This window comes from Hippocampus zosterae, chromosome 6 (genome assembly GCF_025434085.1).
Source record: "Hippocampus zosterae strain Florida chromosome 6, ASM2543408v3, whole genome shotgun sequence".
NCBI lineage: Eukaryota > Metazoa > Chordata > Actinopteri > Syngnathiformes > Syngnathidae > Hippocampus > Hippocampus zosterae.
This window is the reverse complement of record NC_067456.1, coordinates 6557395-6778444: the sequence shown is the minus strand read 5'-3', so window position 1 is coordinate 6778444 and position 221050 is coordinate 6557395. Positions and strand designations below refer to the sequence as shown.

General features: G+C 43.2%; 3 protein-coding genes across 8 annotated transcripts; 2 read left to right on the top strand and 1 right to left on the bottom strand.

Annotated features, from left to right (window-relative positions):
* The first annotated feature begins 238 nt into the window (after positions 1–238).
* On the top strand, positions 239–167223 carry pde4d (phosphodiesterase 4D, cAMP-specific). 6 transcript variants are annotated; one of them, XM_052068453.1, is made up of 17 exons: positions 239–400; positions 14323–14428; positions 29525–29763; positions 142307–142498; positions 144564–144600; positions 144690–144766; positions 145887–145936; positions 149337–149449; positions 156052–156145; positions 157001–157176; positions 157588–157686; positions 157766–157930; positions 158922–159021; positions 160803–160957; positions 161707–161829; positions 161921–162103; positions 162325–167223. In XM_052068453.1, the coding sequence occupies exons 2-17, from the start codon at positions 14384–14386 to the stop codon at positions 162859–162861; spliced, it is 2385 nt and encodes a 794-aa protein (XP_051924413.1). In that variant the 5' UTR covers positions 239–400; positions 14323–14383; the 3' UTR covers positions 162862–167223. The 6 variants fall into 6 exon arrangements, with proteins under 6 accessions (XP_051924413.1, XP_051924412.1, XP_051924414.1 ...); XM_052068452.1 differs by lacking the exons at positions 239–400; positions 14323–14428; positions 29525–29763 and adding an exon at positions 36229–36949; XM_052068454.1 differs by lacking the exons at positions 239–400; positions 14323–14428; positions 29525–29763 and adding an exon at positions 74751–75572.
* Positions 167224–169211: 1988 nt separating this feature from the next.
* rab3c (RAB3C, member RAS oncogene family) lies at positions 169212–180460 on the bottom strand. The gene is made up of 5 exons (XM_052068479.1): positions 180291–180460; positions 178773–178997; positions 174175–174293; positions 170859–170983; positions 169212–169721 (listed from the first exon to the last, which is right to left on the bottom strand). The coding sequence occupies exons 2-5, from the start codon at positions 178995–178997 to the stop codon at positions 169531–169533; spliced, it is 660 nt and encodes a 219-aa protein (XP_051924439.1). The 5' UTR covers positions 180291–180460; the 3' UTR covers positions 169212–169530.
* Positions 180461–183651: 3191 nt separating this feature from the next.
* On the top strand, positions 183652–190175 carry plk2b (polo-like kinase 2b (Drosophila)). Its single transcript, XM_052068459.1, has 14 exons — positions 183652–184006; positions 184095–184202; positions 184317–184433; positions 185162–185291; positions 185386–185569; positions 185770–185968; positions 186072–186219; positions 186476–186570; positions 186765–186900; positions 187080–187160; positions 187465–187624; positions 187768–187897; positions 187975–188085; positions 189498–190175. Exons 1-14 carry the CDS (start codon positions 183821–183823, stop codon positions 189687–189689), a joined length of 1977 nt encoding a protein of 658 aa, XP_051924419.1. The 5' UTR covers positions 183652–183820; the 3' UTR covers positions 189690–190175.
* The last annotated feature ends 30875 nt before the right edge of the window (positions 190176–221050 follow it).

The following is a 221050-nucleotide window of genomic DNA, read 5'->3' as shown; positions in this document are numbered from 1 at the left end:
GGGGGGATATCAATGGATTGCGTTCAATATGAATCATTACTTCTCCTTCTGCTTCTCTCCAATCACATCAGCTTTTTGTGTTTATTTTTTGGGTCTGTTACCTCATGCTTAGTCCACACAGTTTGTTCCACTCTCCGGCACGAGGAGGTGGGCGGGGGCCCGTCCGTGACAGCCGCACGATTGGTTGAGGGGGGGTGTGGGGCAGGAAACACTGTGACGTCCGCTGGCCCGTGCGGCGGGCAGCTCACTGAGGAGAGTTCCCTCCTTCCTTCCATCATGAGAGAGCCTGAGCAGGCAGCAGGAGTAGGCGCGTGCTTGTGATGATGCGTGCATGCTTGTTTTGGTTCTAGCTGACCGGGACGATCAGACGGGGGGAAACACCAGACAAGGATTAATACATGTAAGTTTCTTTCTGGATCATAACAATAACTGATGATGGGTGCAATACATTCAGTGTTCATGTTGTATATGATAAAGCATTCTATTCCAATCCATGGAGTCAATGCGCTGTGTGGGATGCAGGAGGATAGTGCTGCAAACTGCAATGCCCCCCCTTCCCCGAAATCTTCTCTGGTGTGACTTTCAGGGGTCGCGTCCCAAACTGTTCCGCAGATGCTCACAAACTACACTAGGTGGAAGTAAACTACTCTGTTGTCCTTCTATGTCCTGTATCGCTATAAACCCATCAACGTTAATGTACGAAGTGAGTTATTTTGACTTTCGGGGGAAACCTTGACCTATGGAAATGGCACATAAAAAGTTGGCCATTTGTAATTGCGTGTCGACATGCGCATGGTGTAATCATGGGTAGAGCATGGGCGTGTTTTGCATGTGTCACACTTTCCCCTTGTTTCTCTGCCAAATGCGGTCGAGACGAAGAGCTTTGCAGTGGTACAAATTTCCTTGGTGGAAGTTACGGCGTGTGTTTTCTAGTCGTCAACCGTCACACGTGCCGAAGTTGAGAGGCAACGCTGATGTGAAAATGTAAAGATGCACGCATAAGTGACAAGCATATGGCGGCGAACAAGCTGGCATAGCGAGCGTCATTTTTATGCTAAGTAGCGCCATCAGTTTTTACGAGATGCAACTCTTCAAATAACTTGTAATCTAATTTATTTACTTTTAAAAATCAAGAAATCAGTCAGTAACAAAATTACTTTTTTCAAGGTAACTGTGACAACACTGCTCTTATGACAGCTCAATGTCGCCTATTTGTGCATCTTTGAACTTTATCGCTTGTGCTCATTGGGGTTGTGGGTGAGCTGGAGCTTCTGTCAGCTGAGTTTGGAAAAGAAGCAAATTATACTGCACTGGTCGCCAGCCAATTGCAACGCACAGATAGACAAACGCCAATTCATACTTGCATTTACGACTAGTATGCACAGCAGTACACAGAGTCCTTTGTTTCACCTGCGCGCTATCGTCACATGACGTCACACGATGAACCGTCTAATCAACATGGAAACATAAGGAGGGTCAGAGGTCATTGTCTCATATCAAACCCCTTGGCAGTCAAGCATCTACTGTGCAGAGCAAGTCACAATTGGGCTGCGTGGACTGAGCAATTTTTATTTTTTGTTTTCACATCATATCAGCGTGTGACGAGATGATGCATTGGAGCAGTTATTTGTTTATATGAGCCACTTGGGGAAGGACGCATTGCAGGAAGAGTAAATTTCTCTCTTGTTATCCAATATTTTCCAACCGCAATAAACCACACAGACCGAACCTGTGGACCGCTTTATGGACCAACCAGTCCGATACTGATCCTTTTTGTCTCTTTCTACTACTGATTGTTCATTTTCGCCAAAGCTACCTGTACATAGCAGGAAAATGCTGTGATGTAGCGTTCATTGTCAATGTGAGTCAGTTTGGAATCGGGGAACTCATCGGATCCAGTGAGTCCGGTACAGCGCCGCCTCTTGCTAATTAGTCTCCTGCCATCTTGGGTGGTCGTAACAGAACCCAATGACGCCTGTATAAATGCTGGGATGTTGGAAGAGAGGCGTGAGGTTTCGCACTTCTCCAGCCAACCTGCACCTCCTGCTAACCACTGGCCCACCGGGCCACCCCCTGATTTGTCGTGTGATTAGATGTAATTCTGATTATTATTGTTTTTACGTCACACCAGACCACCAGCCGAAGACTTCATCAAATTATCTGATTGCATGTCGAGTCACTGTGTAACAGTGCAAGTAGTTGTGGATATTTATAGATCACCATTGCTGGGGGGCGGCCTCGGTGGTTAGCGCGTTGACCTCTCAGTGCATAGGTGCAGGGTTCGATTCTGGCTCTGGCCTCCCTCTGTGGATTTTGCATGTTCTCCTTGGGCCTGCGTGGGTTTTCTCCGGGTATTTCGGTTTCCTCCCACATTCCCCAAAACATGCATGCCAGGCCGATTGAACACTCTAAATTATCCTTCGGTGTGAGTGTGAGCGCGGATGGTTGTTCGTCTGTGTGCCCTGCGATTGGCCGACAACCGGTTCAGGGTGTCCCCTGCCTACTGCCCAAAGACGGCTGGGATAGGCTCCGGCATCCCCCACGACCCTTGTGAGGATGAAGCGGATTGGAAAATGGATGGATGGATGGACCACTGCTGGGTAAAAATGAAGAATGGTTTATTGTGCAACTTCCACTGAGAGCTATTTTGCAGAATCTGTTCAAGTCTGTGGTATATAGGCAGACGGCACTAAACTAGATTATACTCATACAAACTCATGCCCTGGAGCTGGCATTCATAGGAATTCAAGCTCCCGGGAAACGTTGGCATCAATTTCAGTCAACAGCAGGAGGCGATGCTACGTAAATTGTCTGCCTCCTTGGAAGGCTGAAAAAGGTTTTATGGGTATATTGTCTATAGTAGGGGTGTCAAACATACCGTTTCCCTTGGAGGGCCATGATGACTGAAAGAAGTCAAGAATATCTGTTGATTCAACTTTCATGAGGGGTTTGGTAACAAGAAACGGCTTCGGATATGTCTTATTTATTACATTCATTCATTCATCTTCCGAGCCGCTTGATCCTCATTAGGGTCGCGGGGGGTGCTGGAGCCTATCCCGGCTGTCTTCAGGCAGTAGGCGGGGGACACCCTGAATCGGTTGCCAGCCAATCAAAGGGCACACAGAAACGAACAACCATTCGCACTCACACTCACACCTAGGGACAATTTAGAGTGTTCAATCAGCCTGCCACGCATATTTTCGGAATGTGGGAGGAAACCGGAGCACCCGGAGAAAACCCACGCAGGCCCTGTGAGAACATGCAAACTCCACACAGGGAGGCCGGAGCTGGAATCGAACCCGGTACCTCTGCACTGTGAAGCCGACGTGCTAACCACTGGACTACTGGGCCGCCTATTTTTATTTATTATATTTATTACATATGAGAATTAAAATTTTTGGTAGACATTTTAGAAAGCATCATGGAAGTTGACATGTTTGACCTGCTTTTGCGGGCTATATAAAATGACGTCGTGGGCCAGATCTGGCCCCTTTGCTTTGAGTTTGACACCTGTGGTCTATGATGTATATACAGTCTCTCAATTGGGTTTATCATTTTGTCAGCTCAGACCTTTTTTCCAAGCTGACCGGGGAGGAACACCTCAAGAAAACCTTTCAGAGACGACCAATAATCACGCGTCGGCTGACTGATGGGAATGTTGGAGTTCATTGAGATGTGCGCGCACCGCCTCTAGGTTACCGCAAGTGTTGTGATGACGACAGGAGTCAAGTTCATGAATGAGTTTTCCGCTTTCGGATTGAGTGGGGAAAACGTAACCGGCCCCGCTTAATTCAGTCCAACTGCAGCGTTGCGGGAGCGCGAGCATCTTCCAAAGCAACAGCTGCCACACTTTCCGAGCAATGTGCGGAGATGAAAAGCAGCCGCGTATGACATGTCTGCTCGTCCCCCACTCGGTTCAACCACTTTGATCCGAGAACACGTGGATATGTGTAAATGTTTATCTGACTTTAGCGTATTCCAGATGGTTCTCCCTTCTGAGAGGAGCGCCTTTTGAAAAGCCACGCTGAGAGATGCACTCTGTGGCGCTCGGCAGAGGTTAAAGTTCAAGAGCGACATTACAGAAAAGGAGGAGGGATGGGAGAAGGGGTTCGTTGGTTCTTGGTGCCAACAAAGTTAAATGTCACATTTTTCCTTCAGCCACTCTTGCCATTTTATAAAGGAGACTTAATGGAATATTATATAAGGCGCTTACTATTACTGTAATAATCAGGCCGTGTTTGTTTAGACCTTCGTTTTATTTATAGTTTTCTTTCAACATATCTCCTCAAAGTATCATGTCAGGATGCTCCCGGCACGCAGATGTTGGCGGATACCGTCATGAGCCCAGTGATGAATGCGTGACTTTTGAACCTATAATGCAGCGTTCGCTCTTTGTACTTCCTTAAAAGGCAACGGTGTACCTACACGGGTCATCGCTTGATTTCGTAGCTTAAGCACTGGTGGTCTTCTTCTGTCGCCGATACTGTTGCTAAATTTGGAGGGAATCTCGCAGGTCAAACACAATACTGAAGTTTTTCCCAAGGGTGGAGTGGAGTGGAGCATTTCATGGAATAGACGGCGCACAAAGTTCCTAGCATGCATGTAGATACAATAAAATAGACTTCCCCTGGTACAAGAATGAAATCATTACGTCAAAAGCACATGCTCGTGTCTCTGAAAATAAAACCCATGATGCATATTTTTGTTCCGTTAACATTCTGTACCTTGTCGATGCAAATCTTTTCATTTTGGGATGAGCAAGGCAGGCTAGTGGTTTGTACATCTGCCTCACAGTCAAGAGGTCTTGGATTCAGATCTTGGCTCAGACTCGGGCTTCCTGTGTGGATTTTGCAAGTTTTGTGTTGTCTCCGGATACTTCCTCCCACATTCCAAAAACATGCAAGTTCGGCTCATTGGAACCTTTTTCCATGTGAGCGTGAATGATTATTTGTCTACATGTGCCCACTGCCCAGTGATTGACTGGCAAGCAGTCTAAAAGTCAGCTTGGATTGCCTCTGGCTCACCCTCGACCCAATGAGGATAAGTGTGAGTGACAGTGGATAATTCTCTCCTGCTCGTTTTCGTCTTTATGGAGATTATGGCTGCTCGAGAGCTTAACTTGTACTTTTTGGTTTTTAAGGTAATTCACACCACGCTGCCTCTCGCACAAAGTCAGTTGCGATATGCTCCAGCTCATAGATGAGGACCTGCACTACACCGTAGTGAATAGTCGGATAGATGGAACGAGTGTAGCCAAAAAGCTAAAACGGATAAGAATCCTTTTGATTCGCACTCATCTGAGGTGCCGTAAGGTCATCAATGGCTAACAGCAGTTGAAACTTTAGAATTCTACTTTTAAAGCCACGGAATGTGGTATGTGGCTCAAGGTCCCCAGGTTGTCGGCTGACGACTTGGTTTGACGTCGTGTAAACTCGCTAGCTGATGAATGCTAGAGGGCCTGTGTGTGTGTGTGTGAGTGCGTGCAATGTGTATAACGACACGATGTGACGCGGTACATCAGGAAGGACCTCGGAGGGACACGAGTGAGTGGAGGAAGCAGAGAAGAAGAGAGAAGCAGCTGTGTCCCGGGGTTCATCTTGTGTTTTCCTTTCTCCTTGTCCGCCTGGACGTCCTGCCATTGTTTGTTTGCCTGCTTTAAAAAAAAAAAAGAAAAAGAAAAAAAGTACCCCGTAAAAGGTTAAAAACACTGTGACCACAGTCGCTGCGGGGATTTGGGAATGGAAGGGGCGGGGTGGAGAGAGGGTTGGCTTGGATTTATGATATCTCATGAGATTGATGCGATGTGCTACATCCGGAAGCTTGCTGAACAACTTTTGTTTTTTGTTCCGGAACCCTGGAAGATTTTTTCCATTACAACTGTTGACATTTTTGCAGTTTTTTTGGGACTGGGATAGTGCAATGTCACTCTCCTCTATGGCCTTTGCTAATGAAATTCCCAAGGATCCCGACTCCATTCAAATGAAAAAGCTACATGTTGGACTAAATTAAAGAAAAATAAAATCTGATACATTAAAAAAAATATGAAAATAAATATATAACAATTCAACAACTATATCAGGAAGACAGAAAAACAAATAAATCAAATCACATTAAAAAATCAGAACATTTTTAACCAGAGTTTGATTTGGATGAAAGTTTGTGTGCCCGTTGATATTGATGGCACAACCCTAAATTTCATATTTTTGGTCAGTCCAAGCAGGGATTTGGGAGGTACAGCCTTCCAAATGGACACTTTTATTTTTTTCCAATATGTTTTTTGTTTTTAGCACTCATAAGGAATAAGGATATTCATACCCTCAGCCTTTTACTGAATATACAGTTCAATGATATTCAACTTTCAATGACATTCAATTTTCAGTATTCAATGTTCTGTGTTTTGCAGAACATGTGAGAGATTACATTTCAGTAAAAAAAATTATCACATGATACACAAGGTAAATTTCAAGGTCAAATTATAGGTAAAAAGCTCAAGTTAGTAAAATTCATTGAAAGGGGATGGATAACTTGATTCCTTATTCCTACAAAAAGTCTAAATTTGCCAGGCTGTTTCTCCCGAACTCCTACTCCGAATGATCTAAAATTTGAGATTTAGTGTTTTGCGATCACTATCAACAAGTACATCAAGTTTCGTTCAAGTCAAAATCTGCTTATTAAACCCAACACACAACTTGACATGGAACAATCCAGTGTGATGCGAAGGTCCATAGTGCATGGCGAAGTAAATAAACACAAATAACCAAACAAACATAACTAAACGGAACAATTAGAACAACTCCCAGATGAATAAATGCATATGGTTACAAATCAATTAGTAAACGCATACAAATGAATAAATTGACAAGTAAATCATTGTAGATCCTTATTCTAATTGCATGTGGGTCGACCTGCATTTTTCCTTCTTGATTTAGTTTTTAGAAAACACAAATAGTTTACCTACAGTATCTTGAGTGCATTACAAGCACAAAATATTAAAAATGACATTTTCTCAGAGGGTTGAAGAGCGCTCTTATGCCACACCCAACAACTCCAATAAACATTGTTAAACGAATAGCTCTGACAGCATAAATCAAAACCTAGCATTTTTATCTTTGTAAGGGTGGGATTTTCCTACACTCTACAGCTGCTGAGGGCGTTATTCACTTGCAAACTCATGGTTACAATTCCAATCAAAAGTGGCAATTGAATAAATTCAAAATGCACAAATGACCTGCGCCTCAAGACATTGGCATTCATTTGTCCGACTCACTTAAACTCGCATTAATTTACAGTACAGTGGGCTGTATATGGAGGAATGACTCATCCTCAGGATCCCATGGGAGCAAAATCGGCATTTATGATGGAAAGAAGCATTTTTCGTTGTAGAAATGTATAGTTTGTTTCTGGAATGTGTGCACAGAAATCTTCACAGCTCTCTGCTGACATCTGCAGGTCTGCTAGCGTATTACAAGTTTAGGCAGAAATAAATGGCCACTCGCGGTCGAAAGAATGCTTTTACTCCTTTGCGACGGTTCCAAACGAATACGAACCAAATTGTAGCCGGAATTAGAAATAATGCAGTGTTATATTCGTCACAACCAGCACTAGCAGTGGCGGGATTATCAGTTGATTCAGTAACTTGACCACCATCTGAGTCCACTTCAACTGAATGTTGGCACAAAGTCAGGTTTCACACACTGAGCACAAATGTCCTACATTTCCCATAATGCACCGGCGCGTCACTTCCTGCTCAACTGGACGTATGTAAATTGTTCAATTCCATGCAAAAATGGATGCTTCGCTGTTAATAGATGGGGAGAAAAAAGACTGAAGACTTTATTTAAGGTACTTTGAGTAAATTTGTTATTCCAGAAGTAAGTGTCAAAGTGGGTTTGAATCTCAGATCGAGTCTTTCATTATGGGGTTGCGTCACCTCCCAGTGCTTGATCTCAAATTCCAAAAAATAGTTTCACACTCTCAAGTGTTGAGCAGTCCAATAAATTGTGTAAATCTGTTCTCGGAGTCATTTCACTTTCATTATCAATGCCTTAACTTGAATTTCACACAGTTTCCACTTGACTCCCCCCCTGTGATAACCCAATTTCACAGCACAAAAACCAAACAATCACTTGAATTGCGTGAGTCATACTTGACGCTGGGAGACAAGACGTAAACCTCTCAGGAGGCTTTTTGGGGGCTGATTTACATTTCGAGTAAACATATTTCATCATTCTGCTTAGGTGCTGTGAAATTGTTTTGAGGTGCAACTAAACAGGCCTGTGCGCATGTCAGCAGATAAACGGCAAAGGGAATCCAGGCTGATCTGTTCGATATCACACTGTACTAATCCCACCTGCACCAAGTGACATCTATGTCTTTCCAATGGTGTGGGTGTGTGTGAGATTGCATTACATGAGCTGACGGTCCCACAATGCTTGATTGCAGCTGATTTATGTGGGGAGAGGCAGTGGAAAGGACAGGACAAGGTCGTGCTAACCCAACTCAGCCGCCAAAGATGTCATCCTCTCCTACGTCTCCCTGCAATAAAATCTCATCCCCTTGAGCTTTTAACTCATCTTTTTGTCTTTCCTTTTTTTATTATTATTTTTTGGACCATTATGATACATGAGCGTAGTCTCTGAAGGTGTGTTGAGGATCAGTGGTGTTGAAATTGGATGCGTGACCACTTGGAGGAGCCAACACAGCATTGGATACTGCTAGGGCATGATTTTCATTATTTTATCAAATTTTTTTCTCTTCTGAACCAGGACATACGTTTAGGGGGAATACTAGCCAGATATTGAAGTATCATTGTTCATTTGACATGGTGGACATACAGTAATGCCACTAAAGTTGGAATCAATCTGTTCTTGAAATGTGGGCGATCTCCATTTTGTTTGAATTAGGAATTAATTTATCCCACCGGAAATATTCAATACATTCTGGAGTCAAGTTGTTACAATCACAATGCCGTTATTTGCCATACAGGAATGCTGTAATCAACGTAACAACAGACTTAACAGTAATGAAGGTGTTAAAAAAAAGCTGCTGCTAATAATAATTGCAAAAACTGGCAAATTGTGTAGGACACTTTTGTGTGATGACTCGGTCTTAATTGTCATGCAACTGTAAAAAGAAGTTAACCACTCTTTATAACACAATGCTATAATGGCTGGGCAATATGTCCTGATAATAACTTTTTGTCACCCCAGGATTTGCTCTGCAGGTTTCTTCTGATGTTTTCATTCCCATGACTTAACTTTCATTCATTTACTCAGAAATAATAGTATGTGGATGTGAGAATTGAAGTGCCTCCTCTTGGAGGAAAAAAACCCATCCCTATTGTCAAAACATGTATGATATGTAAACGTGATCCTATAAATGAACATTTAAGACATTCATTTTGTGTTTTCTCATGCTCCCTCCAGCTTTCTTTTATAATGTAACATTATACAGCTGAGGCAGGTGACTGTAAAATTTTTGTGGCTTGGAAGCACACGTCAAGCGCCAACTTTCCAATATGTCGATCAATCACTTCTCATGGCCGTTGTTCGCGAGAATGACTTCAATTGGGCTTTGTTTTTGCGACACACAAAACAATGTGAGAATGATTCCACTTGTGTTGGCTTTGCAAGAATTAACCACTTTGTTTTGAAAAAATAGCATCATAAGGCTCGGAGGTTACTAAGATGGCTATCAAGCCACCACACAAATTGCTTTCCAGTGAACATTTCATTCTTCTTTTGCAATGACTTGTCAACAGAATTGTATTGTATGGAGTACGGTACCGATGGCAGGGTTGTGCTTTCTTCCATTGCGTATTCTTTGTTTGCCATGGAATCCAACATGAAATGATAAATGTCAGCCATCAAAGAAGTGAGTAAGATTGATGATATGATTGGCAGAACTTCACCGTCATCCCCCGGCGCTTGTGCTGATGCAATCTTTTGCAAAGCTTGACGGGTGCTCCATTCGAGTCAATAACAATCTAAGCTTCACTGTTTGACGGTGAAGCACAAGCGCCCATGGACCTTTTTATAAATGGGGGGGGGGGAATTAATAAACATCTTGATTAATATGGCGAGTGCGCCGCTTTGCCTTCAAAGGGAATAAAAGCTTCAACAAGCTTATCTCATTGGTAGGCTACAGCCACAATGAAAGACTGAGTTACTTTTGAGGGATTACTCAATAAGCAGTCATGACAAGGAAAAGAAAAGAAGAAAAAAACAAGTTTCACATGGCAAACTGAAATTCAGAAGACCCGTTAGACAGCCGTGACCTTCCCTGGCTTATTCCCCGGATGGGCCCTTGTAGCCAGGATTGTTTTTCTGCCCTGCTTAATGTGATGAACTGTCGCTGCACTCTTACCGATGGGCAGAAAGTTAAACAGAGGACAAATCGGTGGATCGAAACTGCATTCACAGAGGGCAAGAATAATAAAATCTGTGAGTTTATCCCAACCATCGTCCTATTTTCGATGGAGGTTGTCCTCAAGACACTGAAAACAAACAAACAAACAAACAAAAACAAACCTCGGCAAAATTAGAAGTTGGGCAATTCAACTCACTAAGATTTGCTCTTTTGAAAATGTTTTTTTTTGGAGTTCAACTAAAATCTCCTGGACATTTACGTTTCAAAAGTCATACAAGTGAAGTGTGGGGGCCAAGTGAAGTTACCAACCCAGTACTGACTTGGTTCAATGTACCCGACTTCAATGAAAAAATGAACACGCTAACATAATTCTGGGCACGGCTGTACTACAGTAAAGTCCACATTCTCCGCTTTGCTGCAGCAACCCTTCTTTTCCTCTCTTGATCTCTTTCCGGTGGCTGACAGTCTCCAGCAAATGGGGCTGCGCTTTGGCGCAGTTTCCAATGCTGTACCTACTCAGTTTGGCATGACCGGACTTCCTATTAACACTTGAACTGGAACTATTTTAAATCAGCTCTAGTTCTAAGCACGCTAAGGTCAAAGCTACTAAAGGTGACATAAACCACTGATGGTCACTGATTGGTCAAGCAGATTTCGTCATTGCCAAAGTGACAAAAAAATCATTTCCTTTAACTTTCCACATTCTTCACTTTGCTGGATGGACCACTTTAGTCTCTTGGCAAATGAAACTGACCTTTACTGTGGCCAACTGTCTCCAGCTGATGGTGCTGCGCCCGTTGTACTTCGGAACAATTGCCGCAGGAGCCCTCGCGCTCCTGAAATCAAGCCAGCCACCTTGCTGTCGGAAAACCAAATAACTCGGAGGCCCATTGTACATGAAATATGTATCGGAAATGAAGGAGCACGGAATCGTGAAAGCAAAACCTTGGTGACGCACGCAAGGGGATATTAAAAAGGTACAACCGAAAAGAGATGGCAAAAGGCGGGTGCATTTAGAGACAACCACTCGGTAGAAAGTGATGGGCGGTACCATGACGAAAACAGCCATGAAGTAAAGACAAAAAAAATAAATAAAATACACGAAAAAATGAGACAAAAGTACATATTGCGAGCAGGAGAATATTGGAAACAGTTTATGGCATCCATGTCCAAAGTCCGGCCCGGGGGCCAAATCTGGCCCGCGGTCTAATTTCATCCGGCCCTCGGCCCATGTCATAAAATCAGTGCCGTCTGGCCCGCAGGTTGGGCGCAATGCAAACACGTGTTGCATTGACTGAGGTCTCGTAGACTGGTGAGTGATGTTTCATAGAGTACTGCTTCCCTCTAGTGCAGTCATGTCCAAAGTCCGGCCCGCGGTCGAATTTCATCCGGCCCTCGGCCCCTGTCATAAAATCAGTGCCGTCTGGCCCGCAGGTTGGGCGCAATGGAACACGTGTTACATTGACAGAGGTCTCGTAGACTGGTGAGTGATGTTTCATAGAGTACTGCTTCCCTCTAGTGGCTAAATGAGTAATAGCATTCACTAAATGAGTAATAGCATTTAGACACTAGAGGGCATCACTCACGAGTTAACAAGACATCACTCAGTGTTTATATTGACTGATATGTCATATTTCAAATGATCCTTGCAGTTGTGGATATGTGTATTGCTTGTTCATGTACCTGTTGTTCGAGTCAAAGGTTTTGTGACTATTGAAAAGTCATGGTGATACATTTTATGTTTCAAATCAATCAATTTGCACTCAGGAGACTTCTGTTTAAGAAAAAGTCAAGCGAATAAGCAGTTGCATGTGATATAACTGTTTCAAATGAACCAAAAGAAATTCTTAAGATTGTTGAAATTAAAATAAAAATGGAAACGTGAAACAGACTGGCTTACTAAAATTTGTTGAACAATATTGCTGTTCAATGTAAAGAATGTCAGCTAAGGTCGGCCCCCCGACATTTTACCACATAAAATCTGGCCCCCTTGGCAAAAAGTTTGGACACCCCTGGTTTATGGTATAAAGAAATATGAACACTGTGTATGATGATGTCATGACAGTGCGTCACTCTCCTCTCAGATAAAACAACATGGAGCCGAGAGTTCCATGATGGCACTGCGCTAATTGAAATACTTTTTATACCAAAGTGTGTCACAATGCCGCTTTAATAACCAAGGTGAAGAATCCCGGGCTTTTTTTTTTTTTTTTTTAAACATGAATTTGCCGTGTCACTTTTGAAAGGTTTGGAGCACACCTTGGATTGAGAGAGAGGAATAGCTGAGCTGCAAAGTTATTTTTGTGCGTGACTCATTATGCAAGCCCGGTCTGCCGGAGTTCCCGACAGATGCAAAATGTCAGCGCTTTCAGGAGCGCGTGTTCATTAGGCTCTCTCGGCATTGACACACTGCGCTAAAGGCTCCAAAGAAGAGCGGTGTAGACCGAAATGTCGGAATTAGCTCCCATTTCCGAACCAAAGTCTTGACAAGCTCAAAGGAAATGGCACGTTGAAGAATACAGAGGGGACTTTATTTTTCTATCCCTGAGGGGTAAAATATTCAAAATAGATCTTGGTCTGACTTCATTTTCTGATGTTGCCGCTTGAATGCAACTATATTCATCTAATAGTCAGACTTTTTTCCCGTGTAATATTTCGATTTTTGTTTATTGACACGACACTTTTCCTCTTATTTTGGGATGATTCCAACTTTTTGTTTTCTCAGTATGACTCCTTCCTAAAAAATTACATTTTTTTTCCATATAAAATAACATTACTCTCAGAGCATCATTATTGTTGGAATAGTTCTATTTTTTCTTCCAAAAAATGACTAGTCGTGTAATGTTCTAATATTAATATCATTGATACTTTTTTTTTTTTTTAACAAAAAAACCCCAACTTATTTTTTCAGAATAGGCTCTTACAACATTATTCTCATAAATTTATGACATTTGCGTCTGTGTTTATTTGTTTGTTTGAGAGTGACATTTCTCTTCTAATATTCTCTGTGTATGGAAAAAAATATGGATATATATATATTGCATATGTGTGTGTGTGGGGGGGGGGCGGCATGGTAGCAATATATCTGTTGCAACGCTGAATCCTAGAGAGTACATATGCACCGCTTAACCATACATAGCCTGTGAGATGCCTATCTCTTTCCCTTTGCTTCCATCCTATCTCAAGTCTGCAGTAATTACCCTACCGGCCTGTCAGTCCGCATCTATTTACTGGAGAGGCTCTTGCTCATTGGTCGCACGGCCACAGTGTAACTGACAGGGTCAAGAGGGAGTTCCCCGGCATCATGGCTCATGTTGCATGCAACGGCAAACGAGGTGGAGGCTGCGATTGTTTATTCGCTGTTGGGTAAGGCATTATTTGGGAACATATTTATCCAACTTGACGGAACGAGCACCAAGTTGCCCGCTGACTTGTTGATATCAACAAGAGGAGCTGTGATCAGAATGCGGAGACGCAAATAGACTGTGTGGGAACACTTCAGTCAAGTCACGGTCCCATTTGATTTATCTTTGAAGCCTTCAGTACTTGGGATGCTTTCTTGCGTTCACTGCAAATGACATTTTCCATTCGGTGCAGAACATTCAGTTCGAGTCCTGTCTGAAAAAAAGACAATAAAAAGGGAGGGAGGAGGTAGGTGTATGCTGGGGGTTATTAGGCCAGGTAAACATAACAGGGTTGTGTAACTCTGGCTTTTAATTCACTGACCTTTACCTTTTTACAGCCTAATGCATTCTAATAGGCCAGTGCCGCCCCCCCCCCCCCCCCACACACACATACACTTACAAGGTTGTCAAGGAGATAAAAGCATCATGGTGCTCTTATGTGATCAACCAAAAAAAGCTCAATGTGGTATTCAATGTACAGATATTAAGCACATCTTGTTAAGCTTCTTGCTCAACTCACACACGCGCCGTTCTTCTTTTTCCTCAACAGCTCCCTTCCTGATAAACTGCGTGAGTGAGCCCTGCCTTTGTATTTGGAGGTTGCGCACACCATGCAAAAAAATGACCTGTCCGTGGATGACACCCAGCGGGACAGCGTGAGTAAAACACTCCTCGATCACTTTTTATGCCCTTGTTTTCTTTCCTTTTTATTTTTTAACCTTATGAAAAAAAACGTCCTTCACAAAGCCATTGTACAAGGGTATTTTTATGTATACGTACAGTCCCCTCAGAGCTAAAATTAATTAATTTTGTTGCCTTCTAATTAAATTAAACTACCCAATTAGTGGGGGGGGCTGCATATTCACTTAATTGTAGACAGGTGGCGCTCTCTATTGGTTTAAAAAATGATTTTTAACTGGTATTTATCCTTTATGCCACAATTATTTATTATTGTAAGCTACTATCACATTATGCACACTTAGAACATGAAAGAATTTACTCAGATAATGATCCGATGAGAATGCGTTGAACATCCAAGCCATTGTTTAATAAAAGTTTAAAAACAAACATTTTCTTCAAGCAAATCTACTTTGTATCATACCATCCAGCCAATCTCCTTTCTACACACGTTCTCAGTCTCCCTTTCAATGTCGCCTTCAGCGTCATAAGGCAAAAAAAGTAGCGGCTCGTAAGACGAAAATGACGCGAACCTGGATTAGTTGGGATGATTAGGTAAAGTGAATAAAAACTCCAGTGTTTTTGCCGAGGAAAAGAGGATTTATTTATTTTTAACCAAGATTTTACAGGACATGGTTCTGCAATCCATGTGGTGATGTCGCCCTCTGCATTAAATCAGCCAGGGACATAACGTTACCTTGTCAGATTATGTCAGCGTTACCTATCACTCACCTGTCTGGATTTAATCGACGTTTTTTCGAAGTCCTGATAAGTGCCAGTCTCTTTGAGCGGCCATGTTTAACTCGAGCCGGAGCTTGCATTGACAAGCCGCGTATGCTACTGCCCTTTTCTTCTCAGGCATGAACAAGAAATTCGATTTTACTTGATAGCTCTCGACCCCCAGATGGAAGTCTTCCAAATGGGCTGACATGAGAGAGGAAATGCATCGGGTACACAGATGGCGCATTTCTCTCCGCAGGAAATACAGTAAAGTCGAAAATGGTAATTTGATGTGAAATGTAAATGGCGGATTTTCAATTGCTGTCGTGTGTCTGTCGCATGACTTGGAAAGTATGAGTCACGCAGAAAGATGAGATTGAAATGTCAAAACGACCATTACAGTCAGGTTATGATGATCCAATGAGTTTGGAAAATGGGGAAGGAGGGAGGGCAGGTTAGGGGTTCTGGGGGGGTGGGGGATATACCACTTAGTCCCTCGAGCTTCTGGCTTTTCTTTTGATGAGAAGCTCAGGATCAATGGAAAAACACATTCACAGCAACATAGTTCATTACAAACTACACCAAAAATCACCGTTTTCATAAGGAAACAAATCTGTTCACACGGCCATTGTTATATTTTCACGTTTTGGTATTTTGGAGAGTCCAAACTTCTGATTTCAGTGACAAACCAATTTTCAATGAGAAGCGTTCTTCTCACTTTGAGATGATGTTTTGCGAGGTACGGTTACATTTCCACAAAGCTTACAGTGCCATGAGGACAACGGATTCATATTTCAGGGACAGCGGATACTACAGCGGACAGCTTACCATGTTATCAGGTTACAGGGTGCATGAAAGGGTGAAATTTGTCTTGCTGTTTATCTCCACAACAAAATGTCTGGAGTAGTTGCGCTGCAAATTGGATGTACGTGATTTGATGGATGGTTCTGGCGTCTCATGGCAATATTTGTTCTGGATCCTGTGTTCTAAATCATGTTTTCATTGGTTGTTTCGCTTCATACAGTACCTACTACTTCCACTGGAAAGTTGTTGGTGCCAAAAGAAAACATTGAAAGTAAGTTATAGTCGTCCTTGTGGTTTGGATTTGCCTCAGAGACGGCTTCTCTCCATCAAAAGGATTTAACTGAGGCGGTTCAGACCCCTGATTAGAACGCCTCTAAAGATTGAGATTCTCTAGGCACGTCCAATTGATAGGCACCCTGGAGGTGGTCCCCAAACACGTAGTGGGGTCGATACAGAGCCTCCACTGGCCTCCCAAGGACCTACTTTTGAAGAAGAGTGCTTTCAATGTTTATAAAGTTCTAGTAAAGTTCAACTAGTAATGAGGACCACTGCAGAAAAGTACACAGGCCACTCAAGCAAATGCAAACTAAATATTTGAAGAAATAATAAGGCCAGGCTGGAATTTTCCCAAAAGTATAAAAATGAACTTCCATAAATCTGGGTCAAAGTTTTACAGATTAATTAGGAAAACGAAATGATGGAATGCCTTAAGTTTGAGGGAAAAAAAGATCTCATATTCCCAAACATACAAGCTCCTCCATCAAACGGTGGAGGATCTCGGTGCCTCTTGGGAAGCGGCTTCCTTATCTTCATCGACACTCAGAATTCACCGGAAACATTTTGTCTGCTAGTTTGAAGCAAGATGCAAACCAACTCATTGGGAGCACCTTCACTATGCCGCACGATAACGACTCAAAACACACCGCCAAAAAACAAGCGGAAGGTCTCGTTAGTCAAAGAGGCGTGGACATCAAAAGGAGAAGTCATTAACGGCGTCAAAAAACAGCTTAGGACGCAAACACCGAGCCCGGTCGTGAGCCCGACAGAGGTAGCGCAGGGATGCAGGACTACACTTGATGAACGTGTTCCTGCTCACGACGCTCTTGGGGGTGGCCCGTGCAATCAGGCGCGGCTACTGATGAATAGTCATGAGTCACCTTATCAGCATCGCCATAGCAACACGGATGCAACTGTAGCCCCTGTAAATGCGCCGAGAATATGGGCCAAATGCACCTGGCCGTCTCCTTCCTCACTTACATCTTGATCGTATGTATAGCCAATCGCAGGGCACACATAGACAAACAACCATTCACACTCACAATCACACCTTGGGAGAATTTGGAGTTCCCAATCAACCTGCCATGCATGCTTTTGGAATGTGGGAGGAAACCCAAGTACCCGGAGCCTATCCCAGCTATTTTCGGGCAGTAGGCGGGGGACACCCTGAACTGGTTGTCAGCCAATCGCAGTGAACACGGAGACGAACAATGTTCAATCAGCCTGCCATGCATGTTTTGGGAATGTGGGAGGAAACCGGAGTACCCGTAGAAAACCCACACAGACCCAGGGAGGCCATGCAAACTCCACAACACAGGAAGGCCGGAGCCGGAATCGAACCCTGCGCCTCTACACTGCAAGGTCGACGCGCTAACCACCGGTACACTGGACCACCCACACATATATATTCACACACACACACACACACTACTTCCCCGAAGACAGTTGGGATAGGCTCCAACAGCCCCCCCCGCCCCCCCCCAACCCATGTGAGGATGAAGCGGATCAGAAAATGGATGGATGGAGGGATGGATTTTAATTTAAGTCGAATGAAACTGCATTCAAAAAATAATAAATGTACTTTACGAGCAGGTAAAAAGGCTGGAAGGCAGATGGGAAGAAAAGTGGGTGACACGATATGAAATGAACAGAGCTGGGGAATTAGATTGAACAGCATCGGTGCAGGACAACATCATAAGAGAGATGGAAGAGTAACAGCTGCAGGAAATACACAGTCATGATATGGAACAATGGAATGAAAAGGCGGATGATTCATTATGGCTCCTTTGCAGCTAGCGTGGCGTACTGACAACAGCGTGAAGAGCACTTGTGAGTGGCCATGGGCTACAGGATTCAGGAGATTGATTTTGTTGACATTGTGTCCATAAAGCGTGTATTATGCACTTGTGATGGCGAAGCGAAGCAAAATATTTGGTTGCAGAAGTTGCAGTTTGTTCAGAACCATCAATATGAAGAAGTAAACGGCACAAGAATGTGTTAAGTGAGGAAGAATTCTTAACCAAAAAGTAAATTTTGTGTTTCCGAACAAGTCCGTCTGGTGCAAAGTAAACCTGAGTGAGATTCTTCTGACAAATAAACTCATTTTTAACCAAAATTGGAAGAATGTTATTTTGGAAAGAACACTCAACTTTGTGGTTGCTCAATCATTCAATGAAAGACATTCCTTCTAATGACTATGCCTCAACTTGAAATTGATTCCACTTGAAGCAGGGGTGGGCAATTAATTTTTGGTCCACTAGCAAATTGGGAACGTGATCATAAATAGTCATGTCATGAAATGTAAATTCTTTTAGATGCAGATGTAGTGTAGTGTATTTTTTTGTTTCACACTTTCAGCAGACACACCCACGGAATTTGAGAGTGGAGACATTGGCTTGATTTTTCACCATTTTGAAGCCTCATTTCATACGTTTGGCATTTTTTAAAAAGTAATTATTATTTGACAGGATGAAAAGGACTAATTTCGAGCAGAAGTAGCGCTTGTCTTTAACTGCCATGAAGGAAGCTTTTATTTAATGACTCATTGAATGACTAATTGAGAGACGACATCTATTGTTATTTCAGGGAATACAGTCATACAGACGTGCACCAGAACATTTTACGGCAAAGTAAACAGAGCTATCCGTGTTGTCCACATCAGTTATTGGCAGGCCGATTGATTTAAGATTTTTGAAACAATACAATAAATTACTCATCATGCAGCAGGGGATGATTGTATGTGTCCCTTCCCTTAAGCTTGCCAAAACTCATTTTATGTTTTTTTTTTATTTTTTATTTTTTAGATATCTATCAACCTGAATGCTTGTTTATGTCTATTTGTCTGCATACTCGCTTGACTAAGCCAGCCGCGGATTCGTGTTGAAGTCGAGAGTTCAGCAGTCCTGCTATTTATTTATTATTTAATCCCGGTATAAAAGAAAACATCACCAGCCGCCCACCGTTCTCATTTCACAGCCCGTTGAGCGCATTTAAAGTGTGATTAATCTCGCAGGTGTTTGGCAGCATGCTCGACGGCGAGAATGTCGGCTTGGTGTATGAAGAGTGACGTATGAACTCGTCTCTGGAAGGTCGTTATGGAGATTTCATGGCGCGATAAAAGCACCTTCCCGTCTGTGTCAAAGTTGAGCGGTTTCGATTCATGGCTGACACAGTGAATTTCCTTCCCGTTACAAACCAAATATAAAATCGGAAGCTCACGGTCCGAAGACGGAATCAATTGGAAGTGGGATGTTCTTTGTCTTCATTTCTGTTCTGACATTTTGTACCTTATCACAGAAAATGCGCTGCAGTTGTTGCCCCTGCAACCCCAAAACCGCCCCCCTCCAACTCACCCTTCACCCTGAACAAGATATAATCCATAGAAAATGGATGGAGGGATGTACAATTCATAATATGGGTGGTCTGGTACATGGTCTCATTGTGCCTGTATGCACTTCCTACTGCTACTCTTGCTAACACTTTCAATTATTTCTTGTCTCCATATTTCTTACACGTTGAGCTCTTTGTTCTACTGCATCAATTTGGCTCGCTAATCCTCCAAATTTCTCATTATTTGATAGCCAAACCTTCCCAAAATATTTCCACTTCAAATTTCTGACCAACCACACGATATTTCTTGGAAACCATTTCATGAAAAATGTTTGGTAATCTGTGGAGAAGAAGTTTGGAGAGAGATCGCTGTTCACTGGCCGACTGTAGCTAATAGACTGGAATTGTTTTGAATAAATGGAGAACGGGAGACATTTTGGAAATGTTAAAACTAGTGAGTGAGTGACTTGAAACTGGATTTTTACAAATAAAACAGAAACAGGGGCACCAAAAAATATTGCCAAGTGATCGCATACAGGTATCAGTGTTTACTGATAGTTGAATCGTCGCCCACGATCGTCTTTAACGTTGTACTTGTTTACAACATACGGTGAGACCCCACGATTTAATTAACTGCAGTCAACTATTTGTTAGCTGTGGGTGAGCAATGCCGTATATGAACTGAGCTCATTCATTTTTGTTGTTGTTTTTTTCCCCCTGATGTGAAACATGAGGAATGTATTCATTTTAAGTGGGGAAAAGGGAGGCGTATATTTGAGCGATGCACTCATTTGTGGATAATGCACTCGGCGAATAATTGTGACACAGCCTCCGTTTGCAAAATGGCCACTATTTGACGACATACGGTAATCGAATTGATGACAGACTGCCACCGCCAGCCCCCCCCCCCACATACCCCCCCCCCCCACCCCCCCCGCTGCCGTGCTGTGCATGTGAGAAATGTGTGGCGAAAAATGCGGCCTCTGTGTACTCAGATAGACGAGCAGAGTTAATTTTTACACCATCCAGGATTCACAGTCAGGTGAGACAGCAGATCGCGCTGTTAAAGAAAATACAAACATGGCTGTAAATTCCAGGGTGCAGCAGAGAAACCTCTTTTTACTCAAGTGGCAAGCATATCCGTGCGAGTGTGTGTGTGCATGTGTGTATGTGTGTGTGTGTGTGTGTGTGTGTGCAGAGGAAGCAAAAGTGCCCACACATGTAACTGAAAGCATAGATAGTTTTGTTAAAAAAACAAACAAAACGAGTAGCATCTATGCAAATCCATCCAAACTGAAAAGAACTTAAGTACAAAAATTGCAATGATTTTTAAGATCATTTCTGACAGGATAATCGGCACTGAAATGAGCAACAAGCCGTAATTGAGTAAAACAAATCCACGTTACAAAATAGGCTACGTGACTGTCACTAAAGATGACTGAAAAATACATGTTACCTTTAAATCTGTGTGTGGGTTTTTTTTCCCCTCAGATTAGACCGAATTGTCTCAATGTCACAAGTCGATGCTTTGTAATCTGGCACCGGACATAACGTATTTGCCGTAACTCCCAACAACGTCAAACAATTCTTTTCAATAAGGATGTGGATGAGGAATTTCTGGCTTCTCTGAATCGGTTGCCACTCTTGTCAGTTCATTCCTTCTCTCTTCATTTTTCTTTTTTATCTCCCGTTGTCATCTGTGGAGATCAAGCATAGCCCATTTTGACAAAGAGTAGAAGTGCAGCTATCCATCTTCAAACGTAAGAAGTCGAAGTAAAGTTGTCAGAAAAATAAATGCTGGAGTAAAATACCGATACCTGAAAAATCACTTTAAGGACAGAAACAAATTATATGTACTTACCACCATTGTTTGTTGGACACTACCGAACCACGAGCAACATTCATATCGCGTTGACGGAATCGCAAGCCTTCTCCCAGGAGGCAACGAGACACAAAGAGAAGCTGTCCAACTTTGGTCTGCCAGTGAGACTGTAGTCAGAAAAATGGAAACTTTAAATCCCTTTTTCCTAAGATGGTGATCATCTCCAAGTGTAATATTTCTTCTTCATCTCCTCCACCCTTCCCTTCCTGATCGCTTTCCCCTCACCTCGCTTCTTGGGCCTCTGCTCAGCATTCATTTCAGATTCACCCTCTGATAAAGTCGATCGCGAAAATCATAGCGCGGAGATGGATGACGAGGCTGCTGATGAAAAAGTTGCGCTATTTCGGGGTAGCGTGCACAGGTTACCTCATGGCTCAAAGCGACGGTGGCCAATTCTCGGATTTATCGCAAGCGCCTCCGGAGAGCTTGGGGCCAGTCTCATTTCTGATCGAGACTTTTTTCCCACTACCATTTTGAAATAGCACACCGTTCAAAATGCATTTTCCTTCATTCTGGTAGGCATTGAATCATTACAAAAATGCAAATATCATTCATTTTCATTCATTCATCTTCCGAGCCGCTTGATCCTCACGAGGGTCGCGGGGGGTGCTGGAGCCTATCCCAGCTGTCTCCGGGCAGTAGGCGGGGGACACCCTGAATCGGTTGCCAGCCAATCGCAAGGCACACAGAGACGAACAACCATCCAGGCTCACACTCACACCTAGGGACGCATGTTTTTGGAACGTGGGAGGAAACCGGAGCACCCGGAGAAAACCCACGCAGGCCCGGCCGGGGAGAACATGCAAACTCCACACAGGGAGGCCGGAGCTGGAATCGAACCCGGTACCTCTGCACTGTGAAGCCGACGTGCTAACCACTGGACTACCGGGCCGCATGCAAATATCAGTGGCATCTGATTCCCTAACAAAAAGGTTGAGGCTGATTAAGTATCAAAATAACGGCATAACCTGTACGCTGCCATGGCGGACATTTTTAAGCGGTTTAATCACTGTGACATGTCCTGCGATGTAACACGCCGCTGTTCATTTTGGACGCGTTTCCTGGTCTAGTGTATGTCAAATGACGTCACCGATTGTCACCAACATGTATTTGCACATAGATATGAATATCCTAATCATAGTCTGAAAATATTAGAACACAATTCTCAATATTTTGGATGGTATTAACGTGGGAAGCGTAAATATGCATACGAATAAGCGATGCTGATGACGTTAATATTATGGCTTCAATATTTTGATGACAATTTCATGTCCACCCGGGTCACATGTTCTTCCACGTAGTTATACCACAATGCTAAGTGTACCATAATTTTGCACAAAAGTGGGAAACCCGTCAGTTTCACCTGAAGCACTCAGATGGAAAAGCGAAATAATGAAAAAGAAAGAAAAAAGAGCCGCAGAAATGGATTCCTGTTTCCTGACAGATCCGTCTAATTGATATGAATGAATTCATAAATTATGCATGAAACAAAGCGCAGCTTAAAAACCATTAAATAGCACCCATGATACAGCCCGATTGGAAATGGAGCTCCATGGGAAATGATGCCAGATGTTTTGCTTTTCAGATTGAAAAAGCAGACCGAAGGGTTGAATGGAGAACTGAGGAGAAGTCACTGCATTTTGAATTCGTCTGCTTACTTTATGTAACTTCCTTTGTATAGTCTTCCCTTCTTGATTTCAAGATGCTCTTTCATTGGGAATAAATATTTAAAAAATGCCCAACAACAATGAATATTTTATTAAAACGGAGTTATCCAGAAGTCACCTGCAACGTAATACTGTAAATGCGGTTTATGTCGTATGTGATGTGCTCGTTCGATTGCAGAAGGTTTGTAGCACAGCAGAGAAAACCTTTTGGTCGAATTGCAATAAACTTGAATGACGGCGCTTCAAACTTTATTGGCGTAGATGCAATCTCAGAGGCGTGGAACTTAAGTGGTTCCGCTGCAATGTTATAAAACTTTGTTGCTTCCATTTAGATTCTGTATGAGGATATCTGTTCAAATTAAGTAGGTTGTGAATGTGCCCGCAAGAATGCTAAGGTAAAAACAGATTACCGGTTTGTGTTTGGCTTCCCCAGGGTTGCGCAAAGACAGAACAGGAGCTTGTTTGCATTGATTTGTTTTAACCTCACGTCGCCCCCAAAATCCCCAACCAGTGAAACTGTGAAATCAGCAAATGACTCCGGACATTAAAAAAAAAAAAAAAAAGTTCTTTAGCTGTGACGCACAGGCTAACAGTCAAGGCTGCCCGTTTGAGATGTTGCTACTTTCACATTGTATTCTTTGTATTTCTTCCTCAATTAATCAGTAGGGGCGGCACAGTGATCCAGTGGTTAGCGCGTCGACCTCACAGTGCAGGGGTACCGGGTTCAATTCCAGCTCCGGCCTCCCTATGTGGAGTTTGCATGTTCTCTCCGGGCGTGTGTGGGTTTTCTCCGGGTACTCCGGTTTCCTTCCACATTCCAAAAACATGCAAGGCAGCCTGCATGAACACTCTTAAGTTGTCCCTAGGTGTGAGTGTGAGCGCAGATGGTTGTACGTCTCTGTGTGCCCTGTGATTTGCTGACAACCAATTCAGGGTGTCCCCCGCCTAATGCCCGGAGACTCCAGCACCCCCCGCGAGCCTTGTGAGGATAAGCGGATCGGAAAATGGATGTATGGATTAATCAGTAACTATAATCACGGTGTTACCGACACCACTATCTCACTGCTTTCTTTGTGTCTTTTTTTTAATCATCTGTTTTATCCAGCGAGAGGCCTCTGTGCTAACTGTGACAAACCGCCATCTCACCTCTGAAATTCATAATTGCTTTGAACAAATTTTCTCCCATTTTGTGTGCTCCCTGCGGTTCTATTGTTGACAAATTTAACAGGAGATTTCAGTCAAGCCTGGATCTGGTTGCGTCAGCTAAAATGAAAATGATATGAACAAAAACAAATCCTCTGTGGGGAATTATTTTAAAAATGGAAGAAGAAACTCGGGCGGCATAGAAAAGGTGGAAAACTTCACACACGTCCAGATCAATGGCCATCACACACATAATCAAGCAGGAACAAGGGTAACGATTTTAATGTTGCTTTTTGCTTTGTTTGTGCTTGTCTAATGAGAGTGTGTGCAAAATAAGCATGTGGGTGTATTTTATTTCATGAAACCACGACTTTGGATGGTATGACAATGACTTCTCAGCCTTGTTGTTTGCTTGCTTTGGTTTGAAAGTCATCATTTTGATCCACGGCGACTGTAAGAATTCAATGTTTTTGAAACAAAAAGATGATTTGTAGTTTGCATTTGGGTCGATTGTGCATTTACACTTGGAATATGAGGTTTGTGAAAAAAAAAACAACACACTTTCCAAATGATCAAGGGCTCAAAGAATACTGCATTCAGAAAAAAATCAGATACCCAAATTTTCCCTGAGTTGTGGGCATGGTCGGCATGTCCAAAAAGTGACAACGGGTGGTGTTGGCGACCCCTGGCCACCATATAGCTCCACCCCTGCCCAGTTGATCTGCAACCCTCAGCACTGCGCTGTAGAAAATAGATGGATGGAATTTTTTTGTTTGGCTTTTGAACTGGCTGCCCAAATACCTTTGCAACTTCGTCAACAACAATGAGCACTGAGGACCCTAACACTGCTGAGCACAGCTTATTTAAGACCGCCCCCCCCCTAAAACCACAGAGGCATATTGTGATGACTGTCATTAATCTTTTATTTTAAAAAAAAAAAGCTTTCATAGATTTTTCTCCTACACATAAAATCATACTCAATTTGTTTCCTCAGAAGCTAGTAAGTGGAGCAGCAAATTTGACCTTCCAACTTTCTATTAACACAACTCGACCGCCAACGGGATGTCACATCAAATGCAGAAGAGTGCAGAAGAGTCACAGCAGGCTAATTAACCTTTAACTGATCCCACTTCTCATAAAGTGCCTCTTGAGACGCTTGTTGCCTGATTTACTGAAGGTTTGCATTTGCAAAAACAGTCGCCTACTTGATTGTGCAGGCAAACGGATGTGGAAGCTGATCAATAGTACTAACTGGGCTCAACCAGGATTGCATCTGCCCAACGCTCGAAACTGCAGCGGCATGTTGTGGGCGGAGTACTGTATATGCAAATGGCTTAATTTGGCATGCAGAATGTGATTCTGAGACGAATTGTGCTGGTTGATTGTGAATCAAAGTGGTGCCAGCGTAATACAAGCAAAATAAGAGGCGGAACAACATTTTTTAAGGAAAGCGAGTAAAAATTATTGTGACGACTTATCGATTCAGCAATGCAATTTTGGAGCTTCTGCGTGAGCCAAGTGCCCACATGGAGCTCGTCACAAAAAGGAGTCATGCACATAAATTCCATAGCCACACATTCAAGGTGAATGAAATCAAACTCGGCATGGCTTTTATGCGGTTGATGTCGGCTTCGGCCAAAATCGTCACACCAATTAATTAATTTATTTTCTTAAATGCAGCAATATTTGTTTGCCTCTTCCACGAACACTTCCACTTCATTCCGTGACTTCAAACTTTATTTTGCGCTTGCAGCAATCTCCTAAATGTTCCATGGTGAAAACCGTCAGTGCAAAAACCCAATTTTTAAATGCGGAATACAATAATAAAATGGCCTTATGGATTCAAACGGCTCGAATTAGCAGAAGAACTTGCTCCTTGGCTGAAACGCTTTAAACGTTTGAAAGACTTTACGCAACAGGAAGCGGAAAACAAAGTGTTACATCTCTTGTTTGTAGTTGCAACAATGAACACTTGCCCATCGTATCCACTGTTGAGTTATGTGGCGAGCATGTAGATTTGCACCCGTTATTTGGCAGTTCAGTCAATCAGGTCCTGAAAGCAAAGTACAAGCGAGTTTCACCCAAGGTCTGCAACGGACAAAAACACATGCAAGCAACATGAAAGCATTGTCTTGTTTTTCCTTATTACATTTATCTTGTTAACGGCTAGCATGATTGACCTTATTGAATGATAAGATTATTATTTACCCGGAACCTGCTGAAATTGTAAAAGGTTAATCAAATCGGCCCCCTTGGCTCCTCAAATTCAAGTCACCGTCTGTGGCGATGAGTGTAAAGCAGCTAATTATGTGGAAATGATGGCTGGATAGCTTCTTGAATGAGGATTGATGTCTTGATGGATGCGCACGGGAATGCTAGTTAGCGCTCTGTGGGGCGTTTTCTGGACTGATAAAGATGTGCAGCGGGCCACTGTTCATGATATAGAACCTCACGCCAATCCGCAGAATTATTTGATGGCATTGGCCCAGTTGGCCAAAGCGACGGATGGTGTTCCACTTATGACATGTAGGTGTCGGTAGAGTGCCTTTCAAATTGTCAGCTTTCTAAACTAATCAAGAAGGAGAGTGTGTGCCAATTTCTCTGCGCGCTGAGGGCTAATGTGCCGTCACATGCTTCTCTGAATGGTGGAGCTAGCAAGATTTGAATGTAGCCTTTCACTTTTTTATTTTTTTTGCCAACCGGATTTAAATAATCCGCCCTAGCAAACTATCAGCACGATGGTGCCGGGTGCACTAGACTGGATGTGCATACGTGGCAGTGACTGATGGACATGACTTTCTGCCACAACAATCTCTGATAGGCTGTTTTTACCTTTGTCTGACAAGTTTTCAAATAATAGTTAAAAATAAAATTTGAATCATAAATTGGGCCACAGAAATTATTTTGCAAAAAAAAATAATAATAATAATTTTATTTGTTCCCAATGTTGTCAGCTTTTTGAGAGCATTGTGACTATCATTCGATATTTTAGTCTTCTGTGACAATACAAGCACCAAACCTTCCAAAACAAAGAGTAGACGTGTTTGTTTCTCGCTTCTTCTTTTCTTTAAAGCCGTAGAACATTTCACCAAAAACACCGCTGTCTGACCAAAAAAAGCTTCTTGTGAAAATAATGTCAAGCAGAACAGTGACTTTGAGGCTACTAGTTTTGTGTTTTTTCCCCGCATGTCTAATATGAAGCAAGACTGCGAAATGGTTTTTGCAGGTGTACATTTCATGAATTTTTTTGACTATTCCTCCAAAATGTTAAAGAAATGCCACCACGAATTGGTTGGGTTCCGTTCCCACGAAGTGACAGAGTGAATACTGATAGCAAATAGAAAAGTCTACATGTGCCTTATGATTGACTGGTTAAGAGTCTGAAGTGTTGTCCGCCTGAAGTCAGTTGGAATAGGCTCGTGACCCTGAACAGGACCGGCAGAATAGAAGATGGATGTGTTGATGCTGTGTGGCACCGTGAAATATTCAGGTATGCTCAGGGGTTACCCTCCTGTCATTTTGTGTTGTCGTCGAGCTACGGTGAGAGCTCTGCGTTTACACTTTCCTGAAAGAAATTCACCAGATCGTTGTCAGACTGCTCGCCAGCTGTCAATCATCAACTGTGAACTGGAATCTGAACTCGCCCCTGCTTGGAAAGCGAACCAGACGAAGCCATCTTAAATCATCATATTTGCAAAGACTGTTCTGAGAATCATGCTACGAAATCAGCTTCTGCACGCATCTCTTTCCGGGGATTGTTTACAAGCTTGTACTTCCCGCAAGGAACACTAATTTACTTAAGATTTAGGCAAACACCGTTCGATCCGTCTACAGCTCGGTGGTATGGATGGATTAAAGGTCCTGTGCATTAATGCCCGTTTGGTTAAATAGATGCCGCTCTCACTATATTTGTACAGTCAAACGATTGCATGTTATTTTAAATATCGTCTCTCCAACAGACGAGTACTTTGCAGAACTGACTGGACCTTGTAGAAGATCAGGCATGAATAGGGACCCAACAGCAAATGCATTGTCTCAGGCGAAGTCAACCTTCATTTTTATTTTATTTTATTTTATTTTTTGGTAGTAAGGCAGAGTGTTTAAATGGGACTATCTTGAGCCGTGAATTTTCTTGTCTATTTTTAGTGAGGAGAGGCGCTGCTTGTACACACGGTGTGGAACTATCACCTGGAAAAGAACTACGCCGACTGTACACGTTGACGCCTGAGCCTCACTGAAGAGGATAAGCTTCATTATTCATGCACGGCAAATGGAAACCCTCTGCGGTTTGCCAGCAAGATAAATGGGCAGCGTATCAGCCTCAATTTATCATGCCGTTGCAGCCTGTGCATTTGTACCTGTGTATTCAAGTGTGCCCTGAATTAAGGATACTCCGTCGAGCGCTCAAGAGGCAAATAACTGATTACCTTTCTTACCTCCCTCGGGACACTTTACGAAAGGAAAAACAAACAATGAAAGACGTTAAATGGAACTCCATCTTCATCTAGTCTACTTCCAGCCATCAGAGCCTTGGGGTTATTGCGCGTTCAAGAAGGGATGGGGGGGGGGGGCAAAAAAAGGAACTCATTCTGGAGTTCAGTCCATCACAAGCCTGACTAAAAGAAATGAGTCCTTTGTTTGACTCTAATGGAGTGAGCCTGTTGGAGTTTCTCAGCATTGCAGCCGCGTTGCCTGCACGAAATAATCTGTTCGCTTTATGCTACATCGGTCACCTTAATGTGCACCTTCGGAGTTACTTTAGCGTTGAGGTGTAACCTCAAAGGAAATCACGCTGTCATTCGCAATAAAGGAGAAAAAAATCCATGCAGCTCAGTGTGACTGGAAGCCACACGAGCATCTATTAAAAATAGCAGCAGCTGCAGCAGCTTTGCATGACTGAGTCATGTTGCGGGTCATGCGTTTTTGTTCCTTCAGGCGAGTGACACATTTGGTTCTCTGTTTGACATTTTTATTGTTATTTTTTTAACAAATTCCATTCTTGGAAATAAAGCAACTGTGCTTCACAGTGGGAAAATAGTTAATACTTCACCATTCAGGTTTAGACGCGTGCCATGTATCACAGAGACTGAATTAGCCGCATAATGAAGGGCTTGATGAATATGCATATGAACTGGTTGGGTTCAGTACCTCTGACAAGGTTAAGAACCACTGGTCTACTTGATCGTCTTCGCCCCCCCCGTTTGTCTCCCCACAATGAGGTTTTTGTGTTGTGTCCTTCCGTGGTTCCGTAGGTGTCTGACGAATGGACGGACTCCCCAGAGCTGGGTCCCGTCACCTGCATGGAGCCCTTCTTGGTGCGGAGGCTATCGTGCCGGACGGTGCAGCTGCCCCCTCTGGCCTTCAGACAGGCCGAGCAGATGTACTTTGACCGTAAACCGGATGCCGACACGGTCAGCGTTCCTCCGCGGCCCAATACTCTGCCGCTTCGCACACCGCCTCTCATCGCCATCACTTCCGCTGACACCAGCAGGTAGGAGGACATATGGAGGCTTTGTTCCTTTTTCATGTCAAATGTGGCGAGAAATTCGGGAGTAAACAGGCTACAGTTATTTCACTCGCTTTGCAAATGATGAGGAGAATGGTCGATGGTCTTTGGATTAGTGCTTCATGTGCCTCTAGACTGGGATGTCGAATTTATTGTCAAGTATGATTTGCTCAGACGGCACGGGGGTCGTCTGGTGAGCACGTCCGCCTCACAGTGCTGAGGTGCAGGGTTCGATTGCGGCTGCGGCCTTTCTGTGTGGGGTCAGCTTGCTCTCCCCGTGCTGACGTGGGTTTTCTCCGGGTACTCCGATTTCCTCCCACATTCCAAAAACATGCATGGCAGGTTAATGGAACACCCTAAACTGTCCCGAGGTGTGATTGTGAACGCAGATGGTTGTTCATCTGTCTATGTGTGCCCTGCGATTGGCTGGCAACCAGGTCAGGGTGTACCTGTTGACAGCTGGGAGAGGCTCAGCACGCCCACGACCCTTGTGAGGATAAAGTGGCTCGACTAATGGATGGATGGATTTGCTTATTCATCCTGGATATGCATGTACGTCTTGAAAATTACTAACTGCTTGCCAGTGTGATTCATCTCGCTTATTGGAGGAATCTGTCACTTGTCTCAAATCATGCCTTCAACCCGCTGATAAACAGCCTTTTGCCAAATGGAATGTAAAACGAATTGTCATCTTTCATATTTGGCAGGGCATACGGAATATCGCTGGACTTTTTTCACACTACATAGAAAAGAATATTTACAGTGGAGGCCCCAAGGTTGAATGCGGAACATGATCCCCCCCCCCCCCATCTGTCCCTCCATCTATCCTTACACCCGTTTTTAATTGATTTTTTTTTTTTTTTTTTTTTTTTTTTTAGTAGCAAGGGTTGAGATACCCCTTGAATGTTCTCCTGCCAATTGTAGAGCATTTTGGCCACAACAGCCATTCAGGCTCACATTTACACCCAAGGACCATTTAGTTTTTTCAACGAACCTAAAATTCAAAAAGGAAAAAAAAAAGTACAACTCTGCATTCCTCAATAATGTGACCGTAACATTTACTGTATTGAGATTGAGTTCAACTCACAAACTGAAAGTAAAATAAACAAACGATTTTCCTTGCGTGTTCTACATACTTGGCCAATAAAAATGAAACGATTAAACTTTTATTCTAATAGACCCTTAAAGGAGCAGGAACCCCCCAAAAAAAGTGTTTGCCGAGCAATACTGTCATCTTGTGGCATTTCAAACTGTAGCGGCAGAAGAAGCCGGATTCTTTGGATGTCGCCATTCCAGTTTTATGGTTGTCATCACACTTATCCGCTTGTACTTTCCAAGCATATTTTTCCCAGGAAATATTGGCTCGATTTACGGGGTGGTCAATTTGAGTGGTCCCAATGTGCAAACCAACCAACAAACAAACAAATATTAAGCAATACTTTTCTGAGAGTGCTCAGTCAGTCTCCAGAGAGAAAATCTGCCAGCGTGTGTTTGGCCCATGTGATTCATGAGCGGTCAACAAACCTTTCGTACAGCGTTTCCGTATCAAAACATGGCGTTCCCGTTTTATAGCAAGCTCAAGTCATAGCAGAGGCAGTTCAAATGGATTCATTCCACGGTCAAATGCATCTGCCAGCGGAAGTCCGTCAAGGAGATCGATTTGGCTTTGATCCTTGGTTTCAACGGTCGATACAGATGATTGCACGTCGGTCACGTAATCAGAATTCACACCCCGCTCAAACATCTGTCAGTGTTCCAAATAAGAAATGGAAAACCACTTTTTTCCTACCTCTTCATGTTGTTTTTCTCCTTGCTAAGAAATGCCGGTACCTGCGGTGTGAGCGGATAAACAACAAGGACACAAGCGGCCGCTCACCAATGAGTCTCACTTGCTACGGGGGCTTTCATTAGAGAGACCGGATAATAAAGCGCCGCTAATGGAATTCAAAGGCAAAGAAGGGTGATTGATATGTCGAAGTAACAAAAACACAACGTCGAAAGTTACACGATCGGGCAACTTTGAAACAGAACACACAAATGATTGACTGGTCCTTTAGAATAGGCTTTTGTCTGCTTTTCCGACTACAATGCGTCAGCAACTCCCCCCAAAAAAAAGAAAATCTACTTGTAGCTTCGACTGAATCATTCTGCCATCAGCCGGTGTGGAAATGACGCAGAAGACGACGACTATTGACAAGTGTGTGTGTGAACAAGATACTAAGTTGACAGTAAAAACGTTTATCACGGTCAATACCAATGAATAACCTAAAAAATTGAGACAGAAGGCAAAAAGTATGGCCTTAATGTGTGCAACCACTGTTTGGCTGCAGAACAGCATTGATTGGAGGTAACAAAAGTTTCTGAAAAGAACAAAAATGTGAATTCGGTCTAGGAGTTAGTGTGACAGCCCTCGAGCGCTCTCATATATTTGGAATCAAATGCATGAATACAAAATGGGAAAAGTGAGAGAACGGGCGATGGAGAGAATGTTAACAAAGGCTATGCATCTTTGCCTTGCTTCCGGCTCGATTCATTTATAATTCACTACACAGTGTGGCGATCTATAAAAAGGGGGCACGCATTGATACGCGCAACTTTAACTTTTGGGTGCAAGTGCTCGTCGGACATTGTTTTTTGCGGCGTTAACACAAAAGCAAAGACGTAGCGGGAGTCGTGATTGCTACTGTATATTTAATCGTGATTAAAAGCCCTTGCAAAAGTACACGCGTTAGCTTGCGCACCCAAGTGTTTACCCGTGAGCTAGCTAGTTTCTGCTAAACAACGTGGCGGTGATGAATGGTGTGTTGATGCAGTTTTCAATTTGTGTTCCAGCAACATTCCAGAGAAGCTTCTGAAAGCAACCAAACTCAAAGCGCCAGATGTTCATGCGACGCCGCAAATGTGTTGATGCTGATTGTTTTGAGCACTCTGCGCGGTAATTAGAACCGTTAAATCAGCATGCTTGCTGGCTAATTGTAATCAATGTGTACGTTTGAAGATGAACACAGACAGGCTTTGCTATGGCGTGGGAGCCACCTCCGATGGATTAGGTCGTCAACGCCCATCCTCATCTTTACAGCCATTATATTGGATTGCGGCGCTAATGACCTCATTTCCATGAAACCTTTAAGAGAGGAGGAGCATGGCCCCAAGAATAATGCATTCTCTTTATTAGCTGTTGTGGATGAAGGTGCCGTTTGAGGTATGTCAAGTATTCATGTATTCATTTATATGCAGGTAATTTGTGCTGTGGCGGCCCGCTAGCGTTGGGCCATGATCCAACAGGTGTTTGGCAGCTGGCTCTCATAGCCCCACAAAATTGCCCTAAAGCATGATGCTAACGCCGCCAGATTTAATATATATATATTGGGTGATGATTAGAGCTGTTTGCACAACACATACAGTGTGTTTCGGAAATTATGGGAAACAATTTTGGCTTTGGTTTCAAAAACAAAACAAAACAAAAACAATGTCATAATGTGCATGACTGCCACCTACAGGACTGGAGTAGGCAAAGTTTCACCCAACATGCCATAATTAGTCGTGAGTGTAAGCCATTGTAACATGATGCACAGTTAGTACATGAAAAAAATTATCAAAGACTGTGACTTGGATCATGATTCCATGAGAACTCATTGTTGGACATAAAAGTAGAATAAAAGTTGCAGTTTAATAAAAGATTCGAAGCAAACATTTCTTAAAGCAAATGTACTTTGTATTGTACTTAGAATGTAAATACAACATATGTAACTGTACTGTCCTGGAATTTAAAAAAAGACACTGTAACCTGACACACAGAACATCTAGTTTAATTATTCTTCGCATACTCAACTCAGCTGTATTTATAGAGCACTTTCAATCAGCCATAGCTGCATAGAACGAGAGTACCCCATTTGCATTAGATTTTACAACTAATTTGTTTTCATTAAAGCTAAATTCGATGGATTATAAACAACAAGATCCCGAAGATGGAGGTGTTTATTTATTTGAGCTTTTTTCTAGGCAGAGGTAATCAAATTCAGAACTGGAAAAAAAAAATCATGATCAATATTTTATCAAAAGAGCAATGCAGAATCCGAACTGGAAGTACTACTGTCTGCAAAGGTTTTCCTGATTTACTCATAATTTGTCCATCTGTGGTTTTGTTTGAAGCTTATGCTAGGACAGCGTCCTGCCACGACCTTGTTTAAACTTGGCCACTGACTTCAATGTAATGAAATGTGCATGCAGTGTGCCGGGTCGCACCAGCGCGTACACAAATGTCACACAAAGGCCATGGTGCCGCTGCTTCTTATGCTGAGCGCGGTGCACCATCACACTTATCTGCCGACATTGTTTTCTGTCACTTTTTTTGCGAAGATTACACTTCTGCTGGTAAATTGCATCGCCCATGGTGTTAGTTTCTGGAGGATTGGACGTGGACCGTATGCGGAGGATAAACACGCACACCCGCACACAAACTATCTTCAGATTTGATGTTAAGAACAAACACTCTTTGGTCTGGAAAGGCTGCTCAACCCAACAACAGGAGCTTTTAATAAACGGAATGGACTGTCTTTGGACTGTGATGTCATCGCAGGCACAGGTGCGGATTAATGTCACGTTCCGTGACTGGTTGGTTGATGATGACCAGTTGCGGGTGTGCCCAGCCTCTCGCCTGTTGGGATATGTTCCAGATCACCCCTCTGAGCTGTGAATGTTTTCTAAAATGGATGGATGGATTGTAACAACTGTGGAGCCGCAGTGGAAAATCAATTCGCCAACACCCCTTTTCAAAGGACGCCATCATAATCTTAATGTTTATTCAAGATAATTCATCAATGTCATCTTCCGTCTTTTTGTTACTAAGAAAATAATGACCGTATCCTAGTATAAGCCAACAATCATTCAGAGGGGGCGGGGTGAGTTACATTAACACATCTGAACACTGTAATTCGATGTGTCGTTCCATTTGTCGTCATTGTTGGTTGGTTGATGCTTGTTTGTAGATTTCTGCTTTGTGTAGAACAACTACCTGGCGCAAATCGATTTAAGGTTTCTGTTTTTTTTCAGACCACTGTCCTTTTTTTTTTTTCCTTGAAGGGAAAAACACAGCTCCAATGAAGGCTGAAGTGACAGCCGAAACTGTCAGCTAGGTAAGAGTTTTTCTCTTCAATTAATTTTTTTAAAAAAAATAAAAAAAGAGCATTGTCTGGAAAAAAAAGAAACCTTGAATTGATTTCAACCGTTAAGAAGACAAGATGAATGTCAGAGCACAAACTATCTGGTGCTTTTCTAAAATGAAAGACATTCTGAGATGTTCTGGACTGCATTGTCAATAAAAATTTTTGTTTAAAACAAAAACCTAAATACGATCTCTACCCCCTAAATGCAAATTGCCTATTTGCGGTAAAAACACAAGTCAAATTGTAGATTTTTTTTTTTGTTGAGCGAGGAATAAAGTTGTACTCTTTTGAGAATTAAGTATTTGTTTTGATGAAGAAATAGTCGCAATCTTACAAGACGAAAGTCACAGTTTTATAAGAAACAGTTATATGATGATTTTAAAGTTAATACATTTCATGAGGGAAGAACGTCATATTTTAAACAGTGAATTTTCTAATTCTAACTGTATTCTCATAATATTGTGTCTTTTATTCTTGAAAGGGTGCCCCCCCCCCCCCCAAAAAAACAATGATGTGTGCACAAGCATTGTTTTGTTCTTGAAAATTCTAGGACTTTATTCCCGTTATATAATATTCCTATTTTTCCTGAAACAACAACAACTTTATTCGTGTTTAGATGTCAGATTCATATGATTGGTGAAGTCGGAAAAGTCACTTAATTGCCAGTCCTAAGAACGCATCCAGACGAGAACAAGTTGAAGGGTACTGTATCTGGATTTTTTTCCCCCATCTACAGGGAATCACGGTTTTGAGAGCATGAAACTGATCAAATTTGCAACCGGGTCCAAGGGTAAATGAATTTGAAAACGCCGACCTTGCGTTTCCGTGCGTACATCACTCTTTGCAGACTATGAAATGGTTGCACCAGTTCTCATGTGACCTTGCGTGAACACCATCAGCATCAACAGTAACAAAAACAGCAGTGGTGGATGACAGTGTGGGATGTTCTTTACCTTAGCGGTGACTTTCGACTGAAAGCAGAAATGTTAAATTCATCAAATCCTTCTTTAGTTGAGATCAACTGACTTTGTGTCCAGTTGTATTTATACAGTATGTGAATGAACTAATTTTTGAGTTTGGGTCCCATTTGAGCTTTTTGTTGTTGTTTTTTTTGTAACCGCGACATATTTTAACCAGAGATACCGTTTGCAGGACTTGGCTGTTTTCTACCGCTGAGAGGGTTTCAATGATTGGGCCGAGTTGGGCCACCCTTTGCCTTCTCACACTCGCAGGATAGCAGGGGAGGTGCTCTGGGTGGGTCTCTCATGTTTAATGTACAATCATGCTCGCTTCCCTATATTTGCCGCCGGATGTGAATCCTGCACAAGAGCACTCGAGGAGTGCATGGAGCCCAGCTTGTTTCTTCTTCTCTTTAAAGTTCGTTATTTTTGCACATTAAAAGTTGCGCACGTGTAGGATTAGTCCTGGATTGAACATGTGACACCTTTTGCTGGAGTGGGCGTGAATGTAGACTTCCGGGATGCTTGAAGTGGGGGGAAAATGCAACTTTGGACCCCTTCAGAACCCCTGTGGATGTACTATAGGTAAATGGAGAGATCGTTTATGAAGTTGAGTTGAACAAGCCTTAAAAGTTTGCTTCAGGTAATGATTCGGCCACACCTCTGAATTTTGAATGCACCCGAAGTTGTGTTTCAAAAAGAAAACAAGAAGACGAAAGCAAAGGGTGACATGGAGCAAGGCAAAGTGGCAACGCAGCCTCCTCCGGTGGCCGGCGGCGGCGGCGGCGGCGTCGGGGCCGCCGGTGTGAGTGCAAAAGCGCCTAAACATCTGTGGAGGCAGCAGAACCAGGCTGCGCTCTCGCCGCTCCACCACGCTCTCCTCGTGCGCAAGAGTCACCAGCGCGTCAGACAACGAGGCTTCTCCGACACCGAGCGGTACCTCAGCCCTCTCAACATGGACCGGACGTACGCCGTGGACACGGGACACCGACCCGGACTGAAGAAATCGCGCATGTCGTGGCCGTCGTCGTTTCAAGGTCTTCGACGGTAAGCTTCGCGTGTACCGAGAGAGAGAAAAGGAAAAGGTTGCCGGGTAAAGTGGTCGGCGATGGGCGTTGTGTGTTGTACGAGCGACTCGGTCTTTTTTTTTTTTTTTTTTTTTAGCTGCGGTTGCTCTTTGTAGAACTTTGGACGGGTTCGATGCTTGATGACGTTTCTCGTGATTTATTTTGAGGATTAAATCACCAGCCGCGTTTTAAAATCTGTTGGTGTGACATTTGACGTCCCTTCTATTGTAGCTTTTAAAGGCGGCGCACGATCACGCCGATCCACGTGAAACGATTGCAACTTTTTGTGTTTTAACGCAAAGCGAACAGTTTGGAGGCTATAGGAGAAAAAATGGGAGGGAAATGAAATGAAAGCACAATGTGACACAAAGGTAGTGATGCGTTCAGGGGCAAATGACACGAAGCTGAGGTGTCGCCCCATAGGCAGGTCACAGGAATTATAATAACATATGCAAAGCAGCAGATCAGCATGCGCACTGATCCTGAAGGATTATTGTTGTTTAGTTGTGTAAGCCCATTGTACTTGTGTATGAGATACAGCTTTCTGCAACACTTATGCATCACATACATAGGTGGGGGACCAATGGCTCGTGGGGTCCTTGCAGTTCTACCCATTTGGACTAGTTATCGATTCAGATTTCCAAAATTGATTTGATTCGATTCACTAGGGCCTGATTCAGTTCTATTCACGATTCACTTTGTTTGATTTTCGATTCAATTAAGGATGCCAGGCAGTGCCCATTTTATTCTTGTGAAAAACAATCTAGGATGAAGCGTGCCTGCAAATAGTAGAAACGTCTCGCTCTAACCCGGTGCATTTGAGATTTGGACCCAATGCGGTTGCATTCGTCATGCGTTTTGTCAAAAATGATCTGATTGGAATTTTTTTTAAATAATTTATTTTTTCAAACAAAGAGCAGGCTGTGTAAATAAAATGGTAAACACATGCCATAAACGCATGACTGTCACATTCCTGTGAAGCTTGCCAAGAATCAATTCATTGCTCTCTTTGTGATTTTTCTGCCTTCAAGCTTGCTCGCGTTAATTTGAAAGCTTGATTCGATTATTATTATTATTTTTTTTAACCCAGCCTTGCTATCCATAAATCTATTTTCTGTACCGCTCACCCTGTTCAGGGCTAAAGGCACTCCTCCATTGTGTTTTGAGTAAAATACAGACCACACCCCGAATTGGGTCTGCTCCTTATCCATCAAAGGGCACGTATGAAGCCAGGCGACGATTCACATTTAACACCCTTCTGAGTGGTAATTGAACTCATGCTGCCTGCACGAAAGTCAGGTGAGTGAACCACTATAACCCCATGCAGTTCTACAAATAGAACCTGAGCGCAACCTGTGAATTCTCATACAAGATCCCACTTTTTTTTTAAGGCAGCAGTTTTCTCTACATTCTTGGCTTCCTTGAAAATCCTCAAAACATGTTTCATTGAAGATTCTAAATTATCCATGCTTGTGAATATGAGTATGAATATTAGTAGTCGATACAGTGCCCTGCGATTGGCTGGTAACCAGTCCAAGGTGTATGCTGCCTCTTACCCAAGTCAGCCGGGAGAAGCACCAGCTCGCCCACAACTCTAACTCTTGATAATTCCGTCTTTATTTATTTAATATTTTTATTAGTGCGACCCTCAGAAGAGCCGTCCAGGATTAAAACCGTTTCCCATTGCTGATGTATCGTACATATGCACGATGACCACAATGGCTCCCTCCTTCCCTCCTGAGCATTTTATACAGAGACGCCAAAGTGATGACGGCAACATTTTAATGAAACACTTCCTGCAGACAAAGATACACAGAGGCAGAAAGGCAAAAAGAAAGGCTTGGGTGTATGCGGGAATTGTTTTAATTACTCGCATGTTTTGGGAAGGCGAGAGGTTGTGAGAGAGTGGAGGAGAAAAAAAAAAAGCATCTGAGGATGAAATCTGAGAAGGTCACCTCAGCTCCCTTGTCTAAAGTGACTGTTAGAGATGCAGGTTTTACGCCGAATCACTTGATGTAAACCCCCTTCGCCTCATTCCATTTTCTTCCCTTTATTCAAATATTCCGGTGATGAGAGCCTGTGAGTGCGCTCGCTGGCCGGCTGCAGAACGGCTGTTGATTTGTGTTGCTGGCTGACAAGAATAGTTCTTGTCTTTTAGTGGCAGAACAGTCACACGCAGGAGAAGCCAGAGCGAGCAAGAGAGCGCAAGCGAGGCAGGGAGGGCACGCGAGATCAGAGCACAGATGGAAGTGACACTGCCATGCAACCGCTTTGCTGCACTTAAACAGCCATGTCATTTAAAAAAAAAAAAAAAGAAAAGAAAAAAAGGGTACCATTAAAATGTGGTTAACGGCCTATGTGCTACCCTGAGTAAATGACACTTTACACCAAAGGCTCATTACGTGATGGATACACTGGACTGCGTATTGCAGGGTGAACAACGCACCAGACCAAATCAAATATTTAGCAACACAATCTGATTTAAAGTTGGTCGCTTGTGCCGTTCCCTAATTTATGTCGCCTATTATAGCCTTTTTGCGCTTGTATCCCATCTGCTTTGGATGATAACTTGCTCCGATTGTGGCATTTAACGGCCTGCCTTTTTCTTTATATTGCACAGAATGTCATCGCGCGCTATTCATGCAATTCATAGTCCATTTAGTTATTCATGGGCAATAATTCCAGCGTAGTTCACGATTCACAAATTCACCAGCTATTCCCAGCTCTTTGCTGAAAACCTCCCCAAGAAAGTTTTTTTTTTCCCTGAAACTCCCTAAAATGCCACACCGTGGCTCTAGTTGGTTCAAGGAAGTATGTTGGAGTGAGATATCTTCATTGAGAGACAAGCTTTGTGTGTTGGGGAGGAGCTACGTTCACCATGGGTTGTTGTTGTTGTTGTGAAGAGTCTTTTTTTTTGCATCTGCATTTCCAAATACATGTTGGTGATGTGTACAGTGTTTTCCGTTGAAAAACGAATTAAACTATGCAGCGATGTTAAAAAAAATAAATCAAGATTGTGATTTTAATGACAAAAGCATTTGTAATGATAATGGATCTCACGTTTATTTATTTTCATGTTCTGGCAGTAACAAAACACTGTTGAGACAAAAATGTAGTTCGACAGTACACTTTTTTTGTACGGTTTGTAACAAGGACAAAATCTTTTGGTTATCAAATCAATTCGTTTTGTTAAAAAAAAAACGACTCAAAAGTGGAATCGAAATCGCCGACTGAGAATCAAAATTTAAAATGAATTGGGGCTTGAGTGAATCGTTAAATCTCTACTACAGCAAAAATATTATATTTGGTAGTCTCCATTTTTCAGTATCGGCCCTTTTGTCTCCACCCGGGTGAAATTACAGTTGTCACACAGCCACATGCAGCGATGGACAATCAATACAGGAGACTGCTTGCTAGCCTGAATGACGTCCTCTTTACAGATTTAAAAAACAAAAAAACAAACAATTGCTGCTGACCCAAGCTGTGCAGTGGAAAAGTGGCATTGTTTGTGAGTGGTTAACCGTCAACTGGCAAGAGGCGTTCGGTAGCTATCCTCTGCCGAGCGAGACGACGTAACCGCCAGTGAATCCAACAATCAATCCAGCAGTGTGGAGGAAGGTGACGGTAAACAAAGTACAACAATGGAGGACTTCCATTGTTTGTGTTCTGGCCCCTTGGCATGTATTTGTTCATTACGAGTAGACAAAATGGGCATTTTGCCTTTTCGGAGGTCGTGATTCTCTGCCCACAGATTGACTGACTACATTGTGACTTGCTTGTACCCTTTAGCTTTGGTCCTATTTGGTTTTGTATCCTGAAAAGGTGCCGAAAAGTTGTTTGGTACCACGCAGTCGCAATTTTTGATTACAAATGTACCAAAAAGTGCGTGTTGTACGAAGCATCGCGGTGCACGGCATATTATGCATTCGGTAATGCATAATATGCCCCCCCCCCCCAAAGAGGCTTGTTGTTTTCATGTGGTGCAATGTGTTGTTTGAAGGCCACTTGTCATCCTTCCCAGACGTGCGATGAAGCAAGTAAAGCTGCCCGAGAAGATGAGGAACATTACGCTTTTGGCTCCGTATTGCCGATGTTTATGCGAGCCGTACTTTGGAACAACCTCATTAAGCCAGGCGACGGCATGCCTCATTTCTTCGCATGAAAACCTCGGCGATCAAGTCGCTTCAAGTCAGATAACGCTGACACATCTCCTGATTATAGCAGACAGATATAAACAACTACCGGGGCGCTGATCCCCGAAGAAAAAGGAAACGGAAAAGCCGGCTCCCGCTTTTGCCTTTCCCTCTCACAATCTTGCGTAAATGCGGAGAGACAGCGGCCCTTTCCTCAGAGACCGTGGATGTTACAGTGTGTCCCTGAGTGGCTGGTACAGTTCAAAGTCCAGCAGCTGCCCCCAGGTAGAACACATCACCCAAATGTGTCACAATGGAGGTTGAGCTTGGATGGCGCTCAAGGCTTCTGTGAGACCTCAGCGAGAATCTGGTGCGTCCTCTGATGACAACGTGGCATTCCTCCAATTCCTATCCTGTCGCGGAGACGCCGCAGGGGGATGCTAGACGGGAAATGGTAGACGTCATTGTCCGAGGGAACATTGGGATTTCTTTTCTCTGTCCAAATTTGGACTGGGAAAGGAAATGATGAAATGAAAGCAACGGAATGGGTGGAAGTGTTACGTCTAGGCTGTTGTCTTGCCCGTGTCCTCCAAATCCAAATTGGATTAAACGGTTGTGGTGACTGCTCTTTAGTATGGGTAAATAGAATGGTAGTTCTTTGGGGATTTTTTTTTTCCGGGGGTGGGGGAATATTTCCCACACGGAACATATTGGATAAGGAAGTGTGCTTCAGCCACATATCGACTTTACGAAGTAATTGAGTGCAAGTCAGCCTCTGGCTATGAGCCGTCCTGGTTAAGTGGGTTGCTTTTGGCGGTACGTCAAACTTGGTTAATTCATACGAAACGGCATGATGCCGATGTGAATATCAGTGCAGTGTAAGGGCGGGGGGGAAGCTGCGTTAAAAAAAAAAAACTCTCGTGAGGCTCTTCAGATGAAGCAGAAGCAATAACAAATGGCATTGGTGTCTTTTTACAGCAGGACGATGCAGCTTGTTCCAATGGTGACTGTTGCATTTCTCTGCATTGTTCATTTTTGAAAAAGAGGAAAAATCATTCATGTTTTTTCCTAATCAACAATTTTTTTTCTATCCTCCACCTTATCAGGCTTACTTATACGTGATCATTAAAAAGAGCTCCGTGATTTAGCCCACTGTTCCTCTAAATTATTTTCCCTTCTTTTTCAAGGACTCCGCACATGCCGAGGTTACGGAAGCGGGCACATTTAGGTGCCCCCGTCGAGGCAATTTCAGTCAGTCAGATGTGGAGCAAAGCCTCTGCCCTGCTGAATGAGAGACGCTAAAAAGGTCAGCGAGCATTCAGCATCAGAGTCAAATAATCAACGTTAATATTATGCACAAGCGCAGGCAGTCACTACGCGCCGGCAGCCTCTCTCGCTGCTAACCTTGGCAAGTAATCAAAAGCGTTCCCTCATGAGCAGCGCTCATTGTTTACATGCTCGCAACCGACGAGGAGTTCCTTTTGAAGAGCCTTGATGAACTCATTGTGCATGAGACAGTAACAGTCATTGAATCATATCTCCAAACGTCTATTTTGGTTCATCTATTCGGCCAACTGTACACTTCAATATGTTGAAAGTAGGTCGCCGACGGCGTAAGGGTTTTTTTTGCCTGACTTAATTCTCACTTATTGTAGGTGGGACTCGATCCACGCCCAGTAAGTGACTTCTTGGCTCCACCTGAAGTCACTTTGGATAGACTTCAACGATAAGCGGGAGAGAAAGTTGATGGATGGTTCCATTATTTTCAAATGGGAGATGCAATCGAAATCCAATGCAAGTGGAGCGAGCAAAGTTCAGATTAAAGATGGCCTCCGAAATAAAGCGCAGTATAATAATGCTGGGGCAGCCCGGTGATCCGGTGATTAGCGCGTCCTGTGTGGAGTTTGCATGTTCTCCCCGAGCCTGCGTGGGTTTTCTCCGGGTATTCCGGTTTCCTCCCACATTCCCAAAACATGCATGGCAGGCTGAGTGAACACTCTGAGTTGTCCCAAGGTGTGAGTGTGAGCGTGGATGGTTGTTTATCTCTGTGTGCCCTGCGATTGGCTGGCAACCGGTTCAGGGTGTGCCCCACCTACTGCCCGAAGACGGCTGGGATAAGCTCCGGCACGCCGCACGTCCCTTGTGAGGATAATGCGGATCGGAAAATGGATGGATGGATGGATGGAGTTCATGTTGTCGTGTTTTTTTTTCACTCTTTGCCGTCCAAGTTCTCGGTAGTATTTTGTTCTTGCCTTTCTATGAACACGATTGTTTTCTAATAGCTGATTCAACCAACTTTTACTGAAGTGTTATTTTCTTTTTTTTTTTTTCAGGAACGCAATCATTTTGAGTAATTATGTGTCGGTTTGTTGCCATTCTTGGTAGCAAGTTTTTTTTTTCCGGCTAATTATGCCGCGAGTGTGCAAGTGAGCGTGCAAGCTTACCATGAGGAAGCATATTTTTTGCCAATTGGCACACTTTACCGGGTAAATGAGGCGACAGTTTAGCATCATTTGCTCCTTTTCTAAGTGGAAGGGAAAACAAATATTTCTTGTGATCTGTGTTTTTAGGCTTTTATTAAGTTTAAAAGACACCATTTTCAATTTTGTCCTTGAATGTTCTGATTTCTTTTGTGAGGTCATTTGATGTCTACTCACATGCTGGGAATTGGGCTGAATTTGAGAAAAAAAAAATGTCAGCCCATTATCAGATATTTTTGAAATATGATATATGACCCCACCGCCCTCTGTAATTTGCTAAAAAAAAGTGGTCCGACCTGACAACTGTAAATGTAAAACTGTTCCACGGCAGATGCTCATGTCTGTTTGTCAACTCGAAAGTTTGGCTGAGCCACTTGCAGATTTATTATTCCACCCCCCTTACCTTGTGTGGGGTCTCTCAAATTTTGAAAATGGGTTAAGATATTATATACATGGAAGGAAATGATTGTCACTTTGAGCCAGAACCTCGCTTCTCTTGATAGAGGGTGAGTTCCAGCAGTCTTGGCTGGCAAGCGATTATTCTGACACATGAGTGAATCCCGCCTGGTTTAGGAAGCAGCAACTCAGTCCATTGACTAACACTTAATTTGAGTTGTCACCATGTCATTTGCATGTAAAAAAAAAAGGTAGAATAGTTTGTCCTTGCTGTACATGAGAAACAAAGTACAGACGAGTAGATGATGGCGTGCAAGCTTAATTGATGTTTCACTTGGATGCAAAATCACTTGACGGTTTCTTCTGATATTTTTGTACATGCCAGGAGTGTCAATCACTGGCGCCGCACGCGGAAGCGCAAATAGACCCACGAATGATTGCACGAGCGCGCGGCTCTTTTAGCACGCTCACTGTCGCAATCTAAGCCATTGTCGTATGGATTGTGGACTCCTTTGAAAAATGGAAACGGGGTCCATTTTCTGTTGCTGAGTGTGGACCATCCCCCATCATTTATTCACAGTTCTTGAAGAGGGAATCGATCAAACTATTTCTAGCAAGTGAGGATCCTTCAAACTCTCGTATCAGTGAAGGGGTTTGGTTTCGTGGTGCAAAAATTGCTATTCACTCCATGCTGTATTTTGTCTTTGTTCGTATTAGTATGAATTATATGAATGTTTCAGGGCACGTTTTCAGCGGGGTAGTGGAGATGCGTATTCTATGCTCGATTTTCAATCTCAGACTGACTTGCTGCCCCGTGTTTAAGGTACCCAGGTGGGGTTGGAATTGATGGCAAATTTGCAGGCCTCAACATGGTATGGAAGGTAAAACAATGCTTGTGTGAGAGGGCCTGCGAGCAGAATGTGAAGTTTAACACCGGAAATTTATTGGCCAAGCCACTTTGTGTTTTAAGTTTTTATTGTTTTTTTTTTTGCTGTCCCCAATGCTGAATTCACCACGCATCTAATTATGAAATTTGCCAAGTCGCAAAGGCTGTTTGATTGTGCACTTTGGACACTGCCTTGTCCAATTCCCTTTGAAAAGGACAGGCGAATAAGTGCCAGCAATACTGTCTGTTGAACCGTTTGCCAGTGTGATAGGGGCTCATAGCCAAAAGGCCAACCAATTACGGAACAGCAAGACCAGGCAGGATGACGCGGATTCAACACAAAGTTGCAGTGCGGAAGAATACAAAATGTGTGACGATGAAGAAAGATGACTGCAGTCTCAATTTGAATTGGCTAACTACTTATAGTCATAGTGTTTGGCAATATCTTACCAGTATTGGTTCCCTTCTATTACTATCTTCTCCATTTGTAGGTCAGCACACTGCTGTCACACTTGATCACTCAACTGAGGCTGGCACAAACATGGGAGAGATGAATTGGAAATTCCTGGTTTATTGTTAGCCGGGTGGTCACTTCTAAAGCATTTGTGTCACGCAGAGGAACTCACGACCGCCACATCTTACCCACAGGTGCCCTAGAGTTGCGTGATAAAGTGTGACAGCAGTCTGCTCAGACTAAAGCCTGAGAAAGTAGCGCAGATTGGGTGAAGCCAAAATATTCTGACAGAATAGTGGTGAGCCATTGCGCAACACGGTCACCAAGGCAGTTAGCCAATTAGCATTGAGTCATAAGTGTATGCGTCGCTATAGTTCAGTTTTTTTTATTTTTAATTTAATTGGATTGACGTATTTGATGTTTTAAACAAAAAAGAAACATTCTTTTTGTCAGCCTGAGGCTGAAACCATTACTCGCTATGTCATAGTGTACAAATATATCGCAATATATTCAGAGCTATTGAGGTATAGCTACTTGTTTGGAAAAAAAAAGTATGGTCTAAGTCAAAGCACCTGGTCAACTCTGGTTTTAGTTAAAGTAAAAAAGGGCAGACTCGGCTAGCTCGAGTTAGCAAAATGATACGTTCGCAATTGCAGATGTAACGGAGTAGCAAAAAGGCTAGGTTAACTTAGCATAGTTATTTTGTTCTGATTAGACATCTTGTTTTAGAGACCAGAAGCTGATGGTTTTTAGGCCGCCACAGCACATTGATCACAGATCGTTTTGGGAACCGACAACGTAAAATATTTCTCTTTATTCCATCTCTACTGTGGTTGACTTTATCCGTTTAGTTTGCTTCCCTTTTCTATTGTTGTCATTGGTGAAGTTTTCAAACAAGTTGAACGTGCAACCATGTGTTTTCAAATGTAGGGACTAAAAGTTGTCCCCAAAAAAGTAAATACTAGATGACAGATACCAGAAAATTCGCACCAACAGCCTTCGACGGCAAGAAGTCAAAGAACCTGAGAGCACGTAGCGGAAGCGAGATGGCAGACCTGCTGCATGGTCGTTTGTAAAGAGATACATAGAGTGTGATGCAAGCAACATCGGGGATTATCTCTCTCGCTTGAGTCTTGTGTATCAGCCTCTTTTGCTCGGTCCCGTGGGGGCGTGGTTCCACAGCTCGTGGAACGTGAGCAAGGTTTCCTCCTATGGATGACCACAAGGGAGCGGGATATAAGAGCTGTCAGTCAGGCTGCGCTTCAACATGTCTACGCGCTCTGATTTATTATTCATTTTTGTTTCCACCTTTGCCAAGTTCCTTTCTATGATCTTGCTCATGATTTATTAATCCCTGTTGGTACATAAACACACATGGGGGTTAGATTTGTATGCTGTCGATGATGTATGAACATGTCTCAATCTTAAACTGATAATATATTTTATGTCAACAGTATGTTTTTTTTTTTCCGTAGCTTATCAATAGTCTATAGTAGTTGCCGGGTTTTGTCTTCGCGTGATTAAACCACCGTTTTTCACACATGAAACTCACTTTCTGGGTAGCAATAGCAATAGCAGCATTTCCCTTACTCAACTGGGGGGGAAGAGGAGCATTCTATTAGTTGATGATTTATTCCAAAACGGATTGGCACAATTGTCGTTCACCCACCTGACTTCGGCGCAGGAAAGCGTGGGTTTAGTTCCCGCTCAGTGGATGTGAGTGGAAATGGTTTCCCCTCTCGAGAGGGAAGCCATCTGCAGTATAGTAGATGGATGGATGGGTGGATAAGCTGAGTTTTGTGCTGAAAGTGTTGAACTGAACGCTGTCCGCGGAATAACTTTGTTTTGTGGAGGAACAGAACATAAACATAATATTTATCGACTATAATGCCTATCCCGAGTTCAGTCTGAAATGTGTTAGTGTCGTATGACTTCAATTGGCTTGCATTGTATGAATTAAGATGCTTTTTTTAAAAGTGGACATCGATGTTTTTCCAGTACCGCACTATAGTTTGAAAAAACAGTAGTAAGGAATATTTTGACATAATCTATACTCGGGGACAATGGATAGCTCATACACTGAATTCACATACGCATTAGCGCAGGGGTGGGCAAACTACGGCCCGCGGGCCGGGTCCGGCCCGTTGGTCTTTTTAATCCGGCCCGCCAAAGATTGGTGCACAATTAAGGTTTTGATTGCATTGATTTCGTTTGGACTTGTAATGACAGGTATTTCAACACCAGGTGGCGCAGTTACTTCAAGTTGCAGAGTACAGCGAGACAGGGGAAGACGAAGAAAGAGAGAGAGAGAGTAATGACCATGACGGGGAAAGTGATATTATATGTATCTGATTTAAACAAAGCGGGTAACAAAGTATGAAACATTCAGGAGACGCCTGGAGTCGGAAAGACTCAAACCTACGACTTTGAAAAACAAGGAAGCGATTCTTACTCAGTCCGATTCTGGCAATTTCCATGCTTAGAGTGAATTGCTTGTGGCTCGAGTAAATGAACATTTCCTAGATGGTTTGATTGTTATCATGTTAAAAACTTTCCGCAAACTGGACCGCTAATAAGAGTCGGAGAGCAGTCAAATGTGTAGAGCGTGAACAACAGGGGGCTCCGTACACATCCTTGAGGAGAACCGGTGCTGAGTGTGATGATGGAGGAGAAGGTTACATTATTACTGGCATACAAAGACATTGTGCAATCTTCTTTATTCTCTATTTCTAACTTTTGGCCCGGCCCTCCACAATATTTTCTGATCTCATTTGGCCCCCGCGGGAAAATGATTGCCCACCCCTGCATTAGAGCATCTTTGATGGACTGTAGGTTGGGTGAAGACTTGTTTTCTGTCACGTGGTAGACTTCACAGCGACGGGGGAAAAATCTTTTGGGACAGAGAGATAATGTTTGCACAAATTGGTCAAAACGGCAAACCTGTCCTCATTCTGGGCCCAGCGCAGTTTTGGGTTCTGCGTGGTGGATGATGAGTATAGAAAATGAAAATAATCACAAACCTATTCTTGTGCGGTGGGAAAATTCCTCTAATGGTGCGTGCAAGGTGTTCAAAATCCTGCTTGAGGATTGTGACACCCCCCGTTGCTTCTCTGTCATTTACCAAAGCTGCACATTTAATTTTATTCAGCATACACATTCTTGAATTGCAAATGGCTCTCCTCTAAAAGTAAAAAAAACACGAAGTCAGCAACTAATCGGCATTGCACTCCAAATTCAATTGTGGAGTGGCAAAGTTGATTTGTCGACTCATCTGTACAGGCTCTACTGTGCAGTTCAGCTGTGTCCAAGCCACCGCATTCTGTGCCTGGCTTGCTTGATGTAAAATACCCCCCCTTTAAAATTTATTTTTTAAGCCATTTAGAAATAATTTATTTCAAAACAAAGCAGCGTTGTTAATGTATTGTGTCTGGAGAAATCCCGTTCGAATTCTCATTTATTGAATAATGCGTTTTGAAATATTCATAAAGAATTGAAAACGCAATCTGCTTTATAAATAAATTGTCAGTGCTGCTGCTTAACACCTAGCAAGTTATGGTAAACATACTGAATATTATTTTCTGTGGATTTAGAGGATTAGGTCCTCTAATTAAGAGACCTTCTTTTTGTTTTTTTTGGACTAAATAAACCATCAGTGTGTTTTGATGCCTTTAGGCAAAGAATTTGAAAGTCAATCGGAGACCAGCTATCCAGGGAGGAACAGATGGGCAATGATATGCAGTAAAGGTCCTTGGCTAGTTTGGGCCAAGGATTCTGAGTGGTCATGGTCATTGTTTTCTGTGTATTTTCTGTTCCGGTTCACTACCACTTGAGTTTGTTTTGATATCTCAGTGGCACCACATAATAAGTTGGCTCGGGGCCATGTAGTTCCAAACACGAGGGCTTTATTATTTTTCTGCTAACCCACATGACAGAATGGAGGAGCGGTTATGGATGTTGCCCATTGGAACGTAATGATTGCAGCAAGAGAAAGATCATTCATTGTGTATCTTTTTTTTTTAATAACTGTTGTTTCATATTCATTGTAAATTTGTGTAAAATACCAAAGATCTATCTTTTTCTGGGTAAGCCTTTTTGATGTGACTACTGTTGTCACAATTAGCGGTCAAACGCTACGTTACAAATATCAAAGTTGACTTTGATTATTATGCCTGTCCTTGGTCAGAAGAGAAAAAGGCCTTGACGCAGAGGCTCTGAACATAGAAATTCATATGCCAACTGTAACAATATCAAGTCATGGAACGCTTACTGTAATAAAGTTAATGGAAGGCGGCCATATTGGCATGCTAACTTCACCCCATTGACTTGTCTGTTTTGGAGTTGTCATGGTCATTTGGTGCCACACAGGATCAAATAATAATGTCTTGAGATTATTTTGATTATTATTGTTATTATTATTACTATTATTATTATATATACAGCGGCCCGGTAGTCCAGTGGTTAGCACGTGGGCTTCACAGTGCAGAGGTACCGGGTTCGATTCCAGCTCCGGCCTCCCTGTGTGGAGTTTGCATGTTCTCCCTGGGCCTGCGTGGGTTTTCTCCGGGTGCTCCGGTTTCCTCCCACATTCCAAAAACATGCGTGGCAGGCTGATTGAACACTCTAAATTGTCCCTAGGTGTGAGTGTGAGTGTGAATGGTTGTTCGTCTATGTGTGCCCTGCGATAGGCTGGCAACCGATTCAGGGTGTCCCCGCCTACTGCCCGAAGACGGCTGGGATAGGCTCCAGCACCCCCCGCGACCCTAATGAGGATCAAGCGGCTCGGAAAATGAATGAATGAATGAATGAATATTATATATACAGTATATTTTTTGAACAACTTCTTTCAAGTAACTATTTTCACTGTAGTGACCACAAGGCTGCTCTTGCGTCGTGTGACAGCTGCTGACTAGCCTCAGAAAGCCACAATCAAATCAAAATATAACTTCATGTAGATTATTATTTTTTTTGCCCATTAAAGATACATTTCCAATGACCAATTCCTACTAATCCATGGGTCCACCCCGTCCTTTCGCTCGCTGTGTTTGTTTGCGTGATGTCCTCTTGTACATCGAATTAGACCAATTACGTATGAAGTGTCCTGTTTGGGTTGAATCATAATCGGTTTGCATTTTCTCGGAATGCATTCACAGAACGGCACCACGATCATTTGGGAAATAGTTACCATGGCTACATTAGTTAGACGGGTGCGCTGATTTCATTAGTGATGAGATCTCACGAGGACACTTTGAGGGCAACGGCAAATTATTGGAGAATGTGCAGAGCAGATGGAAAGATTTTTTTGGTTTTCATCCAAATATCTTAATTATGATGTCAATATGGGGATGTGTGAGGTACTTTGAAAACTTTTTGGGTGGCGTGATGATGAAAGTCACTACCACAAAAGGGAACATTGTGAAAAAGCTCTCTTCTGATGATTGATCCATTTTGCCATTTAACATTAAGTTAGCAGGTTTAAGCAGATTTTATTTGCTTTAATTTTTTTCTGAAGCGATCACATCGCTATAGAAGTCCACTATAGATCCATCCCATTGAGAGTTCAAAATGCCTTAAAGGGGAAGTCAAGTCAAACATTTTCTTGACAGTAATGTTCTCCATGCACCGACGAATCGAAACACGGTATTCGGATCAATATTGTGTTTGCGGAAGATGAACTCAGCGTCTCACGGGGCGGCCATTTTGTGTTGCACTGCCACTTACTGTTGACTGACATGGCTCACCTGTTTCCTGGGATTGGTCTTGTGACATTTGCAAGATGAGCCCTGAGGCTTAGCCTTATCACTGCCCTCCGGTATCTCGGCATCACTCGCTCGTACCGGGTTTATGATGACAAATAGGAGTGTGTCATCATCACTATCATAAGAGCCTTTGGTTGTGAGTATCCACCACCTGTAAGCGTGCCCTTAACTCATGCACAGAATGCTGCATTTCTTGGATGAGCCCCCCCGCCCACACACACACACAAAACATATTCCCTGGTGTCCATCTGTTTGTGCTGCAGTCAACTTCCTGAGCCGTCTCTTACACAACAGGAAGATGAGAGTTCCTTTGGGTAAAGTAAATCGTGATCGTGGAAAAGGTCATGGGTCTGCTACACTTGGTTTTATTTTCACGGGTTGCAAAAGTGATTCCTCCGCAGGGAATATTTCAGGGAAGCGTGTATGACTGAGTCTCATGTCCCTCTGGAGTGGTCAGGATTACTCTCGCTCGTATTACGTAGTGCAGTGATTCCCAACCAGTGTGCCGTGGCACATTAGTGTGCCGTGAGAGATGAGGAAGTGTGCCACGGGAAATTGTCCACTGTCAATTATTTGGACAGGAACTTATTTAGGTCATTTGTCGCTCAATGTGCCCTGCGACTGGCTGGAGACCAGTTTATGGTGTAGTCTGCCTTTCAACCAGAGCAAGCTGGGATAGGCTGCAGCAACTCCCCACGACCCTCTTCAGGATAAGCGGTGTTGAAAACGGATGGATGGTCGTTATTAGGGTCAGCCTATCCCAGCTGACACCAGCCAAGAGGCGGGTTGCACCCTGGATTGGTCGCCAGCCAGAGTACTCTGACAAAACCAATGCAAGATTAAGGAAAAAAAAAATGCATACTCCACACAGGAACGGCCCGAGCGGAGTTTCAAACCCGAACTTCTTAACTGTGAGGCATACCTGGCAACAACAAGGTCACCGTGCCGCCAAGTCAGAATTGCACAATTGACACAAAGAGTCTGAAAGGACAGAGAGTTACGCCATTTCTTCATCTCTCTGAAGTGCGTCGAGTTTTGTCATCCTTTTTTTGGGGGGGGGGGGGGAAACCTGCTCGCCACTCCGGTTTCAGGAAATCCCACCTGATACTTTGACTGTCTTTCATCATTGAGCGGCTGCGCCCAGATGTTTTCTCAGGAACTGGCGTCTCATCGGCATTCGTCTCGCCTTGTCTCGTTTCATGCCGAGCAGCGCCCTGTGTGGAAATAATGGAGGAAATTAGATTTCCAACCCATTGACATAAGGCGCCAGCCCAGTCGAATCAAGAATACTGATTTTGGCATTTGACTAAAACATGTCGGTAAGAAATGTGAGATTATTGCTATATTTGAGATCCAATAACAAAGATTGTCTCCAAAGTTGCGAGAGGCACAATACATAAGATATAAAGCTTGTGTGCCGTTGTGAGTGAGGTATGCCCTCTAGCATATTTCCCCTGAGTCACTTTTTAATGAGACTGCAGGACTGTCCATCATATTGAGTCACTGTTTTTTTTTTTTTTTTTTTCTTGTGTGTGGGGCTCTAATCTGCTCCCATTTCTACTTTAGTTTATGATGTGAACTGGGTCAAGCTCGAATGCTATACTTAATTTTTTTTTTTTAAGCTTTACTATGGAATACTACCAGAATGTGGCCACTTGTTTTTGGGGCATGGAGTAATGAAAAACATCCATCAGGTACTTTTATTCAAGAATTAGTTTTTTGGGGTGGCGGGGGGGGGGGGGGGGGGGCTCTTACTCAGAAATAATAATATCTTGTATGCACATTAATATGACTCACCATGTTGCTGTCTTCATTTTAAAACTATGTCCGTATGAATCTCATCCACTCTCATGATACATCATGCATACCTGTTACGTCATCCCATACATCCAAAGGTGTTATCTTCCTTGAGCAACACTATCATCTTGGATTTGAAGCTTTTTTTTTCGATGCATTTTGAGCGTCTTTGCCTTCCAAGCGCCACATGTGGCCTGAATTCCAACACGTGTGTTTTTCTGAGTAAAGCCTGGTTATTGCCGCCGTCTCCCAGAGGAGGCGAAAATGACGTGTGACTCATCATGCCGTTGCAATTGAAAGTATTTTCTTCTAGTTTTCTGCTTATTTTATTTATTTTTTGCTCTGTCAAGTGTTTCCACCAAAGGGTACGATTCAGCTTGGTATGGAGCACCATTGAGCTTTGTTTCCACTAACGTGTAGGAGGGATGGCATGCGCCAACTAAGTCCAGCAAACGGTGTGACGTCACAGAAGCGAGGGGCGGTGCAATTAGCGCGACAGCAAAGAGAAACGCGGCATTGTCGGCAAAGGCCAACAACAGACGACAACGCCAAAGTATATGGAGCTCGTTTACAAAGTGACAAAAAGCCGGCTTTTGTGTTCTTCCTCTTCTAATCCTCACATGGAAGAGATTGATCTACAGTGACAAAAGCGCCACCCTTCAGGTACTATTCTCCAACCTCTCTCAAAAGAAAGCTACATTTTGCATACCGAACCAAAAGAAATTGTATTGCTAAGTAGAACTTTACTGAAACCTACCATTAGTCACTGGGAAATGTATCCACATTAAAACCTGAAATAACTCTCCCCAATTGATGCCTCACTTTGTCAACTAGAAAAATTACCGCTATTGTCGTGATGTCTGATGGCATTCTTCACATGTGGAACGTAAAATGTGAACTGCTGAGCCTGTTTGAAGTCTGTTGCTAAGTAAATCAGCAGCCCCTACTGAGGCAAGTCAACAGTTTCTCCGGTGAATTAAAGGGCAGAGTCTAGTCAATGGCAGGGGGTGGGCACTGGAAACCTGTTCACATTTTCTCACTTTGTAAACATTTTTAAAAATTTTGATATAAATATTTATGTTTTGGGGTGCGGGGGTGGGGGTGGGGGGTGGGGGGTTTCGTGGTAACACCCAGCAGTGTAATTCATCGTTGAGTAAACTTGAGCCGGGATGTCAAGAGCAGCGAGCTAATGAATGGGTGCACCGGACACTGTTTTTCAGTATTTATGAACCATCCGATCGCAAAACCAATTAAAAACAAGTCGTCAAAGGACACCCCCTCAACACACACACACCTGCGTACAAACACTTCAAGAAGTGGTCCGGCGCTCGTAAATGTGTTTCTGTGTGCTGCCATCGGAAGGCTTCGGGGGGATATAGCGAGGTTGCTCTTCTTGATGAGCGTCTGCTTTCTAAAATTGGAAAGTGCCTTGTCATTCGTTCTGTTCCGCAGGGGATGAAGTCGACACAAAGTAGCCTTGGTCGAATTGTTGCTTGTTTCACGCTACGAGGCTTCTTCATGCTACTCAGCAGTCAGTGCTTTACTTCTGGGGCAAAGACGCAAGGTATGGACTGCTGATGAAGAATGTGAACAATGACGCAGGGCTTGAACTACAGTTGCACTACTCGCAAAAAAAAGGCGTATTGGGCTCACAGGTGGAATTTCGGAATGAATTTTTAATCCATCATAACCTATAGAGGTGAATTTAATTTGACCTTCTCTAAACCTTTGAATGCACATTGCCAACAGCTCAAATTGTCCTGAGATTTTTCAGTGCTGTTGTCTTACAAGGAGAGCAACGGCAACATTCACAAAAGTTGTTTGCTTTATAAGTGGACAGATATATTTCTCGTTGAATTAGAAATGGTATTCGAACAGCTGTCATCGCGTTTTCTCATTTTGACATCAGGAGACCGAAACAACTCATAGTAATGGATCAAAACGATGCCTGAGGCTTCAAACAATATGGGATGGGGCCACCGAGCTGTGAGTGTCACCAAATGTCATCAGCAGGTGCGGAGTCACAGAAAGTTGAAGCCATAGAAGTAACATACCCACTGAAGTGTATTGATCCAGGGATCAAACAGCTGCTCGCTGTGAGGGAAAAGCAAGTACAGAAACTTCAAATGGTTGGGTACGTGCATTCAAATGTTGAGAGAAGGTCAAATGAAGGTCACCTTCAACCATTTTAGTGCATTGAGGTTCAACGTAAAGTTGAATATCCCAAACGTGTTGTGTGTTCCAAGCAAGAGCCATCTCCTGATCACAAAATCTTACTCAGGCACGTTCAGGCTTGCGCATCAAGCTGGTTTTATGTCATGGCCGTTGGATTGGAACTCTGTCATAAACTGAGGATTCTCTTTAATGGTAAAAAAAAAAATTATGTTGTCACCGCGGGGCTTCATTTGTAGTATAAATGTGACAACATCTGTCATGTGGATGTGTGCCCCTTGTATACTGTAGCACATTGAAAAGCCATTTGTGCATTCATAAATTTGAAGGTCATATTTATTTTCCTGAAATTTTACCGGAGTGCCCAATTTCGCTAACTTTCCATCTGTACGCTTATTCATGCAACCAATTGCTTTGAACGAGTGCCTATGCTGTGTGAGAATCAAGGGTTTGCATGGGGAAACGGTTATGGCGACGGCATTCTCACGTCATTAAAAATGAAAATGCTCAGACTCTTTTAACCTGTTGTGAAACAAAACAACAGCACTTAACAAGGTGCATAGAGTACACAATCTCTGTTTATTTAAGTTGTAAATGACTTTCCAAGCCAGTCCCCCTACACCCCCCCCCCAAAAAAACCTGAAGTGCTCCACATTTTTTGTGTCACAATGAATGGATGCATTATGAGAGTCGGAAGAATGTGTGCGAACGCAGAGACGCAGAAATTGCTAAAATGTCAAGAACATTTTACAGACTTTGACTGAATTTTTTCTAAAAAAAGAAAAGCACAATTTCAAGCCGTGATTTGACAGGAAGTTTTGACCTGCCATAAGTCAGCCATATCTAGAAAAGAGTAACAATTTATTTTTCTTGTTATTATTATTATTATTATTATTATTATCAGGTTGCTGTTGGTGTAGTGGTGCACACACCTGACTTGTGTGCGGGCAGTGTGGGATCGATCCCCACTCAGTGATATTATGGACGTGCGTGCGAATGGTTTGTTTGTCTCTATATGTGCTATTTGCCCTGCAACTGACTGGCGACCAGTTCACGGTGTAGCCTGCCTTCTGCCCGAAATTAGCTGGGATTGGCTCCCACGACCGTGTTCAGGTTAAGCGGTGTTGAAAATGGATGGCTTGATGATGATTATTATTATTGTAACCTTTTATGAGAAGTGTAGTTGTGTGCAGTTTTTATTTTTCTTCTCTCTAATAGTGTTGCCGGCCATAACAAGCCGATTTCACACGTTAGTATTGATGTTAAACTGACACAGGTGGTTTCCATTGTGTTCCTTTTTTTTTTTTTTTTTTGAGGTCTAAAATATCAATGGGCTAACCAGAAATTCTCTTATGTCCTTAGTGTTCAGAGTTCCAGTGGTTTCTATTTCTCAAGAAAAGCCCCCTTCACCACAACCTCCTTTGTATTTAGCACGGTAAATTACACTTAAGAACTCGAGAGGAAGCCCTTGAGTAAAATAAAAATGCCGGTAGTCGAAATTTGCTCCGATTTTTCCCATCCAGTCAGTGTAATTTTTTAATAGGTGACATCTTTCACTGTCGGCAAATACTCTCTGTGGGATTCAACGGTGCCATCTGGCCTGAAAAGCAGAAGTCTGCGAACATGCTTGGCTCCCCTGCAGACGTCATTTACCTGATTTGTGCCACACTAATGACAGGCTTTCCTAAATTTGGCTCTACGGGCCCTTGTAAAGCTGGGTGAACGAAAGTGCCAATTACCTATTTTGTCCTACATAGAATGACTTTAAAAAAACTCTTTGGACAGACTAATGGAATGTTTGCATGTTTGATCTATTTTTTTTTTTAATTGGGACATCACGGTTGATTGTTCGCTAATCTGCCTCACAGTTCTGAGATTCTATAAACAGTATGTTAGGTTAATTTTATGTACGCAACATGTTAGCTTCCACTAGTTTAAATTTATTTGAAGTATTTTGAAATGTATTTCACAGACAAATATTTAGTTTTAGTTGTAGTTATTTTGTTAATTATAATAAACTTGATCCTTCCTGGTTAATTCCATTTGTTTTGTTGGTTTTTTTTTTGTTTCTGTTATCAAAGTGCTATCAGTCGTATGCTAGCTGGTAGCCTCAGCTGTCTGTTATTGCCTTGTTACTCGTTAATGTTTATTTTGTTTTAATTTTAAAGGAGACCTCTTGCCTGGAGGAGGCCTGCATTTATAGATTTGGCCTCCTCCAGGATTTAACGGGTAGATATTGTCAACGCAAGTGGCAGCGCGTCAGTCGATCGTGATTTACAATCGAATATGCGGCGTTAATTACTCTTCCGTGTTTGCTACGTTCAAATGATTAATTAGTCTCTATGCTTTACATGCTGGCGAGGGCCACGAATGGCGCAGCGTCCCGACTTCGATCATTTATCTCAAGGGCAGGGCATTTCGAGAGCGTGTGGACAGTTAATCAACATGCAAAACAAGTACAGCGAACCCTAGCCTATTCAAGGTCTGCTTTTCAAATTCACCTTTTTGATTCGAGTCGAAGAGTCTGTGTTGACTCCAATAGGTTGGAGAAATATTCCACTATTCCGGAACGTTGCTTGATGTGCTAACAATTTTGTCATGGAATTTACCTTATTGAATCCCAATTTTTGCTGATAAAAAGCAGTCAAGCAGGAGGTGAGCAGAGCCTTTAAACGAATGTCACCGCCAGCAATGACTTTGCTTTGTTTCGGCCCATATCTTCTCCACAAGGTGACTCAAATGTGAAACTGTAAAGAATGAACAGATTGTCCAGGCACCCCGGGCGGGAATGGGGGGTAGTCAATGCACACCAACTCTCCTGTGACTTGGACTCGGCTGTGGGAATGGCCCCATCCTTGTACCTTATGAGAATTGCTGAAGAAATCCAATCGAGGCACTTTGTGAAAATGACGATACCGATAACCGAAACTGTTTTTGATTGGCGCTTGCGTCAGTGCGCCTCCGGGGGCTTCTGCGCACTTGCACAAAGTCACTGAAGCTCGAACGGCACTCGGTTGAGTGCAGGTGGGCGACCAGCTTGGAAAAGTGTCACGTCGATCGTTGGAGAGTTCGCTGTTCTAAAATGAGTGCCGAGAGCAGTGAGCGTCCATTAGGTGTGTTGCGGGAAATCATCCAGTTTCACTTAATCAGACCAAAAAATGTACTCGTAATCATGTATCTTTGTTCATCTGCTGTGTACATTGCATGATAGGGACATATTTTATACTGTACAATAGTGACGGGCAGAAATATTAAAGGTCCTTTCACTAAATGATACAATTAGCCTGCTTGTATACCTGTTGCCATGTTGCATTGTTAAAACGGACTCATCATTCTGTTTGGCTACACAGGCCTAAAAATCAAGACCGAATTTGTTTGCAAGTGAAAACCGGCCTACGGTCACTACGCTAATATAGCGGTAACATAATTATAAAAAACTTCGGATAACGCGAAGTTTAGCAGCAACTGTGTGTGCCTTTTTGATACCTGGTGACAACATATTTCTAACCATGAAACCCTTGTAAACCGAGGACCCCGCCTTTATCCAGATCCATAGCTACATCCTTTCATCTGGAAATTCATTTTGTAAGTTTGGTGTACATCTGAAGCATCTCCAGGGGCGCGGTGGAAATATGTTGCTGGGGCCCTTTCAGGCCATCGGAGGATTTAGCATCCAGCCGCCCGGGCCGGGTTTTGAGGACATTATTTAATTATTCTAAAGATGTCCTCCTGCAACGCTTTATGTTACTAAACGGAGTCTCGTGGTTGTTTTAGTTCACATGCATAGCACCACATTATGTATGAATTGTTGCTAACTCAACCTCGATTGTAGCCTTGTCATCCTGCAAATGGGGGATTCTCCACAGTTGTGGTCCCTTCTCAAGGTTTAATTTTTTCCTTATATTTTTTTGGTTTTTCCTTGCACTTTTAGGGGGTTGAGGCGATGTTGCCAATACTGTGGGTTTGCCATGCTTTTTGATTGTGGGCTACACAAATAACCTTGACTTGACTTCTACGGTCGGCATGTCTGAATCATTGTCGTGACATCCGGTTTCAAAATGCCGCCTATTCCGGTTCCTCGCTGTACCCCCCAAAAATGTGCCTCTTAGTTTAATTGAAGAAGCTAAACTACCCAAAGGCATGAATTTGAATACGATTGGTTGCTTTCGTCCCAAAGTCAGCTAGCTAACAATAGGCTAATTCTGGTTAAAAAATGAAAAGGGGATGGATGTGGATAGAACAATAAACTGCAAAACGAGTGGAGAGCTTCTCATCTGGGGCTGATATTCCTCCATCACAAAGTCTTTACTGCGGTTATTAATTGTGTTATGCTAGCTTTGAGCGCTTTGACTTCCGCAAAATGGCTCGATTGTGGCCGACCATCATAATGATCTCTGTTAATGGCTAAAAACTCTTTCCTATTCGCCATTGATAGACTCCTGAATGATCTTCGCATTAGCTGTCGGAAGGTCGCTGCAGCCTTTAGCTACCGCATCGCACAAAGGTGTTTGCGATTAGCAGGACCCTGGGGGAGGGGTGGAAACGCTTTCAAGGAGAAAGAAGGTTAAATGTGTCTGTGACTGCATGCATTCAAGTGCCTGCGTCCTCTAAGAAGCACAAAGGTGGGACATCTTATCAGTGAGCTGCAAAGCAAAACACCACCGAGAAACGCAAGCAAAACATGCTAGCGAGGAAACAAGTTAGAAACCAGGGGATTCAGTCATGCCGCCCATCCTCCAAGATGACATAAAGTTGGTTTTCCGTGTTTCCGGAAATAGTGATGTGCCCTCCGATATTTACCGTGCCTCAATTATCTAACAACCTTCAGATCCAATACTCTGTCAGGTTTTTAATCACTCTGCTTATTGTAAAGTCCTTTAGATTATTAAATTTTATCAGGCACGTCTTCTTGAAGATTCTGAAAGGCCTCTTTAATGGAAACACGTTATTTTTATTAACGTATTTTCCACACTAAAAGACGCACTCGATTAAGAGGCGCACCTTCAATGAATGGCCTATTTTATTTTATTTTTTTCATACATTGGACGCACCGCATTATAAGACGCAATCTACAATGCATCCACGAGATGGAGCTATGCTCAAGGAAACGCCAACAGAATGATCAGATGTCAGTAAAACTTATTTTATAAAACAGCGACACAGTTCACTTAACCAATAGCAAGTTATAACATTGACTCGTTAACGTTGAACTCTCTTGCCACTGCTCTATTTCCGTGTTCAACTGTGTAAGTGATCGCCTTAAGTTTGAACTCTGCGTTGTAAGCATGTCTCGAGCAAAGAGCCATTTTGGTTTTGACATATTACCGTAATGATCATACACAAGGCTCATCAGATTTTAAGGCACGCTGTGAGCTTTTCAGAAAATGGAAGGCTTTCGGGTACGCCTTTTAGTGTGGAAAATACGGTACCATATTAATTTAGCTCCCTACTTGAACAAACATACTTCTCGACTCAAGCGAGTTAAATAGCGACAACTCTTTATTTATTCTTCCTGTATCATAGTCATTTAATCAATATAAAATACCATATTCTTGCTGTCCTGCGAAAAACACGAATGTCCATTTTTGACATTTAAAAAAATATCTCTATGGATGTCTGAAACACGGACACCCGATTCACATAAAAATTTTAATAATGAAAAAAATGTTTTTCACAGGACAGCGACAATATGTTAAATGTTATTTGTAGAAAAAAAAAACGAAATGTAGTCATAATATTATTACTGTTGATTTATGTAAGACAAATGCATTTGTAAAAACACAGGCCTCCCCTCTCATAAAGCAAGCTACTGAGACTCCCAGATTTGCTCCCAGTTGGCCTGACCCATCGCCTTGCGTGGCGGCAGCCGTCCATCGGTGTATGACTGATAAATGTGCCATATAAGTGCACTCCATTTACCATTCACCAGATACTCTGCAGTTGAAGAACGTAGACAAAATGACATTTTTAAAAATGAAGACCTCCTCTCTCGCACATATAGGCCTCCTCTATAACTATACAAAAAAAAAATAAAACTTCTCCCTAATGAACACTTTTTCTCCATTAGGCTCCGCACTGGAGTATAAATCAAAACCTCCTCTCGAATAAATTCATTACCTTTAATAGGAACCCGGTGCTCTATGCACACGAAGATTTTACATGTCCACGTGTGTTGCGATTATCTTTTAAATATAGAGTTAGTATCAAGGCAGGAATAAATACCTCACCTCATGGTACTTTACAGGGAGTTTGAGCGTTTGGACAAAGTCAAAATCTTCCACCCGGCAAATGAGACCAGTAATTAATGCACAGGCAATTGAAATATGGAAAGGCCTCCGTTCAGGTTTTTCGTCTTCATAAAACCTAGCATGAATTTTATGCCGTAACTTGATTCATAAAAAATTGATTAGGCGTGTTCAATGTGAGCCCCTTGGGCCAGAGAAGAATAACATTATGGAACAATCCTTCTGAACCGACATTTATTACATGATCGCCAGGGAGCAGCTCCCATAAAATCGACTGTAAACTGATGGCATGAATAAGTGATGACTTTCCGATAATGCACATATACTGTACATGGTTGACTTAATTGGCTGTAGAGCAGACTGACGGGAAGAGGGGACCCTTGGGGACATGTACTTGTCGTTTCAAGTGGTGCAAAGATGCTAAAAAGCCTCATGGCTTGACAGCAGAAGAGATCTCCTGAGTCCCAATCCAGGAAAAAGCAAAAGGGGAATGCAAGGGGACCCAAAAGACTCTCTCCCCTGAACGCAACTTCTTTTTCTGTAAAGTTTCAATCCGCAACTTGCACTTAAAGCTAAACCTCCATGCGGCCGTCTCGACTTTCTATTTGATTTTGTCAGGAACTCTGGAAAAGAAAGTCTCTCAGGCTGTAGCTCGCGCTTTATTTGTGTGTCCGTGGGTGACCACTCAGACTTCCCCGGGGACCGAATAGAGAGCCTTTCATGCTAAGTGCTAAGGGATGTGGCCGATCTAGGGTCGAGTGAAACGGCATCCTTGATCACTTTCATGGGTTTGACAAGAGAGCCTCAGAGCAACTGAGTCCATTTATTTCCTTAACCCCCCCCCGTGTGTTGGGTTGTGTTTTTAAATTCCAACTTGTGCTGCGACGGAACGCTAAAACCGACCATCCGAGTGCCCATTTGTATGGAACGACCGCTAATTGCTGTTGATAGCTTCCTGTTGCGTGTGCCTTTACTCAGCGCGACAATGCCAAATTTACATTTAAGGAACACCTAAAATGAATTTGCACATGTCCAGAGTGCAGTAAGCAAATCCATACATTTCAATTTCATACAAAAATGTAGTGGGTGCGTTTTATAATCCGGAAATTACGGTATACCTGATCCACATATGTTGCGCATGCAACAGACACATAAATACAGACCCGCCACATCAACGACTTCACTAAGCAATCGAAACATGCTCCAACAAAACTCAAAGCGCAGTTCTGCTTAGCTTTTGACTCTTACCGTGTTTTTATTTTAAATGGAAAAAAAAGATTGACTTTATTCACATGCCAATTCCTACTTCCAAAATAAGTTCAACATGCCCCCATGTTTTTTTTCCCCTTCCCCCCGAAGGTGGTGGTGCTGGTGTTCAGAGACCAGACCGTCAGGCTCCAATGGGGTCAAAAGCAATAGCCTCCTCTGGGGCCGTGGGCTTGGAAGAGCACATTTTTAGAAAAGAGATGATGGAATAGAGTGGCGGGGTTGCAAAGGGGGGAGGGGGGGGGGGTGGTGTGTTGGAGAGAGCGGATGATTGGGAGGCTCAGAGGACTTGCCGAGCGAGCTCAGCACACTTTGTAAAGCTGGACAGCCGCGTTTGAAAAGGCAAAAAGCTCGCCGATGCACAGGTGCAGCGCTGCAGAAAGCGCTCCTTTGAGTTGAATTAAATAACGTGTCTCTGGGCTGTTATTGTAAATGGAATTTGGTCGGTTGTAGTAGAACTGATGATGGCAGAGAAATATGTTTCACTGGCGCTGCCTTCCGATTAATTGAAAATTCTCCCCTTGCCTTCGACAAGTAGGATCCGGGCTCTTGACATGGATTGTGAGGAATATATATTTTTTCCTGCTTTAAGTTAAAAAAAATGTCCTTGTCACGTTAGTTCCAACAGACTTGATCATAAGTGAGTGGGTTCCAAATGATTGAGACCTTGTAAGTCACGCTTCTGTCTCTGATTGCTGTCAAGGTGGTTTCTTGGATAGTGTATTAAATTAGAGGCACAAGATGGGGTCACAGATGGATACCTTTTTTTTTTTCTTCCCGCAGATCACATTTATATTTACTACTGTCAAGGCTGTTCTAATGACTTAATAAAATATCCCCCCCCCCCCCCCCCATATAACTAATTATAAAACCACACTTGGCTATCGGCAAAATAAACTGTGGCTGTACATTTTGTTTGCCAAAATAAACAGTTGTGGGGGCTGTTTATTTATTTATTTATTGTCTTTTTGTCTTTACTAAAAACACTATTAAATTGATTTGCGACTGAGAGGTCGTACACAGAGAAGGCAGTGCTCGTATCTGGCCTGGCTGCTCAGTGCAGTAAAGAGTGTCAAACGGGACAAATGTGATGACGACCATAGAGCAGCTAATGCTAATTATTTGCGGTGTTCAGTAAACTTCGCCTATAAATGATTTTGCAACCTCACCTACGAGATACAGCTACTGATTTTTTCTTAAATAGTTGATTTGTTTTCCACTTAATTGATTAATCAGATTAAAAAAAAACAACTCATCAACACTTATAACTGAATCAAAAAAATCCATGAAATAGCAGCAGCGAAAATGTAGGAGCTGTGATGGCGGGGGTTTTACTGGACTTGTTTTAACATTTTCTTTTACTCTGCACCCCACAGTTTGGGATGTACATATTTATGGCATGAAAAAAATAAATAGGGTTGTGTCAATTTTTTATTTTTTGCCTTTTTGTCTCTGTTCTGTCCCCCATGAATAGCAAGGGATTACTGTAGTATTGCGACCAAAACATGACTCATGTCTTTGTCGTTTTTTTAAGAGGGGGGGAAAAATGTGATGATGACATTGTGACGGGCTCTGTGTAAAAATCTGTCTGGTCTGTGTTAGGATATGTGCATTTATTTGACTGATTGTGGCGTATAAATAAAAATAAATCGAGTAAAGCCATAACCCCATTTGGTCTGCTCCCATGCGGACATCTCGATGTCCAGGCAGGATCAGCATGAGCCCATCATCATGGTCTCTGCCACATGCGGTCCCTCGCTTTAAACAACATTAGAAAGTCTCCTGGGTTCTGCACTTGATGTCCTCTGCTCAAGCGGAAGCACGTACTCATTTGTGCACCTGGAACAAAAGCCAAGGAAAAAGGCCCAGTCTGCATGTTTTTGACTTCTTCCTCATTTAATTCCCCGGTGGACAGTTAGCTACTCAAGGATGCCTGTTTTTTTTTCCCCCTTCAAAAACAAATGACTTTCTGCAGTGGTATCCCAAGTGTTCACTAGCAATTTGGTTTACCAATGAAAAACAAATATAATGATAAATCAGAACTAAGTTGATAAATAGAGAAAGGTATTGCAATACCCATTATGAATACAAGAGAAAATTGACACAAGAGTGCCAGGGTGAGGATGTATATAATCCCGATACAAACCAAAAGTTGTGAAAATATCACGGTTAAGGGTAAAGTATGAGCCTTAATGGAGACTTCTTATTACTTTTTCTTTTCTGATTGATATAAAAATGATTTAGTAGATATAAACACATAACGGGGTAGGACTAGATACGTTTTTTTACTTCATCCTACTCCCTTGAACATAATAACTGTGTTGAATGAAGACTGATTTCTTTCTTTTACTTTTTTATCTACCGGTACCTTATTTTCTGTCAAATTATTACTGTATATGTTTTATGTTCAATAAACAAACAAACCAAACCAACCAACCAAAACAAATAGGACTGCACATGTGAAGAGAGGGGAAAGATGCAACATCATTCCCCAAATCACATCCATCCATCCATGTTGCTTAATGCTTGATGTCATTTCTCCATCACTGTGAGGAATTTCATAATTTAAAAGCATACAGATTCATGAAAAGAAGTGGTGAGAGTGCGAACTGGGAGTGCATACAGCGATAAGGAAACCATTTACTGGACTGAGCCGCAATCTGAGTTGCCCATCCAACCATCCTTCTTCTACCACTTTCACTGTTCATTTATCTTTTGCGGCCACACTATGAAATGGAAATGCGTATCTCTATTTTGGTAAATTACGTCCTCAATTCACTCGGTGATGCTGATCAAAGTGCCGTTCACTCCCATTTAGATGAGCTATAGCTTCAACAGTGCCATCCAGAGGCAGCTATCCACTCGGTTGCTAGCTAGCTAGTGAAAAGTTAACGTAGCAGTCTAAGTCTTCAGAAATAGGTCGATGTCTTTGGGGTGGGGCCGGGGGGGGGGGGGGGGGCACAACAAGCCAAGGGAAATATCACAAAATGTATCACAGAGTTAATCCTGAATGAAAGTTCAGCAAATAATTGGGTTGTCTATGCTGGTTGACTATTTTTTTTCTCCATCTGTGTCATCACGTAAAAACCAATGAAATAGCTCAACATGCACCAATAGGCCAAAATCCAGTAAGAATAAGAATAAGAAAACCTTTATTCATCTCACAATGGAGGAATTCCCAATTTACAGCAAAAGGAAGAAAGAAGAAGAACAAAAAGTATAGGAGCTGCTGTCAAGGCAGCCACTCTTGTGCTAGTGTGTAATTTTTGAAACTTAGTTTTGACAAAAACTCATTACAGATTTGTGATGAAAGCATCTGGAAACTGCTTTTATTTGTGAAAAAATATAACCTCTCCTCAATCACTGGTATGTGTTGCAAAACACCAAAGAAAAAGCACCACATGTCATGCGCAGTACGCTGTAATTCTTTTCCATACAGTATAAAGTATGCAATAGATGTAATATAAATATGTATGTGTATATATATGTATTTATACATGTCTCATAAGGTGTATTTCCACATTGCTGAGAGCAATAACATGCATGTTGAAGGTCTCGCTGTTTAGCCTTGATGCCATGTCTCAGAGGTGTCCCCGGAGTTCCCAAGTTGTTTTCTCGTATTTCGCTCGTGGCTCAAAGCGGAGAGACCAAGAGATGTGCTCGGTTTTTGTTTGTTTTTTTTATTCAGTGGGATGATAATGAGGCCAAGTCAAAGGCAAATTGACTGGATTTCGGAAATGTCTCCTTCTGTCTGATTTAAAGAGCTCTTGTCAGTTGGAGGTAAAAGGTTGTTTTTTTTGGGTTGCAGTTTTTGTTGTAGGCAATATAAAGAGACAAATCACAGAATTTATACATTGACATTTCATGATGACATATTATTTAGCATTTTTAAACACAATTTACTCGCTGGACTTTAAATAAAGGATGTTTTTGGAATGTGGGAGGAAACCGGTGTACCCGCAGAAAACCCACGTACAGGAAGGCCAGAGTGGTAATCAAACTCCGCACTTCTGCACTGTGAGGCGGATGTGCTAGCCAGTCGACTCACGTGCCGGCATGCCTGCACTGAACCCCTGTGCTGAAAAATCCTCTTCATTTTGCCGTCACCTTATTAAACACATGCTTTGCATACACAAGGACGGCAGACAAGAAAGAAAATGGGTCACTGACGTGATCAGTGTCCCTGAAAGGGATTCATTCGCACGTGATCTTGGCATGACCTCTCTCCGCATGCCTTCCTTCGTCTCCCTCCGGCACTTCATTATTCCTTGTTCATCTTGTGCGAAAAGAACATGGTCGTTGAAGTCTGCGCATGTTGTGATTCAATTTTCCTCCCTGTAAGATATCATTTAAAGTGAATTAATCCGTTTCCTCGTTCAGACTGTCACCATCACAAATGTATTCGCAAAATTATATTTCTATTTGTTTTATGGCATACAAAAACTCAGATTTTATTATTATTTTTAACTGTGTTGTAATCGTAAATGTAAAACGACTTCTCCAGTTATGCTATGAGACTTCCGGTATGCAGGAACAGATGGGGTCTGGAAAGCCAGGTTCCTTTTTCCCGGGACCATCATGACAGTAGCTGGCGGCTATTTGCGGCGCTGCCCTCAACTTCTCTTCCCCCCCCCCCCCCCCCCCCCCCCCACACACACACATTTGTGTGTATGCATTCCTCATCCATGCGCTCCTTCTTATTCATCCGTTTGCTCTCACCCCGCCGTCTGTTACCGGCCGCTCTCAGCTCCTGTCAGACTTGGCAAGCTGCTCTTGCTCAATTACCTCCCATACCTTCCTCCCGCCTCCTCTTCTTTTTCTTCCCACCTGGTCCACGTCCTTCTTCTGCCAAAGGGAAAAACACATGCATGTAAAGTGTGCCTGTGCGACAAATGCAGAAGAAAAAAAAAAGAGTGTGGCTTGTCGCAATGCCGCATGCATACTTTTAATCAAAGCTTCCAGCGGTGCGCTAATGGATCCCGGCGCGGGGGTTCTGTGATATTACTTCTTTCCTTGGCATTGAGGACTCCCCCAAAATTCGGCTTTCTGAGTCATTATTCTGTAGAAGGCACGCTGCCCCTGACTTGGAAATTGCAATAGCCTCTCAACAATGTGTGAGGCCAATTCTTGAGTGAGAGATTTGTGATCAATATGTAGTTTATTCTATTTTCAGATTTAGGAGATACTGTGGCTTTAGTTAGTGAACACATGATTGTTGAATATCATTTGTTTCTTTTTAACACCAGATTTTCTCATTAATACATTAATACATTAATAATTCATTCATTCATTCATTCATCTTCCAAGCCGCTTGATCCTCACTAGGGTCGCGGGGGGTGCTGGAGCCTATCCCAGCTGTCTTCGGGCAGTAAGCGGGGCACACCCTGAATCGGTTGCCAGCCAATCGCAGGGCACACAGAAACGAACAACCATTCGCACTCACACTCACACCTAGGGACAATTTAGAGTGTTCAATCAGCCTGCCATGCATGTTTTTTGGAATGTGGGAGGAAACCGGAGCACCCGGAGAAAACCCACGCCGGCATGGGGAGAACATGCAAACTCCACACAGGGAGGCCGGAGCTGGAATCGAACCCGGTACCTCTGCACTGTGAAGCCGACGTGCTAACCACTGGACTACCGTCAGTCACAAAATAAATACATATGTTTGGGGGAAGCTCTAGCAATTATGTAATATCAAGGGCTGATTGCTTGCATCATCCCACAGAACATTTTAAGTAAAGGACAAAAGCCTCAGGACTAGTCTGCAAACAAACACATTGCTGCTCAGCTTCGGGCGAGCAGACATCGGGGCCAGCCGTCGTTCAGTCATCTGTGCATCCGATTTTGGAGAGAAAAAAATATATATAAAAAGGCAAATTATTGATGTTGGACTTTGCCAACAAGAAAAGATTTAAACTGTTGATATTTTAAATGCCATTCAATCCCGTGTTATACTTAGCTAAGCATTATGCTGTAGGGAGTAACGTAAAAAAAAAATTAAAATAAAAAAAAATTGGTCGGCCATCTGTCATCATGAGATACACACACACACTTTTGTCAAATACAATTGTGGCATAGATGCTCACTGAGTACAACTCATGAGTTTTGTTTGACTTTGGAGGCATTTTCTTTCCGGAACTACGGCTCACTTACAAAGGGCAGTCACACTAATGACACTTATAATTATAATAATAATAGCTTGAATTTATATCGCGACTTTCGAGGGATCCAAGGACACTCTAAATGTATCATATAAAATATTGATGGATGTGTGATGCTATTTCTAAACAGTTATGAGGGGCATTTGTGGAGCTGAGATATGCAAAATCCGACACCTCTTTAACCCAAGTGATGCTATTATTCACAAATGATGTCTGGCACTTTGCCAGCACCATTTGCGCTGTTTAAGACGGAAGGTGTGAAGGTGGGCCCCTCGGGGCTTGGTTTGCTCCATTGACTCCATGTGGGACAGCAGGACCACACTGTTGTACCTGGCAATGTGATGGGGGGCAATAAGGAAAGCAAACAGAGAAAGGAGGTTATGGAATATGAGTGCTGTATTGTAAGGTTTGAAGTCTGTGACATACTTTCATTAAAATACCCCAAGGATAAGAGACATGAGTCCATATGAGAGGGATACCCTGTCTTGTGGAAGTTCTCCACCTGCCCTATAATGCTTTTGGGTTAACACAATCAGTTTATGTGGCACGGGCAGCGGACGTACAAGTATGCACCCACAACTGCTGCGTGACAGCTTGGTTGGCACTTTGCCTTGTGGAGCTTGGACCACGCTAATGCTAATCTATGCATCCAGACAAACTCAGTGCGCAGCTTACCTTTTAACTTTGCTTTAGTGTGTCAAAAAAGAAGCAAATTTATGTATTACCCCTTATTGGAAATAAATTAGAAATTGCAAGTGTGCCCCCCTCTCTCCCACCGCTCCCCCCAAATAAAGTTGGATGATTGCCTGAGATGTGCCAGAGAAATCACTCGAGGTCTTTTGTCTCATCTTTCTGCACAGCACTGTTACTGCGAGGTTCCGAAACCACACACGCCACCGCCCCACTTTTGCTCTCCAATGACGATACCTCCATTTTAGTGTGAGCCATCTTAAGTGAAAGCTCCATAAATGTTAAAGCTATAAATAAATTTCAAGTATTTTCAGCACTCACAACCAGGTAGAAATCCAGTGTCTTTTCTTATAATGTTATTCTTACAGTGTTGAGAAATTGAGGACATTTTGAGGAAATTATTGGTGTGATTTGCCCACGCGTTAGGTGAGAATGCAAATGAGTAAAGTAAGAAGGATGTAAATGAGCTGCCCATCATTTTAGCCAATATGCTGGAGTAAATCTGCCGGCCATGTAGAGGAGATTGCTGCACCAATGCTGCCGTCTCCTGGTCAACTGGAGTTACTGCAATTTGGTTTGGTCAGTAACACGTTGCATTGCATGCCTGAAATAACTTTTTGGGAGGCAATGGGGGCCGGGGGCTGTTTTAGTATGAGGCAAATTCCTGAAAGGACCACACGGTTGAGGTTTCCCAGGCATTTATTTACTACGGTGTAGATATTTATGGCATATTTTTGTGTAGGAAAAGATAAAAAGGTATAAAAATCCATGACCGAACTAGCGTAATCTGGTTGTGTTAGCTAGGTTGTGTTCAGATTTAGCTGATGTCGTGGCATGTACTGTACTGTATTCTGCAATCTTATTGCAGTACAGGTTTTATATACACATGCCACAATTTTCCATCGGGAAGTCCCATGAACATAGTTAAATTAAAAGTAAAATTAATAACATCATAACACCCACACTGCTTGCAAAGCTGAAATGTGAGTGATGAAAGTCTAAATACAAAATGTAGTGGCATTATTAAAGCGTATCTATATTTAAAATATTTCATATATATATATATATATATATATATATATATATATATATATATATATATATCACCACATTTTGTAAGCTAGAAAATGTTTTTGGAAAAAACAGTTGAAAACATTTGTGATTTATATAAACAACTATACGCAGAGATATATGCTTGTATTTGGACAGTTAAGACATGTAATTGTATTAATATTATTTATAAGACACGTGGACCAACCAAATTGTATTGTTCTTTGTGTTACGGTTAAAAAAAGGGTCTAAGCTTTTTGTCGGACAGACGCGCCATATCATTAATTTAAAATTTTGTTTTCCTTAAATGTAAATACAACGTTTTTTGTTGATTACTTGTGGTTTCATTCATCATGTATTGCTGGGAAATTATTTGAAGTCGCTGAAGGTGTAGTGGTTGACTTGTGTTGGACAGTGAGATTGGTTCCCACTCAGTGATGGTGTGAATGGCTGTCGGTTTCGGCATGATCCCTTGTGACTGATTGGGCGAGAGGTGCAGTTCCCCCTGAAGTGATTGCCAAAGTCAGCCGGGACAGGCTCCCGCAACCCCCGTGACCCTCTTCAGGATACGTGGTGTTGAAAATTGATGGATGGATGGAAATTATTGGATTTTTTTTTTTGGAGTCTATTACATAACTGCTTTTGTTCAAATTAGGGTCTCACCTCTAATGAACGTAGGTTACGCTTTGGTGTATACACCCCTGGGAGCCTGGCTCCTGTGTTTGGCACTATTTTATTGTAGTTCCCTTTTGTAAAGAGGCTTCTTGTGAGAATCATATGTACCTTTTCAGAAAATTAGTGATGAATATAACACCCCCCCTCCTCCGCCCAGTGTTTTTAGAGTGCAGTGTTAAATGAAGGAATACGAGTCGATTCCTGATATTCATCGATTTCATCTATGCCCACTAGAGGGAACCAGAGCTTTAAAGCTGATTTGTACCAGTCAGGTTGAACTTTCAAGCGTGTGCTCTTGTCAAACGAATTAATCAAATCTACCTTAACTTCGTGTAGTGTGCCTTTAGTATTACTCCAGGCCTGTCATATGTGCCTTTTTGTACTGTATGTGCTTCGTGCAATGCAGTGTTGTGAGCATCATACCGAGAGCCTCTTCGATGAACACCTCACACCCTCGACTGCTGTCCCTGCCTGACACTAAGAGGAAAATACATTTACACTAATGTGGATAAGTGATGCCCAAGCGTGACATTTAGAGCCTTATTTTTGTTGTATGTTGCATGCCCCCTTCATTTGATAATTCAGCTGCATCGTGCTGGGATGCTTTTTGGCCATTTATTTCATATATGGCAGTACATTGGATTTATTCCATCTTGACTAAAATTGACATCCAGGTGCACACGATTTTGGTTTTGCTTGTTCGGCCTTTCGGGTTATTTATTCATTTATTTTGAATCCAACTGTCCCTCTTCATCTATGTTGCCTCTGGTCACTCGGTATGTCTGTGTGTGTGTGTGTGTGGGGGGGGGGTTGGGGATGCACACATTTTGTCACGTGTTGAAGGCTTGAGGAAAATCTTTCGCAATGAAAAAGGTCAGAGGAAAAAAAGCAGAAGTGAAGGCGGCGAGGAGAGAGAAACAGCAGAGTGAGGAAAAAAAAAGAAGGTGGCTGGCAATGCTGGAATGCAAGCTGCCAGGGCCGAATGTGTCACAGTTTGCGCTTCGCCGAATCAGCGATGCCGTGATATAACGCGCCAGAGGCTGCCGATTTAACGGCCACATTGCAGTAGTTCAATTCATTTGAACGTGATTAGGCTGAATTGATTCCCTCAAGACGGCATTCTCTGTAAAGGAGTCGCAGGATTGAATAGACGAGGGCCAAGATTGGCAGACGAATGGCGATCGTGATGAAGAAGAATGCTTTTATGCTGCCTTGGTGAAGTAGAATTGATACTCTCGTCTGGATTGATGGGCGTGAAATGCCTCTGATGTCATCCATTTGCTGCTTGCAGCCACTAGAGGGTACATTTGTCCAGTATGATGATGCTCTGGCGGATTGACCAGTGTCGCGGTCCGTTTCATTTCTTTCTTTGGTGGTATAAACTCAGTCTTTTGAGATGACGTTGGAAGAAATAGCTGGCATCTGGCTGTAAATGGCGCGATGTTTACTCTGATATGTCGTGATGTCCTCATCTGTCCCTGCTTGTCATTTAGGAATATCATGTCATTTTTGTTTTCCATTTGGTTAACTATTATTTTGTTCCCATAAGAAATAATGGAAATTTAAACACTCTTAACCCATGTTATTTGTGATGACTAAGGATTGAGCCCTATTGCAAATACAGTTGTTAGAAACAATTTAATGAATCAACGTTTCTATATTATAGTCAAAACTAAAAATGGACACAATAAGCACTTTAATATAATGTCATTACCCTTAACAATAATTGCTTTACAAGCGTTTTGATTTAAAAAAAAACCTGCATGTTCATTTTTAAAATCTGATTAATAACTTCCACTAACAACCCAGGCTAAACTGATCTCCTCCCCGTCATGCAAAACTGCAAGATGATCACTTTGACATACTTCCCTCACATCATCTACTACTTACCCACGAGCCAGGGATTCCGTGTCATCTTGTGGCATCTTTTTAAAACACAAGTGTGAATAGCTGAGAAGAGGTGCCGCAGGAAACGCAATAGAAATAAACATGAATAGCAAACTGCAAATAAACTGGGATTCATTGTGATGTGTGCTATGTTCAAAAAGCTTTAACTCAACAGCCATTAAAAAAGAAACTGTCATACAAGTGTGAAAACAGCCAAAAACAAACATAACGGAATAAAAAAAGTACTCACGTCATATTGTAATGCTGTATCTTATACCCGTTGCTTCTTAACATGCATTTTGTAAGGTGAATGCTTTACAACAGGGGTGTTATGACCACAGGGGCGAAACCACATAAATGTTTCATCGCATTATTACTTGTAAGGGTAACAACATTTTTGCAAAATCCCAACATCATTTATTACAACATGACAATTTGACAGTTCGGTATTTTTTTTTTTTTAGCAAGGATCATGCAAGTTGACACATGATTTTCTTTCGGGGGTGGGCCACATAAAATGCTGTGGTGGGCCAGATCTGGCCCACGAGCCTCGAATTTGACACCTGTGTTTGACAAGATCGAGGCAATAGCTGCAAGCAAAACATCAGACGCTGAATGACAGGAATCTGACGAGTGTCTTCCATAGCCGGCTGCTTGCGACTACTTGCGGGGAGCAAAGCCCAGAACAAGTTGAAAAAAAAAAAAAAGAGTAGTTCATGCCGGCCCGGTAGTCCAGTGGTTAGCACGTCGGCTTCACAGTGCAGAGGTACCGGGTTCGATTCCAGCTCCGGCCTCCCTGTGTGGAGTTTGCATGTTCTCCCCGGGCTGGCGTGGGTTTTCTCCGGGTGCTCCGGTTTCCTCCCACATTCCAAAAACATGCGTGGCAGGCTGATTGAACACTCTAAATTGTCCCTAGGTGTGAGTGTGACCGTGGATGGTTGTTCGTCTCTGTGTGCCCTGCGATTGGCTGGCAACTGATTCAGGGTGTCCCCCGCCTACTGCCCGAAGACGGCTGGGATAGGCTCCAGCACCCCCCGCGACCCTCGTGAGGATTAAGCGGTTCGGGAAATGGATGGATGGATGGATTGCTGCTGCATAACAGCGTTTCAGAGTTTGAAGGTGGCTCTGCATCTTCTCACCCCATCGCTGGTCATATTGTGTGTGATTAGGAATTTGTGTCATTTATGCTCACACATTTTCAGAAATGGTCAGGTCTCCAAATATTTACAAGTTTCATGTCACACTTTGTGGGTGGGCAGGCACTGCGGAGAATTTGCAATTTAATTTTTATTTTGCAAACAGCTATTGCCGCAAAAGTCCATTTTCCAAACCCCGTCCTCTCGGAAGTGTTGCATGCGTGGGCACACACTTGGCATTTTTAGCTGTTCCTCCACATATCTTGATGTCGAGCCTCCCTTTCGGCTCCCTCAATAACTCATGCGGGCTTTTAGCAGCACACGGCTCCTCTCTCAGCAACGCGCTTCTATTAAAACGTATTCACCGCGTCACTCAAGCATCACTGTATTCCTCCCTCTTTTTATCCTTTATCAAACACGACACCTCGCGCGCACACACACACACACACACACGCACACTCGCTGCGTAAAGCTCCAAAGGATCAGTAGCTTGTAAACTGGCTGCAGTCAGCAGTCATTTTCTGTCTGTGTGTGTGTGTGTGTGTGTGTGTGTGTGTCTGTGTGTGTGTATGTATGTCAGGAGGAAAGATGGGAGGAGGAGGCGCAGGAGGATGGATGAATTGCTTCGATTGGATGGTGCAGAACTCCAGCGAGCCTGACTGGATTTAGTCACACTGGGCTGGTGATGGTTCCCAATGGTTCGATTTCACTAAAGCGGTGGTGCGCCGTTCAAGGGGCACACACTCATTGATTCAGTTCAACTCCTGCCAGATTTGGATTTGCGGGACTGTGCCGCCGCTGTGAAAGACGGAGATCCTTACTCCCCCCCACCCCTTTTTTTTTTTTTTTATTCGTCTGCCGCCCTCTCTCCCCTTTTGCATCGTCCCCTCATCTCTTCTCACAGCAGTCATCCAGTGCAGTGTCGCAGACAAAGGCAGCAGCCTGCCTCCGTCATCTTCTCTTAACAAGGAGAGGGGAGGAAAAAGATTTTTCACCCGGCAACACTTTCCCTTTCGCTATCCAGAGGAATTTGGAAAGGTGCTAGGGTTCTGCCCATTTTTTTATGGACTGATACAACCGAGGTGATTTCGTCTTTCGATCCCGGGCGTATTCCCGGTGCGACTGGTGCTGGTGGCCAAGCCGCGGGCGAGGCATGGCCCAGCAGGCAGCCATGGGGCCGACGCACCAGGACACCCTGGCCGTGCCCCCAATGCCCAAGCACTCGGGTCTGAACGAGGACCTGGTGAAGATCCTGCGCGAGAACCTGCTGCACCCGGAGAGACCTCGAGGACACCGGCGCTCACCCTCCTCCATCTCCCCCCGCCTCTCGCCGCGCAATTCGCCCAGGCTGCTCCGCCGCATGCTTCTCAACAACAACATCCACAAGCAGAGGCGCTTCACCGTGGCGCACACATGGTGAGACAAGATACCGTACTCTATGTAATCAACTACTTTTAAAATACACTGAAGTGCACCTCCTAGGGAGAACTTTAAAAACTACATGTGGCGGCTGCCTGATGATGCGTTTGAGGCATTAAGCTCACTTTTTAAAACTGTATTACGAATACCAAATTTTAGGGGTGCACTTGAAACAGAAATGGTCTTGTCTAGAAATATTCACATTTCCACTCCTTTTCACCATGTGACTGATAAATGGATAGAAGAGTGGAGCAGAATTTTGTCAGCAACAAAAAATATTAAAGAAAAAAAAATCTGCATACGTGTTAGGAGTAGTTGTAGTTGCAGTGTATCAAGTTTTAGGGGCAAAATGGCATCATTTAGGGCAAGTCGATAGTGTTTCACCCCAACGTTATTGCAGATGGTGAAAATGCTGGTTTCAAGCTGCTGTCGCCCCCAGCTCACGTCTGGACACTCACTCACATAGGCCACTGCTCTTAAAATGAGTTTTCAAAACAGTGTTTTTGATATGGTTAGGGCAGGGGTGGGCAATTATTTTTTGCATATGGCCACATGAGAACCAGAAAATATTATGGAGGGCCGGATCAAAAGGGTGAACTAAATTTGACATAATATTAATTGGATTTCTTGATTTAAAAAGCAGTATTTTGCATTTTTTGGCACGTTTTTCAGACTTTAAGAGTACATTATTCCGTCGTATCGAACGGGATTTGCTTGACTTGGTGCTACTGCGGGCTTCCGTATCGTCTCCCCCTTCCTCCCTATGCTTTGCAACTTCAAGTAACTGTGCCACCTGGCGTTGAAATGCCTGTCATTACAAGTCCAAATCAAATTAATGCAGTCGTTGACATTGAACCATAATTGTGTACCAACCTTCGGCGGGCCGGATTAAAAAGACCAATGGGCCGGATTTGGCCCACGGGCCGTAGTTTGCCCACCCCTGGGCCAGCAGTTTTTGGATTGTTAATTAGCACGCTATACTTTGCCGTCCGATCAAGCTCGGTTGCACCCGCCCACGCCTCGTGCCTTCATCTATTCCCCGGCCGCTCGCGCCGCCATTCCCCCAAACCCCCCCCCCCCCCCTCCATGTTAACCTGTTTCTTCTTCCCCCAACGACTTGCAATATTCTGTTCTTGACGTCATCGGCGGGTAGTGGGAATGCACACATGCCGGTCCTCAATTCACGGCAATATTAGCATTTGATGAAGTGACGAGATTTGATTTGCTGCATTTCTTTGCTATTGTGGGTTATTGTCAAGGCTTTGCTAAAGGTGTGTTCATCCTCGGGAAAATGTACATTTGGTCGTGTGTGTGTGTGTGTGTGTGTGTGTATTTTATTCAAACTCCGAATACTGGCATTGTTTCTGATGTACCACACAGTCATTGAGATGCAAGTAGTTCTATTTTTACACCTTCTGACACCTGCCTGTGTAACTTCTTTGTCGCATCAAATGTGGCTTTACTTCACTGGTTTCCACGCGTCGTCTGTCTTTTCTTTATTAAATCTCCCATCACTTTTATTATGGCTGTTATTCATCTTTCGGCGGTCAGTGCTCGTATGTGTCGCGAGTGTGTCGGTGTCATTTCAATTTTATGACTTCATTATCTGCGTCTGTGCGCGCACATGGCGAATGCAACGGTTTGTCATGGCGGTTATTTCAGATTATATAACCATTCACAGTATTATCGCAGTCCCCCCCACCCCCTCCCCACCCACCTCATCTGCCACTTCAAGGATTTTTTTTTTCTTTTAATATTATCTTTGTAGTCCAGTGGTTAGCGCGTCGACCTCGCTGTGCAGAGGTACCAGGGTCAATCCCACTGAAAATTGTCCCTAGGTGTGAGTGTGAGCGCGGATGGTTGTTCGTCTCTGTGTGCCCTATGAATGGTTGGCAACCGGTTCGGGGTGTCCCCCACATACTGCCCAAACACATCTGGGATAGGCTCCAGCACCCCCCCGCTATCCTTGTGAGGAAAAGCAGATCGGAAAATCAATGAATGAATATAATCTTTTCCACAATCCTCAATTGATTACCAGAGGATCTTGCTTTTTTTTCCGTCATTGACTGAGCCTCTCCTCCATGGAAGTATGAAGGAAATAGAGTGTGGTAGCAAATGGTGTCATGACTTCATTATAGATGCATCTCTATTTAAAGAGGAACTTCCTGATTAATACACTCTCGTGGATAGAGCCAGCGGTTTTTAACGTGGTTAATGACGCTAATTAAATTAAACAGCGGCCACCTAATTGTTAGACACCCACTCCCTCTTGTCTGATGACCGCTGTGCTCTGTTGCATCACTAATAGGTGATACTTGGTCGATACAATGTATTGTTTTTCTGCACCCTTTGATTCTAGCCTTTCTGCGCAAAAAGAGTGATAGCATCGCTCCCACTAAATACCTCCGAAATACGAACAATAGTCACTGGAGAGACTAACAAGAGGTTTTCCAAGATTTGCTCTTAAATAGCAAGCTTTAACAACTGCTCGGGTATTGCGCTCTTCTGTTGCGGTTTATAACTCACCTCCTTTCAACTGACACGTTTGTCGTAAACTCTCTCTTGTTTGGCCGCTAAGTTTTTTTTGCCTCTCGACCCAGTAGCAAATTTAAAACTGCGTTGAATCATTTTCGGTATGGACTCTGCATGTACTTCACTTCTCTGCTGGGACTCGCGCTTCCTGTTTGGGTAGCTGAGCCAGATGTCCACTGCATAGTTTGGAAAGAGTAAACCCAGCTCTAGCTTGTATTTCCACCATGGGGTGTGTCGGGATCGCCGTAGCTGCGTCAGCTATGTAAATATTGTGACATCATATAAGTGCTCCACATCCTGATGACTGCTGGCTGAAAGGACCCTGCAAGCGCATTGATTGGAAATTAATACTGCAATGGCTACATCAAATCTATTTGAACCACTATGCCACAGGTGTCAAAGACCTGGCCCGTGGGCCAGATCCGGCCCGCCACATCATTTTCTGTGGCCCGCGAAAGAAAATCATGCCTGTCAACTTGCCTGCTAAAACCTGTACTGAAATGCGAAAGTGTCATGTGAAATAAATAACGTTGCGACGTTGCAAGAATTTTGTTACCCTGTTTACACTCACTTCAACAATAATGGAACAAACAACAAATAGCTGTTTTTAAGACGCGTCACAAGGAAGTGATTGACAGCTCCGATGAAGGCTGAAGTGCCAGCCGAAACTGTCAGCCTGGTTAGAGAAACTTCACCCAAAAAAGACAATTGTCTAGAAAAAAACGAGGAAACTTTAAACCTAATTTAACAACCAAATAGTTGACTTGAGTAATTTCATCCATCAATTAGTTGTTTACAAGTTCTGCGAAAAGAATGACTCAACATTCATTTGGTTTCAATTTTCAATATCCAGTCCTTGACAGCTGGCATTGAGTAGTAGTACTGTACCATTGGTGTTCCAACAGCTGGGTGGCAAAAACACTGATATGGCCATCCCACCTCTTAACCTTGCAGTCCAAATGTAACTCTGATCACGTTTTACTGTTTGGATCTGTGTCTTGGAACCGAACTGTACTGAATTGAACTGCTTGGTTGAAATGTGACTCAAACTGCCCGTAGGTGTTGATATGAACCGAGATGTGTCATCTATGTACGCAAATGCAAGACAAACATCCTTTTCGTCGTGACTGTGGCGCTGGGCTTTGCAAGAGAATAACAGACGAAGACGGTCAGCCAAGATGACGCCTGGCTAATCAAGACAATTTGCTGTTTTTTTTTTTAATTTACACGTAGCAAAAAAAAAAAAAAAGACAACAATAAGAAGTGTCAGACACTAGATACTGATGATAGGACACACAGGGAGAGCGTTTCCGTCACGAGGGCAAAGGGAAAGACAATTTATTTATAAGAGAGTGAGAGACACCAGCGCAATTTACCGACAATCATCTCCTTATTGTTTTACCGCTGCAAGGATTCGCAGGGCCGCTGGGTGCTAAATTCTGGTCTCACACACACACACGCACACACACACACACACACACACACACACACACACACGTGTGTTTAGCCCTCAGTGGTAACACTCCACACTTCATTAAGGAGACAATGCTTCTCTGCGGACTGATTGGCCTGATGTAAAGCTTTGCTGCTCGAGTCAAATAGAAATTGCTTGCAAATTGATTTTTCTTCTTCCATCAATGTGACACAAATGCTGATTGGCCAAAAACAAACATCAAGACCTGCCTCATGTTTAATAAAAGTACTTAATGTTAAGTGTAATGATGGAAGGCGTAATGCAGGGGGCCCGTCAGTTTTCCGAGAAACGTGCGTCTAGTAGTTGCAGTTTGCTGTCAAACTAGAACATAAAACAGAGAATTGCATGCCGTGGAGTTTAAACGATTTTGCCTTTAAAATTTCCACTTGCTTTTTGATGACGCACAAGGCGAAATGCAATTCATGGACTAACAAATAGCATTGACTGTTGTGGTGTTAAAAAACCTTGAAGGAAAAGGATATTTAAGCAAAAGCAGTGAAGCAACTCATGTAGACAGACAATATAGCATCTGCGGCGCAGATGCTGTATATTTCTCACTATTCTCTGTGAAAATTGAGAGACATTAAATTTATATAACAAATATTACATGAGTCCAGTGGTTAGCACGTCGGCTTCACAGTGCAGAGGTACCGGGTTCGATTCCAGCTCCGGCCTCCCTGTGCGGAGTTTGCATGTTCTCCCCAGGCCTGCGTGGGTTTTCTCCGGGTGCTCCGGTTTCCACCCACATTCCAAAAACATGCATGGCAGGCTGATTGAACACTCCAAATTGTCCCGAGGTGTGGGTGTGAGCGTGGATGGTTGTTCGTCTATGTGTGCCCTGCGATTGGCTGGCAACCGATTCAGGGTGTCCCCCGCCTACTGCCCAGAGACGGCTGGGATGGGCTCCAGCACCCCCCGCGACCCTAGTGAGGATCAAGCGGTACGGAGAATGAATGAATGAATGAATATTACATGGCCATAGATAATGAAAATGCCCAGCGGGCCGGATTAAATAATGGTGTGGGCCATATGTGGCACGTGGGCCGTACTTTCTGAGCTAACAAAAAGCTGTGCATATTTAAGCAGCTCATAATGTGGCTGGTGCTTCCAATGCAATTTTTGCCAGGATTATAGCTGCTCAAGGGGACTGTTTGAGTTTATCGTGAAAAAGCCAGTAGTGTTAACAATCAGGGAAAACAAAACGTGTACCTCGCAAGAAATGGAAGGAATTGGGGTTCAGTGTTGTTAAATCAACAGTTAAGTATTCTAAACGGATGTAGCCTTGACATCAGCATACACGTGCGGGCCATGAATACAAACGAGTTGTGCTGTTGCACGAGTAATTGAAGTGACAACCATTCGGCTATTGTGACACGTCCATGACCAGAGCTAAGCACCTGGTGCCACATGTTCACGCACGGGGGTTTAATTGCTCTGGAAGCCACGCGTGCGTGATAATAACAGTGCTTTGCTTGTAGTTTGAATTCCCCCCACCCACCACTATCCCCCCCTATTATGTTGCTGTATGTGTACCTGAATGTTGATTTCGGCGATGACTGCAGTAACCATCAGCGGGGAGCGGAGCACTGCCAATGGCGATAAACAACGATGCAGGGGGGGGCCGTTTTTGTGGTTGGTTTTGTCAGACCACATTGTGGCAAGTAGCAGTTTTCTGTAATCGGCAGCTGTCAAGAGCGAAAAGGGAGATACAACGAATGCTACTAGACGGTTAATTCCTGGTGCCAAATTTGTGTACCCCGTACGTGTTTGTCTCTTAGTTTGAAAAGTCGCATCGTGGTTCATGGAAAATGAATGAAGAAATCCTCTTTTGTTGTCGAGCTATATCTTTGAAGGAAATGCCATTGTTACGGTTTTAACAAGTTCATTCCTAATTACGCGTCAAATGACAACAAGAAACTCATTGGCTCACACTCTCTCATAGTTTAGCCCTAGCATACCAAATCATCATCCGAATGAATCAAATTGTTCCACTTTAAAATCGATCCATCATTGAATTGCACCCCATCTATTGAGATATGGGTTGAATTGTCTTTCGATTGGACCAGAGAGCATCTCATTAGTCAAATTAGTACACACAGTCTGTCTGACTGTGTATTAGAACTGTTGGAATCCTGTCTGTCTATTCCTAACATAACATACAACATGCAGAATAGAAGGATGGGACATGACATGGGGGCGTAGGAGGGGGACTAAGACAAACAAATGAGTTGCATCTAACAAACATTTCTAGCATCCGGCAGTTGTTTAAGAGTCTTTGCACCATCTTAAGTGTTCATTCATTCATTTTCCAATCCGTTTATCCTTACAAGGGTCGCGGGGGTTGCCTGAGCCTATCCCAGCTGTCTTCGGACGGTAGGCGGGGGACACCCTGAACTGGTTGCCAGCCGATCGCAGCATCATTAAGTGTGTGCAGGGAAAATGTTTCCATCCGGCAATTAAGCTTGGATTATATGTTAATGAAGGGCGGCCCGGTAGCCCAGTGGTTAGCACGTCGGCTTCACAGTGCAGAGGTACCGTTCGATTCCATCTCCGGCCTCCCTGTATGGAGTTTGCATGATCTCCCCGGGCCTGCGTGGGTTTTCTCCGGGTGCTCCGGTTTCCTCCCACATTCCAAAAAACATGCGTGGCAGGCTGATTGAACACTCTAAATTGTCCCTAGGTGTGATTGTGAGTGCGAATGGTTGTTCGTTTCTGCGTGCCTTGCGATTGGCTGGCATCCGATTCAGGGTGTCCCCCGCCTACTGCCCGAAGACAGCTGGGATAGGCTCCAGAACCCCCCGCGACCCTAGTGAGCATCAAGCGGCTTGGAAGATGAATGAATGAATGAATGAATGAATGTATATATGTTAATGTAGGTGCGCTGCTGTGTTGATTAGCAACCGACTTCAAATGTGCTCAAACTCATTGCATCATGCAGTACCGTCTCGAACTGAGCCGTGCCATATGGAATCGAAGCAGAATCCCCCTGAATCGAAAACTTAATTTTCACAACTTCCATTGGAACGTTTCCAAATTGAAATACCAGTACGCCGTAATTGGCGTTCATTGTTTTTTTTTTTATTTCTAAAAAAATTCTAGCTCAAAGGATAAAACAAAACCCACCAACAAGTCACCCTCACAGTTGCAGGATTTCTGGACTGTCCCCTGTCCTTCCAAGCAGCAGGGCGACACTCACGACTCGGCTTTGCATTCCCTCAGTCGTAGTCGCCGTTTTCAACTTTCCTCCCAACTGACCCTGAAGTATTTTTAATGCTGTTGCACAACCACATCCGATGCTGCATTGCAACAGTGCGACCGGCTCTTTATGTAACAGGAAGAGTGGGCCATATCAGTGAGGCGGGAAGGGGGGAGCGGGGGAAACAGGTGGCTTTGGCAGGGTTGCGCTGATGCCAGCGCTTCTTCTCTGGCCAAGTGGCTCTTGACGGGGAAGCTTGTGGACGGATGATTGACGGACAGCCGGATGGATGATGAATGTTTAATGTTTGGCTCGGAAGAGAGGACCAAAGTGCACGGCTGGCTGATGTCATCGTTTTAGGCATCTTTACTTGATGGCTTTTAAGATTAAAAAAACACATTTATCAAAAACATAAAAAACAAGTATAAAGTATACGTTTTTTTAAAAAATTGTGCACAAAATGAACCAGTAATGGCCAAGTGGGCGTGTCATCACTAATTGACATGTTGAGTCAGATTGTGTCTTAACATCTAGGGTAGAGGCTCCATCGAACCCCTGAGACTGATTCACCGAACCACAGCATAAGAAGGTTTGGGTGCGGTCAACAACAGTATGTCTCCTTTCAATGAATGTTGCAAATCAAAGATGTTTCATTCATTCATTCATTCATTCATCTTCCGAGCCGCTTGATCCTCACTAGGGTCGCGGGGGGTGCTGGAGCCTATCCCAGCTGTCTTCGGGCAGTAGGCGGGGGACACCCTGAATCGGTTGCCAGCCAATCGCAGGGCACACAGAAACGAACAACCATTCGCACTCACACTCACAACTAGGGACAATTTAGAGTGTTCAATCAGCCTGCCACGCATGTTTTTGGAATGTGGGAGGAAACCGGAGCACCCGGAGAAAACCCACGCAAGCCCGGGGAGAACATGCAAACTCCACACAGGGAGGCCGGAGCTGGAATCGAACCCGGTACCTCTGCACTGTGAAGCCGACGTGCTAACCACTGGACTACCGGGCCGCCCTAGATGTTTCATGTGATATTAAAAAAAATGTACACATGATGATCCACTCTCTGTACATCTTGTCCTTGGCTACAGAGGTCATTTTCTTTCCTCTTTTAACCAAAGAACCTCTGCTCCTGTTCTCCACAGACTCCATAGCTACCGTTTGATTGTGGCATTTCTATTAATAGACACTTGAGGGCCACGTCGCGTGTCGTACGGGCCTTTACAGTCAGTCCACGCTCGGCCTTTCATTTTAAAGGTGTAGCACGTTTTTCTTCTTCAAGTAATCATTGCTTCTTTTGAGGTTGTGGCAAAGCGAATTGGGGGCAGGGGGGGATTCGTCAGGTATTTATCAGCCCAAACAGTCCTCTTACCCTGTAGAATAAGTCATTTGCATATATACGAGCCGTGCTGCTTCTTCAGCAAGAACACGTCGTCGGACAAAAGCAGACAGATTGCAATACAGTGCACGATTTTGCTTGTGACACACACCGTGTCACAAATGGACATGCGGCGGCTTGTTCTGTCTGGCGATCTCGGGGGATTAGTCAGAGTTGTGTGACTCAGGCTTGACTTTGTGTAGTTGTGACAGAGACGTTGATGGTCGACATGAGATAAGAAAGAATAGAGAGGAAAGGAAGAAATAAAACACCGTTCTTGATCCTGCCGTTCAAAGGATTTGTAATTGCATTCGCATATTCGGGCAAATAGTGGCGAGGGATTATTTACATGGACGCCACACACCGTAGAGCAGGTGTGGCAAACTCATTTTTGTCATGGGCCGCAAGTGGCAGGTCGCAGACGGACTGTATTCAGGGTTTTAGCATTTCGGAAAGAAAAAGGCCACGCCGTAGACATATTGACAATGAGTCGCTTTCAACTAGCGCAGACAACATGAAGGTGTCTGGGGCCGAGGTTAGCGCACCGACGCATTTAATTAAACGGTGACAAGAATGAATGGGGCTTGAATGGCCCCGGCCGGCTGTGGCGCTTTCATCAAAGGCTCTTTTTGATATGCTGATATCTTGTTTGATTCAATCCAATGACAGAAGGATTCTGCCGGTGGCCACCGCCGCACGCACATACGCATCCCACATTCATTCTAATTTTTACATTTCGCTTGAATGTTAAAAAGTAGTCAGTTTGAGGGTTTGTTTTTGCTGCGGCGCCACAATTCACGTACGTTGGATTTTTTTAGTTGATCCGGTCATTTCATCATGTCATTTCAAATTCGTCTGTCTTCCAACCTTCACCTTCAAAATAAATACCATACAGATAACTTTGAAACATTCACGCCCCCTTCCATAAGTACATTTCTTGCACATTTAGCCACCAGTTGTCCAAGTGGTGGTTGAGTGCAAAGGGAGAATTTAGCGACTGATTAGCGGCGCCTGTGATGAATGCTTCCGACGAGTGGAAAAACCCCTCCGCCAAATCAAGAGTGTTAGGAGGAGATAAGTGCCAGAGAGTTGTTAATGGAGTGTCCTTCCTTGACGAGATGGTCATATAGTCACTTGTGCTCCTTTTCGCCGTACGTCGTTATCGGCGTTCAAAGATAAAGACGATATCACGCCATCATTTGGCACACATCCCGCCCTCATCTCAGAGGGACGACTTAACATTGCGTGACTGAAAATGAAGGTTGAATGTGCCCTGAGGCTTTCATTATCACATTTAGTTGAGTGGGGGCTTATTACCTGTAAGGTGAGATGCCTTAATGATATATCGCCGGGTTAAATCCATCGGTCACGCTCGCATATGCGCGGCTGCCTGAGCTTGTTAAGGAGCGATAGAATGCGGTCTCAATCAAAGTGAACGTTTTCCGGGCCTCCACGCAATGCTTGCGTCTTAAAACTAGACCGACAAATGTAATTAATAGCATGCGTGCGCTTTTAATGATGGCTATGTTGAACAGATGGCATTGCATCTGGACAGTGCGATGGAGAAGACATCCTGTTTACTCAAGAACGGATGTCTGAGGAAGTGGTTCCCAAAGAAAGATGTCCCCTCTCATGATCGCAATCGTTCATTTTATTCAAAAGTACTTGTCATGTTGACCGCGTGTCTCTCTGTGTGCCGAATTCAAAGAGAATGAGGGGAGCCGCTTCCATTTGATGGCAAACAAGTCGGTTGCGTTCCTTCCCTTGACGGCGCAACCGCCCCCTTCTACCTGTGCCTGTCTAGCAAAATGCCAAAAGAAACAAAAACTCCATCTAGGTGCACACTTAGGCTGACGTCTTGCACTAGGCTTGTGCTGGGCACAAAAATAGGGCCCTTTAAATTTAGAATTTCGACTTAAAAACGGTTGAATAAGTTTAGAAATATGGAGTACAAATAGGGCGGCCCGGTAATCCAGTGGTTAGCACGTCGGCTTTACAGTGCAGAGGTACCGGGTTCGATTCTAGCTCCGGCCTCCCTGTGTGGAGTTTGCATGTTCTCCCCGGGCCTGCGTGGGTTTTCTCCGGGTGCTCCGGTTTCCTCCCACATTCCAAAGACATGCGTGGCAGGCTGATTGAATGCTCTAGATTGTCCCTGGGTGTGAGTGTGAGCGTGGATGGTTGTTTGTCTCTGTGTGTCCTGTGATTGGCTGGCAACCGATTCAGGGTGTCCCCCGCCTACGGCCCGGAGACAGCTGGGATAGGCTCCAGCACCCCCCACGACCCTAGTGAGGATCAAGCGGTTCGGAAGATGAATGAATGAATAGTACAAATATTTGAATAACTGGAATTGTTGTGATGCGACATTGTATGTAATTGTGGCGAAGTTGTGTGTAGTGAAAAACATACTTTTGGAATACTTTGAATCTGTTAAGAGGTGGACGTGTAAGTCGACAATAATACCTTCTTGGTACAGAGTAACATCTGTTGCTTTTAAGCATCCACACAATAAAGAGCCAGTGCTCAACAAACAATTTAAATCTTCGTGTTTTAATGGGCGTTTTTTTGGTTTCAGTGAACTCGGTAAAGGCTCAGGTAAGCAGAGCTGCGCTGAAGCTTGCCGAATGCATAGATTAGCAGTAGCTACCCGCGTTAGCTCCCTGGTGGCACGTTTATCAAGTGCTGCCTCACCATCATGTTGGTCTTCTTTAGACAGGAATCTAGCTGGCATCCAACATGTTTTGTTGTTTGTTCAAGTATGACCTACGAGGCCGGTTGTCCACCTGTGGCCGCTCTTAATGATTCGCATCTCCAATTAGCATGCAGGTGCCCTGCCTGCAGCTGTGTTCTGCCATTTATGTCATCCCTTGATCATTTGTCACAGCTAGCTCCCACTATCCCTTTAAAAAAAAAATATATATATATTTTCATGAGGACCTTTTTATTTTTTTTAATCTTGTCTGCGCATGTGTGTGCAAATATACTGTTGCCTGTGTAAATGCACCTGGCGTCTTTTGTCTGTGTGCATTCGACATGCGGTGTATACACATGGTGGCGTGCGCCAGTGGGCTTCTCAATGTGCCCTCTTGTTTTTGTCAGAAGCCGTCCGCATTTCCACTCATCCGCCGTCTCCTTTGCCACTGATGCACTCTCGCCTGTTTTGATTGAATCGATTCGGCAGTGCTGTTCGCGCAGTGATAAACGGCAAAAACGAACAGTGCCCTGCGAGTGTATTATGTTGTTGGTCTGCAACGATTTTGCTTGGGACGAGGTCAGCTGAGCAACAGGTGCCATGACCTCCTCATTCGTCGCAGGGAAACATGAAATGACACTATCGCGCATGTTGGGATTGTTGAAGAATGTGTGATCTTTTTTTTTTTTTTTCCCCGTACGATGAGGGGAAATGGGCTGGGGTAGTCTCGTAAAGTCGCCTCCATTGGAACTCTTTTAAGTCATGCATACCTAGATCTTGATGGATGAAATATTCCAGTTCAAACTAACTTATGTGATAAGCGTGTTGTACTTCCAGATTTTTGCCGTGTTATGACCATTGCACGTTGCAGATATATTAGAAAGAGACTATATATATTTGAATGCTATTATGTGCCTTTAAATTTCCGGAAAGGCGTGAATACAAGACCTCTGCTACTGTACAACATTGGTCAAATCATATGTTGGTTCACATATCCTCTTCGTTTAGTTCAACTCAACTTATGGTAGCTACATGTCTAAAGAGAAGTTTTGCACCCCGACAGACGTTTGAACAGCAGGTTGATGTGTGACTGAGCAGATGGCTTAAAGCAGTGGCAGGTAAGTCTGCCTAATGTGCCAAAAAGACAGAAAGTTGAAGTGGATTCAGTGATTTGGGATAAATGTTGTCAGCCTCTGGCAGAATCGAGTTTTACCTTCTCACAGCTGTGACAGCCGTGGAATACATCTTTGGGATGAGAGTTTATTCAACGGTGATTTTTAATTACGGTGTTCTGGTTATTGTCTTGGATTGTTTTTTTTTATTTTATTTTTGTTGGATCCATGTGTTTTCGGCACAAATATTTTGATGACGAGATTATTGCACAACCAAAAATGTGATTAAATGTTAAAAAATGGCATGCAGAACAATTCTGTGATGTGATCATATGATCAAAGTGTGGCAAGAAAATAAAAGTCAAGGTGGATGATGTCATTGCATGCTCTGAAGTAAGCGTCTATTCATGACAGTACCCCGTGATGGACTTGGAAGTAATCCGGGGTGGAGTCTCCCATTCGCGCAATGTCAGCTGTGACTGGTATACAAGCAGAAAAGACATTCTGGATTCAAGTATTTCTTTTTGCTACAGTTCAGTATACTATACAACATACATGCTGTAGATACTCTTTTTTTGATGAAAGCCCCAAATTTTCAGACTTTGAGTGACCATCTTTTGTGACTGCATGATCAAGGATGTGCCGTGGGAGGGGGATAGACCTACTTTTCAGTTCACAGCAACGCGCGATACACATTACCAATGATGCTAACGCAGCGCGTGAAGAAACACAACCTAGATCCATCCACTCGTCCAAGCGTGGTTAAGTAACTTGTTCATACACTGACAATGTAAATAGACGTAATTTTTCGACAAAAAAACTCACCTGTGTACTGAACAGGATAAGCAGTAGACAACTGATGGATGGCTCGAGGCTGCGCAATGCTAACAATAACGCACTGCTCCCCCCCAACACCCCCCCCCCCCCCCCCCCAAGATTGTAAAAGCTCTCTATTAAAACTTGTAAATCATGTATTTTCCAATGCGCCCTTTTCAAGTATGTTTTCATAAATCATTCACATTGAGCGCAACGCAGTGCCAGGTAATGCAGCGTCTGGCCTGCGTTAGCAAAGCCTTTCTGCTAGCACTCGGCGACTGTCTGGGTATTGAACTGGAGTGGGAGGATTGCCGCAGGTATATATATCCTTAAAAACAGAACATGACCTCGGGTCACCTCACGTGGCTTTCAGTGGACGCCGCAACAGAGGATTGAAATCGAGTTCAAGAGGAGGCGACTGCGGTTTTATAATTCATTAACCCGGCATGTTGCACGATCGTTGTTGAGGAAATCGTTTGTACGGCGAGGCAAATTCCTTTTACTCTAATTGGACTTGGCTTTACTTTTTTTTGGCAAACATTGACTTAATTTTTTTTTTCTTTGTGACTTGGTGAGTTTTCATAGCAAACTCAACGTTTCCTTAATCCCAAACGGCTCAGTATCTTGGCAACATGCGCCGCGGTAATGCAGAGGAAACAAGTAAGCAGACAACAATTACATCACATCCCACCCACAGCATGCACAAATACAAAAGGCACAAATGGATGCGCACGCTCCAAAATGTACGGCGGTATAGCTGAAAATATCTTCTTGTGATCCGTCGCGTTCGCCTCAAAAGTCTTTTATTGCAACACTGCAAGTAAAGCGAGGGTGATGGTACATGGAAAGGACAAGATCAAAATAGAAGTTCAAAGTGTAAGTTCAGGGGTGTGAAACCTTTTCCCAGACACCAAAAAACACTTTTGGATCTTCACGTCGAACCAATCCAACAAATCCATGTTGTGTTAACCCAGCAATCGGAATACAGTAACGAGATGGGCATTCTCACGCCGTGAACTCGATATGACCTGCAGTCGCGGGAGCGCGCTATTGCCGCATGCCGCCTTCACAGCCACGACGGTGAAGTTGACGGTGTTCCAGAGGATGCGAGCACAGGCGCCGCCGTGCTCTCCGGGATGCCTCGGGCCTCTTTGCGAGCTGTTGGTTTTTAGACGCGCCCCAGAGGGCCTTGTCATATCTGTCCTGCTCATTGATTTTTCTCCCCCCCCAATCCGTGTCACAGACTCTTGCTGACGACACTTGGATGCAAACTCCTCCTCATGCCTGCAGCATGAAGTATTTACCGAATCTGTCCATTTGCGTGCCAACCCACCAGCACTTTCGTTCCTATTCCCGGCAATACTAATTGTCGTTATGATTTGCTCCATTCCCTATGTCATTTCATGAGGTTGGTTCTTAATATAATAAAGGAGACACCTTTAAAAAAAAATAAAATAAACAGCACATTTGATTCAATTGATCAGAACGCCCCCAGTATGAATAATTACAGCACACAAATCACCTTCCGTTTTTTTGGGTGGGGGCTACGATGTCTCATGCAAATGAGCCCAAGCTCCTTCATTTTTGTTTTCATCAGTGAATATATTACCTGAGCTTTCGGGGGTTCATTTTAAATGTATTTATTCTGGTATTACAGTATTGCATGACGGTCATGGACAGAAGAAGGACGGTCGACCAGGCATTTAGAAATTGTAGTTTACGTCATTACCCGGTGCCTTTAAAATTAAAAAAAAAAAAAAAAAACTAAAATGAATACTAAATCTCAACCAAACCTTTTTCAAAACAAAAATAAATAAAGCAAACTCGCTCTGAAAACTAATTTAAATTAACTGAAGTGAACAACAGTCAAAATTAAATGGAAATGAACTACAGGGAAAAATCCAAACTTATTATAACCCTGATATAGACAACCAAACGGTCACAGTCACAACCGAGTCTTCCTTAACCCTAACATATGTGTGTGTGTGTGTGTGGGGGGGGGGTTCGGTTCTATGTGACATAAGGAAAGCAGTCGATTCAGACTCCATTCAAACTGTGGGGAAAACCAGCGCACCCCCATGCTGAGCCGAGTGATGGGCCAACCAATGTTAAATTGAAGTAACGCAGGGCTACTAATCCAGAGTAAGCGGGGTTAGGTAACATTCATACTGCCTTTTTTTGGGGGGGGGACGGCAAACCAAGTGAGTCTGAATGCAGTGAGGGCACTTGCTCTAAAACATGATTCGTCAAAAATCAATACGACACTCTCTGCGTTTCAAAATGACTTTGTAAGAATCTATTTCAGCGCTGCATCTACTTTCCCAACACGCAGCCATTTTGAGTCGAAAAATTAACAGCGAATTGGAAAACCAAATATAACAGCAGCTGAATATTTGACTGTGGAAGAAGCCAACTGCTTGTTTTAATTAGTCGTGCACCGAGTTTGATTAGGGGAGCTGCCATGCTACAAGTTCCCCGTGCATCCTGATGCATTTCTGTTAACATTTGTGTGCGTGTGCGTCGGTTTGTTTGTCCGACTGCACGCGCTTGTCTTCGTGTTGCTGCGGAATGGATGAAATTGATTTGAGAGCCAGAACTGCGTAATCTTCTTTTGAAATTGGTATTCGACAGAAAGCTTATCACTGGATACAGAGAGGAGGAGGAGGCGAAGGGAAGCGGGATGCGGGGGTGAAATGAAAATGGGAATGGTGTATCAGCCACCGATGGTCAGGTCTTACATTGACATTTTGGTTTATTCCGAACTACAGAAAAATAACCTTTGTACTTGTACAGCTACATACGTTGTTTTCTCTGATGTTTTCTTCCACTGAAGTAACATGTTCGCATGATTCGTACAACTGTCGACATAAGCGAGCGACTCTTTTTGACTTTAGCGGTTCACTCTGTCGCTGTGCTTGCTTTAGCGTACGCTGCTAAATGCTAACATTAGCTGCCGCTGCTGTGGCAACCTTCACTCGTAGCCTTTTAATTCATTCATTCATTCATCTTCCTAACCGCTTGATCCTCACTAGGATCGCGGGGGGTGCTGGAGCCTATCCCAGCTGTCTCCGGGCAGTAGGCGGGGGACACCCTGAATCGGTTGCCAGCCAATCGCAGGGCACACAGAGACGAACAACCATTCGCACTCACACTCACACCTAGGGACAATTTAGAGTGTTCAATCAGCCTGCCACGCATAATTTTGGAATGTGGGAGGAAACCGGAGCACCAGGAGAAAACCCACGCAGGCCCGGGGAGAACATGCAAACTCCACACAGGGAGGCCGGAGCTGGAATCGAACCCGGTACCCCTGCACTGTGAAGCCGACGTGCTAACCACTGGGCTACCGGGCTGCCCTAGATGTTTCATGTGATATTATTATTAATATTTTTGGATTGATAAGATACATATCCATAGGTCTGCGTTGTGTGCTTGATGTAAATCTGTGGCGCACGAGCAAAAAATATCAAAACAAGTTTATTAAAAAATAACATTCAAACCTGAATAAAACAAATAAAATAAATAAAAGAACATTTGGGAATTTTGAATATAGATCGTGGGACAGACACACCAACGCATCGATTAAATCGATGTATCGTTACACACCTACTAACTCTAGATGCTGCCGTATCACACGCCATAGTCTCCTCTTGAATAACGTGTCCATTGGTGAAGGAGATTCGTCAAACTATCACACACGCATCCAAAATAAATACACACCCTGACACCTTAGTCTCCATTTTGCTGAGGCGGCCCTTAGTCTGCAATTGAACAAAATTTCTCATTGCTGATGAAGGTTTGTCGAAAATTGGCCCCCAAAATGACAGAAAATAGATTAACATTATTTAGTTTGCTTCCTCTCTTGCTGTACCTTAGCTCTGGATGCTACATCATCATATGCCATAGTGTCCTCTTTTATGTCCATGGCCCTTTGTCTCTTCTTGAGTGAAATTTGTCTCATTGGTGGAGAAGATTTGACAATTTTTTTTCACAGACACACGCACTGATGTTAGATTTTTACTGTGGCTTGGCTGTGCATGCTGCCGTAATACTGTATGTTCCATAGCTTCCAATTTGTCTGAGTGGTCCTTAGTCTCTTCTTGAATTGGCGGAGATTTGTCAGATTTGTTCCCAAAATAGGTCAAACACGACCCGATGTGTGCTTCGCCCGTGTTTTAGCACTTGATGCTGCCACATTATACTCCACTGGCTCCAATTTCTCTCCTTCCTTGAGACAACAGCCACACATGGCGAAGCAAATATTGGAGACCCAGCGTGTTTCTTTTGCACTTTTCCGTGAAAAAAGAAGCAGCCCAAAACGGACACCATAAAGAAGCCGCATCAAAACACTTTAAATTGCTCTGCGATAAGAATGCTCCAGGAAAAGTCTTTAAATTTTTGTCATTGAAGGTCTTTTGCCCCGATGTGCTCTGCGCGTGACGTACGCTATAGTAAAAGAGGCTGTAAAAAGCATGACAGTAGTGACATCACCCAAAGTGCTCTCACGAGTAGCGATAGGAACAAGGTAATGTTCTAAGGCAGCGCTGATGGCAAAGACTTGGCCAGCAAATCACACGCTTGAGATTTCGGCACGCGTCAGCGTGTTGAACTTCAATGACCTCGCTGACCTCTCGGCGCCTCGCCGTGCGGATTTATGAGTGTCAGGTGCGAATCGCCTTGTCGTAAGGAAAAATACGAACAACTCAAACCCATACTGGGCTCCATCAAATTTTTATATTTGAATGTCATTACTTAAATTGGTACAGCGTGGAGAGCCGATTCGCGCTCTGAGCATTCTGCCATGTGGGGATCTCTGTATTATTCATGGAGATGGAACATACTGTGAGGTTAATCAGATCTGGAGTTTTTTGTTTTTTTGGGTCCCATTTTGTCATGCAGGCGTCATCACTCAGGAACTATTTCACATTTCCGAAGCAGCGCACTCCCATGATTTATGTGAGGCTGAGACTCCCTGCACGGCTCATATATAAAGGCCTTTAAAAAGGACGTACTGGGTCATTTCACACTAATGAGCGTCTTCAAACTGTGACTGCAAACTGCTCCTGTTTGGAGGCTGAAACACACCCGGGAGATTTTGCGTGCCGTAATCCTGATATAACACCCCCCCCCCCCCATCCCCCTCCTCCGCCACCCCTTATTTATTTATTTAGTTGCTGGCTTGCACAGGGAGGGGAAAGTGATCCGGCGACGTAACATTATTACGTCTCTCGGTAGGAAATTCTAATCCTTGTGATTTCCCACAGTCGCTCCGCCTTTTCCCTTCAAAATATGCGCGGTGCTCGCGATACACATCCTAACGCTTTCAATCTGTTTCAAAAAGTAAATTATTTCACACACTTTACAGTCTGATTGCTGCACACTTTTCGTCAATGTCCCGTGCACATTTATTGGCTCTGTCGTGAAATATTTATTTACATCTTCAGCTGTAATGATGCATAAGAGACACTTGCGCAACTCACCTCTCACATGTGAGACCTGACCGAAGATGTTCGCCACTCGGGTTGACATCATATCCATAATACAGTACTGGAGTCCTTTAGAATTTACTTTCATCATCCCGTTTCATTTAACATGCTTTATTATTCAAAAGTCTTGCCACAGTGAGTTTTGTTTTAATCTCCTTTTTGGGGTTTGTTTCATAGCGTTCACCGTAACATGAGGGGTAGCTTTGTCTTCAATTAAACAGGGCGGGATAGCATCCAGGCATTCATTGTCCTCCGCACATCCGTACTGACATTTGAGCTACAACTGAAAATCATCAAATAGCAGACTCGGACATTTACACAGAACTGCACATTCCAATTTAAAGGAAATATTCTTGAATAAGATTTCAAAAGGGGCCTGTTTGCTGATGGGCACACATGCCGGCGCGCGTTGTGTCAAGAGAGGGCGGAGGATGTCTGCCAAGGGTGGGAAAACCGAAGACGGTGGCTTCCCAATTGTTAGAGAAAGTCGTGTAAGCTGCTACGATTAGAGCAGAGCTTCAGTCTGCTCTCTGTTTGTTATGGAGCTTAAGTTCTTAAGCGAGTATTGCTCAAGGGTGAGGCCTCCTCTGTTCCTTGCTTCTGTACCATTTGACTGCATCTTATTTATGGTTTTCCATATATCTGAGCGAGGTGGCAAAAGTACGCAGGTGCACGTGCTCTGTAGAAGTCCAGATACGGGAGTAAAGAAGGACTATGGCAAAAGTAGAACTTTTTTAAGTAAAAAGTGCAAAGGCGTAATTCGACAAAATCCGTTTCCCTTTCGTAACTTGCGAAATAAACAAGCAAAGAAAAGGGCGTAAATAGTGTTGGCTCACTTTTATGCAATCAAAATGTGTCCCCGGAATTTTGAACCAAATGTTACAACAAAAAAAGCGTCACTTCTCATGATTGAAGAGGAGAAGACGTGATACAAGTGAAACATTTGGAGCTATGCTATATTTTATTTTAAGCTAACATTTCTTTTGTAAAAAGGGCTATAAAAAAACGTTTCTACCACTTTCAACCAATCTCGTACATTCAGCACGGCGTTTTTATTTATTTTTTTTACATTGCGACGTTAAAAAATAAAAGAAGGAATAATTCTATTTCAACAAAGGAAAAGTACAGTAGTTTCGTTCAAAGTTTTCCGAAAATTGACTGCTCAAGTGCTACAAGCAGATTCATGAGTATTCACACTGAGACAATGTGCGCGCGCACACACACCCGTCTCAGGCAAGTGATTAAAAGGCATCGTTATGGCACTAACGTCGCACTGAGGAGCGCACACCTGTTTCCCCGCAGCTGTTTCGCCAGACGCAAGCTGTCGCCCTTCACTTGCGACCACACGCTTTGAAGGTGACGACTGTTTGATGCCGTAAATCCCTCCCGGGCCAAGTGGTCCGTCGCCACGGTAACGGGGCTCATTAGGATAATGCGACTGGAGAGGCATGTTCTATTAGCCGGTGCACTCTACGTGCACATGCGGGTCTTGTAGCGTGTGCGGTCAAAAAGCAACATGAGTCAGGTTTTGTCCAGCTGTAGCGAACACGCCTGCTACTGTTTCAAAATAATTGCAATCGATGACTGTACGGTGCACATCCTGCTGCAATGACATGATCCGAACCTTGAAGATGGTGACGCTGTGGTGCAGAAACAACTGACATTTATCTCCTTTAAAATGAATACTGTCGTAGTTTTGTTGCAGAAAACCTGCACACACAAAAACAACTTTCGAAATGGGATCTGGTTATTTCGACTACCCATATTTACAAATTGTGTGTGTGTACTTGCAAATTGAGTGTCATTACGTATGCAAATATACATTATGCACCCCCCCCCCCCCCGACTGTACTGTATAGAAGCCATTATTTCTACATTGCCATATGTACCCTAGCAACCGTTAACCTCTCTTACAGGTTAGCGCTGTATCGCTGAAATGCAATACGCATCACGCTATGCCTTTATGAATGAAAATCAGCCATGCATCCATTTAGATTTATTTGACTATCCAAGCATCACTGCTCACCAGTGCGACATTAAGCGGCAATCGTCTCGCATTCATCCTGCCAACTGCCACATATGTCATCCGCTGTGCACTAAAGGTGCAGGATTGCATTGAAAAACAATGCAAAAAGAATGATAAAAGAATAAAAATAAAAGATAAAAGAATGGCACCAGTATTTTTGCGTTATGTTACTACAGTGGTACCTCTAATGACAACATTAATTGGTTCTGGAAGAAATTTCTTAACTGGAAAATTTTTTAAGTTAGAGATGTGTGTTTCCATGTAAATGCCCTAATTTGTTCCAAGCATTACCTGCATAGACACATATCTATCTACACATATAGACACATACGGTAGAGGTCCCTCTTAGCCAATGGGATGCCAGGATGATGCTCGGTAACAGCCAATGGCAGAGCAGCTATAAGTATGTTGCGTTCAGGAAACTCAGAGCTGCGAATAGCAGTCCATACTGTATTTTAACCTTTCGTATCTTGAAATGTCTATTACTATTGACTGTGTAACAACAGTCAATAGTTTCCTGTTGAGAGGTATCGTAACTTGAAAATTTCATATGAAGAAACATTCATAAGTAGAGCAAATGTGTTTTTATTTTGTTGACATTCGGAAACTAATACGCTAATCTCTTAATTTGGTCGATGCAAAATATATATTTTTTTAGACAAAAGATCAAACTTTTTGCTTCTTTTGACTTGATTTTCATGGTATCAGGTACATGAATGAGAAGTGTACGTCATTCGATTCATTCTATGACCGCTCAAAACACCCACGTCAAATCCTCTTTCCCCATTGAATTGCAATGCCATTATTCCGCCCCCCCCCCAAAAAAAAACATAAAAACACCAACAAGGTGGTTTTATGAGAAAAATAGCATTTGCTAATCAAAACATATCGCAACAATAAAGTTCATGCACGACAATAACACACCGCCAACATGGTCAGAAGGCCAACTTCAAAATAAACCGGACTTTGCCAAATAACATATGAGCATAAATGCCTTAGTGTACTTTTATTTTGAAGGTGTTCCCGGCAGCATTGTCGCAGCGTTATGGTCCGACTTGACTCGTCTTTCTCACCTTATTTAGGGCTTTTATTGCCATCACAAACTGTTGCTACCAACAACAATAACATAACATAGCATGAAATAATGTTCAATCGCCAATTAAGGCCACTAAAACAAACAAACAAAAAAAGATTTCACTACCCTCACATTGTAGTGCACGGCGCCTGTTGCCAGTGTGTCGCTGATGACCCTGACTGAAAGCAAAACTTTTGCAAAGCACACTGCTTGCCAACTTGCAAGCAGATGTTTCATAACTAAAGTGGGCGGCTCTGTTATTGGAAAAATATGATTCACCTGGCAATGGGTACACTCCGGTAACGCTCGGCCTGCAAGGAAATGTAGTCCTACCAGTCCTTTATTTCTTTTATGGATGTCATTTCACTTCAGGAGCATCTAAAATGATAATTTTAGTGCAACACCCCCCTCGCACACACACACATACACACACACACCCACACACACTCGACCACTGCAGACATATACGTTTCATTCTATTTTTATTTGAGAAAGAGAGCTATGCTGATCACAAAGGAGCGTGTGCGCAGAGGAACCCGGGAGGCTCAACTCAAATAATCAATAAGCCGTAGTGCACCGGGGGCGGGCAAATCTAAAGAAAGAGACGTTTTCTCACCATTGCAGTAAAATGATATGGACTTCCTGTAAGTGTGTGTGTGGTGTCCATTAAGCAAGGGGTGGGGGGGGGGGGGGGGTCAAGGGCTATAAGATTAAGATTAAGAAAACCTTTATTAGTCTCGCAATGGAGAAATAGCTCTAAGTCATCTAAAATGTACTTCGACGCTTGTTTCAGCACGAATTACACCAGGCTGGAGTAGATGGATTAACCTCTCTCCCTTTTTTTTCTCCACCTTTCCCATCCCACCCCTTCTTCCTTTCTTCTTTTTTACAGGTAAGTTGCTGAAGTGAGCATGAGATGCCTCTTAAGGTAAAGCGTGCAGTCATCTGCCTCATTTGGATGATTCTGTCTTTTGAATATTGATTCATAAAATCATGACATATGGTTGCGCATTCATAAATAATATCAGCATCACAGGAACCAAATGCGGTACTTATTCACTTGATACCCTGTTTTCCTTACGTGGCGGCCAGGCGTATTTATTTACTCAAATGTAGACCGGTGGAAGGGATTTTTGGAATAATATTAAAATGTCTATCAAATATAGGGCTGAATGATTTTGACAAACGGTCCAACGTGAGACAGATGGGACTTTTTGCTGCGTTTTTAAACTTTATTACGAAGAAGAACAACTCTTTGCCACTTTTTGGTAACTATTGGGACTCTTAACTCGTTAATGCACCCAGTAACCTGATAACATGAGAAACTAATTAATTAAAACATACCGTACCCCCCGCCGATTGACCGAAATAGAGGCAGACGTTTGTTTTCTTTCCTCCAAATTGCAGTCTTGGCAGTTTTTCAATTCTGCTGCGTTGCCGTGTTCATTTGAATTTGATTAATTTTCAGCCCTAACCAAATGTAACTCAAGTTTTAATCAAAACAAAGGAGCGCTATGGCAAAATGCAGCAAAAGACAAGGAGGCCGCTACAGGATTTTGAGAGTCATGTTGGGCCACCAAATGAGGAAATACGGTAAAAAACTTACAAACACAAGTCAGAAACATGAAACGAAGGGGTTGACTCCCACGCCTGAGGAGTGTTGCATGTCTTTTCACCCGCTGCCTGTGTTGTGGTTGGCTGCTAATCTGTTTATCTAATCAGATTCTGAGGTTACGGGTCTGTCTCATTAACTTGCGGGATATTGATTGTGCCGCGATGTTTTCTGCGGCGACCCACGGCTACGCTCCCAGATGGGGAGGAATGCGGGTTATTTATTTATTCCCACCCCCTCCCCCTACCCCCCTCATAGCTCATCAATCGATGCCGCCTTGTCTCAGGATTGCTGCATGTGTGGGCTTGCTAAGGTTAAAAAAAAATTGCGAAGGAAATACGGATTGATGGCCATACGGTTTGACGTGTGTGTGCTGCTGGAACAAGAATGTCGAAACAAACGATTAATAACCCTTTCTGATGTCTTCATATTTTAGTGTCATAATTGCAATTATTGCTGGAAGACATCATTTCATTTCTCCCTCGACCCCAAGCTGCCGGGTGGGGTTATGTCATCATAAAGTACTTGTGGAACTTGTAAGTTTGGACATAATATGTTGCAGTCAGCCTCCTCGCTGCTAATATTTTGAATATTAATAATTGAAAGTAATGGAATAAGAAATAACCACTTCCTGAATCAAACTGTGGCCAACATAACACTGTATGTAAACGGAATACCACAATTTTCGGATGATGCGATTAGTCTCCTAATCGTGGTCGCGGTCTATTTGTTGGTGAGCAGTCGACAAAAAAAATAATCATCTGTGGCAGCACGACTAGCAACGTGCCGCTTTGGTTCTTTTGTAGTTACCGTTAGCAAACCATTGTTAGTATCGCTAGCTAAACTTACGCATGTGGGTTTTGCATTGAAGAATGAAGTTACATTTTCTCATTGTTGTGTCCTGATTCTGTGAAGTATAAACCGCACCTTTTGCCATCTTCGTTTTTCCAACATCATCCATAATAAAAAAAAAACCCTTAATTCAAATTAATGATCCTGGGAGTTCCTTCTAATCGCTGGTGGTGTTTAGCTCGCCACTCGCCCACCAACGAGAGATGCTGACTCAATTGCTTTTTTTGCTTTCCTTCTTAAAAAGGCAAACTGTGTAAAATGGCAGACCGCCAACTACAAAGATAACTTGTCAAGTCACGTACTTCAAATCTAAGCCGGGTCGAGTCACTTTGATACCAAGTCTCAAGTCAAATCATTCCCAAATTTTTAGCAAGCCGGACGCAAATCCTAAAAAATAGCAACTCGAGTCTGCCTCAAGTCTAGTCATGTGACTCGAATCCCCCATCGTTGGCTCTCAACCACTCTCGTTTGCCTTTACACTGCAGTCAGACCACCCACTCCCTTAATCCCCGCTTGTTAAATAAGACATATTGATGTAAATCCATAACGATAGCTCACATGTGTTGAATAATTCATGGCGTGAATGGACATAGTGTGTCACACCCGCGCTGCACCGCCGCGTTGATGTGGCCGCGTCGCCACACTCCGTGAGGAAAGTGTGGGAATGGCTAGGCTTGCATATCAAAGTGAACGTGTGCTGCAGTGTGTGTGTGTGTGTGTATGTGTGTGTGCGCGCCTGGGCAATGCGTCATACTGCGACTTGCAGAGAAACCCGGGAGCTCCCCTCTGCCTGCTCCCATGCCGCTCGCTGGCGGGCGTTACGTAACGGTGCTCCCAGTACACGTTCTCTTCCAGAGGCTCTGTACTCGTTTTGTTGTGTGCAGTGTGGTGATTTTCCAAGCCCCAGTTGTGTTGCTCTTGAATGGGGTATTTTTGTGCTCACACTTGCCGGTTGAGGGCAATGATGCAAAGGAGGGTTTGTTAGTACTTTGCATGCTGCTTAATTTCCGATATTCGAACATATAGTTTAGTTTAGTGATCAGGTTTGTTTCTTTTAATTGTTTTTTTTTGTCAACAGTGTGGGTTTTTTTGTGGGAAAAGTTTTTTCTGGTTAAAAAAAAAGCTGTCTTCAAATCGTTTTTTGTCGCTTCTACATTTCACAAGTGTGTCCTTGCTGAAGTGTACTGTTTGTACTTGGGCTGTTCACAAATTGGTGGTGTTTTGAGTGGGGGCGCGAGTGGTGGTGGAAAAGTCATTATCATGATGATTTAAAAAAACAAAACAACTTTCTTTCTTGCGTGTCAGGCTTTAGAGATATTTTCATTTTTAAGTCTGTAAAAGCGTGCGTTGTATCGATTTCACCATGCGTAATTTATAGCGATGAAGTTTCAGAAAAAATGTCCCAACCCAGTCATTAATTCATAAATAGTACTCACTATACTACCATAATACATATATTATTGTTATAAAATGATTGTTGTTACTATTAATAATTTATAATTAATTACTAAAATATAATTTAAATAACCTAATACGCTGGAGAAAAAAACAAAACAAAACAAAACAAAACAATGGCAGAGTCTGAATCAGCCTGAAAAAAATCTAGAAAAATGTACTTGCATGTCTGGGCAACATTTTTTAACAAAATATTTTAATCAATGTTATTTTAATGGTTCGATGTTATGAATCTTTGACTATTATAATGTATTTGTTTATGTTCAATCCTATATAGAGTGCGTTGTTGTAGCTTGCGGTTGCTGTGGACGTGCAGCATCGATAAATTTGAGTCGGGAGTAACATGTTCTCAAAACAATGAGTAAAATCAATCCATCAGCCGGTAGATACTAGTGTGAGTAAAAGTAAATAGCGCTTCGGCGCTCTTTGTTGCAGCAGGTGCTGCCGGCTTGGCCTGGTCGTTTTACGCCGGGTGAACAATAATAGCCGTAACGCGACACTTTGTTGATCTCTGCGGGGAAGCTCTCGGTTTGCCTGCGCCCTGCACTGTTGACGTCATTGGGGAGGCTCACATACTGAGTGGCGCACCTGGAGCCGCTGCGCACCCGGGGGCGGGGTTGGTCCCACTAAAATATTAACATGTGGCCTCAGCAGGTGCATACTCTTAAGTGCTTTGCATCATGTGGTGTACACTCGGCGGCCACAACCTTCATTTTGCATTCAGTCTAATGAGATCCAATGCAAAAAATAAAATAATAAAAAAAAAATAATAAATGCCTTGCTCATGAGCTTAGCATGGTACGCTTAATGTGGTGTTCAGGTCGTACAACATGCTAGCTAACATGCTTTTGTCACCACGATGTTATCTGGTATTAATGCGTTTAAAAGCAAGCCATGAAGAATTATTCAGCGGGCAGCTCTTTTGACAAACGATAAGCGAGATCCATTTTCCTCAGTGCATTATTTGTTGCCCAAGCTTTTTTAATTCTTTACCTTGCCGACGTCGAGGTCCGGCTTTCTATTTCTTTCCCAATCTGCCGGGAGTCCCAGCGGACCGACAGCCGAGTTTCATTTGGGTGACGGCGACGTGTGAAAGAAAAGGAGGTGAAAGTTTGACTTTTAAATGTCACAGGAGCCGTGACCGCATCGACACGCACACACACAAACGCAGAGGGGTGGCCGGGTCGCTGCTGCGTGCCCCTCAGCCGCTGCTGTCACATCCTTTTAAGACACAAAACCCGATGTGCTGCATCGGCACAGACAAAAGCCAATAGCAATCCCGAGAGCGGACCGCTTCATCAGTGTTACTCCCATAATTAATTCATTTAAATTTAATCTACAATGGCCCTATACTTGTTTTTTGTTTTTGTTTTTTAGTTGCATTTTTCCAATTCACTTGCAACAACATTTATCAGTGCACGCCTTCAAGCGGGATCTGTTGCTGAGCAACTGTCATGTCATTTTTAATCTCGACAGCATGTGGCAAAATGGCCGCCCCCTGAGATGGACAAAAAGGGGCTGATTTTACTGCTTAACTCAAATTGCACAAACGCATTGTTAATAGAATTGGTTTAGACTAGTGGGGCTGCATAGAACATATTCCTGTCAAGAAAAGATTTGGGTTGACTTGCCCTTTAACTCATTCACTCCCAAAGACGTTTTTAAACGTCTTTTCAGACTTGGTCTAGAATTGGGTGAATGAGTTAATGGACGCCCAGTCTCAGTTGTCCTTTGTATAAACGTGAGCTTGAATGTTTGCTTGTCTGCGCATTCCCTCTAATTGTCAAATGACCCACCCAGGGTGTATCCCACTTCTCATCCAAGTCAGCTGGGACAACTTCCAGTCATACAAAATGTATTGTTGTATCATGATGTATGATGAGCTCTGTGCGGTGTGCTTTTTTGCTGTTTTATTGTGAAGTGAAAAAGGGAACTGCCACATAACTGTTTCTCTTTTCTGTCTCGTTTTTCGTCAATGGATGCTACAGCTTCTTGTTGACTTTGAAACTTAGCTTGTAGCCGACGTGTGCACATTTTGAGCATGACGTCTCTGATCCACTGGTTAAAGGACACTTTGATTCTCTCCTTTCATCTCAAACTGCTTCAAACAACAAAGCGTGTGACGGAAAAGTGGTTAGGACTGCACGACGTGTTTTATGTTATGTGTTGTGTTTATTATTTTACTTTATGTTAACTGTTTTGTAAAGCGCTTTGTTACAGCTGCCGCTGTTGTGAAAGCGCTATATAAATTAGCATGTATTGTATTGTAATGTATTGTATTGTATAACTGAGTCAAGAAAAAAATTCCATCTAAAGTGGTGAGGTGTCCGAGTCGGTCGACTAATATTCTAGACCACTAGCGTGGATAATTTTGCTGGTCGGTTTGGAAGGGCGTGTGCCGCTCAGTCTGGTGGTTTTTCTTCCGCACTTTGTCGGCAGAAAATTAAGCGCAGTCCCTTTTTTTTTGCCTGGAAGATAATTTTATATCCCGCAATGATCCTCCTAACCCGTAATTACTTTAACAGTTTAATGTCACACAAGTCCGCCACCATGTACATCCACAACGCACTTCCCGTGTGCTGTTCTTTCCGCCTTCATAATTGATGCCCTTGAACGGAATTCAGGGCAGGAGGGGGGAAAAAATAGGACACAAAAAGCTGTGGGATTCATTTCTTTTGCACTAACTGCCCCAAAAAGTCATTCAAATGTTTCTGAGCCAGAATGCTCCGTTCTAATGTCAGGATGAGTTTTCAGAGCGATTTGTGGTTTTTGCTATTTCATAATTTGGAAACCTCAACTGCTTTTGACGTACAGTAAGAAAACGTTCAAGCCAATAAAGTTAAACCATAACATAACTCATCTACGCTATCGCTAGGTTTAGCTAAGATTAGCGCTCATGCTAACAACACAAGTAATGTCCTTGCTGGTCCGCTAGTCTCACAGACCAGTCAAAAATACATCGTTCAGGTTTGTGCCGGCATTGCGAAATGATAGTTGTCAAGTTGTGTTACAAGCCGGTGTGCCATCAACATCACTTCCTGGTTCCCATGTAAACATGATGAATTATTGATTTCAATTCATGTTGCTTCTTTGAGACCAAGAGTGGACACATTTTTCCCCCACGAGCCTGTGGTAATTACTGTATCGCAGGGTCACTAGTGGGCCATACCATCCCTCCGCGGAATTACTAATCACGCTCGCATTGACAAGCAGTCCATGCGTCCCGGTGATTAAGGCTACGGCGAGTCAGCCGGCACAAGGGGGAGAGAAGTCAGCCTGAGCGTCTCGACCGCATCAGTGACACACCGTTGGTGCATTGCAGGAGAAGTCTATTTTTGGAGGGCTTGAGCAACAAAACTGGGAAATGGAGGTGCTGGGGTGAACCATTTGACGGGCGGGGATGACAGGCAGGGAGAATGCCTTTTCGGCGCTGAGAAATTGGGACAAATACAGATGCAACAGTGGGTTTGTGAACGAGCGCACAGCGATCAATCCCCCGTCTGCGTGCCGCCTGCTATTCACAAATTCACCGATTTACCTTTTTCTTTTTGGGAACTATCGTCCGTTAGTGGCTGAAAAACTCATCCTGTCAAGTTTTTTTTTGTGCGCTCTTTCCCCATCGCTTTAAGATGCCTCAAGATGGTGCGAAGGGCCCTTCGGAATAGGAAGAGAATATATTGAATGGATACACCTGAGAGATGAGCAGGGTTCGATTCTGGCTCCGGCCTTCATATGTAGGTTTTCTCCGGGTATTCTGGTTACCTTCCCACATTCCAAAAACATGTGTGGCAGGCCGATTGAACACTTAAAATTGTCCCTAGGTGTGAGTGTGAGTGCAGATGGTTGTTCGTCTCTGTGTGACCTGCAATTGGCTGGCTGGCAAATGGTTCAGGGTGTCCCTCGCCTGCTGCCCGAAGACAGCTGGGATAGGCTCCAGAACCGCCCCCCCCCCACCCTTGTGAGGATAAACGGATCAGAAAACGGAGGGATGGATGGATGGATGGATGGATGGGAATACGCCAGAGTACCCGGAGAAAACCCATGCGAGCAAATGGAGCATTTGCAAACCCCAGTTCCTGGCTCACCCTAATGAGGACAAGCGATAACGAAAATACAATGATGACTTTTAGACCAAATACAGCAACTTAGGTATGTTTGAGGTGATATGACATGACAAGTATACAGCTCCACACTTCTGAATCTTTCTACTTCTTTTCCTTGTATGAGTCACTAAAAAGTGCCCCATCTGTAATATCCTGCAGCTCTTTGAAGTCAAAGTGGGGGCTTTAGAAGTCTGAATTTCCTTTTCTTTTTTTTTTAAAATCAAAGAAGCCCGTTCCTTTCTTTCACTTGGCCATAAAATCAAAGAGTCGGTGGAAAAGAGGAATAAGAACAACCTTTTTCCCCGCCACTTATCACGTGGGCAATTTCTTCTCTTGCCACTTACACCTTCTTTATATTCTCCAAATGGCTCTTGAAGCCTCCATATCGCCCTCCACCCCCACCCCTCCACTCCCCCTTTCCCAGTAGATGCCGATCTGATTACAAATATCTCTCTCCGTTGGGGAATGAGTTACTATTTGCTGAAATGCCACCACTTTGGCTTGTGCGAATGGCAAGGAGGAGGGCTGGTGCCTCTGGGCTTTTTGCACAGCAGCGCACATAGAAATGATGGACAGCCGGCCCTCCTCCAAGGAAGTAAGCGTGCACCACACCACGTTCCACTTTTCTCCACCTGTCTTTCACATTTGGATCTTATCTGGGATATTCAAGTGTTTATTCATTCATCTTCCGAACCGCTTGATCCTCACTAGGGTCGCGGGAGCTGCTGGAGCCTATCCCAGCTGTCTCCGGGCAGTAGGCGGAGGACACCCTGAATCGGTTGCTAGCCAATCGCAGTATTCAAGTGTTGTTATTGATATTAGCTGCGTCATCATCAGCATGCGGGACAACCTTCAGTTTGTTCAGATTCCACAGCGAAAACCAACCCGTTGGAAAGCATCTAGATATTCGGGTTGCACATCTCACCAATCAAAGATTTGACATATATCTCAATGGGGCTTTCGGGTGATTCAAGAACGGTTCCATTTGAAAGCGGAACGATTTGATTTGGTTCGATTCAGTGGGATTTGGAGTCAATATGTTACGGCTTACTTGGTAAGGTTCTGATTGCAATGAGTTTCTTGTTGTTATTTTGCAAACGTATGAATGAACTTGTCAGCACTGTAAATGTGGCATTTCCTTCAAAGATATACAATATCTCTCCTATAAAAGGTGATTCGATACCTATCACAATATATTTTAGCCCTTTCGTGCACCCTGTAATCTGATAACATGCTAAACTGTCCACTTTAGTAACCGCTGTCCCTGAAAGGATTAAAATGTAAATTTGGTTTGAGTCTATGTACTCGCATCTTGCAAATGAAAAGTGATTTTCCAATTGAAATAATTTTTTGTTACGTTTTTGTTATGAGACAGGAGAAAAAAATGTCTGTATTTTCGCTCACTCCATTCACTTTCCGCTAGCATGTGCTGCATGGTTCTATGACGCTGACCAACTTGCAGTTTTACTAGCTATCCGATTAGGCAACCGACTAGTCGGGGCAGCACAAAATGGTTGCTCAACAAACTCAAAAATGGCGTTCTTTATTTACAGAGCGTCCTCAGTGTAGGGCAGAGCTCCGTTCCGACAGCGGTTGATTGTGTTGTTGAGCGCGCTAATGTGGTGGTTTCAACTTGATTGCCCACAATTCCTCACCTCAGACCGTCATTTGTCGGGACTGTCGTAAGCCCCGGCACACTGCCTTGTGGAACTAATTGCATTTCACCTTGTACAAAAAAAATAAAAAATAAAAAAAACAGTCACATGAACAGGAGCGTTGACATTTTGCCATGTTCTTTGACGTCAGCCGTCACGCACTGTTCTGTGATCGGTGGAAGTGGAGAGAGAGCACACCAGGTTAAATTCTCTGCTAACATAAACTCAATCCCGCTGTGTATAGAACCCCCAGGTATATTTTCTAGACCTCCTCTTTACATCTGCATCCCGTTCCTATTTTTCTTTATGCCTGCCCACTTTTAACATCCTTTGTTTTAGCATTTGCTAAACCTTCCTCCTCTTATTTGTGTCGAGTGGCAGAATGAGTGGTGACAACTCACCAGCGCGGAGTGGATCGGGGGCCAAGAGCCCGCCGGGGTAACGTCTAGGATTATGCAATACGACAAGCAGAGACGCAATGGGAGACAGTGTTGGCTCCATTAACCGCGAAAATGTACCGAATGAAATCTACCGAAAGGTCGGATGATTGACGATTCTGAATTCTTGCTAGGTGCGTATGTGAGTGTGAATGGGTGTCTGCATGTTATCGTTTTTTCGAGTAGGAAATCAAACTTAGGTTGGGCTCCGAAATATACAGTATACCTTCATGCAATCAGTTCATAGTTTTCTAACAAAATGTATCATGGCTTCCATACTCCCCCTGCAACCATATGTGGCTGTTTCAAAACTGGATTTGATACTTTTTGGGTTTTTTTTTTTTTTTTTTTAGAAATTCCTTTAAAAAAAGAAATTCTATAATCCTGTCAGATTAATGGATTGAAACAATTAGTAAGTATAATGACCTCATTTTGTAGACACTATAATTCACGTATAAGGACTTTTGCTTCGTCAGCTCGTAGGATAAGTTTCAGTGATTTATTTGTCATTTGTTTGCCATATTGGTAAATTCGCTCTCGGTAAGATTTGGTGTCACAATGACGTAAATGGAGTGCAAACGAAACCGTGAATGGACGGGCAAACACAAATATGGCACCCCGCAACTTTTTTTTTTTCCTACTTAAGCATTGGAAGCGGTCTTGTTAGTTTTGCGACCGTCTTTTGAAGCCTCCGAAATGAAAATGTTTTCCCCGTCGCCGCTTTTACGACACTAGTCATTCCGCTTGCGCGCACAAACCGGCCACAGTCTCCCAGCGGGACCGCATCTCGGTCCCGACGTTGGCCACAAGCGGATTCCCCAACCCCGTCACCGGCTGCCCCACCCAAACCGCGCAGCTCAGAGGTGCAAGCCGACGGAGGCGACGAGGCGGTTTGGCCTGCTGGCAGTGTTTGAGAGGCTGCTGACGTGCGTGTCGGGCAGGAAGTGTGCAAGAAGCAACGTTGGATCCTGTTTTTCAGACCGCAAGCAACTGGAGGCGCGCCGCTGCTGTGACTTATAACGCACAACACATCACAGCACACGCACACACACGCAGTGCGCTCACCCTGACCTCCCCTCATAACTTCCTCGCAAACCACTCCCCCATCCCCAAATTCCTGAATGCATGCACGCACGCGAATACGCACGCTTTCAGTGTCAATCATGCGTGGGGGGGGGGGGGGGGGCGGTGGTTGTAGTTATCTTCACACCTCACCTCTTCTGAATGACATCATGACGTCTGACTCTGTTTGACACTCTAAATAGGATTGAGCTTGTTCCCACGAGAACGCTGCAGGATTTCGTGCAAAAGTGTAAATAAAACACTAACTAGTAGAACGATGACTTAGTTTATGATTTATATCTTCAAAGGCTTTGTTAAGGAATTTATTCCGTGCTGTGACTTTATTTAGCCCCCTCTCTGTCGTTGGTTCTGTTCAAACACGAAAACAAAGAATGTAGAAAGCCGTTGGAGGTATTTACTCCTCACTGTGATTACAGTCACCTTGAGTGCCCCTCACCCCCCACTACCTTTAGGGCCCCCTCCAGAGGACATGTTTGACATGTCCTACTCTGACATCCCTTCACTGGCTCCCCATTCATTTTAGAGTTATTTTCAAGATCCTCCTCTTTGTTTTCAAATCTCTAAATAATCTTGTGCCACCTTACCTCTCTGAGCTCATCCGCCCCTACACACCTGCTCGGCGCCTGAGGTCTGTGGACCAGTCTTTGTTAGAAGTACCAAGAACTAAACTGAGGCTCAGAGGGGATCGAGCCTTTTCTGTTGCTGGTCCCTCTCTCTGGAATGACCTCCCACTGAACATTCGGCAAGCCTCCTCGCTGCCCATCTTCAAAGCCCTCCGCCAAAACTCACTTGTATTCTTTGGCATTCGACTCAGCATGGCTTGGATTTGTTCGTGATTTTACTGTTTGGTGCTTTCTACCGCCTTTATTGCCGATTTGTCTTACTGTTTATTGTGCATGTTAAATCGCTCCATGTACAGCACTTTGTATGCAGCGATGGCTGTTTGAAAGTGATCTATAAATACTGTTGACTTGACTTGTTGACTTGACTTGACATCAAAAGAGTAACTGTTATCTCGAGCATCTGTGTTCCTGCCGTCACATCAATGATGAGACCGAAGACAAAAGTGGATAGTGTTGGTCTGGTCTCACCTCACCACTCCCAACTTTTTCCAGCTACACCGAGTCAGACGACATGCACATGTCCTATGTTTCCAGGATTTGCATGGAGGCGTAACTGCCCGCCTCTCATTATCATATTCTCCCTATATATTCTCATGACTGCATTTTTTTTCCCACGCTTCCTGATGATGAGATCTAAGACTCACGGGAGCCCGAATCGATTCGTGTTGCGTTGCGATAAACTAAAGAAAAGACGACGCGGTGTTGGGTCTTCTTCCACCTTATAGAGAGACAAGAGAACCTGTGTCCAAGGAGGGCCAAAAGCAAATTGACAGCTCCCCCCTCCTCTACAGCTTCTTACTGTTTGGAATTAAGAACGTCAACCTTAGCAAGTGTTAGAATTTGTCAGTATTTTCAACAAACTTCGATATATACTGTACATGTATATTTTTTGGTCATACATCTGATAAGCGGCCGAAATGAGTTTTCTCCGCAGGGTGTCCGGGCTCTCCCTTAGAGATAAGGTGAGAAGCTCGGTCATCCGGGAGGGGCTCCGAGTCGAGCCGCTTCTCCTCCACATCGAGAGGAGCCAGATGAGGTGGCTTGGGCATCTGATTCGGATGCCTCCTGAACGCCTCCCTGGTGAGGTGTTCCGGGCATGTCCCTCCGGGAGGAGACCCCAAGGAAGACCCAGGACACGCTGGAGAGACTATGTCACCCAGCTGGCCTGGGAACGCCTCGGGATCCCCCGGGGAGAGCTGGAAGAAGTAGCTAGGGAGAGGGAAGTCTGGGCTTCCCTGCTAAAGCTGTTGCCCCCGCGACCCGGCCCCGGATAAGCGGTAGAAGATGGATGGATGGATGGACATCTGATAAGGAAGTGCTTGGTTGTATGCCCCCACCCATCCCTCACCCCCCCCCCCCCCCCCCCCGTAGCACCGATGGAAAAATCGTGGCTCTTTCCAGCAATGAAGTCCCCCGTCCCCGATGTAAGACGGTTTTGTTTTAACAGACATTATTCAACAGAGGCTCGACAGTGCTGCTGTAAGAACAGCGGAATGTCTGTTTCTGCTTTGTTGGTTCGTGGTAGTTAACATCCCGTGTAGTGAGTTTACAAGAATCCCTGCGTGTTTTTGTGGCGTTACTTAAAGACACACACACGAAACCACATGCAACGCAACATGAGACCAACGTGCCCCTTCTTGAGCGGTTACGATGACGTCGGCGGACAAACAAAGGCGTACTCCGCAAAGAAAAGAAAGGTGTGGCGACAGATGGATAGAAGTGGAATTACGTGTGTCAACTCATGTGTGCGCACATTACGTACACACCGCCGGCTTTCGGTTTTGCGCGCTTGCGTGTTTATGTGCATGCAGGAATGGAGCGCAGCCGCGTGTGGTAAGAGGATCAATAGGTTTTAGCGGAGTGGAGAGCGAAGGCATGCCTCTTACGCAGGGTCGGGACATCCCACGCGGGAGGAGGTGGGAGGCAGAGATAGGCTCAGATGGTTCATTGTTGTTGTTTATTATCGTTCACCTCCCTCCCTCTTCTCTCTCCCTTCCCCATTTCCTTACTTTCCTCTGCGGGATGTTGAGAAAGTAAGCGAGACAAAGCAGAGCGCTTTGCAACATGCTCGGTCACGCAAATGCCACTCCTCCTCCTCCTCCTCCTCCTACTCCTCCTCCTCATCCCGCCGCTGTCGCCCGTCAGCTGTTCTCCAGAGGAATGACTCCCTGAAGCCGGCTCACCATGTGGATGCAGGGCAGTCATTTCCAGACCTTTGCCGGAAGGATACCGAGGAAAAAAGGAGCGGCGGTGGCGGCGGCCCCAGAGGGCTCGGCGTGGGTGGCCGCACTGCTGGGAGTCCATACGCTGCAGTTTTTACACTGGGATCTAATCTGCCTTTGAATAGTGGCTTTTTTTTTTTACATGAATTTGATGGTGCTACTTCATTTTTAAGTGCTTTTTTTTTTTTTGTGCTACCAAAGACTTCTATTTTTAGTTTTTTTTTTTTTTTGCTGGACTCGTCTGGTTTACTGGAGCATGGGACACCATTCATGATAGTGGTGCACACTGTGGGTCTTTGCCCGTGGATAGAATCTTAGAATCCGAATTGGGAGGAAAAAAAAAAGCTGAGTCAGCCTCAGCATGAAGCCCGGACTGTGTCCAGGTGTATCCAGTGACAGAACCATGAAGCACCTTAGCCGCTTTCCCTTTAGAAGACACTCCTGGATATGGTGAGTTTCAACAAAGAACACCTGGTTACACTTTACACCTCATGCAACTCAGGCCAGGAAATAATCTTGTCAAACGGGTCCAACATTTTCCTGTTATTTTTTTCCTCTACATCAAACAAAACAAAAGAGCAAGTGCAACAAGTTGATGTTTACTGTTTTTCAACAGCCAAACAAGCTTTGGGACCTCGATAAACGCCGTGCTGCGTCGGTGGCCTTTTCCCCTGTTGTCAGTTTTTTTTTTTTTTTGGTTATTAGTCACCCCCCCGATGAGGCAATATGGTCTTTCGGGAATATTGTAGTTGTGCCATAGCTGCGCTTGAAAAACAAGAGGAAGTGTGAAGAGATGAGTCAGTGATGTCATCAGAAAGTGCTGTACGAGATGGCAAATTGCTTCCATTTTATGGCCATTAAGTCGACCCTTGGTAATCTTCTCATCATTTATAGCAGTTTGGCCGATGATTGTCTGCACCATGACGACGCAAGATGTGGAAAATCGTATAGAGCTCAACGCAGGTCTGCTGGTATTTCTTATTATTTGTTTTGGCTGGTGGGCTATTGAGTGACACCTTTGATACTACCACTGAAGCCAGAAAATTCCTTTATCAATTCTGCCCCCCACCATCCCCCATTCCGTCTCAATGCTGTTCATTGGGAAAAAGCCTCTCATACTACCCCCAAAGCCGGAAAATCTCCGTCAATTTCATCCCACAACCATGTTGGTGCCATCCTCGAAAAAGAAAAAAACAAAACGGCAGCTCTTACAGGTAGTGCACAAGAGGCATCTTGATACTACAGCCAAAGCTGAAAATTGTCCAAGGTAACTTGGCAGCCGCATTCCATGTCGGAGCCATTTGTACAAAACAGCGATTTGGGAAAAAAAAGGCAGAAAAACGACAGATTTACAGGCAGCCTTGCAATTTTCTGGAAAATGATACATAAAAAAAGCAAGAACATTTTGAGCTTTTACAGGCATCTGACACGATCCCCGAAGTTTGGTAGAAAAGGTAAAAATGATTTATACCGGATACAATGGCAATAAAGAAGGAAAGTTGAATAATGCTGACTTGTATCAGCAGTAAAAAAAGAAGAACGGCCCATTACCTTTGACACTTTGCAGGTTGACTTCACCCCCATACCACTTCCACTAACACTGATAGAGAACAGTGACAGAAAAAAAAATGTACACCATTCCAAATTCTGATACTCTCTACAAATCCGGAAAAAATGCTGGTTGACATTATATCACAATTCAACATCTACTGTTCATTTAAAAAAAGTGGAAAATGCCTACTTTTACTATGTTGACTGTGTAAAGGTTGTTTCTGACTCTACCACTTATCCATGAATATTATTGGGAGTGACTGGATGCCCCCACCCCCCGCCACCCCCTTCCCCATTCCATGTTGGTGCTGTTCACTAGGCAGTTTTAACGAGACTATTCTGTTCATCTTCACGTTAGGGTTCAGAGAGTTTTTCACTCAAGGCACAGAAGTTGAGCTGCTGCAGTAGCGGAAGTCGACGTTGACGTGCATGAAGACGTCAGGACAGTATTTTTATGTTACTGCATCGTCATGCACGGAAGAGGGCGGCCTTTATAGACAGGAAGGTGCAGTCAAATAACCCTTCATGATTGCTGCCAACACGCTCAAACATCCTTGTTCCTCTCCTGAACCTCGCACCGCTAGACTTTTGTAAACACTTTAGAGCAGACCCCATTTGAAACGACTTCCAGATATGGTGCCATTATTTCTATACTTACGCAGGATATTGCATGCAATAGGATATTGAGATTTTTTTTCTTCTAATCAATAGACCATTTCTTTCATGATTTATTTAATTGTGCAATTGTCTGAGTTAGATGTCATGCTATTTGAATGCTTTGTGAGCTGACAATTCCGCAAGCTGCCATGCTTGCCACATGCAAGCATTCGTCGATGAAACATGACGGATGAGCTCCATTTATAACCAAGCAAGGATTTTGGTTGGAATCAGTCACTTACCAGTGGACACCATTGTTGTTGAGGAGAAGTGCGTAGTGTGCGTGCGTGCGTGTGTGTGTGTGTGTGCGCGTGCGTGTGTGTGCGTGTGCATAGTTGCAGAGCCAAAGAAGGTTTCAGGAGGATGTGTATAATTCATTGCAGCTTGGTAATGAAGCTGTTCCCCTTCTGTTCGTGTTAGGAGTTGTGTGATAAAATGACTTGGGACATTTAGTTTAAAATACCACAGAAAAATACATTTTCTGACCCAACAACAATGAAAAAAAATTCCTATCTATCTATCTGCCTATCTGTCTGTCTGTCTGTCTGTCTGTCTGTCTGTCTGTCTGTCTGTCGCTATCTATCTATATCTATCTATCTATCTATCTATCTATCTATCTATCTATCTATCTATCTATCTATCTATCTATCTATCTATCTATCTATCTATCTATCTATCTATCTATCTATCTATCTATCTATCTATCTATCTATCTATCTATCTATCTATCTATCTATCTATCTATCTATCTATCTATCTATCTATCTATCTATCTATCTATCTATCTATCTATCTATCTATCTATCTATCTATCTATCTATCTATCTATCTATCTATCTATCTATCTATCTATCTATCTATCTATCGCTAGCTGTCTGACTCTCTCGCTCTCTCTCTCTCTCTCTCTCTGTCTGTCTGTCTGTCCAATCTATTTTATCGATCGGTCAAGCTGCCAAAAGGTTGCAAAGCAACCATTTGAACAGCTGCATACAGTTTTTCTTGTCCCATAGAAATTTTTGACATGTTCAAAATTGATGGCAGCCAGTTAAACTGTTTGGTCAATACACAGACTGTATAGGGCGCTGTCGAGAACAGTTGGTTTTAATTTGTGTGTGATGTTTTCAAAACCGAGTTTAAAACAGTCACACTTTCCCCATCAAAATAGTGATTGATGTGGTTGTTGTCATTTGGGGAAACTGCGTGTTGACTTGAGCAACTGCTTCAAATACTCTGCAATGTTACCTTGACACATGGTCTGAGGACTGGAGCTGTTTTGGCCTGTTTGAGCAGTTACGGATGACGCAAAGTGCATTTTTCAAATATGTTACTAGTTAATGGTCAATTTTCATTCCTGTGCCTCGACACCCTAATGTGCACCGCTTACGCATTAGCCCGAGGCTCGCCTCTGACAATGAGACACTTATCTCGCTCTCGTCTGCCATTGGCCTGTGACATTGATTCTCGTCGCACTCGGGCAAACTGTAGATGACTTTCTATCACTGCCTGTTGCTTTGCTTTTTTTTTTTTTTTAACTTTGGAGAGACCTGCTGTCACTTGTGATGACACAAACACATCACTCAAAGTTTGCAGGATATGCCAAGGGCTTCCACTAGCACTGTGTTTGCGTGCGCACACTTGCGCGTGTGTATGAGGTACTGCTCAGCTGCAATATCAATCTTGCCTTCCTGTGAGTATATTTCGTTGCCACTGCTGTGGCACTGAAGTTCGCGACACTCTCCCCACAGCAAGGCCAGGCAGTTCAAAACGGCGACACCTTTACCCTGTATCAGAAATGTGTTGTGGCAGAGGCGAAAAACACACACACTTGGTGACCAAAATGCTTCTTCATATGTAGCGGCTGAACTATTTAAACAGAGTTAATACCATACAGGTGACAAAAACTTGGCTACTCATTGGACAAACAGATTTGGTATTTTAATAAGTTGAGGATAGCTTTAAAAAATGCCTCTATCAATAGTTGAAACCAGAAAAAAAACTATGATCCCAAAACATTTCAGTATCATTTGAAACTCATTTTACATTCCCCTTAAAATAATGATTTGAATTTGAAAAAATAGATATGCATGTGAGGGAACTCTCCATAACATCCACTGACAACCCAGGCTAAACTTTGATCCACTTACACAATCCATCCTCGACATATATTTCTACTTTCTTTTTAGCCAGGATTTTAGCACCACCTTGTGGCATCTTAGGGCGTTACAGAAAAATGCAAATATTGCATTGGTGGATAGCGAACCACAAATAGACCAAGGTTCAGCGATATCATATTCAGCAAACTCCAATTCACTGCAGCGGTTCTTAATCATCTCACGGTGAAAATTTTGCTGCATGCCGAGATGTATAGAATTATATATATTTTTTCAGAGCACTTTTACTAATGAATTCCTGTGTACGTGCGCATGCTGCCTTTAAAATGAAAACTGACAGCCTCTTTTATGTGGCCTGTGAGAGCACGCATGTGTCCCAAGATGTGCGCAGTGCGGTGGTAACTTGATTATGAACTGACGTGAAGCTGAGACAAATTTCTTGCCGATTTGTCTCAGTATTGTGTGCATGGGCGCTAACGTGGAAGGTTAGCTCTTGCCCACAAAGTTCTCCCTGTTTCAATTCCTGATTTTTTATTTTTTTTTGGCAGGAAGCAACAACTTGTTTGACGAGAACGGTGTTTACTTGATTGTGTGTATTTTGCGTCAGATGTTCCACGTTCCTCAAGTGCCTGTTAAGTGTGCAGAATCACGCGTCAGTCCAGGAATCAACATCACAAGCAACGAATAGGTTAGGAATGCTGTTCATTGTCTGGAATTTAGTGTTGATTCATCAAATTGTGAATCAATCGAGTTAAAATGAACTGGACTTTAAGTACAGAGGTGCTACTGTTTCGCTCTCAACTAGTTGGCTGTCCAAAGAAGCACGAGATTGTAAGTTGAGGGACAGCGACGAATTGCCACAAGATGGCTGGCCAGTATTAGCATGATCTTCCTAATACCTTCCCATGAGCACTTAGTAGAATCAAAAGGCTAATAGTCACTAGCATAGCCACGGAAGCCCTTTGAACTCTCCCCACAGGAAATGCCATCCGCCAAAAGGAAGCACCAAGTGTCGTTATGTTCACAATTAACCATCCGGTAATATCCTGTTGTATGCGTGACTTTTATAGCGGCTTCGGGAAGTCATCACGGTGACAAAATACATACACTGCATTGGCTGTGTAGTAAAGAGCTCGGGGTGAGCCGTGGTTCATTTGTATGAGACAAGACGGCCCCCATCGGCGCGAGCTGTTTTGATAAGTGCCCCGTAATTCTTCATCCTTGAGCCATTTTAATCGAGGAATGTCACACATTTTATTAAGACTCCTGGGAAGTGTTTCATTTCGTTGAAAAGTGGCATAATATGTCTCTTTTAGTGATGAAAGCTGACCGAAAATCTCTTCGTAGTGAATCAGCTTGTCACTGGTCAGTTGAATAAAGTCTCCGGGAATAACAGTGAATGGTCACCTGCAGCCAAAAACAACCCAGAGGTCTTGTAGAAATAGATTTGTGCAAATAAAGTTCGACCATGACCAATAAAGATGTGTCTTGAGACACTCTGCTAGCAATAAGGCTCCCCAAAGCCCTGAGGCGGCTTTTGAGACCACATTGATTCCAAATCTCCATTTCTCTTTCAATTTGATTTATCAGGGCGCGCCGTCCGCACAGCAGCTGCGGCGCAGGGCCGCTCAATCTGGCGTTCATCTCGCCCACAAAAGGGGAGAAGACGGACAGATCAATAAGAAAGACAGAGCAGCTGGCAAAACCTCCCCCCGAGCGTTGGCGGTCTTGATGCATGTTTTTCAGAACGGTCGGAAATTAGGAACATCACCGCGGTTTTGACTCAAAGGCAACTGACCGACTGGGACTGAGTGATTGGTTTGGGAGATTAGAAACGTGGTTTGCTTCATAGGACTCCTCTATTTTATTCAAGTCAAGTGACTGCGCACCACAAAACAACATGATGATTTTCACAGGTCGTGACAAATAAAATCATCGTTCTTATTGGGGTTGCACTTTCCAGGTGGTGCTGCAATGCAGATCGACGCGAATACATCCATCCATTTTGTGAACCACTTAACCACCAGGATCGCGGGGGACATCCTGAACCGGTTGCCAGCCAATCGCAGTGCACACACAGACGAATAATCATCCACACTCACACCTAGGGAAGAATTTAGAGTGTTGAATCAGCCTGACAAGCATGTTTTTGGAATGTGGGAGGAAAGCGGAGTACCCGGAGAAAAGCCACACAGGCACGCATGCAAACTCCACACAGGATCGAACCCGGTACCTCTGCACAGAGACGTCGAAAGCTAACCACCGGACAACCGGGCTACCCCACTGCAAACTAAAACGGCAAGAATAAAACTTATTGCACAAGGATTGTGTGTGCGTGTGTGTGTGTGTGTATGTGTGTGTGAGTGATGAAAATGTATTTTTTCACAGATGGCTCACATTATCTATAATTTTACTCAGAATAGTGTCTGCTACTTTCAAATTACAAAAAAAATGGCAAATTGAGATTGTTTTTTTTCTTCCTCGCCCCATTTGATTAGACAGTAGCACAAAAATGAAACCTCTCCAAGTTCATGAACCTCTTGAAGCTAGTTAATGGCGAGCCTCGCAGGCTTATCCTTTCACTAGCCACATGCCCGTCCCAAACTTGGATTAGACAGGCCTTTGTCGTTTCTGTGAAAGCTGGTTCCGTGATACGTAATACGCGTGGTGAATCGGAGTGCCACTGTGCGGCCGTGTGCGTCAGCCTCTTGACCCAAACAAAACCTGAGGCTAGCCCGTAGATGCGATCAAATGCGGCACTTCCTGTACAAACAAAGGAGCCGTCCGCTTCAATGGTGCAACCGCTGCTAATAAATGGCAATGAATTGTGAAACAAAACAATGTGGATGGAGTGATGTGGTTGCCTTTGAAGGAAATCATCTCATAATAACGTCGGCATCCTGCTCTTGAGATGCAACTTTTGGACGTGACCTTTGTCACAGTTGGAACCGAGTGTATGACCGGGGCTATGTGAGAATGGCGCAGACCTCTGCCAAGGTAGAAATTCCCAAGTTGGATCAGTACGTAACTATCCACATACTTTATATTAATAAAGACCCACGAGCGTCGCTGTATACAGCAAGATCTCTTGAGTAATTGAGAATAAATTCTCGTTGGCATTGTCAGTCAACCCGTTAGCAAACCGTAATCAATCAATCAATACATATACCGTGTCAATAAAGGGTGGCTATGCCATGGGTAGATAAGGATAAAAACGTTTCAAACAATTTTGTAATGATAATAAAAAAAATAATTAATTGACATTTTTTGTGGGATTAATTTGAATGGATTTGACACGAATTTACAAATTATATATGAAAATACATTCCAGATTGGGGAAAGCATTTTTTTTTCATTGACAAAATATCACTAAATTGAATGAATACGAGAACATCTCAATATTGTTTGATTTGTCAGAAAAAAACTGTAATTCCGCTTGAAAAATTAGTCCATAAAATAAATGAAAATGACATTTTAGGTCTGTAGGTACATTGTTATAGTTGTACAATTTTTGTACGTTTTACTGACTGTGAACATAATGTTTCAACAACCACAGAATACAAAAAGTAATAAAAATAATAATTAAATGAACGGCGGCCCGGTAGTCCAGTGGTTAGCACGTCGGCTTCACAGTGCAGAGGTTCCGGGTTCGATTCCAGCTCCGGCCTCCCTGTGTGGAGTTTGCATGTTCTCCCCGGGCCTGCGCGGGTTTTCTCCGGGTGCTCCGGTTTCCTCCCACATTCCAAAAATATGCGTAGCAGGCTGATTGAACACTCAAAATTGTCCCTAGGTGTGAGTGTGAGCGTGGATGGTTGTTCGTCTCTGTGTGCCCTGCGATTGGCTGGCAACCGATTCAGGGTGTCCCCCGCCTACTGCCTGGAGACAGCTGGGATAGGCTCCAGCACCCCCCGCGACCCTAGTGAGGATCAAGCGGTACGGAAGATGAATGAATGAATTAAATGAACCAAATTTAGGGAAAATTTGTGTTATGAATGCAACAAATATGAGTGGACTCTTGATTTGAGATAGGTGGGCCGGATTAAGATCATATCCCATCTTGTTGCATATAACTGCACTATATATCTAAAATTATACACCGTCATGATTCATCGCAAAGACAAAATGTGGAAAAAAAAGTCGGGGGGGAAAAAATGTGCATGAGAAATCGTTTTTAATCCTGCTACCAAACACACAATAATTGGAAACCTCACGCCCTTGGAGGAGGTAATAAGCAGCCGCTGTGGCGCAACCGCGTTCCTCGTGGTCAGTGGCGTCCCGAAGCGGCGCCTGACACGCGTTCCGGGAATCGCCCTCATTAGTGGCAAAGCTGGATGACGCTAACGATTTGGATGACGACAGTGTTTATGGCCGGGCGTAATCAACGGCTTAGACGGGGGTGGGGGGTGGGGGTTTAGAGAGGGAGTCCCCCCTCGTACCTGGCTGGACTAAGTCATAATGACATACTTGAAACTTTCTACACTACTGCGTTCTTTCTCTGGCTTGTTTTTCCCTCCCGAAAACTTGGCATTGCATCCTCATTTGTGCAAACATTTCAAACCAATATTTAGCCAGCACTGTCCTGTGTGTGTGTGTGTGTGTGTGTGCTGGCACCCGATGAATGCAATGGCTTCCTCGCAGGAAACACACTCCCACTTGCACAATCCCAACTGTTGCCGTGCGTTTTTCATCCAGCCGGTAGCACAGACTCGCACGTTGTCGTCGTGTCGAATAACACTCAAGTCAGCAGTCATTTTGGACTCGTTCAATACGCACTGAGAACATTTAAATGTGCCGCCGGGTTTAGTTTTTGTCTTTTTTTTTTACAAGTGACATTTTGTTTGCTTTTAATTAAGGAGCTCTGTGGGCTGTTGCAATTGTGCATACCGGGAAGGTATAGTCAGTCGACTTCTGAGCCTTTTTGACCCCTTGAGGGCCACCATACAATGAATTGGAATGATAGAAAAGCCAAAGAAAAATGAACCAATGCGCCAGACGATGTTTCCCTTTAACGTCCGTAGACCAAGTTCTTGTAGCGACATTATTTTTCATGTAAATTTGAGCCAAATCCTCAAAAAAGTATTATTCTGGCATGTTGAGATTTGAACATTTTGACCCCATAGAGCCACCGTATTTCAGCTTGTATTCATCAATTGTGCATTTTGTTGCAGCCCGGTAGTCGAGTGGTTTGCATGTCGACTTCGTAGTGCAGAGGTACCGGGTTCTCTTCCAGCTGCGGCCTCCCTGTGTGGAGTTTGCATGTTCTCCCCGTGCTTGCGTGGGTTTTCTCCGGGTAATCCGGTTTCCTCCCACATTCCAAAAACATGCGTGGCAGGCTGATTGAACACTCTAAATTGTCCCTAGGTGTGAGTGCGAATGGTTGTTCATTTCTGTATGCCATGCGATTGGCTGGCGACCGGTTCAGGGTGTCTCCCGCCTACTGCCCGAAGACGGCTGGGATAGGCTCCAGCACCCCCCGCGACCCTTGTGAGGATCAATCAGATCGGGAAATGAATGAATGAATGCACTTTGTTTTCACACATCACTATCTGTACGAAGGATAAAGGAGGACCTCATGACAAATGGGCAGTCGCTGCTTTCAAACTGCTCATTTTTAAATTAATTAATTCATTCATTCATCTTCCGAGCCACTTGATCCTCACTAGGGTCGCGGGGGGTGCTGGAGCCTATCCCAGCTGTCTCCGGGCAGTAGGCAGGGGACACCCTGAATCGGTTGCCAGCCAATCGCAGGGCACACAGAGACAAACAAACATCCACGCTCACACCCACACCTAGGGACAATTTAGAGTGTTCAATAAGCCTACCACGCATGTTTTTTGGAATGTGGGAGGAAACCGGAGCACCCGGAGAAAACCCACGCAGGCCCGGGGAGAACATGCAAACTCCACACAGGGAGGCCGGAGCTGGAATCGAACCCGGTACCTCTGCACTGTGAAGCCGACGTGCTAACCACTGGACTACCGGGCCGCCTTTTTAATTAATTTTTTTGTTTTATTTTATAAATTACTTCTTGCTCTTTTTAAGTGGATTTAAAGATGGCCTGTTCAGACTGTGCAACTCTAATTCTTGTTCGTGTGAATGCATGTTGTGGCGCGCTTACATAAAATGAACATGAACATATTATGTAGTCACGCACGCACACACAAACCCACCGGTGTTCTAAGCATGTCTGCGCGTGTTGGGGAACATCCAGGATTACCTGTTCTGCGTTGGCGCACAATGACGGGCAGTCCCTGACACCCGCACAAACACGACGACAGTCTAATGGGGGTTTCCCCTTTGTGAACTGTCCACAATGTTCACACAATAAAGGTAGGATGATGAGGGGCCTTGCCGTGCAAACTCAGAGACAAGAGAGAGAGAGAGAGAGCGACACACGCAAGACGCATCCAACAAAAGTTGTCCAAAAAGCTTGTGGTCTCAGCTGTGGGTCACACACTCTCCCCGGCGTAGTAGTGATGTCATCAGGGCTTTAATGAGGGATTACTCTGACATCAGCGGGCCCGCTGCCAGGTTAACCCGATTAGCTGGCCCATGTGCTTGTGCCGTACTGCATCTCAAGCGCTGTCGCTGTAAGTGTGCGCGCACACGCGTGTGCGGTAACGTTTAAGAGGCTGCCCCCGTCCATTCATCTCTCCATCAATTTGTGTCTAGAGAGGAAGTGGATTTCACAGCTAGCTTGCGCGGACGACACGAATCCGACAAGGACTCGACGGCAGACCCGCGGTGCCACTTGATCATCTGTTTCATTGTGTCCGTTAATCGATGGAAGTGAATGGTGTGTAATGTAGTCGAACACGTGCGCGCACACAGATGCTGTAACGTTCAGTAGCTTGCGAGATATTCGGCCCACTTGAACTTTTATGACCTTTTGCCGCATTTCAGGCATCAGACGTGAAAATATCAAATTTGATTTGTGCGTGTGTTCAAAATCAACACTAGGTGGGACACAGTCATGAAAAAAAAATGTGGCGTGCACAATTATTCACCCCCCAACTTTAGACTTTGCAGTTTTGAACCATCTTATTGTAGATTCTGCTTTATGTTTACGAACATCGTCTTGTTGGAAGCCAAACCTCTGTTCTCAGTTACCCAATGCAGGCGGCGCTGAAGCCGTTGTCGCCAAAATTTGTGGGGTTTGTATGTTCTCCCCGGGCCTGTGTGGGTTTTCTCCGGGTACTCCGGTTTCCTCCCACATTCCAAAAACATGTATGGCAGGTTGATTGAACACTCCAAATTATCCCGAGGTGTGAGTGCGAGCGTGGATGGTTTTTCATCTCTCTGTGCACTGCGATTGGCTGGCAACCGGTCCAGGGTGTCCCCCGCCTACTGCCCGAAGACGGCTGGGATAGGCTCCAGCGCCCCCCCCCGCCCCCCCACCCCCCGTGTGACCTTTGTGTGGATATTTACATTTGTCATTTACTACATCCTGCCTTCATGTGATTGAATCATGGTTCCTTGCAAATGTTTTTTTTTCTTCTTCTTGGATCGATTCCCATTGTGTCGTGTTTACATCACGTCTACTCTCGTCATCCTCGATGTTGTCATCATTTCTTACCCTTAGCAACTGCATGCTGATTGGTTACCTGTCCCTTTTGAAAGCTGCCACGTCGCCAAGGCAACCACATTATAAACATGACTCGGCAGGCACGGTAAAAGGTAGGCAGGAAGTGCGGGCCGGGGTGAGGTGAAGGAATTGGTTGTCGTCACACTAAACAGCCCCCCCACCCCTCTTGCCCTTGACGCGAGATGCGGCGAAGTGGACCGGCCTCTTGGCCACGCCATTGCAGAGACTCTTCCTCTCAATACCTTTGCTCATTCAAACACAACGGAAGATGAATAGTCAGTCTTTGTCAACCTGCTTTCTCGTGGCTGAAGTACAGTTGCCATGGTGATAATCTGCCACTTTAGCAGGAGCCACGGGGAGTGTGTTTTCTTTCCTTTTCTTTTTTCTTTCTTTATTTTTAACCATTTATCCACTGCTGCTGGGAATTCAATTAACTCTGACGTATGTGCTTTGTGTATGAACCCATTAGCCAGTGGTGTAGGAGAGATGGATGTGCGGCCAATCTCCGCCTCTTTGTCGCATCGGATTGTCGCTCAAACTCCGTTATCCGTGGAGAAACAAGAACACCAAAAAGGGAATGCACTGATTGATTGACTACATTAAGTATTTGTAAACTCGCCAAACTATTACTTTCTCGGTCACTCAAAGTCACAGTTAAGTATTCATTTGAAACTAAAATGACCCAGAACATGCTGGAGAGACCAGGCTAGCCTTGGAACGCCACGGGGTTCCCCCAGAAGAGCTGGATGAAGTGGCTGGGGAGAGGGAAGTCTGGGTTTCCCTGCGAAACACTGCTCCCCCTCCCTGCAACCTGACCATAAGCTGAAGAGGATGCAATAGAATCGAATTAGTCATTTCACATGCACAAATACAGAGCAATACATTCACAGTTAGAACCCATCCAAGAGGCATTAAAAAAAATTACTAACAGAGGCAGTCCGAATGGAGAGACCTGACAGGTTGCCATACGGCGCCCCGATTTTCTGAGATGAAAAAGAAAATCTTTCAGAAGAAGGGGGCGGGGGAGTCCCCATCTTTGCTCCTATAAAGGACAGTTGGATGGATGGAGCATTCAGCCTCCATGTGCTTCAAAGTCAATCAAATCTGCCCAGGTCCTTCACAATCATTAGTGTAGGCCACGTGTAACCTAAAATTTAAAAAAAAGCAAAGATAGCAGCATTTTTCAGTCCTTTGAATGGTTCATTAAGAGCAAGTCAAGTAAACCCAGCATCATCATTGTCATCGGTATTTGTATCTACTTAAGTAGAGAATGCAAATACTTCATTCACCTCGGAGTACAAGGCAGCGCATGTCAGGGAAGGCGGCAGACCGTGTGATGGCGATTGCGTCATTTGATGCGCTGACGGCATGTGTAAAGCATTGTGCTTGTTTTGCGAGGAGGCGCGGGAGATGATTGTCTCTGCACTGGAGCGTGCGCGTGTCACCTGTCCCGACGCGCCTACCTAAGTCACTACATGGGTACGCGGATGTCACAAAGCCACACACACACACACACAATCTGTTGTCACACGCTGGATGAGTCTGACAAAGCAGAGCTGCAACGGGAATACCACTGAGATTTATTGTGTGTGTCTGTGTGTGTGTGTGTGTGTCCAGTTAGCAATCTCTACATTCAGGTTTTAATCTACAATTCAATCAAATGAATGCATTCATGTTTCATGGCGTTGTTGCTAACATCAATCTCAAATTTCAAATAAAACTATCGTCACTGAGAGCGTTTGTCTGTCGAAAAATAAAAAGCCAAAGTCAATATACCAAAGAGGTCCAGCGTTGTAGTTGTTTTTTGTTTGTTTTTTTTGTTTTCACATCTGTGGACTACGTAAATTGACAATTTTGATTTCTGGCCCCTACCCAATTTATTCTGTTGTTTACTCGCATTCGTGACTTAAAGTGCAGTTCAGTGTCCTCTGTTGACTCGTGGCTGCTTTTGTGGTGCACTACCCCCACCTGCTGGTGGAAAGGTTCACTTACAGCACTTGAATGATTGTGAGTGTTCGGATTGAGTTACACCGTATCAATTTATCGTGTAAAGTCAGAATACCGCGATTAAAGTGAGAATTTTGCCAACCTTGTTTTTTTTTTCTTCATTAGCCCTAGTCCTCTTCCGTATGTCACAGTCTGACAGGGAAGGATTTACGTCGACCAATGTCTGTCACTTCTGATGTCATTTTAGTTTGGGGTTGAGATATAACAACAATACTTTCACTACTGCTACTAAAAATCAGGTATTAATACATGACTATTAAACAATACATTTTTATTATTATTAATATCAGTAGTAGTTATGATTGTATGTGTGTTATCTGTATTTATTATTTAATAGATTGAAGTCTATCTTATAGTGCCTGTATAGATTTGCTTCGGCTGTTCCTTTTCAAATTGTGAACTGCGGTATCTTCTTATTAGTCCTATATGGGAAAAAAAATAACAGGACATTTAGAAAATAGACACAATAACAACAACAACAAAAAAATAATAATGTACGTCGCAAAAAGATATTTTAGCTGCAACTGTGTGGGTTTTCTCCAGGGTTCTCCGGTTTTCTCCCGCATTCCAAAAACATGCATGGCAAGTTAAGAGAACACTCTAAATTGTCACTGGGTACGAGGATGAGCACGGATGATTGTTCATCTATATGTGCCCTGCGAATGCATAGCAACCTGATCAAAATGGACCCGCCTACTGCCCGAACACATAGAAAATGGATTACTGGATGTTGAGTCACTGTCAATGTTTACATCATATGAAACTTTTCTGCTGATTGAGACGATTATTATGAGAGGTGATATTGTTTGGCCCCAGTGGACCTTGTACATTCCATCCTGTAGACTTGGGCCCCCTATCTCCTTATCTGAAATCAACGGTCTCAAACTTGGGACTTAAACTGGACAGTGATTTCAAACTCGATCGGCAAATTGGTGGCGTTGTTAAATCCAGCTTCTTTCACCTTAGACAGCTGGCCAAAATAAAACCTTTCCTCTCACATGAACACTTTGAGACAGTAATTCATGCCTTTGTCACATCCCGGCTCGATTACTGCAACGCCCTGTACTTTGGAGTCAGCCAGTCCTCCATCAAGCGCCTTCAGCTGGTACAGAATGCCGCTGCTCGCCTCTTGACTGGTACTCGTAAGAGGGAGCATATAACTCCTACTTTGGCATCCCTTCACTGGCTCCCCATTCATTTTAGAATTATTTTTAAGATCCTCCTCTTTGTTTTCAAATCTCTGAATAATCTTGCGCCACCTTACCTCTCTGAGCTCATACGCCCCTACACCCCTGCCCGGCGCCTCAGGTCTGTGGACCAGTCTTTGCTAGACGTACCAAGAACTAAACTGAGGCTCAGAGGGGATCGAGCCTTTTCTGTTGCTGGTCCATCTCTCTGGAATGACCTCCCACTGAACATTCGGCAAGCCTCCTCGCTGCCCATCTTTAAATCCCTCCTCAAAACTCACTTGTATTCTTTGGCGTTTGACTCAGCATGACTTAGATTTGCTATTGTTTTTACTGCTTGGTGCTTTCTACCGCCTTATTACTTATTACTTATTACTGATTCGTCTTACTGTTTATTGTATATGTTAAATCGCTCCATGTACAGCACTTTGTATGCAGCGATGGCTGTTTGAAAGTGCTCTATAAATACTCTTGACTTGACTTGACTTGACGATTATACATCAGCAAATATCGTCATGCTGTTCCACCCCAGAAAAAAGGTAGGACCAAATCTGCGCTCGTGCGAACAACTGGGAAAAAGAAATTGCAAACGTTAGTGCCAAGCCCTGTTTTAAGACATTATTTCCCTTACAAATAGGCACATTTTAATATTTTACCGCACATAGAATCCAAACCTGTCTTGTGTACAACCCCCCTCCCCAGCTCCAAAATGCTTGTTGTCTTTATTTTTAATCCGTTTTTTTAAAATATATGTGTAGACCCCAGGAAAATGAGCAACCAAAACATCATCTTTCAATGATAAAGTCCACTCCGCTGTTAACAGGCAGAACACTTTGGCAAAGGAGCCTCAATGTAATTGTTGAACGAAGGGACTTTCAGGACGTGAAAGTGCGGCCATCAGTCTGCAGCATTACTATAAAACGTACTTGATTATGAGCTGACAGATATGATAAATTAGTTTACTCTGCATTTGCACTTTGCCCCCCCCCCCCCTCCTATTGCATCCCTCGCTCTCTCCCTCTATCATCTTTTGACTCCAAGTCACACCCACCGCCTTACTCTCTCTACACACTCTCCTTCTCCTCTTTTTCCCCCTCAACCTCGGTGGTACCAGGTGCCGCTCGGTTGGCCTTCGAGTCCCCCCACCCTTACCCCCCTTGAACTCCCACCCCTGGTCAAGATGAGTTTACCGGTCAACTCCGAGTACTTGTCGCTGGAGAGGATAGCGCGCTACCGCCACGCCTGCTCCAACGGCTCGCCCTACGCCACCAACAAGCCCATCGACATCAAACCTCGCGGCAGGAGAGGGTATGCAAGGTTTAGCTTGGCTTCGAGAAATCCAGAAAGTTGCGTGCTTGCTATCAGAGCCAGAAAGTCGGCCTGAACTTGAACGGGTTTGCTTTGTGTGCATTCTTATCTGCGGAGTTCTTCCATCTGCTGTCGTCTAGCACTGTTTACTCAACATTCTATGTATCTGTGTGTGTGTGTGTGTGTGTGTGTGTGTGTGTGTGTGTGTGTGTGTGTGTGTGTGTGTAGGGGCGTTTTATATCCCAGGGCCTCAAGCAGGAATAACCATGGTGACCCCCCCCCCCAAAAAAAAAGATGATGAATTGGTCAGGCTGACATGAGAGATGATAGAGAAACAAAGATGCTGTACCTTAAAAAAATTAATCAGACATGCGAGTATTTTATTTGTGTGTGTGTGTGTGTGTGCAAATTGAGCATATGAGGTTGTCAAAATAATAGCGCTATGTACTATCAAGGTGGGATACATTTTCTGAAATGCCGTAGCTATCAATTATATCGCATGGTGAAATGCCCGTTGCACACGCCTTTTACAGATCAAAATTAAAAACAACAACAAAAAAGAAAATATCTAAAAAACTTGACCTGTGAGAGAAGTCAATTTTTGAAAATCAGCCTAAAAAATAAATTGAGGTACACACAACGCCATCTTCGATTAAAATTTTCTGTTGACCAGAGAAAGAAAGGTTTTTGCTAATGAGAATGAAGTTGCGGGGCCCCCCTTCCACTTGGGTGTCCTGTCCTGTTGCAGCATCTGTGTGGCTGGACGGAATATTCCCGTATTCCTCATTCTTTTTGGTTTTTCTGACCAGGTTAACATCAAATGAACACTCAGTCATTGTGTTCAGGCGCACCGCTCATAATCTGAGCACTCTGCGCCCATTAGGGCCCCCGCACAGCAAATTTCAAGACCTGATTAGTTGTATTAGTTCTGTGAGTAACATCCACTCAGTGACCTCGAGCAACAAAAACAACACCCAAAGATGTATGAATGTGGAATCCGGGTAGGTGCCTTTTTCTGCGTGTTTCACTGCGGTGTCGGATTATTTGCATATGAATTTAAGATAATGGCTGTGTGGACATATAGATATGGATTGTAGCCTTGTCAATAGCGCGCCCGAGCCATCTGTGCTCTGCTTCGTTGGCTGCTATTTATACATACTGTATACCAACGTTGACTCAGAGCACTTTCTCTATGTGCACCACACGCTGGACTTTTCTCTCTCTTTTTTCCCCCCTCCCCCACCCTTCAAATCAATAATTTTCTCTATTGATGTTTGCCACTTCAGTCTGTTGCTGCCTACCGCTCGTTTTATGGCAGGCTTAATGCTGCACTCGCGGTGCAATCAGCACTAGGTGGCTGCCTTGTCCACCAAGAGTGGGCAAGATTTTTCTTATTTGGCCTATGAGGGTGGAATAAGGTGAATAATAATGTCATTCATTTATCATCATCATTCTTATTATGAATGTTTGCGGGTGACATGTTTTTTTTTTTTTGCTTTTTGTTTCTTTTTGCTCATATTGGTAGATTCAATTAGTATTCAATTCTGTTTTATCATTTCTAAAACTAAATCTGACTATATAATAGTTATTAATGTTCTGGGTTTCATAGTACTGTAACAAGAAAATATAGTGGTGGTCATAATTATCTAGCTTTGGAAAAAAAATCTGAATCGCAATATGTATTGCATTCGGAAACGGGACTAGTAGAAGTAAGTTGAGCCATTCCATGCACTCGATGTCCCCTCCTGGAATTTTGTTGGCCCTTGTTTTGGTTCCCTATTTTTGCATTGTATTTTGCTGCTTTAAAACGTTCCAATTTAGCTTCAAAACTTGTCAATGACAGCCATTAAAAAGGGGGCCGTCGGACTGAATATTTACAGATTGCTCTAAAAATGGCCCGGAATTATTAAAAATGAGTGAAAAATACTCAGTGAGCTTGTTAGTGAAAAGTGGGCAATCTTGTCCTTCTGTAGGAGGTGTATGCATTTTTTTCCCAAAAAATTGCTCACTAACGCATTTTATTTAAGAAGCAGTGCAATAACAAAAGAGGATTAATTTCGCACTTAATTTTATGATCAGGTGCTCCCGAGACCAGACCATTTGGATATTAAAAAGTCAATTTCCAACAATAGTTGTGAAGCACTTTTCTATGCAGTTATTCCCAACCAGGGTGTTGTGGGAAATTAGGCAATTTCACTTAATTTGTCCCAAAAATATTATTTATTAATTACCACTGATTTATTTTGTGACAGGCAAAACGATTTAAAAAATCTTCCATTGCTGTTTTTTTAATATAATGATTTTGAAATAAATGGCAAAAAGATGAGAGAAAATTACCTTATTTCATGTAAATTTAAGGAAAATGTTTTACTGAAAAATCGGGATTTATCAGGTTATATAATGTCTGGACAGTATAGCCCAGTGCTAGGTTGTTTTATGTGAAACTTGAAAATGTCCCTAAAAAGTGTTGAATTCCTTTGAAATGGGATGGATGGCGAGACATTTAGTTTAAAAGAGGACTGTTTGCATGATTGCAACAACTGCCTCAAGCGTGGCTTGGATTTTTTCTTTCACTTTTACGGGGATGTTGAGGTGCGTACTCGACAACGCTCGCACGTCATACTGTACGTCGCACGCACGTCGCAGCATTAGCATCCCGCTTGCACCTCAAGGCCGCTGCCTCCGCCGAGGCCGCCTTCCTTTCGTGACATGAAAGCCCCGTACGTGCGACTGGAGTGGATGGCCGCGGTATTATCAGTCAAAAGGGTCGGGCAGGCCGTTTGTTTTGTCTTGAATGGGGCTGCAGATGGACGCGTTTGCATCTGCATGTCTTTTATGTACGCCATGCTTGCTGCGAACAAAAGGCAAGCTTGCGCTGACTGATGTCACTCTGCCGTCGCTTACGTTTCTGGTCAGTCGGAAATGTTCAAAGCTGCTTTAAAGTTGACCTCAGGGCGTCTTGGTGTTGAATGTCTTTTTTTGTGTGTAACCTCAATCATCATGCAGTGGAAGGTTTTTCGATGATGGGGGTGGGGAACCTTCAGCTGAGAACATTTGATGTTATTCTGAATCCACTATGTAATTCAGAAACCAAAAGCGACAATGAATGTGGCCTTGCAATCCCTTTTTTTTCCCTGGTGAATTCTTGGGCTGAAGCTATTGAATATTGTGCATGCATTTTTTTTTCCCCACAATAGTGCTCTGACTTGCTTAAACGGTACATTTGAGTGAGCCTGGCTTATAATATACAGTGTGTATATATATGGTCAGTCATAATTGTTCATGTTGTCAACATCAAAGTATGCAGTCATTTCCGCCTATTAAATTTCCTTTGAAAGTATTCCGACGGCACTTACCAGTCTATATAGGGAACTTGCTTAGCGGCTAGCTGCTAGCTGCTAATGCTGAGAACAGGTGCCATATTGTACAATTTCAGCACATTTTTTTTTTCATCCTTAATTAAAGATTGAACGTGATTTCAGGGTAACGTGTTAATCTTGTGACGCCAATTTAAATTTCAACCGGGTTCCAACTATCCAACTTTCATTCAGGAAGGAGATTCAAGTCAGCCATCATGCGCTGTCACAACGCACTTCAAAATAAAAGCGTATCATGGCACTGATATCCGTGTAGAACTGGATTTGGGGATATTTCATTTTGAAGTTGGTCTTCTCAGTCCATTGGGGGCGTCTGACTGTCATGCATAGCATGAACAATCGTTGCTGTGGCTGGCCTGAGTCTTCTTCTCGACGGTGCACCCCAATTAAACGGTATCCGGGGCAAAAAGAATTCCTGGAGCATTTTCTTTACGTAGTCAAATTACTCAAGGACCCGTTTCACCCCGAGCACATTCTTGAAATGGCCGTCAATCTTTGACGTCATTTTCTGCCCCCGTTGGGCAAATAAGCTTTCCAAAGTAGCGAGCATCGCAAATGAGCCGCAGGAAATGATCCAGTTTCTCTTCATTCGTCTGAAAATGAATTCTTTTGTGACAATATCATGTCTTTGGTCAACTCTCTATGCTACTAGCATTGTAATACTGACAGATAGAAATATTCAACACTCTTTTACTTGTTGGAAAAAGGTACAATGGCCCAATTTTTTCACTTGTCACGGCTTCCTGCGAGTAGATCAGCTTTGTACGAAACCTGTTCAAATTTCACACAGTTTGAATTTTTGAGTACATTCAGACAAGATTGTCTTCATTTCATTCTTAACTTTTTTTTGGTCACATTTTTATTTGGTGCACTCGATGAAATTTTTGTAATGTAGCTTGGCGAAACACTAATGAGGATACCCGCTTTACGACTGGGGCTTGTTTGGATACTTTGTCCAAATCCGAGTGCTGGAATTTGCCCGAGATGGCTGACTTCACACAAAAATGTCCGACTTCCTGTTCTATTATGGTCATTTTCACTCTTATCTTGCTTTCTTACACTTCAAGTGCATGAGAAAGTCCAGAAGATACTTAGTGGAATGCATTTGGGTTTTCATATTGTGTCTATGCGCTAAGATGAGCTCCAAAAGGAATATTTATATGATTTTAGAGAAGAGGTCACACATCTGTTCATTTTAGTTAGGATGATTTATCTGTTATAGTAATTCTATATGCATCAAAATAAACACATATACTATGACTATCCCGGGATGCTGCAACAGTCTCCTCGTGGCTGCTGTGGCCCTTAGTCTCCTCTTGAATAAAATTTGTCACCATATCGTGACCAGCAGTAGTTTTGTTGTTATTATTATCATTATTATTATTATTTTTGTGCTATGATGTGCTAGGTAAAAACAAAACATGGGCTGTCTCGGAATAAGACTAAATAATTAACAGAAAAAGTTTTCTTGCCTCTCCGATTTGAAAATAAATAAATAAAAATAATGTGTTTTATTATTATTGTGCTATGATGTGCTAGGTAAAAAAACGTGCTGTCTTGGAATAAGGCAAAACAATTTATCGGAAAAAGTTTTCTTGCATCTCCGATTTGAAAAGAAATAAATAAAAATAATGTGTTGATCGGTGTAATCTTTGTGTTGAATCCAAATGTGGTTGCCACCTTATCGTATGCTTTAAGTCTAGTCGTCTACCATAGTCATTTTCTGGGGGTAAAAATGTTCATTTCTAAGTATTTCAATTATTATTATCTTTAATCAAGGGTTATATTTCTCCTCTCCCATTAAAGCACATTTCCAGCCCACTCGCACACATTTTCTTTGCTCCTTTCAAAACAATATGGGGGTCACCGTCCGCTTCTCTTGGCATTGTTGCCTTTAGTTATAGGTTACCGTGGCAGCATGGGCGACTGACGTTTGAGATTATAAGTACGTCTGGGAGGTAGGCGAGGGGTGAAAGCAAGTCCCGCCCTTTAAGGAATTACTACAACCATATCAACCCCTCCCACTCGCACTCAAAAGCCAGGCTGCAGCTGTGGAGTCAGGCAGAGACGACGTGAAGAGTCATGCAACTCTTCCACTCGGTTGAGGGTCGGATGGTGTCGAGTGGGGAAGCCGAACCTGGGAAGTTGTCTAGATTCAAAACGAAAATGAATCCCTCATCCATCCTGGAGTGAGCTTTCAAAAGGCAGTCGGGGATCATCGGGAATACGGACGACTTGATCCGAGGGAGCGTACGGGACTGGAGGTCCAGGTGGCCCTCAAGTGTGTCTGTGTGTTTGTGTGGCTAGATGTGCGTGTGCATAAGTAGAGCAAGTGTATGTGGACGGGAACGTGAGAACATGAGTATCATTCTCAAGCCAAGGTCACGCTCCACCAGCTCGCTGAAGAACACTGAAGGATTATGGTAAATGGAAACATTGACAATCTTTATCCTGTCCTCTATTTGTGTGTGTGTGTGTGTGTGTCTGTGTGTGTGTCACGCTATTGTTCACTATTCCTTCCTTCCTGTTTGAGTGTTACCACCTGTTGGTTTACATCCATCCCATGCTAACCCACGCCATATTCAACTCCGCAGTCTCCACTTTGCTGCTCCAGCCCTTTAAGTCTCCTCTCAGATCTAATTCTCATTTTCGCTTACGGCTAAGAATATAGTTCATTGTTTTAGAATGGAAATGTCAATATGTTAGTGTAGTCCTTCCGTAACACGCCGTATGATCCAGACCAAACCATTAACTGAATCGTCACATATGTCTGTGCAGTTTGGCAATTTGTTGGGAAAAAAGTCCTGTTTTTTTTTTTTAATAAAGGGATTGAAATTTGGATGCCAAAAGAAAACCAATCCCAAAAATTTATGTATGTGTGTGTGTATATATAATTTCATAATTAGAAATTCAACAAGGTGGAATTGAATGATTATTATTATTAGGAATGGGCGAGCACTGATACAGGTATCCAGCCTATGCCGGCCGTATTTCAAGGTATTGGGTACTCATGGATGGTGATACCAGCCACCAATATTTTAGGCAAAAAATAAATCTGAGTTATAATCTGAGATCGAGTAAGACTTGCGTGTTAGAATGAATCACGCGTGAATGAATCATCCTGTCTGTCAGAATGGTCTTTGTTAAGAAATATCTGTCATTGCGTTAAGTGGATTTTTATCTATCCAAACGACTAATGATATCGGTATTTGGTATCGGTGAGTACTTGAGTGAATACTCCTCTCAGTATCGGTCTTAAAAAATATGGTGTTGAACATCCCTAACTATGAATATTAGAATAATATTTGAGGTATGTGTCTTGGTAAGAATCAAGTCAAGTCAAGTCAACAGTATTTATAGAGCACTTTCAAACAGCCATCGCTGCATACGAAGTGCTGTACATGGAATCGGTAATAATCATGCCAAATGTGTCAAGATTATTAAAACGGAAGTGAATGAAAACTTCATTTTTGGTCTTCGTCAAGGTACTAGGACAAAGTAGTCCTCTTGTCCGGCTCCGAACCGCGTGATCCAAGACGCTTGGTTGCTCTTTGGTGTAGCGGATTTGTCACTCGAAAGGGCACAAATAAACACACGCTGATGTTAGCTTTGACTTTTCTACTCCACAATTTTTGTCCTGAGCCTTCACCGCACAAGGAATACGCAAGCCTCTTGTAATAATCTCCTGTACTCTTGTTGTTTGTTAGCCTTTCATTCCGACTGATGCGTTCAATGCCACGTGGTTTACATTTTCCCACGGTACCGCTTTGAAGGGAAAACTTGGGCGAGCTGAGTTGAGCTGCAGGCAAAAGTGGGATTAGCGTCACCAAGTACACAAGCGGGGGCCTTTATTGGCTTATTTAGCCTGGTACTTTTCTTCAAGGCAGTGTTGAAACAGTTGATTGACAAATTGCATACTAAAGTCAAATACCGGTCATGAGTAAAATGTCCCCCTCTTGTCACATTTTGGGCACTTGGGTGCTTCACCGAAAATATGGTCCAGCCAGATAGTCAAACGCTGACCAACTTTGGGAATCGATCTTTTCTTCCCTTCACGATCAATCGCCAGATTTCTCTGCTTACGAGAATTGCCGACATACTGCAGAGATACAAAGAAACAACTTGACTGAGATTTGCGCTGTCATCCGTGTGTGAATGCATGTCGAGTGGTGAAAAAGAACAGTTGTTCCCAATACTCTGGAAATCTGTCAGTGAGAGGCAATACTGTTTAATCGAGACCATAACGTGATTAATACATTGCGAGAAGAAAAAAAAATGTTTTACTCGCTTCCCTCTCTGTCCACGAGGTGTTTCCCACAATGTACGACCTGTAATGTACATTACAATTCCACCGGAATGTCTTTCCTAAATTCAACCGGAGGTTCATTAGGTGTACGATACATATGTGAATTATTTTTTTTCTTTTTGGTTTATTCGACGACGACTGAGCAAGCTACACGTCGAGCGTCATGTCCAGTTTGACTCATTCACTCCCAAAGACGTTTTTAAACGTCTTTTCAGACTTGGTCTAGAATCGGCTTGTACTGAATGAGTTAATTGATAACTCGGCATCAATCAAGTCGATCGATACATTTTTTTTTCACACCCGTTGCTATTCTGTGCTTCATGGGTTTGAATATGAGCGTGAATGCTTGTTCATCTGTATGTGCCCCGGCTAATTGACTGGCAGTCCCTCCTGCATGTCGAGTTCCTCTCGCCCAAAGTCAGCTTGGAGAGGCTCCATTTCACCTCTGACCCTTATGAGGACAAATCCTGTTTTTCAGCGATGGCGCGCCCATTTGGCCTGAGGCAAGACTTCAGGTTTTAAAGCATCTCTGGTCCACGCCATCGCCATTTGTCCTACAAGGAAGTAGTATTTCTCTCTCTCTCTCTCGTTTTCTGGTAGAGCAGATAAACAAAGATGCAGCCCCGAGGCGCAACCTGCCCTGCCCTCGTCTTGTCTCGACTCGTCCTTGGCTGTCAGCTCTTATTTCCCTCTAACAAATTGTCCTCCTGTCGCTTGACGCCGGGAGGAGGCAGCCCCGGTAAATATGTTCTCCCACTGTCCCAGACGGCGCTGGAAATAAATCTCGGAATCCTCGCTGTGATCGTATAGGAGAGAAAAATGCCTCTTGTCTCGTCACCTGTGTTCAGCTGCAGCCTTTCATCAATGGGTTTTTTTTTTTGGTTGTTTTTTACAAATTTTTGTTATCGCTGAATATTCACGTGAGATATGCAAGTAACGCTGATGGGTGTGAGAGATAGTTTGGCTTTGTCTGTTTTAGATATGACAGCACTTGACTGTGCGTGTAGTCTTTTGCAGCGCTTGTGTATGTTAGCATGTGGATCCGACATCCTCAGGTGATGCACGGCACACATCCTGTCTCAATACCACTACTAAGCTGATGTCTATTTACTTTAAATTGAGTCGTAAAGTGCAGGCATTAAGGTCAAAAGCTGGCCAACTTTTCAAAGTTGGTCCCGTTCGACTCTTCCCACAAAGTTGACATATACATGTTTTTATTTGATTTTATTCTCATTGGTTACCTCTGCATTGAACAAAACATAATGCAGCTCTGCTTACCCTACGACTTTGACATTATAGCAGGGGTGAGCTGCCTGTGGGGGAAGTGGGTGTTGCCGCACGCTAGGGTGTCAGACATTGCTGCTTGAAAGTGGCTTTGGATCTTAGCATCTTATCCAGATGACGAAACGCAGTGTATAATGAAAAACAATCAAATGTTTCATTTCCCACTTAATAGGCTGGCGGGCGTTTCAAAGAACCAACCATACCTTCTATATACAATAAATACAAAAGACGGTCTTCCATAATGTTTTCCGTTATCAATATTTTATTAACTGTACAGGCGACTTAATAAATTTGCATTTGTAACATTCTTACAATTGTATCATTACTGTTGTTGAAAAGGAAATGCAGCAGACTGTCATTCCTTTAGATTATTTTTGTGTTTGCCAGTCTTGTTGTGATTGATGCGTTCAAGGCGATTTTTCGGATTTTCCCACAGTGCCCTTCTGAAGCGGAAAGCTTTCCGGTGTACAGTCGTTCTCTTCTCCTGTCTTTCTTTCATTTGGGAAAGAGAGTATAACTTGCTAAATATTACAGAATACATAAACAGCCCAGCAGCTGACATATTTTGTTTTACTGGAAGACAGTAGGCCACTTTTCGTTCTTGTACATGTCGGATATTTTGTGAGAGATTTTACTGAAGGCTCTGCGTGTTTTTTGTCTGACTTTTGCAGACACTTACCCTAAACACAGTTGAGCAAATGCGTCCGTGTCAGAACTTGACGTGGATAAGATTCAGCCATGTTTTTATTTACTATGGATGTATTTCTGTAATTATTATCATGAGGTAATCATAAATATCAACCAGCATTCTGGCACCTCTGCCCCATTTGGAAAACAGGAGGACTGCATGCTGAAATTAAACGTGGAAGAACGGGAATGTCTGACTTTGACTTCAGTGCATTCATCTGGATTATGTCTGTCAACAGCTGACTGAGCGATGATGCCACTCGCATGTGCTGAAGGCCTGTTTTATATCAGTCCCATTGGAGACCTTAGATTCCTACTGACAAGACCCGCAGAACGGGTAGAGTGCGTGACCCCTATTTGCACACGTGACGTGACTGAACGACTCATCCGAGTGGAGCATTGGCAGTCTGCGTGGAGGATACGAGCGAGTGTTGACTTTTTTTTTTTGACTCCCTCTGGCAGAACGAGTCGAACCAGATGGAGCTCGACGGCACAATAGGCTACTCTTGTTATGCAAATTTTCTCACCTGGACGTCACCACGGACGTTTGTGTGTAAATAAGGGAAGACTATTGAAGTACATTACATCTACCTTCTCATCCAGTGAGATGCAATACAAATGTGTCGCCAGGGTGCAACGGTATGCCCAGACTGACTGTTCGATACCTTGGTTTTAAGGTCATGGAACAAACAAAGCTGCTTATCTTTTTATTTATTAATTTTTTTGTAAACGGGAGCATGTTTTTGTGACATTTAAAACTGCAAACTGCTAGCAATCAATTCTCCAGTGAAAGTCACAAAATAAATTGGGTACACGATAAAATAGAACGAATACGGCGGCGCGCAGTAAAGTGGTGTTCTTCTGTCTGCCTCGCAGGTTCTGCGTGTACATTTTGGTCCTTGTTGTGCGTAGGTTGCACATTTCCCCGCACTGCTGCTGCTTCCCAAATTCCAAAGCATGCACCTTAGGTTCATCCAAGACCCTTAACTTTTTCCTGTGAGGGCCAAATAACTTTTCCCTTCTCTGACGGGGGCACAGTTTGATTTGTAACAAAAAGTGTGAGGAGTTTCTTGACATTCAAGCGCGCGACTTGACTCGCATGGGAAACGTTCCTGCGGGGAGTCCGTTGCGTTCGCTTTGTATGGGTCGTTGAAACTTGATCTTCCATCTTTGGACATGTTACTGTCCTCCTGGATGTCAACAAGATTTATTGTTTTATCGCAAAGGCAGATTAAAGGCCTGTCTGGAATCTGCTGACTCTTTATCTTTTGACTCCGTCCGAGGCGATTAAGTCGCTCCTTGTTGGGAAATGTGGAAGAGTTTTGTGTCAGAGGGGAGAAGAAAAGAAGAGCTTCTTCCACGTGTGACGTCAGAGCTGGAGCAAAAGCGCAATGAGACATTCCCAGAGAGGGCGTGTCCTCTGGCACCCACGCACATGTCGACATAAGTCATTAATGAGAATTGCAGGTTGTGGAAAATTGCAGAAAAAGAAGAAAAAAGTCATTGTTGGTGTCATTCATACAGCTAAATGGATTATAAAACTGGCTTCTGATAACTTTGAAAGCAGAAAATTCCTAAAGGGATTAAGTGTCCTGGATTGGTGCAGAATTGTACATTCCAGAGAAATGTTAAAAAGGTGGCCAATTGTGCACTTTTACAAGCTGTGCACCGGGGATACCATCTCTTTAGGTGGGGATTGGGTGTGTGTGTGTGTGTGTCAAAATGCCATTTTTATTTATTTTTTTAGACCGTGTAAAGCATTCTTGTGTGCAAGTGTGTGGTTTCATTTTCCTGCCTGATGCTAAATATGACGTGTGGTGGTGAGAGGAATCTGGTACAGAGATACGGGTGGTGTCCAATCAACACAAGCATGAAGTTATTGGAGTCATACTGGCTGCATGCGTGTGTGTTTGTGTGTGTGAGAATGTGAGGGTGAAAAAGAGAGAGAGAGAGAGAGGACAATTTGATTGCCCTTTCCTTGCTAGCCAAAACTGACACCCACTTAGCTGTCGCTAGCGAGACAACAGAGGGTGAGAGATCAGTGTTGAAGTCGTTGCTGGGGTCGAGGGGGTGGGGGGGGGGGGGGGTTCCTGGCATGACCCGTTTATGTGTGTGTTCATTGTGACTTTTGCTAGCTCTAACATAGTGACACGCGCACAACATATTCACCCACATGTCGTGATTTCAACAGTTTGTTCGTCAGCTAACTGAATCGGACCCCCCAAAACAACCTTTTATCATTTTTCACGAAACACACGTCGTCCTGATCAAAGGTAAGGTGGAGTCATCTTCAAGCGCTGACCGCCAACCTTCACGCTTTTCATGTATTCATGAGGCATCCTACTAGCAATTCAACAGGCCTGATTGCTACATAATTAGCTAGGTTTTACTAGCTAGGTTCGGCTGTGGCATGTTTACACTTGTGTGGTAGTCAAGAATGTTAAAATGGAAGTGGATCGCAGTTATTATGACCCTGTCAAACAATTAAGCTTCAGGGAATAACACTGTCGTTTGAAAAGAATTTTGTTTAGCCTCAAGACTACGGTCTTGAACATTGATAGAGGTTTTTGGTTTAATTTTTCAATGAATGCCTGACTTGTAATGAATGCGAGCATTTGCAGAAAGTTGATATATTTCTGAGTAGTTTGGTGTTGGGCCAATTTGAGTTTTTTCATGTGAGGACTGTTTGGAATCTTGTGTTATTTTTTTTACTATTCTATACTACGGTTCCTGTCTTTAATATTGGTTGTGCCTATTTCCTGCTCAATGCCGCATAATAGATAAATGGACCGGATTCATCCATCGGAACAAAAGTATTTGGATGCATGGTCATTGCACCTGCTGAAGTGAAATAGGATGAAATATAGTCTTAAAACAGGCACTGGCGATGAATCCCAGAGCTGTTTACACGGCACTGGTATTGACCGATATCAGATATGACTCAGGTTTTGATCGAAATTTGGAAGAGGCCTGAGTCTGATCGAAGATATTCAATTCCATATGGGGTTTTTTTCTCTTCATGCCACCAACATCTGCCAATTACTTCGTTGTGAGACAAATATTTTTTTTTATCTCATCTTATATGCAATTAAATTGTGTACTTGTGAGCATAAAAATCTGAATTGTGTTGTTTAAAAATTTTAATAAAATAAAACGATGTACAAATCCAACTCGAATAAAGGGAAATGTGCTTCGCCTTAGTCAGTATTTTTAGTTGTATTTTATTCCTTGTTAGGAGTAGTATCCCACAGGTGCAGGTTGTACTGGATAAACACACGAGCTTTTATCCATCCTGCCAAATCAAGTCAAAATTTCCTATCGGCAAATCATGTGACCACAACTAAGTAATATAATCCCCAAATCATGACATTTTTGCCTCGTTTCTTTGAACCGCACTTTTGGCAGTGAAGGTATGAATCAGCTCTGATGAGAAAGGATTCATGCGCTCTCACAATACATTTCCTTCTTCACCGTTCCAATCATCCACGTGTGTCGCGCTTGCCTCGACACGCCGCTGGCATCATCCTGTCACGCGCACGCTACAAAGTACGTCACGCCGCATTCAGGACATGCCCTTATCCACAGTGAGGATGATGGTTATGTGCGGGGGAGTGATGTCACAGCTGCCCGTCATGGGATACCCTCCCTTTCGTGAGCAGATGGGATTATGAGATATGTCTCAGCGGCAGATCTCCCCTGCCTGTGACACGGGTGCTAGTCAACGGTCAGGCTGACATGAATCTCTCCGGAGACTTGGACGCCTGTGGTGATGTTGCCGAGGGGGCAAACATTGGTTGTTGGAGCTGTGAATCAATGGCATCCCCAGTGCAACGAGTCAGCAAACTCCAGGGTAACTTTAGATTTTTTTTCAAACGGACAAAAAAGTAAAAAAAAAAGGGAAAGTCAGAAAAATATATAATTTTCATTTTGTATGAATACATTTGGAAGACATGACTTTAATCATATTTAGTTTATTTCAATAAAATAATTCTTTATCACAGTTAATGTGCATTAGTCATAATTACTTTAATTATGTTAATTAACAATGACTTCAATATAATACATGTTAAATGTATGTGTGAAATTGTAAAAAAAAAAAGACATTATTTGAGAAGTGATCACAATTGCATGTTAAAGAAGTACATTACTGTACATTAAATGGAACAAATTTTGCAGAAGTCTTTACAGTGTAAATGATTGGTGAGCCGGATTTAAGAACGGAGGGCCATATTTCGTCCAGCCATGCCCGAGTGGATCTTGAATCTACAATCTTTGTCGTTTACACCGTTGTAGAGCAATAGCGCCAGGACTGATGCTAACCAAAACAGCAGCGCCTACATAACGATCTCCTCTTTCCGTAGCACTTGCCCTTATGAAGAAGAGGCGGAGCTTATCCCAGCTGATTTAAGGCAGGAGGTCGGGTACGCGATGGACTAATCACTGGCCAGTTGCAGGGCTTATATTGACAACTCATTCAGAACCAAGAAATCGCTAATGCCCTTACATGTGGGAAAGGAGAGCCACAGTCACCAATGCACTTTTTTCCAGCCATTTATTACAATAGGGTCTCTCGTGCAGGCGCTGTCGTCGGCCACGGCTCACAGACACTCACACTCTCACCAGAGCTTGTGCCAACCTTTTCACCTCTCTCCAACTGTCTGTTTCTCAAATGTTGCCATATCCCGGGTGTTTCTGAAACGGCATTCATTGTCTGCGTTGTGTGTGGAGATATACAATTAGATGTGAATCCAAATCACAATTGTTTGGCCTCGACAGGTGTTTGAGTGACATCTTCCATTGTTTACCAATTTCTTGTTCTCTTTCTCCTTTCTGCAGTTTCGACGTGGACAATGGAACATCATCAGGTCGCAGCCCCCTGGACCCGATGGCCAGTCCAGGATCGGGCCTCATCCTGCAGGCCAACTTTGTCCACAGCCAGCGGAGGGAGTCGTTCTTGTACCGCTCAGACAGCGACTACGACCTCTCTCCCAAGTCCATGTCCCGAAACTCCTCCATCGCCAGTGACATGTGAGTGCTTCAGCACATTCGGGTTTTTTTTTCGATTATTTGTTTGTTTTTAAACCGACTCCGTGTTCCCCCGTTGCATTGAAAGCTTTTAATTCTATTTTTAGACCTTGCCTGTCTGAATGTGTGTCCGAGTGCCACAGCTGGATGTTTATCAGCATAGGTCATAAAGCTGCCAAACGGGCCACCTTTGGCTCTGGAGGGAAGTGTGCATGACCGACAGCTCGCCGAGTGGTGTCACATCTATTCTTATCACATATCGCGCGCAAGCTGCGCGGTGAAGTATCTTAAATCACTGCTGAAATGCCCGCTGTTGACACACTACTCTTTATTGACTCAACACTCCTGCACAAGCAAATCCAATAGAAGTGTGGAAAACTCAGCCTTCAGCAGGATAATCATGCTCTGTTTATGACTGACGCCGCCATTTTCATATGATGATCGCATGCTCCCCCGCGGCTATCCGGTTACATGAAGTAGTTGTACAGAAAATGGAATTATTGGTTTGGAAAAGGTAGCTTCTTGATTGAGCCTGAAGGGGAAGATGGGGAAAAGAGCAATGAATGGATATTGACTTGCATTAACTTTACACACTATGTGGCCCCTTATTTCTGCTTTTTACATGGCATCATTTGACACTAATATAGATTATGCAATTTGGTTCATCTTCCGAGCCGGCGGCCCGGTAGTCCAGTGGTTAGCACGTCGGCTTCACAGTGCAGAGGTCCCGGGTTCGATTCCAGCTCCGGCCTCCCTGTGTGGAGTTTGCATGTTCTCCCCAGGCCTGCGTGGGTTTTCTCCGGGTGCTCCGGTTTCCTCCCACATTTCAAAAATATGCATGGCAGGCTGATTGAACACTCTAAATTGTCCCTAGGTGTGAGTGTGAGCGTGGATGGTTGTTCGTCTATGTGTGCCCTGCGATTGGCTGGCGACCGATTCAGGGTGTCCCCCGCCTACTGACCGGAGACGGCTGAGGTGGAGTCCAGCACCCCCCGCGACCCTAGTGAGGATCAAGCGGTACGGAAGATGAATGAATGAATGAATGAATTTGGTTCACGGAGAATCCTGAAATAGCTCCGACTCAGCTTTATTTTTAAAAACACCTTTCATTCAACTATTCAGTGTCCTTATGTAATTGGGAAGTATTTGCCCCCCCCAAAATATTATTATGCAAAAAATCCCGAGTAAGAATCGAAAAATAAAATGTTGATCACCATACAGAAAACAATTAGTGCTATTTTTATATTATGAATTAAAATATTAAAAGAGCATCATAGTTTTGATCAATAAACATTATACAAGAATGCCCGAATGTTACTCTTACGAAGCTGTGATATGAGAACTGGATGCAAATCACATCAAAATGATATGAATAAAACGTCATTGTTTTACACCGGAGGGGGGGAAAAAAGTGTTCCAAGATGGACCGATCACCTGAACAAATGTTGACGGTGAGCTTTGAGGTCAGCAGAACGAGTGCGTATGACTCACGGTCTCAGGAGTCCAATTCCTTTCAAGAGGTAGCAAAATGCGTAAAGGCCTCTTCCTTTTGCCTGCCATCCTGTTGGCTTTTCCCAGAATCCTTCAATGATGTCAGGGAATAGGAAATCCTCATGCGTGGAAGCTTTTACTGCGTCACCACATTCTAGCGCCTGCCACATACCCAAAGTCGGCTTGTAAGTAGCGAGTGCCTAAAACAGCTGCTGATGTAAAGTCAACGTGTCACTGTGATGGAGTACCTGACGACGACTGAAGCTTCTCATATGACGACACCCCATTATTCTCCCACTCTGACCTTTTTTTATGTCATGTGCTTGTCCTCATGCTGAATTGACAGCTGACATTTTACATGTAATTATATTCTTATACATGTGTGTGTGTGTGTGTGTGTGTACAGTAATTACTTTGTGTACACAGTCATTGGCCACAGTAAGAAGCCACCATACAATGGTCAAGGTGTGAATGCGTGACCCCCCCCCCCCCCCCCACCCCCCATGTATTTATTCACTTGTGTGTGTGTAAAACTTGTTTTCAAGTCTCTCAAAAGTCTGTGTTGTGTGTTTTCCAGCCATGGTGACGACATGATTGTAACGCCATTTGCACAGGTGAGCTTTTTCGCCGCAATTTGATGGAATATAGTCATTAAAAAATAAAGAAATAAATTTACCAAATCCTCTTACCTTGTGCCTTTCAGGTCCTCGCCAGCCTAAGAACTGTACGGAATAACTTTGGTGCATTAACCAACCTGCAGCAAGACAGAGCATCTAATAAGTACGTTGGCTCCATTTTGCTGGAATTTGTGGGAAACTTGACGACAAACTGTTAGCTATACCTTGTGCTCACTCAAAATGTGGCTTTGTACCCCCTCCTCTGTTCCCCTGTGGTATTACAGCAGCAGCTTTACAACCTTTTACTGCCATTACTGAGTACGTACACGATCCAATTGTCTGAATTAAATGCCTCCCTCAAATTGGCACATCCCTTTTACCGTCCAGAGGGGGGTAAAAAACATATAGTAACTGTAATTATCCGGGTCTGTTAATAAACACGATTGTGCACACATAATCATTAAAGATTGGATGCCCATTTGCATTCTGTTGCTAACCAAAACAGCAGCGAAGCACATCTCTCAGGTTTATGAGTTGTGATTTACAATTTAAGTTATTATTCAACTACTGTGTCCAACTACCTCTAATGGATGCTGTGGCCCAATTAGTCACTCAGTGATCCGCTTCCCTTTTCCTTTCAGAGAGCAAAAGTATGTTGGAGTAAGTCTAATTAACTCAGTTTGTAGAAGTTATTACTCAAATACATACATTACATGGTTAATTTCTGCACAATTTAGCAGGGATGGCCATTTTCCGCGGATACGTGGAAATCCGCCGTTTTATTTCTTAAATTCATCATTTTTGTGAATTGTTTAAATCCGTTGAGAAAATTTTAGGGGGGGTCAGGTACCTCGTCGTCGAGTTTTCACGAGCTCTCTCGATCAGTCTTTCCATCTTCCGATTGTAAACAGCCCTGCGATTGGACGTGATGTCTTACTTGTTGTGATTGGTCGCCCATCCAGGCCACGCCCCTTTCAGATTTTTTTCATCACTAGCCATTGCCATCCCTGATTTAGTGATTTGAGTGCATTAAATAGATGCCTCTTTCAAATAAATGCCTCCCTATTCCAATCCCCAGGACACACACACACACACACACGTTTCAAGTGTAATTATTTTACAGATGCTATTGTTTAGATACTATTTTAATTGGTGAGGCCATTACAACTATGTTGCTAACCAAAACTGCCGCACCTAGCAAAGCATGTGAACAGTCTCATAGAGATTAAAATAAATAAATATAATAATAATAATGACATTGTGTGTTGTTTTCCTCACAACAGGAGATCACCCATGTGCAACCCACCACCCATCACCAAGACCACCTTTACAGGTTTGTCGACAAGTCAATAATACATCCACTGTCTGGTCAAAATATCATCAGACTGTCTGACCTATTTTATGATGGTTGTTGTGATTAAGATGGGCTGTCTGTGTTTTTTTTTTGGGTGGGGGGGGGTTCTCATAGTAAGGACACACTTGTTCTCATCAGGCACTTTTACATGACATCTAACAATAAAGACAAGGGGTGGCCAAATTATGGTCCAAGAGCCATTTACGACCCACTCTCCTTTTTTTTTTTAATGACCGTGACATATACTGAAGTATGAAAACAATGAGACTTGCTATTACTACAAAAGATAATAATCAATCGGTCATCATCATATTAATATCAATAATAATATTAATGAATTAATAATGATACATTTGTTTTGAATGAGCTTTTCCAGATATGGCCCTGATGGAGGCCATTCACGGTAAAGTCCATATTGCACTTTCGTATGCATTTGTGCATGAAAAAGAGCGCTATTGCGACGTAAAAGCACGAATATTATCTCCTTTTAGTATTGACTTTTTCGATAAATTGACTTCTCCTATATATGGGACGTCTGTCGATGCCGCGCTATATTTAGAGCCAAATTATACTGGTTAGCGGCCATTATGGGCCCTGCCATAAACCGGTGACAGCTGTGAGTCACGGTCGTGATTGTTTGAAAGTATTGACGACCTGTAACGGCAAGGCAGGGAGTTCATCAAGGGGAGATTAGCTCATGGTTGAAGTAAAACCAGACGTTTTATCATGTGTGTGTGTGTGTGTGTGTATAAACTTTTATTTTTTTAATGAGATGGCAGGATCTGTCTCCCAATGTTCTGAACTCCTACGTCCGTGCCGTCACGCATGGGATAAGAAACGGGTATTATATATTGAGCAGAATAATATGTAATTTAACTTAGCTGACATCATGTCGGGCTTCTTTTTTTTTTTTTTTGTAAATCAGCATCGTCTCAAATGTATGTCATAAATGTCATAAAAATCGGTAAATTTCCTCAGGCGATCCTCATTTGTATTTGTCAAAGCAAAGTAACTGTTTTAGTCATTTGTTAATTATGATTAATTAACTCAAATTAACTCTGAAAATGAATTTAAAAAATGAGGAAGGATTATAATTTCATTCTTAAAACTCTTTTACATTTTTTACACACCCATTTAAATCGTTTCCCTTACTTTCTTTTTCCTCATCGACAAATGACCTGGCCCATCAATCTGTTTGAAGAATCAGACTCGGCCATTGAGAACAAAAGTTTGCCCAACACCGCTCTAGACTACCCCACGATTGATATATTCACTTATGAAGAGGTGTGTCCAAACTCAAATTCTTCATCCTGCGCCCTCCCAGTCCTGTTTCGACCGCTCAGCCGCTCCGCTTCGTGGTTTGTCTGCAGCCGTGCGTCTGTGCAGCAGCAGAGTGGCCTCTCCGAGCACCCGGTGTCTGATGTCGCACTAAGCATGAGAAGAATGTCATTGACGTCAGTGCAGTCGCTGTCAGAAAGGGTAGCACCCCAGTCGCCGACACCTCAGCCACGGAGGGTAAATGGGGAAGAAAGGAGACAGACAGACGAGATGCGTCCGGGGAGAGGAAGGAGGATTATTGTGACAGAAAGGGGAGAAGGAGGATATTGTTGACAATAGCTCGGTGACATAGGAGCTCCTTAAAGATGAACGGGCATCCTGTTTACGCTTTTGTGTGACCGCACCGACACGATTGTCACATGATAGCAATGACGCGTGTGTCATGATAGCCCCAAAGAAAGATGACGCCGTGTTGTGATGACATCATGTGATTTTGTGTGCAGCGAAGCCTCTGAAGAAGAAAGGCCCCGAAAGTCATACAATCTGGGGTTGAAAAAAAAGATATGCTCCAAAGTCGAATAAAATGTGTCATTCAAACCAAATCCTGGGTGCAAGGGCAGTGTGTGGTTTTCAGTTGTGGCCGAAACAATTGCTGCATAAGATTATCTGAATGGTGTGAAGCTGCAACGAAGCCATATCTGCGAAAGCAACGTCACACTTCTCCGACGGCTGTCTGAAAGGCACATGCAAAATCGATGTTAAAATCTCCCGTTTCTCCTGTGAAGGCGGGGTTAAAGCGGCAGCACTGTGACCTCGTGGTTAGCACGTCCGCCTCACCATTCTGAGGTTCACGTAGACATAATAGGTTCATGTTCCTTCCAATTATTGTGCTCCTCTTTCCACTCAGAAAGGGCTTTGGCGCCATCTTGTGGCCATTTTAGGGCATTCCAGAAAGTGAAAATTGCACTAGCTGAGTTTTTGAGCAACTAGCTCAGGGATAGGTTTCTCCACAAAAACCACTAATTGGTGAATTTGTGAACCGCAACAACGCAACGGGCGGCTGCCCATGAACTGAATATGCTCCCAGCTCACATAGTATTAAAATCGCTGGGCTTTGGATTCTGTCCTCTCCCCCCTGCCATGTTAGTTGTTTACCTCCTGCTCAGCATAATTGTATGCTGAGCATATATTTGACGTGCATGCACTGACTATAGCAGGCGCTCCCATGCAGCTGCCCTGCTCCGCGTATGGTCCAGTCCATGTGTTGTCGCTTTCCCTTCCCCATCTACAGTGCGGTCCTCTCAGGCTTTAGGTACAGCACGTTTTGGCTACCAGGGACGCCGAAGCAACAGCAAAACCCCTCCAAACCTCCCCACCCCTGAGCCCCACCTCCGTCCCTTTACACACACAGCATCTGTCTGGCTAGCATACAGGAATCTACCCCCGCGGATACCATGGATGTTTTTATCTGCACACGAGGAGGCTGAAGCATCATGTGCTAGTGTTACGTGCGGCGCGTGTGAGCGTGTTTGCGCACGCGTGTGTTTGGTAGTCATGTCAGGATGCTACGACGGGGATCCGAGGCGGTTGTGAGCCCCCCAGTTGCATTCGGTGTGTCTCCTTCCTCCCCCCTCCTGGGCCTGCTGGGCAGACTGCTCTTCATGCTGCTACATGACTGGAATTACACCTTTCATATGAATGACATTGTGAAGCTGCTGAGGCAGGAAGTGGCGTGACTGTGCCTTCGTGCTCTCCGCTTGGGCAGCTCTCTTGCTTCTATGTTACCCGCCGTTAGCATCTGGACACCCTTAATTGTCCTGGCTGACATCGACGCCGACTGACTTCCCTCAAAGAGGGCTAAGGATTTGGTTCTTGGACACAGGGACCCAAAGGCCCTACTCCTGAGATACCCCGTCACCAGACACACACCCTCCCCCAAGAGCTGGACCGTCCAGTATGAAGAGTCACCCATGTGTCTACTCGGGGTATCCCAGCTTAGCCGTGTGTGGTGCGGGAGACCCCGACCCCGGGCCTGGGCCGTCCACCAGCCCCTTGAAGCGGGCCATTACTGACCCCTTACCGTCCTGTCTCGTCCCCGCAGAGGAGGCCTACCAGAAACTGGCCACTGAGACTCTGGAAGAGCTTGACTGGTGCCTGGACCAGCTGGAAACCCTGCAAACCAGACACTCAGTCAGTGAGATGGCCTCCAATAAGGTAAGGATGACCAGAAGTCGCTTTGTGTCCTGTGTTTCCTCATCTCGTGGCCTCGGGCTTTGTTTACTCAACTGCAGAGAGTGCCAATGCAACCGTGATACTCTGCCCCAACTCTGGTCTTGATGTTGAAGGGAGTGCACGGTTTTAAAAATCAGGAAAAGGAATTTCAGGGTTAGGGTGTCGATTGGAGGGGAGATTATAATAATCCGTCATTATCTGTTCATATCGACTGATGTTTGAAAATGGATTTTTACGCCCTAAAACCACAGTCTCCACAGGCAACCTGCTTATTGAATGGTGAGGGGTCACTCATACAAGATCTGCTGTCAGCCTCAGCTCACGCTAACTAACTCACACGGATTCACCATAGAGCGGCCCATCCTTGTAGCCTCAAGATGCCACTTAGACACATCCCTAACACAAAGACACACTAACCACCCTCTCTTAGGACTGGAGAGAGCCGCAGAAATTGTGAGTAGTTGACAACCCACCCTAGACATTTCCATATTTGATGAGCGGCATCAGCAGTTGAAAAACCCTGATCACAGCATCCCTACTAGTTGATTTTGAGAATCTAGAGATAATACTAGAGTTGTGTGCGTACAAACAATTGTTATGAAGCCTCTCCGTACTTTCTTCTCATGGCACAGGTTCAATTTAGCTCAGCCCCGCCCCAACATACAAAGCTTGCTTGACATCCTTCATACCAACTCCTATTTAGATGGCCCTTTGGCGACACCTTGTGGCAACTGACTGAATTTCAGAATATATATCTTTTTTATACATGGACATTTGAATGGTTTCTATCAGTTGAGAAATGTGGCTGGCCAAAAAGGTCTTCAGCACTCGCACATAAAGCATCATCTCAATTTTAAGCGTAAACTGTACATCCACACGTAACGCTGGCTGCGTGTCGTCTCTGATCATACGTCACAAATGACAGCCGCTCGTCTATTAGCATTGTCAGCACGTCGCTTCTACCGTGCCAGTGATAGCATCAGCGTGCAGCCAAGGAGCATGCTCAGTCAGTGTCAGTGTGTGTGCACGTGCGCGTGCCTGCGTGTGTGTGCGTACAGCACACTCCTTCTGAATGCTGATCATCTGCGGTGATGTCACACCTTGTGATGTCACCCCAAAAAAGAGGGGGTAGTAGGTGGGTTATGGAAACGGCAAGACAAAGGCACAAAAAGCGCTGATATCATCCAGTATTGCATACATGAGATCATATAAATGCGGGAGAATGTGTTCAGCACCCCCCCCCCCCCCCTCCACACCACCCAGCATCCGCGGCTTTACTATAGTTGGTTACCATGGCAACAGCGACGGGGCCTACAAGGTGCCCCGCTATCACATTGTAGCTGTTGCATTCACGTTAAGACGCAGCCATTTCTGATTTGTTGAATACAATATGGGAACGATAACTCCCAGCAGTTTGATGGCCTTCCTGTGAACATCCGCACTTCAGGTTTCGTTTGTCACTGTCATGTTTAATTTAATTTTATTTTTTTAATCCGACTGCTAAAAGGTAAAATTTATTCGGTCATTCAGAATTACATGTAACTTTATAAGTGATGCTGCTGACTCTGGGAAATCCTGTGCTTTTTGTTTACGTTTGAATTTAAAACAAAGATAAGTGAAAGATTTTTTTTTTAAGTTATCGTATATTAGAAAATTGATTGGCTGGCAACCGGTTCAGGGTGTCCCCGGCCTACTGCCCGAAGACAGCTGGGATGGGCTTCAGCACCCCCCGCAAGCCTTGTGAGGATAAGCGGATCGGAAAATTTGGAAAACTCAATTCATGGGAGGAAACTTTCGGGCTATTTCTCTGTTGAAGGTTTATTTAACTTTGTAAGACGTGCTGCTGAGCCTGGGAGGTCCCTGCACTTTTTGGGGGAAATTTTAAAACGAACATTACTGTTGTCTAAGATTAAACATAAACTTGAATATGGTATGTCACAAACCTGAAAATCTTCAATGCATCTGAACAAAGTAACGTGTTGGTGTTTCAAAATGACAATGACAATGTTTTCCCTTTTACTGCAAATGACTGTTGGGTCCAAATATCGGTTATCGGTCTCCTTGACAACGAATATCGATATTGGCCCTGAAAAAAAAAAGGAAAAATAAAACACATTGGTGTATATTGAACGATCTATATGTGTATCCATCTGAAACTGTGTGCGGAATGGACCCCGATAGAAACAGGCCACAGAAATGGGACTTCATTTGCAGCAGCAAATGTTTATTTATAATAATATATTGTGAATGTTTTTATAACGTTTCCTAAGAGCTAGTTCATTTGAAATCCAGCAGGGGGTGGTGTTGTGTTGAGGAAGAACATTTTTAATCTTTGTTTTTTTTTTCACAGTGATTCAAAGGTGACCTTAAAATGTGATTCAGAGTCAAATTTGAATTGGTCATTTGTAGATAAGGTTCAAAGAAATGCTTTCATACTTACATGTAATGTAAGTAATGTAAAAAAAAAAAAAAGTATTAGAATTGAGAAGGCTTGCATGTCGGCTTCACAGTGCAGAGGTACCGGGTTCAATTCCAGCTCCGACCTCTCTGTGTGGAGTTTGCATGTTCTCCCCGGGCCTGCGTGGGTTTTCTCCGGGTGCTCCGGTTTCCTCCCACCTTCCAAAAACATGCATGGCAGGCTGATTGAACACTCTAAATTGTCCCTAGGTGTGAGTGTGAGCGTGCATGGTTGTTCGTCTCTGTGTGCCCTGCAATTGGCTGGGAACTGGTTCAGGGTGTCCCCCGCCTCCTGCCCGAAGACGGCTGGAATAGGCTCCAGCACCCCCCGCGACTCGAGTGAGGATTAAGTGGTTCGGAAAATGGATGGATGGATAAAATTGAGAAGCTTTTTTTTGGGAAATAAATTTTGATTCATTAAACTATTATTTATCCACATTTTCAAGTTATTGATTTAAAAGCAGTTTACATAATCAATAAAATCAATTGACTCTCTTTTACACCAAGACAAAAACAAAAACAAAGCACTCAGGGGGAAAAATTAGCATATAAAAACTACAGGGGACTAAAACAAAAAAAACCCAGTACATTTATCATTCATTCATTCATCTTCCGAGGCCGCTTGATCCTCACTAGGGTCGCGGGGGGTGCTGGAGCCTATCCCAGCTGTCTCGGGGCAGTAGGCAGGGGACACCCTGAATCGGTTGCCAGCCAATCGCAGGGCACACAGAAACGAACAACCATTCGCACCCACACTCACACCTAGAGACAATTTAGTGTCCAATCAGCCTGCCACGCATATTTTCGGAATGTGGGAGGAAACCGGAGCACCCGGAGAAAACCCACGCAGGCCCGGGGAGAACATGCAAACTCCACACAGGGAGGCCGGAGCTGGAACCGAACCCGGTACCTCTGCACTGTGAAGCCAACGTGCTAACCACTGGACTACCGGGCCGCCCCAGTACATTTAGGCCTCAACAAATTAATTTTGTTAGGGAAGTTCCCATTAAGTAGACTAGCATTACCTAACAACCAAATCTTAGCATAAGGTACATCAAAATCAAAATTACATTGTGGATAGAATAAAATCTGAGTGAATGAGTTAACATCGTGAAGCGATCTAAGTACCATTTACCAGGTATGCCATATTTCATTTGGTCACAAAAAAAAAACCAAAACAAAGTGTTCATATTTCATGCCTTATCATATGTTAGTGGCAAGACTATTAGCATGTGCAGGTGTCGTTTAGAAAGGAGTTTGATATTTTTGGTCACCGTGCCAGAGAACAAATTGCTTTTGGGGCCTGGCTCAGCCTGGTGTGACACTTTGCAATTTGTACCCGATACTTTTTGTTCACACCTCCATTCCCAGCTATCCATACGTACGCGTGTGCGTGTGTCCCGTGTGTGTGTCTGCGATCAGCCATCGCAGTGGCCTCATCTGTTTTCACTGCAGCTGTAAATGACTCTCACCGCTTATGATGGGGTCAAATCAGAAGAGACGTATTCTATATTATGTTTTTACCTGACACTCACCATACACACGTGCACTTGCGTTATGTTCTATTTAACAATAGCCCTTTACGCTGTGAAATTGAAGTAGAATTTGGGTTTTTTACAGGAAAAAAAAGACAATTGCGTATTTCAATGCTTTTGTCAGAATAGCCCAAGAATCAAGAATTACAGCTCGCCCCTCGCCATTCTTTTCATTTATCTATTTCCAGGGTATTACTTAACTTTTGAGGCGCAGTTCTTTCTTAGGCAGTTAAACCACCTTGCCGGAGGTAGACACATTTTCACAAACTTATGCTGTTAGCTTAACTCTCAACTGAACTTATGCACAATGTGCTGTATGTAAAGTAAAAATGACACAAATTAGTAACAAAAAAAAACAATACACACAATAAAAGTCAAGTCAAGTCAACAGTATTTATAGAGCACTTTCAAACAGCCATCGCTGCACACAAAGTGCTGTACATGGAGCGATTTAACATACAACGAATCGGTAATAAAGGCGGTAGAAAGCACCAAGCAGTAAAATCAAGAACAAAACATGAAAACAATGCTAAGCTCATTCGAACTGCGCATCCATCAGACCTCGATGTGGCTCTGCTTACCGTTTCACTTTGACACAATAACATTTTTAAAAGTTTTCACCTGAACGATTTTCCCCTCAAGTCACGGCCAGAAAAAAAATGTCCGTGTTAATTAATTCACCGCCAATTCGTTTAATGCGTGTCACTTATGTCTCACAGTGAGGCAAAATAAGAGAACCACTCAAACCATTTTCAAAAAAGATTTCTTTAGTTGTCTGCCACCTTTGATTTCACGCCATTAATTGGTTAATTAATTCTGGCACGCTGACATCATCCCGGTGACTCAGTGTTACATGTGTGAGCTCAGCTTCTTTTATCATGAAGTCATTTTAGTCACCGCACTGTACACGCCAGTTCAGGTGATCACATACGTATGAATATGCACACACGTATGCCTCAGCACGGAGGCGCACGACGGTGCATTTTCCACAATTTTGGGCCAATCGCCCAGCTGGTGAGCTCAAGCTTACTTCCGTCCGAACCAATCAAAAAGCAGGGTGAGCTCACCGTCCGGTCGTGCCCCGCGCGCCGATTGGTTGCCGTCGCGTGGGGAGCAGCCTGTGTGCGTGGCGGGGGTAAGCTCGTGTCGCTCACACCCAGCCGAGCCAAGCACGAACGCAGGCAGGAAGGAAGGAAGGGAGCCAGCCCGTGACACAAATTTTCCGCCACTTCCCCTTTTCCTCTCTGTGGCAAGCCTTTTTTTTTTTTCATGCTGGCATCTCATCTTCCCGCATCCCTCACAAGTATGCTCCCATCTGATCTTTGGGGGAGTCGCATTCCACCTGATGTTCCTCAGCGGATGCTAGCAGGATGTGAAGCACCGTGAAGACTTTAAGCTTTGGAACTTTGCACATTTCACATTATCTTTTGTGGATTTCACCCTTTTTTGTTTTGTCAAAATGCCTGAAGCAAATTATTTGTTCTCTGTGTCCTGGGGATACATTAAGGTAAGATGCTATATCAGGTGATGATTTGACGCTTCATTGATGGAAATGCTGAAACCATTTACATGGAATTAAATGTTATTTTTCCACATTTAATGCTTGTCATTGCATTTACAACAAAAGTGTTTTGTGACACGGTGGTGGAGCCATTCACTAGGGAGCTTCTTCTTGTTGTGCGTCACACAGCTTTTCAGCATCTGAAACACTTGTTAATGTTCATTCATTTATGTACATGTATTTATATGTTTGAGTCACGCGTATTCATCAGTTATTCAGTTTTTCTTTTTCAAATCACAAAAGTGCTCCTCACGTGACCCTTTGTATCCATTAAAAAAAAAAACATGTGGGTGTTATTCAGTAGGAAGTCAATAGCGTACAATGATCTATTTCAAGGGATCCAAAACCGATTCATGTCCCTCCATTAAAATGCATACACCATGTTTAGCCTGAAGGAAGTGTTTTTTTTTTCAGACAACAAGGCTTCCTTTTATTTTTCCTTTTTGTTCAAGTAGGTATTGTGGCGCAGTTTTGCTCTGCAAGCACGATGGAAAATCCTCTGATTTTAAGCACCCTCTATCCATCAAATCACAAAATTATCTCCTGTCACTCCAGAACACGAATGGTTGTTCGTCTATGTGTGTCCATTGCCTACTGTCCGAAGACAGCTGGGATAGGCTCCAGCACCACAACCCCCCCCCCCCAGACCCTTGTGAGGATAAGCGGATCAGAATATAGATGGATAATTTGACAACATTGTAGAACAAGTGATCAATAATGTGATGATCTCGACCAAAGAGTTCCTGCTGTTGACCCATTTTGGACGATGGCATGCTTCTAAATCTTTTGGGGAAGGCCCTTTGCTGTTTCCACTGGTGTGGAGAGCAACATCCATAAAAGTGTGGGTGGATAAAGGTGTTGTGGAAGAACAACTTCCAAACACCTGGATGAATGGATGTGCCACAACACTCTTGTATGTTTTGTTCATGCATGAGTGTTTTTCTTGTTTTTTTTTTTGTTTTTTTTGTATGTCACATGTCGCGTCGCGGCGCAATGTCTCCCTCTAACAAGATGTGTGTGTTATTTTGCAGTTCAAGAGGATGTTGAACCGGGAACTGACTCACCTGTCAGAGATGAGTCGTTCTGGGAATCAGGTGTCTGAGTTCATCTCCAGTACTTTCCTAGGTGAGGGAGTTTTTCTGGATTCGGTATAATGCGCGTTTTTTTTTTCTTTCTTTTTTTTCTCCATCAACTCAGATAAATATCCAAGTTCTACTTATTGGCAGGTGACATATTGTGGCTGATGTTCAACACAAAAGAGACTTAGAATTGCAAATACATGTTTTGCTCTTGGCACTTTTTCTCACAAATCAACTATTTATTTGTTTTATTTAAACATTTAATCTTTTTTTTCTTGGTGAATTCTGTAGTTTTGTAACTTTTTGCTGGTTTAATTTTATTCAGATTTTGCGTCGTAACGTAACTTGATGTATTTTAATAATTTACTTGTTAGAGTGTCTCTATTCTACTTTAATAGTTTCTGAAAATATTTTCACTTTTTAAATGTATTGTTCTTTTCTCTTCAGTTTTGTACAACTGTCTTAATTTAACTTTAGTAACTTCTCTGAAAATGTTTTCATCTCAGTAAGTTTTATTTTTTTGGCCTTCGAATTGTTACCTTTGTTGTAAAATTGCATTTTTATTCTTGTAAAATTATCATTTTCGTCTGACTTTTTTTAATCTTAAAATTGTGTGTGGGTTTGTTTGTTTTTTAATTTCATTTTATTTTTTTTGCAATTTTACAATTCTCCAAAACTATTTTTTTTGTAAAATAATGGCATTTTTCTCACCAAAACACTTTTTTATTATTTTCAAATACTGTATATACATTTAGTTTATTTATTTATTAATTTATTTTTTGTGAAATTATCTTAATTTACATAATTTGATTGAAAATGTGAGCTTCATGCGTGTAGTTTCATCTTCGTTTGGTCTTAATCTCCTCTCAACTTTTTTGACTGACTCTCCCGCCTTTTGTAGACAAGCAGCACGAGGTGGAGATGCCTTCACCTCAGTCTCAGAAGGACAAGGAGAAGAAGAACAAGCCCATGTCTCAGATCAGCGGCGTGAAGAAGCTGCAGCACTCATCCAGCCTCACCAACTCCAACATCGCTCGCTTTGGCGTAAAGACGGAGACAGAGGACGAGCTGGGCAAGGTACGCTCTTCGCTTTTTACTGTAAAATTGACCAAATGCTTTCAGCTTCGAGGAATTGACACAACCCTCAAGGGAAAAGTTCATTGCTTGCCTGCAGTTCTAACTTTTTAACAATAGAGGGGGCTAAGTAGACAGTGAAACGGCTTTGAGCAGATTGAATGCGGCTCAATTGAGTTTTTATGGAGACTGGAAATTTGGATGCGTAATTTGGTGCTGGTGAAGCTTCCGGGCAACTTGTTTCTTTTTTTCCCAGCCGATTGTAGGAGTTAAAACGTTTAGAAATTAAAAAAAAAAAAAAGGAACACCATGAATGAATTAAACGTTAAAACAACAGGAAGATGGCACCAAAGTAGCACTTCAGTTGTGGCCGTTCACTGGAGAATGAAACTATGTCTCTTGATTTCCCACCAGGAGCTGGAACACGTGAACAAATGGGGCCTTAACGTTTTTAAGATCTCGGAATTCTCCGGGAATCGGCCACTGACGGTCATGATGTACACGATATTCCAGGTAGCGCTTCTAACCTCCCGCCACCAAGCGGTAGGAATTCAACTTTTGGATTTTAAAAGCTCTGTGCTGCTTGTTTCAGGAGCGAGATTTGTTAAAAACCTTTAAAATTCCACTGGACACCTTTATCACCTACCTGATGACCTTAGAGGACCACTATCACGGCGACGTGGCCTACCATAACAATATCCACGCGGCTGACGTTACACAGTCCACCCACGTGCTGCTCTCCACGCCTGCGCTTGAGGTCAGGACCACACACGCGCACACATATGCACTCATATGCACTCATAAACTCATTGCAAGGTTGTAACTTTGTTTAAGATAAGATATCCTTTGTTCGTCCCACACTGGGGAAATTTACAGCCTCCAGCAGCAAGAATGTATGTAGAAAGAAGAAGTTTATGTAAAAAGTGCACTTTTAGTCTTGTAACATTGTAAGTCCCCCCCCCCCCCCCAAAAAAAAAAACCAAGAACATCTTCCCAATTCCGGGAGTGTTTTTCCTAAGAAAAAGAAAGTTTTTATTCTGATTATATTTGAATTTTTTTATGAGTAAAAATTACCTTTTTGTGTGACATTGCGACTTATATGGAATTACCATCTTGATTATTGAAGCATCATGACATTGAGGGTTTTTTAACATATATTTTATATTGTCATTATATATGGACTTTTGAAACATCTTCATTCTTGTTATTTTAAAAAAATCTTGTATAATTACATCCCTCATTCTGTAACATTGTGCCTCTAGTCCCATAACATTTCGATTTTTTTTTTCTTTTAAAACATATCTTTTTGTAACTCTGACTTTTTCCTGTAAATTACATTTTTGGTCCTTCAAGTAGCACTTTAATTTTTCTCCCGTAAAATGACATCTTTAGTTTTCATATGTCTGTTTTGCTTTTATTTAAAATTATATTTTTTTTTTGTCTCATAACGCAGTGACGTTTTCCTCTGGCAACATGACCCCCCCTACCCCAACCCCCTCATAACACTTTGCCTGTGTTCTTGCCAGTTTTTATTCTCTGAAAGTGATGTTTTTTAGTCTCGTAACACTGTGTACTCAAGAAGAAGCGCGTACATGTGCGCATACACACCAGCATTAACGCCCCGGTGAGCACGCCACAATCAGCTTCAATCAAACCTGAGCTCACTCCAATCAATGACTCGTGCTTGTGGGGATATTTTTAAACCGGTGGGTTTCTGATCCTCCACCCCTTCGCTCCCTGGCTGGCAGGCGGTGTTCACGGACCTGGAGATCCTGGCCGCCATCTTTGCCAGCGCCATTCACGACGTCGACCACCCTGGAGTGTCGAACCAGTTCCTCATCAACACCAGTGAGTCTAAAAGCGGCACTTTTTTTTTTTTGGCACCTACGTCACGTTTGTTCACACGACACACTGTTCTAAAGTGGGGAGTATGCGCTTGCAGACAATACACACAGAGATACACACACGTTTGTGTAACAAGCCATTTTCATATTCGGGGGTTATTTTAGTGCCTGGATGATCGAGAACCAGAGAGTATACAACTTTGAACAGCAAAATAGGAGGCAAAAAGTGTCTGGAGAGAAAATTATATCATATAATGCTAAATGCATAGTTAAAACAGGAACAGAAATAAATTGTGATAAATTACAACATACGTCACACAAGAGGAGTGGACGAGAAGACAAAAATTATATTAATATAGTGTATTGAATATTGACAATATCGGTAGAAATGTCACTAGCTCATTATTTGTTTGTTTTCACACTATAGTTTTGATTTGGAGATCTGCACAATAAGTGTTTCCAAAATGGCATGAGAGTGGAGATCTCTCTTTTTCTTAAATCAATTTAGCTAAAGAACCATACAACTCATTCAGAAAGAGTTTGAACTGAAATATATTATATTATATTTGCTTTTTTTGAAATAAGTGACTGTTGAATTCGTAATAAGTGATAGTGAGAAATTAAAAATGTTGGTGATATAAAAAGAAAAAAATAATAGTTCATTTGTTATATTGTCATATTGTTCTTGTTTAATAAAAACCGTGCTTCAGGTCCTGTAAAAAAAACATTGCTCCTCAAAATGGAAAAGTTGTTCCTCAAATGAAGTCACTGCTCCTCAAAGAAAAATTGTTAGAGTATTCCGAGCCATGCTTTGCTGTAAACACTCCCATTACTAGTTGTACAAATACAAATGTTGAAGCCCCCGTCCGCCACACACACACACACACACACACACACACACACACACACACACACACACACACACACGTACAAATGTGATGTCCATGTGCCGGAGCACATCTTCCCGTGTGTGCATGCGGTCACGTGTGATGACAGGTGACCTCGTGCTGCCAAGCGGGGTAGACTGAGTTCAAAGTGGACCGTCAGTCGTGCTTTTCAGCTACAATTCAACATTATTAGCCACTCACGCTAACAGCTCTTCTGGGAAACTAAGCAGAGTCACTAAAAGGACAACATGCTTCCTGAGATGACTTGAATGAAATGGCACAGCCATTACAAATGTCTTTAAGTCGTGCTTTTTGCTGGCAATCATCGTGGACTAGCCAGGACACCCGCCATGTCAGTGCTTGCATCAGTGCCAAGTTTCCTGCTCAGAGAACATTTCTCCTTACTAATATAAGAACAGCAAATAATTATTCCTTGTAGTTCCTTTAAATAGGTTTACGCAATAAGTAGATGTCTCGTCATAAATAGCCATCTTTCTATTCATCATTACCAACTAGAATGGTGATTAATGGTTCTTATTTTTAGAGGCGCGCCCAGGCCACGTCACGTTAGCTTGAGCAAAAGTTCAACGCAACCACAATTGCTTCGTATTTCTTTAAGTCTGAGCACTGCAGTTAATCCGCCCATTTTTCCATTATTACCTGCGTCAGTGATTTATAATCTCTTTTAATGTTGTTGCACCAGCCGGGACACTTTCAGACTTGGCGTACCATCAAAGGTTACAATTGAATTACTCTTACGTGTGAAAAGAAAAAAAAAATATTCCTTACTTTGTTTTCGTAGCATCTTTCGTTGTGGACCCAAAGAATTGGCTCGCTTGCAGCTTAACTGTCTATATGTCGTGAAATAGTAAAAGTGGTGTGGTGTCCTTCCCGACAGACTCTGAGCTGGCGCTGATGTACAACGACGCATCCGTGCTGGAGAACCACCATCTGGCCGTCGGATTCAAGCTCCTGCAGGAGGAGAACTGCGACATCTTCCAGAACCTTTCCAAAAAACAACGACAATCACTGCGAAAGATGGTCATCGACATTGTGAGTGCAAAAAGACCTGTGGGAAAAAAAATCTATATCTATCTATCTATCTATCTATCTATCTATCTATCTATCTATCTGTCTATCTGTCTATCTGTCTATCTGTCTATCTGTCTATCTGTCTATCTGTCTGTCTGTCTGTCTGTCTGTCTGTCTGTCTGTCTGTCTGTCTGTCTGTCTGTCTGTCTGTCTGTCTGTCTGTCTGTCTGTCTGTCTGTCTGTCTGTCTGTCAATCTATATTGCGGTCTAGCTTGCTAGCTAGCTAACTATTTCACTGTCTAGCTAGCTAGCCATCTAGCTAGCTCTCTCTATCTATCTGGCCTTCTATCTTGCTAGTTAGCTTAGACACTGAAGTTGTTAGCATTAGCAACGATCAGTCTCTTTGTCTGTTCTTTTGTCCATCCATTTTCTACTTCAATTGTTTAAATTAGTGGACCAGGTAGGGCCCCTCTCAACTCACACACACTAAAATAAGCAATGCGCACAATTATTCCTGACTGACTGTTACTTTAAGTTTGACTGTACAGTATAGAGTAGTATTGGACCAGGACACCTCTACAGTTATGTTAGCCCTCACACTTATTCATTATCATTATCATCATTATCTACTTCGCGGGCCCGGCAGGATATCTTGCATGTTATGTTCCAGCTAGGTTTGAGTCCACTTTACAGTTGTGTGTAGTGTGTTTCCCTGTGTTTATTTGTTTATATTCTTCCGATGAGTCATCCTGTGCTACTTTGCATCTTAGGTGTTGGCTACTGACATGTCCAAGCACATGAATCTACTGGCTGACCTGAAAACCATGGTAGAAACCAAAAAGGTGACCAGCTCGGGAGTCTTGCTTCTCGACAACTACTCGGATCGGATACAGGTCCGCTCTCAAATCACTCATTCTGATCAAAAGATCCATGGAAAACTACAATGTATCTTTTTTTTTTTAATTGTGGACTTGTTTTCTGTAGGTCCTGCAGAACATGGTGCATTGCGCCGACCTGAGCAACCCAACGAAGCCCCTGCAGCTGTACAGGCAGTGGACCGACCGCATCATGGAGGAGTTCTTCAGCCAGGGCGATCGCGAAAGGGAGCGAGGCATGGAAATCAGCCCTATGTGCGACAAACACAACGCCTCTGTCGAGAAGAGCCAGGTGAGACTCTCCATTTCACTGCAGCACTGCAGAAAACTGCCTTGCCTTGCGTCACTGCGTTTTGATGTTGGTCGTTACGGCGGTACTTACAGACAATGAGGTACTTTTTCGGTAGTACTCGGTTTAGAAGTACTGCTTTAGTGGTTTATGATTAGTTGGCGCAGCCAGGTCAGGTATCATGTTGTGTTAATGCCGCCCGCACTCCCTCCCCCAATGCGCAGGTGGGTTTCATCGACTACATTGTGCACCCTCTGTGGGAGACGTGGGCCGACCTGGTACATCCGGACGCTCAGGACATTTTGGACACGCTGGAGGACAACCGGGAGTGGTACCAAAGCACCATCCCCCAAAGCCCCTCGCCCACCCTGGGTGAGCCCGAGGACGGCGGGAGGCACCCGGGCGGGGACAAATTCCAGTTCGAGCTGACGTTGGAGGAGGACGGCGAGTCGGACACGGAAAAAGATAGCGGCAGCCAACCGGAGGAAGAGGATGAAGAAGAAGAAGAGGAGGAAGAGGACGAGGAGGAGGAAAACAGTTGCACGGACTCCAAAACACTCTGCGCGCAGGACTCGGAATGCACTGAGATTCCCTTGGACGAGCAGGTGGCGGAGGAAGATGAGGTAGCGGAGGAGGGGGACACTTCCTGCTCGCAAACGTGTGTGGTGGAGGAGGAAGAAGAAGAGGCGGTCGTGGAGGGGAAGGAAGATGAGGAAGAGGAGGAGGAGGAGGAGGAGGAAGTGAAAACTCCTGACACATAACAGCTTCGGGAGTGATGAACTGCTCTTCTTAGTAATGATTATTTATAGAATTTTTATTTTTCTTGGGGGGCGGGGGGGGTTATGTTTTTATCTGACTTGTATGTTCCCCTTTTGCTGTGTTCTGACACTTCTTTTAAAGAAGCCGTCAACTCAAAAATTGTCTTTATATGTTCTCTACAGCCCCACGAGTCTAAACATGGCATTGTAATTAATATTGCGCTTTTTGGAGTAGGAATTGAGCGGAAAATCCACCTGTATTTATCTCGGGGATGGCGGCCATTTTGCCTTGTACTGACACCTGCTGTTGACTGAAAATGACATCACAGTGCCCAAGGGCTTAGCTTACGACTGTCATGGCTCAGCTAATTTCTGAGTCACTTGACAGTCGGCAAGTTGAGCTTCTTCGGATCTGTGATGTCATTTTCAGTCGACAGCAAGTGGCAGTACAAGGCAAAATGGCCGCCCCATGAGATGGGTAATAACCGTTGGATCTTTCTGCTTAATTCATGTTGCACAGATGCAATATTAATGAGATCATGTTTAGACGAGTTAGGGTGTATAGAACGTATGATGGTGAAGACATTTTTTTTTTACTTGATTTTACGTTCAAGCCTGCTCTAGACTGTAGCACACAAGTGAAAAGATGACAATGCAAAATTTCACGCATACTCTCACGAGGCCATTCGAAACGTGTTCCGAGTCCACTTGACTCAGAAAGTCCAAAATGTTTCGGAGGGGAGCCCTGGCTCGGCACGATTGAGGCATGAACATGCAATGCCGACGTGTCATACGATTAATTGCGCAATACAAAAAATATAAAATAAGTCAATCAAGAACAAATACATGGTTAAAAAAAAAAAACACGCACATGCAATTCTCATGTCCTATGATGAATTCTTACGTTCATAACAATTGCCATCTTACGCAATCAAAATGAACAGATCCCCACAAGTTCACTGACGCACGCGCAATTGACACGTCACGCGAACAAGCGTCTTGCTCAACAGAAACAAACAAAAGGGGGGGGGGGGTGTAAATCATCCACCAAGTGGCTCCTCACACCAGTTCACCGCCACTTTGCCCATTAGAAATGAAAACGGACGACGAGTCAAAAGGGAGAGACAAGTTGGGGCAAGTGCGGCCACGGTTTCAAATGGCCTTTCGACTGCAAAAAGGCCTACAGTACGGATCAGGCTACAACCGCCACACAGCACACGTGAGCGCTGCTCAAACATGCCAAGTGCACGTCTGGTTTCAACATGTCCACTTAATGGTACTCGGTCCCTTTTTCTTTTTTTTTTTCTTTTCTTTTTTTTTTGCACTCAGGAAAACTTTGTATTCCTGTTCACACTGAGGTGCCGTATGTCCATCCTCTGTTCTTCTTCTATGTTTGCGTGTGTGATGGCCTTCGGAAACACATTACGGATGTGGAAGTCTTCCTTGGAAAGCAGAGAGATGCTGTCTGTGTCTTGTTGACTTCTGATCTTTTCTACACTTTTGTTTTACTGAGTGAGAGCATATGATGTCTTTTTTTTCCTCTCTCTCTTTGTGTGTGTGTGTGCGTGTGTGTGTATGTGAGAGACTCTCGTGAGGCGTTTGCACTTGCTCCAATAGCATTTATACTCCTTAATATACTCCCACTCAGCTAACTTGCTCGGACTTTATGATTAGCTTTTCTTTCGACGGCGGAGGAAGTGAACTGAAAAAAAAAACAACAAACAAACAAACAAAAATAAGTTGAAGTGGGGTGAAGCCTTTAAATCTTCTTGTTGCCTACCGTTCTTTTTGAACACATCCTGAAACAATGCAATGCTTTGTAGTCCATAAAATGAAAAATAAGCACCTTTTTTTTTTTTTTTTAGCTTTAGGTAATGAATTTTTGCTCTACGCAACTGGTAACCATGTAATGCGATTAACGGGCTGATTTTCTTTTTTCTTTTTTGTCACTCCTTGTTTGTTTTGCTTTTATTTTTTTCATCACATTCAAGCCAGTCACACAGTTTTATTTTATTTATTTATTTGTATTTGATTTCTTTTTAATTACTTTTTGTATTTTTTTTATTGTATCAGATATTTTTGTTCCATTCAATATTGTTTTGATTTTACTTAAGATGATGTGATTTATTTAAAATTTGCATTTATTTTTTTTTGCATTTCTCCTCTTTTCACTTAATATTTTTTTATTTTACTCTCACACGCCAACATGTCTCCCACACTCATTACACTTTCACATTTTCAACCAAACCAATTCCCCCCACCCCTGTTTCCACACATTTATTTTTCCAAATTTTATTTTTTTTCCTCCCTTTATTTGAATCACACAAAATTGCTACAGTAAATAATGGCAGTTTACCGTAGCATAAAAAAGGTTGCCCGTTCTAAAATCCGACTATTATTCATTTTTGACCCCCATCTTCATCTGTGCACATAAATTATCAACAGCAGTTACCAAAAAACGGAGAGGAAAAAAAAACACACTTGAAGACTGCACACTGATTTTTTTTACATTGTATGTATTTTATTTTACTTCATTTGAGCTCTCATCTTTTTTTTTCCTTTGCCAAATTTCTTTTTTCCCCGCTTTTCCATTTTTCTTCTCATACTCACACGATGCCCTTACTTACCTATAATACAATCTTTTTCGGTTTAATCGCTGTTTACAAACATGATATTTATTGTTGTGTATGTACTATATAATTATTATTATTAATGTTATTACTATCATAACACCGTTTGTTGTAAATGGTTGACTCTTAATCATCCCTTTTGGTGATGGTGTGGCTGTAATCGCGTACCTCTTGTTGAGAGAATGTGTCGGAGAGTTGGGGGGGGGGGGGTTCATAGGTTGCTTGGGAAGTGGGAGCTAGCCAAGGGGGGGTTTAAGCCAAATTATTTTCTTAAAAAAACTAACTTGTTCCTTGGCCCATGGGCTTTGCCTTAAATTCAACACTGTCACCCGTTTTTTATTTTATTTTATTTTTTCATTTTCTTCTGCTGCTGCTGCGTTTGAAATATACGGTGGCTTACAGGGAGAAAGTCGCAAAAGTCAAATGTTCATGTTGTGTTGGAGTTGGAGCAACGGCATATACCAGGAAAAACGAAACGTTACAATGTGTTACAATAGTTATTAAAATAATGTCATCAGATAGTTGTTTTTTTTTTTTTTTTCCAAATTCTTCATGAAAGCAGATGACTGAAATTCGGAAACAGACCAGCCAAAAATTTTAAAGGGTTGTTTATTTTTAAGTGTTTACTATACTATTTTTCATTTATTCAAACCAAATAATGGCAATCGATTCTTTCCCCAACAGTTTTTATGGAAGCAAAATGTTAAAACAAAATTGACATTTCGAAACATTTTTCATTCATTAAATTGGCGGAGAAAGAGTGACAATAAATCACAGCATTCGTTCAAACAAAAGAACAGTCATCAGCTTTTGTAAAATCTTGGCGAGAAGTGGGGCAACCATTTTTTTAAAAATCGACATAGTAAGAAAAAAAAGTCAAATATTTTTAACATATTTAGCAATACTTTGAGTAAAAATATTTTAAAAAATTCAAACAAAATGTACTGTAAACTTTGCTTTCACAACATGTACATTTGTTTTGCTTTTTTGTTTCTGGTACTTCTGGGTCACCGTAGCGAAGGCCTCACCTCTTGAAATATTTCCTCCCCCCCCCCGAGTTCAAAGCCAAACTTTTACCCATGGAAAGCACACAGCCTTAGCGACACACACATGGACACGCACACATGCACACAAACACACACCCACACACACACACACACACACACACGCACACGTGCACATTCAGCCGCTGCTGCATTAAATTTGGCTGAAACACTGACAACGTGTGTGTGCGTGTTTCGCTAATGCACACCCATCCTTCCTTAGGTCCTTCCTTCCATCCTTCCTATTTTCTTTTTTTCCCTGCATCCCTGGCAATAGAACCAGACTCTCCAGCTCACAGAGACGCTTCGTTTGACACATATACTGTAGATGCTAAACAGCCCTGGCCCAATGGAAACAGTCTGTTCTTTTTGTGTGTGTGTGTGTGCGTGTGTTAATTTTTTTAACGGTATTAAAGGAAAAACACAAACTGTAACTTAAAAAAAAAGAAAAGAAGAAAATAAAAAGATGTTCAGGACAATTATTTTTGGGGGGGTCATGTCTTCAGAATGCCAACTTGTCTGGACGTTTCACGGGACAATTCCAAATGTTATTTTAATGGGATCCTTGTTGATTGCAGTCTATTGGATAGAACTGTAGAGCATACGACTTTATGTATAAAAAGTGAAAAAGAATGAAAAAAAATGTTTTATATGCAATGGATTAATTAAAAGCATGGGTTGATTCTGCCTAATCTGGGTATTCCATTATTTTCTTCAATAAAAACAAACTACGCATTCATTTAATTAATAAATTTTTAAAAAATGCAAACTAAAAGCACTGTTCATAAAGTGCTATGCGCAGGCTCAACACTAAGTGGCGCTGGAGATTTGGCACGACTGTAATAGTGGCCCAGTCAGAATGTGGACATCACACGGCAAATGAACACTCAGGAGCCAAGCAAAACATTGAATTTGTTTTATTTCCTACGATGTCAAACACAACCTTCTCTCACACTTTGTCATTTGAGATCCACACAGATAATATCTTAATTCATGGCATAAAATGCTAACAACATCACACACGCACACGCACTCACACACACACACACAAATATGCACACACAGCAGTCATAGTGATGGAGACACTATTTACAGGCTTTTAAAGTCATAAAATATTGCACATATTGGCCCATTTGCACATCACGGCGAGCGCTGCAAGAATGTTTTTTTAAAAATCCGTTGACATAGCATTAATATATATATATATATATATATATATATATATATATATATATATATATATATATATATATATATATATATATATATATATATACTCTATATACTCTATATTTATTTCTTTATATTTTACTCTATTTTATTTATACTGGGATATAAATCTACTTGCAAGGTCATGCATTTTCCTGCAATTTTGTTGCCTCTGTACAACAAAGTTAAAAGGGGTGTTTGTTGTTTTTTTCGTTTGGCACACATATTTCATTGACTGAAGTGTTCTAACAACTCAAAAGGCCTTGAGATCGGATACAGCTCACTTTTGCAGTGCCTTCAGCGCCCGCTAGCGGGAGCTCTTGTTCCATTAGCATGCTGACTCACAAAGGAAGCAGTAGCTGTATCCAAATTCAAAGGCTGGGTCCTCCGAAGGCCCGCATTTTTTGGTTTTTTGGTCGCATGACGTCACGTCCGCACGCGTGTCTAAAGTCACATTAGGCGTGTACATATTCGCCACGGCTTATGCGGTCCACGGAGGCGAGATGAGGAAGAGCCTTTGGGGGTGTCGAAGGACCCAGACTGCGAATTGTCTTTCTAGAATTTGGAAACAACACTTCGAAAATGTTCGGAGGACGCAGCCAGTGAATTTGAACACAGCCTATGGCTGTCGATTCCCCCAAGCCCACCCCATCCCCAATCTGTGTCGTACCATTCCTCTACTGTTTCACTGTTACAACATCAAAAAAGTCTTGCAAATCTTGTCTTTTTAAGGTGAAAACGTATTGATTTTTTTCCTTTCTTGGCAGCATGCTCAAAAGGGGCTTTGATGGAGTACAACATGTGAAGAAAACAAAAAAACGCAAATGGGAGTCAGGCTGTGTTGGGTGCGAAAAGGCCACTTTTTTGTCTGAAAACTCCCAAAAAGTTCATGCACAAACACACACGAACTCCTTAAGAGCGCCCTATTTGGCAGCCTAAGATTTAAAGGGGACATATGATGGAAATTTCACTTTTTTATGGGCTTGTATCCAAATAGTTGGGTGCGGGCCCAGTCATCAAGTATGACATTAAAAACTGTCTGCGAGCCAAAACAATCTGATTTTAGCCATGTTGTGATGTCACAATTTGGCTCATTTATATAGTTACCGCCCCACAATTACTCCACCCATAACTGGCAGCTAGGCTTCTAAAGCCACCTTTGTCAAGAGATTGTACAGAACACCAATTATGTCCAAGCCAAAAGGTAAGCAGAGCTGGCGCGTTAGCATGGATGAGCGTTAGCTAACATTTTCACCAGTATTAGCCTCTGATATAAACCATGCAGACTCAAAATGTTTGTTGACCACTACATTGATTGGCAAAGTGAAATTCAGCGGCTTGGTGGTGAAGTGCGTCCTTCACGTGTAAAAATGCAAATGAAGCTTCTGGAGCGTGGACCGATTTCAACCAGGGGGAATATTAAGCATTCTGTATTTTCGTTTTCTTTTGGCGGGACAACCTCAGAGATCAGAAGACACGTGGAAACTGTTTAAGATTGTGAAAGTGTTTGCATAATATGTCTCCTTTAAATAGAAGTTACACGACATTGTCACTTAGATTTTAGGTTTATTCTGGATGCTCTACGATGAAATGGACGACAAACATGGAGGTTATTGACAGTGTCTCTAAGAGCACACCCCGTAACTTTGTATTTGCTTGAGTTAGAAGGTAATGAAGGTTAGGCGCTAGTACGACAGCATTTTAGTATCTCTACCACTAAAGGGTCCAGACATCGAGGGGAGTGGGTAGAAAGGTTTGTGGGGGACAAAAACACGGTACAGTAAGTGGAGCTAACAGTTGCAGCCGGGCTGCTGGAGGGGCGGAGCACTGTCTGTCAGTTTGGCGGTGGGCGCTCCAGCAGTAACAGCCGGGTCGCCGTCCAAGCTGTCGGACATTTTGTCACAAATGAGGTCGACGAGGCGCTCAAAGGTCTGCTTGACGTTGATGTTGTCCTTGGCGCTGGTCTCGAAGAACTCAAAGCCTTTGTCAAGCGTTTAACGAGAAATTTGTACATTAAGCATGAACGTTTCCTGACACATTTTGCGCCAGCTACGCTTTTACCCCAAAATGCAACTCGATATGAATTGATATCTGTATAGTTTTAGCATTTGCATTTGCTAAAAAGACACTTTCTGTCGTCGCTGCTATAACCAATGATTATAAATCAGCATGCAGTATCGTCCTCACACTGTTTCAGTGCTCTATCGTAACATTAGCATTTAGCATGAGCATTTCCTTATATCTTATGATTTATGAGCATTTGTGTTCACATTTTCTCACTCACGCTGTCAGCTACATGTGCTAGGAGCAAAAAAAATAATCAAGTGAAGTTTACTTTATATTGTCCTTTTACTGTATTGCGTTAGCGTTACATTAACATTTAGCGGTAGCATCGCTTGATAAATCAATACAGTTTATATCGTCTCCACACTGCTTTAGTGTTTTAGCTCACCATTATCATTTACCATTAGCATGTTCTTACACACATATAGTGCTGCAACCAGTAAATACAGATCAAACGTGGTTAACTCCTTCCACTGTTTTCGTGCTCAAGCGTTGCATTGGTATTTAGCATTAGCAATTGCCGACAAACACTTTCTCCAAGACCTGCTGTTAGAAATAAATACAAATATAGTTTCTATGGTCATTTTAGTGCTTTAGCATTACATAAATTAGCATGACTAGTTCCTTACCAAATACCTTCTGTTGTATCTGCTACAGTTTATATAATTTTTTTCACAGTTTTGGGTGTTTTTAGCTTTACATTAGCGTTTAGAATTAGCATTTCCTCTCATTCAAACCATTTGTGATATCTCCGCTAACCAATACAGAGATGAATTTAGGACATTCCTGAGAGTGTTTGAGATCTATTTGTGTATGTGAACACATTTACCTTTAACGTTCACATACACAGCATTTCTGTGATATCCCTGCATATTCTTTCAATTCGTAATACAGCATTACATTAGGATTTAGAGGTAGGATTTCCCGCCGCACATTTGTCTGCAATATTTGCAGTAAATACAGATGAATATAGTTGATAGTATATATCGCACACGCCTCATTTGTAGTTGAGTTCGAGGTGCAACACGCAAATAAGGTTTTTCCTCACACTTACCCAGCTGTTCCGCCAACAGCCTGCCGCTATCCACGGACACCACTCGTTCCTCTTCCATATCACACTTATTACCAGCCAGCACCACTTGCGCGTTATCCCACGAGTATGTTTTTATCTGGGTCGACCTGTGCACAAGAACACGCTTGGGTCAAACAACAAAGACAAATTGTTTTAGGATCATCGGATCGCACAGACTCTTTTCAGAACGAACAGAGAGATGGGCAGGATGTAAAGTTGGTCCGCCATTTGGACAGGTCAAAAAGTCGGGATTGCATCATCGTTTGTTGTGTGAATCACTGCTGGTGGGGAAGGGAAAGTGGGTCAAGTTCTGTTCTGGACTGAACAGCCACACTCATTTGTAGGTTAAATTATTTTTCTTGTTCTCACAACTGCTGCTAATCTTCATCAAATTTTCTCTGTGCAGACGTGCTACAAGCCGAGAGGACAAGAGTGAAGGAGGATGCTTGTCAGGTTACACACATATTTATAGTAAGGGTGAATTTTTGCCTTCCTTCTGATCAAAGTCAGCAACGGTGTGATTATCTGTATATTTCTCAAAGATCCAGTGTGTTAAGATTTTTTTTTTTTGCCCTTCTCAATCAGCTCACAATATAGTTGGGCCAAAAATTGTAAATGTTAAACCTCTTCAATATTTATGATAGCCGATCTACATATCCATGATTATGATGCGAAACCACACAATAGCCACTTGGGAAGCTTACTGAAGCTTAGATTGTTACTGTACAAAAAGAAAAAAAAGAAGAGGACCGACCGGTTATACTGATTGTTTGTGTAATGCATCTCCCACGTCATCCTTCGCAATAAAAATGACAAGAATAATTTACTAGATGCTCTATAAGCAATTTTCATGATTTAATTGTCAAGATACTTTTGTGAATGAGGTGTCTGTATGCTGATTTTTTTTGCTTTGCCTTATGTGGGGTCTCTCACGTCATCAATCGGATAAATGTTAAAAATCGATATGCCTCCATGTTATGTTTGAAGTTAAATATTTGTATTTTCTATTTTATTTATGAACCGTATCAGTTACAGATTCAAGTGTTTTTTTTCCTTTTCCGCCAGTTACCTAACTGTCATAAAAACATAAAGGAATGTTAACCACTGTTTAACAAAACTAAAATAAAGCATCCCTTGATGACACCATCGGGACACATATTGAAGAGAAAACAGCAATCTACTTTTTTGCGTGCATCATTGATATACAATTACTTATATTTCTTGGTTCGTTTGACTTGACTAGCCATTTTCTCTCCTAAAAACTTGAGCTGTCGCAGAACACCGAATTGTTCCAATTTCGGGCATTTGACATCAACACTTGACCATTAAAAAGCCCTGCAGTCAAATAATGCATCGGTGTGTGTGTGTGCCCAACAGTCCCTGCGACTCAGTGAAGCGCAATGAGAGAAAGAGCTTAAGGAGCAAACATCACCCGTGGTGCTGCAGCCCGACTAAAAAGTAGGCCAGCGGAACAGCGCGGCCGCCGAAAAAAAACAAGAGGGCAAGAAAGGGAAAGAGGCGGAAACACGTCGAGCTGTGTAAGATGTGACTCACTTAAAGCATCTGTGTGTTTCAAATAGAGCGGCGGGCACCGGAATAGAAATATGTGCAGATCTCAGACAGGATATGAAGACGTCACACGGTTTAATTCAGGAGCGGCTGAGGAAAGAGCGGTTGCTATGGCGATGCCATTTTTTTTTCTATATGTCACAGGGTGTAACGAACGATGGGAGGAAGCGGAATGAAAATGAGAGGCACAAAAAGTCGATAGAGTGTGGACTGTATTACTGAAGTGGATGTGATGCATAATTATCACAATAGAACACAGCAGTTCAGTACAGTTTGAGTGTTTTATGTTTTGAGCCCATGTTTGGTTGCAAGCGGACTCTTTTTGCAATATTCAGTACAGCTGGGAAGGAGGAGATGGCGCACGTGGAGCTTAGGAACATTCCGTGAACAAACAACCACAAAAAAATGGCTAATGATTGTGAGCGCTTTTGTAAGTTTGTGACTGTTGTCGGTCAGGTCTTCAACTCTGCAGGTTGTGGGCTTCAAATGTGCTGATGATGACAGCGAGGTCACGTGTCGCTGATTCTGCACGTTTTGCGTCGCGTGTCGCTGTTGAAGTTTGTTTTTGTTTGTTTGTTTGTTTTTTATTGAGCATATATAGTACACGCAATAACAGGTTGACAAAGGTCAAACAAAATTATAAAAGGAAAATTAGAAATAGTTAAAAGAGAAAAAAACACACATCACAGTTATATGCTCAAAGGAGTAGGAAGAAGTAAATAACTTATCTAGTCCTACCCCTTGTTATGTAACTGAATTGTTCATTTTTCAAAACAAAGAAATGAAAAACTACATATCATTGAATATTTTTACCCTTGTGTATACTTTGCTATTCTATTTCTACACCTTTTGGTTTGTATATATATATAGTTATTCTTTCTTCTTTTGTATTTCGATTTTCTGATATTCATTATAATTAGCATCCCTTGAATACAATTGTTAAGTTGATCAAAATCCAAAAGTGGTGATGAGTAAGGCATCGACGTCGGCTTTAATGGCCAACCTCAATCCAACAGAGCACGTTCGCTTCGATTGACGTGACCCGCAAAAATTTTCTCGGCCGGTTGTACTGACGTTAGCGCGGATTGTAAAAACCTGAATATGCAGCTTATACTGAATGAGATGCGGAATATGGTCAAGAGCATGTGTGCGTGTGCTGCTCGTATCATTGTTCATCGGCAATCATGCTTATACATTACAGGACATACAAGAGCTCTTGGAGGAGTGGAACGTCTTCAGCTTCAGCCTATTCCAGTATGAGCAACAACCTTGCAATTGACTGGCAACCCATCCAAGGTACACACCGCCTTTCACCTAAAGTCTGTCGAGATCACTATTGAACATCGAGTACGGTCTCATGAACTTGCAAGTTTCGTTGTAAATTGGAATGGCTGTGTGCTTTTTAACTTCCCTTCCTGACTCTGACGTATTTCTGCAATAGCAGCACAAAATGCATTTTTGGGCCCTAGCCTTCGCAAGTATCCAACCGATGCAACTTTGATTTAAGCTAGCTGAAAAAGACAACAGCCGAGTAGTCCATTCTTGATTCATTTCAATTGGAACAGTACTTGGGGCCGTGACTGATGACGTTTCACGCGACCGTAAGAACGGACGCTGAGAAACCGTCTGTGGCTATTTCTGCGTAGTCACAGCTGACTTGCTTTTCTAAACGCAAATTTGCCTCCAACGTGACAGCCCCAAAGCAAAAGACTCGATAACGGTGACTTACCAATCCTGCACGGCACCAAAGGATTCCTCGTTGGTGATGTCATACATGAGGATGAAGCCCATGGCGCCACGGTAGTAGGCCGTGGTGATGGTCCTGTAACGCTCCTGGCCTGCTGTGTCCTACAAACACACCCGCACACACACACACACACACACACATGCGTCGTTCACTGTCATGTGTATACATAACAGTCCATGACAATCTGATTACAGGAGAGCAAAAACCATACAGGACGCAATGCACGCATTTAATCGCATCCTCTGTATTGAGTTCACAACGCAGACATCATTGGGCTGAGTGCCTCGCAATAAATCTGCGCTGACGTTGAGCAGTGACTCAACTTCAATATCTCCTCGAAAAGCTCAGCGGCGTGAGCTGCGTGAAGAGAACGTGAAGAGTTTCAGCTGAAACGATGATGACGACACATGGTTCAGTACATTCGCCGGCCATTACGTTGTCTGCGCAATCTGAGATCTTAAATCATCATGATGATTGGGCTGAGTAAGCATTTCCTAGCCGCCTTGCAATCAAAGTCAACAACGGCCTGATTGTTGGAGGTCTGCGATGATTACCCCAAGCTGATTGGGGAAAAAGAGACTGGCCAACACCTGTAAATGTTTAAAACTCTTAGATATTTTATGAAGGCACATGATATTGTGGGGGCGGCCCGGTAGTCCAGTGGTTAGCATGTCGGCTTCACAGTGCAGAGGTACCGGGTTCGATTCCAGCTCCGGCCTCCCTGTGTGGAGTTTGCATGTTTTCCCCGGGACTGCGTGGGTTTTCTCCGGGTGCTCCGGTTTCCTCCCACATTCCATAAACACGCGTGGCAGGCTGATTGAACACTCTAAATTGTCCCTAGGTGTGAGTGTGAGCGCGGATGGTTGTTCGTCTCTGTGTGCCCTGCGATTGGCTGGCAACCGATTCAGGGTGTCCCCCGCCTACTGCCCGAAGACAGCTGGGATAGGCTCCAGCGCCCCCCCGCGACCCTAGTGAGGATCAAGCGGTTAGGAAGATGAATGAATGAATGAATGAATGAATGAATGATATTGTGGTTGCATCAGGAAAAAAAATGGAATCTTTTGGACACCTATTTGAAGTGGTTATGGGGCGGCCCGATGGTCCAGTGATTAGCGCACTGACCTCACGGTGCAGAGTTTGGATGTTCTCCCCGGGCCTGCGTGGGTTTTCTCCGGGTACTCCGGTTTCCTCCCACATTCCAAAAACATGCATGGCAGGCTGATTGAACACTCTAAATTGTCCCTAGGTGTGAGTGTGAGTGTGGATGGTCTCTGTGCGCCCTGCGGTTGGCCACCGGTTCAGGGTGTCCCCCGCCTACTGCCCGATTTCGGATGGGATAGGCTCCAGCACCCCCCTTGTGAGGATAAAGCGGATTGGAAAATGGATGGATGGATATTTCAGTAGTTCACTGGAAAAAAAACAACAATTATTGAGATGCACCCATATAAACAAAAAATCTGCTTGTACCGAGTGCAAATCCTGCTCAGTGAAAAATCAGAACAGCGTGCAACATCACCGTGGAAACCACTGCCCGCCGCCGCACCTTTTGCTCCGAAATTTCAATGAAAATGCTAATGGTGACGCTTTGATGTGTATGATTGTATGAGATGATTTGTGCGCTAGTGCTATTTGTTTACTCCTCATTCTGTTTGCCGCGAGTTACATAACGGCAAACCACAGACATAACGCCGTTTGCGCTGGGGCAGTTTGATCCGCCCACAGCAAAGTGTGTTTTGCTGGGAGCGTCTGTCCGTGAATCATGATGGAGGACTTTATTTGGCTGCTCCACTTGGCGCCACTTTACCCCGCTTTGCCATCCGTCGCCGTGCGCATGGCTTCGACCACGGTGTGCTCGCTGTAGCTGGAGGCCCACTATGACTTTCACGCTGCAGAGATTGAGCACACAGAGCAGTGACCTTTTAGCCACATGCCATGATACCAAAAAAAAAGAAAATCTACTAAAGGCGTTTAAAAAGTGCCCCTGAGATGCTCCCAGTGATTTTTTTTTCTCATTTAAAGACAGGAGAATGACAGGAATTAAAAAAAAAAAAACGACTGCTGAGTCATGCAAATGAAAAGCTGGACTGGACACTCACAGGAAATCAGTGCAAACAGCCGACACCATCAAGCGGACGGTTAGACAGAGGCGTTTATTTTTAAGTGTGACGTTGTAAATTAAGTGGTATTAAATGTCATGGTTTCATAGTTAGAGTATGGTATACTTACAGTTGAAATTATTAATATACAAAGTAGATAACGTAATTACAAGGGTGGAGCCATTTTTTCAGAAGCACGGTAGATTTAAAAAGTCGGATTATTCTTATTATTTTTACGATAAGACTGAAGGGTATTTGGAGAGGCTCATAATTGACTCCATCTTGACTGTGGCCCCAGTTCCAATTCAAGAGAAACAACCCCAAAACATGACACTGCCACCAACATGTTTTATTGTAGGCATGGTGTTATTTTGGTTATTAAAAAAACAAAGAGTATTGTTGTGTTTATAAATGGACAAAATGTTATCTCACCGTTATCTTTTTATATCACAAAAGAACAGACGTTTGAACGGGGGGTAGACTTTGTCATCCCTTAATTTGTCATAAATTGGCAACATGCAACATGGTAACTTAAATTTGCAGGCTGTTTTGCTCAATTTCTTTTTTTTTTCTGCCCCGGGCCAGAAAGCAGCATCTAGCTCATCTGCTATCTGTGTGATTGATCGGCCATGTGGCAACTTGTCATGATGCGTTCAAGAGCAGTTTGTAAAAATTGATTATTCCATGTTAAAAAAGGTATTAAAGTAGCGTCATGCCTGTAATAGTGGAGGGCGGGGGGGGGGGGGGGGTTTGGGGGGGGGGGGTTGACAAGGACCATTTCAGAAAGTGGAGTGGCTGGTCACCCCCTGGGTCCCCTATAAAAAAATGGGAGGAGCAACACGACTCGATCCCCTATAACTGTATTATTTTTGCGCAAAATCACAAAAGACCAGGAAGATCCACCGAGTCATTGTCATCGAGCGACCATTACGTTACCAGGAGTCTTACTGTAAGTGTCGACCGCGTCCAATTAGAAGACGACCAGGCAGTTACTTGAAAGCAATGCGGACACTTAATTTAGCGATGAAAATGCACACATCTGACTTCACTAGACGGTCACGATGCTGTTGAAAGCCACTTTGGAGAGTTGAATGTCAACGGCTGGCTAATTGCTGCAAAATAGTCCAACTATGGCAAGAGATTGTTCTTGACAGGAACGTTAACCTTTGGTGTGAAATTCAAAAGAGGGAAGGGAAAATAGCCGAGGAAAAAAAAACTGACACAATGTGCTTCTGTAACTCGTAATTTAAAAAGCTGCAGATCAGCTTCACTTCCACACACACACAGGAAGGTGTCAGAATGTGTTCTTCCCCTCCCGCTGAGCGCTAAGCTAACACTTACTAGTCTCCTCTCAGAAACGTTCAGTCATCCATCTGCCTCCCCACTTCCAATGAATGTCAAAGCACAAAGACAAAACACAACATGTCCGGAGATGATGTGCCATGCCCTACCGGAACATTTACAGAATTTGATCCTGTTTAGCGTCGTTGGGGAAAGAGGCGATCGCAACTGTCAACAGAGCGTTTGAAAAACAAAGAATATCCACACATACAAATAATTCCTGATACTCTAAATTTGGGTGCATACATAAAGATCATGTGCCTTCTTACAATTAAATCTTTTTAACGATGATCAAGAATTTCAACGCGTCATACCATTTCATTCGCAGCATTTCTCAGAGGAGTAACCGTAGTATTGGTAGAAGAAGAAGCTAAGCTATCTGTTAGCTCAACATTACGGTTCCACAATCTATGACATTTTCACTCTGATAAAGATCAGGTGCGTTCTTCATGTTCTTGCAATTAAACCTTTCTAATGATAATCAAGAATTTCAACACACCGCGCCATTTCATTCGAGTCGTAGCCGTAGCACTGGTAGAAGAAGAAGCTAGGCTATCTGTTAGCTCAATTCGTAGGGACATTGCGGTTCCACAACCATTGACATTTTTATTATGCCGAATGACTTAATGAGATCATTATATAGTGAATAGTGAACAGGGTTAACATTTATGATTGTTGACCCTGACCGCTAATCCGATCGGGAGAGGGAACGAAAACACCCCACAGCACGGGATAATCATTCAGGATAGTCTTTCAGAGACATCCAATAATCAAGCTTTGAATGACCTTGGCCAGGTGAGGGAGGGTGGGTAGGTGATCAAGATCAAATTAGGCCCGATTATTGGTTGTTGCTGGCCATTATACGCCTCCATCTTCTTCAACCGGTTCCTGATTCTAAACATAAAGGTCAGACCTTTCTAAAAATAAATAAATAAATAAAAATAAAGCATTGATGGATTGATCACGATAAGAATAGAGGACAAACGTTGAGTTGAGATAAGATCAGATAAGATCTTCCTTTTAAAGCGAAGCTAATGATATCAGAAAGTCCCCTTTTTTCAGTTGATTAAAATCATTCGGTTCAATACCAGGCATGACACGGCATGACAGGAAGGAGCCGGTCAAAGCCGGAGCCGCTCGTACCCATATTTGCAGCTTGATCCTTTTGTCGTTTTTGTACACCGTCTTCACTTTGAAGTCGATGCCCACGGTGCTGACGAAAGCGGAGGTGAAGGCGTCGTCGGCGTAGCGGAACAGAAAAGACGTCTTGCCCACGCTGCTGTTGCCGATGATCAGCAGCTTGAACATGTAGTCGAAGTTTTGGTCAGCGCCCTCCGCTTTGCCTTTCGCATCCTGAGTGGCAGCCATCTACAATGATAATCAATGGAAAAGTGGATCAGAAGGTAGCGAGGTAGTCAGGAACATCATGAAAAGGAAAGAAAGGGACGATATTTTTAGGCTTTAATCTTTTAGTCTTGCCCCATCTACCAGGGAGTGGCCAGCTGGCTAGCATACAGATGGACCAAAAAAAACAAACACAAATCATTTTTTGTTAGCAGTTCAACCTTGGCCGGATGTCTGAGTTGTCATTTGAGTTTAGTGCAGTTTGTTGTTGTTGTTATTGTGATTTATTTGAGTAAAATGTGATGTCATTCTTTTTTAACACACCTTTTTTCCTCCTAGCATCAACTTTTCTTCTTATTCATGTCTACTAATGTGACTTTTTTCTCCACTCCAAGCATTTCTTGTAACATTGTTTTTTCTCTCATGGATTTTTTTTCTCTCCAACCATTACAAATTTAATCTTGTATTTATTTTTTTTTTGCATGACGCGACAACCCCCCCTGGTCCCCCCCCCCCCCCCACACACACACAGCGTTTTTTTTTCTTGCTAATTTAGGACTTTTTCTCCAAACATTACATTATTCTCCAGAGGTGGAAGACAGTCAGAAATGTGCAAGTCTTAAGTCAATGCATGGGGGGTGCAAATGGATGAATGAGGGGCATAAACTGTTCACTTTAGGACGATCTGTGAAGTTTACATGCATTAGTTTACAATGTTGCGTGTGGTGTTGGCTTCTTTTTGGGCGGAATTTGTCAAGTACTATGATACTAAACCCAAATAATATCATCCGTTCAATCAGGTGGGGCCCTTATGGTAGAGTCACTCATTAAACTGTCACTACAATTAACCGATGCGTTTCTACGTCAGCAACCAGCCACCTGAGAAAACACACACACACACACGCGCACACGCGCGCACACGCACACAAACACACATAGTCATCTTTGCTCCAAGGTGAACCATGCAGGCAAGAGCACCGCATTCACTGCTCCCAAACGTGCAGCTTTGCTATCATTTTAAAAATAGAATAATATATAACATCCGTGGAGTATCTTTGCATATTCTCTAAAAAAACAAATACTCACAAGGGCACACCACAGACGAGCTGTCATTTACATGCCTAGTGTGTAATAATGTATGAATAATAGTGCCAAAAAATGACACGATGTGGTAGGAATGGAGGAGGGGGATAAAGAAAGGTGGTGGTGGTGGTGGTGTTGAGGCGGGGGGCGTACTCGCTAACGCTAGCGAGGTCATTTTATGACGAATTATGAGCCATTCACAGATGAAGCTAGTAGACATGCTATTTGACAAACCTGTCTCCAAGGCTCTTGGCTCGAGTTCAGTCTGTGTCAAAAATTTCCTCCTTCGTTTAATTCAATGTTTGGGGTCTTTTTCCTCTTCTTCCTCTTCCCCCTTGCGCGTTGCTGGTTGGCTGTGCTGAAGCAATTTCAGCACCAAGGAGCTGTTCCTACCACTCCCCCCTCCCTTCTCGCTTTCCGCTACCCCCGCTCTCTCCGGTCGCGACACGAGCATGCTTCTGACGTCATCTACTAATTAACTTCAGTGGGAGTTGTAGTTTTCTCAAGACTCTGACGCGGAAGTGCGTTCGCAGCCGAAAGGGAAAGCGTTGACTACAGCATCCAGCATGCACCACGATTGGTGCGTGCACAGCTGTGTGAGTTAAGATGGCGACGCGGTGAAAAGAAGTAATAAATAACCTTACGGTTTGCATGTCATAAGTATCAATTCCGGACTTCATTATGTCTTTTTTTAAATACTGAAATAGCGTGTGTTTTCCCTTTATTTTAATACTGTAATAGCGTGTGTTTTCCTATGTCAATTGTATCGTCTTTGATTAGTTTAGATAACAAAATATGTGGAAAAAAACCAAGATGCGATTGCACGTGTGGTGGAGGGTGACTTTTTATGGAGCTTGAGGCCCTCGATTATAGGACGACTTGCCGGACGAGTGTCCTAAAAGGGCACCTACGGTGAGTGCCGCCCATCTGGTTAATGGTGGCTCAGTCAGTGGGGAATACGCAGTAAAGACGCTCCGGCAGCAGGTAGTATTGGCTGCACTAACTAACCCGTATGTTTATCGTAGTTTTTTTTAAATTAAACTGCATATTTTCTGTTTACTTTTATTTGTCATCTTGTGGCATCTTCCCCACGTTTGCAGAAAGTTTTGGCCGTTAACCTTTGTACTATTTCGTGAAAAATGACGTGCGGGGCGTTTTGCGGAAGAAATCACGCTATAAAAAGAATCAAATTGTCATTATTTACCAGATAGTGCAGTAGACGCACTTCGAGAAGGTGCTGTGGGCCAAAAAGCCCCAACGTAGCGCCCTCTGCTTTTTGGCACAGGAATCGGTTTCTTGGCAATAACTAAAGGCCAAACTCCGGCCAAGATAAGGGCAACAGTGGTGCAACTGAGCTAATTTAGACCTAATGCTAACGTACACCAGACGAAGCTAGTGGCTCCTATGACATAAAAACAATGCTCAAACAGGCCTACTGGCATGTTTGCTAAAACCTGTATTGTACATATATTTCTCATTCAACTACTTGTATGTCTGTCTATCTGTCCATGCATGTTTAAAGTATATCTAATGTAATAATCTGAAGAAGTCAGGTGTTGCCTTCAGACATCGTCTGAAATCTTCTATCTATCGATTTATGATTCGATCTATTAATCTGTCATGTGTTTCCCTTGGCTTCAGTGTGAAATTGCCGTTTTGTGCTCTCTATCTTGACATCAGTTAAGAAGACCCGCATTCAAATGCTAAAATTGTATTCATCAACCTGTTGGCACTATTTTTATGTTCAAATTGCAATAATAGTGGAATAGCATCTCAAACTGCTTAAAATGAAATAATTTTTTAAAACCAACAACATTCCCTTTGGAGTCTCAGAAATTATTATTATATTAGCTGACCCACAGTAGATGCTGCATATCCACGAAATAGTGTGGGAAAATGTAAGCTAAACGAATAGAAAAGCTCTTTGTGTTCTTGTTTATATTTCTTGATTAACTACTGTATACCGGCAATGTACTCATTAACATTTCAATCTTCATGTCAGTGGGAAGAGACGTTCACCACTCTCGTAAGGTAAATCTCTGATATCTGGTGTCACTGGAATCCCACAAACCTCTTGACGCTGGAGCTTTTTTTTAACTTATTCCTAAAGCTGTATTTTGCCCTACCCTAACCAGCGCTTGCACAGAGAAATGTTTGCAGTAGGGTTATAAATCCACGAAGACTGATTTCCTAACAGTTTTACTCAGTGATGACTGCTTTGCTCCCCTGAAGGGTCCAGATGGAGGGAGTTCTGGCTAGTTGTTGGATGGCCACCATGTGCCAACAAGCCTGCAGCTTCTCCGAGGATTTGACTGAATAATGCTTTGAGCTCATTGGCCCTTTGACAACTTACTTCAATGTTGAATCACTCACCGGATAGTCAGGAGGTTGTTGGGGGCTACCATGCAGTAATGTGCACTCACCTGAGCTAAAAGATTCCACAAGATGGTGGCAAAGCATTGTTTTTATTGCTCTGGCAAGAGAAGAAACAGTGAATAAGAGATTCACTGTTTTATATATGTATGTATATATATATAATATATTTTATGGTAGCAGATTGGCTTGAAACCGATTGTTGGATGTCTTCCAAAACTTAACAAATAAAAACAGCATTTCAGAATACCATTGTGCGAATAGCATGGTTTTCCCCAAGATTTGAAACACGTGAAAATTTTCAGTAGGGTGTGAATGTGAGTCTGAATAGTTGCATTTCTACTTTTTATGCACCCTGTAGTGTATTGCACTGAAAACATAATGGTAGAAGTGGACTGCACAGTTAATGGAGATTCTAATAAATGCAATGCACACTGCGATTTGACCGACAACCAGCTCAGCGCTATCGAAGGATGAATGACTATTTGGAGTATATCTGAATGTCCTGCACTACTCGCTCACCTTTGATAAATCAAAGCATTTCATGTTCGCATATGTATATTATGTATGTATAGTATATATCTTTTTAAATGTTTCATTAAAATGTGCTGCGTCAGGTCGATCGTACTCTGACCTGGAATTTGCACTTGAAAACAAATCCACCATGGAAGAAAACGCATCTTGAAATTAGATTTTGAGAATGCCCCCGGAACTAAATTGCAGTACACACAGCACCGCCCAGGGGGCGCTCGTGCTTCAAACAGTTGCGAAGACAGGCCACTATGTGCTTGACAACTATATAAATCTAACAATACGATATATATATATATATATATATATATATATATATATATACAGTACAATATATATGTAAAATGTCCGCTTCAAATATGCAAAGTTAAAACTCATTCACTACCAGCTAATTCTAGACCCCATTTTTTTTTTATTTTAGATTTTTTTTTTTACCCTAAGTCTTGAAAAAATTGGGAAAAAAATCTGGGGTTGAACGTATTGTATTGGGTTGTGTGAAAAGACATATAAATATGTCTTTGGGAGTGAATGAGTTTTTAAATTTATGTTCTTAAATATTTTTTTTCTATGATTCTCTTGATGCCATAATAAAAATAAAAAAGAATCCTGTCACAACCACTATCAAGCGCTTCAGAGTTGTATCTAAATCATTATTGCAGGTACTGTCTATGCTTTTGGATGCCTGAGCCCAGTACTTGCATTTTTATAGCACGGGACGTAAAGAGAAATGTTGTGACGTCACAAAAGAGGCGGAGTACAGAGGACGACGCAGTATATAAACTGAGGCGCCTTCGTTGGGAGGTACATTGAGATTATAGCGGGACGAGGGAACAGGCAAGACTCTCCTGCGCACACGATAAATGGAAGTACAGAGCACTACCGGGCTTCAGCAAGCAAAGAGCGGCAAAATGTGCGAGTCGACGCCGAGGTCCTGCGAGCCTCGGCGGAAGAAAGCCGAGGAGCGCGGCTCTCCCTCAGAGATGTCTCGGATCATTACCGACCCGGCCACCGGCAAGTGCTACTGCCGGGGCAAAGTTCTGGGAAAGGTAAAGAGGAAGAGAGAGACGCAGCACGTAACTTATATTGATGCGACCAATTCAATCTTTAATACACACACCATTTTTGTCTTTGCAGGGAGGCTTTGCCAAGTGCTACGAGATGACCGACCTCTCTACCAGCAAAGTTTACGCGGCCAAAATCATCCCGCATGCCCGCGTGTCTAAGCCGCACCAACGGGAGAAGGTATCAACCCATGCATGCAATTGACATCCAATGTAATCATTACAATCCTTTCAAGAAAACGCTTTAAAAATGTGTTTTAACAATTCTGATGTTTTGTTTTCTTCCCATCTATAGATTGACAGAGAAATCGAGCTGCACCGATTACTTCATCACAAGCACATCGTGCACTTTTATCACCATTTCGAAGACAAGGACAACATTTACATCTTGCTGGAGTACTGCAGCAGAAAAGTTAGTCACATGCACATCTTGTAACTAGCATGAGGGGTGGGCAACCTTTTTCCCGCCGTTTCTACCTGTGCCATTCTACCCTATTGGCTACTTATTGCCTCCCTTCCTCACATGTCACTGACCGCCTTTCCAGTCCAAATGGGTAACATCTGAAAAGCATGAGAGGCACACAAATCTACCACGCTGCATGACTTCTAATCTGTTCTATTAATCGGTGGCCAAACATAATGCTTTGACCATATTTTTTGAACAATTATGTGTTGTGAGCCTGAAGTGGATTTTTATAACACTTCATTTGGGCTTTACCAGTTTTCTTAATTGTAGTCAAGTCCAATTGCTCTGTATTAGTGTTCCCAACCCTCTCTGCCACCGCGCATTAGTTTGCCATGAGAGGTGCGCCGCAGGAAATGATCCGGATTCACCAATTTGGTGCAGAAATGATTATTTACAATACATAATGTGTCTTTGGCGACTAGCAGCACCGATGCCGAGTAAGTGAATTGATGACATCATCATTGCTTAAGTATATATAGCTACTTTCTGTGTCCTTTTTGCTTGGTAGTGTGTCATTTAAACTGTGGTGTGGCGCTATAAAGGTTGGGAAGTACTGCTCCCTATTGCCAACGGGACTGTAGGTTTGCCACCCCATTCATGTTCGCACCGACTACTCTGCATTTCTTTCCTGGCTCGAATTGCATGCCTGACTCTTCTTCTTCTTCTTCTCGCAGTCCTTAGCACACATCCTGAAGGCCCGCAAAGTGCTGACGGAGCCAGAGGTGCGCTACTACCTGCGACAGATCGTCTCTGGCCTCAAGTACCTGCACGAGCAGGAGATCCTGCACAGGGACCTCAAACTGGGTAGGTCTTACATGCATTCGGCGGCACGCGTGTCGAACAGAACAGCAACCTTGTCATCTTGCCCTTTCTCATATTTCCCTTTTGTCACATCCAGGTAATTTTTTCGTAAGTGAATCCATGGAGCTGAAGGTGGGCGACTTTGGTCTGGCAGCCAAACTGGAGCCGGCGGGGAACAGGAGGAAGACGATATGCGGGACCCCCAACTATCTTTCCCCCGAGGTGCTGAATAAGCAGGGCCACGGCTGTGAATCTGACATCTGGGCCCTTGGCTGTGTAATGTGAGTAGACTTCTAAATGCGTCCTAATGTGACCCCCTCTATATCGCTGATGATAGCAAACGGACAGAAAGTGCAGCAATTAGTTGAAATGCACGGTCGCATTAGGATAGGGTGCAACTCACCGCTGACCCCCGAATGAACAAAACTGCGATAGAAAATGGATGGCTCAAGCGTCATGAGCACCGTCTGTCTGGCTGCAGGTACACCATGCTTTTGGGAAGGCCGCCGTTCGAAACCACCAATCTGAAAGAGACGTACCGGTGCATCCGCGACGCTCGCTACTCCTTGCCCTCCTCGCTGTCGCCGCAGGCCAAGCAGCTCATCGCCAGCCTGTTGGCCAAAGCGCCGGAAGACAGACCCGACCTGGAACACATCTTGAGACACGACTTCTTCACACAGGTGGGATGCAAAATTTTCCAAAGGACGGGAGCATTTTAACCTCCCCCCCCGCCCCCCCCATCCTACTGCAGGTACTGACCCACTTTGGTGTCCACTTTTGCAGGGCTTCAGTCCCGAGCGTTTGTCGGCGAGCTGTTGTCACTCCGCCCCTGATTTCCATGTTTCAAGTCCCGCCAAGAGCTTTTTCAAGAAAGCGGCAGCGGCCCTTTTTGGGGGCAGACGGGACAAGGTCAAATACTACGAGACTCTAAGTGAGTAAGACTGATTTACAGAACACCGTGCATGCAGTACTGTAGCCCTCAGTGGGCATTTACCATCCGAGTCCACCTTTATCCACCACTATCGCTGCGATCCAAAAATGCAACACAGCAGCACGCCACATGCCTCATCTGGAGCAATTCAGAATCAATATATATCTAATGACATGACTTAACAGAAAAAGTTCAATTTTTCATAATCACCAGAGATACAGGTGATTAAATCTTTTTTCTTCTTTTCTTGTTGCAGACAAGTTAACCAAAGAGGAAGAGGAGATCTACAAGCTGCAGCACGACCTGGAACGAACTGTCATCAGCCAGCAGCAGTGCAAAAAGACAGCTGAGGTAAAAAAAAAAAAAAATTCAATCGCACTCGCTATTTTTCATGCAGTCCTTAAGTGAGCAAGTTCCACAGCATGTTCAAAAAGCCGGTTATTTTCAACCGTTTCGGGTTGAGTCATAGTGAACGGAGATGAATCCTACTCCAAGCGCCATCGCACATTTTCAAACACTGTCGTCACGCGTTTCATCCGCCTCAGAATGGAAGTCTACTTCCGCCATCTGCCCAAAGTACCGTCGCCCTGGCAACGGAGAGCCGATCCCTGACGACGACGCGAGATACTATCCGGCTAATCGTCAGGGGCAGTCTGGGGAGTTGCAGCAGCAGCAGCGAATGTGAGTTGTGACGGCTGCGTTGCTACACCGGCCACTTCAATAGATACACCCGATTTGTTTAGCGGCATGTCATGAAAGAGCCGTGTTAAAGATCCTGCTTATATGCCTTATTCGACTTGTCATATGTGTTTGTACAAACCACTGAAATGCTTTAAGTCCATACCCTGTCGTCCCTGAAGGTCTCGAGTACAACACCACGGGGAGCGTCGCCGACACGGTCGCCGGCGTGTTGAGGGGTTGCCTGGAGAGCATGCCTAAAGGTGAGTCAGTCACTGCCAAATGCGTCGGTCCCAACGGATCCGGTTTTTACGTTATCAGTGGATTTAGCGGCTTCTTCGTCGATGCTATTGTCGCTATCGCTAACCAAAACAGCAGCACCTACCGATGAATGAAAACCCCAAATCAAATTCCTGTTGTAAATGCACGCTTGTGTGGAATGAGCGACTTAATTGCTTCCTCCTCCAAGTCTTAAATGCGAAAATGGCAGGAATGCGAATTGCAGGCCGTCTTCCTGGGCCCTAATCCGCCTCGTTCTCTTGTTTCTTGATGTTTTCCGCCCCGCAGCCGACAACATTCCTCAGAGCGCGACTAGTTGCGGCCTTCAGTGGGTGACCAAGTGGGTGGACTATTCCAACAAGTACGGCTTTGGATACCAGTTGTCCGACCACACCGTGGGCGTTCTCTTCAACAATGGCACTCACATGAGCCTCCTGCCAGACAGAAAGTACGCGCCACCCCAAATGTTACGCTATGCAAATGTTGCCAAGTGCTGTTCAGCCACTGACTAAAAAAGTATCTATTTGAGCTTTTTAAAGTTTTTTTTCCTCACTCTCACTCTTTTGTTTTTTTCCCCCGATTCTCCACCAGGACAATCCATTATTATGCAGAGTTGGGCCAGCGCTCGGTTTTCCCCACCTGCGAAGTTCCGGAACACTTTGTGGGCCAAGTGACCGTGCTCGAGTACTTTTCCCACTACATGGAGGAGAACCTCATGGATGTAAGATTTTCATTCATTGTGCTATGGGACGATTGCATGCCGGGGCATGTTGGATGCTAACCGTATTGCGTTCTCAGGGCGGGGACCTGGGCAGTATGACGGATGCACACATGCCCAGACTCTATCTGCTCCAATGGCTCAAGTCGGACCGCGCCCTCATGATGCTCTTTAACGATGGCACTTTCCAGGTAAATACACTCAGGGAAAACATGGGTGGTTGCCAGGAGCAAAGAGATAACAGTACTAAAGGCCTAACGACGTAAATGTAACATAAAAGTAAGAACAAGAGTTCCGTTGTCATCGTAAGGTCAACTCAAATGGAATTGTTATATCTTGTGATGCAACTGGCAATTAGGACACATCGATCTTGACGCTCGTAAAGTCCAACCACAGAAATAACATAAGATATGATTGAAGTTTTGTATGATATACTGTATCTTGTGGTGCGTTCATGAAAACTGGGAGTTTGGAAACCTCAAAATGCAATCTGATGATCTGAGGTTTTGTCTTGGTTAACTGACATATTTTGTGCTTTTGAAACGTTTTGTAAGATTAAATTGACAAACCTTGATTAGGTCCGCCATTCGCATAGAATCGGATCAGGGTTGACATAGAGGTCTAAGTTTCTTGGAAAAGAAAGGTCAGAAGGGTTCAATACTGCAAGGGTAATGTCATGAAACCATTTTAATTGTGAAATGGGTGTTGGCTTATCGTTCTTGATGAAAAGCAAGCGTTTGGAAATGAGCTCTGACATGTGCAAACAAATACTGTCCACAATGTTTGAAATGTCGTCATGGATACTCCGACTCAAAGTTAGATGACTGTACCGGGATGTTGCAAAAGGAGTTAACTCATTCAATACCAGACAATTCAGGACCAAATCTGAAAAGACGTTTAAAAACGTCTTTGGGAGTGAATGAGTTAAGAGGATTAATTGAAAGTGAAACCTAAACATGCGCAAGGGTCTCTGCATTTTAGGTTCATCCTGTAATTTCACATGCAAGCCCAATAATCCAAACTCTTATGTTGCGGATACTGAGCCGTACTCAAGGCAATTGTGAAATCCCCCCCCCCCCCGCGCGCACACTCTAATTGCAAGTGGAAACTTTGTGTTTACGTCCGGTACACTTTCCCGATTCAAATTTCTGATTTCGGGAATGCAAAATTGAAACTGTAAACGGGAAACCCGGACCAGGAACACAAACAAAGTCATTCTCTGGGGAAATCCTCTTTTGGTGAAGAGGAAACAAAAAAAAATGGCACATAGCCTTGCATCTCTTCAGGGTTGTCAAACTTTTCGCCGTTGTCCTCATTGTGGGCAAATGTGAATAATAATAATAAAAATACAAATAAATCACAAACGTATCATCACCTCATTAACTGACGTACGCAGATCGCCCTGCTTTTGACAAGATTGAATTTGGAATCAGAAATCATGGAACATGGCGACGACTAAATATTTTAAGTCAACGACCGTTGTCAAACGTACGATAAGGGGTTTGACGGGAAATGGACAAAGAATTTGAAGAAAGAAACAAAGATTTTTCAGCCAAAATGAAATTTCACAAGAACCTGGACGCATGTGCTGTCATTCCCAAAGGTGAACTTTTACCACGACCACACCAAGATCATCCTCTGCTGCCAGAGGGACGAGTACATGCTGACCTACATCAACGAGGACCGCGTCTCGAAGACCTTCAAGCTCAGCTCGCTGCTGGCGTCCGGCTGCCCCGCCGACCTGCGCGAGCGCATGCTCTACTCGCTCAAAATGCTGCTGCAGAGGTGCAGCTAAGGACCTTACCCCGCACCGGTGCGTGCGTGAGACACATGGACTCGCACATCCCCCGAAGAGCTGGCATCCGCCGGGGGTGAGGAACTGCGCAAGTGGAATTGTGGCGGAACGACAAACCGGATATCACAAGTGACCGTATGCGATGGAGGCAGAATGAGGTTTCACTGGAAGAGAGACGAGTATGTTGGACCCGGGAATGTTGGTACGATCCGGATGTTGTTGGACAACAAGAGAGAAAAGAGAGGATGTCTTTTGGGAAGAGCGAAAAGCTGGTGCTGGCACTAGCTTTAAAATGAAAATAAAAAAAGAGGCTGTGAGACTGTCTCACTAGAGTCAATGATGTACAGTGTAAGATAACCTGCTAATATGTTGCGTGGATGGGCCAGGGTTCAAGTGTTTTTAAAAATATGTACGTCTGTTTGTTGGTGTGTGTGTGTCTGAGTCAGTGTGCGTGGGAGGGTTGTAATACCATGCAAAAAAACAAAATACCCAGTGATTTCTTCTCTTCGACAACGAGACTGAGCGCACAGGGGTGAGGGAGGATGGAGGGTTTAATTTTTATTATTTTTTTTTTAGAATGCTTAAAGAGCCAAGAGCACCCCAGTCAAAAAAAACGACATAACTTATTGTGTACAAAAAAGTGCCGTATTTATTTATTTAATAATAAAGTGCATTTTCTTAAAAGTATTTGTGTGTGTGAATTGTTCTTTTCCTACATAATGATATGAAGAGCAGAGTGTTAAATGCAATTTGGGAAATAATTGTAAATTGAACGTTCTATTTTCCATGACTTCTGATTTCCAATTCAATTTTTGTGTTTGTAACAAGCAAATGTACCGTGTGCGTAATACGATGAGGTGCTTATACATTAACCTCGAAACCATAACTATATGCGACCTGTGCTAAAAATGAGTTTGACACCACTGACTGAGATGTCCACTAGCCTTTTTAAAGTGAGACATGAACACTGAAGAGAAAACCAGAAAAACAGGGTTGAAATGCAAATTCCAAAAATGTACACAAAGATAAATAATCCGATAATCCCAAATAAAGTTCAGCTGTTCTTTTTCCAAACATATTTGCCGTCACATTGCACAGCACAAGCAACATGGTCTTGTCCAGCCTTGGGTGAGCCCACAATCTTGACTTCTTTGGAATGATAGTTTGCTTTGCCAATGGTTGTATGGATATCGGAAGGTTAGAAATTAATTATTAGTTGAAATGCGCTTTATATTCATAACCAGTTGAAATCCGGGCCATTGTCTTATGGGCAAAAGCCACTCTATAGAAACCAGAATTTTGGATGCGGTGTTGTGGATCGAATACTCATTTCACTCAGTATAACGCGCAGCGTTTTATGTTGCCCGGTTTTGAATGCGTTTTTGACTACCGTAATATTCTGCCTATTACCATGACCAATAAAACTGGAGAATGTTCATTTTAATGTAATGAGAGCCCATCAGCCGATCACATCATATCTCACCTCAACCGTTTTGCTTTTTTTTTTCAATAGCATTTTGAAAACAAAAACAGTTTTTGAGGGGAATGATACAACGGATACAATCTTGATTTACATGGCGCCTTCACAACATCTATAGTTGTAACAAAGCACTTTACAGAACACTAATCCAAAAAAATCGAAACAGCTATTTCGACATACGCCTTGTTGCTTGAAGTCGCTAAACGGACCTTAATGACACTCCCTTCTCTCTTTTTCTGGTCCAAATCGAAACAAGTATGTTATCTAATCACGAGCGGTCGGAGCGCGGAAATGCTCGTGATAGGAGAGGATGTCAACAGTTAAGATTGACCTGAAGTGACATTTGCGAACTTGTTTCACGGTGACGTGACTTTAGTAAATAACTACTGTATACTGAGATAAATTTTTATGCGGTGCAACAGAACACTGCTTAATTTTAAAACCAGAGTGGCTCATTGTAAATTTAGTTTGACTCATCTTTGATTAGAGCTCACTTGAGATTAAATTAAACCTTGGTGCAACCCAACCTCATGGGGGTATTTTATTTTGTCATTTTAAATTTGCCATATTCATTTAAATACACCACGGCCCGATGGTCCAGTGTTTAGCGAGTTGACCTCACAGTGCAGAGGTACCGGGTTCAATTCCAGCTCCGACCTCCCTGTGTGGCTTTTGCATGTTCTCCCCGGGCCTGCATGGGATTTCTCCGGGTATTCCGGTTTTCTCCCATATTTCAAAAACATGCACAGCAGGCTGATTGAACACGCGAAATTGACCCTTGTGGGGATTAAGTGGAACAGGAAATGGATAGATACAATTTAAATACCGGTACATCAAGAGGATTTGGTACTTTTTATTTTTGATCAGATTTTTTTCCCCTCAACCAATTCTGTCCATTTAAGCCACATTCTTTTTCCTTTGTTTTTAAAAATACTACAGTAATTGTAATCCCTCAAGTGAAAAAAAATGTGTGTGGGGGGGGGTTCAGTTTAATGTTATTTTTATTTTTTTTCAGTTGATTTGATAAATTTAATATACGTTTGACTCTCAGTTGAATCGAAAAGATCCATTCGGCGGCAATCTCAAATCAGAGGGGAAAACGCGCGGTTCTTCTCTCCGTCTTTGTGAACGTCAGTCAGAGGTCAACTCAATGCATCTCACACCCAAATGTTCCGATTTATGCTTCCGTCGAGCACCTCTATATCTGCGCAGCTCGCTTGCTTACTTATATAACGATTGCAGTCCGGCGTTGAGGCTTGAGTCATCTACTTCAGAGGTTCCCTCGGAATATCGGTGCTCATGGCTCAAGCGTAGACCATTCCCATGCGGGGAAGGCGGAACGAGAAGTCGAGGCCCACGTGAAGGGAAGGAGTGGGAATTATTCATGTGGCGATACCTACCGCGGTCCCACTGCTTTTTGACGGTCATACACGCTCCAAATAGACGGAGGATGTTGACATTGCGTGGCATTCAATGCCGTTTTGACTTTGCAACCTCACATTTTGTTTGGTCCAAAAGGAACATAAATAATTAAAATGTTTCAAACGGTTGGAATTATATATCTTTTTTTACGTTTAAACACTTTCTTGTTTCGTACCCAAAAAATAAATGTTAACTTTGACCTCAATAATCTTTTTTTTCTTTTTTCGTAATCGTGCAGTTCTCGCTTGGGCCATGCCGTTTCTATCCAGCCTAAGTTGCAAATGATGACGCAGCGTTGCTCCGAAAAGTCCTTTGAGCTAGTTTGTCTTGGTTCGTTGTGATTTGGAAGCAATTATGCTAATCTTTGAACCACATGGTGAACTCTGTGCTTATTATTACCGGCTAATTACCTGCTTTTATAATTGGTCACACGATTCCAGTAAATGGTTAAATGTCGTAGGCGTCCTCGTTTCTACATGACTACGGACCTGCTTTCGTTCATTCTACTAGTAGAAACAAATCTTTTCAAAAACCCGCCGTTTTCCGTTTCTATTTCTGTTTGTTCCGTTGCTACAAAGTCGAACCCAATCGTAACCACAGCTTCCAAGTTTTTCCGCCCATAAGGAAGCAAACACGCTGAATTTAGGTGTGAAGATAATTGCCGTTTTGCGGAAGCAACAGTCCAGAAGACTCGGCGTTCCGTACATACCAACGAATCCAGGGGTGTGCTCCTGTCTAATCGTTCCACTTACATACATCAAATGTGTCAACATGTCTGCCAACTGTCTATCCGCCCATAACCTTGACCGGTATTGCGCATCCAACGACACGTCGTAAATATTTCTTGGTGTGGACAAACGAGTGTGGCTCAAACGACAGGAGACAAATTCCACCTGAGTTCTGACATACTTGGCCCCACAAAAGAGTCTGATTCTGCCCATGCATCATGCGGCATTCTATTTCTCAACGTTTCTGTTTCCCTTTCAAGCAGTGTCGAATTAACGCCCGGGAAGACGTCGAGGCAAAGCTCCCCTTGAAATATGCCGAGTCATTAAATGCAGCCCCGCCTAGTTGAGTGAGGAAGTGCGGCAGGCCTCAAAGCTACGTTTCAAACGAATGACTCACTGAAGAGTCGGGCGCAGAAAGCAAATTCGACACAGACATGTCCCAAGTTCCAAGGGAGGGGCTGCATTGCTCAACAAGCGTTAATGCTCCCAAACACTCGCAAATCCTTAATATTGCACATATTGGTGACTCAACTAGGAGTCGTTGCAAATCAATGCAGAGGTTTATCAAGTGGTCATGTGGCAGAATCATACACAGTCTGCCACCACTTCCTCACGCTAATTAGCACGGTTTGAATTTTCCTCGCATCGGCCCGGCCATACACTCCTGTGGAGCGGCATTCCACAATATAGCGGTGGATGTGAGTTAAATTACTCCATGTACAGCAATTTGTATGCAGCGATGGCTGTTTGAAAGTGCTCTATAAATACTGTTGACTTGACTTGACTTGACATGGATACCAGACTTTGGTTGAAATGCCATTCATGAATTCTTCCAAATATGGAAAATCCTGCATGGCCAATTGTCACTTGTCAGGTGACGTTCACCACGGCGTCAGAGCCTCATGCGTACGACTCCGGCACATTCTTCCCCCTCCCATTGAAAAAAAAAAGCAGCGTACCCTTAAATGAGCGTGACGTGAAGTCAGAGTCGTCAAGCACAATATTTCCCCGCCGGGCCAATCAAACGCCATCACGTCTCGCTCTTAAATGGGCAGACTGCAACCGAGCTGAGTGGGAGACACGCCGCTGCTTCCATGGCAACCGCCTCTCTCGCACGCGCTCTCTCGTTGTCGTCCCCCGCGTGTAAACATCTGCAGTCCATTTGGTCTCTCTGTTTTAGTCATCACTCATCGTGCGCCAAACGCTGTCGTCAGATTATGTCATGTATGTGTTGCGCAGGTTTCTCCACCCTAATGAAAGAAATTCACTTTTCGAGGAGACGTGTGTGTTGCCATTACAAAACGTTTGACAGATGAGAAATAACTACAGTGGTACCTCTACTTATGAACGTCCCTTCATACTCTTGTTACAAAAGAAATTTCAAGCTACGAAAGGTAAAAATACAGAATGGGCTGGTAATCACCTCTCCGAGTTTTCTGAATGCAACATACTTAGAGCTGCTCTGCCATTGGCTATTATCGAGCATCTTCCTGGCATCCTATTGGTTAAGAGGGACTTCGATCGTGTGTGCCGATGCAGCGTACTCGTCATTCGCACCTCCGGGCATGAGGTGTTCCGTTAAATGTGAATCAGCCAGAAAAAGTGTTCACCATTCGGGCGATCGCTCACCAGTCACCACACGCGGCTCGACTTAAATTTTCGAGTTAAGAAATTTCTTCCCGAACCAATTAATTTCGTAAGTAGAGGTACCACCGTAGATTATAATTGGAAGTAAATGAAATAAATCTGAAGACAAGGCATTGAATACAAATAATAGTGTGTAATAAAAGTGACACATATAACAAAATATCCGATGGAAAAAAACGCCGGGCCATTTAATAATCGATTATATAAAATATGATTATTAACAAGTAGAAAAATTAAAATGATACATGATTATCCTTTGCGGATGCAATATTGGGATTAAAAATCAATTTTAAAATAATATACTCTAAATATACTTTTCTATTCATAAATCCACAACTCATCGTTTATAGTGGTGTTGGACATTTGGCGAGAGTTTTAAATACAGAAAAAAAATGTTTTGATTTCGAGAATAATGTTGAATTCTTTTATCAATGAAAATCAGTTGTCTTGAGGCAACCTAAAATGACAAATTAATTGTGATTTAATCAAACGGGCCTCTGCTTCTTCTAATTCTTGATCAGGAAATGGATCATTAGGTCATGGATGTCTCGCCCTTGTCATGTCGGCTAGTCGTGTACCTTCCGTAACCATGTAAGGGCTTGCTTGTAGTGTGCCTTTGCGTGCGTGCGTTACGCTTAACGGAGGATGCCGAGCTGCGGGCGTCATGCCTCGCCAAGAAAGTCGACATGCGTGATGAGCCACAAACAGCTGGACACACTTTCTGATGCAGTGATACGATGACTCTCGATAATTGGAAGTTGTGCGCCGCGTACCTATTCGTGGCAGCCTAAAAGCCCACCTGGAGTATCAAGACTCAAGTGTGACGAACACCACCTCGAGTGTGCCTGCACGGCATGTCTGTTAGCAGGTTGTCTACAGACTTTTATCTCATAGGGGCTGTTTACACGACACTACTTTATCTGAGGGGGGGGGAAAAAAAAGATGAAATGCTTGCTGGTTTTGGTTTGCTTTGTTAGCGTGGAAGCGCTGCTTTGTAGTCTTAAGACTGAAAGTGGGTTTCAAAGTGGGAGCATCTGAAAAGAATACCATTAACCTTATAAACAGTGTAAGTGGTTGTCTGGGAAAATAAGGAAGGCATGCTCAAGTCCATTAGAAAAAAGAATAAAAAGAGAGCCTTTTGACTTCCATCGCCGTCAATGGCACCGATTCAAATAATGGCGGATGGCATTGTGTTGAATTTGTGGTTATAACTCCACCACAAGGTTTCCACTGACCACAATGCTACCTGGTTTCCAATCAAATGCCCAACCACTAATATGTTCCATTTTGAAATAAGCCTTTGAATTTTCATTTTAACTTGAATGTACAAGTACAGACATCGATTCTGAAAATTTCACACAATGTTGACATATTGTCACCATTTCACCAAGTGTCCACAGGGGCAAAGTAAAGTAAAATGTTCCAAGGTCCGAATCTGTGAACGGTGAACCCGATGAAAATATGGAAAAATCCTATTTAACATGTTGCGACACTTCCACGAACTGTCAATGATTAAGCTTTGGGAGGGGTCTATACTCCTGTTGATAGGGACAACCTTTTCTTCTTACCAGTGAAACAGTTTCGAGGATTCCACCCACAGTATCGGTATGTTTCCATTCAATAGCAACTCTCCCCTCGCAAGTTTTGCCTGAGCAATGTTTGGACATGCCTCAGTCAAACCTTCCCACATCAAGAATGATGTTAGGGCATTCCTTTCTTCTGGCAGTCCTGAGCCTGAGGCTCTTCATTCACGAGAGAATAATAATATGCGGTAACCGTGTGCGGGTGTTTTTGTCACAGAGAATAACGGAATAATTCCACAGATATTGTAACCGCATAAATAGATACAGTAAATATATAAATAAATGGCAAATATGTGTATAATGTCAAAAAAAGTTTTGTCGTTTATTATTATTTTTGTCTCTAGGGATGCTACGATCAATCGGTGACCGCAAATTATCGGTCGTGAAAAAAATGTGCAATCGGCGAACACGATGAAAGCCTTTAATGGTCGATCGAGTAGTGCTCATCTTTTGTGTTTAATCCGGAAAGGACATTTGCAAATAACTCCTTGTACTTGATATCACATTGATAGTTTCTGTCATGGTGAACAGTAACTGTAAAGGACTATATGTTTGTTGTCAGCTTGAAGCTTAATAATATATGCCACGCTAGTCAGGACATCTTGTCAAACCGCATTCCATATCCTGCATTTGCTTTGTAAAATGACTCGCGGTTCTTGCTAAGGAATACAGAGGACAGATCCCTGCCACCAATCGTAAAACCCCACGAGTAGCTAATGACACTCGAAAAAGGTCGTAATAGCTCCATCACACACAAAGTATACCCCAAATTCTGATCACACAACAATATGATATGATTTCAAACACTTCTTACATGGCCCTTAAATGGTCTTCGAGTTAAGATGATTTGATTGAAAAATGCCTGTGGAAGAGCCCATTTGACGAAGACTCTCTGAAACTTCCGCTCCCAACTCAAATCGGAATCTAGTCTCTCCCCGACATACAAAGCTTATGTCTCTGTCACTTCAATGTGCTGTGTTGAACATCAGTTTACTCTCCCGTACTACTCGCCAATTTAGAAGTGCGCCGGAGCCTATCGCAACTGTCTTCGGGCAGTAGGCAGGGTACACCCTGAACTGGGTGCCACCCAATCGCAGGGCACACATCGACAAACAACAACCATTCACACTCATTCACACACCTAGGCGCCTTTATCCATTATCATGCCACCTACATGTTTTGTCTCAAAACACTGGCCGGAATCATGACGCTGCGAAGCATTATGATGTGAGTAAGTCTATTTTAGAAATGCGCCTGGTTCCTCAAACAGCTGCCTGTCGTGCAGCTCAAATGTTTGAAATCCCCCCATTCATGCGCTCCGCCCGACATAACATGTTTACACCCCATCTGGGGATTGCCGTCATTAATAATACATTGGGATTTTAGTCTTGGAAGATTATGTAGCATGAGGACATGTTGTCTTTTTGTAAATGCATCGTGTCGGCCTGTAAGGAGTAAGGCGACACTACGAACGTCTGAGCCCTTTTCAGCACAGACATTTTGTCTTGGGTAACTGTGCTTGCACTATGACGTACAAGCAGTAATGCCACACGGCCGACATCTGAGCTTGTGGTGCATTTTAATGATGTTTAGTTCTGCTTGATTGTGCACTCTAAGCTAGCCCAAGTAATCATTTCATTGGGGATGTTGGGAATGGATGGTTTTGGTTTTGTGGGCATACCATAAGAAGAATTGTCAATTCAAAACTACAATGCTATGTGGAGGAAGAAAAATACATTTTAGAGTTTGTAATTACTGCCTCTGGAGTACCACAAGGTTTGGTACTAGGGCCATGTACAACTAATAAATAACGTTGTTTCATAGTCCCTTGAAAAGCATTTTTTTGGGGCGGTGTTGAATTGTCAGTTTGAAATACAAATCCGTTTTTTTCTACATTATTTATTTGGAGCAATAAATACAGTAGAGTATTTCATAAAACACATGACAACCACAGTTAATGAGTACATTTAAAATTATTGTGCAAAGGAAGCTAACACGTCCTACATACATTGTTTCAAGAGTATATCATGAGTGATCCCAATCACAAAGAATATTACACCGTGTCACGTTTTTTTTTAATTTTACAAAGAAATTGTTGAGATTAATCAACTCTCTCCAAGACAATTTGCGCCTTTGTGGAGCTTTTTCACGAGACACTGTGTCATTCTTGTGCAAATACCTGGCAAACAAAGAGGGGATTTCAGAAACGACATTGATGACGCGGGAGCCTCACAGCAAGAATGTTTTCACTCTTCTTACTAATCAACTGATGGCGCACAAGAGAAAACGCTACACTGGAGAAAGAGCCAATTAATGCGCGGAGGCAGGAATGTGAGCATGTGTCTGTCTATTCATGATTCTCTGTCTCACAGCTGCATGGGACTCGAATTAATCTTGGGGTACATTATCCACTTTTTCAAATGAATAGAACAGGACAGAATATAGTAAGCCACACACTCGGGAAATTCCAGTTTGACTCCAGCAAAGTGAACGGTGGCAGGACATATACTGATACATTATAGGCAAAACGTGTGAAATATGTAGCAATAGTAGAAATCGAGCAATACGTAGTATATATCAACAGTGGGAGCATAATCACGGTAGCCTTTATGAATAACCATGAGGTGATACAAAGGCTTATTATGTTTCCTACAACGGGCTACTGTCATGAGTTAACAAAAAAAGCTGCAGCTCCGAGCGACTTGCACGAGATTTGCACAGCACAAAATGACGGCTCAATTTTTCTCATCTTTATGCTGAATAGTTTAGATGACACGATTTCATGATAAGCCTCATTTTCTTTATCTCCCAATCGAGCGCTTAGACAAAAAGAACCAATTGATGAGAAACCGCAACATCGGATAAATGGACACAAGTCATTATTGTATGATAATGGACGCTCCGGAGAATCAAAATAGACTGTCAGTGCCATTGAGGGAGGGTAGTTCCAAGGTGGGTCTAAACTATTAGACATGTCACATACGATAGCTCTTATCGTGTGCGACGTTATCACACAATCTCCCAATTTGACATCTTGCCCAAACCTTTTTTTCTCGTAGCAGTACCAGCCTGACCTGAAAGGGGCAGCATGGTGCCACAAAGTCTACAGACTGCCCCAAAATATAAGAAAGAAAGAGAACCAGTCGTGAAATAGAAGCTAGGTTGACTATTAACTTATTCATTCATTCATTCATCTTCCGAGCCGCTTGATCCTCACGAGGGTCGCGGGGGGTGCTGGAGCCTATCCAAGCTGTCTTCGGGCAGTAGGCGGGGGACACCCTGAATCGGTTGCCAGCCAATCACAGGGCACACAGAGACGAACAACCATTCACGCTCACACTCACACCTAGGGACAATTTGGAGTGTTCAATCAGCCTGCCACGCATGTTTTTTGGAATGTGAGAGGAAACCGGAGCACCCGGAGAAAACCCACGCAGGCCCGGGGAGAACATGCAAACTCCACACAGGGAGGCCGGAGCTGGAATCAAACCCGGTACCCCTGCACTGTGAAGCCGACGTGCTAACCACTGGACTACCGGGCTGCCTATTAGCTTATCTATTAGCAAAGATTTTAGTTACAAAATCTTTCGGTTTTTACATTTTTGACCTGGTGGTTTTAAATAGTGGACATTTACATTTTTCAGACAAGCAGAAGACTTTCCGGTGGAAAGGTGTGGATGGTTTCATATTAGCAGTCTTCTGTCAGTGTTACCGCTGTGCGTTAGCGTAACAACTGGAAGTTATCATGCCATTCTTCGTACCCTACAAATGCAGAAATTGTTGACTGAGAATATACCGAAATGAAACTCCCCACCCCCAATTACTCAATTACTTCAAATTATGCTCTTAGATTAACAATATGCCCTGTGATTGACTGCGAACCAGTCGAGGGAGCTCAGCTGCCACCTGAGTGAGAACAAGTCAATACAAAAAAAAAAAGCCTTCATGTGAATAGTTGCTCATGATTGAAGGTTTTGCTTTTGCAGCTGCAGGTGTGCGAATACACGCAAGCCATCACACCTTCCCTTCCAACAGGAAAGACTTGGCTGTCTAAGCACAAGGCTTCCTGCAGCATGAATGATCCCAAATGGTGGTTTCCTGCCAGAGAACTTCCTGAGCAATGAGCCCACTGCAGGCCTCACCACAATGGAAGCATGCAGGTGCCGAGACCTTCTATGTGCGGATGTGTTTTTTTGGACTGGAGAGACAATTTGTCATTTTACATAAAAAAGTGAGACCTCCGTCATACAAGTGATCTTTTCAAATATATCTATTTTTTTGTTTTGTTTTGCGCACTCGCTCGCTGTTAATCCTGCGGCTGAGTGGGTGGAGGCGAGCGGGCCATGCTTCCTGCACAACAGGAAGTCAAGTGCAGGGCAAGAGAGCGAGGAGGGGCTTGAATGGGGTTGATAGATGAGCTCATTTTAACCCATTGTGTCCACTTCCCTCGACAGGTGCACTTCAGTCTTTCAGTGAAGCAGGGGGAAAAAAAAAAGTAAAACATCACAGGCGCTTTTTGTGTTTGCTTTCGATTTATTACGCTTTTTTTTGTTGTTGTCGTTATTGGTTGCGGGAAGTACTGAATGAACACTAAAAGAAGTGTCGTGCGGTTGCTGTTCTTCCACTTTCCCAATTTACAATCGGACCAGGCCGACAGGCTGCGGCACGCTCAACAAACAGAAAGAGAAATGAGAGAGATTAGATCCTATCTGAAAGTCCATCATTCCCCCAGAGTGAGAGTTTGCATAAAGTAATGAACATGTTCGAAGGGTGCCTTTTCACAGATGAAACTTTTAATGAATTTATTCCATTTTACAAAGGAAGAATACACGGATAGCTGTGATTTTGTGCACCGGTTTGAATTTATTTTGAATATACAGTATAATACATGGGCGGCCCGGTCGTCCAGTGGTTAGCACGTCGGCTTCACAGTACAGAGGTACCGGGTTCGATTCCAGCTCCGGCCTCCCTGTGTGGAGTTTGCATGTTCTCCCCGGGCCTGCGTGGGTTTTCTCCGGGTGCTCCGGTTTCCTCCCACATTCCAAAAACATGCGTGGCAGGCTGATTGAACAGTCTAAATTGTCCCTAGGTGTGAGTGTGAGTGCGAATGGTTGTTCGTTTCTGTGTGCCCTGCGATTGACTGGCAACCGATTCAGGGTGTCCCCCGCCTACTGCCCGAAGACAGCTGGGTTAGGCTCCAGCACCCCCCGCGACCCTAGTGAGGATCAAGCGGCTTTGAAGATGAATGAATGAATGAATGAGTATAATACATACACAGGGCGGCCCGGTGGTCCAGTGGTTAGCGCGTCGACCTCACAGTGCAGAGGTACCGGGTTCAATTCAAGCTCTCCGTATGGAGTTTGCATGTTCTCCCCGGGCTTGCGTGGGTTTTCTCCGGGTGCTCCGGTTTCCTCCCACGTTCCAAAAACATGCATGGCAGGCGGATTGAACACTCTAAATTGTCCCTAGGTGTGAATGTGAGCGCGGTTGGTTGTTGGTCTCTGTGTGCCCTGCGATTCGCTGGCAACCGGTTCAGGGTGTCCCCCGCCTACTGCCTGAAGACTGCTGGGAGAGGTTCCAGCACCCCCGCGACCCTTGTGAGGATAAAGCGGTTCGGTAAATGAATGAATGCATGAATAATACATACTCGGTATAATACATACAGTTCACAAAGTCCCTTTTCAACAATTTATTCCAAAAGCATTTGACGAGCTATCAGATTTATTGTACATGGAAGTTGTCAACGTTTTTTATTTACATTGGCTTTGTGTGTTTCAGTCACCCTGTTTATTCATGATTTGCTTTGCCCATGTGGCACAGCAGGACAAAACCAAGGAGAAAGACTCCTGGTCACTACTGTCACTACACCGTACGTACCCTTAAATAGTTTGTGGTGCTCAAGATTCTAGCATGTTTTCGATTTTGACAAGGTTTTGTCTTTGCGGGCATAAAATGAAGTGTTTGACAGCGCACGTTGACTCGACCAATAGTCACAATCATGGGAATGTCTAAGCTAATATGACGAACAATTGGTCAAGACCAGAAAGCTATAAAATGCACAGGGAAGGAAACTCGGAGGGGAAGTACATAGCTACCAAAATAATACCAGTCGCATGATAAACATAGCTCATCCACATGACTCCATCATCCTCCACTGTGATCATACTGAGACCTTTGAAAATGCTCTTTAAAAAAAGGAATGAGACACCACTGGCCACCAAAAGCAAAGGAAAAAGTTAAACGGAGAAAATCCTTTTATGATGGCCGAAATGAGGTCTAGTGAGACGTAGCCGTTAACAGCTTTCAGGCCATGCCGACGTCATGCATTATGACACTTCCATGTCCAAAATGCTCATTTTAATGACCAATGAATGTCACCTGATACATAAAAGAAGTAGGAATACAAGAGATGATTGAAACAATAATGTTGTGTCTCTTTGATTGCAAATATTGATCAATCTTTTAATTTCATCAATGTAAACCAGGTTTATGTATCGTCACACGGTAAGATGGATTTGTAGCGATGCCAGTGAAGAAAATTGTCCTTTCCAGCACTCTCATCAGTTTGACTTTTTAATTTCCAACCAGCAGCATCTTCTTTGGGCTGATTATGGCAATCAAGGAGGGGGGGGGGGGGGGGGGGGAATTCAGAGCCTTACATGCATCTCATCATCGGTCTTGATAGAAGTATCCAATTAAGAAATCCGCGTTTTCTGCTGCACACAATCAGTCATCCAAAGTTCAAACATAACAGCTTATTTGATTGGAGCTGGGGGTGGGGGGTGGGCTAGGGTGGGAGGGGCAGACAAGAGGGATCATCCGTGCATCCCGAGTTTTTTATCTGCTCTATGGATCATCACACTCATTTGTAGATTCGTCCTCACGCCAAACTGCCCTCAGGCATACAAATGGTCGAGTTATCGAGGTTATGTAAGCTTGCTTATTACCCTCATGAGGCTCATGGGTGAGCTGGTGCTAAAGGAGGGCTACGCTCTGGACAGGTCGCAAGTCACGTACTGTATGGACAAAGAATTATTGCACACACACAGACACACACATGCACACACGCACAATTTTGAGTCTTCAATAAACCAAACATTTATGTTTTTGGGATGCGGAAGGAAGCCGTTGTACATGACCATGACCCAAGAAATGTATTTTATAATCGATAGGATAAGCAATTGTCAAAAGATTTGTTCATGACAGCACTAGTTGGTTGAAATACAAATCGGTACTTCAAAATAAAAATGACGACAGTTAGTTGCCCAGCGAATGGAGCAGCCTTGTGTCCCAATACTTTTGACAGCATGCCGTTCTGTCTCTTTAGTCAACACCGAGGTTGGCATCGTTCATCGTTTCTATGCATCCCCGTTTTTCTATTAAGATTTCCTGCTGAGACCTACTTTTTAAGTGCCCCTCCCTGTGTTTTGCTGATCGCTTCTTCCCCTAAATAACCCCCGCCTCCCTTCCTCCTCCTCCACCTTTCTCTCCATCATCTCCTGTTGTCCTCCCCTTCCTCCTTTGCACATTAGTATTCCAAGCAGTCACTGCTGCTCCAAGCAGGGAGGCTGTCTGCCGTCTTTGGTTGAACGCTGCTGGAGTGAGACAACCCAGCACGACTTGACGCTTTTTTTTTTTTTTAATCAATGTGTAATTACCCACCGCAAGATAGACCCACATCCAGTACAGACAGCTCTTGTTCCCGCCACCACAAACCTTCTTCCCTGGCCGCGTGTGCGCTCATTTCTGACAGATTGCACCCAAGCCATAATGGGTCCCGTCTCGACGTGTGCCTTGATAAACGCCCGTCAGACGAGCGACATCACGACCCTGTGCCAGGCACGATATGGCACGCGGCGTGACCGGGGCAGAAGAGGGTGGGGTTTGGTGGAGGGCGCGGGGGGACTCAAGGTGGAAAAGCATAATTACACTGCACTCATTTTGTTGACAATCAAGTGAAAAAAATGACTCGCCTAATGCACTGCGCTTCCATTTACAATAAATCACAATGTCGTGTGAAATGGAGAGTCACTTTCCTCCTGCTGAATAAATTCATTCGGCTTTTTTTTCCCCCTCTTTCTGATGGTATTGTAAAAAATGTTAATTGATGCTTTATTTGCAGTCTCAAGAAAGTAGAGGCTCCTTGTGCAATACTGGTAGAGTGCATGTCTAGATCATTCTTTAATAGTGACGTGTGCACATTTTGAGCATGACGTCTCTGATCCACTGGTTAAAGGAAACTTTGATTCTCTCCTCTTTCATCTCAAACCGCTTCAAACAACAAAGCGTGTGACGGAAAAGTGGTTAGGACTGCACGACTGTCCGTGTTTTATGTTATGTGTTGTGTTTATTATTTTACTTTATGTTAACTGTTTTGTAAAGCGCTTTGTTACAGCTGCCGCTGTTGTGAAAGCGCTATATAAATCAGCATGTATTGTATTGTATTGTATTGTAATAGCCGGTTGAGAAAAGAAGATGAGACCCTTAATGCCACATCGGCTTGTGTGGTACCCCAGGACAGATCTCTCACACACACACACACACACACACACACACACACACACACACACACGCACACACACACACACACACACACACGCACACACACACACACACACACACACACATTCAATTTTTGTGGTGCTTCTTGTACTCAATTACGCAGGTTTTCACCGACAAAACTGTGTCGTCCATTTCTTTCATCCATTTATCTCAATTACAAGTTGAACTGCTCTCCTTTGAATTTCACGAATCTGAGATTACGGTTGGTTTACATTGAATTGATATGAGAATCAAATTCAAAAATACATGCATGTAAGGCTCAATGATGACTCTAAATCAGGGGTGTCCAAACTTTTTGCCAAGGGGGCCAGATTTTATGTGGTAAAATGTCGGGGGGCCGACCTTGGCTGACATTCTTAACATTGAACAACAATATTGTTCAACAAATTTTAGTAAGCCATTCTGTTTCACATTTCCATTTTTATTTTAATTTCAACAATCTTAAGAATTTCTTTTGGTTCATTTGAAACAGGAATTTGAAATATGACATATCAGTCAATATAAACACGGAGTGATGTCTTGTTAACTCGTGAGTGATGCCCTCTAGTGTCTAAATGCTATTACTCATTTAGTGAATGATATTACTCATTTAGCCACTAGAGGGAAGCAGTACTCTATGAAACATCACTCACCAGTCTACAAGACCTCAGTCAATGCAACACGTGTTCCATGGCGCCCAACCTGCGGGCCAGACGGCACTGATTTTATGACGGGGGCCGAGGGCCGGATGAAATTCGACCGCGGGCCGCATTTGGCCCGCGGGCCGGACTTTGGACATGCCTGCTCTAAATTGTCCGTGGTGATTAAGTTTGTCTGTAAGTGCCCTGCGATGGGCTCCTTAGTAGTACAGGATGTCCCTGTCCTGTCGCCCAAAATCAGCCGTGCTATTTCTTCAGCTGAGAAGAACCCGAATGACAAAAGGATAAAACGCTACATGAAATGGATGGAAGGATTATTTACGCTCCACACTGGGGAAAAACATGAACATTTGCATTTCTAGTTTAGATGTTACGCAGAACAGTGCAGTCGACAAAGTCTTCTGAATAAATTGCCATCCGGTATCCGTCAAAAAACATACAATTGTTACGTTTTATGGAACTGAAAACACAGGAACAACAAACCAAATGCTGCCTTTTTGGTTATATGAAATTCCGTTTTTCTTGCTAAAGCTTGCTGAGTGGAACTGAACCTATGAAAACAAACTGCCGTATTTTCCGCACTGTTACGCGCTTCGGAGTATAATGAATGGCATATTTTAATAGTTTTCATACATTGTGTGCACCGTATTATGAAGCACACAGAATAAAAGCTACAATAGTGGCTGGAGTTGTGTTATGCAACCACTAGATGAAGCTACGCTAAAGGTAACACAACACAATACAATACGATACGACTTTATTTATATTGCACTTGCACAACCGTTGCAGCTGTAACAAAGCGCTTCACCGACCATTTATAAAATACGACATCTAAGAAATCAGAATATTGATCCATATGTAAGGCGCATCAGGCTATAAGGCACGCTGCCGGCTTTTGAGACAATCGAATGCGTTTAGGTGCGCCTTATAGTGTGGAAAATACGGTACAATATTGGATGTGCTCTTTAACCAAAACAGGTTCATCTGACCACATCCTGCAGCCTGCTCTGGTATATTTCCATTAGTGTACATTTTGTCCATAAGGTCGAGTGACCTTGTTGCTCTTGTTTCAGCCCCACCACACCACTTATACACCACTCATCTCATATAGCTCTCTGCCACATAACCGGCTCACCTCACAGGCCAACAAGACTACTCTGAAATGCACGTACTTCACCCACTTCGGAATCCAATAGCAAGTTCAAGTGGTCGGTAGTCTTTCAGCAAGTTTAAAAAATGGGCCTTAATAATTCATCCATCTTCTCGTAGGGAGGGGGTGGGGAGACGGGGGTGGTAGGGACCAGACTGATATCATGCAGACTGAACTCAGAAGAGCCCGTAGGAGGACTTGTGATATAATGTGAGGTCATGAAGATGCTCTTTTCTGTCCTGAAGTACACTGAGGAAAAAAAAGAAAAGAAAAAAAAGCTTTAATGATGATTTTATGATTTATCATGTTCTCAAATACACAAGCACAATTTGATGAGTGAGACAGCCTTTGGTTTTGTAAGATGGAAAGCATCTAAAAGAAATCCTTCATGCACTTGAGTTTAATGCTGAATTACTTTTATGAACAACTGTCAACTCTGTCGGTTGCTTGTGTCTTTTTTTTCCAACGTATGAGTTCTTAAGACTTTTTTTTTTTTTTGTGGGTCCACTCATGATAGACATGCCGACCAAACTTCAGGCATCTAAGTGAAACTTAGCTTCCGGGGCTGAAATTTCCCCCAAATCATGATGAGTGCTTCAGAGCCAGAAGTAGAAGTTGTCGAGGAAAATATGACACCATGTCCAACTGTTCATGCCAGTCACGTTTCACCAAACATTAACATGCCATTCATTTTCAACATGACATTCAGATGCTGATCACCCGAGTGCGAAGCTGTTGAGTCGCATTCCCAGAATAACCAAGTGGATAGTTTCGTTCGTTGGCTTCTCCCAGGCATCGCCGTGCAGTGAGTTTACACGATGCGTTTTTTTTTTTTTCTTTCCGCTTGGGGTATGATGACTCATTCTCAGGCAACCCTGACATTTTCGGCTCTTATCAGCCTATGCGAGCCTTCACTTTTCATTTAGACATAAGTGATTGGATTTGTGATGCCACATAAGCCCCTTTCGTCAGTGCAGTCTTTGGCTGTGATTCTCTCCAGATGCTTTAGCATTAAAACAAGTTGAGAGGTGGGGGAAAAAAATCCTTGAGTTATATTTAGAGATTTTGTTTATGGGAAGTCTTTCCCCCCCCCCATGTAATTTTTTTTTTTGTCAAAGTCAAACACAACCATTATTGTGACATATGTTATCAGGTGCTTCCTGCAAATGACGCCAACAATGAGCCCGATTCTTCTGTCGAACCCATTTGAAAACACTTCACTTTTATTAATGGCCAGATGCAGCTCTTCTGTTAACGCTGCATTCAAATGGCACGTTTTGTCCAACACGCTTGATGTCGCTTTTACTCATTCCCTCAAATGTTCATTGTGGACTGCCTCAGTCATCCAAGGTCACTGGCCAATTTTGGACAGTTCAAGCATGTCAAGTAAGGTTCCTTGAAAGAGCGAGCCGTTCGAAATGTAAAAGTGCATGAACTGTGAAGTCCATATTATGCGACGAGAATGGCACTGCGTAGAGCGCAGGCTTCTTTCAAGGGCCATATACCGTCGGGCCAATGGCAAGTACAAATTTTGTTACTAGGCTTCTACCAGTGGCCCAGTGTAGAGTGGTTAGCGCGTCGACCTCACAGTGCAGAGTTCATGGGTTAGATATGGGCCTTCCTGTGTTGAGTTTGCATGTTCTCCCCGGGCCTAGGTGGGTTTTTTCCGGGTGCTCCGGTCTCTTCCCACATTCTCAAAAAATGCATGGCAGGCTGATTGAACACTCTGAATTGTCCCTAGGTGTGAGTGTGAGCGCGGTTGGCTGTTCGTCTGTGTGTGCCCTGTGATTGGCTGGCAACTGGTTCAGGGTGTACCCCCCCCCCCCTCCCTCCTACTGCCCGTAGACAGCTGGGGGAGGCTCCAGCACCCCCCATGATCCTTGTGAGGATAAAGCGGATTGGAAAATGGATGGATGGATGGGCTTCTACCAGTCCTGCATGAAGTTTCTGAAAGTCATACGTGGGTAAAATTGCAAAAGAATCTTAACAGAAGGACGTAGGGTAATGATTGCTTTTGAGAAATATTACTTGAGTAAAAGTGTGAAATATCTGACACTTTCTGGTATCAGTAGTCATATTTGATGATAAAATGTACAGACCCCAATTCCAATCAATAAAAACAGAATACCAAGATTTGAAAATACTTTTGATCCTGACGTTTTGGACTTCACTGTATCAATATGAATTGATACCTTGATATCTTTCTTCAAGTTGGATGGGGCAATATTTTTGTGATTTTAGGTCGGCATACACAGTAAGAGGCACTTACAAAAAGCATTCCTGTAAATCCTTCTTTTTTTTACCCCTGTTGGTCCTACTCACAAACCAACACTGTCTTTTATCTAAATCTCTTAAAACAAGTTTATCATACGGCGGTTAAATGCAAGCCTTTGTCATTGCACATTTCCTTCCGCTCTCTGTGTGTCATCTGAATGTTTGATCAGCAGCTGTGGAGTCCAAACACCAAGCAACACTCTGTACACGCTCCGTACCCTGTACAGCCGTTAGTTGTGTAGTGCACACACACTCACGCACACGCATTCTCACATGCTCAAATACACACTTGCACAAACACACTGCAGGTTCACAGATGCGTGAGACACACACACTTTCACAGAATCCTGTTTTCTTTTTTCCTTTCCTCTTGCAACACACACACACACACACACATTCTTGACACAGAAGACTATGCAGTCCAACTATGCAACATGTTCTAACACGAATGAAGGAAATCCGATCAAGCGGCACAATAATTCTCTTCATTTTGGAGTGCGCGTGTTTGCTAGCAGCAAGCCGCGGCAAGTGTTGCGTTCATACTAGCACATGCACATTTATATTTGAATTGCCTTTAATTATCTTTACAATGGTGCTCTAAAATACTGCAAATAAGATGCTCAGGACTGAGCTGAACCACCAATCATGAGCCTTGATGGTTTTCGACTTTAGTCCTGAGCAACTGTGTCATTTTCAGTCGACAGCAAGTGACAAAATGGCCGCCCCGTGAGATGGTTTTTTTAGATGGATTTTGCTGCTCAAGTCATTACCACAAACTCATTATTAATCAGGATGTTTTGACTACAGTAGGGGTGCATAGTTTTGTTGAAAAATAATTTTTAAAAAAGAGGAATTGACTTCCCTTTGAAACAATGTCTGTATGTAAAGCATGTATCTACCACCATGCACCTTCATGAAAAAACAACAACAACAAACTGTTTAGTTGAGTTTTTTTTTTTTTACCTCCTACCACTGTGGCTTTTCTGTTGGTTTTGTCATAACGATGGACATTTATATTCAATTTTATCCTTTATAAGTTATGGTAAAGCAAAGATGCTGAATGATGGCACATTTACCAAGCATCCAATCTGACTGGTCTGTTGTCATAGTACTCCACAAAGTGTCGAGCATACTGGATGGGGATTTCTAAAATCTCTTGTACATGGAGGCCTTGTCAACCTGCTATTGGAAAATATCTGACCAATCAACAACATGAGACAAAGACAAAATTCCCTTAGACCTTATCTGTGAAGGTATTAAAGTTGTCAATCAGGGGAAATTGTTTGGTTTGCTTTGTTTTATCACAAGCAGTGTAAAAGGTGTTTCTGACACTGCCTGGTTGACGTCACGGTCTCGTTTTCTGTCGATGCACTTTTAGCAGGGAAAAAAAATGGTGGAAAATTTCCCATTTTAAATAACACTTTGGATTCTGCTACCATGGATAGAAATGTGCTCGGTTGACTTAGTCCCCTCCATTTAAGTGTTGATGCTGTTTATCTAAGTTATGACATTTGAAAACAGGTGGTGCCGTATATCCTAGCCAAATGGGGGGGGGGGGGGGGCGGGGGGGGGGCGAGCGTTTCCCGATTCCTCCATTCAGAATAACCTTTCGTTAAACGTTCGGCAAGCCCCCTGCTCTTTCTATTTTTTTAAATCTCATCTTAAAACATGTGCTTATTCGACGGCTTTTGCCTCAGCATGGAGGGGGGAATCTACTCACCTGTACCTCTGAAGATGGCATTTGCTGGGTGGAATTTGTACCCTCATTCTATGTTCGTGTTGTGTATGTGTGTATATATATATATATATATATATATATATATATATATATATATATATATATATATATATATATATATATATATATATATATATATATATATATATATATATATATATATATATATATATATATATAATGATAAATCAGAACTAAGTTGATAAATAGAGAAAGGTATTGAAATATCCATTATGAATACAAGAGAAAATTGACACAAGTGTGCCAGGGTGTGGATGTATATAATCCCGATACAAACCAAAAGTTGTAAAAATATCACGGTTAAGGGTATGAGCCTTAATGGAGACTTCTTTCTTCTTACTTTTTTCTTTTTTGATTGATATAAAAATGATTTAGTAGATATAAACACATAATTGGGTAGGACGAGATAAGTTTTTTACTTCTTCCTACTCCCTTGAACATAATAACTGTGTTGAATGAAGACTGATACAGAAAAAAATGGTGAAAAGGCGCGAAAATGGATGAGTTCGCTTTGTATATATTATTCATTCATTCATTCATTCATTCATTCATTCATCTTCCGTACCGCTTGATCCTCACTATGGTCGCGGGGGGTGCTGGAGCCTATCCCAGCTGTCTCCGGGCAGTAGGCGGGGGACACCCTGAATCGGTTGCCAGCCAATCGCAGGGCACACACATAGACGAACAACCATCCACGCTCACACTCACACCTAGGGACAATTTAGAGTGTTCAATCAGCCTGCCATGCATATTTTTGGAATGTGGGAGGAAACCGGAGCACCCGGAGAAAACCCACGCAGGCCCAGGGAGAACATGCAAACTCCACACAGGGAGGCCGGAGCTGGAATCGAACCCGGTACCCCTGCACTGTGAAGCCGACGTGCTAACCACTGGACTACCGGGCCGCCCTGTATATATTATACATATCTATATATTCGTATATATATGAATAGCTTTTCCATTTCGAAAACTATTACATCCTAAATTTTACATTGCACAGACAACAGTGACTGTTTTGCCCTCTCGCCTGTGTGGCCAGACGTGCAAGCAGTCAAGCAGCCCCAAAAGCTCTCCGCCTGACCGTGGGGAGCGTCCCCACGATTGCGCCGCCCTTTTCCAATGCGCACAGTGTCTTACCAAAGGTCAGGCATTCACTTATCTTTTTTTGTTTCCTGTCATACACGAGCATGGATTTGTGTTTGAATGTGTTTTTTTTTTCTCTCCTGTGTCACGAGCGGAACGCCGGAACATCCCGTGTCACCCAAGAGGCACATTGCCAGCCGTTAACCGCAGCGTGGTCAACGATCATTAACTGGATGTGCCCTTTAGCCCAGTAAACCGGACACCGCGGGGCAACAAGGCCTCTCATGTGTTGTCGTTGCAGCTTGGCTCAGTCTTTAATGGCCACACGTGTAACTCTGTAAACAAGAGGGAGGTGGAGAAAGATGCTTCTGTTTTTTTTTTGTTTTTGTTTTTTGCTTTTGTACTTTTGCCCCTCTCCTTAGAATGAAAAAGATAATGGAGGAAACAAGCGGAGGATGACAGCACACAAATAGTGGTCTTGCTTTTTAGTTTTTAAAAAAAATGTAATTGAACAACAGATAGCAGGAAAATGATTCGAATCCACTGAGGTGCTATTCGTGAAGGTTTTCCTTTTTTTGCTGCCCAGTCAAAGTTTTGCGTTTAAATCTCTTGCCAGCTGTTTCTGTGCCCATGTGGGGGTTCTCCGGGTACTCTGCCTTCCTCCCACTTTCCAAAAACTTGCTTATTAAGTTGTCCATAGGTGTCATTGTGAGTGTGAATGCTTGTTGCTGGTGACTCATCCAAGGTGTAGCCCACCCAAAGTCATCTGCGAGGCTCCAGCTCACCTGCGACCCGAATAAAATGCTTGGATAGGGATAATTTGTGTGGTTATCGTAGCTGTCTCATAGGGACAAGATCTGGGGTCAAATCTCCATTGGAAGTTGTTTGTGTGGATTTTATTTGTTTTCAACGTGTTTGTGTGAGTTTTTTGCACACTTATTTTCTCTTGGCTAATTGTCCACAGATGTGCATTCAGTATGACAGTGATTCCTTGTTTGTTTATACAGTATGTGTGACCCTGATCAGGTCAAGCGCCATAGAAGAAAATGTTTAGCTGGAAATGGATAATAGCCATGTAAAATAATGAACATGTGGACTGTCTTGCATAATGATTTGCCCAAGGGATTTTCAAACGTTTCAAAAGAATCTGCAGGCGCATTGTCCCTTTTTTTTTTTGTTAGCTTTTTTTTTTTTTTTTAATGACAGTTCGCGTCAGGGCCCCAATGTCGCTTGACAGACTGCACTTAAATAAACAATGGCGGATTGTGACGGAGCAAAATTATCCATGCTTTGGCGCCTAATGCCAAGAACATAGCACCTTCGCATCTCACTTACCCGCTCGGCACCCAACCCCCCCCCCCCCCCCCCCCCCCCCGATGACTCAGTGGAAGCAGTGATTATGTCAAGAACAATGACAGCTATTCAGTTTAACTTGGTGGCTGCCGTTTGCTCTCTCTATCTATCTATCTAGCTATATACTGTATATATCTACACACACACACACAGTGCATGTACTTTTGCGAATGGAAAGGCATCAAAAACACAATGTTATTTGTAGCATAGTTATCGGGGTTACTCATGTTTTCGTGATGTAGTAGTAGTAATCATAGTGCAGCTAAAAATGCATGCCGTAAGATTATCTTTTGTTTAGCGTTTTTCTCATCATTGTTGTGACTGAGTGGGAACCAAGGTCCTGAAAGTCCTCCCCTTCCTCCCCTCGGCTTTTTTCGACAACCCTCTCGCTCCTCCCCCACCACCACCACCACCATCATCTTTTTATGTTCCAAACAATCCTGGAAGAAAAGCCTTAAGGTGACCTCATTCATTGTTTTTTTTTTCCTAGGCCAGGCCATTATATGATAGATGACATGGAGCGTGTAAACATCTTACAAGTGACACAAACTTGTGTCACTTACCGGTAGTTTCATAGCAGTGACGTTACCTCACACCTCACAAATTAATCACAAAAAGTCATGTTGTGGACATTGAGTCAAGTTTAGAATTGGCTGGAATCGCACGCATATTAATTTGGGTATTAAACCCACAATAATTACGCAGCAGGGGAATATTGCAATGTAAAGATTTCAGTTTCACTTTTCCGAAAAAAAGTGCATTTTTCTGACTGGCAAGGTTCTTAATTGCCACTAACCTCTACTCTAATTGTCCCACGGGGATCAATAAAGTTTTCTGAATTTGAACCTGAATAACCTGTAATTTCCAACGTTGAATTTGTTTCACGATTCTATTTTTCAGAACCACACAATCCTAATGATTAAAATGACTCGAATGATAACTTAAGATAGCCAAGCCTTCTGAAGAATGTCTTGAGAAAAAAAAGTCCGTCATGAAATGCAATCAAGTGCAACCTTAACATTTAAACGGGTTGCTTGGCATTCCGTTGTCGGTGGAATGTGATCCCATCGGGCCATGAACATGACGTCATGCAGACACCACGCGATCTTTGACACATACTCCACTCGACTTGTATCACCTGCCCCTCATTACAATGGCATTCCCTTTTGATAAAAAAAAAAAAAAAAACTCTCGCTTTATATTTTCCCACGTGTTGCTATTTCCTGTTCGAAATACAAATACCTGAACGTGCTATCTACACTTTCCCACTTGGTCTGTACTCCCGGAGACAAATTCCGTGTCTGTTGGCCAGTAAAGATGATTGTGATTCTGATACCCCAATCGTTGTGTCTCACCATGTCTCAATGATATAAAGGACTCCAGAAATGCGTATTGATCGATGCTGTCACTGAGGAGAAATGATCGCCGCATACCAAAGCGATACCCATACACACGCGCATATGCCTCCCGGTGGCCGTGAGCAGTACACACGACAGCACGACAGCATGAGATTATCGTTCTTTTGGGCACGATCTCGCCTTTTGAAGACCATAAAGTTAAAAGTCACGCTTTACGAAACAGACGTTAATGACTTCTTTGTCACTGCTGCTGAACAGCGCGTAATTTTCTTTTGCGCATGCGCACTTGGAGTCTTCCTATCAAAGAAATTGTCTATCTACATCTGCTTTCCGCCTTGTGCCCTTGTTTTCTGGCGGTACGGAGGTTTGCGGAAGTGTTTTGTTTTTTAATGGGTCATGCTTTTTTTTTGTTTTTTTGTTTTTTGTTTTTTTAGTCACAGCAGCCTATTTTTGGTTCGCGGCCCTTTATGTTGTGGCGTTAATGGATGTTCTTCATCAAATGATCTCATGACAAAGTTATGGTCATAGCTCAGGCTGAAAACAATAGTCGAATGAAACAATACACAGTAATAATAAGCAAACAGGTTCAGCTCCTGTGCGGCACGTGTGACCCTGACTTCCTCTCCGGCTTTTCACACCCGAATTTCTCCACCTGTAGAAAACTCTCATCTTTTTCAAAACTGGTGAGGGAAGAGTGTTTTCTGTGTGTGTGTGTGTGGTGTGTGCATGCATGCCCAGAGCGTTCACGGGATCCCGATGAGATGATTCACCGCGTGCAAGTCGCAACCCTCTGCTTCTTCTGCATGAGCCCTCCACATCTTCTTCGCACGCCACCAACACCGCCTCCTCGTACTCTTCCTCTTTCCTCTTCCCCCGTGGCCCAGTGAGCTTGCTCTCCTGGGGGTGGGTAGTGCTCCCTTCTGCACCATAAACTGTGCTGCTATCGTAGCAATCGGCTGGATTTTACACTGCAGCACTTGATGCCCATTTCCGATTTAGTGTCTTTTATCGGATCTATTTAACGAGTTTGAAGCAGACTGTTTCCGATATCGCTGTTTAGAACTGCAGGCGCCTCTTTGCATGTTGTATGGGCCAGGCCTGGTTTATATCGAATGATAGATGATTTCATGAGTATTTTTCTGCTTTATATTACAATACAATGACCATGATACTTATATCAACCCTAGCCAACGTCCCCTTTTCCGTACTGTTAAAATAAATAGATTTCAATTATCAATGTATAGCTGCAAATAAATATAAGACAGTCAGCTCTCGCATACTGGCAGTTTGGCACCAGCAGATTTGCATATTCGTAGGGGGTTTCCCCCAAGCATGACAATATTTTTTTAATATTTGGGGTTGGGTGAGGGGGTCGAGTTGTTTTGCTGTCCATTTCCACCATTTTTTGTGTGTGTGAAATGTGCATTGAATGTTTATCAGCGTTTTTTTTTTGCGTTTTCCCAAAATGCTTTTTTAGTTTTTATTTTTTTTTTAGGTTCATTGATCACTCAAAATTGTCCATAGTTGTCCATTGTTTGCCTGTGGCCTGCAATTGTCTTGCTACCAGTCGAAAGTGTAACCCACCTCGCACCGAAAGCTAATTGGGATAGGCTCCAGCTCGACCTGGACATCTTTCATTCATTCATTCATTCATCTTCCGAGCCGCTTGATCCTCACTAGGGTCGCGAGGGGTCCTGGAGCCTATCCCAGCTGTCTTCGGGCAGTAGGCGGGGGACACCCTGAATCGGTTGCCAGCCAATCGCAGGGCACACAGAAACGAACAACCATTCGCACTCACACTCACACCTAGGGACAATTTAGAGTGTTCAATCAGCCTGCCATGCATGTTTTTGGAATGTGGGAGGAAACCGGAGCACCCGGAGAAAACCCACGCAGGCCCGGGGAGAACATGCAAACTCCACACAGGGAGGCCAGAGCTGGAGTCGAACCCGGTACCTCTGCACTGTGAAGCCGACGTGCTAACCACTTTGCTACCGGGCCGCCCCCTGGACATCTTGATGTGGTCAATGTTCTACCACACAAAGTACCTCGATAGGAAGATCAAAAATGGAATTACTCACTCGGGCAGCTTCGCTTGAAATTTTTGTGATGTTTAAAAGTCCACTTTTAAGTTGTTTCCATTTTTTTCAAATCGAAAACCATATCTATGAGGATAATAATAGAGACCATCTCTGAAATACTACAAGGCACACCTTTTTTGGCTGCCAATTAAAACAGTTTGTCGTTCGTATTTCCCTACAATTTTCATTCAGAATTTTATTCAGGCAACACAACTATTTTGGCCAGTTAAAACATGCTTTCTTGATGGGAACCGTAGACAATTTCGCATGAGTTACCAAACCCACAGGAAAACTCCATATACCTGGAAAACAATGCTCAGACGTATTTTTATTGGATGATTTAGGTGCACACAAAGACATGTAGCAGGCACATACATCGACATATAGACGTCCACGCCTTCACCTTCTGTACCACGCACCGAAAAGTTATGAGACCTTACACTGCACACCCAATCCGGACCTGCAGCGCTGAACCGGACCGGGCTTCGAGTTTATTAAAGTGAGGAAAGGGTGGAACCACAAGGGAGGAGGAGGAGGTGTGATGGCATCCTTCCTTGGAGGAAGCATATGGAGAGGAAGCCCCACTCCTCCCGAGGCCTGAAGCAACACATTCACAGAGGAAGCCCAATTAACATGGAATGTAAGCTGTGCACTCGGATCCCCAAAGATGCTTGCGAGTATCTTTTATTGCGGGAATGTTTGAACGACACGCAAATTCCTTATGGGTGTGTTCTTTCTGACTATGAAAGAAGACACAAGATGTGTCGATCTTACACAAGTGGCAAACCAAAGTTGATTTTATCATGTCTTTTTTTTTTGCAAAAGCATAACTAGAGAAGGCATTTTCCATATATAGGAAAGTTTTTGTAGGTGAAAAATGTCATTCGCCTTGACTTTTTTTTCATTACCTTACATAATATACAACAAAAGCAACGAGGATAATGAGCTCTGTTTTGACTCTATTGTTGTAATCTTCAGATGGTAAAGAAAGAAAAAAAGTCTCAATGTTATGAACCTTAATGTTCACATTAACAAATGAAAGAAGTTGGCTGTTTAAAAACGGATAACAAGTTGATGCGTTACTCGTCCTGAAATCAAAAGTGAGGGAAAATACTTTGCTCAACTATTGTTCAAGTTACTGAAAAAAGGGTATCGAAAAAAATCTTGCAAAATCTCCACGCCGTTATTTTTGACACATGATAATTTGAAATTATTTTACCGATTTTAGCAAGCACCAGGAAAATGGACACACATGACTTCAGTTTGACTCAAGGGCTGTCGGATAATTGCTCACGATAATCTTTCAGAAACAATTGATGATCAGGCCTTTGCTGACTTCGATTCTAAGGGCGAAATGCACAAATTTAGCCTAATAGGAGCTATGTGTGCAGCCCGCTTTTTATTTATGGTTTTGTTTCAAATCAATGGTATATATATATATATATATATATATATATATATATATATATATATATATATATATATAATTAAAAAAACATTGTGTAAATGAATCTTCATGCTTCCCAAATATGCCGCCACCTTCATTCTCGCTTCTCCCGCTCATGTTTGAGCAGGTAAAAAAAAAAAAATGCACCTTTAATCCTTTTTGTTGCAACATCCTTCCAGGAATACCCCAGCACGTGCGCACTTCTCACTGTACGATAGAGGTCTTGACTTGCAAAGGAAAGCAGAAATGTTCTTGGCAGTGTCTCATGGGGGGTGGAGGGGGTGGGGGGGGTCATCTTCACATCAGAGAGGGTCATCCTGAACTCGAGTTTAAGGGAAGCACAAAGAAAGAGGATGTGCGTGTGTGCGTGTGTGTGTGTATGTGTGTGCCCGCAAAAGCTCTTTAGTTCACAGCGCTGGGAAAAAAAAACTGGACTTCCTGTTCGGTGCACGAAACAAAATGGCGTTGGACGGAGGCCTCTGGAACAATGCTGTGAAAATCAGCCACCACCCAGGTTAGGGAGCACTGGGCTTGTGAATCAGAGGCAGCAGGGTGCACATCCCACAGGGTGGATCACCTCTGACACTCTTGGAGTGTATTGTCTGCTTAAATCATTATTGTGCGTAAATACCTTGTCATGTGCGACAATGTATTTGTAATGTTATCGCTATCAAATAAGAAAGTCAGACTACTGAGAAACTCTATCGACAGCCATTCACACTTGGGTGCTATTTGAACAGGGTGAAATTTCTGGACGAAACTACAATGCATTTTAAACATTACAACTGAATGTTTTTTTTTTTTTTGTATTTAGTTTCTTTAACTTGACTGGGTCAGGCAATTAAGCACAACTGCTTACTGACTTTGGTCATGTGACAGAAACTCAAATGAGGCCTCTGGATGACATTTTGCGGCTGCTTAATGGTTGTGCATATTTATAAAGTGGTGGGAAAAGCAAGAAAGAGGAAGTTTACCGCTCTGTCTTTGTTTTGAGGATGTTACGCAGGCTCTATATTTAGTCTCGCCGACACATAGCAATCTATGTCACATCCTTTGAAGATAAGCGACTGTCGTTGTCACTCGCTGTCGCGGCAAATATTCTGCATTAACAGTGCCTCGATTATGCTGTGTTCCAAGTGAGTGTGCATGTAAGAAAGACAATTTGGAGTATTCAATGAACCAAACATGCATTTTTTTTTGTGTGGCAGAAAGTCAGCGTACCCAAAGAAAACATGCAAAATTAAATGTTCGAAAACCAGAACTTCAGAACAGTGCAGCAGAATTTATTTGGGATATTAACTTGGTATATTAACCATCAGTGTCTATGTTAAGTTAGGAGCTCCTCTTTGATGACTTTTTTCTTTCCCATTGTGGGTGTAGTTTACACCGATGTGCTAAATCAACCAAATTTCATGGTAATATTTGACGATCAGATTTTTTTTTTCTACAAAAGAACAAATACAGCATATGGTGAATGGAAAAACAGCTTTGAGTAATAAAGTTTCTTTTTTCGGTTTTGTTTTTACAGCGGTGTGGTGAGAGAAGAGGGGAATTTTGGACAATCGAGATACAGTATGTAGGCCGGCGACTTTGAAAGCAAAGTTATTACATAATTTAGCACTCGGTGTGCCACTCCGCCAGAGAATTCCATGCAATCCCCAATCCATCCACCTACGTTCTACTCGTTAAAAAAAAAAAAAAGATTGCAAAATGGAGCTGTGATAAAAAGGATTAGAATGAGAGAGGTCACACACTTGAATCACGTGACTATCTCGAGAGACATGAGAGCCTGCGGCGGTTTCATAGTTAAAAGTGAAAGTATTTTTGCTTCACTCCACATATGGCAGACATTTTCTTTCATTGTTACTTCACAAACAAAGCCATGTCCCACTCGTTATCCGCACACTTTTCAGTGTTAGGAAAAAAAAAGTGAAACAAAAAAAAAAACTCAAACTGATAGGTTTTGTTTTTTGGGTGGGTGAATCAGTGAAATGGTAAAAACGTCAGCCTCCAGTTGCTGAGTCACATGGGGAAGACTTTTTATAAATGTGAAAATAAAATGTTGCTTTTCTTTTCTCGGTGCACAAATGCTCATCGAGCGTTTTATATCATTTTCCTGCAAAGAAATGATGTGCTTGACCGTGTGCCCTGTGATTGACTTGCAACCAGCTCAGGGAGTCTCCCGCTGACTGCCTGTTGATATTTGGGATAGGCTGCAGCAACCCCCGCGACCCTTGTGAGCATAAGCGGATCAGAAAATTGATGGATGAATGGATAGTGGTTGTATAGACACTTTTTTTTCAAAATGAATTTTACATTCACCATTTTTTTCTCTTTATCCTCAACAAAGGACTTGGCCCATCTGTCAGTTGGTAAAACTAAACGTGGCCCTTGTGAACAAAACTTTGCCCACCTATTCACTTTAATGGACAGTGATTATCTAAGACATAGTGTCCGGACATTGAGAAGCATCGAGAAGTGACAATTCAAAGACCATAAGCAACATGCACCACTGCAACCTCTTTCAAGTTCATGTCGGTTTGCATTATGGGAAAAAGAAGAGAAGCACACAAGTGCTTTTCTTCCATTAGTCTCCACTAGACTTGCATTAACCCCGTTGTAGGACATTGTAACTAATGCATATTGATGCCCGGTCCACTTCATTCTGTCCGTTCTTTGAAAAGCAGCCCTGCTTTTACTTTATTAACCCATTAAAGAAGGTCATATCAGGTTGTTCGAGATATATAAATACATGCCTTACAATCAACAAGCAGCATTAGCTATGCCCACTTAAAT

Bases quoted from the DNA above. Each gene is read 5' to 3' on its own strand.
- pde4d (XM_052068452.1), top strand. From the start codon at position 36,633: ATGGAGCAAGGCAAAGTGGCAACGCAGCCTCCTCCGGTGGCCGGCGGC. The intron at 160,958-161,706 runs GTGAGTGCAAAA...TTTGCATCTTAG, and splicing joins GAAAGATGGTCATCGACATT to GTGTTGGCTACTGACATGTC. The intron at 162,104-162,324 runs GTGAGACTCTCC...CCCAATGCGCAG, and splicing joins CCTCTGTCGAGAAGAGCCAG to GTGGGTTTCATCGACTACAT.
- plk2b (XM_052068459.1), top strand. From the start codon at position 183,821: ATGGAAGTACAGAGCACTACCGGGCTTCAGCAAGCAAAGAGCGGCAAA. The intron at 185,570-185,769 runs GTGAGTAGACTT...GTCTGGCTGCAG, and splicing joins TGGGCCCTTGGCTGTGTAAT to GTACACCATGCTTTTGGGAA. The intron at 188,086-189,497 runs GTAAATACACTC...TCATTCCCAAAG, and splicing joins TTAACGATGGCACTTTCCAG to GTGAACTTTTACCACGACCA.
- rab3c (XM_052068479.1), bottom strand. From the start codon at position 178,997: ATGGCTGCCACTCAGGATGCGAAAGGCAAAGCGGAGGGCGCTGACCAA. The intron at 174,294-178,772 runs GTACGAGCGGCT...GTGTGTTTGTAG, and splicing joins GGATCAAGCTGCAAATATGG to GACACAGCAGGCCAGGAGCG. The intron at 170,984-174,174 runs GTAAGTCACCGT...TCTTGTGCACAG, and splicing joins TTTGGTGCCGTGCAGGATTG to GTCGACCCAGATAAAAACAT.